Source organism: Aythya marila (assembly GCF_965140915.1).
Source record: "Aythya marila genome assembly, chromosome: 19".
Taxonomy (NCBI): Eukaryota; Metazoa; Chordata; class Aves; order Anseriformes; family Anatidae; genus Aythya; species Aythya marila.
Window position 1 is genome coordinate 1,171,430 of NC_139060.1, and position 253,571 is coordinate 1,425,000.

Consider the following 253,571-nt stretch of genomic DNA (forward strand, 5'->3'; position numbering starts at 1 on the left):
GACAATTCCCCGGACACTTCTGGTTCCTTTGGAGCTGGGTTTTGGAGCTCCAGACAGCATCAGCAATGCCACCCCCCTGCATGCAAAACTCCTGAGTGAGCCCCATTCCCACACCTTTGTGGGGCACCTTGAGTCAGGTCAAGGCTGACACAGCCTCTACGCAAGGATTTCAGCACCCTTTGATATTTTGTCTATCAGTGTAAATGGCCACCGTGTGCCTTGTCTCGTGGAGAGGGCCGAGCCTGCTCAACACCTGGCTCAATGCCTGGACACCTCTTTTCTTATGGGGTGAGATCAAGTTCACAGGAGGATCTACCTATAGAAATGAAAATCACTGACCACAGTGGACAAGAACATGGCATATGTGAATTAAGACTAATTATAACAGCATAAAATTCAGCTGACCTGAACCTGTCCTGGCTGTGTGAACATAAATATTGCATTACAACTTATTGTACAACATGCATCCAGCTGGCCAAATAGTGTTGGTTCACTTTCTGATAGACACAGATGTCTTGCTAGGGAGAGGAGCAGGTTCACTGCACTGGCAACAATGCCTGGGATGCTCAGAAAAATACTTTAAAATGGTTTGGGTGCACAAGGGAGGCAGTGAGAAGCCACTACAGCCACTATGGCTGATTAGGACCATCAAAGAGACTGCTACTGAGATTTAAGTCCCTTTAGCGTATTTCTTCCTTTCCCTCTTCACACCGAGACACTCAGCACTGAGTGAGGTCCCATGAACATGCTTGAAAAATAGAAAACCTCAGACACTTCTTTTTTCCTAAAGGTTGTTTTATTGTAAAACCATAAATACAACACTGACATGAAAATCCTCAAGCAACGGATGCTTTCTTACAGTTACAGTTTGTCTTCTGCCTTGGCATCAACTCTGAAAAGAATGTTGCAGAAACATGTCTCTAAGTATCTCCAAATAACTGAGCTCTGGCCTGGAGTGCTCAGCTCGTTTGGAAGCTAAGTGGAACTATTCCTCTCTCTTGTGGAATATTTCCATTCAGACAGCAACAGACTTGTAAAAACAGCAACATTTAAACACCTTGATTTTTTTTTTTCTTTAATAATCCTTTTCATTTGACGTCAGTCTAAGTTTCAAACAGCACTGAATTTATTTAGCTGTAAAAACAAAACAAAACAAAACAAAACAAAATTCTAAAAAGAAAAAAATCAGAAGAACTTGAGTTGGCCTCAAGCGTTCATATATCACAATAAAAATCAGCAACTCAACCCCGTGCAATATTGCTCTCTATTGAGTCATTCGATCCACACCAACAATACATGAGACTTCAAACAGGTTTTGTTTTGTTTATTAACACAGCAAGTGTGACATTAGATAACCTTTTAAATACAGTACATGGTACAGTGCAGGGCCAGCTGCCCGCACATTTCCCCATTATGAAGACAAAGCCAGCGGTGGCGGTTTATAAAAATATTGTGTTGCTACAAAAGTATAAATTAATGCTACCGGTATTAAGAAATATTAAACACATAAAACTTATAAGGATTAAGAAAAATATTCATTAATACCTGTAGAAAACTCTGGCCTAAAAAAGATATTTTTTGTATATTTTTTGTATATTTTTTTGTATTTTTTAAGATGACATGAGATTCTTGCACTCGCAGGTAGAGACACACGCAGGTGCATCTGTGGTATTGCCTAGAACATCTGCATCTACAGAAAAGAAGGAAATGCACACAAGTTACTGAGGGGAGGGGGGGTGAGGAGGGAAAGGAGAACATTAATTGTTTTCTTGATGAAACAACAAGAATTCAGCTCCCAGCAGGAGGTTTCCAAAAACGAACACACGAACGAGGAACAGCTTCTCTTTTCAGACTGGCTGCAAACAAGGATTTCCTGACGGTTTGGTTTGTCGGCATGACACTTTCTAGCTACGGCGGACCAGAATCCTCAGGTCTGGATGATGTGTGATCCTCCTGGACTTACAGCCTTGGCTACCTGTCACAAATATTTCAGCTCATCCGTTATTGGTTTTCCTTTTAAATAATTAAAAAAAATATATATTAAAAAATTAGTCCCAGTAAGTTTTAAGGGACCATGGAAAACAGCTCCTTAGACTGCTTCTCCTTCCAGAATACACACCTCCTTCCTTGAGTGGAAAGTTCTTTCTCCATGGATAGCAAGAAAAAAATAAATGCCTCTTCCCACCCCCCGCAGCCCAGCGGAAAGAAAACAATCCTATCCACACATGTTGCAGAGACCGCCACAAGAACCCCTAAAAGACTGGAAATAAGCATTCAAGGCTGATGAGGCTGGAAGTGTCTTTTTAAGGAACTTTGGTTGTAAAAAGCAAGGGTTTGACATGCCTGTACTCATCAACTCCACTGCAAAATATTCCTGTCATTAACGCTGCTCTGCTCACCTGGGTACCAAGACACGCTGACCACTGCCAATGATGCTAAAACGATCGCAAAAAAGAAAATCCTTTCAGTCAGTGGTTGATGTTGTCCATGAATGAGCCCTTTATGTGACTCATTTCAGAAGCTATTCTAGAAAAATCAAACTCAGCTGCCTACATTAAACTTTAAAGGGGCTACTGGATACACCGTTGTCTAACGTGAGCAAAACTTTTCTGTCAAGTTAAAAAGAAAGGACTCTATCAGGAGTAGTAGAAAACCCAACTAACCAGCCAAACAAAAACAAATAATTAAACAGACATTCCCCAAACATTCAATACATAAATTAAATTTCAGGGCAATACACTCTCATTGGTTTACCATTTCTGGCCTAGCATAAGCAAACTATCCCACAGTACTAATGAGGCATTCAACTTGGAGCTGTGCTTGGCTTTACCTCTCCGTGTGTTATTGTTTGGTTGGTTTGGTGACATTTCCTGGAGCCCAGGACGATGACAACCTGTGGCATGGGGACAGGTCCCATGCGCTGGGAAAAGCGAGCTCTTATTGCTACAGGGTGACATCCTCAGAAGTATCTGACAAAGCACCTCGAGTCTCAGTTGATGTTTCTGGGCATTCCCAACAGATCCCATGAACTCAAGATCGTGGTGTAGCACAGAAAATGCGCAGCAGAAAACATTTTATACTCTCCCCTGCCCCTGATTCTTTCACCTTGGCATTACAAGGGGTGATGAGACATTTGCCCCCCATACTGGTGTCACCTCCTCTGCCCTGCCAGCCAGCTCCCTCCCTCCTGCAGGGACTGGTGGATGGCGTGGTGTCGGAGGTGAGTGGGAGGACGTGGGAGAAGATGCTCTCCGAGCCCTTCTGGACCTATCGGCTCTTGGGCAGGATGGGCCTCAAGTCCCAGCACCTCTGATCTCTGCACCCAGGCTCTTTCCTCCAGGCCAGGTCCTAAGCAGCCTCACAGAGCACACAGCCGTGCAGTCTCCTTTTCATGACAGGGCTCAGGACACATTCCCGTAACAGACTCCTCCCAGATCACAGATTTCTCCTCAATAAAAACGTTTCCCAGAATCTGCCTTTAGTGTCCTTTTTTTTTTTGTTGTTCGCTTTCATCCCAGTACTCCCAATTATTCCATAGGGAATAATCTGTTCCCTGTGAGAGCTCACAGGAGCTTCTCTCCCCTCCCTTAGGTAGAGATGCAATTAGAGATCTGAGTCTTTCCTCAGCACAAGCAGCACTCCCAGCCTCTCATCAACTTTTGGCTGTTCTTTTACTGCCTTTTGATTAAGCACTAACTTGGTGCTGCCTAGAAGGCATGCAGCGCTCTCTGAGCAGCACAATGTCTCATCACCCCGCTTCCATGCAACACAGCATCTTGGCTCGCCTGCTGCAGGACCCGTGAGGTGGAAATGATCCCTTTCCCTGGGTAAGGCTGAGCAAAGCTACCCACCAACATAAACGCACGTAGGAATTTCTTTTCACACTAAACCTTCTGTGTTATTGCAAGCAGCTGGAGAAAAGCAAACCACCCAACCTGAGATATCTCACTGAATCCTGTAATAATCCAGATATCTCAATTCAGGGCTCAACAGCTTTCCGAAGTGTCTCCCCTCTGTTTTCAGTGATTCCCGAGCTTTGAACGTGTCTGCCACACCTTCACGGGCAGAATTCACATAAGGGTCATGACTCCCTGAGATGCTTCTGGATGTATTCTCTAATCAGCAGGGGAGAACACCCAGAAAGCACAGTTAAACCAGTGCAGGCAGTTCTTAGGGATGCTTAAACCAATTTATCTTGAAGTTAGACTGTTTTACCCAGCAACAACAGAAGTCTAAATTAAGCAAAACCTGAGCCTACTGTTGGCTTTCACAACATGTTTTCCAGATTGCACTAATTCAAAACCAACCAAATCAGGTTTCCTAGAACAGACAAAACTTTGACAAAAAGAAAAGTTTACTTCCATCTGCAGTGGACCCAGGCAAAAGACACTGAGCCATCTTGCAAGCCAGAACACAACTACCATCTACTGCTAGAGACAGGGAAAGAGACAGAGACAGATCTGGGCTCCACAATCTCCACTGACCTTGTGTGTTGGGTCTGTCTGGGCTGGAGTCACCTTTCCCTGCAGCAGCCCACACAGTGCTGTGCTCTGCACTCGTAGCTGAAACAGCACTGGTATCACTCCAGAGGTGTGTCTCGCTGCATGGGGCTGGCACAGCATTAGGACTTCTTCCAAGCCCCCAAGAGCCAGCAGGCTGGGGGTGGGCAAGTGATGGGGAGGGGACATCGCCAGGGCAGCTGACCTAACCCAACCAAAGGGATATCCCATAACACCTGATGTCACACTCAGCAATAAAAAGGGGGGCTCTTGTGGGGGAGGCGGCTGTTCCTCCTGAACAACCACTACGCGTTTTGAGGCCCTGCTTCCCAGGACGTGGCTGAACATCACTCGTTGATGGGAAGTAAAGAACAATTTTTTTTTTCCTTCTCTCTGTGCTTCCGCACAGACTTATTGTTTCTTTTGTTTCTTTTTCTCCCCATTCTCTTTCCCTTTAATTAAACCTTTCTCATCTCAAACCTTGAGCTCTCTGTGTTGTATTTTCTCCCCCTTCCTCTTTGAGGAGAGGGGGAGTGAGAGAGCGGTTGTGGGGGAGCTCGGCTGCCCACCCGAGTAAAACCACCACACCCTGACTCTGTACTCACAAAGACGCAACCTTCTGCTGTGAAGAGCTCTGCCTCTGTACGCTCCTTCCTCAGTTTTGTTTTAATATGGACCTTCAGACAGGACTGGAATGCCCTTCATTTTTTACAGTTCACCTTCTGTTGGTGCCTGCTCCCCACCTGCAGACACAACCCCTCCCAGAGCAAAGTGTAAATCCGAGAGAGCAGCCTGCAAGGTCAGGCTCAGAACAAGCAGCAGAAACAAATGAATGTCCAGAGGACACATACAGCCTTTTTTTTTTTTTTCTTTTTTTTTTCTCCAAGCATCTTTCTCAAGTGCAAGTATAGGAAACGGAAGAAGCAGAAGACAATTCCCAGCATGACCTACCACAGGATGATCCCAACTGTGAGGACTTTTCCCAGCCCATGGGAAGCAGAACCTCATGACAGCTCCGGTCAAACCCAAGAGGGCCTCTCTCCTCCTGCCTCCCAGCACAGGATGGGCAGGACTCCTCACAGCACAACTGCTGCTCTGTACAGAGAGCTACCACTGAGCTGATACCAATAACCTGGCAAATAAGTTTCCAAAATTCAGACTGTGGTAATGTATCTACACCCCCTAGAATGCAGTCCTGAGTCTGAGTCCTAAGGAGGGAAGGAGAAATAGGAGCAAAACCTTGGCATTTAGAGCAAATCCACATGCTCCAGATGTGCTTCTCACCTTTCAAAGAGGCAAAGGAACATCAGACACAAGTCAGCCCATGGGCAAGCACAGCACGAAGAGCTCCTCTGAGCAGAACACCCTGTGACCTTCTGAAGTCTCATGAAACGCTGTGGCCTCTTCCACTGATCTGATGAAGAAGGGCTGGCCAACCAGCTTCTCTTCTCACCTAGACTTTCCAGATTGCTCCATTAGATTTTGTTTTGCTTTTTTTTTCAGCTACTAGTTAAGTTTTTAAGTCTTTGGGAGAATCTCATCTGCCAGACATTGCTGTATGTTTGCTTAGATCCATCTTGGCATTAGTGCAATGATAACTGTGGATTTGGCAGCTACTAACTGGGGAGAGGGCCCATCAGTCCCTCTTTGGACACAGCAGAAAAGCTCCAGATCTGATGCCACATCCAGACTGTGAAAAGGAGAAGAGGAGCTACGGGTGATGGTGGCCTTTCCACCCACACGCCCTGGTTGTGCAGCCCTGGTCCAGCTTACTGCTGGACAGCCTGGCATTAAATGTTTGCACAAATAACTGTATTTTTACCTCAGTTCTGGGGCTTTAAACCTGTGGTAAGTTCTTGGTGGTCCACTTCCCTATCTTAATGCCTGGCAGACAGACACAACAAGCCTGAGTTGCCAGATCCCATAGCAGTTACCAGCCTGTCCCACAGCAAAGAAGTGCTGGGTTTGGAACTCTCTGAAAGGAACAAGAAGCTGTCACACCTTTGCCTAAGTGCTGAAGAGCCTGTGAGCAGCTCTTAGAGTCTCAGGCAAACCAGGCAAAAAGATGTAACACACCATTTGGAAAAAGCAGTACACATCCTGCCCCACTTCTGCCTGTCAGCTGAGCTCTGCAGCATCAAAAGCTAATCTTGCTTTGGACTTGTCCCTTCAGCCCAGTTTTCTTGCTGCAGGATCCCTTGTGTTTTTCAGTGGAACCTGCAGCATGGCACAAATGCTTCATAATCAACACACTTTGCACCTGCTGAATTATTTATTTTTGTTTGGTTTTAGTCTAAGACTTAGTTTTTGTTTGTTACAGGCTCCTCCTGCACTGCAAGCACAAATAGATATGCTACTGTGGGCCCAGAGAGTGGCTGGGTGGGCAGGATTTGTCTGGGGGGAAATAAAACCAGAAAGAACAAACGTTGACCCTGCGACCTGCACCTGTTTGAAAAGCCATTGCCAGAGAAATCAGATCTCCAAGTGCCTCTGCCTTGGCTGCTCATCTTTACTTGCTGCTACCTCTGCAGTTGCCGGTGGGGTTGTGGACTACATCTTTTAAGTTATCCATACGCAAAACTCAGATTTAAGAGGGAACTAGTTTTGCCCTGAGGCCACTAACAGTGCCGAGAGGTGCTGTCAACTTAAGCTCTCTACTCAGGCTATAGTAAGTCCTGTTTCCAGGCTGAGAAGGGCAAGAGTCATCCTGGGGCAAGACACTTGGGTATAAAGAGCCATCGTCGGTGACCTTGATCTAGGAAAGGTCTCTAGCATGCAAACTGTTCCCTGTCTGAGCCCCATGGCAGTGAAGCTGTCCATTAGTGCCTGGCTTCCATGCCTGAACACAAAACCTGAGGCTGGGTAGGCTGAGCTGTGAGCTAGCTGACTGGCCCTGCCATTTCTCTTGTCCTGTGACATGCGACTTCTAATTCAACCAGAGATGGGAGGTGGGATCTTGGTTGAATGTCTGTTCAACAGCAGCATTCCAAAAAGGGCCCCCGATCTTACCAACTGTATCACCAGCAACCAGAAACACCACTGTGGGTTTGAGGGCTCCAGCCTCCAGCCTGTCCTTGGACCCTGCCCCATCCGTCCTCCCACACCACCACTGCTGCTCCGCTGCCACTGCGGCTGCAGCTCCTGAGGACACTACTGGAAGCAGAAGAGAATGCTTCAAAAACAAGAATTTGTTTCAGTTTGCCTCTGGGATACAAGTCCCAGTGATGAAAAATTAACAGTTTGGCACCAGAAGTCAGGAATTGTCCAAGAGGCACCAACTCTGACAGCTTGCAGAGATCCTGTCTAGCAGCCCAGGAGCTGTGCCTATGGGAACCAGACACAGCAGAGCACTGGCCTTGGTGGACAGCAGAGTGACTGAGATGTTTCTGTGTTACGATGATCTCTAATTGCATTCGGGGTGAGCCAGTAAGTGTGAACGTTTAAGGGCCGATGGCCTTCCTAGCCAGAATGATTCAACAACATAACAAGTAGTGTAATGCACTGTAGGTATTAAAAAGACATTCGTGCTACTAGAGGAAACCATTCCAAATAAAACAGGAAGATACTCGTCGCACTCAATCAGAAGCACTTACATTCAGAAGGATCTTTGAGCCCATGCGCTTCTCTAAGCTTCCTTCAAACCCTAGTTTGACAGAACTGATGATCTTTGTTCCCCTGAAAAATCATACACCTTGGTTTGTCCTTGGCCTTGTGAAGGCTATTTTGAGTGTGTGTTCTGGGAAGGTTTAAAAAAAGTTTAGGTACAAGGGTTCTCAATGGCAGCTGGCAGATGCTGGCAAGCTAGCTGATGGCCAAAGACATCTGTGTTGTAACCACCTGCTTGCTTGTCCTGGTTTCTAGCTTTTCCATATAAGCAACAGCTGTGGCTTCCATAAGGATATTATTTAATCATAAATGGGCTACTCTGTGAACAAATTTGAGAACCCCTGATGTACAGAATTCACAGAGAAGCTAATTTACACTGGGAATTCAGAAAAGAAGGTATGCTGTAAAAAAAAAAAATCCAAGAAACATAACAATTACAGACGTTTTCTGCCATGAATCATTTCTCTTAATTTTAAATCAAACTTACAATCACAGAATCACAGAATCACAGAATTGAAGGGGTTGGAAGGGACCTCAAAAGATCATTGGGTCCAACCCCCCTGCCAAAGCAGGTTCCTTAGAGCAGGCTCACTAGCTAAGAAGTTAAACTCAAAACTTGGAGTGGAGACAGAAGAGTGACTTTTGTTTTTTGTGGTTTTTTTTTTTTTTTTGGAAAAACCCTATATGAAAAAGTTAGAATAAAAATAATAATAAAAACAATCTTAGAGTCTCCCTTCCTGATTTCTGAAGATACTGGTATTCGTAAAACACAGCTGCCCTGATAACATGCACCGTATGTCAAGAAGGCTGCAGACAAATGCCCTCAAGGTGTACAGTTATTCAAAGGAGCAAAGTCCAGTGAAGAACTGGTCTGTTCAATGTAGTCTGATTATCCATGGCAAGATGGCCCAGGGGACAAGAGGAAAGGTGGGGTGGAGGAGAAACAAAAGAAACTTCAAGTCACTTTAGATCTCAGCTGCCTGAAGACTTTAGAACATCAGCCTCCCATTGGTCTGCCCACTTGAAAACATTAGAAAGTCTGTCAAGTCCACACACTATCTATGGAAAGGAGCACGTTCCTGGCAGAGGGCTGTCTCTCTCACGTGCTCAGCTTTCCTCTCAAACTTAATTTTATATATATTTATATTTTTATATATATATAAAAAAGCACTTGGTTTCCAGGGGCATTCATAATGAGGTCCACAGTGTTTAGAACTTAAAATTCTTTTTCTTTGTTTGGAACAGTGTTTTAAAGTTTTGTTTTAATTAAAAGACAGTCTTAAAGCATGTTGGACTTCAAAAACATGAGTTTGTTCATGTCTTCTGGACTGAGTAGCCGTCTCCTTTTGATTAAGAGAGCCTGCTCACACATATTTACACATTCGCTTCTGGCACCAACAGCAGGCACTGCTAAGAGCCAAAAGGCTAGCTTGGCTAGTTTTGTATGCTTTTGGGTAACACACGACCAGTACTGAAACAGGTCAGGGGTGGCCTGGAAGAGAGGTTCTTGCAAATAATCATAGACTTCATTTTTCCCGAACCAATCTTCTTCCTGAGCTGCTGTGGCTTCCCCTGCTGCCCGGGGCTTCTTGGTTGAAGGTTCAAATTCTGTTTCTTCTGCCCAGGACTCTTTCACCTCATTAATCAACTCACAGACCTTGCCAATGATCTCTTCGTGCTGGTATGGTGGGACAGGCCGCAGCTTCTGCTGAGGGTCTAAGATCATGGCTACCTTGTGTGCTGAATGAACTTTGAAGTTCTCCTTCAGCGCCTCCAAGAAGAGGTGGCAGAGTTTGCTGACTACGCCAGCATCATTAGCTTTGGAAGTGAATAGTTTCTCCAGTTTGACGTAGGTGGGCAGTACCAGCTGCAAGGTGGGCCGGCTCTCATTGCTCAACTCAATTACCGCCTGCTTCACTGGCGCCAAAATGGCCGCCAGGTTGCTGAGCAAGTGTTTGTTCAGGTTTTGGATGAGGTTCATCTTCTTGGCCCTACTGTAGAACTCACAGATCTGCTCGTAGCGCTCGTGGACAAGCAGGAGGGAGTCAGTGACTGAGTTCCAGCAGGGTGGGGGAGAGGTCTCCTCCAGGGAGCCAAAGGTCTCCTTTGAGAGGCCCGTGGATCCTGCCAAATCTTCACAGACATTCAGGAGCTCGATCACTTCGTGCATATTGCGAGCCTGTAGTGTTCGCTTATTCAGCACACTCTGCACTACTGAGTTCAAGGCACAGGCCGAACAACGCAAGCACATGCCTGCCTTGGAGAACGCAGAGGAATTGACTTTGCAGTCTGTGACGTACACCGTCCTGATCTCTGACATCACAAACTCTGAGAGCACGTTCTGTACCCAGTGGTGGATAAAATCACCATTATCTCGAATATCTACACCCTTAATTCCCAGGACATAACTCTTGATGTGGTTGCCTTCCACCTGATAAGCTGTCAGGATGTAGCAAGAATCAGGGCCAATGCTCTGTGAGTGGCAAGTGACACCGATGCCCAGGCAGGCATTGCTGCCCAGGGCGCAGGTTACTTTCACCTTCACTTGGTTGTACATCCGAGGCAAATGCTTCAGAGCCAGTGTGTTGAAATTGCCAAGAATTTCGGTGACTGAGAAGGCACCATAGCGAGCTCCACTGTCCACCAGGGTCTGTGCTAACTTGATGAACTCCTTCCCACTCACCACGCTCAGAGCCCCAAGGTCAGTGCACATCACCCTCAGGAGCCTCTCGGCAATGTTCTGCCGCTCCTTCTCCGGAATCGCGCTGTTCCCTACTGAACCACTCGCAGATGCTGCAGTCAAATACAAAGAGGGAGAGAAAGCAACAGATGAGAATTGTTCGTCTGCAACAGCAGGGGGGAAGTCAAAAAACATTGCTGAGATTGACCCGAGCAGTTGGAACATGCCAGATGATGGCAGAGACATTCCAACCCTGCATTTCTTCCCCAGAGGACTTCTGAACAGATGAACTGCCAGGGTACATTGAACAACTTGTTAAGAGCAGCTAAGACCTTATCTGCTTGCATTTCCTGGCATGGGGACTGAGACGGAGTATACACTGGCTATTCACAACACAGTGCCTTACTGATGGCATCTCTGTGGCATTCATTTAAGAACTGCCTAGGTAAGTTATAATCACATGTGCCATTTGCTATCCATTTCTACAGGCTGGTGGTCACAACTCTGCTCATGTGGCTTAGCCCAGCTGGAAAGCTGGAATTCTTGCTATTTTTGTGATTTAAGCCTCTTCTTTGAGCCAGCTGTTTTAGAAGGGAAGCATACAACTTCTTCCACCATCTCAAGCAGTGTTGAAGCCCAAATTTTATTTTTTCCTCTGATCTCCAGCAACCCTACTTTTAGTGGATGATTTTTGGCAACATGAATGTCAGTTTTGGCACACCAGAACACATAGGCACCATGGTTTTGTATCACCCATCCACCGGGATGCTCAGCTCAAGTGGTTTGGAAATGCTTTCCCAAAGGGCTGTATTCTACCATGTCCCATGAAGCATAAGGTCTCAGGACAAGCTGGGGACAAAGCCTGATACTGGCTGCCAGCCAGCTCAGGAAGCCTACACAACACTAAATGAAGCAATTTCTTAACCCCAGACTGGATGTCTGACCTTGTTGAAGTTAACTTTTTCCAGGCATTCTCAAGTGTGCCCTTACAAACGTCCTCCCCAGTTTCCCCTGTACTTTTTGCATACGAGTACTCCTCTAATGGGATGGTTGCTCTCCTCTGAAGGGCTGTACATGAATAATAGATGAAATCAAGTACAGACAGGGTAGGACAAGAGCTTTGTGTGATGCCTACATTACTGCTGCGTGTATACCCTGACAGTCACTCCTTCAAACCCAACAGGTAAGCCCGGGACGAAGACCAAACACTGCTACATACTATTGTTGGCGTTATTTCTTTGGAGCTGTGGTTTCCACTTTTCTTCAACAACAGCTAGAGGTGATCTGGGCTGGCTAGAGGCAATATTGTTCTCGTTGTCAGCTGTGGGGCAAGAGACAGGGAGGTGTTAGAAGCACAAGATACTAATTCTTAAAGCACAAAGAAGGTGAAACAATAGCCATCTGTTTAGCATCTATTTACGGTTCCCTAACTAAGGTGACCCCAATCTACTACATTCTCTGTAGTAATTCAGAAGTTTTCAGAGATGGCAGAATACTGTCAGAAACCTTGAAAACTGTCTTGCACTCCGTCACCTTCCCAAAACGTGGCTGAAATGACATTAACTTTTTATGTGCATCGGTGACATTGATGTCATCAGCACAGCTTGAGAAATGTCTCAACATTTTGGGAGGAACAGATGCTCCTTGTGCAGCCTGGCCTGTGCAATTTGCTTGCTTTCAAAATGAAAGCAAGGTTAACAAATATTTATCCTTCATTTGCCTTATTGGTTTTCTTTCCACATTGCAAGTTGCTCCCCTTTCCTCTACTGGAACTACTTCATGTTTTCTTCCCAATATCCCTCAGGCTACTCACTGCTGCCTCAGCCTGGAAATAAAAAGAAATAAAAAATGTTTCCGGAGTATGACCAAAGATTGTTCCTCCCTATAGCTGCAAAGAAGACCCCTGTGGGTCGACTAGAGGTATTAATGCTCCATTTTCTTATATGTGACTGGGCTAAACACTTTGGCTGCCAAACTGCTGGGATTTTCCAAGGAAATGCAGACAAGATCAGTAAATTCTGTATCATGTCCATGTCCTTCCTTTCCTGTGTCCAAAGAACCTTTTCCCCACTCCAGAATTTTTCTAGTTGTTAGTATGCTTCACTATGAAATCATGCTCTGAAATAGTCTCTGAAGCTATATTAAAGCGTACGATGAAGAGAGGTGGAAAAGGAAAGAGGAAGATGGACTGATGATCAAGCTGAACATTAGAATGGAATTAAAAACAAAGAAGACAAAAACAGGTCCTTTACTTATCACAACTGGACTCATCTCACCTAATTTTGGACATCTCTATCAGACATGTCTCTCTTCAAGACGGCTCCTCTATGGCTTCTTTTACCCTCAGTGGTGTGAAACAGGCTTAGGGTGTGATTCATTCACCCAGCTAGAACAAGATGCCTCTTGCAGTATGAGATCCGACATGCTCAGAACTCACCTGGAGTCAATGACTTCTCCACTGATTAGAAAGGGAGTCCAAAAAGACAAGCTCAGAGGACAACATCTGTAGCCTAGATACATCATCATGCAGTGAAATTAATCCTGCCCCAGCACTCCAGACAGCAGCACATGAAAGAAAGGATGCTTTATGAAATCACACACAGGTCTGAGGGCTTTGCTCTGCAGCCCACGTTCATCTGGTGCTAGGCAGAGCTGTGGGCTGCCCATTGGAATGAATGGGAGAGCACAAAGGTGCTCTCCTTCACGTGTGGCAATGACCTGGGAGAAAAGGGAGTCCAGCAAGGATCTAGAGACAAGCAATGATATGATGAAACTTCTCACAAACAAATCCTGTTAAATTTGAGCAGCTCTGCATCTTAACTGCTGGGGCATTCATAAACCTTGAAGATGAACAGTTCTTGTTAGGTTTGGACACAGACTAGATCAACACCTTGGAGAAATCCAGGGTATGGCAGAACCAGAGCCCAGCCAGGGCTCTGAGGGACTGCTTTGAGTAGTCGTCCATGTAGGCGCCCATGGAAACCAGGGTGCACCGTAGTGGTTGGTGGTTGGGGAGTACCGCCACGCTCAGGACTGCAGCCAGAGGTTGGTCTTTCCATGTGTGGAAGAGACACAATGAGCAGGAGGTGCTTCAGTGAATGCCAGGAATCATATATAACAGCACCCTTCCCCCGGCATTTGCATAGACTAATTGCTCCTGACCTAATGCCACAAGTGGCCTCAACTTAAAATGTCTGTGGGTAGGCAAAGGAAAATGCTGAATGTTGGCTACCAACTTGTTCATGGTTTGGGTGTATGAACATACAGGCTTCCTCATACTGGTGAGGTGGGTGGGTGGAGAAAACCTCTGAATTTACTTTCCCCAACTCTTTTATCTATTTTACAGTAATAGGGAATTTATTCTCTGCAAATATCCATCAGCATTCAATGTGGCATAAATGAGGTTTGTACATTTTGGCCACATCTTCCTTATCAGGCAGTCTGTGAACTACAGTGATCATAGTTCTTTAATTTGTCTTCATGCCTCCAATCCTTTAATCCAGATTCAGACTAGTTGTCCCTTTATTTTTTAGCTCCAGACTGTTGGAAGGGCATTATATGGTGGCACTCGACCTGAACAAAGTACCCCAAAGGGAATCAAAGCTGTATATTGTGCAGAGTAATTACAGAACAAATTCTTTCGCCTGATGTTCTGCTGTTCTACTTCTGCCTTTCAGCCTCCAATTTGCATTCTAATTGCTTCTCATTGTGTAGCTGTTTTATGGAGCTATAATCTCTCCTTATTACCTTCTAGGCTCCAGGCTCAGCCCTCTGAATGACTCAAGAGCCAGTACAACCCCGCTCTTGCTACTTGAAGCCAGCTGCATGTTCCCTATCTTTGGTCACTTACAAGAGGAGCTCAATGGACGGGTCACATTTAGTTGCAAGAGATTAGCCCTGTGCATCAGACACAGCAAGCTAAACTGGGTCCCAAACACATCAGCTGAGGGAGTATTTGACATGGATGGGCTTTTTGGATCTCCACATGCCCATCGTGAAATGTTCCTTGAACACAGGCACACAGACTGTTACAAATGGCTACTGTGCCAGCGTCCCCACTGCAGATCCTCTGCCTGCAGTTCTGCTGACTGTAAGGCCTCTGCCTCCCCAGATGGCACAGACATTGTGCTGATGCTGCTTCTTGGATGTGCCAATCTGCAAGCTCTGACAGACTAAAAGGCAACAAATCTGTATCCAGAGTAGCTGCACACCCTGGGTAATCTCTGCTGCTGCTCTCCTTGAGTATGGTTTCCAGAACCAGATACCCACCAAGGCTGTCTGAGGCTCTCACGCCTCTTCATTCTCATCCCACAGCACCAAATACTGCACTGTTCGCCTCCAGCTGCACAGAGCTAGAAGAAAAGCTGCTGCTTTCCCCAGAGGACGAGGCATGAGCACATAGCCTGGCAAGCACTGTGCCCAGGGACACCACAGTGGGGATGACTGCTTGCATGGGGGGCAGCTTGGGCAGTGGCCTTGGGAACGCACTTCAGTAAGTGCAAGATATCTGGGGGGAAGCAGCCATGCAGAACACGGTGTCTTACAGAGCAGGGAAAGGTGTAAAACACAGAGTTTAAGAGGAACAGCCCTGAAATGGGGAGAGGGGATTTATCCATTAATCTAAGGTGACATTAATCTCTGGTGACATGTAATACAAGTGTATCTATGCATGACTCAGATCACAGCCACCTGTTCCCTCTGGCTCTATTCTGTGTTCAAAGCAAGCCAGGTAAGCAAGCCCAGAGGTCACTAGTCATTTGTAAAGAAAAGAAGAGGAAGAAGCTGCAGACAGCATTAGCTTAAAACTTTTGACAGCTTGCCGGTGAATTGCCCTTCTCCCCCCAGCACCTTAGCCTTTGTTCCTCCTTTGCAGCTCCTCTCCTCAGTCCTACTAAGAGCTGTAACTCACACTGCTGCATTTCCCCAGCAGAGATAAGAACAAGGAATAGGACAGTCAGGACACGACAAGGAAGCAAGCACAAATTGCCATTCATGAGCAGCAAGGACAGACCCCAACACCAAGAAATGACACCAGTCCCATCACTGCTCCTCATCATAACCTAGCTTCCGAGCACTCCACACTAACCAGTTTACGCTTTAACAGAAAATACCATCCATAAAACTTAGCTCACTGTCTTACAACAGGTCACCCTAAAGGTCTATCCATGGCATTATAAAGATGATAAATAAAGTAGCTGCTGAACGACACATGGAGCCTGCACTAAGATTTGCTAGTAAGAGCTGAGCTTGACTGAGGAACCATGCACATGAAGAACTCAAGGGACGCTGCCACTACAATTAGGACTAAAAATAAAACAAAGAAAAAAATACAAACTTTGATTAAATTTACTGTTACAGAACAGGATATATGCTTTTCCTCAAGCAATCTGTCCTTCCCTGCCACATTATTCAGGGCTTACCTGTGAAGTGAGCACAAATGCAAAGCACTGAATGTATACTACAACAGAGCAGCTGTCTGTTGGAGAACACAGATCTGGCAAAGGTGAATTAATTTGTAAACCTGCATCAATTCACTTGAATTTTTGATCAAGAAATGAAAAAAAAAAATCTGCTTATATCCAAAATGTGCTTTTTTTTACATTTTTGAATATTCTGAATGCTGTCTTTGAAACAGCTTTGCCTTTGAAATGCTAAAACCTTCTGTATTGAGACAGAAAACAAAAAAGGTGGCTTAGAAACAAAGTAGTTGAATTACTACTCCTCAGAATTTTCTAATGTAGGTAACTGAGAAGGGAATGAACCCAACTGCTGAAATGGCAAATTCTTCTGAGAACACATTTCAGTCCTTTGCAGAACTCCAGGAGACACAAGCACAGAAGAGGACTTGTGTTGGCAAAAGCTCTGCTGCCCTGCAAGCATTTTTGCTTTGTTTGCCTCAGTGAGTACTACCCTGATTGTGGGAGGAGCGATTTCATCTGCTGTAGGAAAGAACCATTAATGCTTACAAAATGAGCATTCCCTAGATACCTTTGGGTAAAGGGAATGAGCAGTTTGATGTGCTAGAATGGCACATGTCCTCTCTTCCTAGGGAAAGGAGCAGTATTTGTGATACACCCTGAGCCTCACGCTGCTGCAGCTGCTGCTGTGTGCTCCAGCCTTGGAGTATCTTTTTTTTTCCGCAGGTGAAGTTACTGGGGCTTTGGAAACCGTGAGCACGGGAAGCTCCATTGACACACAACGGGGTCAACATCAGGCATCAGCGCAGAATTTAATTCTCCGCTTTAAGCGAGTCGAGGTGCCCTGCTTACCTGCATGGGACTGCATGTGCTCCAGGAGATTGTTATAAAACTGGAACTGGATTCCACAAGCTCCACAGGTGTAAGGCTCTGTTTGGGAGAAATCAGTTCAGAAGAATTATACAGAGTATGCAGGGAAGCAGCACATGTGCGTACTTCAGTCTGTGCAGCAGCGGGGCAGTGCCCGAGGGCCCGGTGCGTGTCGCCGCAGCCCACATGTGCTCGTCACAGTGAGTCCACAGAGCCAGCCCTGCGGGGCTCAGCCTGGGAGTGGGGAAAGTGCCGGGCACGCAACTGCTCCGGGGCCAGGGCAACTGCTCCGGGGGCCAGGGCCGGGAGTTTCTCTGCGTGCTTTTGCTTCACTGCCACGACATGGCCCCAGGCAGCGGAGCTGCCAGAGCACTGAAGCGAAGCACCTGCCGTGTGTGCATGCGTCGGGTATCAGTGAATCTGCGCAGAGCCTCAAGAGGCTGCAGACCAACTGGGCTTCACTAGCTCATGCCTGCTGCAGGCTGTTTTATGCTTATCCTTGTTCTTGTTTACGCCTCAAAGCACGGTGAATGCATTTTGCATCCGTTTTTGTCAAAATCCAGTTTCTGCTGTCTTTTGTGAGTAAGGCAAGGAGCACTGGGTTGTAAAAATCCTGTTGCTCAGAAGTTGGGACATGGAGAAGTGCCACATGGGGATGCGGATGACTTTTTTTGTGTCTGTTGTCAAGCACAGCAAGACTGGGGAATGGTGAGTGCCACTGGGCTCAGCAGCAGTCAGCAGCCGAGGTAAGCAGAGGTGGAGGGGAAGAAGCACAGAAATCAGAGCTGTGCCAGACGGCGGAGAGCGGAGCAGGAGAGCCGTGTTGCCAGAGTCATGTGGATGAGCTGGAGTCAGGTAAGAGCTGGGTGCAGAGCTCCCTCATGAGCTGAGAGATACGTTTAGTTCTGTTCTAACGAGTATGCTGAAAATGCATTTTTTTCACTCAGTTAACCTAGTAGCAGATGTTTGCAGCTGCTCAGTTTAAACTGCTATTAGCTGGATGCATTAGTTGACAGATGTAGTATCAAACTACAGTGGCTGAGATATCTTAACATTGCAGTTTGTTTTGAGACTTCCAGATATACCAGCACATAGCCACCATTTATGCTGTGGCAATTTGTTTTAGAACAGTAGAAATGCTAAATGCTTGTGTTTTTCCAATCAACAACCTTGCATATAAATACCTGGCACACACAGAGCAAAGCCTATTGCTACAGTGTACCAGAAACCTGTATCTACTTCTGAAGGGAAAAATATGTTCTTGTATCAACAAAGAGAAATCTACAGCACATAAACAAAAGCACTGGTGTCCGGGATAGAAGAGCTAAAATACTGGAAAGTACAAGCTTGACTTGGCTGTAAGACGTCTATTTTAGGTAGCAAAACACAGAATTTATCAGATGGCTACAGGAAACTGATAAGGAAAATACAATATACTTATAAGCTGTAAGGTTACAGACTCTGCCATGCATTTCTCATAGAACCTACAGCCCTCTGGTGTGTTGTCTATTGCTATGCTTTGCTGCAGTGAGGAAGTTTGGGAATATTGTACTTAAGGAACTGTGTTTTTTGAAGAAAAGCAAGGAATTTGGCAGCTGAGGGTCACACATAGGCATTTCAGGACCGGGGAAATTAAAATATGGATTATCTGTTTCTGTTGAAACCATCCATAGCCACCTCGTCAGTTACGGTAAAATGATGTAAGAGGTCCAATTTAATCCATTTAGATTCCTTTTGTACTTATCAGAGAGAAAACCACACACGCGTGCAAACCATCATTCTCAGATGTGTATTTCAGCGTCAGATGACTTGTGTTACAGATGCACCTATTTGTCTCTGCTGTTCACGGAGCCTAGACTGCTCAGATGGAGATGTCTCAAGTGCCACAATTAACACATGATTAATCTACATGAGAGAGGTCACAACTCTAACAGAAGGTTGCTGGCAGCAGGAGGCAGGGCCAGAAGAGCTCTGGCGGTGCAGCCAGGGCAGCTCACAGGACTACCACTCCCCCACTGCTTTGCTGGAGCCTCCTTTCCTGCAGCAGAGGTGGGTGAACAGAATATGCTGCACATCTCAGATGCTTCAGCAAGTCTGAAATTAAGAGATCTCAAACCTTGGTTCCCTGGGACACTTTCAGATCTTCACATGTATTTTAAAGATAATGTATTCCCTTCTGCCATCTCTGCCTGTGGTAACCTTGGCCAGAGGAGTGGCAGAGCACTGCTGAAGTCCAAGGACACTTAGCTGCTTCCAAACAAGCACACAAACTCTGCAATTCCCCTACAGGCAAGTTTCCAAGCAGCCACTAGCACAACGCTTCCCCTAAGCTCACTTACAGGATGTTTCACTGGGAAGGAAACTGGCCTCCAAGCAGCACATTTCTCACATTCATTTGCCTCTCCTGTTTCACTATATTCTCACCACTCCTTCCCAGCTCATCTCGTCTCACTGACCTGCTTTATTTACCTCCTTTTATATTTTCAGCTATTTCATCACCGTGCCATCTTTCTTCTAGCGCTCCCCTTGCCTGGCTCCCCTTCACTCCCTACAGGTCTCTGCTGGCTTCTTCCCTTCTCCATCCATCACGTAGTGACCCCAGTTCTTCATCTCAAGCTCTTCTCTTTGCCATGGCAACATACCGTGTCCTCAGTGCACTCTGAAAGGTCTCTCGTATGTGATTCTTAGAAAAACCCTGTTGATTTTCATCCTATTTACAAAAACCGCCTCCTGCAGGAATGTCCAGCTTGAGTACCAAAACCACTGTCTGCTTCTGAAAACTAATTTCTCATTCTCAAGATGCTGAAAAGTTTCTAAATACTTCTAAGACAAAGATTCACAGAAGTCTACAGTTTGCCATGAATGAAAATGAGTTAAGTTAAAACTAGAGATAAAACTTAAATTCATCAAACAATCCAAAAGTCTGGATGTGCAGAATGCTCGTGAAAATGGAATTTTACCTTACTCTCTCAAGTCTCACTTTACTTCCCAGGACTTTCCTGGCCCTTACAGGAGTAAATTCCCTTCTCCCTTTTATTTCTGCTTGCAACTTGAAGGTACAGGGAACTGGAGATTTTGCTAAAACCACTCTGAACACCACCTGGATGCTGGTGCCCCTTTCTTCTTCCCAGGAGCACAGCCCCTTCCATGCCACTGCGGGACTTCTGCTTTTCCCTTCTGTAGGGGAATTTCAGCTCCCTTCCCCCTGCTCAGACTGAGGTCTAATGCACGCAGAGGGGATCTGTTCTCCATCGGGTGGTCTGGGCTCAACAAGGGACCCATGAGAGCAGTCCATGCCCAGACTGCTTGCATCAATGAACCTCTTCCTTCCCTCTCAGCTTTGTTGGTGGTGCTACGAGGAAAGCTGTGACCCATCTGTGCTGCCTGCTCCAACCACCTAAGAATACCTGTGCCCTCCAGCAGCCTTAATTGTTCTGGGCTGCCAAAGCAGGCCTTGTGAACGAATGAAGCTGGAGCAGCAGCTACATAGTCAGCTGAGAGACAGCTCAGAGCTCTCCAGCCTGCAGCAGGACTTCCCAAGCAGTCTATCTCACTCTGCAGGACACCTCCCTGATCTCAAACCCTTACTTGTTTCTCCGGAACCAATTCCTCTTGCTGTTCCACAGCTGAGGGGGCCAGGAGTCATGGCAGGAGCAACACGTTGCCCCTTGGTGTGGGTTGGGGAGGAGGGGGCTTTCCTTCCTCCAAGCTCCTCTAGTTGCATTCCCCTGGGCAGCTGCTGAGCACATTCTGGTGCCAGCTGGTCTCCTGCTGCACACTTGTTCAGTGGGTTGGAGCTCCTGTTCACATCTTTAACCACAGCTCCCAGAGCCCCAGGTCTCCTGGGCTGGTGCAGGAGGTGGGCTATGAGCAGGGCAAGCACTGCTGAGGGCAGCGAGGGCTTGACAGGGGTCAAGCACCTCCCTGCCGGCTTTTCCCCCCTGCACCCCAAACTCTCAACGCTGCTGCCTGTGTGGCACAGCAGCATGACACCAGTCCCGTGTTTGAGGGTCTTTTACCAGCAACATGAACTGAGCAAGCCCTCAATAAGAACCTGCATGTGTGCAGCCACTCTGTGCAGGTGGGCAGCACCTGTCAGATTCCCAGTGGGCATGCAGAGATCCTGCACTCACAGGTCTCCCAAGCTAGACATGAGCTGCTATAGCTGGGGCTAAAAACCAGCTGTCATCCCCCACAGACCGTCACTGCAAGGAGCTGTCAGCCCCCAGCCAAGGCGCTCAGGCAACAGGGCAGCTGGATCCCATTTCACACAGACACGCAGTGCCCTGGCTCCTTCCTTGCTCTCAGGAGGAGGCTGCTGATTCATGACTCTTGAACGCTGCCTGCTGAGCCCCAGAGTCTCCCCTTTTACAGGCTGATATCCCAGGTTTGGGCGGCTCTTGCTTTGCTTGCCAGGCACTGATCTAGGCACAAGGTCCTGCTCTTCTCATGTGGCAGACTCTGGCCAACTGCCACATGAGCATCTTGCAAAAACTTTGCATTAACCAACTGACCAAAAAAATCTCACAATATTTGCCTCTAAATGCATAGCACAGCATTCTCACACGTCACTAAACTGCTCAGAAAACAAAATCTGCTATTGCTATCCTGCAGAAACCCACCTGCAGAAAGCAAGTTTTCCACGCAGCAAACACCAGAGCCATGAAGCTGGGGCAGCAGAGATGCTGCTTTTTCTGCAGGCCTTGGGATACAGCTTGAGCTCACCCGTGGTTGGATGTTCAGCCACAATTCCTTGTGCTCCTGCACCATCGGTGCAGGAGCAGGGAAGGCTGGAGAACCTGTGCAGCAGCAGGGAAGTGGCTCTGCATGAGGCATGCTGCCGGGCAGGAAGCCTCACAGAGTCAAGGCTCTGTGCATCTCCTGTCCTCCGTGTTCTGCCTCATCTCACATATAGCCAAGCTGCATGCACCAAGCTTTGTTGCTGAAGGGGTGAGTCTTTACAAAAAGGCTATGAAATAATGAACTGTGGAGTTCAGATGGCCACACCAGCCCTGCTGCCTCTTTGGCTCTGTGTTGTTGCCATGTGTTCAGAAGTTTTCTGCAAGCCTGTAGCCTAAATCTGGCAGTGAAAAGTCTGTGCAAGAAATAGCAAATGTTGCGTGGGCCAGAACTGTCCATGTGGTGCCACAGAGTGTGTACAACTTTGACAGGCGGCTGGGTGAACAGCGCCAACAGCAGTCCCCCGCTATCTATCCACCAACCAACACCTCCCACCCCCCTCCTCACTGCCTGGCCCCATTCCCCCACAGCTCCCACAACAGACTCCTCTGCAGCCAGCCTCAGTGGATCCTGACTCTCATTTCTGAGTTTTCCTGTGCTGACAAGGGGCTGCAGAGCACAAACACAGCGGTGCCAGCAGACTACGAACACCCATCCATTGCGTTTCTAATGGCCTCTTGCAAGCTCAGACTGGAGGTTCAGCATTGCAGCATCCCCAAGCAATGGTGTCTGGCTCTCTATCACGCACTGAAGAGCTTTTCTTCCCAAAAATGAGACACTTGTCTGTGGTGCGCAGGGTGTTGGATGCTGGGCGCAGAGCGCTCCTTTGGCCCAAAAGCACACTTTCCCAGAAGACCCATCTCCTTTGCAAGACAGGTCCTTCTCCACTCTGAACAAGGCATGCTACTGGGCTGTCCTCAGCAGCTGGCCGGGTGTTCTCTGAAAACACCTTCACAGCAACCTGACACGCCAGCAGCTGCTGAAGACTCCTCAAGGCTCCCAAGCCACACAGAACTGTCATCATCTGCACAACTTACAATCATACAATCATTTAGGTTGGAAAAGACCTCTAATGTCATCAAACCCAACCATACAACACCAAGTCCAACATCTTTCCCCAGGGCTATTATTAGACACATTTATTAGTGCTTTAAATATATATATCCAGTGAACAAGGCTCCAGAGCAAGACAGCAAGCCAACAGAAAGAAAAAATAGCATTTGTGCACTCCAGTTCCCACGTTAACTGCCCATGTCATATCTAAACCAGAGAAGAGAGGTCTGTGGCCATGAGTGAACATGAGCTGAAGGCGTTTAACACAAAGTTTCCTGCCATTCAACAGAAAATGCCTAAATCTGACCATGCACAAGTAGAACACAGCAGCCAGCTCTCAACTGAGGGCAGTGCAGGGAGTGGGCCCCCAGGCAACTCTCTCCTCTACAAAAAGGACCTACATTTCAACACCTCTGTCCACATTTTGATGAAAACCAAATATAGAACTGCAGGGAAAAGTTCTCAGCATTTTCCCGCAGTGCTTCCATCGGCTATAGCTTTAGTAACTGCATCTTTGAATACTTTGCTCACAAACTGTTGAAACGACAAATCTGAGACAGCAGCACTCTCCTAGTGGAACTGCTAGGTTAACAGTAGGACTTGATGGTCTTGGAGGTCTTTTCAAAACAAAATGATTCTACGTTTCTATGAAAATGCCATCACACCCAAAAATAGGTGCAAGTTTCTTGAAAACAGAACTTCCATCATTTCTGCCCATCTCAGTAAAAGAAGTGCTACACAGCATGCTTTAAAAAGGTGATCCCTGAGTGCATCATGACTGTTACATTTGTTGGCACTAATTTGATTTCTTTTCCAATATGAACTGTCATGTTCTAAATAAAACTGTGATTTTTTTCTCAGATTTGCAACTGGAGAATGAACAAGTGTCCTCTGGCACCGTGGCCATGCTCAGGGTGCAGCACTCAGAGCTGTCCCATGCGAAGGGACATCAGTCCGGGATTACGGGGCTGGCACAGACAGCACCACCCCTACAATACAGACACAAGCCAAGTAGTAACAAACCCCACTGTAAGACAAAGGAAGAAGTTCCACCTCTTGGAAACATCAGGGACACGGGGCAGACTGCCTGCATCCACCCATCCATACCTGCTCTCCTTCACCCACTGCTGTCTCAGCACCATGCCCTGGGCTCTCACTCCTCAGCTGTGCTCTCCGGGCAATGGGAACTGTCTCCGGAAAGGCGTTTTGTGAGCTGAGCAATCAAGACAAGTTTTCCACTGTATAAATGCAACTTTAACATGGGTTAATTTTTAGTCTTCAAGCCTTGGTCTCTCAGAAAATCTGTTACTGGTATACTTCACAAAGCTTTGCTCCCAGAAGGCTGTGAGTGCGAATGGTCTAGCAGCTACACACTGCACTGAAACACCCTGAAGGATTGCTGTTGCATTTAAACCTGAAACCAGAGCCACAAAAGTGAGGCATTTCATTCCTTGACAACTGGACTCGTAATAAAAAATCATTTACTCATGAAAAATGCTAAGAGGGCAGGCCAGTGTGGCTGCAGGTGGAAGTCCCTGCCTATGCGCACCACAGACATCCATCACACTTACTTTGTAAAAGCGGGAAAGGGTTTGAAATCAGGGGACTTGCGGTTTCTGCAAAAAAGAAAGAGATTTAAATATTGAGACTGGCAGAGACTTTGCTGCATGCTACACAGCTCTGCCTATCTACTCACCGATCCTTATCCTTTCTCCGCACTTCCAGATTTAACTGTGGCACGATGGGGCTCTCCACGTACCACAAACTACAACACGTCCAGCTGTGAACTTTCTCTCAGTGTCTTGCCAACTGGCTGGGCATCTGCATCTTTCCTTCCCATTTCAAAAGGTCCAGAGGTTTAACATACACTCTGTGCTACAGTAATGGGAATAGTCAAGTGGTGAGGGCCAGGAGAAGAAAAACTGAGGGGGCAAGAAACCTTCTACAAATGCCTTTGTTGTGGCTCCAGGTGCAAATTTCCAGATTCACCATGTACCCTCCTCAAAGTCAAGCTGGGAAGGAAAAAGGGGGTGGTTCAGCCTCACTGGATGATAGGCCAAAGTAGGCAGTTCCTAACTAGTGTATGTTATTTCTGGCTGAGAATACACATCTTCTGTCAAACACACCTTGCAGACTTCCTGTCTTTGAGATATGACTGAAAGAAATGGATACCCTGGGTTCTCAAATGAGCCCTTGGTCAGCTAGGGGCTATTTGCATCTACCCCACAGTGCACTGGAGCAGAAGCAGTGATTCTCAGCACCTCAGACATCGTGCAGTTTCCAGGTGAGATCCTTTAGTGCCAAACCCCTGCAGAGGGGAAGAAACCACTAGTGCTAATTATTCAGTCACCGATCCAGTTCATTTCTGGAATAGTCTCAGGTCCAAAGTTATGAACTGATCCATCAGTGAATAAGGGCTGATGGACTTGGAGTGGTTTGCTTAGAAGGCAAGCTTCACTGAGTCTCTTTTTAACCCCATAGGCAAAGTACGGTGAGGCTTCATGATAAGTACTGCGCTACGAGGAGGACCTGTGCTGAAGATGGCTTCAGCTGGCAGCCAGCTGGTCAGGAATGACAACGAAGGCATGGATGATGCTAGGCAAAGACATGAATAGACAGTGCTATGGAAAGGGTATGTATGGAAGACACTAACATGATACAGACCGCTGCTGACTGCTTAGCACAGTTCTATTACTCAGAGTGCCTTTTGCAGCTGATGAGGTCTGCATCTGGAGGACGACCTTCACTAAAGCAGGTTCCTGATCTGGTCCTGCCAAGAAGGTGAACAGGGCATGCTACTCTGGGTACCGCTTTTTCATTATTTATGCTCTCCACTTCTGCTTTGAGAAGCGTGCTTACACAGTGAACACATGGATGCTCATTGGAAGGTCCCACAGCCTCAGGGTTTAGAGGGCTTTCTCAGCACCCCAGAGTGCGTAAGCTTTTGAGGGCCAAAAACCAACATTTTACCCCCCACCCAGAAGTGAACCTGGAAGAGGCACACAGCAGAGGCATACACCATTTAATACACCCCAACATGTTCTCAACGTACTCTTCTGTTTTCCACCCATAAGGCTTAATGCAGTCTCACTTTTATTCTTGACCTCCTATATATAAATAATGTTGTCAGTTTGAAATGTGAATTCAGGCCACACAGTAAGCATTGCTACTATGTTATTTTAAGTGAAGAAAGACTTGGGATTTTTTCTGATATTTATATTACAGTCCACTTTATTATCCATGCACTGTAATGCCCCTGCCTCAGCATAGTCAATTCCAGCTAAAGCCAACTACAATGAGTAAAATTAACCTAAGTGTCAACAGTTAGATTGATCCATGATAATCTGGCTTGCTCTGGAGGATTTGCTAATCCTTCACACCACAGACTCTTCAGGCAATACCAAAACACAAGTTCACCTTTTTCTGTCCATACATTCATCTATCAGTGGACCTTTCTTTAGTGACCTGTCCAGCCCAAGCACTATATCTGTCCTTGAAGACTGCAATCCGGAGCTTGTATCACTGAGCAGTTGGTGGGATTTCACCCACAGAGACGTGCTGCTGAGTGGTTATTTTAACCCAGGTATCTTTCTTCCTGTCTACCTGTTCAACAAGACAAGTTCAGAGCAGCATAAATGAATGCAGCACCAGAAATAAACAGTGAATTCCAAGAAAACTCAATTCCATGCAAATGGCCAGTGGACACAGGCACTCATATATAAGCGACAGAGCAAAGTGACTCTTCCTGACAGAGGCTTCTACATTTGCTGCTCTTCTGTTAGTGGTGAGAACTGCACTTTGTTGGCAATCTTTCACCTGGGCACATAATTTTTCATCTGCTTTGAAAAAATGCAACTCCATGCATGTGCAATTTAATTGCCCTGTAGTCAGAATTACCTGTGCTCTGCACAGGTCAGTTATGACAATGTGGAAACTCACATAATGACAAGTTCCTGATTTCCTCACTCCTCAGACTCAAGCATTAGCAGGCAACAGTGCCCTTCCAACTCTGCAGAAAGGTAGGAGTATCAGGCTCTTACCATTCACAAACCAACCACTAGGTGAGAAAGAGATTTACCAAAAGATGAGTCAGTGCACTTTTGCATGGGATTTGTATTTTGAGCTTTGGTCCAGCTAACATAACCTGTAAGACAGTCAGGTGCATCTCAGGAGGCAGAGGTGTAGGGGTTGGTTGCACGAACACAAGACTATAATTAACTATCAAGAATTACTATGCCCTGAGCATTAACACTGCACTCACCCACCAAAAATGAGCCTAAAAGCCACAAGTCTTCCCAGAGGAAATCCAACTAGACAGGCTGTATGAACTCTGGACTACAAAGAAAGAGAAGACGATATATGTCCAACAGCAGAGAAGGAAGGCCCCAGTGTTTCTAACACAGGTAGTTTACTCCTTCTCTGTGTGCACCACAACCACTTGCACTTTCAGTGCAAAAGAGATTTTTTTGGACTAGCTGGCAGTTTGAGGACCTGAACATCCTTACTCTGTAGTGAGATCATACATCTGCTTAAGTCTCATGAACACACAGTGACGCTGACAACAGTCTCATCATAATGATGTAACTTGCTCCATCCCCGAAGTCTGGCCACAGCCACTGCTGGGTGTCTCCGTTCTGCTATACTACGGGACTGGGCATGGCAGGGGCAAGACTGGGAACGGGACTCCTCTTACTGCAATTGGAAGTTGCACAGGGGACTCAAGCAGACATCATGTCTGCTCCTGTCAGCACCAAAGAAAGCTTTGGAAGAGATTTATATCAAGAGTTTAAAATTCATTTGCATTATGCCTTTTTGCCATTTCTAAACAACCGAAGGTTAGGTGCTCTGTTGCTACGCAGGAAAAACACACTACCTCTCAATCACACTATCTATTTCTATTTGATTACCTTTTTTAACATAAGCTAAAAACCTTATTTTTATATGTCAAGTAGTCAATGAGACATTTATAATTATCCTTCCACTTGAAATAGCGCCATGCTGCTACTAGGTGTATAGATACATTGTTACCTAATGTATATACACAGCATCTGACAAGGCATTTGTATTAGTTGAACAGAACTATCATAAGTGTGCTGCATAGGTGCAAAAGTAAAAGTGCAGTACTGAAAAACGTTTTCAACTGCCACTAAAAAGAAATACAGCATGTAAGATCTGGAAATGACAGACTAGCTAATCTGTCATTTCAGAAAATTCTAATAAGCATACATTTAAAATTTGGTCCTACAACTTTTATATTTCTCACTTCTCATTCTTTTCAAATTTATTTATTTTTTACTTATAAATCTAAAGGAGGAAATCATATATTTTTTCTTGTCTTAATCTTGCCTCAACATGGCATGAACTGATTCAAAAAAAACAAAAAAGACATTTTCCTTGTCCCTCTACCCAGTCTGAAATAAACACTGCAATGCTGCTGGAAATAAAAGCTATCTTGTGTAAACATGAATTAAGAGCACTGACATTTTAAAAACTGTAAATACTAACATTTCACTAGAATTTCTAAAAGTAATAGTTACCTGATGCAGTAGATGAAACTGAGACATATTTATACAGCTTAAATCAACCTTGAAGTTAAAATACTTCCCAATTCCCTACGTAATTTTAAACGTTGAATCTTTTGCATTAATAATGTCTACCAAGTTTAGACATCAGTGAATAATGTCATTTTTCTTTTTTTTTTTTGTTTGTTTGTTTGTTTGTTTTTCTTTTAATGGTAGTATTTTAAGATATCTGAACTAAAGAACTTTAGTTTTTCCTTTTTGTCTATTTTTTTTAATTTCACCTCAAGGTTTTGTAGTTTCATTCATCCGTCCCTGAGGCTTTCTGAAGTCAGGTAAGAAGCAAGAAAACAGAGATCCAGAAGTTTGGAAAGTACACACTGTTGGTTACACACTGTGTCGCTGCTGGACCAGCCAACTTTGCTTTGCCTGCTGTGGGTGTGCATGGTGGAAGAGGGGAGAAAAAAAGCAACAAGCCTTCCCCATTGAACACAACACAGGCTTGCCCTTTTCTAGGGCTTTTTTTTTTTTTTTACCTTGCTCAGGCTGATAATCAATACCTTTTCCATGAAGAATATTTCTCAAACTGGCCTTCAAATACTTTTTGGCCTTTTGAGAATTTAGTACAGAAAAATCCTACACATGTCAAAACTCAGCAAAATGACCATCACCAAGTGTTTTCTTTAAAGCACCTTTACACTTTAGATGATTAACAGCATTGCAACAAGCCAACTCCATCTTTCACAATCAGGTCATGCCATTGTTTTCTGGACCTTGCTTAGTTCAGCAGCGAATAAACACAAGCTTCATGTGACCAGGGACATCCGCAAGGCTGCCTGTGCTCCAGAGACAGCACTAGGAAGCCATCTACATACTTTAGCAGAGAATAATTTCAAAGCACTGTGAAACTTCCAGCTTTTATCAAAAAGCAAGAGGCTGTTGAGCCTCTTTCCCACTAACACAAAGGACACTCTCCCTTTCAGGAAGTGGGCAGCAGCAAAAAGGTGCCTTCTCTATCCACTCTGAGCCTGTATCGTGCCCTGCTGGAAAAATGACCTGCGAGTAGACAGATTCAAATACAGCCAGGAAGCAGTGCTTTGCCAAGCAGAACAGGTCCTGTTGCTGTTCTATGGGCAGTGAGATGACAGATTTCTCAGATAAGGATACTGGTTACTTAAATTCATTATGACAAGGAATGGGGTTGTGTGCAGGGATGAGACATGTTGATTTTCCATTCTAGTTGTCTTACTCCCACTTAGGTCTCCCTACAGTACTGCTTCCACATCTACTTTAGGTGGCTTTAGCTGCTGACCTTGCTCTGCTTGTCCTCCCCCTCATTGTCTTTTTCCTTTGGACATGTGGCACTGCAAGTTTGCAAGGTGACATGGAGTATAACGCACCCAGCTGGGTGGCCCAAAAAGATGCTGTCACCTTCTTTATCACCACTGCTGAGCCTGTGACACAAAACTCACATACTCCACAAGCAAATGTTACAGGGAATCAAGCATTTCACGAGGCCAAACCATGCAGCTCTCAGGCTACTCAACTAGGTCCTGGATTTACCCCCCAAACCTGGGGATTGATCTTTACAGCAGCAGAGTTTGGTGATGAGCAGCAGACAGGAGTGGAGGGCAGTGTCCGTCCTGTCATTCTCAGCACATTACCACCAGCTGCTTCCCTGCCTGCATGAATTCTGCTGCCTGAGCACAAGAGAAGACAAGCTGACAATGCCAGTTACTCTGATAGTTCACATCACACGTGTGAACACTGAGCCACACAGAGTTTGTCCCATATATTACAACACAGCCACACGGCAGCTCTTCAAAAATGAAGTTACAGAGAGCTCTGCCTTGACATCCAAGCACACAGATGCTCACAGAGCTTCCTATGGCCTCTCTCATCACCAGTGTCGTTCACAGTGGGACATACTGATGGCCACTTAGGCTGCTATCTGTTAGAACATTCAGACTACTGAGAAACATGAAGAACTAAAAGAGGTGATGGCTCGGTGGGAGAGCTGGAAAAGAGCACCGAATGGGACAATAAAGAAGTAGCACAAAGATGGACTCAAAGGAGAAAAGGGAAGAAGTTTATATATCCCCATGCACCAGTCTGGCTTTGAAAAGTGTGTCAGCTGCCTAACGAAGAAAAGAAGCATTTCCAACCACAGACTAACGCCCTTCAAACCAGTCCTGAGCAGCTCACTAGAGTTCCTCAGGTTTCCTGGCTCAAACAACAGTTTTGGTGAGCACTTTGTAACTCCCCTGCAGTCTGTCAGGCCCTAGACTAAGCCACGGAAATTAACTGACTATAGCTGTGGTGCAGGCAGAAACTCTTCTAACAATGACAGAAGATGAACAAATTGTATTGAACTCACTACTCAGTTTGTAAAAATTTCTTTTTTTTTTTTTTACTGCGAGCTGTTACTCGTGTGCTTCAAATGTTGGAGAAAACAGATTCAGAAGGATGATTATGATGTGAGTTGGTACAAGGAGATGGTAGGGAGAGTCTGTGAAATGTGTCATAGCAACAATGGGTTAGTATTTAACAGCAGTTCAGACAGAACTAAATTCTTAGACTACTCAATACAGCCACTCTATTTTTCTGTGTGCTTCTTGTCAGCGGTTCCTGGAACCTTTTCCATGCTACGGGTTCTTTTCCACTTCTGAAACATTTATCATGAGAATGTTTGCAGCCAGAAGGTTTTACAATGCAGCATTCTTGGCTTTAGGGATAAGCTATTTGATATGAAGGGAGATAATTCTGTCCTTCGTCCATGGTGACATAGACTCTACAGGGTTTGACAGGAAAAAAAAAAGAAACAATCTAAGGTTGCTGTTTTCAAAGGGCCCCAGAGGAGTTAGGAGCCCAAATGGTATATTGTTTTTAAGACATGCAGGCTTTCAAATCCTTCAGACAAAGCACTCATACTACCCACAGCAGACAAGACATGGGGAGCAGGCCTGCTGAGAGGCAAGTGGCCACTTTCAGAGCAGCAAGTCAGGCTAACAACTCTTGGCAGTCAGTGAACTGCATCTGTCTTCTGTCACGTCTAACAGCCTGGTTTGGCTGACTGAAGACAGACTTGTCTAGCCCCTAAGCACTCCTGACTGCTGCTACCCAACTGGAACAGGACTAGAGAGTATAAAGGCCTGAAACACAGAGACAAGCTCACCTGATGGGTTCTGCTTACATCTCTTTTCTTTAGGTTTTTCTGTCCCCGAATGAACAGCTGTAATTGTGGTGAATGCTTGGATTAGTACAGGATTGTTCCCCAAAACAAAACACACAGCATTTCAGTAACAATTTTCCCCATTCACTATCACCCACTCTGCTACCGCATGTGGGTTTTCCATCACCACTCCATTCCCTTTTAACACACTTGTACAGGCCCCTCAATTGCTTCAGAGACAGACAAACCCCCAAGGCAGACACTATGCAACCTGCTGCAGGGAGAAATCCCTTTCCTTACCTGTCCATTCCAGCTAGCAGCATTGTGAACACCATGTGTTTTGGTACTCTTGAATGGGAATGGAGGGAGGCCAGCCTTTTCTACTGGCATATTATTTATCTCTGAAATTACAATTATCGCTGAAATTACAATACATATGGTTTGTCTGTCAAGCTTCAATTAGGGAGTGTAAGAGAATAGCAGTGTCCCACTTGAAGGCAGGGGGATAGATAAGCACGATGGAAATGTTATAAAGATGACTGTATAAATGGTGTTGTCTAGGAGATTGTCGAGGCAAGTGGTTATATTTAGTTACTACCACTTGGACTTAAAACTCAAGAGACTCCAGAAGTGTGGTAAATTCTGGTCTCACATCTACACATCTCAAATATTGTGACCTCCATATAGCAAATTCACAAACAGCTGGCCTTCAGTTACAGTGATTTGTAAATATATTGCCACAGCGAGCATCACAGTAATATGCACACTGCCGTACTATTTATGGTCCCCAGAGTTCTCTTACATATTCCAAATGGTTTTGCTTCACAAATCCTTCACTGACACACAGACAAAGAATGAGTACTGCTTTATGTCCATCCATATTCCCCCTTCTCTACATCTTTGTTCCCCACTGAAAAAAATTATGGTAAAGCACCAGGACTTAGGAACAGAATCCTCAGAGCATTATTTGTACAGGCTCTGGAGTGGCAGGAACCTGGGGAGGATTGACAAGAGGACAACACCCCAGGAAGACTCTCTGTTTGCAAGCTTAAAGTAGTTTCCCCAGATATATAATCACCAATCACAGCTGAATACTGCCCTGGAGAGGATCGTGGTAAAGTACAGCAGGAGGGAGTGAACACACTTACCGCTGGAGTTCTGAGAATTGCTGTTTGTTTCTTCAAAGTTGTTTTGCGCTTTGCCTTCTGCTCTCCTGCTGAAAGCACTTTCTGCTGGGTGGAGAACAAAGCAGGGATGGTGACTGGTCAATACTGGACAAGGGACTATAACAAAAGGAGGCAGACGACATGCTCCCTGTGCCATGTAATCACATACCCTGAATACAGCCAAAAAGTGGCCAAAAATACCTTGCTTTGGAGGACAATAGGACAGATTAATTGAAAACATAACAAGTAGGGTTTTTTTTGTTGTTATTGCCTTCTGTCTGAGGTGGTCTGCAGTAGCTCCTACAGTGCCTATGAGTACCAGCCCTGACTGAACCAGAAGGGTCATGCCTTTCTCCCCTCCAAAACTAAGCCAAAACAAAACACTTGTATTTTACTCTCCCTTAAGGCAATATGCAGACCTCAAAGCTTCTGGCACAGGTGACTAGGACTGCAGATTGAACTCATGTCCTCACTATGACATTTAGAGTGTCACCTAATGACACTCTACACCTACATCACCTCTCCCCATGCTTCACAGTCATCCTCGTTCCTTCCCTAAACATCCTCCTTGAAATGTTCAAGTGGAGGACTGAAGGGCTGTCTCAGAGTCTGCCCATGATGTCTGGAAAAGCTGTGGTGGATCCCCTGCCCTCCAGTGCTTCCCAACAGCGAGCTCACCTTACCCGTACCCAACGCCATGCAGGCAGGCCCTGCTCCTCTGCACCATGTGGCTGGCACAGTTCAGCACTGGAGCAGAACCACTTCCCAGTAACTGTAGGGGAAGGACTACTCCTTCAATGTGCAGAGGTGGCTGTGTGACCCTGGCAATAGCTGAAGTGTTCTAAAATGTCACCGTACAGCATATCTGAGGAGCCACCCATCCTTCTCAGGCCAGTGTTCCTTAGCCGAAGTTCAACAGTACAAGGAGTGTCAGGTCTTACCTCGCTTCAACTGGGTTTGCAATATATGGGCGAGTATATTTGCTGTAGTGACTCAAAGGGTCAATTAGAGATCAGTAAAATGAAAGGCGAGCTTGCCAAACTACTGTGTAGGGTCTGTACTGCACAGACTCTTGCCATATGTGGACTCATTCATGAAGTCCAGTGTCACCCAATGGTTCACCTGAATGTGGCCTAGCACAGCCCTGCTGGGTCGAGCAGCATACAAATTGTATAGGGAGGGTGTCTGGGAAAAGAAAGATTTAATTCGGGAATGATAGGGACTGCTGCAAATTGATTTCAGATAATTGTTTCATTTTGTGTTTCTGCAGACAGAGGAGCAGTCGGCATTGCTGTCCTGACTTTTGTGTGGATGCCCCAGCCACTTCATGGCCCCCTCATGACTCAGACACATGGGCTGTATGTCTGATGTGGCTCCGAAAGACCTGAAGAGCATGAAGCTCCCAGACCACAAATTTTGGCCCAGACAATCCTTAGTGGACCCTTCCAGTGCTGAGCAGGTTCCTCAAACTCTCTACTACATTCCTGATTCTTTCTCATATGCAGAATAGGACAACTTGGTAATCAAATCAGTTAAACATAACTACATCTGAAAAAGAGCTAGATACATTATCTAGTCTATCCCCTTCAACAAGTAAATAATAGGAACAAGTGACCTTAAGTAACCAGCAAATCAGATGGCATAATGGAAAAATAAAACCATGACAAAATGGATTTGGCCAACCTACCCCCAAAGAGACCCAGGTTCAAATCCTGGCTTATGTCACAAGTGAAAGTGAGTTGGAGGTTTCCAAAATTGTTTGGAAAAAAATTGCATGGTGGTTTTGTCCTTATCCCCAATCCTTTTTATTTTGCCATGTCTGGCTATAAGAAAAAAATGTTTTAATGAGTCTCCATGGACTTACTCTGTCCTTCCCACAGTAGAGATGGCAGCTGACACAAGTTGTCTCTCTCCTCCTTGTACCTGAAACTTTTGCATGTGAAGCAAAATTCTCTGTTGTAAGAAAACTAATTGCCAATCCACTAAGTGGCTATGAAATCCAAATACTGCCAGTGGAGTGGTATTCCACCATCCTTGCCCACATGAAACACTTCTAACTGCAATACTCGGAAGGCATCCCTTCTGGAGACTGTCTTCCTGATAGGTGTTACGGTCAATGCAGTTGTGCCAGAAATTCAAATGCCACTCAGATTGTGTTTGTACAAGAAGCTGCCTTGAAAGACACCATGGAAAACATGCCACCAGATAGATATGCTAGTATACCCAGACAAAATATTCTTTCTTGAAGACCAATCTACCAGGCTCAAGCATCATGAAATTCCTTCCTACATACAGGAAGACTTCCTATCCAATGCATTAATATTCTTTTTGGTTAAAGTAGTGTCCCTGTATAAAACTTATCTCCCTGTTATTGCTCAGATGAATATGGACTCTGGAAGACTCCCAGTTAGGCTCTTTCTGCTTTTGAAAGAGACACGGGACTGGAAGAAGTTGTCACTAGCTTACATAAGTAATGAAAAAGGTTGCTCAGCTTGAACACCTAAATTGGTTAAACTGGATAGACCTCAACTCAGTAATAAAATCATATTAGTATTTAGGATGTGCAATAACAATATGGAATTTCAGGATCCACAAGATATAAGAAGACAGGTCACACTGCAACATCTGGTAGATGCGGACATGTGTCTTCTAACAAAAAGCACCTTTGTTCAGCATCCTGTGGCTTCTCCCACCTCTGCTTCTCAGGATCTGCCCATGCCAGACTATTCAGGGGTGTTTACACAGCTGATTAACCTGCCCTTCTCCTGTACTGATATGGAATATGGACTGATATTACAAGTCTTACAAGGAGTGGCTGAGGGAGCTGGGATTGTTCAGCCTGGAGAAAAGGAGGCTCAGGGGCGACCTTATTGCTCTCTATAAGTACATTAAATGAGGCTGTAGTGAGGTGGGGGTTGGTCTGTTCTCCCATGTGCCTGGTGACAGGACAAATGGGAACGGGCTAAAGTTGCATCAGGAGTGTTTTAGGTTGGGTATTAGGAAGAACTTCTTTACTGAGAGGGTTGTGAGGCATTGGAATGGGCTGCCCAGGAAGTGGTGGAGTCACCATCCCTGGAGGTCTTTAAAAGATGTTTAGATGTTGAACTTAGCGATATGGTTCAGTGGAGGACTTGTTAGTGTTAGGTCAGAGGTTGGACTTGATCTTCAGGTCTCTTCCAACCTAGACAATTCTGTGATTCTGTGCAATATGTATCTACCAATCCCACAGATTTAAAAGAGCTCTTCCCTGCTCTCTGGATATGTGAATACTATGTCTCACATCCTCTTTATTAATTGATTATTATTTTTTTTAATTTGAACTTGTTTGGAGGGAGGGAACAAAGGGAAGATCCGCATTAATTTGAGTTTTCTGACACCTCTGTTCTGTCCCATTAATTCTGCTGCTGGAGCCCATATTATCTCCCAGTGGTTCCTGTGGGAAGTGGAGCACTGCAAAAACACCTGTACTCCATTTCATTTGCCCAGGCCCAGGCTTAACCCTGAAGACACCTGCTTGAGAGAAGTGAAAACTAAAAACCAAATAAAGCTGAAAAACAAACAAAAATCTCCATACCTGACAAACTACTAAAGCCAATCCTTCTCAGAAAGCTCTCCTCAGTTTGTGACACCAGGATTTGAAACAGGGTCTTTTGTACCTTGTGGTTACCACGATGCTTTAAAAAACAAAAACTTGTCATTGGGTTATGAAGACCTACTGCTGATCTGAATTTTTATTTATATTGTGCCAAAGGATCTAATCCCCTCAACTGCTTCTGGGAGGAGCTTTTCTGGGACAGTCATGGATGGAGCAGACTGAGTCCAGGAAGGGTCAAAACCCAACCCAGGGCAGGACTGGACACTAAGCAGATAAGAAAGTTGATGGTAGAAAGGCAATTGGTACCTGTGATGGCCTTGCTTCCTGGGGATCCAGAATTTGGAGCGCGGAACATCTGGGATGGGGATGCCGGTGGGACACCGGAGGGGGTGCGGTGCAGGAGGGTAGAACATCGGTTTATTGAAGACGGTGTTTTTTTGCTGGATTGGCTCCCCTGTGTCTTCACTGCCACGAAGAGTGGAGATCGAGAGAACTCTGGATATGAACACTCAGAACTAGTGCCTGGACAGTCAGTCAGCTCCCAGACCGTGTGCCTTCTGGGAGGGTTGCTTTCTAACAGCCATGCTCACGAATCCCTTGCATGGGGACCTACAGCAAATGTGGATCCACTGATCCCAAGTAACAAAATTGTTTTCCCCACTCACCCAAGGGGATAGATTCTTGAAGCTTATTACTTCCCTTCCACACCTTTAACTGCCACATGACCAACCCATTCCTACTGCAGTAGGAATCACCCCATCCACCTAGGATTCCTATTTTATTGCCATAGCCTGGTTGGATGTACCTGCAACTTTGTGCTCCTGTGTCAGGAAGAGGCTGAACTGTGAGAAAAGATTTCTAATGTGCTAGTCAGAGCTCTACATGGGGAGAGGTATACACCTTTGTTCCTTGAGCCTCACACGTGTCCTAGAGAACCCTGGCTACGTTCCTTGTCTGTTTAACTATATAAAGCAAATGGCGCTGTCTGTTTGTAATGGAAAGGAATTATGAAGCAGAGTTCTCATCCTGCACGTCAGGAAAGACTTTTTGGTCCCCATCTCCACACAAATGCTGGTGGCACATGGAAAAGTTCTGAATATTACTGGGGTATGCTCTTTGAATACACGTGACTTACATTTTGGTCTCTGCAATGCACAGTGAGGATCACCAGGAATTTTCAATGCCAAAAGTAATATGAAAAACTCTTGAGAGGACAGCCCTTTGTCTAGGCCTCATTGATTAAAAAAAAATAAATACAGAAACAGAGAAACAACCTAAAACCCCCCTTCATTCCGCAGTGACTTCTTCCACGGAAATCTGGATGTGGCTCCTGAAGTCAAGACCCACTCCAACCAACTGCCAATAATCACTAACAAACAGGGTTCACATTACCCACAAACATTAGCAGCAATTCCTGTACTTGGGTGATATTTCAAGATGCCTACAACTGGAAGGTAGCACCAGTAACCTGCTAATCCTGTATAGTGTAACTCAGAAACACTTAACCACATTGAGCAGTTCTCAGTCATGGACTGCCACAGCAGCACAACAGCCTGTCTCTGAAGCAGACAAGGAAAAAAGTCCAAGGCTGGGACTGGATGCTCATTTCCAAAATCCCATGAGACATTATAGAATTGCTCTCATCTTTTCCTGCCAGAGGTCAGCAGCATGGCAGAGTGATGATGAGTACTTTCAAAGCAACCTGCAAACAGATACTCAAAGGAAACATTTTTTTTTGTTTCATTTGATCTGTTACAGAGATCCAAGATGACATTTCCTGTAAATGTTATAGTGTACTTATGCAGGAGAGTCTACACTAGGTTCTCTCATAGTTAAGGTCAAGATACTTCTCTGCTTGGTCTGTGGCCAGCTGAATAGGCAGAAGGCTTGCTTTTGCTTCCTAGACTCCATTTCATCTCCATGGATAATTCTCCTCCAGTTGCTGCCAAAGTGCCAGCACATATGTAGTCAGATATGACAATTTCCTTCATATGTGTCATTTAATTTCCAACTATTCCTGTTCCTGCCAACTGTTGCTTTATTTCCCCATCTATACCAAATGATGAAGCAATTAGCCAACTATTCAATGTCAGAAACAGTGGGTCATTGCATAACCCTGCTCCCTCTGTGAGATCTGAAGGAAGAAGTCTGAATGCTATGAAGACCTCCAAGATGACTTCTTTTTCCTCCCAACTTAAACAAATATGATGTCATGGCTTGTATCAGGGATAAACAGGCTGACATTTGGTCTCAAACCTGTGATGTAGCAGGAGACCTGGCTTTAGTCCTCTCCCTCTCCAGTTGTACAGTTCAAATTTGGGCTCCAGAGAGAAGGCTGCTCCATCTGACTCTAGGCAGAGACAGAGTTTGTGCCAGCAAGGCAAGACAGACAAAAGAATATTAATACTAGCAGTCTTGAGGATGCTAGCAACTCACTGAAAACATGTTTTAGAATTTAGCTCACCAGATGACAAATTCCCTCTGAAAACTAAGCAACATATGTAGAGACAATCATGTAGCTCTTCTGTTCTGCTCTTGATAAGAAGTCTTCATTGTGGAACTCACTGCCTCAGGTTGATGAAAATGCCAAGTTCAAGATATTTGCAGAAATTAAAATATTGAATTGCTGAATGGCTACAAAAAAAACCCTGCCTCAAAATCTGCAGGTAGACAGCAAGACCAGAGACAGCATTGTGTATAGTTGATCTCATAACTGCTGCTACAGAATATTATTTTTAAAATGTCTCAGAAAATATCTGAGATATGCCCCAGTTGAGGCTGACACGTTGGAAAAGGGAGGGCAGTAGAGAAGTTTCAACTGTCGGTGCATCCCCACCATGTCAAACTTAGAGAAGCATCACTTCTTTATTCCCCCCCTTTTTTAATCAGTGACCTTGAGTAACACCCCAAACTTCATTAAAAAGTTTTTAAATGATCCAACACCTACTAGAAAAAGAAGTAACATGGAGATTAAGATTCACTGGATGATCTCCAATCAGCTGTTAAACTAAACTGAGTACACCATGCTATATCCACACAAAATGGCACAGAAGTGCACATGGTGTGCTAAAGAAGACAGACAATGCAGGTGATAATAAAAAGATAGGGGACTCCTCCCTAGCAGCAGAAAAAAGAGCCTGGTAGTTGCAGTGCATGGTCACAATGGTTGTGGAAGTGTTCTCAGGGCAATGCCGTGGCTAAAACAACTGAGGTGCTTTGGGTATACAAACACTCCCAAGAAGGATCAGGAAGACATTAACTCTCTGTTCTTCCTTACCACAACAGAGAAGGTTATCAGATTATCTGAGTAATTTAACTTATTCCAGGTAAAAGTTCTGGCTAATAATTTGCGTATCACATTTCTTCAGACACATTTTGTCAGGACAGATAAGGGAGTATGGCAAGAAAGCCATTCAGATGGTTTGGATGGAATGCGATCACCTCTGGAGAAAAACCTTCATTTAATGAACATGATGGAAAGGGATTCCTTAGCAATGGCTTAAAATTCCAGATGCTGAATGGAGACCTCCCCTATTGGAAACAGAACTTTCCATAGGAAAGACTCCATGCTCAAATCTATCAAATTTTTAACGTGCTTCTCTATACAAACACATGTTTTAGTTGTATTACAAATGCAGGCCTGTAAAGTCTGTTGCTAAGGCACATTGTATCTAGAGAGTGAGAAAAAACATGAAACTCACAAGTTTCACTCATTGAAACGGAGGAAGCAAAGACACATAGCTGGAATCTGGATCTTTTATTTTCTTTGGTAGGTAGGACCTAAGTGGAAACGTGACATGCTACCAAAAAGCATTGCTTTCCTTAAGAGAAAAAGCCATGATGGCAGCTGTCTTTAAGAAGCACTGCAAGTGTGTAAGCAATTATGATGAACAAATTGTATTCAGTGCTCTTTACAACAAGAAAAGTAATTTAGCAGCCAAGCCCGATGAATTTCTGAAAGCCTCTCAGGTGTCATGGTGCAGGAAGTCTGGATGCAGGGAGTCTTTTTCATGGTGTAGTCTGGCTGTCCCCTCAGAAGTCAAGCACAGCCACAGGGCTGGTAGGGCAGGGGCCTCACCAGCCAGAACCCATCCTATGGCCTCCAAAAGGTGAACAGGCCAGGCAAGAGATGGAAGCCAGGTTCAATCAAGAGTCCAGATCATCAGGCAAGTTGTTGGTGATGAGGGATGTCTGTGGTCAAGCTGACAAGTCAATTCACAGGTCAGAGGCAGGATCAGGTCTGATGAGGATAATCAGGGTTAGCCACAGCCCAGCAAAGCTCGAGGAGGTCCAAAGTGATGTGACAGGGTTGAGGTCAAGCTGAGAGGTCTACAGGCCAGGGTCCAGATCTACATGTCTACAACTGAGCTGTAGACTGATATCACATAGTGTTGCACAGAGACTCAAAACAGCTGAGCTGACATAGGGGTTTTGTGTGTGGGTGGAGGCCCCATGTGAGGCTAGCCAGGGCCACCCAGATTTATTAGTGCACTCAGGGCCCTAACATCACTTCAGATTTCCATCCTGGAAGCAATGGATGTGGATAGCTGTGTGGATTTTAGAGCTCTCACCACATGCTTCCATGACTGGAGTCTGTTGCCATACCTGCAGTTACCAGAAGAGCGCACACTCCTGAGCCTGGACTTAGCAAACTAAAACAGTCTCAGTGGCTTTTCTTACCAGCCCACGTCCCAAAGGCACTAGGTTTTCTCTGCATCCACAATAGCACAGCCACCTGCAAATGTTCCAAATTACAGAGCAGATAGAGCTGTGAGAGGACAGAAAGAAATCTCTGAGCCCTCCCTCATGTGCACCTCCATTCAGAGACATTTCTAAACCAGTGACAACGAACATGCCTACAATCCATTTCCACAATCCTTTTTTTTTTAAAAAAAAAACACTCTTCCTAGAGTGAATAGACCTCTCGGCTGATAGAAACATGGTAAGAATCAGTATTTTAGAAGAGTAATAACCCAGTTCTAGGCACAGGAAAAAGCTCTTTCTCCTCACTAACAAAAGGGGAGTTCTGAAGGAGTTATTTGGCATTAACAATTCCAGGGAACCCCACAGCAGAGCACTTTTACAGACAGTAGGTATCCAGTAGCACTGACCAAAAATTATCCTGGAAGGCCCCAGGGACCCTGCAGGATATAAGTCCTTGTTTTAGCCTCGTTTCAATAACTTTTAATCCATTATCACAGAAAACCAGAAAGACAGGCTCCGGAAGGGAAGCTTGCACTCAGGCAGAGAGACCCAGAAAGCTGGACTGGTAATGCTGAAGTGTGTTCCTTACCCCAATAAGGCTAATTTTTCAGCATTTGCCATATAACCACAAGAATAAGGCCAGGGTAAAGGCAGAGTCTCATTCTTACTTCCTCTGGTTGCTAGGGGATGAGAAAAGCCAGTTGTGCACTGCATCAAAAGTCAGGTGTTTGCAGCTACCTCACCGGACCTTGGTTTAAATGAAGAGCAGAGTCTGAACATAGCAAACTGGGAGGATGTACTGGCCAGCCTGCCTTGGGAGCTTAGTCACATCCCGTATGTTCATCAGGGATTGCAGTTTGTCACTGTAAATCATAAAGCTTACTGGTCATGGCAACTAGGAGAGGAAAAAAAAATGTACAAAAAAAGTTTGTAAGGAGGGTTTAAACCTTATGACAGTATTATCCTGATCTGACCTCATGTGTCCTCATAGTTAAAAGATAATTGCTGAAAGGACTGGACTTGGTCCCTCAGTGACTGCTGGTTCTAGTCGTTGGTGGGAACAGCTTCTTTCTCCTTTGCAAAGGCTACTGCAGAAACCATGGTGCAAAAATGGCTTCAATCTCAGCATGCAAAACAATGTGCCACCTCCTCCAAAACTGGTGACCACTGGAAAAAACATAGCTTCCTGCTTGGCAAATCCCTGCCTAACACAGGGGAGCTCCTGACCCTTTAGGGTTCAGAGTTATCTCAGCAGCTCTCCTGGCACTTGGTGAAATGTCTTTCTGACTTCTCCCACATTGCAGTTTCAGACTGTTCTGGCTTCTAGCAGCCAAAAAGTGTACATCAGGCCCACAGCACTAGCCCTAACCCTCATGCTGAGCAGATGATCCTACAGCTGCACTCTGCTCAGGAAGAAGGGCAGTATCCACATGGACCGTCTGTATCTGCAGTCATACCTGCAGGGCCCACTTCAGGCGAATTCCTCTCAAAGAACAGTTGTGTTTTTCCTTTATGCTGGATAGGCTGGACTGGAACCAGCAGCTGCAGACTATTATTACAGATGGCTGGGAGGGTGGAGAGATATCCTTAGTGATAAATCCCCTTCAAATGGGATGTACTGAGAAGATAAGAATCTGTTCTTGTTGAGCGGAGATTTGATGAACACTCATCACTGCACACTGCTCCTTAGCTATACAACTACTAAGTTTCTTTGATTATCTGTACAGGGGTGGACTAAAGACATCAGAGCCTCAGTGTCTATAGGCCCCTCTATACTCATAGATCAATCTACTACTGATCACCTCCAGCAGCTTTTCTGAGGACCTGAAAACACCTGAGTTTAGACTGCTGTCTCGTCTGGAAAGTGGAGTTTGAGTGTGTAGGGATGTTTAGGAATAACTGTTACATGTGCAACCATAAGTTAGTTCCCTTGAGCAGATGGGAGATAAGCAGATTGACTATGTGAGGGTGGTGGCAGAGATATTCTAGGCCCCACACCTTCTACCATCATCCTGGTACATCTCCATGCCCCAGGGAACCTGGATGGGAGCTGTCAAGAGCCATCAAGCCTTGACCTACCTTCTAAGTGATCGTCTGGTGGACTACGTTCCCATTTTTTTTCTACGTATGTCTAAAACTAAAGCTGCCTCATTAGAATAACTCTAACTTAAGCTCTATTTGGTGAGGAAGGAGTATGCACTCCCTCTGCTGGCTGTGGATGAGCAGCTAACAAAACCAACTTTAATGAACTCAGCTCATCCATCCCCATCATCAGCCAAAATGCTGGCAGCTGGACAAATGTGGGCAAAAGAGCAACCATGCTGGCTCACAGAATTAAAATTGCAATGTGGCACAGGGCGATGCTATGAAAGAAGCATGAAGTTCAGGAGCAAAGAACTTCCCTGCATGCTTTTAAAGCATCCCAAACCAGCACATAGCAAGAATTTCTCTCAATTGTTTCACTAGACTTTTGCACTGAATTACACTTAATTGCTCATTACAACCTCCCCTTTGTCTGGGGAGTGCAGATCGTAGTGTCCCTCCAGAGTGCAGATCGTAGTGTCGTGTAGTATGCTGAGAACTGCCTTTTCCCGAGCTCCCTGAAATAAATATTTTATTGCCTGTGATTTAGTAGTAAGCTGCCAAGGTAATTTACATGATTTTGAATACCAGTTTGAACTCGCTGTCTGCAATAGTTTCTCAGAAGCTCAAAAGAAAGATGCTCCCCCCCAGCATGTACTCATTTATTTAGGGGAGGCTAGAAAAGTTTGTGCATCACTTTTTTATATATACTTTAGGTATTGGAACTTTCAGTTAAACAACAAAATAATGCATCAAACCCCCATGGAACACATAAGAAATTGCATGGGCTTTGGTAAAAGTGACTTTATAGACCTAACAGTAACAGTGCCCCTCTAAGAGGAGATTTCAGCTCAGCTTTGCAGTGGTCTGGTCAGCACATGATCTGTGGCCTGCCAGCTGCAATCCCACAGGGTCCAGTGGAAGGATCCACAAGAATGATAACCTCTCCTGCAGCCCTCATCATTTATCACCAACCACTGTAAATCACAGTCTGTAATAAAATAGATCTCCAGCAGGATACTCACTAATAGGTGCATGCAGCGCCACATGTTCTTGGTATGGAGTGTAGTATTTGTACTGCTTGCCACAGAATTCACAGGTGTAATTGCCAGTTTCTGTGAAGAATTTAAATAAATAAGCATTAAATAAAATTAGAAAAGAGTGCAGCATCCTCTCACAAAATCACTGAATTCCTGACTCTTTACACTGAAACCAGGCCAGGTGACAAAACACACTAGAGCATTTTCCTCATGTACTAGGAACTAATCTGTCCTATAATTCACACATCCCTTTCCCCCAAAAAGGCAACAGTTAAAGCCAGTGCTTAGACTGATGGACCAGCTCCAGTAGAACTGAACAAGCTGCAAGAGATTATCCGAAATTGCAGCAGGTAAGTGTGCAAAACAAAAGAGAATCCATTTCTGAAGTCTAAACTACAGACAACACATTTTTGTCTTCTGGTTACAGACAGTTTGTGATGAATGGACATGGCAGGGATAGTCAAATCAGGGAACAGAACTGTCAAGTTTAAGTCTTAATTACAGAATATATATTGGAATTGTTGATTTGTCTTCAGGAGGATGAGCTTTTCTGTGCCAATCCATGTTTTGGGGGTACCTGAAATAATGAGGTAGTGTACCCATGCACTGACACCTCCTGTTCCTGCCAGTGCTGGGAAGAACAGAACTGATAGGAAGCCGCAAGCCAAGGTAAAATCCAGGGTTACTCAATTGTTTCCAAAATTTATCGGGCAAAATCTGGTCCTCTAATCTCTTTGGTTTCACCCTGATCTGTTTGAAGAACCCACCACAGAGGCAGTGTGCACACAATCACCTGTCAATGCTGCCAGTATACCCTAACACCCTCTCTAATCACTGCCAGTTTGCTTTTATCCTCAACTTCTTTCCTCTTTTCTTAGCAGAGATCTTGAACAGAAAACATCACAAGGCTGCATTTCACAGGGCCAGGGCTGGTGATGGTTGGTGTTCACCTGAACCTAAATGTATCTTTTAGAACTCCTAGGGTCCCAAAATCTATGCATAAGGCATTGCATTCTGGTTTTACTAGACAAACTCCACCTAGTGCCACATTTGAAACCATTGTGCTGCCTCTGATATTTGAATCTCTAAAATAAGTCATACTTGGACCAATCTTCTGGAAGGGTTCCGGCTCCTCCTCCTTTACTTCATCTGCTGCTATGACGGCCTGGTCATAGGGGTCTGCAAGAGAACAGAACCAGCAAGAGAGCTGACAACACCCTCAGGTTTTCCTTCTACAGCTGCATAGGCACTGAATGCTCCTGCATCTGTAATGACATTTCAATCTGTAACAAGATTTCAAGACATGAATTACAAACCCAATGACCCCTCTGTCTGACTTGTCCCTCCTCCACCTCAGGTGCCCCAGTCAAATATTAACCCCCTTTCCAGCCCGGTAATTCAAAGCCTGATTTATATTTCCTGATTTTCTTCCCATCTAATGATGTTTTGATGTCTGAAAGTGGCCACAGTAATGCAGTCTGCGAGCAAGTCAGCTACCAAACACTGACCAGTGAATTCCTACCATCTAACACCACAGCTCGAAGCAAATCAGAACCCAACCCATTTTATAAAATAATGTAATCTATGCCTTGAACAATTCACTAAATCACCAGAGACATGAAACACCTGTTTCTTTGATTTTTCAGAAGCCTGATCAATTGTACGTACAACAAAAGCCTGGTATCTACTAGGGCTGGGCATTAACCTACTGGCTGTACACACCAGGTGAGGCAGAGAGGATGCTCCTCTGCCACTGCAATCAGTGAAAAAACTCGTTTGACTCTTACAAGTGTAGAATCGGACCTGCTGTACCTGAATTACTGAATGCTTGAAAAAGTTTGTGAAATAAAGCACACGAAGGATCACAGCTTACCTGCCCGGTTTTCTGGGGCACCTTCCACACTAAAAACTAACACAGAATAGAAGAAGGAGGGGAAGAAACAAAACAGAAATTAAATCCTTAAATGGCCTTGTTTTCCTCCTGTATTTCACGTACCGCTTTAGCATATTTCAGCCCCACAGAATACACCAGGCTTTGTGCCCCAGTCCCTCCTCTTCCCAGCATCCACGCAGGAACTATGAGCATGCCCAGCCCTAAAACACAGAGATTCTCAAGGCCTTTGCTCTGACACAGACTCAGCCCCACGTGAAGCTCAGGTGCACACCTGCTTCACGTTTGTTTGCTGAGACACTACCACCCCCTCGGTGGAACCATGATGAACAGTGTCTTTGCAAAAGACAAGTGGAAGCCATTTCCAAAGCTGTCTCATAAGCTGAGGTAGCACTCCCTGAACCATAGCTATGAAGACACACTTCTGACAGGAGCAGACACGTCCATCTCACAGTGACTTTTAGCCCTGCTAATTTAATTTTAGGTCTCTTCACAAGAACAATAGTGTGTCATGGTGTACTGCAAGAGAACATTGGCTCTTAGAGCACATTTAGATGTACACATGTTCCACTGAAAAACAGCAAAACATTTACTGTGAAAATCCACGTGCTTTTCTGAGATGCTCCAGCTAGCCAGAACTTTCTGCTTCCCAAGCAGCCTCTACCTAAAAATCTGCCAGGCCTCCCTCCTCAGCCAGGTGAGGAGCAACACCAACATGCTCACAGCATGTGCAGTGAGGGTTTGGAGTAGGTGTGGGCTCCAAGTTAAGGAGCTTTAAATGACCTGTAAGTATAGGCAGCCAAGCCAAAGACAGTATGTTGTTGCTTCTATTCCCCCCAGTATAGAAAAAACAAACACACTGCTTCTAGAGGAGGATGTCTGCTTCTGTCTAAGCGTCACCCGCCTAGACCACATCTACATTCACAAAGGAAAAATAAGCCTGACAACTGTATCTCTTCACTACCACAGCAATTAACAAGAATGAAACAACATTTCTCAACTCTGAAACGTGGTTTCTCACAGAAGGTCATGTTAGGAACAAACATGTGAAGTCAGAAACCAAAAAGCAACCAATTCTTGCCTAGGCAGTGGCCAGACGGACAATTTACCTTGAGGCACTCTGCTCTAGCATATCCATCTTAACCACGAACCTTAATACAGAAGGGAGGACTGCAAGGACCACAGGTCCCAGCAGAGGGTGTTGTTTTGATGCATGCAAAGAGAATCAAGCCCAGCAGACTTCTCCCTGCAGTGCCTGCAGACTGTGCCTCCCCTGACAAAGGCGAGCGAGGAATGCTGCGACATGTCCTGCACATCATGGGCTGCATGATCCTGCAGGACCACTTTTTGCCTTCCCCAGGGCAACACAGCAACCACTTCTCATTTTAGTTTAGGTGTCTAAATGTCAAAATAGTACTCACCATCCACGGCATGCAGGTCTCTGTGCTCTTGGAAGCAGCTATAATATTTATATTTTTTCCCGCAAATGTCACACGTGTACCTAAAGTTGTCTGTAGGAATAAGAAAACAGGCCACTTTAGAAACCTTGAAGTAAAAAGCAAGCACTCCAGAGTACACTGCTCAGTCAGAAACCCCCATGCAGTCACAATGATCCCACACACCATGCTGAATCTCTCAGGTACGCAGATAGCCACTGCCTCACATTGACCCCCCCGTGCTACGTAGCTAATCCTAAGGTATCCTGCTTTTTGTTTCAGTCAGGCAGCTCTGCTCTCCAGTAAAGCCTCTATAAGAGCTCTCAGCAGGCCCTGCTGAAATCTTCTTTGGAAGTTAAGGACTACAGTGCTGGTCAGGGTGGAGACGAACTGGAAGAATTTAACACAGAGTCAAGGTATGCGCTGTTAGAAGCCAAAGACATAACACGCCACCTAAAAAAAGGACTGGAAATATGTGCATCTCCTGTCCACACCTGGTGCTCACTGCTGCTGCTGACTGGCGGCTAACTGCACCCAGAATCCCGTATGGGCACATGAGAACAAACAAATCCAAAGAGAACCAGCAATTCAAAGCACAAAGGACATCTGCCAATGACAGGACCGACACAGCCTGGTACCGTATGTATCAGTACCCTGGGCCCCCTCCCTTCAGCCCACAAACAACAGCCCCCCTTTACCACAGCTGTGTTCCTATCTTTTCATCCCCCACTGATACATGCCACTGGCGCCCTCAAAACACCAGCTCCCTCCTGTGTCTATCCTGCTCAGGTGCCAACCCAGTGCTCCCTGCGTGTCCCTTTGTCAGAGGAGAGACCTGCTGGCTCTCCATCCTGGGGGAGTCCCCCTCGGGGTCTCTCCTCCACCGGGATGCCTACGGCCACCACTCCCAGAGGAACACACTGCAGTTTGAGGCTTGCAGCCTTCAGTCAGAATTGCCTGGGATCACCACAGGGATGGACTGACAGACAGAAAAACATCTGCACAAACCCTGTCCCCTTCACAGCTCAGACTAAGAACTGAAAACGGCATCAGAAGGGGAGTTTTATTTTCCCCGCTGCTACAGCAGCGCTCTCTCAACTGCTCCAGGAGCAGACGCAGCGAGTTTCGCATTCAGGCACCCTGCTTCGGAGTCCTGCTGCACCTGCTGAGCTGGGGCAGTGATCTTCCAGCAGGCCCACTGGGAAACATCGGGAAAATGCCACTGGCACAGCTCAGATTTTACAGAGAACAGGAGGACAACCAGAGGAGGAAAGGCCCCAGTGTATGCTCAGCTCTCTGTCAGTCTATGTGGCTGTCCCCATCTGGGTGGGGAGGGGAAGTCAGGTGGATGCAAAAAGCTCGGGATGCTTGTGAATCTGGTTTGCTCTGACTGGGGACAATGAAAGCCTTTGATCCAGATATTGCACCTGTGTAAGGAAAATCTGAGTACGGGTGCTGAGCACATCCTTGCTGGTCAGCTCGGTGAGGTTTTCCAGCTCCTGGTATTGGGCATCCACCTACATCCACCAGTAGTGACTCCACCGATATGTGCAGTGCTGTGTTTGCAGCCAGCCACAGCTGATGGCCTGCGTGCCTGTTGTGTGCCACTGGCCCACTATAAAGTAGAACGCATCAGCCCGTGTAGCCAGAAAGGATCTTAAAAGCAATGTATTTTACTTCTTTTACTAGGAGCAAACGAGGACTGCACACAGCAGCTGTTGTGCCTCCACAGACGAGCTGCCACTCCGTGAGCTCCCCTGCCACAGCTCAGTTGTTTGCAGCCATGTGTGCATACAATTAGCAAAGTTAAGGCATTGTTTGTTTTCACCTCCTCCATGCTGCATTCAAATGCACCAGAGTGTGCACATTAAGTAATCTTTTGTTTTACTTGTCCATATTTTTATTTACAACAAATGAATATTTAAAGCTGAGATGCAATGGTACTGTCTGATCACTCGGGTTCATCACTGCAGTCCATCAGCCCTTAAGGTTTCAACACTAAATGAAGCATTACTTTCCACCCCTTTATTCTGCTTAGCAAAATAAAACTAGGAGATACTGTGATGTGTAAGAGAAAAACGTTCAGTATAATAGGTGTTAAATAGCTGGGCATTGTAACTTTACATCTACTGCCAAAAATATTGTATCTTAATTAGAGCACAGCAATACTAAGCTAGACATAAGAGATTTTAAAGAGTTCAGGCTGAATAAGTGAGACAGAGCCCAGGCACATAAACCAAGATGAAAAAGATCCTCTGCTTCAGAGTGCACTGCTTAAGGAAGAGTAGGAGGAGAAGCAAAACATGAGAATATTCAAATAATAAAAGCACTGGTGGGTCACTGCAAAGATATGCATATCTAACAGCGGTTCATAAATAATCTTACGCAATCTCCTTCTGTAGTTGTACAATGGTGCAGAGGGTCTCAATCTACCTGGGACCCCGTTCGACAACAAAGGGAATCTAATGATTCCTAGTGAGTGTATCTGTGTATCTGCTGCGAAAAAAAAAGATCAGTCAATTATCAGCAAATAAAATTCGTAACGAGTCATCAGTAATCAGTCTCACCACGCATCCCAAAGACAAGAAACCAACCTCTTTTCTGAAGTGTAATGAGCCTTGTAGTCGATGAACTGAGGACTAATTCTTCAAAGGAGTAACAAATGCCAAGCACTTTCAATATCTCCATTTGGAAGAAGAAAACTAACACAGCCTTAGTTTGGAAGCAAAGTGCTCAGTAAATAAGGACACTTGCTAGAATAAAACTGAAAGCGAGGCACACCACGGGACTAGGATATCATCTCACACTCACGCGGGCACAGGTAGTTATAGTTTCTGTAACTTGGGAAGGACTGCGAGGATGGTGCTGATAATGGCTGGGACTTGAAGGGGTGACCATGTGCTGGGTATGACCACTGCCTTCCCTAGGCAGTGTGGGGAACACGGAAACACGCACCAAGTATAATGGTGCAGTCCAGGAGAAAACGGGTTTGCTTGTTTTGTTAGGAGACTGTTTTCCCTAAGGAGGAACAACCTCCAGAGATTATATGGAAAAAAATCATTATGAGAAGAATTTGTTCCAGCTGGTATTGGTACTAATCTCTTCCTCTCCGCTTTGAAGGAGATAACACCCAGCAAACAGTGCCAAGTCTCAGACATAAGGAGGTTTACAGAGAATTCAGAAAGTATCAGTAGAGTGCCAATGTGTAGCTAAGCTTTCCCCTCTCTGAGCAGCGGTCACTCTTGCAGGGCTGCACCAAAGCGCCAGACTTCGTACCCAATAGAGCTGTCTGTTGACATCTGTCAGGCACTTCCAGTGCTCTTCCCAGCCGCAGCAGCTCTTGGAAAAAAGGCAAAGCAACAGCCATGTTACAACGCAGTTCCTCAGATATGAAGCACTGGCATACTGAGATGGCAAACAGGCCATCATTTTTCAAGTACCAAAAAAAAAAACAATTCTGTGGGACATGAAGGCATTTTTGACCATTTTGCTTGCAAGTGAACCTCCCATACAGGACAGGGAATGTGCTGCTCTTCTCTGCCTGTCTCCAGGGGCTGCTGCCTGCTGGCTCCAGCCAAGTTGTCGCATGGCCTGTGTTCAGCGATGACTTGTAGCTCCTGAAATACTGAAATACCCCGTCATAGGGAGGATCAGTCAGGTCATCTTTCTTCCCAAATGTAGCATTGAATATATTGAGATTTTTTGTTGTTTTGGTTCAGATATCCAGCAGAGAAGAAAATACACATCTCATTTTGGCAGGAAACAGGGAGGGCAGAGAACGTGTGCCCAACAGTGGCAGGCGGAAGAACCAGGATTCATTGCTCAGGGCACTTGGCCCAGAGCCTCTGGATTTTGCTCTAGAAACCCAAGAAGGGAACAATAGCAATCAAACTTGCTGAAAGGTCAGGACTTCTGTATCTCAAGCTAAAAATAATTAACCCGCCCTCATAAGTGCAGGAATCTCAGACCACACAAATTGCACACAAATTCAAGTTTCCACTGGGCTGACAGAGCTCTGCACAGCATCACAGAAACCCAGATTGGAAACAACTACATATATCATCCAGATGACATCCCTGCAAGGATGAGATCACATCCCATTGAGCATCCAGAATAACAGGGTCTCCATACAACATGCTGCAGGAGCTACTTAGGGACTTCTCAAGGGAAACAACAAGTTTTGCCTGTCACAGAACTCACAGTCACATTTTAAATTGAAGAAGCCACAAAAGCTACATGATACAGGAGCTCTCACAGCAGCCAGACATGTTGTAGATACTCTTGAAACCAAAGTGATTCCACTCTTACCAAGCACTGCAGAGCTAGCTGTTTATTAGGAACAGACTCCAAATGCAGAAGAGCGAAACTGCTGAATATAAATTAGTAAATTGCAAGAGCCTACTGAATTACCCCTAAAACCCAGCAGTGTTCCAAGCTCATGTCAACAAAAAAGCTGCAAAATCAGAAAGGAGAAGAGGACAGTCTGGACAGTGCATTATGTGTCCTGCTCCTTGACTTTGTGGTACCAGGAGGTCTGAGAACAGCCAAGGAAGCACCGATCTCCAGAATTCCACGTCCCTGGCTCACCTCAGGAAACAAGGTTTCCCAAGCAGTTCATAAAGTCCATCATTGACAGGGAAGGGTGGCTGGATTTCTCACAGCTAAGCCTGCTGCAATAGGTTTATTTGCCCTCTCTCTGTCTGAGGCTGTGATATTTCTTTTTTTCTCCAGTCTCTGCTGGCAGATGCTGGACTCCTGAAACATCCTGCTCGTGATAAACACAGTGGGATGGAGATGGCGAGTGGCTGGTCAGAGTACCTGACAAAAGCACCATCTTGTGAGAAACAAAGTTGTGTTTTTGCAGTAGAGAATTACTTTACTGTATTCCAAGTCAGTTGTGTAGTCATAATAAGGAGAAATGCTGGCAGGAAGACAAAGATGCACAAAGTGGACAGTAGAAGGCCTCACTGCTCCAAAATAAGGTAGAAGCTTGAGAAAAACAGGATGAGCAGCATGAGAACAGTAAAACAAAGATCATGAGTTCTCAAAACATAAGAAAGGAGAAATTAAAGGGTTGGAAAAAAAAGAAAAATTGTACATATATGGTATAGAGTAGTGTCGAGTAGCTTGTGAACCTGTAGTACTCAGACAATGAGGAAACGGGAGGTGATCAGGTGTTGGGTAATAGGGAATAAAAGGTTCGGATTTGTTTACTAAAATGCGCTCCTGATTGACAGGACGCCCGCCATTGCAATTGCAAATAAAATAGCTTCCCAGAAGATCCTGTCTGAAGAAAATTATTTGAGATGTTTCTCACAATTTGGGGCTCATCCAGGATCTTGTTGCCTGCCGAAGATTTCTTGACACCACAGAGAGGAAGGTGAACCCCACTGATTTCAGCGGTCCCATCAGGGGTGGTGGGTTGTCTCGGTACAGCCGGCAAAGGACTGAGACTGTTAATTTGAAGACAGGCTCTGCGAAGCTCTGGGGAGAAGGGAGGCCAGCACAAACATAGACAGACACATCCTACATAGAGTCCAGCCCGGATCAGGAACAGGCACTGGGATTACTGCTGATAACCTGGACCAGGAAGCCATGCAAGGACCAAGGTAAGAGAAACTTTACCGTATCTTGCCTCGGGTTGGGTTGGGGGAAACTCTGGTGTGAATGAGCGTGAGTGTGAATAAGACACACTTCTGGTGCGGAGTGAATGTGAAGTCCCAATCTGCGAGGCTCGGTGATCCTGCGAGGGGACGAACAAAGTCCCTCCAGCTGGAGAGGGATGAAGCGGAAGACAGAGGAGAGGAGTGAAAGAGAGTCCTGGGGAGTTTGGGCCCTTAGGTGTATGGTACCCTGAGCACAGTGAGGTGAAGTGCTCAGCAGTACACCCCACCTCTGTCCTAATCCTAGCTGAAGGCGTGTGGTACCCTGTGGGTGGTGAAGTCCACAGCAGCACGTCAGGAAGAGCTGGGGATTAAGGGTTCCAAGAGTCAGCAGGGTGGGGTTGGAGACACTGGGATTGTGCCTAAAGATAGCCCTTTGGAGAGAATGATAAGGATTTGTAAAAACAACCCAAAAATTAGGGAAAAAGATTTTAAAATATATATAATAAAAAAAATGGTTTGATATTGTGTAATTGTCTGGCCTAAAAATATAATAAAAGGAACTTCAGTATTTTGGCCAAAATAGGGGTTTGATGAAAATTCAGGCTTGAAATTTATATGTAAACAATAAGGTTCTGTTTTCGGAGGAGGAATCGAGTTATGCTCCCTATAATTCTAATACTGCAACAGAGGCAGCGGCAGGTGCTCCAGGAGGGGAGACAGGGACTGCAGTTGATGCTGTCCCTGGAGAAGTCGCGCTGGGGAGTGTAGAGCGGCAGGAGTGGAGGCCAGGGGGTCCCGATGGGGCCTTAGGGCTGTGCAGGGCCAACGCAGGGCCAGTGCCACTCCCCCTTTACCAGCAGACAGGTTGGGAGTTTTAAGAAGAAAATGGAAATCATTAACTGAGGCCCTAGCAGAACAGTCAAATCCATTTCTAAGGCCTAATTTGTATTCCTGGGGGGTGAAATGTCATTCTTGAGTATGTTATTCACTGGAGCAGAATGTTTAGGAGGGGAATGATTTGGCAGGTAGCTATGCAAGAATGGTAAAGAACTAACATCCCCCCCCCCAGACCAAGAGTAATTCCGATAGAGCAGAAATATCTGCTTATCTAACAGCAATAATAACAATCCACAACATAGAAATCATATGAGAGACTTGGGGTCAGAATTAGAAAGTACTCGGGGATGAATCCTGAGGACCCAGTAGCTCAAGGGCTCTTTAAAGTTCATTTTGTGATTAAAACCTGGCCAGATATACAGAAAAAGCTCCAGAAAGTGGGAGCATGAAGTGAACAGTGCAGGTAGTACGAAGGTGTATGCCAGGAGGGGAGATGAGAAGGAAAAGCAGAGAGTGAAACAAATGGTATACACAGCGTACCGGGTAGTGAGGCAGAGGGGGAGATAGAGGGACTTTCGGGAGGAGTCGGGCCCAGGATGGAAAGGAGAGGAAGAGAGATGAAGGAATGGCAGACAAGGAAAGCTACCTATGTTGCAGCCTAAATCCTAGCAGGTACAGGCTTTGAGAAGATGTTTTAAGTGTGGCCAGGCCGGCCACTTCAAATAGGAGTATCCGGAGTGGAAGAAGGAGGAGAGATTGCTGTTATAAATTTAGAATAGGGGAGACAGAGCTTCTCAGAAAGCTAGTTCCCTGATAAATGAAAAAGTGTACCTCATTGGGGATCACTCTACAATTATTGTTGCAGGCAAAACAGACTTGGCATAGGAAGATTAATAAAATTTATTACCTATTGCTGACGGGCCGGAGCGGTGAGAAACAAAGAAACAAGATGGGGGCACCTTCCCCCATCCACTCTCTTCCAGCTCTTCCCTGCCCTGAGTGGTGCAGGGGGGCCAGGAGTAGGGTCTGCAGGCAGTCCGTAGTGCTTTGTTTCTCCTGCTCCTTCACGGTCTCTCTGCCCTCTGCTCCGTTGTGGGGTGCCGACCTTCCTGGGCTGTCCTGTGTGGGTTTCTCCACGGGCAGCGAAAAACGGGCTCTTTGGGAGCTGCTCTGGTGTGGGGTCCTTCTGGTGGGGTGCCAACCTTCCTGGGCTGTTCCTAAATGGGCTGCAGTGTGGAGATCTGCTCCGCTGTGCTAAACCACGGGCTGCAGGGCTGCCTTCCCCACCAGGCGCCTCCTTGTGGGCCGCGGGGGGGCTTTGGCTCCGGCACCTGGAGCACCTCTGCACTGGACTCCCCCTCCTCTGCACTGACCTTGGTGTCTGCAGGGAGGTTTCTCACTCTCCCAGCTGCGGTTGTGCAGCAGTTGTTTTTTCCTTTTCTTGGGTGTGCTCTCATAGAGAATTAAATTGTATTACTCATGGCTTGGCTCTGGGCAGCGGTGGGCCCCTTTGGAGCCAGCTGAATCACAGAATCACAGAATTTCTAGGTTCACAGAATCATAGAATTTCTAGGTTGGAAGAGACCTCAAGATCATCGAGTCCAACCTCTGACCTAACGCGAACAGTCCCCACTAAACCATATCCCTAAGCTCTACATCTAAACGTCTTTTGAAGACTTCCAGGGATGGTGACTCCACCACTTCCCTGGGCAGCCTGTTCCAGTGCCTCACAACCCTTTCAGTGAAGAAGTTCTTCCTAACATCTAACCTAAAACTCCCCTGGCTCAACTTAAGCCCATTCCCCCTCATCCTGTCACCAGGCACGTGGGAGAACAGGCCAACCCCCACCTCGCTACAGCCCCCTTTAAGGTACCTGTAGAGAGCGATAAGGTCTCCCCTGAGCCTCCTTTTCTCCAGGCTGAACAAGCCCAGCTCCCTCAGCCGCTCCTTGTTCTCCAGGCCCCTCACCAGCTTTGTCGCCCTTCTCTGCATCCGCTCAAGCACCTCGATGTCCTTCTTGTAGCGAGGGGCCCAAAACTGAACACAGTACTCGAGGTGTGGCCTCACCAGAACTGAGTACAGGGGGACGATCACTTCCCTAGCCCTGCTGGTCACACTGCTTCTTATGCAAGCCAGGATGCTGTTGGCCTTCTTGGCCACCTGAGCACACTGCTGGCTCATATTCAGCCGACTATCAACCAATACTCGTAGGTCCTTCTCTGCCAGGCAGCTTTCCAACCATTCCTCTCCCAGCCTATAGCTCTGCTTGGGGTTATTGCACCCCAGGTGCAGGACCTGGCACCTGGCCTTGTTGAACGTCATGCAGTTGACCTCAGCCCATCGGTGCAGCCTATCCAGATCCTCCTGCAGAACCTTCCTACCCTCGAGCAGATCAACACACGCACCTAACTTGGTGTCATCTGCAAACTTACTGAGGGTGCACTCAATGCCCTCATCCAGATAATCAATGAAGATATTAAAGAGGACCGGCCCACACACCAAGCCCTGGGGAACACCACTAGTAACCGGCCTCCAACTGGATTTGACTCCATTTACCATAACTCTTTAGGCCCGGCTATCCAGCCAGTTTCTAACCCAACGAAGCATGCGCCAGTCCAAGCCAAGAGCAGCCAGTTTCCTGAGGAGAATGCTATGGGAAATGATGTCAAAAGCCTTGCTGAAGTCAAGGTAGACCACATCCACAGCCTTTCCCTCATCCACCAAGCGCATCACTTTGTCATAGAAGGAGATCAGGTTCGTCAAGCAGGACCTGCCTTTCATAAACCCATGCTGACTAAGCCCGATCGCCTGCTTGCCCTGCAAGTGCCGCATGATGACTCTCAAGATAATCTGCTCCATGAGCTTCCCTGGCACTAAGGTCAAACTGACAGGCCTATAGTTCTCCGGGTCTGCCCTCCGGCCCTTCTTGTAGATGGGCATCACGTTTGCTAGCCGCCAGTCAACTGGGACCTCCCCCAATAGCCAGGACTGCTGATAAATCATGGCTAGTGGCTTGGCCTGCTCCTCTGCCAGTTCTCTCAGTAGCCTCAGGTGGATCCCATCCGGCCCCATTGACTTGCGCACATCCAAGTGCCGTACCAGGTCGCCAACCATTTCTTCATGGATAGTGAGGGCCACATTCTGCTCCCCATCCCCTTCTGCCAGCTCAGGGTACTGAGTATCCAGAGAACAACCGGTATTGCCGATAAAGACTGAGGCAAAGGCGGCATTAAGCACCTCCGCCTTTTCCTCATCTTTTGTAACAAGGTTTCCCTCCGCACCCAGTAAAGGACGGAGATTCTCCTTAGTCCTCCATTTTGTGTTGATGTATTTGTAAAAAGATTTTTTGTTGTCTTTAACGGCAGTAGCCAGATTGAGCTCCAGATGAGCTTTGGCCTTTCTAATTTTGTCCCTGCACAGCCTCATTACCTCCTTGTAGTCCTCCTCAGTGGCCCACCCTTTTTTCCAAAGATTATAAACCCTCTTTTTTATCCTAAGCTCAAGCTGCAACTCTCCGTTGAGCCAGGCTGGTCTTCTTCCACGCTGGCTTGTCTTTGGGCACGTGGGGACAGACCGCTCCTACGCCATTAAGATTTCCCTCTTGAAGAGTGCCCAGCCTTCCTGGACACCTCTGCCCTTCAGAACCACCTCCCAAGGGACTCTACCAACTAGTGTCCTCAGCAGCACAAAGTCAGCCCTCCAGAAGTCCAGTACAGCGGTTTTACTGGTCCCCTTCCTGGCCTTGCCAAGAATAGAGAACTCCACCATTTCATGGTCACTCTGCCCTAGACAGCTCCCAACGATCATATCCTCCACCAGTCCTTCTCTGTTTGTGAAGAGAAGGTCTAGCGGGGCACCACCCCTGGTAGGTTCACTAACCAGCTGCGTCAGGAAGCTATCTTCCACGCTCTCCAGAAACCTCCTAGACTGCTTTCTCTGGGCTGTGTTGTGCTTCCAGGATATGTCAGGGAAGTTGAAGTCCCCCACGAGAACAAGCGCTGACGATTTTGCAACTTCTGTCAGCTGCCTGTAGAACTCCTCATCCGTGTCCTCATCCTGGTTTGGTGGCCTACAACAGACCCTGACCAGGACGCTAGCCTTGTTGGCCTTCCCGCCGATCCTAACCCAAAAGGACTCAACCTTGTCATTCCCAGCCTCGAGTTCCACAACATTGAAAGATTCTCTAATATAGAGAGCCACACCACCACCCCTTCTGTGCTGCCTGTCCCTTTTGAAGAGCTTATAGCCAGTCATTGCAGCACTCCAGTCATGAGAGTGGTCCCACCATGTTTCCATGGTGGCAACCAAGTCGTAGCCTGCCTGCTGCATGATGGCTTCCAGCTCCTCCTGTTTGTTACCCATGCTGCGTGCATTTGTGTAGATGCACTTCAGCTGGGCCACTGCCTTATCCCCTGGCCTTGCCATTGTTCCCCCTGGCACAGCTCCAACAAGCCTTGTTTCAGCCCCATCCCCCTTCTTACCTAGTTTAAAGTCCTCTCAATGAGCCCCGCCAGCTCCTGGCCCAGGATCCGTTTCCCCCTAAAAGATAGGGACCCGTCTGCGGCCATCAGGCCGGGTGCCGAGTAAAGCGCCCCATGGTCAAAAAATCCAAGACTTCTGTGCTGGCACCAGCCCCTGAGCCACGTGTTTATCAGGTGGGCTTTTCGTGTCCTCTCAGTACCCCTCCCTGCCACCGTAGGGATAGACGAAAACACCACCCGTAGACGAAAACACCACCTGTAGATGAAAACACCACCTGTAGATGAAAACACCACCTGTAGATGAAAACACCACCTGTATGCCAAACAGCATCAAACAAACACCACCTGCCCTTGGCTCTGGGCAGCGGTGGGCCCCTTTGGAGCCAGCTGAAACTGGCCCTTATCTAACATGGGGCAGCTGCTGGATTCTTCTCACAGGGGCTACCTCTGCAGCCCCCTCTGCTACCAGAACCTTGCCATGTGAACCCAATACACTGAGGCAGCTAGGTCATTACTGGCCTGTAAAGTGTTAAGACTTAAGTTAACTAATGAAACCCTAAATATGATGGGGGTAGAAGGGACTGGGATAACAGTGCCACTTTTTGGGGACACCAAGCTGAGACTGGGGATAGAATGATCACTGGGCAATTCCTGTACATACCTGAAGCAGGGACTAACTTGTTGGGAAAGGATTTGATAATGAAACTGGGCATTCAAATAAATTGTTAGACGGGAATAACAGTATTATTAATGGGGTACTCTCAGACCCTGAGAGCAAAGATGTATTTGCCTTTGAGTGGAAAGACCCTGAAATGGGGCAGAAGCAGCAATACAGATGGACAATTTTACCTCAGGGGTTTACAGGGCCACCAATTTATTTGGGCAAGTTCTAGAACAAATTTTGGAGTAATTCCAACCTCCAAAGAGTGTGTTACTGTTACAATATGTGGATGATCTCTTATTGTTAGGACAGGAGGAAACAGCTGTGAAGGAAGCCACTAACAAGCTATTTGAATTTCTGGGAAAACAGGGCTTGAAAGTATTGGAAAATAAATTAAAATTCATAGAAAAAGAAGTCAAACATTTAGGACATCTAGTGTCTGAGGGGGAATGAAGAATAAATTCAGAGAGGATTCAGGGAATTGTTGAGCTACACCTACCCAAAGCCAAAAAGAACTAAAATGTTTTGAGGAAGAGTTTTTTAAGGAATTAGGAGTCACGAAGTCCAAAGGAAAACAGATACTCTCTGATGGGAGAGAAATGCTGAAGAAAGTGCTAATGAGGTAAGTATTAACTGTTTTACATCAAGAGGGTCATTGGGGAATTCAAGCAACATGTGACACTGTGCTATGGAAATATTTATGTGTAGGAATATATGTACTCTAGCTGACCAAGTACGCAGGAGTTGTGTAGTATGTCAAAAGGTAAATAGTAAAATTATCTGCAGTCACTCCAAAGGGGGTGAGAACCAGGAATTCAACGTTTCCAAAATGTACAGGTAGATTTTACAGAACTCCTTAGAGTAGGTAGATTTAAATACTTATTAATCTTGGTAGATCATTTGTCAGGCTGGGTGGAAGCTTTCCCTTCAGTATCTGCTACTGCAAACATAGTAACTGAAGTAATTCTAGAACAAGTAACTCGCAGGTATGGAATTGTTGAAAATATTGACTCTAATCAAAGACATCATTTTATGCCAGAAATATTGCAAGGGCTAATGTGGACTCTAGGAATTAAGTGGAAATTTCACACTCCTTGGCATCCTTCCTTTTCTGGAAGGGTGGAGAGGATCAGACGATAAGCAGCAATTGACTAAGTTCTGAAAACTCCCCAGATGAAGTGCTTACCTTTGGCACTTCTCCAAATTCAAACTGCACCAAGAAAAGATGTGGGAGTTTCACCATATGAAATATTATTTGGACTGCTGTACATGGACAAAATGAATGAATTACCTCAATTTGAGACAAAAGATGCTTTTCTTAAGAACTATATAATAAGGCTGTCGTCCTCTGTCATCTCTCAGCACTGTTAGCTCAAACCCCACCCTTGGAAGCCCTGATCCATCCATTCCGAGAAGGAGACTGGGATCTGATGTGAACATGGAGAGAACTTAAACTAAAGCCTGAGTGGGATGGACTGTTCCAAGTGCTCCTGACTACTGAGACGACAGTAAGAACGGCTGAGAAAGGGTGGACTCATACCTGGGTAAAAGCATTAGTTAACCCTGATACCAGAGAGACTGCATTAACAAAGACTTTTAAGGTTTAAACTGCTAAAACTATCTATTGTAAACCTTTAACTTCTCCTTAGAAGAATTCTTAATGAGTAAAAAGGATTGAATTACGCAGAATTGGAGTGTTTCCAGTGAACACTCTCTGGAAGTGGAAGAAAAAGAAAGGAGGGTATTCCATCCCCACCAGAAGAACCCTGATTAGTTTATGATTTTTATTGTTTATCTTAATTATTATTTCTTAATTATTAGAGGGGTGTGTATATATACATAGAAATGATGTATTTTATTTTAGTAATACCTATTCTCAATGGATTAGTGATAAAATGGAGGGAAAAATCAGCATTTCCAATTGATCCAGAACATCTCTTGAGTTCTATCTCAAAATAATTGTTGGATTTGCACCCAGATGACTAGAAAGACTGAAGAGGCCTTGTCCCCCATTGCTATTTCCAGCAGCAACTGTGTCTGGATTCTCTAGATTTTTAAAAGTGACATATCATACACAGTGCCGGGATGGAACAGATTTTGAGGTTGAGTTCCCTACATATAATCCTGGCTACAACATACTGTGTTATCAAAGGTACCTTTTAAACAACATTGATAGAAAACTCAGGGGGCAAAATTACTGACCCTGGGTGTGTAAATATCCATGAAATAGGGAATAATCCAGACCATACTGAATATGGTAGTCACGGGAATGATAATATACATAATGCACACCAGATACAACATGAGACTCCTGTAACCAGATGGCCTTTCCTGAATGTCAAGGAGTGGTACTGGCTATGTGGCAATAAATCCAGGAAGGTGTTGCCCCTAGGATGGAAGGGAGCTTGCACCCTGGAGGCAATAATTCCAAATGTAATGATTATTGAAGACCCACAAAGCCAAAGCTCCCTTGAGACCACACACAGAATTAAGTGGACTCCAGATAATCCTTTAGTAAAATTCTCTAGCTTTTTACAGTTTTGCAAGGTGGTTTTTACCTTGGTTAAGGGTGAGTGAATTAGAAAAAGCTATTGTAAATATATCGAACAACAAGAAAATAAGTTTGATAAGTTTGCAAAAATAGTGCTCTAGAATCAAATAATATTAGATGTATTAATAACCTTATAAGGAGGAGCGTGCACTGTAATTAATACTAGTTGCTGTATATATGTAGATCAAATGGGATGAATTTGACTGATCTTAAAAATATTTGGGGAAAAAAACACAACAAGATCCTACATAGAGTAGCTCATGATGACACTTCCTGGGGATTTAGAAACATTTGGGAGAAACTAATTTCGTTACCTGAATAGAATTAGCTCAAACAACTATTTGTTGGTATTGTAATAACAATGGTATTCTATATCTGTCATCACCTGTGACATCCAAAGAAGAGTATTGCACCTTAATGTTGGAAAAACTCAAGAGCGCGGTATGTGAAGAGGTGCAAAAACAACAATAGGAGTAAGAAAAGAAGAGGGGTGAATTGTGAGAAACAAAGTTGTGTTTTTGCAGTAGAGAATTCCTTCACTGTATTCCAAGTCAGTTGTGCAGTCATAATGAGAAATGCTAAGTAGATAAGTGGACAGTAGAAGGCCTCACTGCTCCAAAATAAGGTAGAAGCTTGAGAAAAACAGGATGAGCAGCATGAGAACAGTAAAACAAAGATCATGAGTTCTCAAAACATAAGAAAGGAGAAATCAAAGGGTTGAAAAAAAAAAGAAAAATTGTACATATATGGTATAGAGTAGTGTCGAGTAGCTTGTGAACCTGTAGTACTCGGCCAATGAGGAAACAGGGGAGGTGATCAGGTGTTGGGTAATAGGGAATAAAAGGTTCGGATTTGTTTACTAAAATGCACTCCTGATTGACAGGACGCCCGCCATTGCAACTGCGAATATAATAGCTTCCCAGAAGATCCTGTCTGAAGAAAATTATTTGAGATGTTTCTCACAATCTTTCCCAGGATGTCTGCCCCACAGAAGGGAACCATGAACAACTGCAGCAATCTTCATTGAGAGCCAAAGCCACTGCAATTGAACTACCTGATGCAAAGACACAGGAAAGAATGGCGTTTTGAGATATGTGCCACATGCCTGTCACCAGAAAACAGCTTTCTGAGCTGTGTCCAGCAAAGGCTACCTGAGGTGCCTCCCCAGAAAAAGACCCAGAGTGCAGCTACTGTGTTCTTACAACACAGCAGGGAGCAGAAACATCTGGCAGCCCCACTTGCTTATGTGACTTCCACCCAGAGAACCACAAAGACAGCTCTGGAGAGAGGCTTGTTCTGCCTTTTAGCAGCCTGAGGGGCACCTGGAAGGAAAGGAACACATTTATGGCTTCCTAAGCTCGCAGAATATTCCCCACACCGATTCAAAGCAATTCCTCTGACCTAGCCCCCAGCATCTTCAGGAGCTTCCTTCTAGATGCTGGACTGGCAGCAGGGAGACGTAAAATGCATGCCTGCAGACACACAGCTTCCTGCCAGCAGACCTCCATCTACTCCTCATTCAAATTGTGCTGCAGCACTGAAGTTATGAGCTTTACACCTGCATTTTACAGCCAAGTAGAGAGTTGCCAGTAAAATCCATGGCAATCTACATCAGAGCTCAACTCAAAGGTGTCTAATGGCAAAATTCCTTGGAAAGGGATCAGGAACAAGCCCAAAGTCAGCAGCAACCCCATAAGGGGATTAAAGTATCCCAAGTTATATTAGTAAGGATTAAATAATAATAACATCCAGAAATTTGGAAAGGACAGAAACCCTCACACAAATGCACAAGCCAGCTCCTAAGTGGGGGTTAGGAAAAAAACTTTCCCTGTGGGCAAACTATTCCAAGATCACTCATTTCATGATCATTTCCTTTTTTCCCACAAACACTTGGCCTTTGTCAGAAACATAAAAGACATTTAGACATGCACTGGCCCATCCTAGCATTTTGAGAAGCTTTGTGCGCTTCTCAAAGGGTGTCCTAACTAACAAGCCAAGAAAAGGTAATCACAAACCCTGACACAGCCAGGTGAAACCCCACGAAATAACCAACAGATGGTGCAGGCTGTGAGCTGTGGGCTGGTGAAGGGCTCAACGACAAGTGAGAGGGCACAGAGCCACCAGTGTGTGCTCAGGTTCTCGGTGCAGCATTTCAGAGCCCAGTCCCGACTCCTACAAGCAGCTGCTGCAGACACACTCAGCAGCTACGGGGCTGGCTTCACCTCACAGTGTTTTACAAGCTGCTTTCAAGCAGGCGGCCACTGAGGTCCACAAATTCTGTGATGCTTTATCCAAACAACATGTCAGCCAAATGTATCTACACGGTGGAGATTTCAATACAGACCCTCTGGAGCTGGATGTAATCCTTCCAGGTCAGGGAGTGTGATGCCAGACTAGCAGGGGATTCCATACAGTGGAGAATATCCCATATCTGTTTCTGAAAGACAGCCCCCTGTTCATCATAGTCTCATGATCACATACAGGTGGTTGTTGGTTGGCTTTTTTTTTTTTTTTTTTTTAACCTTTGGGGGAGGAAAGTGTTTGGGTACTGCTCACTGGATGGTGGAACAGAAAAGACTTCCCAGGAGTCCTCAGGCTGCTACACATCAATGAGTTTCCCTCTTCCACGCTTAAAAGTACATTAAATTTGAATCAAAACAGATAGCAAATACCACCAATTTAAAGTGAAAATATTATGGCATTTTGCAATTATGCCCAAAATCAGCACTATGAACAGAATGTTCGGATTCCATGACACACCAGACAATATAATTAATGCCAGCAGATCTGGTTTCATGCTTTTTCTTTCTGGTGTCACTTCAGGGGAGTGCTGGATTCTTTTTATTTAAAAAAGAATCTTTATTTAAAAGAGAATTGTAACGCAGTGCAAGATAAAGAATGTCGAAAACAGAGTGTTAATGTTCTCCTAGCAGAATTTTGAACAGCATCAATTTTGCATAATTAAAAAACAGGTGTACTTGTACATACCTAACTTGTGACGCAGTAAGATTTATTATTTTTTTACATTAAAAGGGATGCTGAATCTCCACAAGTGAAAAACTCAGTTCAGATCACATTATGGAATTTTGCACAAGATATGATATGGGCCATTTTATTTTCAATTCCCCTGAAATCAAAAGGAGTTTAAGGTCTGACTGGGAACATACTCTACTCATCTGCCTCACAACTGTTTAGATTACATGACGCAGCACCAAGAGTTGCATAAAGGAAAACAAATCTCACCTTGATTTTTTCGTACACATTTGTCCTTGCCCAGAAATTTTGTTCTTACTGTGATTTCCAGATGGGGATTCATAGGATTCATGCACAGTTTCCAAAGTGGAAAGGAAAAGTGATAGTTAAATGACTGCACAGTACTAAAGAACAAATTCTGGCTTCCTAAACCTTCATAAGGACCAAGATCAAACTAAAATAAAATGGGATAATAAACTCTCTACAATTGTCTGCTGTAATCTAGGCCTCTAACCTTCATGTCAGGTTGAAAGGAGGAAATTTTAAGAAGGTAACCATTGTATTGTTCTGCCTTTCCTGGTTTTAAAGTGAAAATACTGAGAACTGTGGTGAGGTAATCTGGATTAGTCAACAGTGCAGACCACTGCACTGTTGGATTGTTGTCTTGGCTTAAAAATGTTTGGGACAGCGTTTTAATAAATTGTAAAAATACTTAAAATATATTTTTTTCTGCGTTATTCAGATAAAACATCGTTGAAATGCCAACATGCAGCTCAGCAGATAAAGGTGCAAGCTGAAAGAAGAATTTGGAATAATTAATGTATACATTTTCCACTGCTAAATTTCAATCTATGTTGAAAGCTGGAAAGGGTATTGCTTCCTAATGAACATGGGAGGGATGTAATCCTATCTTCAGAAAAGTTCTCCTGGCATTTTCAAGACAGATTGATGGATGAATGGAACAGTTTGGAATTACTAATTTTCTAACCCTTTTTCATTAAAATAAATATATTTTTTCCATCAATTTCACTGCCTAGGAACTGTGTAGGAGATTTCTTGCAAGGTTTTAACAGCCAGATTTCTGTAAACATTGTCTATTTTTTCAGTATCCAGGAAAGCAGAAGAAATTTATTTTTTACGGGTGTATTAGCAATTTTCTGTATAAGATCATGTTTGGAGATTAACAGAAAATTTGAAACCTTCTTTTCTAAAACCTTAGACTAAAGTTACACAGAAAGCAGCTGTTCCTTTCTAGAGCTATGGAACTGCACCACTTGCAGAAGCATCACATCCTCCTGTGTGCCATGCTCCAGAGCACACCTGACATGCTTGTAAGGAAAGACACCCAACAGGATACCCAAAACGAGACCATCTGAAAGAACCCGTAGCATTGCAGAGTGATGTCAAAAGAGTGAGATCAAATTTACCCTACTAAAAGGCAGGGCCAGGAGCTATACCTACTTCACCCAGCCTCTACAAAGATGTCGGTGCAGCGATGTGAAGGCTCCAAAGCAGAAAGCATTAGTCCTGATCCCCTCCCTGTGCCATTCCTGGCATACAAGGTACTTAGAGAAAGAGATTATGGGAGCAAGACAACAGTAACCTGTGTTACGGTGCCATGGACAGCACTGTGCCTCACAACAAACACCAGCTCTGGGGGGAGCAGGAGTGACCCCAGCCCCTGAGCTGGGAAGAAACACACTCTCATGAAAGGCAACAACTGCACCACTGAGGGAACACATGCCAGGCTTACAAGTCACAATTTCCTTCCCACTGTAGACAAAGTTCCTTATTATTTTCTTAATGTCCTCCTCCTGCACAGAAATTTATCATTCTTGGTCTCAGCCCATTGGTCATTTAAATTTGAAGATGAACATATTCATCTGCTTGTTAGGCAAATGGGAATGTAAAGAGACTTTACCTATTTAAAATGCAAAAGCATTAAAAAATAAAATCCATTTTTATAGCTTTCCCCAAGGAGCAGGAGTATTATTAAATAAGAACATTGGAAAAATTAATCAAAGTTGTAAATGACTAACTGTTCACTTTGGCATGTGTACGTGGGTGTGCACATGCACACAAATCTTTTACTTTAGGCTTTTAATTGTGTAAGGCATTAGTAAGTTTTACCAAGCACAACAGTGGAACTTCCCATTTTTTGCTCTGTTACCTCAAAAAAGTTTAAGGAAATCAAAAGCTAAAATTTACTTTATGGGAACATTAAGGTTGCAAATTTGAATATTTAAAATTAATGAAGAAATGTAGATGCCAAATATTCTTCCTTAACCTTAGATTAACACTAGCAAACCATTTACATATCCTTTCAGCTCTAGTCAGAACATTAAAATCACTATATCCTGCACATATAAGGTGTGGGCAAGAAAACCTTCATTTTTAATATATTAATTTAATGGTGTAAATTCACAACCCTCAAATTGTTTTTGCACATGCGAGGCAGTGGCACTATGCCTCCATAGTTAAGGTCTGCAAGACATATTCCAGCCCAAATCCTTGTTTCTAACCTTTCACTGCTTTTTTGAATAAATTCCTTTTAGTCTGAACTTTCTCATGCTTAGTCAGAGCCCAAAGGGAGATATGTTTTTTAAAGATCAGGCCAATCATTATTTTTTTTCTTTATTTACGGGATTGTGAAATATATACTATGCATTCAATTCTGGAAAATTCATTTTTTTTCCTTCTAAGTAACGCTCCTCATGGACACTGTCATGTACACAAGTGATGAGTTTGAATGCACTTAAACTGGACAGAAAATCATAATTCTGTTTGCAGCCTACAGCACCCTCAGACAGGGATGAAAGCTGGCGTCCCCCACAGCACCTTGCGTCCTACGCTCTTAGCCCAGCACCTCGGTACAATCCAGTGCACAGACAGCAAGTGTGATACTACCATGAAGGGGAAGGAGAGAACAAGCCTCACAGGTTAAAGCCCATTTTCAAACGGCTCACCCATCGCAAACCTGGTAAGAATTACAGCCTGCTACCAGGAGCTGGGATATGACCACAAACTAACACGTATTGTGCTACATCTAAGGTGTATCACTACATCTTGAGCACCTGAGGAAGTGGGAGTGAAGACCAAGCAAAGAGAAATGACTCAGATATCGCATGGTACCTGTTAAACTGTGCCACAAGGCAGGAGCTTCAGCATGTGACACGTGAGCAGGCAGCTGGCCCTGCTGTACCATAGGCACATGCTTCCCTCTAGGCTACGGCGAAGCCCAAGCTTGGAGTCAAGCTCTGAACCAGGGATAGTGACGGCACCAGCCAGAAACACAAACACCTGAGGAGGACAGGGTTATCCTGCCTGCTTCATCATGTGCACAGCTGGGACAATGATCCCTTCTGAAGGCCCTTTGTCCCTCTTTGGTACCTCTGTATTACAAAGATACCCAACCTTAACAGCAGTTATCTTTAACACTGCAACACCACAGCAGATACTGCACTTCACCACCTTCCTTGGTGTGCCACTCAATGTACATGGAAAATGTGTTGACTGGCTTTTCTTTCCCTCGATTGCACTGCTCGAACTGGCAGCCTTTGAGCTGAAATGCTTCTCAGCATTTATAACAAGCAGTATGGTTCTGATCTCTACTCCAGTCTGTCACTCGAGAAGAGAGGAGAGCGCAGCCCATCCATTTCTCAATCTCTTCTTAATGGCTAGTTTTGAGTTGCAGATATGCTAAAGCCTGGACTATACAGAAAAACACAAGAACTCTCCGTATTGCCAGCTGTGCTGTCTTCATGGAAGACAGATCTTGGTTTTTCTCTCTGTAGGACACCAGCATCTGTGTAAGACTTCAATTACACAAATTTTGTACCCCCAATGCAATAAAGCAACACACTTCAACAGGGAAAGCAATTCACAATACGTTTAAAATTGCTCTAGGCTGAGAATTTCTGTCTGAAATATTTGGTAAATATCATCACCTGTGAGATTCTTTCAAAAGTCCTTTGCAAACAGGAAAAATGAGCTCCAAGACAACAGGAAGGTCAACAGGCATAAAGGAAAAACAAGTTGTGTTATTTGGGATCAATCTTGGAATTCTGTGGGAATACTGGTGGAATTCCTTCATCCAGCTCATGATTTTTCAAACTATGGGGCTGGCCACAGTTAGCACAAAGGGACTAGGAAAGTTGCTTCCTATTTCTGCTAGAATTTAAGGCACAAGTGAAGGAGCTGCCAGGCAAACAATGGCCTGGGTTTACAGACAGGAATTGCACACTGGGCTCTCAGGCATACGGTGGAGTTCTTTGACGAGCTGCACAGGAGTAACCTGCTGGCAGTGTGAGCACAAGGATCTGCTTTTAAAAAACAGCACAAAACACAGCTTAGCCTCTTAAACAGAATTGCATGTAAACAAAAGCATGAGATGGAGGCAGAAAGAACAGGATCTGCCAGAAAACAACCATTAGAGGTCTTCAAACCTCCAGCAAATGCCACAGATTTGTCACAGTAGCAAACTGCAACACTGCTAGGAATGAAAGCAGGTGAACTATTTGTTTGAAGGGAACTTCTTTTTCATGTTATTTTCCAGCAAATCACAGAATAACTGGCTGGTGGCATGCTAACAGCCTAGCAGAGCAGACTTCACTTTCATGGCTTGTACTGGCTGTGAGCAATACCTGCTTTTAAACTACTACATCTTGGACGTCATGGTCCTCAAAAAAGTTCTTACCACGGCAGGAGAACAAAGAAAACCACGCTATCACTGAACTCCTCTGGACTCAGCCAAACTGATTGACACGCTGGAGATGAAATGCTCCTGAAATCACTTCTTCCTGATTCTTCTGACTTCCAACAGCATTTCTTTAAAAACTTCCAGGAATACTATTCCCTATGATATTAACACTGCTCCACCACACTCAGGACTTCTCCCTCGAGAAGAGGAACACTTCTGAAGTCTCAGATAGACAAACAGCCATATACAAAGCTAATATTCCAGCTACACTTTAAGAAACCTTCATCCTTTAGTAATTCTCCCCCTGCTCTGCTCTACATGCTTGCTGTTCTGCTTTCTCTCACAAGGCACAGAAATGCAATCCAACAGCATGAGGCTGTGCCTGGCAGACAGAGACTGGGCTGTGAGCCCGGAGACTTGCGCTCTCCTCCTTTGCCACTTGCCCACTGGTTGCCTCCAGCAAGTCGCTTGCTTTTGCTCTGCTGTTCCCTGCCTGCCTGCAGAACAGCAAACTCCTCTGTGGGCGATCCAAGGCTCGCCCAGGCAAAAGGCTTAGACATACCAGGGACTAGTAGGACTACTGGCTGCATTGATTAACATATGGTATTTTGAAAACAGATATTAAAAGGCCATTGGTAAGCTGTAATTGGGCAAGTGTGATATTAACAGTTGCTGGAGCAACCTTTTAATTCTGTCATATGCTGGTCCAAAGCAGCAGAGACACCATTAGAAAAAGCAGTAGTAAGCATGTAGACAAGAGCTTAAATGCTTACCCAGTCCCAGGATGAATTAAGGTTTCATGAGCAACCATAAAACTGACAGTCTAACTCTGAGCTCTGCAAGCCAATTCTGGTTGCATTGCACATGTTCTTACACGCAAGTTCTTCTTTCCTACAGAATAGTAATACCAAAATCCAACAGCCTGACTATTAAAATCCATGGTATGTAGCAGAGTTACAGAACACAGCTATGCTAACTGGAGACAGGGCCCTGTTGGGGGACGCTCAGACTTCTCTACCTCCCTCCCTTCCACTGCGGATGAGCCCAGAAGGAGCTGGTAGCACGGAGCCCATCCTGGGTTTTCCTCCTAATCCAGTTTAGGCACTGGCTCGGGTAGGACTGCTCATCCAACCCTGGTGACAGCCCAGCTCTTACAACTGTTGTCTCCAGCCTGAGATGTGCACACCGAACACACCCAGCACAGTGCACAGACGCCTTCACATCTGAGGTGACGCTGCCCGCAGCTGTGTCCCTGGCACACTGTCCCTGCTGGGGCAGGGTTTTCAGACCCTTGCTTGCCAGTGGCTTTATTTAGCTATCTCTCAGGTTGCCAAGAATTTCCCGTGGTATGTGAGCAGCAGGAGGGAGATTGTTTTTACAAAGTTTGTAACCCCCTGAAACATGAATGGAATTTCCATGGAAAATGATGGTGCAGATGTAGTACAATCACCTTCTTCCCGAGGACTTTGAAAAGTCAGGAGCAAACAAGAGAGAGATAAAAGCATCTCAGGAAAGACTGCTAGACCCTTCTATAGGAAGTCAGTGACCTAGATGTCAAATTGGTCATCCCTGCCTAGGAAAAAGTATCAATTTTTTTTTTATTTTTTTTTTTCAAAACCTCTCCTCCCTTCCTCCCTGTCAGTCAAAGTTGGTAACAGCTTGACAATCCCTTTTATTAACACATTAGCACTGTGGGTTGCATTGTTTTCTTCACTCTACATGTGGGAATTCTGGTCTTGGATCGTGAGCCAAGGCTAAAAAGTTGCTCACAAAGTCATGCAGCTGTGTCCCCAAGGGCACTGTCCTCTCCTCAGCACCACAGATCTATGTCACTTTGAGAACGGATCCACAACAGAAAAGTGAGTCCCTGAGACACAATCTATAGACTAACATGCCAAGGCTGCAAATAGCCAACAGTTTTTCCTCGAGGCAGCCTTCAAAGTGCCCTCCCAGCTGTAAAGTCTAAACACCAATGTCTCCTCTTCAAGCAGGCAGCAAACTAACAACTGGCCTCAGCTGCACCCCAGCTCACCCCACGGCTCCCTTCTCCCCATGGAAGGCTGGGCCAGCCCTGCCCAAAGCAGCCCCTTCCTTCCTCAGTCTTTCAGCCCTGAAGGCACAGGCATGTTACTTCACAGCTTCACCCCCTTGTGCCCAGAGCAGGCCAGGCACAACTCGTGCATGACCTGGCACGATGAGGATGTCACCTCCCAAGAGGTCACTGCTCTGGGGTAAGTCCACATGACACGACGCCGCTAACCGCAGCTCCAGGAAGCCTGGGACCCAGCCACAGTGCCCTCGCTGCACTCCGCAGAGGCTCAGCTGAGATATCTCCCCACTACCCACGGACAGGAGGAGCTTCACCAAACCCCCCCAGGTGCCCACTGTGGCTGTGAGTAACAGCTGCTGTCAGAAAGTCACTGTGGAGAAAAAAGTTTTTAGAAACGTGCAGGACCCAGTACTGGGCAAAGAAGACCCTCATCAACACCAGTTTTGGATGGATGCAATCTATGCCACAGGGACCCACGGAGAAACACATGAGAGAAAACAAGATCTTGTTGTATCCATTAAGTACTGAGACATTTTGTAAGGCAGCAAACCATGTCTGCAGAGCCCAAGAGTCTAGAGGTTCCCAACATGGTAGAAATAGCAAAGGAAGATTTGGACAATACAGACGTCTGTAACAGAAGGGGTATAAACAGCCAAATCGGGTCACAGAGGAATAGCACTGGAGAGCAGGCAAAATAAAAATAGCAGGAAAGGAAAGATAAATAAAATTCCTAAAATATACGATGAGCAAACAGAACGACAAGAAAACAAGAGGGCCATTGAGCAAAAAGAGGAGAAGAGCCATGCATAGGCAACCAGGGAAGGCTAGGGATTTAATCCAGCTCCAGAGGAGAGGGCACAGGGAAGAAAGAAGACAGCTGAATTATTTCATTGCAACGGCAAGGAGGGGAAGAGGAAGATGACTTCATCAGGAAATTACAATCATCTGCAGTTAGGAACAGCAGCACTGGCTGAGCAGTTTCACATTCAAGCTGCAAGACAGGTGACATGCACAGCTGATCTTCCACCGCGCTGGATGCCTGCGGTGGCCTCCCTCTCTGCATCCACCAACTCCCTGCTCTGGTGGCTTGGTCTCGCCTCCAGCTCTTCAGCTAGGTGAGACTATTTTGGGAGAGCATTGAGCATGGTAGGTTAAAGAGGGTTCAGTAACTCGTGCATTGGGGATGGCACAGAGGCAGACTCGTATAGCCCTGCATAAAGACAGAAGCAGTCCCTGCCATTCTTACTGCTCGCTGATGCACCTCCACCACTACCAAGGCAGCTCCTATGAAACCTGGTATAAAGAGCAGCTTCTTGTCACTGTCTTCTCCCAGTGATTTTTTCTGCCTGTGACTTTCCATTCTCTCCAGCCTCTGAGATGCAGCCACCAACCACAAGAGGCTGTTATTGTCCACATAAATCCTTCTACAGCTCCAACAATGCAGGGTTTGCCCACACAGCAGGGGCACAAACCCTCACACTTTTCCCCTCTTATTGTCCATTCCTCCCTCTATCTCAGCCAAAAACATTCCTTTGACAGGTAAGAAGGGGAAAGCTGACTTACAAAAAAAAGAAAAAACATGCCAAAATTCAAGCAAGGGGGCAAGAGATGAGCCTGGAAAGACTCAGGATAAGTGAAACACCAACAAGCAGCATGGCAGCTATGGAACAAGAGACAACGCGAGTCTGGAAAGGAGCGTCTATTCTCTGCCTGGTCCTGCAGACCCTATGTCACAGGGGGCCTGAAAGGGCCTGTCTGCAGAGCCCATCTCCTGTCCTGTGGGCATGAGGAGGTACACGCTTTGCGATGGTGGGGCACTACCCAGCCATTTCAGCCAGGGGCTGAGGACCTTCGCCCATGCACGGAATGGTCAGCCCTGCTCCTGCAGGCAGAACGCCGGGACTCCCTCATGCTCATTTCCAACTCTTCACCTATCACAGAATGGGACTGATGAAACAGCAGTTTAAAAAACATTGCGTAGCTGTACTTTTTAATTATTTTTATTCTTCACTATTTATCCAACTTCTCTCTCTTTTTTTTTTTTTTTTTTTTTTTTTAACCCAGCCAGGGTCAGTTTGGCACTTCCAAGCCATCCTCTATGACTGGTAAGACTGGTAACTTACCTTTTCAGTGAAACTCATGGTTCTTACCTAACAGGAAAAAACACAGGTCTCTAGAGATCTCAGGAGGTCTCCAGGCCAACATCCTGCTCAAAGCAGGGTCTGATCTGAGCTCAGACCTGGTTATTCAGTGCTTTATTCAGACTTGTCTTGAAAGCCTCCAAAGATGGAGAAGGTACAACCTCTCTGGACAACCTTCTCCACAGCATGGCGGAAAACTTTTCCTCACATGCAGCCTCTCTTCCAGCTTACGCCTGCTGCCTCTCATCCTCCACGCCTGGCTCTGTCCTCCCAGTGCCACCAGGTCCCTGCTGCCCCGTCCCCGGGCAGAACCAGCCCCGCTCCTAGCGGAGGGCCCTGCGCTGACCCCCTCCACTCCATCAGTGTCTTTCCCCAGGGGGCACGGAACCACATCGCGGGTTTGGGGTTCAAAAATCCTACATGACTCGATCAACCTGGAGAGCTCAGCAGCACCCGGGGCCGCCCCGAAGGGCTGCGTGACGGGGAGGGCGGCGGGGCTCCGGCCGGCCCCTCGGCACCCCCCAGCCCCTCAGCGCCGCCCGGACCTGCCCGGGCCCCTCCGCTCCGCTCCCGGCGGGCCGGGGGGCGCCGAGCCGGGAGGCGGCCCCCGCCACTCCGCCCACCGCCACCGCCCCAAGGCCGCCATCTCCGCGGCGCCGGCCGCCCTCTGCCGGCCGAGCCGCCGCTCCGCAGCCTGCAGGGAAGGGCCCCCAGGGGCCCTGGGCCTCCCGGCCCCGCTGCTGGAATGTCCGCCATCCCCGCTCCCCGCACCGGGCACCGGCCGCGAGCCGTGAGCAGCCGGTCCCGGCCGTGCCGCCGGGGGAGCGCGCCCAGCCGAGCGCCCCGGGCACCCTGCGCGCCCGCGGTGCTCGCACACGTCAGGCCCCGGTCCCCCCTTTACGCGCACACAGCGCCGTGAGTACTTACTGCCTTGTGAGGCTCCTTCACCTGAGGCAGCTTCAGTGTCTGCAAAGAGAAAGAGCTGCACTTAGATCTGACAGCAGACTCTGCCCCACGTCTGAGAGCACGCAGCCTCGCAGCTGCCCCAGCACCTTGACCGCTCGCTCGTCTCTAGCCGCGTTGCGGCACCCCACACAGCGGCACCCCACACAGCGGCACCCCACCACAGCGGCCCACGATGCCTGCAGGGGCTGCCACCACTCAAACTTTTTCTGCAGTGTCGCAGAAGCTTTGTTTTGAAGCAGGATGGCTACAAGGGTGCCCCTACCCCAACCCTGCACCCCAGGGAGCAGCCTGGACCCTGAGGAGCGAGCCCCCCAGCTCTGGCAGCCTGTGGCAGGCTTCATTGAGGTGCTATGTGTAAGGGTCTGATCGCCAGCTTGGCTCAGCCCAGCAGAGGTGCTCCATCCAGAGCCCTCTTGGGCCCCACGGGCAGCACCAGGTTGTGGGACACTCACTGGCACGGCCTCAGCCCCCCTGGGAAAGCCCGTGCTATCACCCCTCTGGTCTCAGGCCAGCCTGGGTCACAGCGGAGTAGGGGACCATGTATCTCAGGGCAGAGGGGTCGTGGCTGAGGTGTGCCTGGACTGACTGACATAACCTAATGGTCCCAGTGTTATTCGTGGAGCTCATGATGATACGTTTCATAATTTCTGCTGAAGGTTTGTGGAAATCGCTCATGTGCTTAATTCCTGGGCAAACGCTGTCAACCCAGGAAAGCAAATGGTGAACAACACATCCAGCTCGGTCTCCCCTGGGAAATGCACAGCCGGCTCTGCTGCCATGTCCCTGGAGACTGTGTCCCCTCCTCCAACAGCAACGGCAAACCTCTGTGAGAGATGGGCCATGAGCCACAGGAATCCCCCCGGGGCTACTCCATCCTGCTTTACTGAAGACATATGTGAAAAGATGGGAGAGAAAGCCCCCTCCACTGTAGCACGTGTGACCGCAAGCAGCACACAGCAAAGATTACGTTCAAGCCCTAAATGAATGCAATGGGCAAAGCTGCAAGCTGGAAAACAAAACCCAATGTTACAAGTCAAGGATCATAAATGATTAGGACTTCCAAGCCATTTTGAAGTGTTTCATATTCATCCTAAGCTGCATATACCGTATGTCACGTTATCTAATAACATAACTACATTTCAAAATATTCCGTATGTCTCTTGGAATCATGCTTGCATTACTCTGAAAACCACAGCTGTGGAATGTCACAGCATTTTTAAATTTAAAATTTGCAACCTTAAGTAATAAACACTGTTTGCATTTAATTTCCTTCTTGTTTCTTAAAAAGAATACAAATAAATGGCTGTGGATTTATGAATTTGTACATTTCTTCCTGATTAACCTGCCCGATTAGATCACTTTTCTAGGCAGCAAGATTAAAGAGTATGCAATTAATTTGGCACAATTTCATAAACTGAGGGGCCAGATTAGAAAGCCTCAGTATCATATGCAAAACCTCAAAAGTCAAACCCCTGTATTTTTCCACAGCTGCTACTTGTTTGAATTACCACCTATCACTCAAGGAGAAAGCTAGCTGTGGCACAATGGAGTTCTGCAAAATACTGTTCTGGCGTTCACAGACAATGACATAAATAGACCATAAAAGGTATGTAGTATGCATGCACCAGACTATTTCTGTCATTTAAATAGCTTTTAAAAGTACTTTAGTTAAACATAACACGAATCAAGCAACATGCAGAGGTTTAAAGAGCAGCCATTTCTGTACTGTGTTAAGAAATGCTGTTACTCTTAGTCATAAGGTAGACTAAAGGCTTCATTGAAAAAAAAAAAAAAAAAGGAAAAAAAAAAACACAACAACTAAAAATCCCCTAACAGCCCATTCTAAATCACCTTTGGGCTGAGACCAAATAATTGCAGCTTTAAACAAAAGACCAATTTCTGAGAAAGTTGCAAAAGTGAGAGTAGGGAGGTCAGCAGGAGAGCTGGAAAGTAAGCAAGTTAACTGTTAACTCCTGTGTCTCAAGTAACTTTCTGTATCTCCTATAAAAATTTACCACAGAGTGTGAAATGCATAGTGGAAAAAAAAAAAAAAAAAAAAAAAGGATGCTTGGGATGCAGCACAGAGGGTGAAATGCCTGCCCCAAATATCCTATGATTTTTAAGTAGCAGATAATCATACAAATGAAACCCAGGTTTCTTCAGCTCAAAACCAGCATCTCTCCTCAAGAATGGTTATTTCTCTATTAATTTTCAACTTCTCACCTCAAAATTGTTTCAATCACAGAACTGCTCCAACTCAACACTCCAAAAACATGCACATAGGAAAAATGCTTTTTTCCACATTCACAGTTTGAATGAGCCATCTTCCTTTTCATATTTTTGGAACTAAGCAGAAGCCATTCTTGCAAAGCACCTACCAGAAACTCCAGAAGCTCTGAGAATTTTTCAGATCATCAAACAATTAGTTAAACTAGAAATTTCACCTGAAGTCAACAACCCTACCTTGACGGTGCTGTATCAGGCCCTGGGCTAGCACACGCATGTGGAAAGGTAACAGAGAACCAGTCTGTTCTCAGGGAGGCACTGCAGCAACTAAATAATGTCAATAAATAATAAAGAAAAACAGCTCAAGCAAAATCATCTTTCAGCCCAGAAATGCTTATCTGGAAACAGGGAACTTCCACCAATTATTACAGCGGAGGCGATATATCCTGCGAGGGTTAAACTTGAATCTTGCTATTTTCTTTCATTTGCTTTCTGAAGAATTCTCCATTGGGTAAAAATCTTGCTTGCTTGGCCTCAGCCCAGAGGTTTTTTAATTTACTTTTTGAAAGTCTAATAAAGTAATTTCAGCCATTTCTGAGTTATCTAAAAGTGAAATAATTCTCCTCACTCAAACCATGCCGATGTTTCGCTGCTCATGTTGCTCAAATCCAACTGAACCGTACAAAACAAAACTTTCTAGCTGACTAATTCCTGAAGAGACTCCAAACCTTCCAATGACTTGAAAAGCCCCATGTAGCTAAACAAAAAGTACTGTAAGCAACACATTTCTGAGGCCTGGGTTTCCTGTAGGTGACGCAGCAACGTTTGTCCATGCTGACAGCTGGGACAGTGCCCACCAGTGCAACCAGGAATTTGCAGCCTCTCTGCTCCAGCCCAGCTCCAGCAGCTCTGCAGGGAGAGGAAGGAGCCCTGGTCCTGTGGGGCTGCACAACAGCTCACAAAGGAGCCTTTCAGCCCAACATTTTTATTTTTATTTTTATTTTTTGCATTTTGGAGAGGCGCAGGGTAATAACCTTTTCACTTCTTTTCATTTCTTGCAATCTTTTCATTTCTTCCTAGATAATCTGTAGTGAGCAAATTTCTTACCTACGTACCTGACTCTTGGTAGAGTAAAAGCTTTACATGGGGTTCCCATGCCTGCAACTGGGCTTTCAGAGCAAAGCAGAAAGGGAGCCTGCAAGGCAGCAGTTCTTTGACAAAGAGCTACCTCGACCCTTAGCACTTGCAAAGTACCAGGAGATCAATCGCTCCCTGAATTCCTCCAGCCAAGCAGAGCACCATAGAGAAGGCTCAATAAACTATGAGGATGCTCAGTTTTTTATTAAGAAACCACCATTCCTGAAGGCAGATGAAGAAAAAAAGTCAGCCTGAAGAAAATCACTGTCAGCACAGCTTCTCTGCCATGGACATTCAGCAAGTAGGCAAGTGCACATAAAGAAAAATATAGGAAATTTCTATTGAAAATGATCACTACAGAGAAGAATGTGATTTTTACACCTTAAAGATGTCACCAAGTGAGAGTCAACGTGGAACTGAACAACTCAAAGGATGAGAACAAATTCAGGTCTTGTGTGGGCTAAACCAATGATCTGACAATTAAGGACAAAAAGGGAGAGGGTCAAAGACCCCATGCCTACACCAGCCCCAAGCTCCCCAGCTACTGCTGCTACCTTGATACCAGGCTGCACAAAACTGAGCTTAGAAATAACCCAGTGCTAAGCAAGGACAATTTGGGACCTTTCAACCTCCCCTCCTAGGAACAGAACTTGTGTCACTGATTGAGAACAGCAGGGCTGGCTATAGAGATGCTTTTTCATTTGTTCTGTCCCAAAGTAATTGTGTTGATCAGGTTTGAACCTTTCTCCTCTCCCACGACAGGAAATAGCTGATGATCCCACTGGATCACCAGTTCTGTCCATCTGCAGGGCCTACACAAATCCTGTTAGTGACACAGCAATGTCACAAGAAAGCAAAAAGCAGTGGGGCTGTTCAAGAGGAAGGGGGATATCCTTCAGTGCTTAACAAAAAGTAGGTAATTCTGCTTGAGGGCCCAAAAAGCCCTGGAAGAAAGCACCCAAGGAGAAGAAAAGCAGCCTGAGCTTGCTCCAGTTATTTTGATGCTGAGCTGGAGAGCTGATCCTGCATCAGCCAAACCCCCAAAGGCAGGTACTAGGTGTCTGACACATGGCGGTGGCTGATGCTCAGAAAAACCATCAGGCAAAGAGGGAATGCCAGGTCCTGCCACTGCTCCTTCCTTGCCCAGTCAAAAGGGTCCAGGCTCAGCTGTGTCTGACTCTCAATGGATAATAGGACACAGAGCTTTCCTCCATATAGGCCTTCTTTATTATTATTTTTTTAGGTATACATGACGTGCACATTCAATAGTATATTATTTGTCTGCAGATAGGTACACTTCTGAACTGCTTAAGCAGCTAGTTCGGGGACTGTTTCTTGGAGAATCACATTTACAGAGTTGCATCAAATTTTCAATTTGATTTCTTGTTGACTAGTATACAAGAATAAATATCTCATTTTGATTTTTATTGTCTTTAGGCAATTTAAATGCACTTTAAATGTTACCACTGCATGCATCAATTTACAGCAAGATAAAACAACACTTTCTAAGTTTTACATACATAAATTGTGCTTTTCCAGTGCTGACATGAAAATTACTAATAAATTTCCACATACAAAATTTTGAAAATTTCCATCTTCTGTAGCTACACATAAAAAAGACTTTAGAAGCAAAAGGCAAAACAATGTCTCCACTGAGTTTGTGGTAAACCTACAGATATCAATTGTACATGTGTATGGTGATGAATCGAGACCATTTGATGCATACCTTAATTTCATTTGCAATATAAATAAATATATAAATACTAGTAAATTGAATCACACAATAGCAGCTGATCTCATACTAATGCAGCTCCTTCAAATTCCTGTTGCAGTAAGGATCCCACAGTGCTTGTTGGAGAGAGGTAAAATAAAAGCAATCCTTGTCCCAAATTTAAATATTGCTATCATTATTATAAAATTATTGCAATGCTGTGAGGCAACAGTAAAGCCCTCTGTATGTCAGCAAACTATTAGAATCACAGAACCATGGAATGGTTTGGGTTGGAAGGGACCATGAAGTCCATCCAGTTCCAACCCCTGCCATGGGCCCAGGCTGCCCCCAGCCCCATCCAGCCTGGCCTTGGGCACTGCCAGGGATGGGGCACCCACAGCTCCTCTGGGCAGCCTGAGCCAGGGCCTCACCACCCTCTGAGTAAAGAATTTCTTCCTCATATTTAATCTAAACCTACCCTCTTTTAATTTAAAGCCATTACCCCTTGCCCTATCACTCCGCTCCCTGCAAAGAGTCGTGTCCCCCCCGCCCCGGCCAGGGCACTGTCAGGCCCCTGTAAGGTCAGCCTGGAGCCTTCTCTTCTCCAGGCTGAACAACCCCAACTCCCTCAGCCTGTCTCCATAGGAGAGGTGCTCCAACCCCTTGATCATCCTCGTGGCCTCCTCTGGACCTGTTCCAACAGCTCCATATCCAGGGGATTGTCCTGGCCCAGGTGCAGGACCTTGCACTTGGCCTTGTTGAACTCCATGAAATTGGCACAGGCCCACCTCTCTGGCCCGTCCAGGTCCCTCTGGATGGCATCCCTTTCCTGCAGCATGTCAACTGCACCACACAGCCTGGTTTCATCTGCAAACCTGCTTGCTGCGGGAGCACTCAATTCATGTCACTAATGAAAGTATTAAACAGTACTGATCCTAATACAGACCTCTGAGGAATACCTGTCATAACTGGTCTTCATCTGCACATTGAACCTTTCACCACAGCTCTCTAGATGAAGCCATACAGCCAGTTCCTTACCCACCAAATAGTCCTCCCATCAAATCCATGTATCTCCAATTTAGAGATATGGATATTGCGTGGGACCATATCAAAGGCTTTGGGCAAGTCCAGGTAGATGACATCAGTTGCTCTTCCCTTGTCCACCAATGCTGTCAATCTGTCATAAAAGGCCAGCAAGTTAGTCAGGCACAATTCGCCCTTAGTGAAGCCACGCAGGATGTCTCCATCACCAGTTTTTCAAGTCCCTTAGCATGGCTTCCAGGAAGATCTGCTCCATGATCTTCCCAGGCAAAGAAGTGAGGCTGACCAATGTGTAGTTCCCTGCATCCTCCTTTTCACCCTTTCTCAAAATGGAGGTTATGCCTCTCCTCCAGTCACTGGGGACTTCCCCTGACTGCCACAACTTTTCAAATATAATGGAGAGAGTGGCTTAGCAACTTCACCTGCCAGTGCCCTCAGGATTAGGTATGTTCCAGGAACCATATTCAGGTTCCTCAGACAGTCACAAACCTGATGTTCTCCTACAGTGGGTGGGGCAGTCGCCACTCACTATTATTTTATGGATTTTTTTCTTCAACTGCAGAGCGAAGCTAGTTTGTAGCAGTTATTTAAAGGACTTCTAGGAGTTTTGTTGGCATTTAGAAAGAAATACCAGTATCAAAAACCAATTATGCATCTATCTAAGGATACAGAAGAAGCTCTATGATGTTAAACAGCACACAAGAACTATGCAACCATGCAATTAAAGTATTTACTGTGACTGTAGACTCTGAGAAGTTTCAGATGCATGCTTCCTTTTCAGCTGTGCGTTTGCTGACTTCTGAGAGTTTAAGCATTTAAGATTTAACACTACATTAGCATTCATTATTCCAAGATTTTCAGTTTTCATTGGGAGATTCCCTTATGTGCCTTCAGACATCCCAGTTAATTGTTTAATGGAAGACAAAGAACACTAATATTGCTAGTGAAAAATGAGGAGATATCGCAGATGCTCCTACAAGTCTGACACACTTCAGTGCTTAACTCAGGTGGAAAATAAAAACACCGAAAGGCTTGTGATCTAGTTTCAAGTCCCTATGGTTTTGCTATTTTAGATACGTATTTCTCCAAATTATACATGCTACGCTAATTGTACAAAACAGCCAAGCAAAACTTCCCCATTTCTGCAATTAAGTAACTTGAAATTAGCCAGACTTACAGAAAATTCAGGAAAAAGAAAATCACTTCTGACTAAGCACAAGAAATTTCATGCAAACAATACATTTGGAAAGTGACCTCAGCAGGGGCACGGGGATGATTTCAAGTATCATTTTATGTGTAGCATGAAAATACAGAAGCATACCACTGCCAGCATAAAGTGAGATACACAATTCAGCAGCCTGTACTGTGGGCATCCATAAATAGTAACGAACATCAGCACCTGATGCGTTTTACTGTGTGTAATCCTTTTCCATGAATAAAAACAACCCTCTGCACAGGTATGAACATCCTGAAGTCCTGGATTTTGCCTGAACTTTTTGCCTTGGTCTGTAACCGTCCTCCACCTAGACACAGCAGGGGTGGATCATAACACCTCGGGCAGGTGCCTACAGTGCCTGAGGCTGGCACATGATTTCATCTGCCAGGAGAGACTTAGTGATTTGCAGCTCTCCCAACACACAGCAATGCCGCAAACAGCCCCGTGCAGTAAATACTGCAGTTATCCTACTGCACCAAGCACAGCGGCTGGTCACAACTTCAGGAGGAATACTGCTGGAGTGGAGAGCCACAGAGATCAGAGAGCCAAAAAGATTATCCTACAAATGGGCTACCCAAAAGAAGCATTAGTGACGGACAGAGAAGTGGCAGAGCAATCTTCAAAGCCTTCCCCACAATATTCCCTGAGCTTGAATGTTACCCCAGGATTCCCAAATATTTGAGCAGGAGAGAGATACCTCTATGAGCTCGCACATGGGTCTGGAAACAGTTGTAATACTTGTATTTCTTCCCACATATTCCACACTCATAAGATCCTGAAAAACAAGACAGAAAAGCATACAACACCATATTAGATCAGGAAAAACAGCCTCACCATAAACTTATCCGTAAACCAGGGACAAAAAAAATGCAGTTTGCAACAAAGTAATTTTTGGAAGATTCATGGAGATAAATGCAGGAAATCACTACGCAGACTCTATTCCTTTTACAGCCTTATTTAAGATTCCTTGGCATATTACCCTGAACTTACATTTTCAGTATATCTTTATAAATTTGCTAACATGAAAGAGCCACTCTCAAAATAGCCTGACTTATAATTTTATAATAATGACTAATATTTCCTATGGACAGAAATAACCTTGAATTACTTTTCAGTAAGTTCCTAGTAAATGGGAAAAAAGCTTTTCAACTGAAAAAAAGAAGGCAGTATGTTATCTTGAGGCAAGTAGTTTTCAAAATTTCTCAAGAAATGCACAATGTACAAATTTCTCAGGAAACCCACAGAGATTTGGTAAATATCCACCCAGAGGAAACCAAATAGATACAAATAGAACTTTTGACCTTTTTAAGGAAAATCACATGACCACAGTAGTCTCTCTTCTCAATTTGTGTATCTAATTCCAGAAAACACACATCTGCAAATAGTCATTTGAAATGAAACCAGAGAAAGAGAGCTGGGAGAATCATTTGTAATGATGAAATTATGCAATGAATTTAGCCTCTTCTGTTTATTGGACAGGCAGACAAAAATTTCCTCAGATTTGTTATTTAAGATGATTCAACCCTTTTTTCCCACTCCATCTTGGCAAACAGGCTGTCAGTTAGACTTTAAAGCTCTCACTTGCAAAATGTATTGCATTTGTTAGCTGTCCATCAGCAGGTAAGTAATAGATCCTGTATGTCCTATCTGGTAGAGCAAGAACAGCAATCACTGGAAGAGGAGGTGGGAGAAGGCAGGGCTGAGGATTCTTTAGTGTGAACGGAGTATTTCCTTTCCATGGACATGCATGCAACCTTGGAAAAATCTTCCTGATCATGCGAAACAGCAAAACTCAAGGATGAGCCACAAACAAGAACACAACATTCACGCTCACGTCCAAATAAACACTTCCAAACATCACATTACAGCAATACTTACTGTGTGTTACTCTTGAGTAAGGTCTTTCCAGGAACAAAATCAAACATGTTTTTTGAACACACTGTACACACATTCTTTCTTCTCCATGTCCTATTGCTTACAGCTTCTGAAGAAAACAACCCTCCTCCCATCTCACAGCCATGCTGAATTCCCTGCCCATCACTGTTAGCATCACTTAGGACTCTCTTTTGACCTTGGGAGGATACTTTGTCACTGATGCTCAAACACGCAATTCGCTATAGCCCGAACACAGGAGAACACATCTGGAAAAACACTCTAAAATACGGACACTGTAGTCAGTTGACTGTGATCTGCTCCACAGCCTCTTACATTGTACCTAGCCGCATTTCCTGTATACAGATACAAATAGATGGCAAGTCAGCAGCATCTGCCAGCCCTCATTGTCCATGCTCAAAGACTGATGAAATTGATCGCGAATCTCCACAGCTCTTTTCTGAAAACTATTCCAGCTAGAGTCCCAGAGCAAGCACGGCCAGAAGATGAGTGCGCTCCCGATCATTTGGGCCATTCCAACCCGTAACCTTGTTCAGTGCCTGAGGTTCAGCTGTACCACCAGCAAACTGAAACTGCCACCCACCCATGCCCCTAAAACAGTGCTGCGTACACACAGAGCACTGCAAAAAATAAAAATAGATGAAAACCAATTAGGGGCTCTGGGCTGATTTCACACACACATACCTCCCCCTCCCCCCCCTCAATTCTTGTATTTCTCTCCTCCTCTGCAGGTGGTCTAAGGCACATAAATGCATTTGCTTGTGCAGAAGTTCTTCAAGAAGAACATAAGCCATACAAGTGATTGCATAGTGTCTTCCCTTGCCAGAATGCAACCAAACCGGCACTGCTGCCCCATGCAATGGGCTCTGCCCAGGAAGCAAGGGCAGGAACTGAAGGCAGAACAGAGCCCAGCACATCTCATAGCAAGTGTTTTGGTCCCAATATCCCCTGTGACTCAGCTCTCACATGTAACGTGGGGAAGGCTACAGACAGCTTTGCCAGGGGCACCTCTACCCACCTCCGGTGTGCAGGTGGCCGAGCGCTGCCCCACAGGGACTGCGAGACAGCCCAACAGCCCCAGCTGTGTATGCAGCACACCATGGTGGGGTCAGAGGCACAGATCCCACTGTGAAAGGAGGGAGTGTTTGCCACAGTAAATGTATTGTTAGAGTTGACTAGAGATGAAGTGAAATAACACATGCTAAGGCTTTACAAAGGACATGCTCGTGTTGCCTTGGGCACTGCCACTGTGGTCATGGCTTATTTCAGACCTCACCCACATCAGGATGTGCCATGCAAGGTTAAAGCTGCTTGTAGTAGGTGAGAAGATGGGGAGGGTTTTTGGTTAGTTGGTGCACTCAGTTTGGCCAGACTTCTACTGAGCCTTGCAGATAGAATTTGGGCAACACACTCAGCGTGTCCAGAGCTTTCCCTTGCTCTCTTGTTCCTGATTAGACTTTCACACCCTTCCATCACATACCAGACATGTATCTCAATACACGGTCAAAAATCCAGGTCCCTGAATATCGATTTTGTGTTTATCCAACAGGAGAGCCACGTTCCACTGCTTTTCCATCTAAATTGTGCGGAAAAAAATCAGAAAAGAGCCCTTAAAGTGGATGCATTTCCAAAGGATAATGATGGTTGATACCTATTAAACATCTCTGTAGCCTCTGACATTTTGTTTCCAAGCCACAGAGACAGATGGGCTTGGAAATTTTTAAGGCTTTTGCAGCACTTACGTGGTTTAACTAAGGAGAATCCAAAGATCTCACGAATTATGTGTGCATAGCAGCTCAGTACCTGAGACATCAGCATCATGGTATGAATCAAGCATGTACATGTTAGATTGATAGTCTCAAAGCAGAAGGATTCACTCTTCACATTGTCTCAGAAACATTTCTGATATAATGCATGACTTGAAAAATCCTCTCCAAAATATTTTTCATAAAGCCCGGACCAGACTGGGAGTTGAAATAGTCTTGTATAAAACTTCTCCTGACCAACTCACAGATAACTCAGTCCTTCAAAACACAAATACTGACCTGACGGTATTCCCAGAATTAGAAAATGATCCACACCAGCCAAACAGTTTCCCTCCCTTTCTCTTGATTTATAACACCAACGCCATTTTATTTTCCTCTCCTTTCTAGATCACTTCACAGTCTGCTTCTTGGCCTTTCTTGCCCTCACAGCCCTGCCCTGAGAAATGCTGATGTGCTGGAGCTCTTCAAATGGCCCTGGCCCAAGGCCAGCACATGAAGTGAGCAAGATAAAATGGACAAAGGAGGAGGAGAGGAGACATCGGCTCTCTAAGCTGTGCCCTCCCAGACACACCGGTGAGGAGACAGCAGCTCTGGGCCCATGGGAGCCATCAGTCTATTGGCTGCCCTTGCTTGGGATGACCCGGGGGACCCATGGGCCTTGTGAGACTCATGCATAACAGCAGATCAAAAGGAATCACAGAACTGCAGAATCACAGAATTGTAGGGGTTGGAAGGGACCTCAAGAGATCATCAGGTCCAACCTCCTTAGCAGGATCCCTAAAGCAGGTTGTCCAGGTAGGCGTCCAGATGGGCCTTGAATATCTCCAGAGAAGGAGACTCCACAACCTCCCTGGGCAGCCTGTTCCAGTGCTCCATCACCCTCACCGTGAAGAAGTTCTTTCACATGTTGGTGCAGAACTTCCTGTGCTCATTTTGTGGCCATTGCCCCTTGTCCTGTTCCCACAAACCACTGAAAAGAGGTTGGTCACATCACTCCGTCTCCCACACTCCAGGTATTTGTAAACATTGATGAGATCCCCTCTCAGTCTTCTTTTCTCAAGGCTGAACAGACCCAGGTCTCTCAGCCTTTCCTCATAGGGAAGATGCTCCAGACCCTGTATCATCTTTGTGGCCCTCTGATGGACTCCTTCTAGGAGATCCCTGTCTTTCTTGTACCGGGGAGCCCAGAACTGGACACAGTACTCCAGGTGAGGCCTGACCAGGGCAGAGCAGAGGGGGAGGATCACCTCCACCTGTTGGCCATGCTCCTTTTAATGCACGCCAGGATGCCCTTGGCCTTTTCGGCCACCAGGGCACACTGCTGGTTCATGGCTGACCTGTTGTCCACCTGTTGTCCACCAGGAACCCCTAGGTCATTCTCTGCTGAGCTCCTCTCCAGCAGGTCATCCCCCAGCCCATACTTATCCATGTGGTTGTTCCTTCCTAGGTGCAGGACTCTACATTTGCTCTTGTACACTTACTCTTCTTCATTGGGTTTCTTCCCTGAATCCTTCACCCCTTCCACTGGCTGTCCTGGGGTCAAAAGGGTGTTTGTATGAACTTCATTAGCACCTGGATAATTAAGCACCTGCAGCCAGACAGCAGCTTCCAGCAGAAAGCAGAACCGGAGGGCAGCCCCACAGGGCTGAGAGCAAAAGGGCACAAACTCAGCAAAACACAAAAAAGGGCATGTTTTGGGGGTCTGCCCCAGTCTCCTCCAGGTGCTGCCCGAGCTCCAGTCCAGCTGCAGCCCCTGGTATCCTCTTGGCCCAAACCAGACTCTCCAGAAGATTTTTGGGAAGTGTCACTTGGTTCACCCCATCCTTCAGGTCCTTACTTGTAAAAGAAGGACTCTGTTTCTAAAGCAGGGGGGGTATGAGGAGAAGACGGTGGTGAAGTGGGAGGGGAGCAGGAGGTGGTGGCCCCAGCCCTTCGTCGTGAGGGGGCTGAGAGTAAAAGTGAGGGGAAATGGAAACATCAGGGTGCGGTTGGGCCTCAGGATGTGGGACCTACATTCCTGCCAGGAATAAATGTCCCAGAAGAGGAAAGGGTGCTATTCTGAGGAGTTTGGACTAGAGGGAACGGCCTCAAGTGGCACCAGGGGAGCTTCAGGTTGGAAATGAGGAGACATTTCTTCTCAGAAAGAGCAGTCAGGCATTGGAACGGGTTGTCAGGGAAGTGGTGCTGTCACCGTCCCTGGCGGTGTGTTTAAGGAAAGGTTGGACGTGGTGCTTGGGGACAAGGTTTAGTGGGTGACAGTGGTGGTAGGGTGATGGTTGGACCAGATGATCTTGGAGGTGTTTTCCAACCTTAATGTTTCTGTGATTCTGTGTTACACAGACCAGAGGCTGAGCCTGAGCTGGAAAACGGTATGTGGAACATGTGGAACAAGGTCTTACCATGCTGCAATTTGCAAGGTCCTGCAGTTTTGCCACCTAACCTAACCCATAAAAGTGGCCTAGAAGAAAGCTGGAGAGGGACTCTATCAGGGAGTGTAGCCATGGGACAAGGAATAATGGCTTTGAACAAATGGAGGGGAGATTTAGCTTGGAAGTGACATGAGGAAGAAATTCTTCACTCAGAGCACTAAGCACACATGGGAACTAGGGCTGAAGATGCACCTTGCTTCTGTTCTTCTCTGTAAAGAATTGAACAAAATTACCTAAAAAACAGTGTTAAAATAAACCCAGGACACAGGATGGGAGGTGCAGGGCAGTCCCTGTGGTCAAGGGGCAGCCTTTCTCTCTGTCAAGCCAAATGGCCGGGGGGAGCCAGCCCCAGAAAAGGGGCCCTCAGCCCCCCAACCCTCCTCCTTCTTCCACGGGAGGGCATCTTCCAGGCTGCTCCCAACACAGCCACCTTTGGCCACGCATGGGCCACTGCAGCACAGAGGCTTGCTAAGGTCACAGTGGCCACCACTGCCCCGCCTTTGCTGCGGGCCCTATAAAACAGCCCCCCTGAAGCTGGCCCACCACTCGCTCAGCGACTAGGGCCTCTGACAGCCAGCGTACGCGGCAGGAAGGAGACCAGAAGCAGCAAGGCGAGAAGCAGCCCTGCTGGTGTGCGAGGACAGCAATGTCATCCAAAGAAGCACCAAGAAGGAATGCAGCTAACAAGAAGGAGAAGTGTCATGGGCAGAGGGATAGCGCCGGCAGCACAAGACACACCAGTGCTTGAGAGACCTCTGGCGCGCAGCCCACAGACACATTTCAGCGGTACCACTGGTACCACAACGACACAGGGAACAGGCTGCCCCCTCTAACATCCAGCGACAGGGGGCCTGGGCCTTCCCATAGGCACAACGGTGGCATGGGGCAAAATCAGGAGCATCAGGCAGACAGCCGTGGGGAGCACAGGCATAGTCCAGAATGGAGCGTGGGACTCAGCCATGGCCGTAAAACAGACGGCAGCATTGAACCCATGCATGAAAATCAAGCTGACAGTGGCATGGGACATCGGGGTGGAACTGGATGACCCCCTGGTTCGGCACCCTGGCCTGAAAACTTTCCGGATGGAAGGCATCCCGTTTGGGCAATCCCGGGCAAAGACTGGCTTACCCTTCTGCCAAGGACTGTGGAGCCCATGGAGATGAATCCACCAGAAGATGTGGAGGAATACATGGAAGTAGATCCATCTCCACCAGAACAGACCTGGGACTACCGCAGCATGTCGTTGCTCTCTTCCATGTGAGAGCACCAGCAGCATCGCAGGAGTGCCCGGCCAGCTCCCTACTCGTTGCTCAGGCTCCATCCCAAGCATTAGCTTGGAGCCACCAAACACCATGGACATCCCGCAGGCTTACCTGCAAGATGTCCCGGCAATAAAGAAATCTGTTGCCAATTCTCAGGGGTTGTGTGAGTGCTTCTTTCCCATCCCCCAGTCCTTGTGCGAGAGGTAGCGTTCCTTCTACATGGAGGCTCAAGGAAGAGCACAAGAGAGGAACCAGCTTCCTTCGTGCTGCTGCGCTGGAGTGACAGGAGGAGTCCCCGAGGGCCACCATGCACCTTTAACGTTTGTGAAAATAGTCTGAGGGGTGCAAATTGTAGTGTGTAAGCAATTATAGGTAGCTAATTTCTTATATTTGGAGTATGTTCATAGACCTTCCTCTTCCTTTTGATCTTGTTGATGAGCTCCTTGCTCATCCACACAGGTCTCCTGCCTCCCTTCCCCGATTTCCTACTCTTAGGGATCCTGAACTTAAAAAAGTGCTGTTTAAATGTTGCCCTGCTCTCACAAGCACCCTTGCCTTCTAGCAATCTTGCCCATGAGATAACTCCAAATAGGTCTTAGGACAGGTCGAAGTTGCCTCTCCGAAAGTCCATGGTAGAAATCCTACTGTTTGCCTTACTTCTTCCACCAAGTTCCATCTTGAACTCCAGTATCTCATGGATCGCTGCATCCCAACACTGCATTCCAAAATCTGTAGCAGTCCAAAAATTCAAACATCAAACATCAAACATCAGCAGAGCCATGGCACTTCCCGTTCATCCACCGCAGGGCTTGAAACAGAGTTTGGCGTAGACCAGAGCTCAGGGAGAGGCACGGGAACTTGCAGCCAAACAGCAGGCAGCATGCACACAGCCTAATCTGATGAAAGCCCTACAAGAGAACAACGGCTACCGAGCTGGGAATCCCTGTTATAAACTGCTGAAAGTTACAGATGTGTGAACATGGCAGGGTCCTGCAAGAGACGTGGCTCAGAAAAGAGGCACAGATCTTCTAACACACGCTGCGGCCCAGCCCTGACGCCAAGCCCCCAGTGAGCTCTGTCACCTGCAGCCACTTGGGCTCTGCCCCCGCGGGCACCCCTGGCTCAGGTGAGACATCCCCTGTGCTGCCCACTGTGCCCACTGCACCATGAAACCACAGTCTGGGGAGCAGGCTTCCCATTCCCATTGAAAGGATGGGGATTCATTTACCTCCAGTTCTCTACTTCATCCCACAACATGAATTACTATAAAAAAGAACCCTTTTTGACACCTTCTCAGCTTCTCTGATGAAGGGGAATAAAACCCTGCCGAGGCCTTGCCTTTCTGCATGGCTGAAGTGATTTAGACACAGGGCTACCAGAATTGGAAGAAAGGCTCCAGGAGAACACCTCCTGGAAGCACCAGCAAGCAGCAGCAGAACATGTGGAGCCTCTGCTCCGGAGCTGGGCAGCACTGGTGCCCCCCGCTGCCTGCAACCTTGTGGCTGCCTCAGAGCAGCAGCCGAAATCTCCGGCGCAGCAGCAGGCACAGGGCTTTTCCCCTGTGAGTTCTGCAGATGGCTGCAGCCATAGAAATAGTGCCTGCCTGTGGTTTCTGTGGGGAGTGGAGGGGACCAGAAGAATTGACTGGGAGCCAGTTCCAAGAAACCACAAGGAACTGATATCTGGGCACCATGGTCAGTCCACACAGAGCACAGTATTTGGTGGCCAAACAGAAAAGTTATTCAGAGCCATCTCCCCAACAAGCAAGAATTATGCGAATGGCTGGATGAATAGGGGCACTTACAGGGCTCTTTGCACAAAGGAATCGGCCACTAACTGCCAATCGCCTCAGGACCAAGTTGCCTTTAAAGAAACCCAGCACGAGGCTATAAAATAACAAATGCAATGCACATTTCATTTCAAGAAGCAATTCCAGATAGAAGTTCTCCGGTTTACTTTCTAAAACTCTCAACTACCACTTGTTAGCTAGTAAATAACCCTCTCTGTCCCTCACCCCATGGGGAGGAAATCCCTCACCCCAGCCTGTCCCCAGCACCCTCGATATGTGACATGTTGGTGTGCATCCAAGCTAGCCAACAGCAAAACCCCATTCCCCACTTTGCATGACAATCTAGTCAACCTTAGCTGGAAACCACATTCTCAGGAGACACCATCTGCAGAGCCCAGCCAGCAGGAGGAGGGGAAGGGGGTTCTACGTGACAGAGGCCCAGATCCCCTCGACAAGGGCTGGCGTCCACAGATGGAAAAGAAGCTCCTATTGCCTCTGCTCAGCAGCCATCCCCAGGGATACCTCTGTGTTTCAGGGTTGCCCATACAGTCTTCAACTTCTCAAGAGCTGTGGAGGCACAAAAAAAATCTGAAAATACACAGAGTGTTTCCTTCAAAGTAGAAGATTTTTAAGTTGAAGCCAGTTATAGACTTAGGCTTTTCCCAAATGTTTTAAACTTCCATAAAATAGCAGTGACCACCCACCCTGCCTCTCCTAGTGGCTGTCCTGATGGCGAAGGGAAAACAAGCAGGACCACAATGCTCCCAAGACAGTCCTCAGCTAACAACATCCTCCAGGATTTCTTTCCAACAGCATGAACAGCAATCAAGCAAAAATCAGGAGAAAATCTAACATCAGTGGCTCTTTTCCTTCCCCCTGCAAGACAAACGAACCCCAAAAGCAACACCAGGCAGCTCAAATTAGCTTTCTCCCTAGCCCCTTAAAGGAAACATCATCCCACTCCTCTCTCCTCTTCGTTATCAGCAACCACCCTCACTCTCAGAGTCACTGCATGGCACCTGGGACCTGCTCCATGTCCCAGAGATGTAGGAGACCCTATAGCCAGAGCAGAGGCTCCCCCAGGGCCCCACAGAAATGCCCTTGCCCGGAGCAGGAGAGGACAGTCTGATGTTCACAGCAAAAAAGAAAACCTTCTCATGACTACTTTACACCACTAGGTGGGGTAGATATAGGAAATACTGTTTTGGAAGTGGTGCACCGCAGCCAACTCAAAGTCAAAATTATTCTGAAATGTTACTAGCAAACATAAAAACTAACAAACAGCAACCTGAAGAACTGTTTCTAAGATAAATCTAATTATTTAAAGGAACATCTACTTTCATCAGAGCAACTTCCCTCAAAACATTGAAACTTTTTCTCAAGCTTTTTTTCCTGGTCTCCTCTATACTGGGCAGCCCTGGGTTCACCAAGAATTTTGCATGACTGATGGACATGCGATTTAACTCTTCAGAAGAGGTGATAATCCTTCTCTTAAAGTTACCCTTATCTTGGTTGCGTCTTTAGGAGTGACCAGATGCAAACAGATAGCAATAGTTAAAGGAAGTCACTAATCCTAAGCCAGGCCCCAGGGAGCAATGTGCACCCCGCTCTGGTCTGTTCAGCAGAGCCGAGGCACCAGGAGCAGCTCTGGGGCACACTGACCCAAGGCTTACCGAGCGTCTGCTGGTTGCGAACCCCACCGATCACCACGCAGATCTCTGCTGGCACGTCTCCTGGCCCATCTTTTATATTCTTCTTCGAATCTTTGGCATCATCCTGCCAGATCACCTCTTCGATGTAGTCATCTGGTACCTCTGTTTTCACCTTCACCTCAGTCATCATTCCAGCCTCTTCACTGGGTGAGGACTGAGATGTCACCGAATCGGAGCCCTCTGCTTTTGGGCTCCGTGGGCTCCTCTTCAAACACTCCCTGAATGGGGGGAAAAGAAGAGAAACCATGAATTCTCATTTTCAAACACTCACATTTAATGAGTGGGAATTCGGTAAAGATATTTTTGTTTAATGCAATTATTTTAAAATGTGGCTTATTTCAAAATATGGTTAGGTATGGGTGCCACTCATATAAACAAACAATAATTACATAATAGTAAACAATTAAAACTTAACCAGACAAAAGTAGTAAAACCACTTGCCAGGTATGAAAATAACCTTACTCATCACTAACAACACTATCAGTCAAAACCAGCCCAATTCAGTGAGCAGGAGCACAGAACTTCAGATGGCTCCTAGAAGGTCCACGACAACAACTCCAGCAGTCCAAACAATGACTATCGTGCCAAAAGTAGTCCACACATGCAGAGGAAACATCATTTGCTCCCAACATTTGTAATTTGGAGCTATCTCTGCCCCTGTGCATTCCTGCATGCGTTAATCTACTGTTGCATCTTCTCTTAAACCTTCAAAGCAACCTAACTCTCATCCTGTGGTATTCACATGGCCTTATTTAACATATACAGTGATGATCAAAGAGGTGATATAGAGTGATGATCATACAGCATGATAACAACTTCTATGGAGGCTATTAATTTATGGGCAGATGCAAGTATTAAAGATGACAGGGAAAGTGTAGTGGGCAGGGAAAGATGGAGGAGGAAAGGATTTAGGAGCAGATGAACAAAATAGTGAGAAAAAACAAAATTAACAGAAGAAAAGAATCAAAACAAAATACATAAATTCCCAGACCCCCTAAGAAAAGGAAGGAACCTGGACAACCAAAAGCTGCAAGGCAATACCAGCAAATTCAAATGTGCTGAGGTGGCAAAAAACAAAGGGATTTAGAGCACATTAGACAAAGACCAAGTATTAACCCAGTGTAGCTCCTTTTCCAAATGCGCCATCCCATCCTTCTTTATGGGCTCCTTGTTTTCAAGACTGACTATTAATAAATTGTAACATGCAATGCAAAAATAAAATAATTGCTGGTTCAGTCTGCGCAGAAATCAGAAGAACTAAATTTATAACAATATCCTAGACTAGACAGAACGTGAGATTTTAAAGAGTATGAGACATATTTAGAGTCATATTAACACTGGGAACAGCCAGCAGTGTTTGAAAAAGTTATAAGCGGAAGTAATAGACAAAATTAAGTGAAAAATAGGCTGAACTTATGGATTGGAGTTATTAGACCATGCAATGGCAAAAAAAGGAAGTAAATCCCATTGCTTGGAACACTATAGGAAGTCAGAACAAAGCATAAATTAACATGATATAAAACTAACTCCTGCAACGCTTTCAGATTCTGGTTATGAAGCTGGAAGACAAATCCAAATGTTGCAACTGCAGAAGGCGCTCAGTGGGTAAGCCTGGGAGGCTGGAGATGAGAGGAGCAGATGAAGGAAGAGAACAATCTTTTGCAGTAATTACTGCACAACCTCCTACACAGACATGTAGCTGCTATTTCAGAATGGGTCAATCACATCGTATCACCAGATATTTTATTATTCATCGTTTCATTCTCATTATGGAATGAAATGTGCAATTAATAGCCCCTAAACAGAGAGAATTAGCCTTGACCTGCCTCCCCACTCATTCCCATCCTCCTCACACATGCTTCCCCCCATGCTCCCAAAATCATCCAGGGCTTTTATAAGTGAGAAAGATGAATTAAGACAGAGAAAACGTGGCTGAAAATTGGAAGTTCTTTATGGTAATATTATTGGACGTCCAAGAAGGTCCATCAGTCTTACCAGACAGCAACATGGCTGAGTGCCCGCTCCAAAGCCGAAGCAAAGGCAGCAGCCAGGAGTGAGAGTGAAAAGGGTAGGATCAATTGTAAATCAATCAGACCAGGAAGGTGTGAAATGCAAAACACTGATAAAGGCAGCAAAAGCCACGGGTTCTGGGGATGAAAATCCCTCCCTTAATGGGGGAAAAGGAGGAAGACCAAAATCAAAGCACTACAATTCTCACTGTTAGGCAGAAAGGTAAAAGCAGTCAGTAAAAGCCGGTTTTGACCTAAAATGAAGGCGAAATGGCTCAGTTATTGATGGCACAGCAACCTGTACTTGCCAATCCCAGACAGAACAACATAAAAATCAATGCAGGAGCTAAGTGATGTGGAATTAAAAGCTTATACAGCTAGCAGTGAGACTAAGGATAGTGCTTTCTGAGCAGATCATAAGTTTGGTGGGAATAACAGAGATATTCTGACGGTGCCCAGCTTTATGTCACATTCAGACAAAATTTATCAGCAGTACATGGTCCAGAGAGAGCAACAGGCCACATGCTGTAAGGCAAAACGCTATCCTCAACCTGTAGTGCTCCTGAGCAGAGGTATTTCCACAGAGCTTCCCAAGTGGTTGATTTGAGGCAGACTTATTCATCGTGCTCTGGAATTAAATTTAAAACCATTGCTGCTAAAATTTACTGCTGACTGAAGGAGGTGTGGGGGATGGAGAGCAATGACTGTGAAAGGGACACCAAAACCAGTGATCCCAGTGGCTCTGTCAACTGGACCTGCACAAGCCGAGTAGTTTCAGCGTAGCAAAATGTGTCCAGGAACATGGTGACCTCATGGACATGAACCCAGTGCTCACCCACAGCCCCCCAGGCAGGTCGCTCTGCAGCCACAGAGCCACGCTGTGGCTGAAAGGACTAACGTGACTTCTGGATACATGTGTGAGAGCAGAAAGATGTAACATGGAGGTGATTTTTTCTTTGCACAAAGCTGCGGCAAAGCCAGCTCCAGTGCACTGCAGACAGGTTGAACTCCCTTGTTTTTAAAAGGTGATTAGCAAAGCTGGAGAGGGTTCAAAAAGAGGCACTCAAATGGTTCAAGACTGGGAAAAAATGCTTTATGACTTTATAAGACCAAACAACTTCATGCTGCTTCTCATGCCAAAAGGCAGACTGAGAGATGATTTGATTGCAGCGTATTATAATCTTCATGGGGAGAAAATACTGTCTTTCCTTAATTTGGCAGGGAAAAGTAGAGAGAGAGCTCATCACTGGAAGCTGGAAACAGTTGAAATGAGGCATAAAATGTGAGCACTGATGGTGGTCCACTGGAACAACCATTTTCCAAAGGATGTGCTCAGGCAGAACAAAACTCTCAAAGGCTCCAAAACCCAGGGCATCTGCATCTGGCCAGCCCCAGGTTAGGGGGCTCGGTACACATGTGCTGGCCAGAGGTACACAGGTGCCCGACTTAGTGGCCAGAAGCTGCAGGAAGATGTAAGCAAGTAGACCAGACTAATGGACTCTCTGAAACTTTGCTCCTGACACTCACCAACCTTCTGGATCCATCTCTGCCAAGAAAGTAGCTTCCCAGTTGGGAAGTCTGCTCTTAGGTGGGACCTAAATCTGCAAGTATTAATTAAAAGCAATCCATTCCTCTGACATTGCCCCATATGTTACAATCCTGATCAGATACTCGATGTAGAGGAAACCAGCCCAAAATGTTTTTGCAACTGACTTCTGCATGATTTTGGAGCATGGAAGCTCTGAGAGAAGCCCACAAGCCCTCTCAAAAATAATAATAATTTAAAAAAAGCAGCGCTACTGGATTTTCAGAATCAAGACCCTCTCTGTCTTCTGACACTTTCTAGGAGCAATGAGAGCAGCAGCTAGCAGATGTACCCAGGGAAGTGAAGCTACAGCCCCCAGTGCTTCCCGTCGAGCACCCCGGCATCGCCTGCACGGTGACCCTGTGGTGAGGTCTATGCACAGCCACGTCCCGCTCACATGCCACATCTAGGGAATAAATGATGAACACTAACTACACGAGATTTTTTTCAGTATATATATATGCTCCCACCCCTGCTGCCACAGCCCCAGGACACACCTTCACCTCCAGCAGCCCGAGGTGCTGGTGTTTTACTGCGTAAGCCAGATCCTGTTTCAGAGCACTGAGGGCTCCAGAGCCCAGACTACACAAGCCAAAATGCAGAGAATGCCACCCCAAACACAAGCACGCTGCAAGGAAATGCTGTGTTGTGTTTCCCTTGTTGAGCTGCATGTGGCTGGAATTAGTCCCACACCCCTGACAGCAAATTTATCTTCTTCATGACTGTTGCTGTTTTGCTTAAGAAGGAAGAGCTGTGTTCTTCTATTACTCTTATAATTTCATATCCCACAGATATTTTCCAGCTACTGGCTGATGCCAAGCTTTAGCCAAGCTTCAGCTGCAGATTCACCCGAGCTAAATATCCACAGGAGCACAATGGTTTTGCAAAATACCTTCACATAAATGTAACTGAAGGGCAACACGGTCCCAGCCCACCTTCCCTCTCCTACGGATGTGCCAGCAGGGGACAGAGGAGCCAGCAGACTGGGATTACTTCACATGATGTGTGACGAGGGCCCTGAAAACAGCTCCTGACAACAGCAGGTGAAGGCAGCAGCCCCCTCCTATCTTCCCTGGTACTTCTACATCCACAGATTGAGAATATCTTCCTCATTTTTACTCTTACAGCCTCTGAGGGACTGACAGTAAGGCTACGTGGGATAACTTGTCTCAAGACCACAAAACAAGATCTTGACTTGGGTGGTGGGGCTGACTTGCAAATAGTGGCAATGAGAGTGGTCCCTAAGGGCACAGCAACGATCACCATTTTCATGGTGACTGTCCAGTGACAGACTCAATCTGCTTGGAAACAGCAACCAAAAAGCTCCCCAGGCATGAAGACCCAGGCATGAAGGTCCCTCTTCAGGCCAGGAGTAGCAGGGCTGACAGACGGCTGCTGTTATAGATCCACCTTGACAGGAAGGAGGCAGAAGTTGCATAGGTGGTCTGGAAATCCACTTAGTTGGCTTAGTAATCAACATGGTCTTCTACATCCATCTCCCACCACTTAGCCATCAGCGCGGCAGGGGACTGTGAGCTGCACTTGAAAAAGAAACAGGACCGTGGTGCTACTTCATCCAACAGCGCAGCACTGAAAACACTGGGCTCAGGCCTGGCTCTCAGACAGCTCACTTGATGCCTCCACCGGGGGCCATGCAGCTTTGGAGAGAGATGAGGAGGCACCAATGGTGAAAGATGGCTTTCCTGGCAAGCACTGGCACCATCCGTGGAGGCCCCTTTCTTCTGCTCTCATGTGAAGTTCAGCCAGTGCTCCTGTGACTAGATCAAAATTAGGATCAGTCCAGGCTTCTTGGGTCTGAGGTGATGTCACGAAGAACTGAATATAATTGTCTCTTGAGACCAGGGGAAGGAGGGCTGAAGATCCATGTGGGACAGCAGAGTTTGAAACCTCCAATTGTGGCTTTAAAAAACTCTACAAACACCTCACAGCAAACTGGTAGAGAAAAAAGAGTAGACATTGGAAACTTCAGATAGGATGGAGAGGGGGAGTACTGCAGGTCTGTGAGGAGCCAAAGAGACATGACCCAGTAAAGCATAATTTCTTCATTACCCCTCTGGTCCTAGGATGTTGCATCCCTTGCAAGTCTTCAAAACTGCACTTGCTGTGTGTTATGCAGCGTTTTGCTTTCCCTCGTTCCAGACAGGTCAAAGGGTCTCCATGTAAAGAAGGAGAAAGCAGCAGCAGATCCAGAACATTTCCCAGAAAATTCCCTTGAGAATGACAGTAACTGAGAACATGCTGCCTGACCTTCAGTTAAGTCAAGAATTGGTATTATGACCTGGAAGAAGTAATCCTCACCACGAACCAAAAAGTGACTGTGTCTCCAAATGTTGTGACCATGAGGCAGAGAGCTCATGCTGTGCCAACACTGAGACCAGCTCCATCTTCTGAATTCCTGCAGGGCACTGCTGGGTAACACACAGGTACCAAGAATGTGGTCAGAGCCTCCACTTGGTGGAGACAGCAGCGCACAAGAACTAAGGGACAACTTCCCGTGAGTCAGATTCCACTCCTGGGTACCTGCATCCATCCCACTCATGGTGGCTCTGAACTGTACAGTGTTCAGGTGTGGCCTTCCACAGATCCACTGCAACTCCCTCTATTAAGTCCAGCCTGCATTTAACATCCATGGCGTATCTCCTGGGAAAAGGACATTCTTCAAAGTACTGTTTGCATATGACAAAAACTCCTCAGAGAAATGAGACCAGAGATTAGCAGAGTGCATAATCTGCTAACTTCCTTCCACTGGGTGCTAGTTTAGACCCTACCTCCTTCCACAGGGTGTGTTTAAATTCTTCTCCATGTCTTTGAGCTCTCCTGGGTAATACCAATCTCCTTTACTACTTATTGTCTTGTCTTTACTAAGCTGTGGAGCTTGGAGATCCAAGAGGCTTTCCCTTGCTGAGGAGAGGAGGCACAAACCTTAGGATCACACACTGCTCACATCATTGCTCAACGCATGCTCCTACTGGAGCTCCTTCCTTCCCAGAACACAGGCCCTATGGATTTTAAACATTAAAGAGGCAAACAAACATTGTACTTGTATGTGTCACTCCTCTATGTAACTAGGCCACAGAGCCAATTACCGTATTACCAGCTCTACCATCTCACAATGCTCATTTCAACATTGCTGCTCGCTTTGATCATCAGACTTTCATCTTCCAATGACGTTACAGCCACTTTCATGACAAATACAAGCATGTGAAGGCAGAAGAGATTTAAGGAGGCTTGTTTAAGAGTCATCACGGGGATTTGGACAGCTACAGGTAGATATGTGTTCTGGGACCCATTTAGGTACAGCTACAATAGCTCCTGGAGGCCTGAGGCTTTACACAGCCAGATGATGCAACCACAAACTATGGACAAGTGACTGCACAAGTTGCACGGTTTGGGCTATAAAGCCAAGTAGTCCAGGTGATGCCCCAGGGACAGCAAAACAAGGAGCAATGGTAGGAGCTCTCCCAGGTGGGAGGACAGAAAGGAAATGGGCAACTCTTTGCAGCTGTCTCCTCTGCACCGTAACACTCTCAGGATGTGGCCAGAGGCTTCCAGCCCATCTCCTGCCGAAGAAGGAAAAGGAGGGGAAAGAGGTGCAAACCAAAGAGCTGCAATATGGTGTCGTTTTTATCTTTGGAGAGCGTTTCTTCCTGGCTGTGATAAGCGGAACCGGCAATGACTGAAAGCAAATGGGATCAGTCAGCTGCTGCAGCCAGAAGAAACTCGCATTTGCAGTTTGCTTTTTCTGATCTGGAGTAGCATTCTCATAAATAATGAAAGTGACTAAAAGCTACTTAAAAAACACACACTCCTCCCTTATGAAAGAATGAGAAAAAACCTCAATTACAAAAGGACATTTCTTCCAGCTAGGAATAATTTGTCATGTAATTCTCTGAAGACAGCAACAGAAACATGCATGCTCTGTGCTCCCTTTTGAGTGATCTGTGATTGTATATGTACTCAGATGGCTTCTAATGAGGCTATTTTTATAGCGCATATCCTGCTGAGCTTTTGGGGAGGAGCAAAGTGAGATCAGTGGAGACTCAGTTTTCAACGTCAGCTCCTGTGTGTTTTCTCCTGAAAAGGAGAGGAAAAGGAAACAAATGAGAAGGACATAGTCTGAGTCAACACCTACAAACAAAGCTCTTCCTCCCCAGCAGCAAACATGAAGCATCTTCTTTTTTTCCTTTTTTTTTTTTCCTGGACACCACTCAGGCTATTAGAACCTAGCCACGTCAGTACGTCACTAATGCCTTGATATTGATGATGGCGATATCTAACTTCCCCTTGGGAAAGCATGATGTGTCCTCTTTTACACTACTAAAATACACACTTGTACAGTGCTTGGCCTGCTCTTCTGGTCTGCAGGACCAAAGAGGTTCAGAAGAGCAGAGTAATTGGGACCATGAAGTGGACACTTGAAAGGCCATGCTTTGCAGAGCCCACTGAGATAACGTCACCCGTATGACACTACAGCTTGCCTTCTCAAAACCAACAGGCAGCTCGCTCATCTCATGCCTTATCAAAAGGCTTCAGCTGTCAGAAATGAAAGCAGGCAAAAAATGTAGTGCTGAAAAAACACTGGGCTCAACTTACAGACCTCTGCCATGGTTTTCAGAGTCAGAAGGTTCCTGCCAGGACTGGAGCTAAGAGAAGTAGAATGGACAGAACAGCTGGTAATGAACTCTCAGTTTACATGGAGATGATGAAAGCAGAAAAACAACAATTTAAAATGAAAATTTGCTTGATTGACAAATGATTTATGGTGCCCTTCCTACCCCCTCTTCTTAGCTCTCGTTTGCTCCCCAGGGCAGCCCCACTGTGTGGGCACCATGCCTTGCATGGGGAGGAGAGAAGTGGAGTGGGTCAGAAAGCAGGGGAACTGCCTGGTGTCCTCCACCAGGGCCACCTCTTTCACAGATGTTACGGGGCAAAAAGGCTTTCAAGTTTAGGGTTAAAAGAGAGAAAAGATGGGGCTACGTGTATTTTTTTCCAGTGACACAGCTGAACATTTTGCTTCTAGTTTCGATGCTTCCTGCTTCAAATTTTCCCTCACAGCAACCAACCTACTCATCCAACCCAACCTCCTGAGCTCTAGAGCTGTTCCTCTGCCAAAAGCACACCTGCAGTTTGATCTAGTGCCTCTCTTCTATGGAGGCTGCCTTGATTTTGATGTGCAAAGTTCTGGAGTAACAAACACATTTCTGGGTCTCTCCTATGAGTCATTATCCTCCAAAATAAGTACCATATCTCCAGCATGGATAGCTCGCTCTGGTCATTGAGTCATGCTCCAATTGGTTTGCCAGAAAAGAGATCCTCTTACTGGGAATCTCCCCTCCATAGGAGCAAGCAACCTCTCCTGATGTCTCTTGAATGAAGTAAAGTGAACACACTTCCTTAATGCATACTGTACACACATTTAAATATACCTTACAATTCTTTCCAGAAGTGTTTGGGAACCCATCCACGTTTTGAAGCACAGATACCAGAGAAGGAAGAAGAATGCCAGCAGCACTCTTAGTGGTAGCACCATATGCTGGTGGCACCACATGCTACTGCACGTTGATAACACGAACTCCTGGTAACGGATCAGCACAGGAAGGTCATGGTCACTACCGTTCCCCCAGGAGATTTCAGTTCTTTTCAGAATCACCAAGATGCCATTGCATATTCTCAAAGTGTGGGTACAACCTCTGAAAGCAAACATTACAAGAAGAACCTGTATACTCTAGTTCTCTGAAATCATTTTGGGGAATTGGAACTCCTCCTACCTCCATCAGTGGAGGAGCAAAACTTGCTGAAAAACAGAAAAAATTAAAAAAAAAAAATGGGTCAGAGCCCATGCAACATGCTCATGTGAACCTCATGCTTCGAGGACTTCAAGGTCGCTGCTTGGAAGTGTTACTTCAAATCTCTCTGCTTGCTTCATTCAGAGTCCTATGGGCTGTATCCTTGGTCAGCCAGAGGGTTTGCTTCACCAGGCTGGTGCACCCACCCTGTGCCAGAGATGACTTTTTGGAATGCAGTAATCACTTACAAACTAACCAAAATAAGCTGAGGCTAACCAGGATTAATGTGCAACTCTCAGGGGCTTTGAGACCCATCCTGCAAATTTAGCAATTAGATTTGAGGAGATCACATTAATTGGACATGCAAAGATAATTTCTGAGGTAAGAAATACAGCCCAAAACCTTGTCCTTTCCTGGGACACATCCAAGTTTTCTGCTTTTCCCTCCAAAAACAAACTAAAATCAGAGTGTGACACCACATCCTTCTGCAGGCAGAAATACAACAGTAACTGCCATTTAGGCAACCCTGGAAAAACGTTGCTCAATAGATACCACAGCTGTCATGGAGTTCATAAATTCAGAATAACCTAAGAGCTTTTTAGAAGAGAGATGCATCAAGTTGGATCACTACCTGCCTCAGATGGCAGCCAGCCATCAGAGAGAGGCAACATCAGCCAAAAAGAGAGGCAATAACTTTCAAAAACACCAAACTAACTAATCCAACACATGGCATGGTGGTAATCATGCATAGCATGATCAGCACCACGAGGACCCCAGGGACCAACTAACAGCACAATCTCAAGAAAGCATCAACTGAAGTGATTTCCAGTGTTCTAGCCTGATTGTTGCACCATCATGTTCTGAGCTTTACGTAGTGATCCTAACCTCGACCGTCACCATAATTTAACTGACTGCAGAACACATATGCCTGCATTTAGCAGGAATCCCCCAATGCAAAAAAGAAGAAATTCTTAACAGGAATATGTGTTCATCTGCTCAGAGAGTTCTTATGCATGCTGTATCAACAGCTTTGTAGCAGTGAGGGTCTCAAGACATAAAAGAAATAAAATGTTTCTGAAGAGATAACACCATAAATGAAAAAACTGCTAAAATCTAAGGAAAACATACAAACAAAGCAGCATACTTTTTTTTTTTTTTTTGAACATTCTTGGTCTACTAAAACACACAACCTTTCCTAACAACAAACTGCTTCAGTAAGTGTAAGAGAAATTTAATTGTGTGTTCGTTCCTCCAGGGATGCTCAACAGCTCCAAAGCTCCAAATCCTTCAGAACAGGTAAATTACAGGACCAAATCAGGCTGCCTCTCCTCTAGAAAATAAACATTAAAATACAAACATGAACAATAGTAAAGAGCCACAAAGAATTCCTAAGTTATTAGCAAAACAAATTCCCTTAAGTCCTTATTAGGAGTATCTTGAGGATGGTTTGAAAAGGGAAGTCTAACCAAATTAAAAAAAATAAAAATGGGCTTATCCAACAAGAAACAAACGCTCAGTGTTTGCCAAAAGCAAAAGAATTCAGTCTGATAAAAACTGTGACATACAAATGATGCAGGTTAAAAACTAAATTTAAGATGATAATAGAATAGCTGCCAGCGTCTTTAAATTTTCAAGCGTGGAAATGTCAACAGAGACAAAGAAATTCAGGGAAAAACAAAGAGAATAGATTAAGGATTTATTTATATCAGCGAAAGAGCTCTATGTTGCTTGACTAAGAAATGACTGAGGGGGTGACAACTGTCTGCAGACCTCCATAGGTCCCCCGACACCACCAGGAGAAGCTCACACCAGACTGCCGTGGACCCATGGGTGAGAGCATGACACAGCACGGCCGTGAGAAGAATGGGATAAAATGAGCAAACAGAAGAGACGGCCAGAAAAGGAGACAGGACCTCGGGACTGGAAGAACTCCTCAGCTGGGGAGTGATACAAATGAGGTGGCAGATGTCCTGTTGCTGGAGATACACACGCATTTAAAGTAAACAAGATAGAAGACTATAAGCTCTTATCAGAACAACCACAAGCTGGCCACGAGAGCAAATGACCTAAGAAAAATTATGTCCTGGTAACTTAGCTTTGCCCAAGACAATATTGCTACTGCGTCTCATGAACTTCACATCTCCAGAAAGACACATTTCTCCACCTCAAGCCATCAGAGGCTTTCCTGGGTCTGGCTTGGCAAATTGGCATGGATTATGCAGAGAACATGTCGGTTCCATAGGCACTGGGATGCATCTATGCACTGTTGTCTCATCTTTTACGTGTACACCTACGGCACCTTGACCTTGATCTGTGTTTCAAGGAAAGCGGCATAGGTTTCCCACAGTTTTTGTCTTCATCACAGCACAGAACTTAACACCACTGTCCACTTTTCTTAAATCAGCTAGTGGGGATTTCTGGGGGGTTGGTTTGTTCCTTTTTGGTCGGCTGGTTGGTTTGTTTGCACCTTTTTGAAGATGGCTAGTGAGAATCCTTCAGAGAGCACCAAGACTTACTAAATACCTTGCCTGGTTATTAATACTTTGTCTCTTTCTGATGCAGGATCAGGGTATCTTAAGCTCTTCTGGGACTGAAAATCCCATGGGTGGCCTTGTAAAGGAAGGGGAAACAGTTTAAATACTTTGGCTTCTTAGAAACACTCACACACATCCCTTCGTGGGGTGCAGAACTTTCTTTAGAGGTTCAGAGAACCATGTCCCAGGGATGCCCACCCATGCTTGGCCACTCCTGGAGATCCTCCTCCCTGAAAGCTGGGGACATGGTGAGGACTGGTCAGGTGGGAGAGGAGCCTGCAGAAGAGATGGTGCCATCCCTGGCAAACCTCCCTTTGGGTTAAAAGAGCTGCAAATGAAGATGTGTCTGCAAAGGACAGAATGCACAGAGAGGGAAGGAGGAGAAAAGATACCACCAGTAAGGCAAAGGAGCAAAGTAGGTGCAAGAATGTCTTGGCACCTTCTCCTCCAGGTGGAAACATCTTACTGAAATAGTCTTATTTACACATCTTATTGAAATCACATAATTCTTGAAGAGGTAAAACTACAAATTAAAATCTGGTGAAGAGAAACAAAGCAGCACATTTAGTACTTTCCAGCTATCTTGGTCTATTAAAACACACAACCTTTCCTGACAACAATCTTCTTGATAAAGACCAAAACTGCCAGAGCACCTAAGCACCACAGCTTGCTCTGACATGTTAGGGAAAAGTGCACCACGTCAGAGCTGGGAGACCTCGACATCCCAGCCAAAGGAGCCGCTGGAAATGCTCATGTCCCGCACAGCCCTTCTGCTGAAGCTTCACCTCCAAGAAAGCTCCCACCGTCTTTGGGACCCTTACAACAGTGCTGGGAAATGCTGCAGTAACTACAGGACCCATCCAGGCTCTCACAGCCAGTTCACAGACCCAGCGGGTCTGGGATTTACCTCCGTTTGGGGAGTGAAGCAGGATTTTCTGCACAGCTACATCTGTGCTGCAAGCGGGTTCCCCGGCTGGTGACAGCCCTCGTGCAGACGGGGGCTGAGCTTCCAGCTGGCTCCGTTCCCTCCGCAAACAGATGCAGTTCCTATATCAGGGTCTGATTTATTCAGCAGGAGTCTCACACATTAAGTGTAGTTAAGTCTGAAAACAAATCTAATGACTTTAAAATAAATAGCCAACGGAGGACTTGAAACTAAAAATCTTCCTTCCTTTGACACCCACCACATAAACAGTAATAATTATATAAAACCGTGTCTAACACATGACTACACAAGGCTCTGGTGACCAAGAAAAGCACACGCTGCTTGTCAGACATAATTGCACATTTGGTTTTTCAATTATTTCTTGTCGAGATCCAGAGCCCACCATCTGAATGCTGACATTAATTATTGGTAAGCAGTTTGCCTTGTGATGGTGTCGTGAGGATTCCCAACAGCCACCCTGAGGTCCGCAGCCCTACAAGGCTGGCGTGCAGATAGCGAGTGAATCCAGATCTATTTCCCTTGCTCAGGAGGGGCTTCAGGAGAAGGTTAAAGGAACTTTCCACAGACAGCAGCAGGGTAACTGATCCCCCGGAAACATCTCTCATCCAGAAGAGAGACCCACATCACCATGGGTGACCCAGGTGAGCCTTGTCTCCTAGAGATGACATCCTCCATTTGAGCTCCTGAATGCCACTCGAGTGCCCAGCTCTTGACAATATGCTCCAACAGCTCCAACAGCCCATCATGCAAGAAAACTTAAACTGCATGAAGTTCAACAAGGCCAAGTGCCGGGTCCTGCACCTGGGGTGCAATAACCCCAAGCAGAGCTATAGGCTGGGAGAGGAATGGTTGGAGAGCTGCCAGGCAGAGAAGGACCTGGGAGTGATGGTGGATAGTCGGCTGAATATGAGCCAGCAGTGTGCTCAGGTGGCCAAGAAGGCCAACGGCATCCTGGCTTGCATAAGAAGCAGTGTGACCAGCAGGGCTAGGGAGGTGATCGTCCCCCTGTACTTAGCTCTGGTGAGGCCGCACCTCGAGTACTGTGTTCAGTTTTGGGCCCCTCGCTACAAGAAGGACATCGAGGTGCTTGAGCGGGTGCAGAGAAGGGCGACGAAGCTGGTGAGGGGCCTGGAGAACAAGTCCTACGAGGAGCGGCTGAGGGAGCTGGGCTTGTTCAGCCTGGAGAAGAGGAGGCTCAGGGGTGACCTTATCGCTCTCTATAGGTACCTCAAGGGAGGCTGTAGCGAGGTGGGGGTTGGTCTGTTCTCCCATGTGCCTGGTGACAGGACGAGGGGGAATGGGCTTAAGTTGAGCCAGGGGAGTTTTAGGTTAGATGTTAGGAAGAACTTCTTTACTGAAAGGGTTGTGAGGCATTGGAACAGGCTGCCCAGGGAAGTGGTGGAGTCACCATCCCTGGAAGTCTTCAAAAGACGTTTAGATGTAGAGCTTAGGGATATGGTTTAGTGGGGACTGCTAGCGTTAGGTCAGAGGTTGGACTCGATGATCTTGAGGTCTCTTCCAACCTAGAAATTCTGTGATTCTGTGATTCTGTGTGATTCTGTGAAAAAAGAATCCTTATCGGCTTTTAATTTCCTACCTTTTAATTTTGTTGACTGCCTCTTTTTTCTTGCAAAAGGGAAAAAAAGAAGTCTCTGATCTACTCCTTTTCTGGAGTGTTCAATAACATGCACAGCTTTGTCATGTTGTCTCTTAGTTGTCATCTTCTCCAAGGCAAACAGCCATCTCTCGCTCCCTTAAAATAAGAGTTTTCCTATGCTCCTAACAATTCTCCTTGGTTTTTAAAATATCCCATTAACAAGCATACAGTGAGGTACAGGATCCACATACAAGTTAATAAGGTAGGAAACAGTGCGCTTTCTGCCACCACTAATTCTCAGCTGAAAATGGCTGCATGCTGAACCAATGTTATTTCAAAGGCAGCAGACAGGCCCAATCAGAGCTATAGAGGTGATAAGATCAGTAAAATCCTGTGCCTTCAGAGCTTTTAACATTTACTTGAAACAGAATAAAATCAATCCAATCCAATAAATAAATAAAAACAGGAGCGGTCCAATACTATGGTCACCACATTAATATCAAGCATGCTATAGTAAAAAAAGTAATAATAAAAAAAATTGTAAAAAGGTAAAGTTGCCCTGGCAACCTTATTTTGCTTATACTTTTTCCTGATATAAATGAATACTTAAAACCTAACATGATAGCTTGCAATTAATGAGACAGTTTCAAGCAGCAACAACCTCAAAAAACAACTACTCTGTATCCCCAGCCATTAGTGGCCTCAGAAGATTTCATCAAATCCAAATTTCAACCTTCAGTCACTGACAGCATTTTTTTTTTAAACAACTGTTTTTTGTTTTTTTTTTTAAATGTTTTTTGAACATCTTTTGTTCAGCCAGGCAGATGCTGAAGTGGATTTTGTTTCCACTTTTCTAAAAGAAAATATGTGATGGCCAGCCTCACGCTCTTTCTCTATGTACATAAAGAGTGATGCTGCTGGAAGCAGTTCTGCCACTGCTACAAGTTTGGGTGCCTGCCTTTGGAGAGGCTCTGGCTCACACCCAAGAGGATGCTCAGGTCCTTAGCCCGAGGGCACCTCCTGCACGCCCAGGAAGGGAGGACATCCACACCAGACACCTGCGAGACATCTGTGTCCACATGAGACTGAGCTCATGGACCAGCACTGCAAAACCCTCCACTGGGAGCTACAAGATCAGATCAAAAGTCAGGATAAAAACTTTGGGGGAAGCAAGCAATGCTCAGCTCCTTAGCCAATTTTCAGCTTTCCTCCCAGTGCTTTGTCCAGGCTAATTCCCAGCATTCTGAAAGCAAGCACTGCTGGTCCTCACTGATGAGCTTTCCCCAGCTGGGAAAACTTAAATTTTCCTTTGCATAAGACATCCGATGCTGGTGCTTGCTCCCCCATGCTGAAATCTGCCCACCGAGCCCCAGCCACCAGGTACCCAAGAGGTGCCCAAAGCCAGGCACCGCCACAGCACCGCAAAATGGCAGTTTCATTTGGAAACCTCGCAAAGGTGGCTGTGGCAGCACGGAGCACCCAGTGCTGCACAGAGCATTTTGGAGATCTCCTTAGTGCTTTTGAGTCTTGGGAGGAAGTAGAAAGGTGTTCCGGAATACCATTAGCAGAGAGATGGTACCACTGGGTAGTGCAGACAGGAGGGCACGAAATACAGCTCCACCTCTGCAGGAGGCCGGCAGTGCCTGGGATCTGGTGCTCGCTGCAAAGGGCCGCACTGAGGACAGGGCAGGTGATGCTGATGGAGGTGACACCAGGACGGGTGTCAAAACCGGCACTGCAATGACTTTTTCCACAGCAGTCAACTGGCTCCTGTTTTCCATTGCCTATCTTCCCCCATCCATGCCGATGTAACCCGCAAACGGATGTAACCCACAAACGTGCCCTGTGTGGGTGGTGGTCCCCTCACCACGTGCTGGCACTTCCCTGACTTTCCTACCAACTCTCGTGGATGTTTCCATTCTCTGTTGCAGCCCTCTCCCCTTCCCACACCATGTGCTCCCCTCCCCTGTATATCTCAGTGCTGACACCGTTTCCAGCCTCACATTTCTCAGCTACTATATCTCCACCTATTTTTACCACAAAACTTTTTAAACCTGGCCGATGAGTTTGCCATGCTGCTGGTGGGCAGCTGACAGGCGGAACCAGCTCACAGGACCACACAAACCCAACCAGCACCAAAGCCATGCCATGCCCTGTCCTCCTGGCACACCTTTCCAAAGAAAACCCAATTAAAATGAATTTCTGTCTGACTGAGAAAGGAAGCTAGGTGGCCAGCTGCCCCTCGGAGATGGAGAAGCACCATCCATAGTGCACCTCCCGCCTCCCAGTGCACCCAGCAAGGAAAGATGCCCCACAGCACCGACGGGCAGGAGGTAGTGAGGCCACAGCATGAACAGCCCCAGCCTCAGCACCTCCCCTGCCTTTGTGCCACACTTTCCTCTGGGCCATGGGCCCTTTCCCCAGCCAGCCTGTGCAGCACGGACTGAAGTCTCCATCAGAGCTGCGTGCTGTGATGGTTGTTGCACCAAGGCATGGCCACAGGGCCCCCCCGTTGCACTCACAAACATCTCCTCGTGGACCCCAAGGCTAGAATTATCTTTCTTGCATCCATTTCTAGCGAAGTCTAAACATGGGTGTATGGCCTCTGCACTCTAACAACTCCCATCTCATTCTCCTCACCACCCATCTCTGAGATGGGGCAGCGCACCCCAGCAGAGCTGCAGCTGCCCACCGTGTCACACCGCAGAAGAGAAAACTGTCACGTACCTGCTGGAAGAGCTCCTCCTCCCAGTGCTGTTGCTCTCGTCGGCCTGTGGGGCAAAACACATTAAAAAAGGCTGTTTAGGTCAAGAAAGGCAAGGCTGTATTCCAACACTTTGGATGCCTTCTGCACCAAAGCCACCTTGAGTTTTTCCATTCTGAGTCACATGCATCCTCCATGTTTAATTTTGGCAGGACGTGTCGTGCACTTAAATCCAAGCAGGTGCACCAAGTTTTCCAGAGACTGAGGCAGGACTTCAGAGACAGCTCCACCAAGAAGGTGATTTTTTGTTTTTATTCCCATCCCCATGATATATCCAAAAACAACTGGTGGAGATCACTTGTGCGATTATTTTGCTGTGCTCTACCAGAAACCTCCCAAGTTTAAAGCAACAATCCATTCTTTGCAGGAGGAAAACAAGGCCAAAATACGCAATTTGCTGGAAGAAAATTCAAAGCATCCAAGCTCAAACAGCCTAAAATTACACCAAAATCCCATAGTGCCTTGCATTTGCTCTGCCGGGCTGGATTGGGCATGGAGGCACTGGGTGTCATCCCAAAGCTCCTCATCCCAAGCCCCGACTCTTCTAAGCCCTGCCCTGCCTGGAGGCCGGGTTGCAGGGAAGGAGCCCCCAGGGGAGCTCCCTGCCCAGACACACCTGGCTCGCCTGCGGGCGGCCCAGTCCTGCCCTCCCGGTCGCAGGAACGGGATGAGCAGGAAGGGGATGAGCGGGAGCCGCCACCTCCTCCCTGCCTCCTTCCTCCAGCTCTCTGATTAGAGGCTTCCTTGGAAAGACAATATTATTCCAAACCCAGAAATTTTATTTCTGAATTTGTGCAAATACAAGTTAAAAGATATTAGCTGCATTTCACATTTTGTGCAAATGGCAGAAACAGGCAATTCATGTGCAGCAGGATGGGGGCTAGCCAACGATTTCGATAAAATAAACCCTTTTTTAATTTAAATGCTAATGCACTGAATTAAAATTTAATAACTGAGGAAATTGAAAAGCCGAGCAGGAATATTGGAAATAAATCCAAGCAGAAACAGCTGAAATTAAAAATTCTAGAGAGTGGGAGGATAGCAGCTAAGCTGTCTTATATGATTACATTTTTTTTTTTTTCAGAACGAAGGGGGGAAGGAAAAAAAATCCTATCTTTGGCTGGCTGTAGGGCAGTAAATCGAGAGTGCTGTGATTTATTGCTCAATTTTCCTGAGGGAAAAAGGCTTTCTTTCATGCTGAAATATTTCATAAATTTCAAGCCAGCATAAATTCTTAATTTAAAAGTTATGGAGGTCACATTTAGTGCACTGGTGCAATTCTGAAATCTTAAAGGAATAGCAACCAAAAAATTACAATTTGATTTTATTTTTCTTAATTCTTTGGATGAAATTTTGTTCAAAGGGATTCTCTGAGTTACACAAGGCAGAAAGGCATCCTGGCTTCTGAAGGTTTCAGAAATTCACTGGAAATGAAGAGATAAAAATCTAATTCAATTATAAAAAGGTATTTTTTTTTATTATTATTGTTAGCCACTTGAGGAATTTCTGTTAAAAAATTTCCTCCCTCCATTGCCTGGGAAAAGCCAGAAGGGAGGAGCTGACAATGTAATTGCTTCTGTTAGATCTCCAATCTTTTGTGAGCACTGATATGTTCATTTGTTATACAGCTGTTCAGCTACAGAAAGGATGTCAGAGCACCCATAATTCAAAGCAATCAATCAAAAATTAATGATTTGTCATGCTTACACAATGGGAAAAAAAAAAAAAAAAGCTTTATGGGTTCCTGCAACTGGTAGATTGCTCAAACCTTCAGGGCATTTTCTAGAAGATTAGATCTGTGTGTACAAAAAAGAAAAAAAGGAAAAAAAAAAAAAAAAAAAAGATAAAAAGGAGACTTTACATAAAGCCAGGCCAAAAGCCTTGTGGGGTGCTATGGCATCAGCATTACCCGAACTCCCCTACAGATCAGTGCCCACCCCTTTGAAGAGCTTTCCGTACAGCCCAGCCTCACGGGCAGCCCGTGAGCCACCTCCCGCGCCCCTCGGTACGAGCAGCCCCAGAACAGGAACGGAGCAGAAAGGCTCCTGAGCTCCAGGAGTCCCCCAGCGCAGAAGCCCAAGCCAAACTCTGCCCTCCCATCACCAGGCTGCACCGCTCCAGCGGCAACACTGTGTGCTATCCACCCAAAATTAAAAGATTTTGGTTTGGGAAGTAGGGAGGTACGTCAGCAGCTTACATCAAGCCTCAAATTCGGAAAATTGTTTGAATTTGCAGTGTTTGTCCTCCATGTAAGCAAGGTATCCTTTAGGTACAAATTCCTTCTTGGAGAGCATGGTGCTGGCAGCGTGCTCCAACACAAAACGTGCCGATAGCCCAGCGCCATACTTTATGCTTGTACACACGTGTACAACCTCTCATCTGATTTACCACCCCGCCCAATACAGACATTGCTCCTTTTCCTACTTGTATCTGGAGTCGAGCAAGTGACGTGCTAGAAACAGGATGGGGCATCCACACTTGAGGCTCAGGACAAACGCGCCCACACGCAAGGCCCAAGTCCAGGCCCGACCCAGGCCCACCTGCGGCATCACCTCGCGATGTGGGCGACCCACAGGCAGCACCAGAAGAGGCAGCACCAGAAGACCCCTGGCAGTTTTACATGTATTATTTACTTCATTTTTTGTTTACCTTCTACGTTTGGTGTGCATTTGCTCTGTTATTTCCCCCTTCTACTTTATTTTTTTAAATGAATTCTAATGACAATTTTTTTGCTTTCTAACTTCTTTTCCTGAGCAATTCATGGGCTGCCCCATCCTAGGCTGCTGCATGTATCAGTGTAAAGGGTGAGACATGCACGAGGAGCACAGAAAGGGAAATGTGATGGTGTGACCACACCAACATTACGTATTTCTGTTTTAAAAGACAAAAAAAAGGAACCACAAAGAGAAGAGAGCTCTCAATCCAGGCAGTTTAACACCAGCCAAGATGCTCTTGGAGGGAAGGAGACCATCTCCCAGCCTGCCCATGTGGAAAAATGCTCAAGATCTCACTGATGGACACCAGTGGCGTGGTTGTTCAGGGGCTGCTGCAAGCTACCAACTGACTTCCTATTTTGGATCTGTCAGACCAAAAGAAGGACATCAGATCCAGGCTGGCTCTCTGAAAGGTTTCTGGATGCTTAAATAAGCCCATCCTCACCAAAGGTGCCACTAGGAGAAACCTTCACACACTGCTCCAGTTTCCAAAGTGGCAAATCTGCTGTACCAGCGTTTTATCTCGGTCGCGACTCCTGAGGGACAGCTCCATTTGGTTCAGCGCCAAGCCCGGCGAAGCCTGGCTGGGGCTGCAGCTACAGGATGGTCTGGGCAGAGGTGACTGCTGCCAGGCTGCTGGTCCCAAACAGATCAAATTCACAAACAACCTCCCTGTCACAGACCTGAGGACTTGAATTTACGGCTTTGGTGCAGGGCTGGGTGGCAGCACACCCTGTGAGCAGCTACCTGCAGGAATGGCCATTGTGGCCAGCCTGAGCCACTTGACACGTGGCTATTTCTGAGCATGGCCAGGCAGTGCCCAGCGACCCGCTCCATGGACAGAGACTGAGCAAGCGCCACCTGGACCAGCCTGAGAAACCAGCACAACAGTGCATCGCAATCCCTGGTGGCACCAGCCAAGCCTCCAGCCCATGGCCCTACCCAAAAGGTTTTTCTTCTCCTCTCCCGCTCAGCTTCGGGCTCACACTCAGCACTGGGAACACGGGGAGATGCTGCACACGTTTCTAAAAATCTGGCTGAAACAAGCTTTTGTTCTTTTATTTTGTAATGAGCTGGATTTAGAATCAAATATTAAGTTTTGATGACTTTAGCAGGTCACACTATTAACCCATATAAAGCAAAATGTTGCTTTTAACTTCTAGAACATCCCATTTAAGGAGCAGAAATATCCCAAGAAAGTTAAAGCAGTGAATTGGTAGAAATCGCCATTCAACCATTGGCAACCAGAACATACTGAAATGGCTGAGAGCAGCTTTCAATGAAGTAGTGTCTTCGGGAATAGGAACGATAAATCGTCTGCACACCAGTTTACCCAGTTAATTTAATTCAGGGACTTCCTCATTTTTACTTGAAAAAGCAGAAGAGCAGTGTTTGCGCCTGCCTGCCAGTCCATGAGCCAGGAAGGATGGGCTCTGCTCGCCTCCACCAGGACATGGAGCTTGGCAACAGAGGCAAGGCTCCTGCTGCATAATTAGTAGCACAGCTTCTTGCGTAAAATAATTTACAATTCAAAATATGATTCCAAAGGTACTTTTGTATGTATCTGGTACGTTTAAGGTAGTTAAACAAAACTAATACAAATAAATATCTATTAAATTAAAATGCATAAAACCAGAATGTGGTTTCTGGCCATATGTTCCTCAATTCAAGTCGTAAGCAAAAAGTAAATCATGAGATAAATAGAAAATGTATCAGTCAACATCTAGCGGGAAAAAGTGTCAAAAATTAGGAGTCCAAGCAGATGTACAACTGACCCCAGAAATGCATGTTTAGAGAAAGGGCTACACTTTTTTGGGAAAAGAAAACACGACATTTTAACAGTTACTGAGAAGCATTAACAACTAAAAAGCATTAAAATGTTAAATGAGATTTCAGACTTAGGCATGGGCTTTCTGTCTGATCACTGAAGTTACCACCACAAACCCTGGGGCCAGCATGGACAGGGAGCCCTGGACCCACACCGGCTGGTAGCAGCTCAAAATCCACCAGTATCGACCCCAAACTGCTGCCTGACACACCTCCACTGCACTGCATTCAACCTGTGTTAATTAATGTTTATAAGAATTAATTGTTCTCACCCATACTACCAATTCCATGTTTTTATCGAAACTTGTGAGGTCCTTTCACAACCTCTCCCAAAGCAGAGTAAGGCGGGTTAACTCACTGGATTGTTTGTGGAAGGGTGGAATTGTTTGTTTTACCTGGGGGGGGGGGAGGGGAGGGAAAAGAAAAAAAAAAAAAAGGGCAAAAAAAAAAGCAATCTGAATACATTCCCAAAGACAGCTGAATCATTTTCGGCAAAACACAAAACACACATACAGGTCAGGAGGGAGCCAGAAACAGATACCCAGCATGGAAAATTTCACCCCAAATAATTAAAATTTGGCAACATGATAAGCGACTGAAAACAGATCTTACAAAGGAATGTGCCATAAAAATAACTGCTGGCCTACCTACCTGCACTGTCTATTATTATTAACTTCAGAGCAACAGAAAATGCAGGAAGTGTTTTTTTTTCTTTTTCTTTTTTTTTTTTTAAACAAACGGTAAGACACTGGCAGTTTCCTATTTAACTTTCATTAAAGAACAACCAAAAAAAAAAAAAAAAAGAGAGGGAGAGAGAGAGAGAGAAGAAACCCACTACTACACCAAAACATCTGCAGAACACCAGGACCCATCCATACACCCGTGCCCTTTGCTTCCCACTGTCAACATGGGAATGCTAAGGAAAAGCTCAAGTGATGAATTTTGCACTGCAGCCCTCTGCATTTCCCCCACTTTGTTCTCTCCCTCCACCCGGTCCCAGCTCAGTGACGCTCCCCAAGTTTAACAAAAGGCAGGGAGTGATGCTGAGCTGCTGGGTGAGCTGAGCATCTGTGCCCATGCACTTCCTGGAGTCAAAGTATCCCCTACACCAGGCAAAATGATCTCTGATGCTTTGGAAAGCTTTGGCTTGGCTTATCCCATCCTTACCCTTTACCTTAGCACATCTACACGGGCTGCATGAGCCTCTGAAAGGGATGATTTTTCCATGAGGGAACAACTAAGTTCATTGGCAAGGAGGAATGTGCTGCCTATTTCCTCAGCTGCAGCATTCCCCTCAAGAAATAACCAAAATAATAATAATAAAAGAAATTCAACGAGGAGGAAATCTGAGCTCTACCAAGGCATCTCCCCCAGGAGGGCAGGGAGCACCAGCAGAGCTGAGCCCTGGGTATGGGGTGCCCCCGGCCCTGCTCATCGCGGGCTCTGCCCTGACGAACAGCGGTGCTGAGTTAGTGCTGAGCATCTGGGGCAATTCCTCCCCTTCCTTCAGCTGATGTCTTGCTGCAGTGAAAATTCAGAGCACTTAGGGACTGAGGTCGATGCTTTCTCCTGCAGCAAGGTGGAAAACCCAGTATTAAAAACAAATCACACTCCAAGATAAGAGTAGTGGGAGTATTTTCTACTCGAGGTCACCATGAGAAAGGTGGTGACTCTTACCTTGGCCACAGAAGTGCATGAAGCCCCAGCCCAGCCAGAGGTGAGCAGGTGAGAAGAGCACCAAGGGTGACAATCAGGGACATAAGAGCCACGCAGGAACAATCACCAGGTGCTGGGCTCACCCAAGCAGCATCAATGGCGCTGGGACAGGTCCACCCATCAGTGACTGGACCAATGCATCTACTGAAATCTTTCAGTCTGTAACTCAGCGTACCCAGTGCTGGAGGAGAATACAGCAACAGGACTACAGATACTTCTGCATATGCATTATTTAAACCGAGCTCTACAAAGACTTGTTTTAATGTTTAGATTCCCAAAGTTCATTCACTGGAAGCTGCCAAGGTGACTCTGTGGTGCCGTGACACACCAGTTCCCAGGCACCAGACAGACAGAGCATCCCCACTGCCACTGGGACAACATTAACCCATCATTAACCTATCCAACCCCACTTGGCCACCAACAAGTCTGCATGCTTGGCGCATGTTTGAGCAGAACTCATGAGTTTATTACAGCTAGCTCACTAACATAAGCTCATCCACCTCATCTACACATGCAGTCAATGCCTGCTGGAACCAGTTACTCATAGTATAAAGAAATCAGTTGTTACACAGCAACTTCTAGGTGGGAAAACACCATCATCTAAGGTTCCTGTGTCTCCTTCTTGCTGGTGGCCAATGTCCCAGAAAGGACACGTGTCAAGGAATGCATTCAGGCAGAGAGCATGGTCTATCAGCATGATTCAGCACCCAGAGGTGGTGGTTCCCAGCGCCTGAGGCCAGGGGTGCTGCTTGACCACCACAGTGCAAGGACAGCCAAGAGCACTGCAGTGTCCCTCCACGAGAAACCACCAGAGCTGCAAAGAGATGCTCTCGTCCCCACGGGGCCACCCCCCGGGTGATCCCATGCACAGAGTCTGACTGATCTGTACCTTGTCTCTCCCGGGTGCCCATCTCTGAATTAACAGAGAGAATTAAAAGCTGATGATGCTTCACACCTCTCATATGCCTGGGGAAGGCAGCAGCCCCCCTCCCTGAAGGTCCCCAGCTGTCCCAAAGCTGCTCAGCACTTCCCGAATATGGCTGATGGAGACGGAGCCAGGAGCTCCACAGCCCAAAGCAGCCCAAAGGTCAGACATGAGCACAAGATTTCACTGGAGAAGCTGAAATGAGAATGACGCTTTCCACGCTTAGAGTTTCAGTTCTGACTTAACCCAGGGGCCCTCTCTACACTGATTTCAATTCTCTTTGTATTGGCAGAAGAATTATTTTTCTTTTTCTTTCTTTCTTTTTTTTTTTTAAACATTATTTAGTCTTGAAAGCGGCTGGACTTGGTTTGCTCAAACTTTTCCCCAAACTCTTATCTCAGGCAGAAAAAGTTGGAGCACAGAGGTGAAAATTGTAAGTAGACAAATAATAATAATTACTATTATTATAATAAAAGTGATTAAAATCTGGAAATTATTCTCAGTAAATTTCACTGTATTTACTTCTTGCTTATTACTGATTATCTTTCCATTTTATAATCTTAACTTAATAACTCGTGTGTTTTACTTGCAGCCACCCAGTTTCTGAGCTGGCTCAGTAACTCGTAATTACAAGTTCTTCTAAAAGTTTCAGACTGAAGAGGTTTACTCCCTGCTGGAAAAGGCACATTAAGGGTTTTGCTAGCTCGTAACTGGGAGAGCCACGCAAACAGCAAAATCAGTGAAGAAATAATTCTGGCCATCTCTGTCACCTCCAGCTCTTCCTGTCCTGCACCAAGGGCACCCCTCACAGTTATATCCACATCATGGATTACAAGATGAAAACTACCCTCCAGATTTAATGCCAGTGTATTGACATGAAAGCAAAAAAAAAGATCAAAATATCACAAACAGCTTGGCCAGGCACTGAACAACTCCAGAGGTTTTTGCTCCTGAAACTGAAAAAAATTGCCTTTGAAGTACTCAGGATTTCCGTGTCACCTACCATTTGCTTTGGCTCCCAATACTTCAGATAGTCCCAGACAGGTTTAAGGACTGCAAGCAGTTGCTTTTGAGTCAAGGGAATATTCATATGAGTAATTTTATGAACTTGCTGAAAGTACTGGTGGAATCTGTGCTTTGAATTTCAATTTTTCTCTTGTGGCAGCCCAGGGAAATTCAAGTAGCGTATTCTGGCAGAGGTAGACAGAAGAAAGGGAACATTAAATAAATTTTAACCTAAAACTACAACTGTTCAAACAAGTATTAAAAAGCTTCAACCTGATGCACCTCAGTATGCTGTTGTTTTTGTCTTTTTTTTTCTTCAAAAAAGTCATGAAATTAAAATTATGAATTAAATCAATGCAGTAAATTGCCCTGGATTTAAAGAGTTACTCCTTGATTATAAGCAACTGAAAAGTAATCAAAATATTTTTTCCATCTCCTGTTGCTCAACACTCTTCTTACTCTGTTCTTTACGAGAAAAATAATCAAATTGAGGGTGAAGAGGAGAAAAACCATTACTGATTACTTCTGAACTCTCATATTGTAAAAGCTGGAAAATCAGAGTGACCAGGCAAAACAACAGAATTATCTGAATCAAGCCCTTGTTTATAGATGGTATGAGTTTCCCAGCAAAAGGAACAGCTGGAAATATTTTTAAAGAATAAATGTATATGGAATGAAACCTTGAGGGGGGAGGAGGGTATTATTATTTTTCACTTGGGGAAAAAAGGGGGAGAGAAACCATGCGATAGTATTTCAGAAATCCACCCATTTCTCCAGGTTTCCAATTTCACAGGAAACTCTCAGGAAATCAATTTTTAAAAAATCCTGTTACAGGCAACTTTCCAAGTTGATAAAACAAACATATCTAAAAAGCTGCAAGCACACGTGAAAAAAAAATATAGTAGGACTTATTTATACACGGAATCCCACACATTTTACTACAGAAGTGCTGTTAAACACATTTTGTTCTGCCGTTTCCAAACAGGCGCATCTCCTGGCTCTGCGTAGGTAGGCTCTGCTTTGAAATGCCACATCCGACGGAGCTGCGGTTGCCTCTCGTGGCATGAGTTACCCAGCCCGCAGGAGCCGCCAGCACCTCTCCTCCACACGTGTTGAGCGATGCAGTGGGCACGGCCTGCACAGCTCTGCCCGGCCCAGCCCTGCCCCAGCAGGGCCACCCAGGGCAAGGTGCCCAGCACCACGTCCAGGGGGCTCCTGAAGATCCCAAGGAGGGGTCTCCGCATCCTCTCTGGGCAGCCTGTGCCAGTGCCCTGTCACCTGCACAGCTCAGAAGGGCTGCCTGGTGTTCAGACAGAACTTGTTGTGTTCCATGCCAGTCACAGGGCACTGCTGGCAGGAGCCTGATGAGAAGCCACAGGGACAGTGAACAGCCAAGGGCAGCAGAGCCGTGCTGCAAGGAGCACGGCCCCTGGGGCAGCAGCTGCAAGCGGCGACCAGCCAGGAGACACCACAAGATCTCAAACCATGGGATGTCCTTATTCTAAAGCACCTTCAGGTACAACTCCACCATGCAGATACAGGCTACATGGGAGCATTTCTGCCATCAGGAGCACTCCTGATGCTTGTTAGAGCTGGTGAATCACCTGACAGCACGGTGGCTCACCAGAAGCACCTCTGCTCCTGTACCTTGAGCTGTTTCAGATGCTCAAGTTCTGCTCTCTGAGCACTGAAAGTGGTGCTGGGAAAGAGAGAGACAAGCCTATCTACAGGAAAACCACCCCAGAACACAGTAGCTCCCTGGACAGATGTCCATGAAACCCCAAAGTCCCATTGCTGCTTCCCAGTGCGAAAATGCCACAGAACCCCACAGATCACCGCGCTGGTCTCCAACAGGAGCCTGTGACCTTCAAGAAGTCTGAACCCAATACATTAGAAAACATTCAAAACAAAAAATAAAAGCAAATCATGTCCAGAACATCCTCAGAGGACAGCTTGTGCCTGGGGGAGATCCACCAACCGCAGCTTCATGGGCCGAGGAGCCGCGGAAGAGCCCGGTGATGAAGTACTTCTTGGAAGAAGCTTTCATAAGACTAAAACTTTGCCCTTTAAATCTGCAGACACTGTGAGGCACGTCCCAGAGCAGCTGCCCTGTCATCTGTGTGTCCGTGGTAGCAATGTGATCCCTGGGCAGAACTGTACATTTTGGAATTTTAATCATTCTTTTGTAAATTTTGGAGAATGCTTTGGATCCTTTCATAATTAACTGTACTGTACAGATGCAAGGTATTAATGATGTTCAGTTTTATATCTGAGGAACATAATGAAATATTAAAAATTTGTCAAATGATAATCCAAAGCAGTAAATTAGTATCCAGCATTAAAAATGCATAATTTAATAAATACCTCCATGGACATAGATACATTGGAGCACAGTGCAACTGTGTTAAGAGAAGGACTGTAAGAATAAAATTCTTATTTTATCACTGTAAAATAATTTTTTTTAGCCTTACAAGAGAAACCCCTTGTAGTGCTCAGAGATGAGCTAAGAAGCTGAAACTAAACAAATGTTTACCACTGGAAGGTTACCTAGGGATCGTCACCTTCTCTCCCAATTTTGTGTGATTGGCTTTTTTAATAGCATGAAATTGTGGTAATTTTACTTTGGAAAGGGAAAAAAAAAAAAGTCAAACCACATTGACCTAAAAGTAAGAAGGGGGGATGGCACACAAAGCTCGATGATTTTTTCAAACTTAAAAAAGAGCAGTAATTACAGGGGGAAAATTCAGAAAGAGTTTAGTCTGCCTGTCTCTCTCAAAAAAAAAAAAAAAAAAAGAAAAAAAGAGAAAAAAAGAAAAAAAGAAAAAAGGAAGACAAAAGAGTAAAAAGAGAAAAGAGAAAAAAGAAAAAATAGAACAAAGGGAAAAAAACAAAGTTGGAAAAAAGCAGGCTTAAAGTAGAAATCTTAGAAATTCTGATTGCAAAATAACCCCCATCAGCCAACCACAAATCCTATAAATATCAACAGATCAACTCCCTGAGCAGATATAAATAAATAAACAAACAGACCTCCTAGATTAAAAAAAGAAAAGAAAAAAAAAAAGACAAAAAAATGTCTTGCTGCCCTCAGCAAAGTTGGGTGAGTTCCTGAGAACTACGGCAATTTGGAAAAAAACAGAAGAGAAAAACCAACTGCTCCTGGGTACAGCTGAAACGCAAAGGCTGTGGGAGCGCTCCTGCGGGGACACGTTCCTCTCCTGGAGACAATCCAGGGGCTGCCGAGCATGGAGGGCGCAGTGATGGAGCAGCCAGTCTGTCTCAGGACCTGCCCTGCAAACCTCAAGTCCTCAAACCAGGCTGGGAAGAGGGGTTCTCTCTGCATACCACCAGCCTTTGCTTCTGTTATTCCCAAACTGACATCTTTCAGTAATTGCCTGGGCTAAAGAAATTCTCTTTCAAGGCACTTCTATGGGACAAACATCACCCAGACCCAGCCTTCATGACCTTCTATTCTCTATAGTTCATAGAGCTGAAAAAAAATAAGGGCATAGAGCTGAAGGGAAATTATTTTCAGCCAGAAGTGTAGCTATATAGCAGGACCGACTATTGCATGGATTAGTGTCATTTTTGCTGAAGTACTCATACAATGGAGTATGACACTCATTTTCAAAAAGTGGAAGTGACACAGTCTGACATTTAAATTTTTTCTGATTCATACAGGCAAAATATCTGTCCTATTTATTTTTTAAAGCAAGAACTTGAAGGGATGTTCAAAATCTAAAGGAAGTACTTGCAAGCCCCAAATTTTGATCAATCCAAAACTATATACCCCCAAATGCTATTTTTTATTTTCAAAACAAAAATTAAAATCGATATATTTTTCCTTTGGCTCAACCCAAGAAGGAATTTTTCAATTTGTCAGTGCTTCAAGGAAACAAAAAATCTATTATTTGCACAGCTCTGCCACTAGACAGGTTTTGTCAGAGCAGTGCTGGAAAACCACGACTGTGATGTGAAAAAAGGTACAAATGTTCTTACAGAATCCATTTTGGGACTGAATTTTGCAGGCTGCATCATTAGTCCTCTGTAAGCCTGCAGACCAGTAACTGCTGCTACATCTCTTGAAAGGAAAGCAAGGAATCCCTTGAAAGAAGGCATGATTGCCTCCCCAGAATTCAAAGGCGGCCTTTGGTCATGTCTAAAAAGCAGAGAGAAATCCCTGAGCCCAAGAGTTAAGGCAGAATTTTCAAACGAAGTCTGGGTTTCCCCAGAGCACAGGCTGCTGCTGCCAGTGCCTGGTTCTGCCTCCAAGTTGAGAAATGAGCCCACCACAACAATGAGCCCACCACAACAGAGCCACAGTCCTTTGCGTAAAAAAAAAAAAAAAAAAAAAAAAAAAAAAAAAAAAACACAAAACCTAGGCCAACGGCTGCTTCCTCCTCCAGAAATTCTCTGTCAACCTGCTCCTTGCTGCTCCAGTCTCCTGTTGACCATGAACAGTATGAGATGTCAAGCTGGGAAAAGTTCGCATACACCCACTTCCACAACCTCTTCGCAGAAAGTGATGCTTACTTAATGCTTCATGCTGTGGCAGTCACACAGGCAGTCACACAGTCATACCCAATTCACCTTTGGTGGATTGTTTCACACTGGGATCATAAATAAATCACAGTGAAAGCAGTGGATATTTTCTATATAAACTGTTTTGTACCCAAGGAGTATGGTATACCACAAATTTTGGGAGTGCCTTATGGCACACAATCTCCAATAAATTAAACCTACCAAACATAGGAAAAAAATTTTAAGCCCAAGAATTGTCTTCTGCACGTAACTTTTCAAGTGTGGGATTAAAAGTATGGGAAGATGCAACAACTTGGGGTGTCTGTGTGAAAGTCTGGTGAATACTGGGTACTGTCCTCGCATCCCTAAACCCCATCCTGGATCTCTACTTTGATGCACTTTGCCTCCACATTGTCCTAAATAGAAAGGAGGACATGGAGAAGGTTGACTGGAGAGAGATGAGGACACAAGAGGTGTACACCCCCTGACGAGCAGGAGAGCCTTTTGGGGAGCTTCAACATTACAAATAAACAAAAGCAGCAGACTGAGGTAGGAATGTATCTTCACTCCAGCCTTTCCCTGCTTTGTCAAGCTGGCCACTTCAGTGAGGTATCTCCAGCCCTTTACAAATACCATACACCTCCTCACCCGCTGCAACACATGTCTGAAGGGGTGAGCAGACACCCAAGGCTGGAGCTATGGATGTTTCCTGAAGCTACACCAGGTCAGAGATTTGGGCTTGCAGACACTTGGCAATAAGCCATGATGTATTTCATACAAAAAGGAAAAAAATGGGCAAGGTCAGAGAAGAAGTAAGGTTGAATTGCTCCAACTCATTAGGGCACAGGCTCATGAGCCTGCAAAGTGTCCCACAGACAAGCTCTACACTGCCAAGAAAAGCTGAACAGCTGCAACAAGAGGGATGGGGACTGAACGGAGACTGGAGATAAATGAGGATGTTACATTGAAAATATTCCCTGCTCTCGCACTAGTGAGTCGTGCAATAGATGATATTCAAACTACAGAAAACCTATCTTCCTACCACAATTCCTTCACTTATTTATGCAGTATTTAAGGATGGAAAGCCAACATCCAGTCAATTATACTGTATTCCTTTTCCAATTGCAAACCCCAAAACCTTGTATGTAAAGGATTCCATCTCGCAGTATGATATATGGTTTTCCTTCGCTCCAGCACAGCTAGCAATGGACCTGCTCGGCACAGCAGGGATGACATAGATAACTTTAAATTTCTACCCTAGTGAAACAGACCACTAGAAAAAATAGAAAAGTCTTATTAAATAAGTTATTTCTTGGTGAAATTAAAAAAAAAAAAAAAAAAAAAAAAAAAGAACAATAAACCACATTCATGTTTAAGTTAACAGAAGCTGCGGTCCATGAAACTGCACCTCCAAGAGATGCTCCCTGCACTTCCTGTGGGCAGTGTCCGCAGAGAAGTCAAGGAGTGGGTCATCCCTGGGGAATGCCTTCTGACACTCACACCTTCTCCAGTGACTGGTGAACGTGTGAGGAAGCATCTTGCAGGTCTAAGTGATGTTCTGAAGGCTGTAATTGTATAAATATTTCCCCATACTACCTGCACCCAGAAACCAAGGTGCCTACACATCACAGCCCGTGGGAGCAGATACCCAACACAACACAAGCTGGTAGGCAGCTGACTGCCCAGGGCTTACAGCTTCTTGTTCTTTTTCTTAAGAAAGATAAGTATTTTATTTCCACTAGATCTAGATCACTGCCACTCGCATGCTGAGACAGGACCCTCGCAGGTCAGAGAGGCACTTGTCCTATAATCAAACACTGGCCAAACTGCTCGAATGGCACCTCCATTTCCTTACAGGAATCAGAGTGTGTAAAGGAGAGTGAAAAGGAAGGCACAATTCTGTAAACTACAACAGCATCCTCATTTCTGTTCTCAATTCTGAGATTCCAAAGCAGCTTCCTGGCTTTAAGCTTGGAGGGTCTTCGTAAAACTTTGTGCCTCACAAACAGATTTTTGTGGACGTTGTGCACTCTACAGAAAATTGCAAACAGAATCAAAGTTACTCTGCTTGCTACCACAAGGGCACTACGCAGCAATTCCCCTGCTTCTGCACAGGGAGCAAAGGAGCTTCACTAAATTGGTAGAGATTCACTACAATAATTCTCCATCAATGTTATTTTGCAGCTCTGTTTTCCACTCATACATATGGTAAGGCGGCAGCTTGCGGACTCGGTGTATTGGTCTCTTGTGACTAATTGCCTAGGTAATAAAAAATGAAAAAAACTATCCTACCGCAGCTATGCAGCCACTATACTGTAGTACAAAGTGGACATACTCTCAAGTCTCCTGGGATTCCCCTAAATTTGCAGCCAGAATAAGGTTCAGAAAAAGGACACTCAAAGGTACAACTCCACGTTGCCTGCGAGGCTTGTCAGCTGTGACCTCCCGGCTTTCCTGCAGCCACTCATGAGCAAACTCCACACTTCACACAAATTATCACATGGGTATCAAAAATATCTTTACAATGGAGCTTTTATTTCCATATATTTGAAGCTGCTTTCCCTTTTGTTTCTTCTCTAAACCAGTTAAAATGAGCATTAAGGGATATAATTATGTTGTTAGCTTAATTGCCTACTTAAAGCAGAATCTACAGGGGTTTAATGCAAGATTTGAAAAGGGGGTAAAAAAGGAAATTGGGATATTAATGGATACAATTTTAAAAATGAATCTCTTCTGGGGACAAGTGAGTTTGGGGCATGGGACAGAGCATGTGGTGGGGGAGGTGGGATCAGCCCACATCAGTTGCTGCTGCAAGGTTTTGTGAAAAATGCAAATTGTTGGCCCATTCCTTCTTCAGCAGTCTAATTTTGGAGAATTTGACCTAATTAATCATTAACCACCACAAAAAAGTATCCCTTCAGTTTAAAACTTTAATGCTATTATTGGCGTGACACACTTCGGCTCAGGATAGGGGCTGTTATCTGGTACATGCCCGATGCTGCAAGAACCAGTCCAATTGGGAAAACTCTTGCTCCCAAATCATACGGCGGACAAACAGTTTTCCACTGTCAGAAGAGCACAAAATGGACAAGGGGAGCATGAATTAGGCACACAAACCTTATTCTGAGAGTTACTGTCTAAAAAAGGCACCGGTGTCAATATGCAAACGTAGAAGGATGCTGATTGCCGTACAAGTCAGCCCATCCTCTCCCACACACGCTCATACACCGGCAGTCTTTTGTATTTATTTAGAAACTCTAAACTAAACTTGCAAAGCTTTCCATGTTTACACCGCCTCATTTAACTAATTTTATGCCAGACCAAAAAAAGCACAGCATGAAGCCTGACAAGCAGAGCTAAGTGCAATACTTTGGGAGGGCTGGAGACCCAGACACATGTTCCAAAGATCCCACTGCCTCCCTGGTGCATCTAACTGCATCATACAGCCCTGTACTGGGGAAAGACCTTTAAGGATTTAGCAAAAAATGTTTTTTCATTCGTGGCCTTAAATGCCCCTAATTTCTGCATTGATTCTTCTCTCTTCCCATAAGAGTTGCTGTGGCTGGTATTATTTCTGTTGTCTCAGTGATTTAGACACTTGGAGTGCTTTTGGGTTCCTCCAACTGTAGAGTTTAAGAAGCGTTTGGACTGTGCACTTAGTCACATGGTCTAAAATTTTGGGTAGACCTGTGTGGTGCCAGGAGTTGGACTCGATGATCCTTATGGGTCCCTTTCAACTCAGGATATTCTGTGATTCTATGATTTAGCTTCTCAGGCACCAGCACTTGTCAGACCTAGAATTAACCTCAGCACTTCTTCATGCTACCCTCCCTTCCCCATCTCGACTGATTTATTTAAAGTATGGCTCTAACTAGAGCTCTAAGCCTCAAGTTTGAGTCAGAAACCCAGTTTCTGCAGGTTTTTGACCACCTCCCTGCCCAGCACTCACCACAGAGCTGGGGCACACTGAAAGCACACACTTCAGGGGAAATCCCACTGCCAGGTTTACAAGGTTTTGCTGCATGTATAACTCACCAAGGGAAAACACTCCTGAAAATCCAATAAAGACACGTGGGAAATGCTGTTCTGCTCCTACAGACATTGATCAAATCTTCTTCCACAGTGTTTGCTCAGAAATACACAGTGAGCAAAACCAAGAGCCACCATCTTATCATTTTCCTGGAAAGAGAATCAAAACGGTGATGCAAAAAAGATGCTTTCCACCCAAAATGACTGCTACAAGAGCCCTCAAACAGCCTGCTCCCTCTCCTAAGCTGTCTTTTCCAATAGCTTATATAAATAAAATTTTCAAATCTTTAAAAAAACCTGATTCTTCTGTATTTGTTTTCACACAGCCTTTTGCATACCCCACTAATAGATCAACACTGGGATTCTGGAGACTGATCATATTTGATGTGGCTGCTAAAGGGACATATGAATTATATTGGTGTACTCAAAAATCACTGAATTAATGTATTTCAAGGTCTCCTTGGGAACATGATGGAAAAGCACACTGTTACAAAGTTTGCTATTACCAGGAATACATATAGCACAAATTAAGGACTTCAGAGGAGAAGCCAACTTGGATCATTTGATTAATACAGTAAGCACTTCTTATATGGATATAAGTGTATTTCAAACATCCTGAACTCAACAAAATTGGATGGATTAATAAAGCACCAGAATTAAGACACTATGTTGAAAGGAAAAATGTGAAAGAATTTGGAAATTAAGAGAGAGGGAGAAGGAAAATAAGCATGGGGATGCGTCAACCGCTTACAAATCCCAGGACGCTGGACAGAGAAGATGAGTGACCACACTACCCTGGGGCCAGAAAAAGCAGCACCAGCAACCCATCAAAAAAATCTAGCTTTGTAAGGCTGTACCAAAAACCTAACCAGGGAACACAGAGCTTTCCCCGTGCAGATTACATTAAAACCACATTAAAAAAAAAAAAAAAAAAAAAAAAAAAGGTTACAAAACCGAAAGTTGGAAAATGCCAAAATTTTGGTTGAATCTACCCTGTGGTATAGGCTACTTGCCTGCCCCATGCTCTGATGCACCCTGGAGCAGCTTGAGCATACAGCATTCTTTCTGTACCACCCCATATTTGTCCAAAGCTCAATTCTCTTTAGAAAAAAATGAAAAGGACAAAAAAGAAAATTTCGAGCAGCCAGACTGATGTGGCAGGGGGCCACTGCTGGATGACCAGGGAGGTCATTCACTCAGCAATATTTCTCCAGAGTATTTTTTTTTTAAATTAGAATTACAATTTTTAGAATACTTTTTAGAAATGTTAGCTATTTATTAGTAGTACTTTTCCAATTCTCTCATACTTGTGTTTTGCCATGTCCCCATATGAGGGCAGGATGTAGGAGGGATGCTCCTGTCACCCACAGGCCCTGCTGTGGGCAGCACTTTCAGCCCCTCCAGCTCCTGTTTTCCCCTGGCTGAGCATTTGGAGCCCAAATACTTTCAGAGGTTAATAATTCAGCCAGATCAGGGTGTTTTTCTACAGTGTCACGTCCATGAAATACAAAAAGTTCTCCAAATTTTCCACTGAATGCCTAGGAGTGCTTTCTGCCTCTTTCCATGGAGAAGCAAAGTGCACAGGGATAGTGCTGGTCCCTACCTGTATTTTAACCACGCTTAAGGAGGGGAGGTCTCAGAAAACACACACGCCAAAAATATGTAACAGGAGAAACACACAGAAGTGCCTAGGCCTGGCACAATGCACTTTCCCTGCTTGTGGAGTGATTTTTTCGGCTCACCATGAGCAAACACATTTTCCTCTGAATCTCATTAATCAGTGCAGGCAGAAGCAGCACTGCTGCAACTTCTCCAAACAAATTCCCCCCTTAGGCAGACACCTGGCTTGGAAATTTCAGCCCAAACACTTAAAGTTTGGCAGAGTTATAAACAGTTGAAAACAGGGGCTCATAAGTGTTAGGCAATCTCCACTGCCGGCACTGCTGCCAGCTCTGCTGCAACATAGCCACTGAAGGGAAGCAAAGGCCAAAATAAAAAAAAATAATAATAATTTATTAAGTTAAAAAAAAAAGAAAAAGAAAAAAACACTGAATGAGTCATTGTTCGTCAGAGGGGAGGAGGAATTATGCCTTTTTTTTTGTTTGTTTGGGAGGGGGTGGTGCTGTGGAGATACTGGAGGAAGAAAGGTTGTTTTGTTTTGCATTGTTTTACAGATATATTACAGGAAAAGTCTTGTTTTGTGATTAAGCAGAGCTATTACTGACAAGTAAAATGGCTGACAGTCACAGCCTACACTCTCTGGGTGATGAACAAAGTATTATTTTTATTATTTACCAAAATAGACCAGCCCTCCCACCAGTGGTGGCTGGGCCTGGTGCTGCTCACAGACTTGGCATGGCCCAGCCAGGCCGCTGCCACCACCCAGCCCGGTACTGTCACCAGACCTGGCAGTGTCACCAGGCCTGGCAGTGCTGCCCAACGTGGCATTGTCACCAGGCCTGGCAATGTCACCAGGCCTGGCAGTCTCACAGGGCCCAGCCGTGCCGTGGTTCAGTGTTGACCTGGCTCAGGCCCGCAGGGCTCAGCAACAGGGCTCACGCTCCTTGCAGGTACGAGGCAATGCGGCATGAAGGCATGGTGTGAAACCAGCAGGGCTGGTGGCACAAGGCAGCACAGCACGGCCGCTCAAACAAGAGGCCTCTTCAGGGTTGTTTGTGGTTTGTTTGTTTTTTCTTTTTTGATGAAGCGAAGAAGAAATAACATTAATGAATCATGAACAAGTCACGTGCCTGGCGACCTTGAGGAGACACCAGCAACTCCTGCTCATTTATTTGCCAAACACAACTAGGAAATAAATATAAAAGCATCGCTAGCCCGTGTCCTTCCAAATCATGCATTCAGAAGAACAAAAAGAAAAGAGGTCTGGACAATGTGGAAGAAGGGAAGGATTTAAATAAACAGCTCCAGTGGAAACCCATGCCTGGCTGCCTGGCAGGAGCCTGCATGAAGTCAGGCATTGCAGGTGCCTGTAAACCCCAGCCCACTCCTTTGCTATTACAATTTTGGGAAAGCCCTTAATACCTCAAGCTTACATAGTTGTGCTTTGGGAAAAAAAAAAAAAAAAAAATCAAAGTACATTGGGACGTTTATATGTGGCTTTTTTTTTTTTTTTTTGCAGTTCCTGTTCAAGTTTTAGCAAACCTACTGAAATGAGTGACTGTAGGCTTTACCCCATCAACTTCAGCGAACCAAATTTTGATTGATCAGCTGACAACAGAGACACAAGTGCAAGGCTGTTTTGGGGAGGAAAGCACACTCTGCCAAGCAGGGAGACGAGGATGGAACAGTGTCCCTGTCCCCCAAAATTCCAACCTTTTTGGAGAATCCCCGGGCATGCCAGCAGTGGAGCTCTGTACCCCAGGAGAGCCCTGCACAGGCCTCACTGGCATAAGAAGTGCCATGCTCTGAATCGTGCCTTTACTGACTAAAACAAGAAAAAAATTAACTAAAACCTCAATGGAGAGTTTCTTGACCTACACAAGGAGAATTTCCCACGGTTGCCAATGCTATAAAAAAGACTGTGGAGATGAAATATTATTTTAAATTTCTTCTTGGATTGGCACCAAAAAACTGAATTTTAAGGTCATCTTAGAACAGTTTTTGAAACATTTTGAATTAAAATGGCCTTTTTTTTTTTAATGTTTCTGTGGTGCATCATGGGCTTGGTTTTATTTATTTTTTATTGGTTTTAAAGGGGAACTAATTTACCCAGTCTTTTTTGGAATGCAGCAGTATTAGTTAAGCACACGCTAATAGAAACGCAAATCAAGACAGGGCCAACTGACATAATTGCTTTCCAGACGGGCGAACGTGCCGGCGATAGAGTAGCCCATCTGCTGAGAAAAAAAGTGCAACTTGCTCCGATTTTTATTTTTTGAAAAAAAGGTGCAGCAGCAAACCCACAAAATAGGTTTCACTTCCAGCAGTCAGCGCCTCAGAGCCATTTTTATAATCCTTGTTTTTCTTAGATTATCCCAGTGTGGTTTTCTCTTGTTTCCTTGCTGAGCACTATTTAACCAACATAAAGTATGCAATCATTAAGCCGTGCGATGCAGAGCCAACTGGTCATCCAGAAATGACCAACAGCAGCAGCCAGTCATTTCTGAAATAACTGGTTGGTTGGTAAATCGATAAAAATAAAATCGCCTTTGGTGAATTTAATTTGAAGCCAATGACGGATGCTCTGTGGGTTTGGTTCCAGCCCTGCAACACGCTGGGTCCCCACCACACTGGGAGCCTCCAGACAGGCACAGATGTATGAGAAGGATGCAACTGTGAGTGTCCCTGTAGCAACAAACATTTTAAAAAAATAAAATTTGAGACAGAGTTTCTCTCTCTTGTCGGAAGGAGATTTGCAATCAGTTAAGTTCTTATTTAAATTAAGTACTGCAAGTAACAACACACACATTTTCCTCCAGCTGACTGCAGCTGCACCAGGGACCCAGTGCATGCCACCACCTGATGCTCACGGGCAGTCCACCACAGCAGATAACACTTCTCCAATTCCCTTCATGTCCAAACTGTCTCAGTGTTCACAAAGCCTCACAGCTCTCTATCCCAATTTCGGCAGGCAGGGGGCTAACCCCAAACGCTTGGGTTGTGCCCATGCTGGCTCCAGGTGCTCCCTAAGCTGAGCTGTGACCTAACCCCCAGCTCTCTGCCGGCAGCGGGCAATCATTAACCAGGGTGGCCACAGGCGCTGAGTGCTCACACCTGCCCAGCCAGGGAAAGTTATGTGAAATAACAGCCGGGAGGAACCTTCGCTGCCCCGGAGAGGCTCAGATGGAGAGATAACACACTTGTTCCAAAAAATAATAAATAAATAAATAAATAAATAAATAAATAAATAAATAAATAGAAAACAGTGTGTGCAAAAAGCAGAAACCCACCGTCTACTCCTCCCAGCATTTCAAGGTACACACAGACAAGCGACCTGCAGCCCCCCTTTCATTCAGGGCTGATCAGCCCAGCTGCTGCTCCCCTGCACTGCCTGCTGCACCCGGCCATGGTCCCAGGCCAGTCCCTCGCTCCTTTCGAGGCTGGTGCTTACTTCAAGTCAGAAAACCCATCTCTCATTTAACAAACAAAAAGTTATAGGAAGTCTGAGTGAGCCCCAGGGTTTGTGTGTGTCCAGCACCACTTTTGTCACTGTTTATCCATTTGGTCAATCTCGGTTTTGCAAATGAGAGGACCCAGCTCCTCGTTCACTTGGGCTCCTTGTTCACTTGGAGGGGCACGGGCACGGGGATGGGGACGTTTCTCTCATTTTGAAGTTTCCAAGTGCACTGAACCAGTTTTTCCTGTTTCCTTTCAAATTAATGGCCACCACCAAACAGGTGGAGAAACAGCCTGTGCCTGCCCCTCCCATGCAGCGCCTGCCACGGGCACCCCCGAAACCCCGGGGCCAGCACTGCCACCCCTGGGCCCCAGCTCCTGGGGCCACACAGCAGCACCCTGTGTGTCGACCCACATGGGTCTCCTGCTCCAGCTGCATGCCACCGGTGCTGTTGAAGTGTGGACGACAGCAGGACCGTCCCTTCCTTCCCTCCTGCTCCAGTAGTCCCAAGCCAACAGGTATCAAGATTTTTGCAAGGAAAGAAAACCCTCAGTGGGAGTGATTTCTGTTCAGGTGCCCACTAATTCCCTGAAGAAAAAAAAAAAAAAAAAAAACATTTTTGCAAAAATCAAGGGAGGAATTCCTGCCCCTCCACTGGCAGCACCCTCATCCTCCTGCAAACTCAACCCAGCTGCTGCCCTCACTGCCACCATGGGTCCTCAGGACATCAGACGAGAGACAGAGGGACAAAACGTATTTCATGGGTCCTGCGGTGGCAGCAAGCCCCCGGCACACTCACCAACATTTAAAATGACTCCAAGACACACAAAGAGCAGAGATCCACTCACTTGTAGGGGCCGAACACATCCAACACCAGTTAATGACTGGCCAGTTTAGTCCTGTCATAGGGCAAAACATTCAGGCACCTGATTTTTAATACTTTCTTGTATCTCTGTGTATACCTACATTAAAGCAAATTTTGAAATGAAATGCATAACCACTGTGGAATCAGTGAATTTATTGCCTTGCTTTCAGTAGAAGAAAGCCTGAAATGGAAGCTTTGCAATTTTTCAAATACAGAATTTGAGTTCTCAAGAGATCATTAATTTTTCTTAAAAAAAAAAAAAAAAAGTTATTTTGTAACAAAAATATTGAATGTCTAAACTAAGTCAAAAGTTAAACATGCCACTGCCAAACTTCTGCAAGGCCCAATCTCTATATTAAGAAAAGAGATTGTAAAACAAACAAAACTTCAAACAACATAAAATCCATGATAACCCATATCCAACAGCAATACTTCTTTAGCTATGTGTAAATTTCTAATTATAACCACAGCAAAAAAAATTGTTCCAAATCCAATCAGAATCACTTCTACCTCATCCCAAGAGACTAAATTTACCCAATCACAACTTAAAAAATTATTTCCATATGTTAATTATTTCTTGTAAAAGATTAACTCACTTCTCTTTTGTGTTACAGTAAAATACATTTGAACAGCTCTAACTCGTCCGAGCACTGAATTGTGGGACTTTTCCACATTTCAAGCCCAAAATAGATGCTTGCAAAGCAAAATGTGAACCCAAGCAAACTTTTACCCAGTCAGGCCTGTTCTCATCAGCAATTGGACATATTGGTCAATGTCTGTTTGAGCGTTCAATTGGGATGACGATGAACAAGACATTATTTTTCGATGTCCACCCAAGGCGAAGGGTCCATGTGACAACCCTGCCAGGGAAAAGATGTTTGAATTGAGATCCAATTACTACCCCGCACTGAGGAAGATGAAGACACCGGCGATTCAGGCAGTTTCTGTTGGTCCTTCTCATGCTCCAGCTCCTCCGTCCTGTCCTTCAGCCTACACAAGCTCTGCTCTCACAAACCCTTGCTGTGGCCAGACATGACACATGACCTCCAGCAGCTCAACCGAACTGGTACCCAAGAGGAAAAGCACTGACCCAATAAGTATTTTATGTAATTTTTTTTGGTTTATCATTGCCCCACAGGGCCAAAATGGCACAAAATGTTCCTGCCGGCCTGCAGAGCAGTCACAGGGACAGCTGGGGACTGTAGCAGAGGAGCTTCCAATGGCGCGGAAGCACTTGGCTGCCTCTAGTCCCATAAACTTAAACCAATCCATAAGACTGTTTGCTTTGTCAATACGAAAGTACAGCATAAAGCCTTCAGGCACCAGTTAAATCTCAACATCATTGTATTTATAGTTATGAATAATAAGAGCTTTTCCACAGCACTATAGCGGCAAGGCATAATTCAACAGAAATTCAATTTTTAAAGGATGATGAATTGTGATACAGTGAGATTTTTATGCTCCTATGACTATTAAGAAGCCCATGATATTCATTTTAGTAGAGTAAAAATTGAATATGGCAAAGTATTGCTCACAACTCTGGTAAGAACACCACTGCTGGCATCTGCACAGATCTCCATCACAAGTAGGCAAGAGGTGGGCAGATGCAGACTCCTGGGCTGTATCATCCCTGATGTCAGCTGAGAGTTTGGAAATCACTGAGCATCAGCATCCTCCTGAGCACCTCTCATAAGAGGCTCACTCCACTCTTGCATCACACCACACCGTGCTAATTCTGAAACTCCCTTTCCAAAATTCTTTAGCATTTCTCCCTCTGTTTCATCAATAACTGCGCAAAGACCAGTTTAAAAGCCTTCTCCAGCTCTTCTCCCATCTACTCATCATCTAGCCCATCTCTTTAGCAGTGTCCCAAGGAGCAGGACAATAACTCCTGCACAGATGACACTTTGCTCACAGTGGATCTCTCTCATCTGTTGGTTATTCCTGAGAATCACACAAAAGGTTTTTCCCAATTAGGATTTTGTGTTAGCTTATTCGGTGTTCCTACAGTATCTCTTCTTAAGTCAAGCACTGCTTTTGCTTCCGCAGATCCAAACTCCCCTCTTTTTGTTCATCTCTCCAGACCATGAGTCAATCATCTGCTCCTTTAAAGCACCACCAGAATCCACCTCCTGAGACTTTGTCCCCTCAGCACAAACCAGACGTCAGGACGAATCATAGCAGCAGAACTGATGCCCTAACTGTGGCAGTGCCATAATCAGCTGAAAGAAAGAGATGAAGAAATTCTGAAGTGAGCAATTACAGACCAGCCCATGCACGAGGATGCTTCTGCTTAATTTGATCAGCTGGTGGCTGGCTTTTACCCTAAACTACAGGGGTTTCTCTCTTTAAAAAAAACCTTTATACCCAATCTCTATTAACCACAGTGGCTTTCAGCATCCAAATAAAGATGTTTTAAAATTCTGATGTTCTTACTTATCACTGATTTCCAGCAGTAGGCTCCATATCTACAGCTCTGTGTGTCATTTTAAAGGGACTGATTCACCACCAGACTTCATTTTACCCCCAAATAAAGGCAACAACGCATTCCAGCCCAATGCCTGAAAAACAAATGCTTATTCACAGACCTCCACACAAACTGGCTTGTGTTCAGGCAGAGTACCCTGCAACCCAGCTCTCTGTTGCCCTAGGGCCCTACTTAAATCTAGAAATTGGTCCCCTGAGCTGACTTCTGGCACCAAACTGCCAGGGTTTTCAGCACGGGGTAGGGCCAGATGCTCAACATGGACCTAAGAGAATGCACACATGCCGTGGGACTCAGACCCCTGCAACCCCACACGAGCTTTCCCATTGCATTTTGCAAACACCCAGCAGAGCCAAGTTCTCTATCCCTTCCACTGTTGTATAATTGTCAAGGACAGTCACATAGACAGCACATGCTCAAAACACCATCTGAAAAGTACCTGAAACCCGTTAAAATAAGGAGCATAATGTCCACAGGCAAAAAACATAGGCACGGTCCATGTGCTCCCAGCATTATGAACTCCAGTTTCTCATCCATCTCCCTGTGATTCCCACAGCTCACCTCCTTCTCTATCCTCACAGTCCCCTGTGCCAGAGACTGGGGAAGAGAGTAAGTAGGTCTCACTACCTCAAGCACTCCTCAGTGCCCGCTATCCACACACACTCAAAAACTCTTATTCCCTTCTAAATCTTGATTCAAGTCTTTGCAGATTTTTGAGCCTTCCAGCTGACTTTAATGGTCTTTGGAAAAGGCTCGCTGAGCCTCTTAAGCAATGCTCCATAGCGCACACGGTTCTCATCTAACAAAACCTGCAGGCAAGGTGCTGGTCCAACAATGGGGCAGCTCTGCCTTGGTGTAGCCTGACCTGCTACAGGTTTACTGGGGACACGTGGCTGCTGTTTGGGTCAGATGTAGCCAGTGAACACCAACCACATTCTTCACCAAGGAAACACCGTGAGGTCTGCCCAGACAGCCAACAGACTCACAGAAAACAGCACTATGGTGGGAAAACTATTTGGGAAGGTAGATTTGATGACTTTCATAGCCATTCATCCAGCTGCCAGCATCTCTGGAGGTAGGTAACCCATTTCTGGCCACCAAAACCCTATCACCAAGCACCCTGGTGACCACCAGGAGGAGGCACAGACCTGACCTTCACATGCACCATCACCTCCAAGACACTGTCAGCTGCGTTTTGGATCAGTTATAAACACAGATCAAGCCAGGAGCTATGTAGATACCTAAAGCTCTGCACTACTTTCAACTCAGTCCACACTGAGATGCAGGTGACTGCTCTGATCAGCAATGCCACCCCCATGCCCAGGGGTCCATACACATGAAAACAGCTTGTGCTGCTTCGTCTGCGAAAACAAAGCCACCACCACAAGTAGGGTGGAAGGACACTTGTCCCTTCAGTACTCCAGATCCTCCTCCTCATACTCCTTTCAGTCTGTGGACATCTCTGCCACATCCTGCTACACCCAATGGCAATGGGTCAGATCCCAGGGAAGCATGGACTTTCAACATAGATGAAACTTCTCAACAGCTCACAGCCCAGTACACCTCTAGAAGCATCACGTCCTTCCCAACAAAAAAGGGAAGGAAAAAAAAAAAAAACCAATTATGAGGAAATGGTAGTAACTATGTGACGCTGCCAGAGCAAAGAGAGGCTTGGACATGCCACAGCAGCTTCTCCTTCAACACTCATACCTGTGGCAGACACAATGAACACACCTCAGACAGAACAACGCGGGGAAAGGATTCAACATCATTTTGCTGCAGGTATGACTGGCCTGTGCCAACCCAGCTAAAAACATCTTAACAAGACATTCATGCCTTCTTATGGGAAAGAAGAAAAAAAAACCAGCCTTGTCAAATGTACTTGGCATTATATACTGATAAGATTTATGGTGTCGGTTGAGAAAGATAACTATTTTAGTATAAGAGACTTAGACTTCTGCATGGCCTGACATTGCACAAGATGCTAATTCAAAAAAATCAGCCCTAGAACAGATATCAATGTAAACATATACTAACTGGATTAAAAACTGGCTATTTGATAAATATTGAAAACTAACTGTAATAGGGGATCCTTATTTCTTCGAAGAGAAAGCATTCCCTGAAAGGATTTGGTATCTATCAGTGATTTACAAACAGCCAGAAAATCATTCCCACTCATGTTTGCAGGGAACATAAAATTAAAAATTAGTTGCACATAATTAAAGAGGACAGGTCACTAATACAATGCCATCTGGATCAATGGGTGTGCTGGACTCACTTAAACAAGATGCATTGTTACGGAGCCAAACACAAGGTTGTACAACTAGCACAAAAACAATAAGCAGCAGATGGACAGCGTCCTGGATGAGCGACTGGAAACCCATGTTTCTTGTGCAGGAAACCAAAGGGACCCCTTCTGCCTACATGAGACCGTGGAGAGAGACAGGGGGTGGTCAGCACAGGAAGATGAGGCTGTACGATGTAAGATGAGGTGTCACCACCAGTGACATTGTTATTTTCATACAACCATTAAGGTTGGAAAAGACCTTCAAGATCATCTGGTCCAACCATCACCCTACCACCAATGTCATCCACTAACCCATGTCCTTACACAGCACATCCAAACTTCCCTTGAACACCCCCAGGGACGGTGACTCAACCACTTCCCTGGGCAGCCCATTCCAATGCCTGGCCACTCTTTCTGAGAAGAGACGTCTCCTGATTGTTTTAATTGTTGAAGAGTAGGTTTTCCACTCACCAGGGACATTGCCCAAATGACAGGACTTTTCAACTACGATGGAGAGAGGCTTGGCAACTACATCAGTCAGTTCCCTCAGGACCCCGGGATTCAAGTCATCAGGTCCTGTGGACTTGTACCTGTTTAGGTTCATCAGGTGGTGTTGAACCTGTTCCTCACTTACAGTGGGTAGGACTTTGATCCCCCAGCCTCCATCTACGGGTTCAGAGAAATGAAAGACCTGGGAAGCCCATCTACCAGTGCAGACAGAGACAAAAGTGGTGTTGAGTACCTCAGCATTCTCCATGGCTGTCGTTACCAATTACTCAGATATAGAAACTCACTCCAAATAAAAGAAATTAGCCACCTATAATTGCTTACACACTACAATTTGCACCCCTCAGACTAATTTCACAAATGTAAAAGGTGCATGGTGGCCCTCAGGGACTCCTCCTGTCACTTCAGCGCAGCAGCACAAAGGAAGCTGGGTCCTCTCTTGTGCTCTTCCTTGAGCCTCCATGCAGAAGGGACGCTACCTCTCGCACAAGGACTGGGGGATGGGAAAGAAGCACTCACACAACCCCTGAGAATTGGCAACAGATTTCTTTATTGCCGGGACATCTTGCAGGTAAGCCTGCGGGACGTCCGTGGTGTTTGGTGGCTCCAAGCTAATGCTTGGGATGGAGCCTGAGCAACGAGTAGGGAGCTGGCCGGGCACTCCTGCTGGTGCTCTCACATGGAAGAGAGCAACGACATGCTGCGGTAGTCCCAGGTCTGTTCTGGTGGAGATGGATCTACTTCCATGTGTTCCTCCACATCTTCTGGTGGATTCATCTCCATGGGCTCCACAGTCCTTGGCAGAAGGGTAAGCCAGTCTTTGCCCGGGATTGCCCAAACGGGATGCCTTCCATCCGGAAAGTTTTCAGGCCAGGGTGCCGAACCAGGGGGTCATCCAGTTCCACCCCGATGTCCCATGCCACTGTCAGCTTGATTTTCATGCATGGGTTCGATGCTGCCGTCTGTTTTACGGCCATGGCTGAGTCCCACGCTCCATTCTGGACTATGCCTCTGCTCCCCACGGCTGTCTGCCTGATGCTCCTGATTTTGCCCCATGCCACCGTTGTGCCTATGGGAAGGCCCAGGCCCCCTGTCGCTGGATGTTAGAGGGGGCAGCCTGTTCCCTGTGTCGTTGTGGTACCAGTGGTACCGCTGAAATGTGTCTGTGGGCTGCGCGCCAGAGGTCTCTCAAGCACTGGTGTGTCTTGTGCTGCCGGCGCTATCCCTCTGCCCATGACACTTCTCCTTCTTGTTAGCTGCATTCCTTCTTGGTGCTTCTTTGGATGACATTGCTGTCCTCGCACACCAGCAGGGCTGCTTCTCGCCTTGCTGCTTCTGGTCTCCTTCCTGCCGCGTACGCTGGCTGTCAGAGGCCCTAGTCGCTGAGCGAGTGGTGGGCCAGCTTCAGGGGGGCTGTTTTATAGGGCCCGCAGCAAAGGCGGGGCAGTGGTGGCCACTGTGACCTTAGCAAGCCTCTGCGCTGCAGTGGCCCATGCGTGGCCAAAGGTGGCTGTGTTGGGAGCGGCCTGGAAGATGCCCTCCCGTGGAAGAAGGAGGAGGGTTGGGGGGCTGAGGGCCCCTTTTCTGGGGCTGGCTCCCCCCGGCCATTTGGCTTGACAGAGAGAAAGGCTGCCCCTTGACCACAGGGACTGCCCTGCACCTCCCATCCTGTGTCCTGGGTTTATTTTAACACTGTTTTTTAGGTAATTTTGTTCAATTCTTTACAGAGAAGAGCAGAAGCAAGGTGCATCTTCAGCCCTAGTTCCCATGTGTGCTTTGTGCTCTGAGTGAAGAATTTCTTCCTCGTGTCACATCCAAGCTAAATCTCCCCTCCATTTGTTCAAAGCCATTATTCCTTGTCCCATGGCTACACTCCCTGATAGAGTCCCTCTCCAGCTTTCTTCTAGGCCACTTTTATGGGTTAGGTTAGGTGGCAAAACTGCAGGACCTTGCAAATTGCAGCCTGCTAAGACCTTGTTCCACATGTTCCACATGCCGTTTTCCAGCTCAGGCTCAGCCTCTGGTCTGTGTAACATAGAATCACAGAAACATTAAGGTTGGAAAACACCTCCCAGGATCATCTGGTCCAACCATCACCCTACCACCACTGTCACCCACTAAACCTTGTCCCCAAGCACCACATCCAACCTTTCCTTAAACACACCGCCAGGGACGGTGACAGCACCACTTCCCTGACAACCCGTTCCAATGCCTGACTGCTCTTTCTGAGAAGAAATGTCTCCTCATTTCCAACCTGAAGCTCCCCTGGTGCCACTTGAGGCCATTCCCTCTAGCCCTATAGTCCTAGTCTAGTCCTAGTCTTCTCACTTAGCTGTGAGAAGAGGCTGATGCCCAGCTCCCCACACCTTCATTTCAAGAAGTTGCAGAGAGGTATAAGATCTTCCCTGAGCCTGCTCTTCTCCAGACCGAACACCCCCCAGTTCTCTCATCCACTCCTCACAGGACTTGTGTTCCAGGCCCTTGCTTTCCATTTCTTTTGCTCTTTTATGTGCAGCAATGACAAACTGAAAGGGAAAGAGGAACAATCAGCACCTGACTCCTCACATCCTACGCATATATGAGACGTGCCCTTCCCTTCTCACTGACTATGGACATGGACATCTAAACCTGGGAGAGACTAATACCATTTCCAGAGTCTTAAAATCAGAGTTATGTACCTTTTCCTAAGAAAAAAAAAAAAATCAGACCAACCAAAAAACACGGGTTGGACTCTAGAATTGCTGCCCCAGGCAGTACAGGAGGTTGTGGCTGGATGATCACAATAAGCCACTCCAGCCTTGAGAGCTACAAATCCATGGAAGGTAAACAGAGCATCATTTGGACTAGGGCCATTCAGACTTGAAAGCCAGCTTCACTTTCCTCGATCTTTTCTGGACGGGATGACTGCAGTACAAGAGCCTGTTTATTTTTTGCTGAATTGGTCAGATGTGTTCCTATCAAAAACATAGCTAATTCTCCAGCAAATTTGATTGCATTTAACAAAAATCTGCATATCTTGGACTCAAGGATCCTAGCTTACTCTTGCACAAGCCAGGGAAAGAAAGAAGGAACGAGGTAGCAATTATTTTCTTCCCACTTTATGTCTTATAAACCCCTTTTCCTCCTTGGCTGCCCAATTTATTTTTTATTACTGCCCTAGATGGCAGCTCCAGAAATGAAACACTTAACCTCTGCAAGTTGCTTCTCTTAATGAATACGCAGCAGTTTGCTATTCATTACATCCAAAAGGAAAAGCCAAATCTGTTTCTGCTGCATTAGCCAGCACGGCTGTTAAACGCTGCACAGAGAGTAGTCATGGCGACCTTCTCGGAAAGGAAAACTGGACTTTTCCAAAGGCTATTGTCAGTGCTAAAAAAAAAAAAAAAAAAAAAAAAAAAAAGCAATGTGTTTTGGTTTTTCCTTTCTGTATTGCTACTTTGGAAGTGAATTCAATGCCAGCATAAGAAGGCAGACTGACAACAATAAAAATGAGTTTGTCCACAGACCAGGCACAATATACTGAAGGTGAGAGAGTTTTCATATGTGGTTTGCTGTTTGGGTACCTCAACTGTGACCTGAAAATTATCACCTTTAAAATGAACCAGCAATTGATCTTCATATATAAGAAAATCCTTGGCCTCTCTGCTAAGTCTACTGGTCAATGTCCAGCTGGTTTATGATCTACAACCCATGGCAAATTTGGTTAAGTCTACAAGAACAGAGCCATGTAAGCATTTTGAAGCTATGAGGTGGTATTTTTTCTACATCTGAAGTGGACAAAGACAAGGTAAATGGAGATAACTATGGGAAGAAGGCTCCAGAGGCTCAATAAACGTCATTCTGTTACTCTAATCATTCAGAAGTATTAGAAAATCCAGAATGTCTAAAACATCCCTATGTCTCCCAAACACCAGTTAATATTGACAATTTTGAAGTGAGTTGATGAAGTCATTTCTCTTGTGTTCTTGTGCTGGGAAATCTAAGATGGTACAGCTTGCCCAGAGCCACACAAAAAGATTTTGTGAGAACCAGACACTTGTCTTTTGAATTTTAGCCTTGTGTTTTATTCATAAAATTGCTCCTTCGTTTTGGAGAGGTTATCTAAGTGCCTGGGGTCATCCCCAGCCTCTCCTGGGTAGCCAAAACATCAGAAAGGCAATAGGCATAATCTGGACAGTAAAAGTAAAAATACCAGGAGCACATGAAACTGCTTATTGCTATTGTAATTATTATTAATAGAAAACAGAATCATTTGATATCTTTCCAAAGGTCAGGAGGATGTTGTGCCAGGATGGGGGGATCCAGGTTAACAAACTCAGTGATGGAGAACATTATCCAAAAAGCATTAACTCAGACTGACACATAAGCAACTACAGTATATTACTAGTTACTGCTCCTTGGGGTCTGTTGATAGCTTTCTTTCAGAAAATAGATAGATAAATAAATAAATAAAGGTTCCCTGGAGTGTTCCCATGTGGCAGGTAACACAGTCAGATGCTGCAGTCAGCCACTGAACAGAATCACAAACTCAACAAGCAGAAGCATCAAAGAGTTACCACACCTTCCTGCTTCTCACAGATGTGACATTTGGGCTTGACAAAAATGCATAAATATCCCAGACCCAGAAGTCTGAACTCCACCTCCCTGTTAAGCACCAAACAAGAGTCCAGACCCCACTTTGTGAACCCCAAACCATCCACCTCTGGCTCCCCATCAGGGTCCGATGTTCGAACGGCCAGAGCCTGGACTTCAAGTCACCCCTAACACAGTAACCTCTTCAGACAGAAGTGGTGCTTTCCACCCCATTTTGGTAATTAACCAAGTGGATTTGTTCTTCAGTTAACTGAAGAATCCTCAATTGCTGTCCAGCCATGCAGTGCAGCTATAGAGCTTTTATGGCTGGCTGTGACAGCACTCTTCCAGCAATAGCAGGCAACGACACTTGCAGAGGTGGCTTGGCAACCAAACACATTGGCCAGGCATTGAAAAGTGCTGGCCAACACACACTGTTCGGCATGTAAAGTGCCAGATCATCAACTTCTGGTCTTAAGGCTCTAATCTATGTCCTTGCAAAGCCAACACAACTGCTGCTTCCCTCCAGCAACATGCAGGAAAACACAAAATCTGAACAGAAAGCATAAATCCCAACCCAATAAACCCCTTGACTTTGGCAAGCATAACATTTTCCTCTGAATATTCTCTATGTCTTTGAGGTAAGTGGCAAACAGTGCTGAAGAAGATGGACAGAGTTCCCACCACCTGTCACCCACAACTTTGAGGACCTGCAGCACAGGGTCTTGCTTATTACTGCCAGTCTGCACAAGCACTCAAAAATGTGTAACAAATCAAACAAAACCAGCTGATAGAAAGGGCAGCCACACCTGCCACACAGACCTCGCACTCTTCAACACCTTACCCACACACACCACAAAGCTGTCTCATTTCCTACATGTTTATCTGCAGGGCGAAATACTTACTCCTTATTTTATTTTTATGTATTTAACTTCCAGCACTACACAGTACCTATCTTCAAAGCTTCTGAATACCAGATGAGAAAATTGTACCTCAATGGCACATCAGCCATCTAGCAGAGCAAGCATCCATCCCAGGTAGTTCTAGGATAGGCAGATGAAGAGTGCCAGGAACGTTGTGATGAGGTTGTCTGCAACAGCCAACCTAAACTTTGTGACCAGAATTTACTTCTAAAATTACACATTTTGGCTCGAAGGATTTTCGCCTTTATTGGCTCTCCGACATTCACACCTATCACCCCACAGCCACCATCAGGAATGCTGATGGGTGGGTAAGGGTGGTCTTTGTTTTCCCACCAGCAATGCTGCTGCCGCTCAGAGACCGCAGCCTGGGCACACAGAGGGGCTGCAGGGCCCACGGCAGGAGGAGCACGCTGTCCCCTTGAAGACTGGAGGCTGACCACGTTAGAGCAGTATGCAAAGAGCTGGATAGCAAAAGCTTGTTATCGTATAAGAGGATACTTTGGAAAGCACCAGATAATGTGATTTTATCCTTTTTGCTTTCATTTTTGGAGCGGACAACACAAGCGCGAAGTGCGAGTACCATCACCTTTCACAACACTCAGAGGAAAAGCCCACCCCATGCAGACATGCTCTTTCCAGGACACACTCTCTTTGCAGAGGACAGCCCCAGAGCAGAGCTCAGCACCATCTGAAGAGGACATCGATGCATTTGCAGAGCCCAGCCCGTGGCGCTGAGCACCCCCAGGACATACACCAAGGGATCCCATGGGTGAAGTAGAGCTCCAGGTGTCCCGGTGCCCGAAGGCTGCTCCTCTTGGCACGCTCGGGCACGGGGGGATGCTGAGGGGCTCACACAGTTGTGTCCACCTCAAGGGGTCAGGCAGAGGGGGGGTGGTAACACAACGGCTGGATGGGAGCTTCAACAGTTCAAATTCTGCAGAAACAGAGAATGTATCAATCAAGCGGGTTCTTTCCTGGACCCCACACAGAAACCACTCAAGACCTTTTGATGTATGGGACAGACTTCGGAACCACACTAACTGCAAGCCCAGAAAGCTGCTGGGTGACAGGGGAAGGCCCAAACCAAGCAGGCTTCTTCCTCCCAGCCCCACCTCAGGCTGCTCTGCTCAGTGTTCAAAGCTATGTTCCAAATGAACAGCTTTAAATCTTGTTTTTTTTTTTCAGTTTTCTCAAATATTTTGGAGGTGCGAGCACTCCAACAGGCTTGCTCTCCCAGCAGCCTTCTGCCAGCCACATGGGGGGGCCTACACACACCCTGGTGCAGCCGTACAGCCCTTTCCCATCAGATACTGGGGATTCAAAGAACAAACTTCAGCATTTTACGAGGAGATGATCCAGGCTGCTAGACTGGGAAACAGTCAAAGGTCCATCTGAACCATTCCTGTCTCTGCTGGACCAGCCACCCAGTAAGACCAGTTACACCATTAGGATTTTTTACCCTTAATTCAGCCCTGGTGGATGGGAACCAGGTCATGAGCTCATCCTGCGTCCAGGCACAGCCACAGGCTGCAGATGCTCGCAGTGCCCGGTGAAACCTGGGAATGCCCCTGCAGAGAGGGTCCTGCATGGAAGGAATTTCTCCATCGAACCCATGCCAAGGGTGGAGAAGTGCAGGTGGCTACAAAACTTCTTCCCTGGGCACAGCTAACGCTTTCAGTCTGAAAGCTGCCAGTAACAACAGCTTCCTGACACGTGCTTCCCAGTGCCCGGTGAGGCACAGGAAAAAGGAAACACAAATTTTCAATCTATGAATAAGTGACATCCAATACTGAACTGAAAGATAAAGTTGACGTGCTACCTGTGTCTGAAAGTCCTACTTTTGGAGCACGTAAGAGCTGGGGGAAGGTAAAAGGAGGGGAGCCACGCCGTGTCCCCTGCACTGCCCGGCTCTGAGCACATCCCAGCCCCACTGGGGATAGGAGCAGACATCCCTCTTCCACCAAAATGTTGTGCATGACTACAGCATTTCTCCTCATCCAGAAGCAGGCAGCTCTGACACAGAGCTGTAAGCAGGAGATGGAGGTCTCGGACCACCTCCACTGACAGCTGCTTGGCAGAACCCCCCCAGCAGGAGATGGCAGGGCTACACTGCCAAGATACAATCTTCTGGCTAGCCAACACTCAAAGAATTTGTACATGGACTGAAGCCATGACCATCGTCACTTTCATGACTGCATCCTGCACCAGAATGAAGGCTGCTGGGCCCAAGAGAGGCTGTGGCCACAGCCTCAGCGCCACCACTGCGCTCTCCTGGCTGCAGATGAAGGCTCGGGATGGGCTCCTCGCCTCACTCCAGTGCTGGGGACAGGGCAAGAGAGAGCAACAGGAGCTGCACTTCCCAGCACACTTGAATGAAAAATGTTTTTCTGGCTATTCTAATGTTTCTTAAAAGAAATGACCCCTCCTCAGAAAGGACAGCATCATTACTGTGCTTATGTGGCACAGGCAGATGTCCTGCTTCAGCGTGCGACCCTGCAGGATGCCAGCGGTCCTGGCTTTGCTCCAGACTTGTCCATCCTCATGCACCGGGCATGAGACTCACAGAGTCACAAAGCAGTCTGGGTTGGAAAGGATCTTAAAGATCATATAAATCTAGCCCTCCTGCCATGGACAGGGACAAGCCCCTAAAGGACTTGTTCTGGCTCCTGCATACTCTTGTTTCTCACTCAGTTTCGTGCAGGATGAAGCCCTTGCAAAAATCTTTAAAAAACAGCTGGACTGTTTTTCTGTAAGAATGCCAATGTGAGAAAGCCGGCAGCAGGCTCAGGACACAGCTCCATGTGAGCCACCATTCTGACTCCAGCAATGGTTGGGTCAGGAAAGTGCATGAAATCATGAAGAGCACGCATGGGACTTCTCCAGAACTACCTCCTATGCTCCAGCAAGCTGCAGTTGTGGGGCTTCATGGGCAAGAAGCACTGCTTTTGTGCCTGGTAACTGGGTGCATTAATTTCTTTCACAAATTTAGCCAGTAGCTGCCTTTTTTTTTTTTTTATCAGTATAAAACCTAATGCCAGCTTCTCCAAAACAGAAAGAAAAGAAGAAGCTTGAAGCATTCCCACCAAAACCATTTAAAGTGTTTTTCTTTACTTTACTCGTGTGCAGAGCAGAAGTAGAGAGGCTCCTGAGAGGCCACCTGGAGGGCATGGAGCCCCCACACCGACTGCTTGGTGCATGGCTTGGCAAACCCCTCTCGAGCTGCGAGCCCTCCCTGCTGACTCGGAGCATCGCCAGAAGCATAAAATGATTTTTAAGCAGCACCACAGAGAGGCTGCTTAATCGTCCGTGGGTTGGTTTCTTTGCAGCATAAGAAGGGAACAAATTTAAAAAAAAAAAAAAAAGGCAAAACAAAAGCTCTGTGGCACTCCCGGCTGTTACCAATCATTGCGCTTCGAACATGGGAGAAGGATTCAAGAGACTGCCAAAAGCCGGCTGGCACCTTTAGTGCAAGCCAACGCTCTGAGCAGTGCCCACACATTTACCTGTAACCTGAGGTACTCTCCAAATAAAATTAAAAACAAAAACATGATTTCTTGGTGTGTGTTTTTTTTGTTGTTGTTGTTGCTGTTGTTTGCTTGAGTGTAGCATACAAACTTAGGAACATTAAACCTTCTGATCTTTTTTTTTAATTGTTATCTTTTAAAGCCCGATGTGACAGCATTTTACCAAGCTAAACGTTTCATTGAACTACTCATCATTTCAAGCATCCAAGAAAACAGCTGAAAAGGCTGACAGGAGACAGGCTTCATACTATTACCCAGCACTTGGACACTTCAAAACGAGTGCCAAATAATTTAACACTTGGTATCTATTATTTTAAAGCAGTACCATTTGCAAAATCTATTTCGCAATCTACTAGAAATATTTCCATGATTTAATAAAGTTAAAATGAAAATTGGGCTTAAGTTTTATCTTGCTTTTGCGTTGTAGCAAAAAATGTACCTCCAAAATTTCCACCATGCTGGAAGAGAACCAGAAAATGAAAAGCTAAAGTGATCTCAGCCAGTTTTCACCTCTAAAATAATGGAAATTAAAACAAACACACAAAAAACAAGGGAGGGGGAGGGAGCTTTGTGGGACTTTTTTGCTGCTTCACTCAGTTTCAGTGACCTTTGCCACTGGCAGTAACACAAGGAAGGAGCTCTCCAGTCCATGCCAGTGTTGGCTCTTCCCCCTAAAACCATCCTCTTCGAAACACGGCCACTTCTGGAAGGTGTTGCACTGCAGCAGCCACCTGCCCTGCAGTGCTGCCCACCTCCGCAGCTCCATGTAGTGGGGCCATGCCATGCTGGCAGGGGTCCCGAGCTGCTCCCCGGAGCTCAGCGGGGAGCCTGGGCCCCCTGTGGGACCAGGCACCGTGCCGGAGTGGCCGCTGCACCAAGCCCAATGCTGGCACCCCCAGCCCCGCCTCACCCAGCACTGCATGTACGGGAGGGTTTCATGGGATTTCCTCTCTAAATTGAAGTTTGCTGTTTGCTACTGCAGAACATGGTTCTGTACCTACAAGTCCATGCTACAGAGAGAGCAACAGGAGCTCCAGTGCCAAAGCACGAGTGATTCCGTACTTGCCCCCTCCAGTAACGCCTGACAAGCAGCCCGGAGCCAAGGGGCCAGGAAAGCTGCAACCCGGAGCACACCGGGTACACGCAGGACCACCCTACATACACACAGGCACCACTCCTTACCCAGCACCATGCATGTTTCCCACTAATGCCGAAAAGAAAACAAAAATCCCACTTGCATTCCTAGCACACAACCTTAGCATCAGTCACATTCATTTTACAAACCAAAACTCTCTACCGTGGTTTCCAAGCAAAAACATATCTGTGGTCATTTGTAAGGCGTTATGGAGGACAGGTTCCCTGCTCCTCGTCACCTCAGAGTCCTGTTTCCTGGGGCTAGGAGAGCTCGCACTGTCCAAGCACCCCGCACGTACCCAGCAAAACAAAAACCCACAGCAGCAACTTGGAGCAGGCGGGGAAAATGCAGTCGCTGTGTCCGAGGCAGCAGATGACAAATAATCAATCCTTTATCGAGTAGGAGGGGAATTGTTTATTTCACAATTGCTTTGTACCTACAAGAAGTCTTGGCACTGAATCTCAACTACACCTTTAATACTCCTACAAGACTACGAAAGCTCTTTGGGGGACCATACAGTGCCACCATAAAGGTAATAACAAGAGAAATGGGGAGCTGCTCCCGCTGAGCTACAGTACCTTCTCGTCCAGTCTATTACAGACTGCGAAGTTTGGGGAAAATCTTGAATTTTCATCAGAGACAACCAAAAGGTCAGCCTTTCTTATGGGATTTCAGCCATTTGAGTGCCCTTTTGAGCTACAATCTTGAAATTAGGAATAATTCATTCATTACAGACTGCTGATTACAGGGGGGGAAAAAACAGAAATTTGACATTTCTTTCCAGTTCACCAAAAGGTCAGTCTACTGATTTACAAAATTTATATTAATTTTAACTCTGAGGCTGTCACATTGGGCATGAGGCATCCAATTTGGAGAAATTAAGGTCACTTAAGGTCTCTAGCTACATTCATCATTTTGAATGCAAAAAATTCTCAAAGGCAAGGCAGTGCTGAGGGAGCCAACAGCCAAAGTCACCCAAATTGGGGGCAGCCGCCAGTTTTAATATGCTAAAATGCATCTCTGTTTGAGACAACCAAGGCTTTTTGTCTCTTCTTCCCACATGCTGCCCAACATCAACCACATGGAACAAAATCAAACTAAAATCTGGGGTCACAGCAGACCCAACTGTCCTCAGTCCCCACTGCCGCTCACCAGGACACCAGCATCCTGCAAAACTTCTGGGGCTGCTCCGACAGAGCTGGAAAAGGCAGATGGGTGAGGATGAGGATGAAGAAGAGGAGGAGGAGAAGGTGGTGCTGGCTGCCCAGAAGCCATCTCTTTGCGCAGCTGGAGCAGAACAGGGCATGGTTCAGAGCTGACTCAAAGGCCAGGGGAGGAGGGCAGGAGGGGTCTGCCACAAACACACATGGAAAATACCACCCCGCATGAAGCCCTCCGAAGATGCTGCTGGAGGTCCGACAGCAATCCCAAAGGCCAAGCACAAGGCTCAGCCTCCTCGTGCTGCCATGCATGAGTAAGAAGAAAAGCAAAGTCAAAGTGCTCCATTCCAAAAATATCAAACCAAATGACTGATTTCAAAGAAGGTGAGCTGTACGAGTCCTGTTATTTCTATATATATACAAAAAGTCATTTTTGAAGAGGTACAGCACTACAAGCTCACCTCATGCAACCACAGGATCCCTACAAAAACCCTGAAGCTCTGTCAGTCCCTACCAATAAATTTCTACCTGGGCAGCTCTTTGTCAGCAGGTGCCCCACACCACCCTGACGCCTGCACAGGGCAGCAGCAATCCTGACCCTGTGCTCCTACCCGTCCCCAGCACAGAGCACATCCCACCAGGAACCATCCTGGCTCCCGGCTGAGAGTTTGGCCAAAACCAACTTGTCCAACACCGACCAATTCACACAATTCACACCAGCCACAACTGCATTATTTCTTTTTAATTTTTTTTATAAAGACACTCTCATAAAAACTTGAATGGAGGTCTGTTCACGTTGCTCTGGCTGTCGCAGTGCAGCCTCACACTCGGGGCCTTCTGACACCAGTGGCTCCCACTGCACACCCAACCTTATCATCCTCCTCAGGCAGCAAAAATTAGGGAACCATCTTGGTGTTGTGGTGATTTTATGCTCCAGCTGTAAGCCCTGCCCATCAAGCCGTTTTCCAGCCTACCCATGTTTACGCAGTAAGAAGATTTAAATTTTCTAACTTCTTAAATACAAAAAGTTGGATTTTACTACTTTCCCTTTAGAAGAACTTGATGCTTAATACCACATTAAAAACTGGCCTTTGCAACAACTCGATTTAAAAAAAAAACTACTACATTTTAAACTGCTAAATAATGCTAAATAATATTAGTTCCTCTTTGTATTTAATTTCTTCTGAAAAAACATACAAATCAAATCACAATCAGACATCTGTATTTTTCTCCTTTTTAATCCAGTAACTTGTGAATTCATGCATTGACCCAGCCGAACAAAGGGCAAAGACTGTTAAATTCCAGAGCCCAGGAGATATTTGGTTACTCATTCAAGGCCTTCTGCGAAGTTAAAAAAAAAAAAAAAAAAAAAAAGAACAGACTTACTGACAAAGAGAGGCAGATTTGGAAATGATATTTTTAAATTAATAACCGAAAATGGGAAAGAAGTGAACTGGGTAGAGATGAGCTGCTTGCTGTGCCGCAATGGGAAGATGGAGAACGGGTTGGAACTCATTAGCCCAATTACATAATATCTTGTTTTGGCCAAATCCGAATGCAGTAAAAGCAGCGAGAGAAATGAACTCTTAGGTAACAGCAAATCGGGAAGAGGTGGGGGAGAAGGAGGAAGAAAAGGCTTTTTATGCTGATCAGTGAAACTCCTTTAAAATCCTCCCCTTTGCCCAGCAGGGGAAGGGAGCTCTACAAGGGATGCCCCGAGAGGCAAGAATTGGGCAAGAATTAGGCAAGTGTCTGGCAGGGCTGGGGCAGCGTAGGGAGGGGCAGAGGCAATGGGCACTGTGGGCTGGTGGGGGGGCGAGGGAGGGCTGGTGCATGAAGGCAAGGAGAAAGTATCAGATGGCTTGAAATTTCCCTGCCTTCCCTTCCTCCTGTCCCTGAAAATCACATTTCATTGAATTCAAAACCATTCTGAAATTTTACTAGTTTAGGAAAGATTGAATAAGCATGTAATTAAATTAATTACAGAATCACTGCTCTGCATCCTACTGTAGGAATAACAGTGAATCAACCAAATGGATTCAAAATCACTTCCTAAACGCTTTCAAGTTAAAGAAAACTTCAAGAACTATTTTAAAGCACTTACAGCGTAGTCCAGAAAAATCCAAACTCTCAACCCTGCCTGTGTGGACAGCAGGCGCACTGAGCCCCACGCCTCCTCTCCCTGCCTGCATCCCTACCCACTCAGCACAGGGCAGCCCGTAATGAACTGGTTCCTCATCAAATTAAGGATCCTTCTGGGCAAGGAGATAAGAGAAGCACAGCCGTGAAGGGTGCATTGTAAAGCACGGGCGCAACCAGGGCTGACTGAGGATGGCCCCCTGCTGCAGCATCCCCTCACCCGCACTGGCGCCAGAGGTCCGGAGACCCAAATGTCTCCAGTGAGGGCTGTCCCCCCTGCGCGGACTCCCTTGCCAGAGGATGTCTGAGAGCAGGGAGCCTCTTTGCCCACTACAGGAGGGCAGAGGCAGATTAGCAAAGACGCAGTGAGACACATCCCAACTGCGACCACAACTGCAAAGCAGCCCGAGGGCCGCCATGTGCCAGCAGCGGGCACCAGCTTCCGCCCTTCCAAGAAAAGAGGAATAGCCTCACGCTGCCTTGCATGCACAGCTGGGGCAAGGCTCCCTTTTGGTTAATGCTTAATGTTAAGGTTGCCTCACACACCACCACCACTGACGAGCCTTGGAGGCAGTGGGGCTATCAGAGTGCCCATGAGCCCCTTCCGCACAGAGGCCGCAGCCACAGCGCGGCTCGTCCTGCAGCCCCTTGCCCAGCAGAGGAGACCAGGGATAGGACAGCAAGGGCAGCAGCCTGGGTTTGATGACCAGGTGGAGCTCTCCCCATTGCTTACTCACCCATTGCATGCAGCACCTTCCCAAACTCCTGCAAGCATCCCAGCGGGCAGTGGGTTGACTCTCACACACTAACCTGGGGTCAAACCCCAAGTGTAGCCACAGTAGCACACAGAACCACTCTAAGAAAATGAAGTAAGATTGTTCACACCAGAAATCAAATGCGAATGCTAACCTAGGTGACTTTGCATGAAGTACATGAAGTGAACTCTTTCACCAGCACTGTGGCTTTCAGGAAGATGTCCCCGTGCAGCCTCAGTGGCTTCAGCTAGCAATGATGGCCAAAGCCAGCCTGTGTCCCCTACGCTATGTGAGACATTGCCTCAAAACACACAAGTGAAACAGGTCCTCACGCAGCAAGAAAGGAGAAACATCTGATAAAAAGGCCAAATCAGAGCTCAGTGAGCCATTTATTTTTAATAAATTCAATCCATGTTATTTTTAATAGCCTGATGGTCTGTTTGTCTATACCAAGTCTCACCATCTCGCTAATACGTGTGGATATCGCCTGATGGGATCACTCAAAATCAACCTCTTTAAACCCACACCAAAACCTGAGGTTTACTGGAAAGCAGCCACTTTGGAAGGCCACAACTCAAGTTTGTTGCCCCAAGTGGGACAAACATCAGGAAAGGTATCTGGGTGCTCCTCTACTCTATAGGGATTGCATGAAGTCCCTATAAGTCCATACAAGGAAGCCTGATCCTAGATAAAACCCCCAGCAGCTTGTTAGCCGATGAAGCAGCTGTCTGGATGTGCAGCCACATGTACCGAATGCCAGGTACCAGGAAGGTCTGGTCACAACCAGCCCAGAAGCCACCAAGAGCTCAGTGACCCGATGGGGCTCCACCAGCCCCAGACCTCCCCTCCACCTGAGCCCAGCAGGGGCAAGCAGCCGCCAGCAGCGCCCCAGACATGCAGATGGCTGCTGCTCTGCCAGCCGGCAGTGACACCGGGCACCCAGCAGGCACCCAGCACCTTCCACAACACCGCCGCTATTGATGGAAACCACATTCATGCTACAGACTCTAACCCCCTAAAGGTATTTCTAATTGCTGCATTAAAAGGTGCAAATAGCTTCCCTTTGCAAAGGCCCAGCCATCTTCCACGTGTGAAAGCCAAACCTCTCCTTGGCATAACCACCCAGCCTCGCTACCTCCCCATCGAGTGCCCCTGTGGGATTTATGCTTGTTTGTCACATGGCTTGTTTGTCACCTGTCCCCTCACCCCCACATACAATTAATCACATTTGCACGTGGAAATACCAGCAAAGATCTTCATAACACGTCCAAGAAGGTTTCAGAACGAATTTCATGAACTGAGCAGTAATTGCCAAGACCAGATTGTGCAGAACAAAACCGCTGTTTGCTAAGGGAAAGCAAACATGAAATTGCCATGGTACCCCCACGGCACATCCACACAGGCTGACCATGGTGGGGAACAGGAACTGCAAACCTGAGCCCCACAGCTCTGCAGGTGGAGATGCAGGGGCCTAAATAAACCACCAGCAGGAGAACACACAGAAACTGTTACAATCAAGCAGAAATACAAGTCAGAATAGAATTACTAAAAAAGCAACAGACCTATGCACTATGTTAGGAAAGGGACCTGAACGCAACACAGCTCAGTTGGCCTTCATGTCCTACATGTGCAGAGAAAATATCAGCTCAGTACTCATTAGAGGTCAAAGAGCAAAAGAGAGGGTAAGGAGTTGTTAAAAAAAGGCAAAACAAACAGAAAACATAATTGTGCCATGCATACATCTCTACTACACCTTCATTTTGAGCTCAGCATGCAGATCTGTCCACCATCTCAAAGACCTGCATCTCTAGGGATTGCAGAGCTAGATGATCAGAGGCTGGAAACCACTTCCATAAGAGAAGTGACAAAATGAATGAAAAACTTTCCAGCTGAGATGAGCTAACCAGGGAAAATGAGATGAGACTCTCAAGTGCCCATCCCGGACGGCACGAGGCCAACAGACCACAGGCAGCATGCTACCCACCTGCGCTCAAAGTGATGCCATGGCGACCCCACAGCTCCACGGGCACTCTGGGAGGATGCTGCCTGTGCTGCCCACTCCTCCTTCCCACACAGCCCCGCTCCTCTGTGCACTCCTGCAGACATTGCAGTGTTTTAAAACTTTCCTTCACAAACACAGTTTTTTTTTATTGTTAATTCCACCTCTAGAGTAGCGGGGGTATAACCCATCCCTCCTTCATGCAGCAAGACCCAAAGCCTCATCCTTTGGAAGGGACTGGCCAACACCATCAGCTGTCAACAACCTCCTCCTTACAAAGCTCATCTTAAAACAAATCGACTACTATTGCATAGCAGCCCAAACCCCAGGTTTTCAAACAGAAACACCTCAGTACACAGCCCACATGCAGCCCCAAAGCGCAGGCATCCCTCCCTGCAGAGGCGCAGTGCTTGGTGCCACCCGGTCCCATGGCAGCCCGCTGGGGAATGTCTTTTGAATTGGAGGGAGAGGAAACGGGGGATGAATTATGCACTGCTTGACCTCAGGAACGGAAATCCATCGAGTTTCACTACTTCATCACTTCGACACTGCCGGCTGCAGTGCCAAGATTTCTGTTGGGACCAGTGCAGAGACAGGGAGAGGATGCGGTGACGGTGCCTTGGGCATAAGTTCAAAATATTTGTTTCTTGGGGGAACAAGATACACAAGGATGAAATATGTCTTCTTAAGCGTGTTACTCAAATAGGTCCTTTAACTTCTCAAGAAGATGAATTCTGACATAGCAGCTCTTTTTCCCAGTAATACCTATTTTCACATTTATCAGTTTAGATCAAAATAATCCCACTAACAGGGTAACCCTATTAGACAATTTCTGTAAAACCTGAAGTTGAATGTGGTGGACCAGGAGAGTGCTAAGGAGAAACAGCAGCAAAGTCTGTGCTTCCTGCAGCTGCCCTTAATGGAAATTTAAGCAGTGCAAAGTGTCTCAATAAACCATCAGCCACGATTAATTAAGGTGCAGTATACTTAGGGTAGCCACATGTAGCTCTGGCCACCAGCATTCTGGGGGGGAGGGGGCGGTGGAAACTTGTAATATAAAAGCAGAGTGCACCTCATTTCCAACTTCAGGAGGCAGAAGGCCCTTACTGGAGGCTAATGCCAAACCTCCGTCAGGAACCAGCAGTCACCATCCCAACGGCACAGCAGGAATTATGGGGTAACAGCAAGGCACGTATCGACGCTGCAAGCCAGGGTAAGTAAAACATCGTAATAAATCCTCACAGCAGCAGAAAAGGCTGGTTCACTCACATCCATCCCCTGTCACACCAACAAACAGAGCAGAGGTTGCTCAGAAATGAGCTTGATCCCGGGTGAAATTAGATGCTGGCCTCCATTGATACTCTCCCAGTAAAGAGGTCTTGCACAGAGAACAGTGGCTTGAGATTTGATTGCACGTGGAAAACTGACAGATTTCCCCGATTCAAGGATTTTACCTTTTTTCCTGAGGTATGGTGGCATAAGCATGCTGCAGCACAATGGCCTCCTCTGAAGTCGGGAGCAGAAGGCGGCTTTCATCACAGTTCCTGTTACCAGCTTTTTATGCAGCCTGGTGAGCAACAGCTTGGGAAATTGTTACAAACTCTGGAAGAAATAGTATGAGCTGGAGCTGCCCAGAATGCACCTCCATTCCCAGTCCTTCAGGAGAGGACTGAGCAGACCAGAGGACCACGAAGGGCTCTGAATTAGCAGGTGACAGCCTATCAGAGGTGGGAGATGCTCCACCACTCTTGTCCCAGATCTCTCTTCCCAATGACTCAGTGGTGAACCCCATGGGCCGGGCACATTTCAGAAAACCATCTCAGAACTGCTGCTGACGAGAGGGCAACTGCTCAAAGCCAATGTCCAGAGGGTACAGCAGGGCTGCAAAGTTCAAGGATTGGAAACAGTGAGTGTGAAAGTTTCCACGTGTCTTCTGGAGTCTGCTAGGACTGCCCTGGGGCTCCAAAGCTCAGGGTGAGACTTGGCACCGCTGACTGCAGAGAACAGGAAGAAGCTGAGACACAAAAGCTTTCACATAGCACGTACTAAAACAAAGCTCTTCATTTGACTTTTACATAGCCTAAGAGTAGGATCTGCCAACTTTTTGGGAAACAACTGTTCCAATGGTTCCTGCAGTTCCAGCCAGCTGCCTGCACAGCACCGCTGGCAGAACCGCGGTGGAGCCTGCAGGTACGGGGTACAGCTGCTGCGGTACAAACCTGGCGGAGGCCGAACAGCAAGGTGAACGTGTGGCTTGGCGGTGTGTTTGCCACAGGACCCTGTGCTGCAATGGGAACTTGCACGGGGTCTGGCCCAAGTCCAGCACTAGGCTGGGTATGGCAGGGTGGCATCGCAGCCCAGGGGACGTGGCACTTTTCCAGGGCTCTGAACACAGGTCCTGCTCCTGCACAGCTCAGGCACTCCCTGTGAGCAGTTTATTCTTCAACCATTTGGCACTATAAAACCACGGGACTGTGTGGTGCTCAGCTCCACGAGACCTGACCCCAGCCAGCACGCTGAGCAGCTGAGCTAGTGCAAGCTGAACAGCCACCGCTGCCAAATCAGGCCAAAAAAGGTGTCAGACACCTGCTGCTGGAACCACAGAGGGATTATGACTCCAGATTCTGAAAACGTGCTGTGACAAAGCACGTGGTGGGAAGGGTGGTAAGCCCTTTGCTCTGCACTGCGGCCAAAGCCAGCAGTGGGTGGGACAGTGGCAGGCAGGGCAGTGTCCCCAAACCGCAGCAGGCACCAGCAGTATCACACCTAGAGAGACACGAGCCAAAGGACAGCAGAGCCTGCCTGCAAAGTGGCAGATAAGATGCAAGAGTACAGCTTCTGCTGAGTGATGCTGCAGTGACTTCCCTGCCCGGTCACAGCAACGCCACGAAATGAGTTAAGGAAGGGTCAAGCACACCCACACGAGCCACAGTCCTACTTCTGGCCATGCTGTCAAAAGGAAAGGTCTCCTTTCCCATCTGAACTTTGGTCCTCTCCCTTTCACCTGCCACAATCCTCAGCCCCTCGCACCACGTGGGAGGAGGGCTCCTGCGTGACCAAACTGGTCTCACAGTACAGAGAGGGTGCCTTCCTCCTCCCACCCTTCCTCTGCCTCCCCCCTCACTGCTCCCCTCCGTAAGCCAGCTTAGTCACCAAGCTGGCAGAAAGCCCTGCCTCTTCCTAGCCTTCACAGGTTTTTATGTTCTTTTCCACGGTTGGGGAGATAAATCAATGCACAGAAGGCTCCAACAAACACTAGCCCATGAGTGAAGCAGCAGCAGAACATGGACAGGAGGCACAGGACCAGCACCTCCATCTTCTGCCAACAGTGAGCTCCTGGCTGGGCTCCCTACCCCAGCTTGCAGGCTCTGCTGCCACCCACTCGTCCTCCCCACGGGATGACTAGCAGTGTCATTAACATCCAACAAATGAGGGCTAAGGGAGTTCACACCTCCTCGAGTTAGTCGGTAACACTGCTGACAAACTCAAGGAGACTGTAACGTGTTGGTCTGCCTTCAACTTGCACTTGGAAAGTATTTCTCATTAGAAGTGCACTTCTAGCTCTCAGCTATTTTTAAAGGAAATCCTGAATGCTTCTGGATGTGAACGCAGCAGGCAGCCACAGAGGTACGCCAGGCCAGAGATTCAATGGGTTGGATCAGGTAGCTTGACACCACGTTGTTACGCCGCTCGAGCAGCAGCAGCCAAGGATGGAGCGAGGCTGGAGCACCGGCCAAAGCCACGGTCCTGCCGCCTGATGCCAAAAGACACAAGCGCGGAGCCAGGAGTATGGCAGGAGGATCTCCAGAGGATGCACCAGCTGTTCGCAGGAGGCCGGGAATCGCTAACACAACTGTGCAAAAATATGTGGCACAGCACAGTTAGTCTTGCACTTGCTTTTGCAATGGTTGATGCAAACAGGTCAATTACTGAAAGCTCGCTGAAATTAAAATTTTACTGAAAACTACATTATCCAGCCTTTACAGGCTACCAGCAATCCTTTCATGGAAGAACAGCTGAAGAAAAAGGAAAAAGATTAATCTCTAGAAACAGAACATCTTATTTTCAGAAGTAACATTTCACTACAAATCCAGTAACAGGGAAGGATCAAAACCAGCAAGCCCTCAAGTGAAATGTCTTTGAGGCAAAGGACTGTTGGAAGATGCATCAAGAACAGAACAGAGAACACCTGGAGCAATTTCCAGAGAGCACCTTCTGTGGCACCTTGGTCTCACCCATGGTGACTCCAATCCTCTAGGCCGAACACTCCACCACTACCTGTCCTCTGCAGAAACCGAGCTCCAGGGATGCGCCTGGACATCCCAGCGTGGCTTCCTGCATCCCAAAGTGATGTTGCTTCAGACACTCGCACCAATGTCACGATCTCAAAGGCACTGCACTTAAGAGACTCTTTCAAGTCATCTCCTTCCTTTCCCCTTCATTTGCATTTGGGCTGATGGAAGGGATGTTCCTCACCACAGTGTGTGTGGGGAGAGAGAAGAGGTGTCAGCACTGTGGAGAGATTTTATTTTTGCATTTCCTTTGAATGACAGTCAAATCAGTGACTTCCATCAACACTTCTGAACCCCAAAATATTAATTTTATCATCATTTATCATTGCAAACCATCTCACCCCTGGTTTTCTCCCACCTCCTCCAAGAATGTTCTCTTTTCTCCTACCTGTGCCAGCCCTGAGACCCCTCACTCCACAGCACTGCGGTGCTTGTCCTACCAGGTCTCCCACTGTGGCATCACCTTTGTTCTTCGACCCAAGATCTCCTACTTCCTCCTTAGTTTCTTGTCACTGTCTCAACTTCCAATGCTGAGCCACCACCCAGACTGTATAGCAAGTCTCCACCCATTGGTATTGTCACAGGCAGCAACTGCAGACATTTAGGCAGCAAAGATCCTTCAAATTCATGGAAATCCATCCTGTCTGAACACGCTGGTGGGATCTCACCGCATAGACTGGGACCAGTAGCTTTGGGTGTGATCTGGGTTTTATTAGAACAACCTCAGATCTGAGTCTGTGCACAGTTTGAGAAAGGTGCTTACAACAAATTTACCCCACAGAAACATTCTTTCCCCACTGGTCCTGCAAAAGGGCCCTGATCCTGGTCCCAGCCCATGGCCATGGTGCCACAGGGATGGGTCTGGGCTGCTCCAAGGCACACAGCTTTCGTGTCTCGCTGAACCACACTGACTTCCTTGGGCTCTTCTGTCTGTGAACAGGAATAGAACCTCCCAACCACACTGCACCTTAGTAAGAACAGCCTCAAAGTCCCCTGCTGCTGCTATTATCAGGAGAAGCATCCTGATATGCTTGATGAGACCTTCCCCATCCAACTGATGGCATGCAGAAGGTGCCCCTTCACGGCACATTTCGGGCTCCGCAACACCAAGGATGTGCTCCCTTGGGAAACAAGGAAAGAAGCTCGCTCAGTCTTGACAACAGACATAATCTCGTTTTCAAGCCTCCTCTCTCAATTATCTTCCATAAGGAAGAACAAAGGCAGGTCACAGCATCTGAAACTTCCTCTAGGTTTTGTTCACATTTTTCTCTTTCCACGTAGTGAACATGGGCCGTTGACAAGAAGGAAGCAGAGTCTGGCACATCCAAGCAAACCTACTCAACAAGCTCTGCCACTTCATCCCACTGCTTAATGACTGCGCTGCTATAACAGAGGCACATCTTCTGGTTTGCTCTTGTTCCAACCTAAGCCTCTGCATCAGGTGGAAACCATTACCTCCTGCTTGCTCCTTCTGCTCCCAGAGAGCAGCTGACAGCCAGTGCCCGCTGGCTGCAGCAGTCAGTTCTGGGGGGGAAGACAGCAAGCTGGCTAGCTACTGGGATTGATGCAGGACAAACAAGGAACTCAAGACCAGGTCTGCCAAAATGTCAAGTTTTCATTATACAGACTGCATGTATTTCTGATTTTACTACTAGGCAAACCTTGGTCTAACAATCTACATAAGATACAGGGACTCGAGGTCAGTTACTTGCATGTCCTCTTAAGATCTGCTCACTACTTGCAAGGTCCTCTCATCCACCACCCAGGCAAGTTGCTGATACTGTGTTTGCACCACATAAACACTTGGAGAAGCTGGAACAAGCACAGGTCCTCTGCTGCAGGCAATATGTTCACTTTCCTCTCCAAAGCCGGCTGTGATTTGAAAACAGCCACGGTGCCAGCTCCAGCAGAAGCGAGGCTTGCTGCAGTAACCACTTCTAGTTAGCGAACCCTTCCCTCCACGACAGTCCAGGATCTCTCCTGTTCATCTTTGTCTGGGCTGACGGCTCCAGGACTCTGTAGTCCTTCTTTTCTTCTCCACTACAACACACATCCTCCTTTGCTGCTGATAACATCTGCTGAATTACTAAAGCTTTTCCTGAAGATATACATTTCTTCTGCACAAATTTCTTCCATATATTGGTTTTTGACTTTAATTTAACTTTTCTCCCCTTGAATTAAATTACTATTTTCCTCTGATCGTAATTTGGTTGAATGAAACAATGTTGAAGGGTATCAGATTTGAGGAAAGGAGGGAAGCAGAGCATGATGACAGATGTGGTGTGCTCTTGTCTTGCTTTATTTCCCATTCAGCCCAAATAACACCCTGGTCTCATTAGCACTTAATGCAGGTGAAAATAAAAAGGTTTATTATTAAAACAGTGTGGGCACATGAAAAACATCCACTCTGGGCCTGTTGGAACTTGCCAAGTATCAATGCTAAGCTCTTTCTCTGTATGAGGAGCTCTTTTACTCACAGGACTGTAACTTCTTATCTGGACTAATAACGTTCAAGAGGAAACCTCTCAAATCCTATCTGAAAACTTAAGCATTTGATATTTAGGACATTTCCCCACTCCATTAAAATTGTATCAGCTTAAAGAACACCATCCTGCTAAAGAAACTGCCCTCCCGAAATGGGCCAGCTATTTATCTGCTGGTTACACCCGAGCCCTGAGGTGCGAATTCAGGGAGCCACCGCCGCTCCCCCAGCCCACCAGCTCCCTCATGCCACGGAAGGAACTTGCTCCAGTGCCTGAAAAGGAAGGAAGGTTGTGCAAGGGAACAGCGACTGGCAGGCACAAGGGCTTCTCCAGGACAAGGACAAGGAGCGTAGCTTGTGCAGAGAGCAGCAGCAATGCCGCGCACAGCTGGACACCTCATTCAAGCAGATGGAGCTGGCTAAACACACACAGGCAATGCTGCGAGTCTGAAACACTCTGCGTAAATGTTGTAATGTTTTAAGGGACAAGCCATAATGCACGAACAATGGATTTGGTCACATTCCCGACAAGAAAAATTCCGCCCTCCAGTCAAGATGTGACGCCCAACCACCCGACGCGCGCTGACATGGAAACTCGGTCTATTGGTGAGGCATTGCCCATGTAACCACAGCACCCCAGGAATATAACTGAAGAGCTGCGCACTGCAGCCGCTTGAAATATTGCTCGTTTCCTCCCAGATTTGTTGAAATTCAGATTATAGTGGCAGCTGGGTGAAAAGCAGGAATTCAAATCCTGGACTCCGCAGATCCACCAGAAATGTCTTCGAGCAGCCGGCGGCAGGGACAGACCCAACAGGAGGCGCCCATCGCTGAGACAGCTTCACTGAGACAGGCTGTGACAACTTACCTAGCACAACACCACATGGACTCCATCCTAATAAACACATATGACAAAATATAACGAGATCTTCTGGAACTGCTAATCCTGCTCTCTAAATCAGAGCAAGCCATTACACCCACTCACCAGGGCAGGCAAAGAGGAGCCCTCAGATCCGTCTGCTCCTGCTCCAGCAAGCAGAAGAATCACCAACTCTCCCAGCATGTTCAAGTCAACCCATTTTCCTAAACGAAACATTAACTGCCAGCATGATATCAAGATAGATGTCAGCTTTTAATTACACACACAAAGGAGTTTGTAACACTCCAGCTCTACTGCAAGGGCGGCTTGCTGAGAAAAAGCAACTTTGATCAAAGCTTCCAAGCCCCTTCTGTAGACTGTAAAAAAGAAAAACTAGTGACCTTACAGAGTTACCGCATAATTTGTCTCCGGATTTTTATGCGCAAAACTTGAGAGCTTCCAGCCAGAATTCATTTTGTTTGTGGCCTTACCTTTTTTTATTCAAATGTCCACTGAGCTTAGAAAGGGGGGATTTTGGAATTGGAGTACACACCAAACACATATATACAAAAAACTGCCATTTTTGCTACAAACGTCTGCTCCCAGATGACAAGCCTTGTGCTTCTGTGCAAAATAGATGTACACACACACAGTATGCATACAAATATATGCATACACGCGCACAAATATGTCTCTGATGGTTGTAAAGGTCATAAGAAAAATCTAATCTTTCAAAATTGCCTGTGGCTCAAGGTCACCTCTCTGCTCAGCAGGTGTGTGGAGCAACAAGGTATGTTTATGTTTGTTTTGCAAGGAGACTCCATGCTTGGCGGCAAGTTGCACGTACCTCTTAGCTTAAAAACACAATCCCCACAAAATGAGCATGCCCCAGCATTTTGCCACTCCCTCGGATCATGGACTTCACAGCACGTGACACAAATCGGGTCCTGGACTGTTGCAGGAAGAATGGCCGAAACCATGACATACACTAGTACGGTCAGATCACGCTCTCCCTTTATTACCCGAATAGCCTGACTTTTATAGCAAACTTAACAGGGGTGGATAGTGTCTCACACAAGATTAATGGTCAAAAGCACTCAGACAAACAACTGCAAGAAAACAACCCCACCTGAAAGAAAACAACCCCTTTGTGATTAGCAGTCACGTAGATCCCGTCCATGAAGCCAGCTACTGGCAACAATATTTTTCTAAATTCCTCAATTGGGCAATGTGGGAACACTGTCATGGGAACTTCTCATAGTCGTCCTGGTAGCTTGGTTTGCTCAGCTGCAGCAAGTCATGGCCTCCTTGCTGTTTCAAAAATCCCTCAATACTGGACCCAGTTTGCCCATCACCTACCAAAGGCATTAAACAGCTCATTTGCAAATAGGCTGTTCCCATATCTTCTTCCTCCAATTGCTATCACCATCTTCAGTGGACAAGTTTCCTCTGCTAGCTTCCGTCTCTGCTCTGAACATATCTAAGGAACCCTTTGAAGTCAAAATATTCTTAGCAATTAAATCTTCTCTATTTCTTTTCGCCTTCCTAATTATCCTTTTAACTGCCTTCTGCTTATTTTAATAGATCTTCCTATCCTCATCCTTACCAGACTGTTTATACTCTTTAAAAGCCTACTGCTTACTGCTTCTAATACTGTTTACATCTTCACTTAGCCACCTCAGCACAGTTGCTGCTTTTTGCCTGATTTCAGAGTTAACCAGGGGAAATTTCCTCTCTGATCTCTACAACAGTTTGTAAATACCTCCCATTTCTTCTGCCATACATTTCCCTCCTATCTGGACGAGGGAACGAAGTCTCCTCCAGTCCACGAGGCGCTCTCAGGCAAATCTGTATTCTTATGCAGCGCTTTAGGCACACTTCTCTCCACTGCTCTGCCTATCGTTTTTGCATTAGGAATATTAAGCAGATTATTAATGACTGAGTCCCATGTGTTCCCTAACTACCTTATTCATTATCATTTCCTGCCTGAAAAAGTAAACAAATAGCCTTTTGTGCTCAGTGTTACAGGAGATTACCAATGAATTTCATTAGTTATATCTCTACTAGGGGGGAAAAATGGTTGCAACCACTTTGGCTTCGTGCACTGGCTTACGCTGGGGGGTGCCTGTGTGTATGCACGTGCCATGGTCTGACACCGGCCCAGCAAAACTACCAGGAAGCTTTGGTGCATCCTGCAGGGTTTGGATGTAGGTGTAATTTGGGGTTCACCTAAGCAAACTACAAATCCATGCTGCATTTCACTAATAATTCCAGCTGGGAAAAACAGGTCACGGCAGCAGAGTGGGAATAAACATCCATCTTTTGTTTGGAGAGACTCAGAAATGCCTCAGAAATGCCCAGGCTGCGCGAGCTGTGACTCCCACACATGAGGACACGTGTAGGTAGCACAATTTGGGGAGCAGGAGCCTTTCTAAGCGCCATGGTGAATGTGAGCAGGGAATGGCAATTGAGTTCATCTCACTAATGACAGGGGTTCAGACTAAGGCTCTGGCTTGGTAAGTCCCTACACCATTATTCGACAGAAGTGAGAGTATATTAAAGGCTCACTCAATATTTTCTCTGTTCCTTATAATCCTTCCCCAACCATCTGCTGCTGGACACTGGGAAACAGGACACCAAAAGAGAGAGACAGAGAGCGAGATCCTTTGTTTAAACCACAGAATAGCCATTCTTTATAACATAACAGCAATTCTCCCCTGCCTAACTGCTAAGCTCTGCCAGAAAACTCTGAAACACATATTCCATAGATGCAGAGAATAAGCAAAAGCATCAAGATATGCAGCGTCCACATTTTCCCTTGGTAGTTTGCTCTAATGGCTGATCTCCCCTGCTGTTCAAAATTTCCACCTCCTACTCTTAAAAATATTTTTGCGTCTTCATTTTGTCATTTGAATGTTTGTATTCAGCTTCCAGGTATTGTTCCTTGCTTCATGGTCTGCTAAAATGAAGAGCTCTTTGGTACCTGCCTTTTATTTTTTATTTATTTATTTTTAAAATCCATGGAGAACTGGCTCTACAAAGATAAAAATCAACAAGTGATTTATTTTTTTTAAATCTTATTGCCAGAGAGAATTTCCCAAAATACTGTGCACGTCCCAAAACATTTCAGAACAAATACCAACGACTATTTCCTTGGCTCCCTGAATTGCTTCACTCCAGCCACACAGTCTGTGTCTTCTCCAACTTTTCAACATCTCTTAAAAAAAAAATGAGAACTGAAAATAGGGATATTGCATTAACACACAAGCAAAAGGAAAAGACAGAATAGTGGTTTTCACATAGCTCCCTTGCTCTGCACACCCGTGGTTTGCATTACCCCTTTCCCACAGATGTGGTGTCATTGCCTCTGCTGCAGCAATTGTCCCTTTCCCACCCTAAAGCTTGCTTTGGGATCTCTGTTCCTTCTCTATTTTCCCCATTCCTAAGGCACCCCCTCGAGATCGTATCTCCCAGTGCACAAATCCTACAACTGACCGCACCAAAGCTCCTCAGATTGGCCCTAGTGTGCCTCTAGCTCCAGACCCACAGGGCAGGCAGCACCGCGCCATCGGGGCACCAGCTTCACATGAGCGTGATGCCACAAGCAGCTGATGGAGCCAAATGCTGCCCAACACCAAAACACTTCGCCAGCTCAGCACACGACATGTCCCCCCACCATTTCTGCCAAAGAACGAGCTCAAGTGGTTTGCTATTCCCATTGCTTCTTTCCCAACACTTCCCTCATGTGCTCCTTTGCTCCATCATCCCCAGACTGATGTTGGGTTAAGGTGGTACAGCAACAGCATCTGCCAATTTTTCTGGAATGTTCTCAAAATGCCCAAAAGTGAAAAAGGAAAAAATAAAATAAAGAAACCCAGCAGCCATCCATCCCCTGTAGGACTCCCCCATGAGCACCATCTGTACGTGCCGGCTGGAAAATGCTTCTTCCACTTCCCAGCCTCTGCTCAACACCCTCCCTGTTAACAATGGCAGACCTCTTCTGCACATGGACTATGAATACCTCACACCTCTTCTTTACAAATAGGGAACAGCAATATTTATTAAACATGTCTAGTTTTTCTGCTTTATTATGCGTTTTACCTCTCCGCAGTCGTGATAAGTCTACACAAACCATTATTAGAATTTCTTTTGTTCCTAATATAAATACTTTCTTACTGTTCTTTGCAGTGACAGTCACAGATTTTTTCCCTTGTGTTTTTAACTTCCTTTATCAATTTTCTGCGCTTGATAACTTCTAACTCGAGGATAACTGTCATCTCTTCCTTTTATTATTCCTTTTTTTCCCTTATTTTAATTCTCCCCAGTCTCTCATGGCAAGCCCAGCGAGCTTGCTGGAGGGGCAGCATGAGAGGGGAGAGCAGGGCCCTGTGCACAGCAAGCTGGGGCCTGGCTTCAGAGCAAGCCCCAAACCAGAACGTGGCTCTAGTTTCACAGCAGGGGCTGAAAAGTGCACATGAATGACACAGAAGACAACAGATCCTGGAAGCAAAACAAACTGGGAAAAAGTAAAACCCAGGACCAATGTGGTGCCCTCTTCTGAAATTCTGAGGACCCAATTATGGGTCCAGGTGGCTTCAGAGGGTCTGAAGGCATGAGCTAAAGGAGGGCTTACTCCAAAGGAGATGGAGCTCCTGCAGGAAAGCCGGACTTCAACAAAACCAAAATGAAAACAGATGCCGGCACATACAGGACTATTTAAACTACAGCCTGACAAAATCAACAAGCGCAGGAGAATGCCCAGTTTAAGTAAAGCATTTTCTATTGATGAGGTCATAAGCATACTGCATCCCTGAAAAGCATTACAGATATTTCTAAAATTCAGGTAGGAAACAGCAGTCAGCGCACTACCATCTGTGCCCAAGTTAGGTCGGCATGCCGAGTTGGGCGTGCTGGCTGAGGAGCGTGCACAGCCACGAACTGGTGGCAGAGCACCTGTAGGGACCACAGCACGTCCACAAGAGGCAGGTACAGCTCCAGCACCACTGAGCATCGAAGGATGGTGACAGCACCATCCTTGGGCACGTCAAAGAATACCAGAAGGCTGCGGGTCTTTACAAGGGCAGGAAATACAATGACGGGAACGGCAGAACTCAGTTAATCCCAGAGGCCAGCAAATGCGAAACCTGGTTTGATGCAGCATTGATGCTCTGGAGGCCACATCTGACCTCTCCCCACATGGTGTCCTTAAATGCGAGTCAGGAGATACAAGTCCATGAGCCCTGCTCCGTCGTTCTCGAAGACCAGCAGGAGGCTGCCGGGTGTCCCGCTGCTCCTATACCCCCAAAACCTGACCCAGAGGCAGCCACCAAGCTCAGCCCTGCCGCCCTGCACCCGTGCTCCAAATCCAGAACTCTTGGGAACACAAAAGCTGCACCACAAAGTCCATTACACTCCGATTCAACTACAGAAAAGGGTACTTAAATGGGAGAATTTGTTAAAAGAAAGATCAATGGAGCAGTTAAAAGGGTGAGGTGGAGAACTTGGAGAAGATGGCTATCACTGTCAAAGGGGCTTCTTAAAAAGTAAGCACAGTTAAAGAGCAGAGTGAAAAAGGCCATTAGGAACAGAAAGACACACTCAAGGAAGAATGTAAACTCGATGAATCTAAATTCAAAGCCATAAGACTCCAATCCGAAAGGAAAAAAAAAAAAAAAAAAGAGAGATAAACAGGTCGCTAAAGGAATAAAAACTAATTTTACATAAATAAATAAATAAATAAATAAAATCAAACACATAAGCACCAGAAGTCAGAGTCTGGTATAAATCAAGCACTGAAGAAAGATAAAACCACAGTATAAAAATTCAACTTCTCTGCACCAGTGCTTGCATGTGAAAGGGCTCAGAAATTCCCCTTCTGGACCCTTCCTTCATCAGGAGTGATCAAGAGTATCTGCCTGAAACTGTAGGGTCACTGGAAAAAGATGTAGACCTGCCTAAAAAAATTATCAGCATAATAAAAAACAGAGCCAGACAGTATCCAACAAAAAGTCTAAAAGGCACTGAGCTATTAAAATTACCTAGTACCACAAAATCACTCGTATCAGCCTTGATACCTAAAACCCACAAAGTAGGTTTAGAATAGTGCAGTTCTAAAACTGCACTGTTTTAGAAGGGTCATAGACTAAATCCAAAGAACTACAAACTGCAGAACTTGATTTTAGAATTAGTACAGTTAATTAGAAACAAAATCTGTCTTCACACAGAGAAAAAGGATACACCAGGAGTCAACACAGCTTTGCCGTCACAACTCACAAAATTATCAGGGTGTCCAGAAAGTGTTGATGAGCAAATAGAAAGGATGAGTGCGCGATGCAACATACCCGAATTGCCAAGTCTTTGCCAAGTTTCTTCTACAAAGGCTCTTACACCGAGTGCACTCACAATGCTGTCATATGCACAGGATAGAGCAAGAAATGTTCTGATCGCCTAACAACTGAATAAGACAGAAAATAAAGGGCAGGAATAGTTCAATATCATAGTGGGGACCAGACAGATGCCTGGTCAGCGCACCAAGTGAGATGCAGAGAAAGGGATGAGGAGAACGAGGTAACCAAGACTGTGGACAGAAGACATTGTTGAGGCCATCCAAAGCCAAGGGGGACCATGACAAGCAGCAGAAAGATCTTATGAAGCAGGAGAGCAGGTGACAAAAGGGAATGAAATTCAACATGGATATATGAAAAGTAATACACCTGGGGAAAAGCAACTATAATGGAATACACAAAATAAAGGCATCTAAATCAACCATTAGCATTCACAAAAGCAGACGAGGAGCGGCTGAGGGTACTTCTCCAACAGCGTCAGCACAGCACTTGATGGTGGCCAGCACGGCAAGTGAAACGCAGCTAATTATTAGCAAAAGAACAGAGAATGTGCCAACGCATACCGCTGAATCCATAGCACTGTGCATAGTTCTGGTGGTCCCACCTCAAAAACAACTGCAGAAATAAAACTGGAAGAGCAAATATTTTTCGTGCTCCTATTTGCCTAAATAAATTGCAGACGCTGCAATTACACAAACCATTGCCTCGGCGCTCAGCAACACCAGGCTACTGAAAATCCACATTAACAGGAGCCTGCAGCACACACTGGGGCTGCAACATGAGGAGCCTCCAAAGGGTCAGCACAGAGCTATGAAGCAGGGGTGAGAAGGAAACAGATGTACAATACCTGCCAGACTGGAAAACAAAGTTATTATTAATAAATCATCCGTTCCATACCTGGAGCTACACTGGACACAGATGTAAGACAGTTCCTGCCCTGCAGAGCTCACTGGCAAAGCTGTAGGCTTACAAGAAAACCTAAAAGAGTTTGCAATGCTGTCTTCTAATTTACTTAGTTGGCTGCCACTCAGCATCTGGTGATGGAGGAGCAGAAACTAAAGGCTGACCAGCACATATAAAAAGGATTCCCCCCTACGGCAAAGGGCATTAAAAAAAAAAAAAAAAAAAAAAAAAAAAACACAGGGACAGCGAGGGAAACCCTCTACCACCAACCTGAGACAATGCAGGAGCAGAAAGCTCATGCAAAGACCTTTCGGTCTGGAGATGTGCCTTAAAGCAAAATTTCCACCGGGCCTCGAAATAGAGACTCTGCAACACAGCAGGACAGAAAGTTAAAGGAAAATACTGGAAGATGAATTCACAGAGGTGTCCAAGAGGGGAAAAATGGTTATGATCCAACATCTCACCTTCCTCGCACGAAATTATTAATAGTTCTCGAACAGAAATTAGCAACAGAGCCAGAATGTTTGCTGGGTCTACAGCCCCGTGGCTTTGTTCAGGGATGCTCTTTGAGTCAGCTTTGCTCCATTTCAGGTCAAATTTAAAAGCCCTAAACTTTCTCCACAGAAAGAAAGAACAGTCCCAAATTCTTCGAGTTTACAGTTGCTGTTATGACTACTTGGAAAATCTAACAAAAATAATTGGACAAAAAGTCTGAAAGTTATGATGTCCCAAAAACATGTTTCTGCAGTTTGCTTTTGAAAAATTTCCTACGGCTTTTTTTGGTTTGTGGGATCATTAAAATAGCTAAGCTGGGAACGTCATTCACTTTGTGGGTTTTGCTAGGAAAGAGTACCTTTGGGTAACAGTGGGGATGTTTATGGGGGAAAAAAGGCTTTTTGTGAATAAAATGCATTCAACTATTGAGATGCAAAATAGACTACGTGATTATTTATATAACAAACTATTATAGTGTGATCCAACTTAAAAAAAAAAAAAAAAAAAAAAAACACACTTTGGCAGAAAAGAAACTAAAATGTATTATTCCTGGTGCCAGAACAGTTCTATATGAGAGCATATATTAACGGAATATGTTCCTTGTATTTATTGCGCAAGGGCTCTCTTGCCACAGAGAGAGTTAAGGTGGAAGGACTGTGTGTTTTGGAAACAATGCTGGCCTAACACTTGAAAATTACATAAATCCAGAGGAGACAGATAATTTTTTTTTTCTATTTTCGGGTAGGAGGAAGGAAGAGGCTTGAAAAATGTAAATATTCTAGTGCCATTTTTCCTCCAGAATGATATTTTGCTCATGATAATATTGTCTTAACAAAACGAAATCCTTCTGTCCTGCACATTCACAGGGATAGGCTGGAGTGCAGGATTTAGGTACCATTTTACTGACTACAGTCAAAGCTCCTTTTGAGGAAATTTAACCACAAGCATAAATCCCTTTAGGACTAGTCCCTATGTGAATTCCTAAGCTGAACAAAAATTAAAGCATTGAAAGAAAGAAAGAAAGAAAAAAACACACACAAGAAAAAACACATTCTATGAGGAAAAGTCAAGACACAAATGGAAAATTCCTTCCTGGTTCCATGGATGCTAATTGCATATCTTATGCTAGGAGCTGAATATCATAAATTTCTACATATATATTTAATTAGGTTAATTTGTGAAATGTAGACATATGTCTGCTTAAGGTAGACAGGAACATTTCATTTTATACATTTTAAATATCACATAATGAACTACAATCACAAGCACTGTTTATGCTGGAATAGGAAGGCCAAAGAGTTCTCTGTAAAATGAGGAAAGCACAAACATATACGAGTTAGACAAACATTCATAATGTGTGACTGGTATCTACACAACATTATTAGAAACCAAAAGCAATGGAGCATTCTCAGTAAATCTACTTCTTAGCAAATAAAACAATTAAGACATTACAAAAAATAAGAAAGAGTTAAATCCACACAAGGTTTCAGAAAAAAGGCCTTTTGTTTTTGTCAGCTTGGGATTGTTTCTTCTCATTTATGAACAGCAAGACTATTTCCAGTAAGTGCAGGGTGCTCCAATGGACCCATGCCTACACCTCTCTGACACTTGCATGCCACTTCCAGAAGTGGGAACTGCATGGCTACTCCCAAACCACGCACACTGCAACTCCAACCCTGCAAACTTGCTCCGGACATACTCTGCCTCCCGGCCCACGTCAAAGCAGGTCCCCCTCCAACGCTTTCTCTCTGGCAATAACCTAAAAAACACGATGAAGGAAAAACGCTAATTCTAATGGCTGTTATCACCACCCAGCTGAATTTATAGGCCTTTACAATAAAGAGAGATAAGGAGGCAAAAATATCCCTCCATCAGATAAATACCTAGTATGACTTGGTGGCATTAACCATGAGCAGATATCAGAAGCCACATGCCCCAAAACAATCTAAGTATGACAAAGAGTCAAAATACACCCACAAGTTTTTGTTTTGTTAAATTATTAATTCATTTACTGGCAGGCAGAGCTCATCCACATCCCTGCTGGCCCATGATGATCCCACCAGCTCACGCTATCGCCGCAGCACCAAGGACACCAAACATCAGTCCTGACCCATCTCATGCGTCACTGCCACCACCACCTTCCCCAGGACATGCTTGAGCATCTCCAGGTCCCAACATATGCTCCTGCTGACAGTATCACCTAACTGCACAGAAGAATTTAGTCGACTCTCAGTGGGGTTTTCAGTTCCCCTCTGCTACACACCAGACCCAAATCCAGCGGTGCCTCCCTACATGGGTTTCAAAAACACATTCAGAAATCTGAGAAGGTATTTTGTTTCCAGCAAATAATTATCCTGTCTTTATGACCCTTCCTTTTCACCCTCAAATTATGAGCATCACGATCACTGCTAAAAGCTCAGGATTTGCAACTCACAGACTGAAGAGCACCAGACCTCAAGTGACAGATTTACACCCAGAAGCCTGTGGCTGTTCTTGGGTTTTGAGGTACAGCTCTACTGAGGCAGTTCACACATGACTGACAGGGTCATCTCAGCTCTACTCCCAAAGTACACCCAGCAGTCTAAATATAAGAAATCATACGAATCTGCTGAAGTAGAGAGTTTCCTTCTTCCCTCATGTAGCCAAGTAATTAAAATAGTCGCACACAAAAGAAAGACAATTCACCAAAACACACACACCTCCGAGCCCTGGTTAGAGGTGCACACCCCAAGGCCCCAGTGCCCCCACTTCCACCACCCTGCTCTGCTCCCCCCACACCAGCCTGCCGGGCTCTCCTCTCCACAGAGCTGCTGGCTTTGGCCACAAAGTTCTGAACACCGAGGTTTAATACTTCCATAAATGGGCCTAAAGCAATTAAATACTTCTATTAAAATTGTTCTCCGCATACTGTAAGCAGAACCTAAATGATGGGCCTTCAACGCAAGCAAACCCAAGTTCTGCTGAAAACTTACTTCTGTTGTTATTTTCAGACAGGAAAGGACACCTACACCCACACAGAGTAAAAAATTAACTTTTGAAAAAAATTTTGTTGCCAGAATATACCTAGCAAAATGAAACTGCAACAAGCATTATGAAGGAAGGCTGTGAGGACACGGCGGTGCCTCATGGCACCAGCACAGGACCGTGACCGCATCTGGCCCACGGAGCACTTGCTAAGCTGGCAGCTGAAGGAAGGCCTGGTGAGCACCCCTGGTTTTACTTCTGTCACTTGCTGAGATGCTGAACCTCACGCAATACCATCCCCAGTGTTTAAAAGCACACAGCATACTGATGTTCACTGAGCCCCTTGTGTCTGCAGCCCGAGCCCTGGCCAGTACCCAAGCCTCACCATCCTCCATCGCTACACCAAGTCTCTCGGACACTATAACCATACACATAACCATAAACACTTGTATTGATTCCCTCCACACACGATGGCTCCTCAGAGGCTTCAACAATCCCAAGACCCTCCTCCACACACCAATGTTGGCATCTTCCCTTTGTTAGCCGGCATCAGGATACACAAAATCTTGTCACTGCTTTTCTACTTCCAGCATTATTTTTCACATTATGACAGCCAAATATAGATGCGAAACAAACAGCAGTACTGTAAATTACAAGCAAGGAAGGCCTTGCCTATGTAATTAAATCTTTGCAGGTACAGTGCACCAGCTAAGCCTTTCTAAAGCACACGTTAAGGAGTGTCTTGGCAATATAGGTTAGAGAAATAATGACAGAGGAGAAAGACTCCTGAGAAGAGCTGCTCTAGCAGAATTGGTATTTTGACACTGGTCCCACCGATGACAAGCATTGTGCCCTTCACCCCAGGCCCTCAGCACGGGGACAGCCATGCAGTTTTACTGCAAACCAGCCACATAGGCTCCAGGTTCTCCAGATGCAGCACATCACCACAAGTCTGGTCTCTGCCTGGTGGGATCACCAGCCTGCAGCTCTGCCCTGATCTCATCCAGGATCATCTGGATCATTCTACACCTGTAGAGGCACAAGCTCAGGGGTTCAGCTGCTTTGACTTCCCCAGGGAGGACCTGGGTTCCCATCAAGCAAACTCCACTCACTGAGATGTCCCAGCTGGAGAAAAGGATTCCAGCATGCCAGTACGAGCATTCAGATGGGTTACACACCTGAGTTAACAGCCAATCAGTTGTCAAAAAAAAAAAAAACGTAGAGCATAAAACCTCTTCTATATTGACACAAAAGAAGTGGTTTAAGTACAGGTGCAGAGCCTAATCTGCTGATATCAAGTTGCTTCTACACCACTCATACCCTCAGTGCTGTATACACCTCTGAATAAGAAACTTCTTTTCAGCCACACTTTCAAGGAGTATGAAGGACACATTTCTCTTATTAATCTCCTTCTTCTGCCATGTTTGACACCACTCACTTTGGGAGCAACAAATGTTCTAACAAGGAAAACCCAAATAACTCAACAAAGCCATCACGCAGCTTGCCCAACACCTCCACGTTCATTTACACGCTCAATATTGTCAGTGCAGGATACCCACATCACAGGAGACTACCTATATCCATCGTTACAGTACCCAACTGGCAAACACAATTTCAGCAATTTCTGAAAACAAAGAACCAAAGCTGCTGACCCAAGCCCAAAAGGAAGATCAATGCTCACAATCAACTTCACACACCACCATAGTCCTACGGACAGCATGGCAGACAGGGCCCAAGACTGGAGGAGGAGGACAGATTCAAGGTGTGAATATCCAACATCAACCAAGGGAAGGAACCCTACCTTCATAAACAGTCTGATGTCTCCGGCGTCATGTGTCTTGGGAAGGGACTCACTCCTTGGGAAAGTCCTTCAGCCCTTTCTTCTTCTGAAGAAGACCAAAGCATGCAGCACATGTCCCTGTCCTGCAACTCACCTGAACATGCACTGCAGGCACATCTTGGGATCTGCAAGACAAGGCAAGGATGGGAGCCAACCGTGCTCCTCCTGCCATAAGCATTGCAGGCCCTCAGCCGTCACAGAAGCAGCCCACCAACTCAACCCACCGCTTATCACTGGTGATTATAATGTTCAACTGAAAAGCTCCATATATATATATGTGTGTGTATATATATAAATTATTTCTCCTCCCTTTCTGCCACAACTGTACCCTCCTCCTTCCACCATCCCAACAGCTAACCAAGGAGACCAGGAGCCACATGCCAAGCCTCTTCCACGCCGGGTATGCAGTCACCACCTTCACCATACACCACGTGCAGTTGCTTTCCTGGGTTTGTTTCCCACTCCAAGTGCTAGGGCTTAAAAATTCAGCTCTCACGTGACTGCTGATGAGGCAGAGCCGCCGTGACAAGTTGCACCAGAGCTGCATGCCACTGATGAAAGATACATCGCAAACAGTTATTTTTCATATACTATCCATGGTAAACAGCATCATTCATTTCTATTCCCTTGCTCCAGACAAATCAATGATTGTTAATGCAAAGTCAACACGTCCAGATGTAGTTTGCATACTAGTTAACCACTAAATTGGCATCACATAGTACAGAATAATCAAGAGACATTCAAGGAACCAAACAAAAGCAAAAAGGAGGCAGATGACTAGCAATTAATCCATAAAAGACCTTTAAAATTAAACTTCTTCCCTAGAAAATGCAGTATGGCCAAACTGAATCCATAAGCGCCCAATTCCAAATATACACAATGCTGTAGTTTTAACAGCTCAGAAACTGATAAATTACAAGGAATAAGTATCTCCCCGCAGCATTTACTTGTGTCCGTCACCAAAGAGCAACCACAACCTCCAGCCACTTGCAGTCCCCATGCCCAGGTGCTCTCTTACCACCGCTTTTCCCACCACTTACAACCAGGGCCTAATCCTGCCAGCACCACGACACAAAAGGCACGTTCCTGCACACTGCAGGACCAATGCTGTGCAGGTTAGGCTGCTCCTAAAAGCTCCCAGCACAATTAGCATACAAATAATTGTTGATGGGGATCAGAAGGTGAATTAGAGTAACCTGCAGTGCCCTGGGCAGCAGCAGCAGGTGCAGTTGCGATCCAGCAGCCCCTCTGTACACACATCGTGCTTCGCACACGCAGGCAGGGCGATGGACGTTACCTGGGCTGGGTTGTCCCACTGCCCTGCGTGGATGGACACCGTGCCTGTTCCCAAACCTGAAGGACGCCCGAGCTGCCCATGGAACGGCCTCAGGGCACAAACCCCAACTCCTTCCCAGCACAAGCCTTACGTCATGTTTCCAGCACAAAATACAAATTTCTAAAAATTCTAATTTTTGGAAGCCTAATTTCACTACCGCACTTGCATAATTGCAAACTTGGCTGTGCATCACCAGAGCCACGTGATTGCACCCAGACCTGTACTACGCGTGCCATTACGGCAGTGATACATATTTAAATTATTCTGGAGTTATGCGAATAGGATCGTAATATTTTATATTGAGCTTGTGTAAATATTATCTACTACTTTAATAATGTTGTGTCTATTTTCATCCCTCGCTGAGGACTGGGTACTTTTTGCAAAATTTTCCTTTTTCAAAAGCACGTTTCAGTCCTGCCACCAGTGCGGCGTTGGTATCGCTGCTTCCTCCCCTCCCCCTCCCTGGCTGCCCAACAGCAATTTTTAAAATGATAAATATTGATCAACTTTCCAGAAAAAAAAAAAATCCTCTGAAAGCAGACTGCAATGAAAAATTATGAAAAATTTTTCAAGCAAGAAGAGGCTTCTCCTGGAAGGACACCAGCACACAGAAAGGTTAGATTCAGAAACCCATTATAACCTAAACCGCAGCTTTTCATCACCAGTGGAATATATAATGGAAGCCGTTGTTTAAAAGAAACTGATATACGCAGAGTTAAAGATTGTAAAGGTTGCGGTACGCACACCTTCTGTATGACAGCATCCCCACAAGTTGCAACCGAGTACTATTGCCTTGCATTTCAAATCTCTGCAGAGGAGACGTGCAACACACAGCACATCCCAAATAACCACCTCAAGACAATTCACTTATTCTTACAACAGACTAAAACAGGTTACGGCAGATAAAAACTAATTTCAATAATGATATTTTAGGAGACCATGATAAACTTTAAAGATAAAACAAAAACCTGGTATTTGTGACCCCAAACCAAATATATGCCATTATTTATAATTAAATGCAGCACCCATCAATGCATAACCCCCCTGATCCTACAATGCAGCCACGGGGTTTCTCCCCAGATCTCAGGGTGATGGTGGGGGGAGCACAGAGGGAGAGAAAAAGCAGCATCAAAAGCTCTCTGTTTGGAAAAAAAAATGTATGAATCCTTAAAAAAAAAATTACAGCTAAACAGTTTCTTTTGGTATAATCATAGAGTCGGTGAAAGTTCTGGGGGGTAGCTCAAGGAAGGGAATTCTTGGCATATAAGAATATGGAAAAGCCAGCACGTTACAGCTTCCTGGCTGAAACCATGAATAAAATATTCTCCGGGATTGTTTAATCCAATTTAGAGCATTGTGTGTAATTTTTGCCCATATGTGCCACCCCACTCTATCTGCACCACTGCAGGTCTGTAACCGTGGTACTTGTTTTATTATTTGCTAAAAAAGATCCAGGAAGAGGGTGGGTCCTTGTTGGGGGGGGAATAAGCACAAAAATAAAAATATGAAGCTGACATTTCAGAATATTTTCTCCTCCACCCAAAAGAATTATCCTGCTTTGCAAATTTTTTCATTGTCCCCCTGCCCCCCCCCCCCAAGAAACACAAAATGTGAAATAAAATAAGGGGAGCAGGGTGAAAAACAGCCTCAGAACCTTTAATTTTTCAGCCAGTGCTGCCTAATTTCAAACAAAGATCAAGTTACAATGAAATAAAACAGAAGAAACTTTTCATGGGTTTGAAATTCAGATTTAAAAATTCATTCCAGATTGAATTTTAATTTTTTTAACCAGTTGCAATTCAACATTTGAGGGTGGGTGCCCAGCAGCTCCACGAACTCTTCTGAGTTCAAAATTTAAAAATGCCTTTTTCAAAAAAAAAAAAAAAAAAAAAAAAAAAGAACTGCTGCAGCTGTGGAGCCAGCCATCTTGCTATTTTGTCCCCATTTTAGAGAGGAGACTGTGTCAAGGTTGGTAAAATTCAATGTTGACCTAATCTTTCCCTTCCTCTCCCTCCCCCACTTTTGGGTGGAAAGGCCATGCATCTCTCCTATATTGCTTTTTATTGAAACAATGCATGTTTCAGAGCTCTTTTGTTATTTATTTTTAAAAGATCAATACCAAGACCCCAGTATTCAAGGGCAACCCTACAATAACAAACCAGTCTGTGCACAGTCCTAAACTTGCAGGCTCCCCGTAACAGCAAAATAATCTGAACATGACAACAAATTAAAAAAAAAAAAAAATTCATCTCAAACTCCAGGAAGGCTTTGCAGTAAGAGTCAAGGAGAAAAAGGATTTTGAAATTGTGAAAAATATCATGGCAGAGCCCTGAAAAGCCACTTCAGATTTACTGTTTAAAAAAAAAAAATCAAAATCACTAAATCTTCAATTAATTTTTCACAATATTGTTAATTATGCACATTCATAATATCATGGCGGACCTTATAATAAACCTGTGCAAATACTAGATTTATAAGATACACAGTATCTGGAGTAGTTACAGTCTGCATGTGTTTAAAAAAAAAAAAAAGAAAGAAAGAAAAGAAGGAAAAAAAAACCTACTATGGAAATTTTTTCTTTACAAATGAAGTAGGAAATTAAATGCTGGAAACTATGTTTTAATTATGCCAGAAGAAACCATCAGAAATGCCAAGAAATTCAAAAATAAAACTGACATTCGACTCTTAATTTTGCTTGTCCTCGTGTTTTCCTGGACCGTGTTTAGAATCTTATTGTTTAAGAGCAGTTTTGCATGAAATCCAAAATCACAAAAAAAAAAAATTTGGGTGTGTCCACAGCAAATTTTCTATGGTCTAATTTTCCTGCAAAACTCCTTATTTGAAACAAATAACTTTAAGCACTGCAGCAAAAGCCCGTTCTGGCACACTGTGGTAGGCAAGTTCAAAATTACAATGAAGTACAATTCTTAATTGCTCCGTAACAGCAATTCTCCCACTTTCCCAAACTAATCATTTTATTGCAGTTAATCCAGAGGTGCCCACCTCCAACTTGAACGAGTTGGATTCCCCAGCACTCTGCTGCTTCCAGCCTTTATTTTCCTTCAGGAGAACCGGGGGGGGTGTGGGAGGTTAGGGGGAGAGAAAAACCTGAATTCATTCAAATTCCAGCTTAATTTTCATTTACATACGAGCACGGCTTTGCTTCCAAAGGGACAAAAATAAAATTTCGCCGGGCGGGGCGGTGCCGGGGTCCCCCCCGGCCGCTGGCCCCGCACCGCCCCGCCCGGCGCCAACTTTCTTAAAAATAAGAAATAGCTGAATATTTCCTCTTTTTTTTTTTTTTTTCAATTTTAATTTCTTTTTTTTTTTTTTTTTTTATTTACGAAAATAGTCTCCTCTAGGTGGCGTCGTTTTAATGGAAAAAAAAAAAAAAAAAAAAAAACTACCGTTTGGGAGGAAAATTAGAAAGAAGAAAAAAAATCGAGAAGGGGAGCGGGGGAGCGGGGGAGCGGGGGGGGGGTGGGGGGGGAAAAGCTCCAGCAGGGAGAAAGACGGGACCGGAGCGCGGGGCCGGGGGCGCCGGGCCGGGCCGAGCCGAGCCGAGCCGGGCCGGGCCGGGGAGCGGGCGCGGGGCCGGGGCCGGGCCGCGGAGGCGAGGCGAGGCGAGGCGGCCGGCGGCTCGTCCCCGCCGACATGGCTGCTGGGCGCCGCTTTGTTTTCCGCCCCGGTCCGAGGGGCGCGGGCCGGGCCGTGCCGGGAGGCCTCGGCGGCGCGGGTCCGGCTGCCCCGGCGGCGCCCCCCGCGCACTGCGCCAAAGCGCCGCCGGCGGGGCTCCGCGACGGGGCGGCTGCGGCTGCCGCCCTCCCTCCCCGCTCCCTCCGCCTCCCCCCGGGGACACGCCGCCCGGCCGCCGCGTACCTGCGCTCCCGCCGCCGCCGCCGCCGGAGCGGAGCCGTCCGGCTGGTTCATGGGGCTGGGGCGGGAGGCAGGCGAGCCCCGCGCCGCCGGGGCCTGCGATCCGCCGCGCACAATGCCGGCGCCGCCGCCGCCTGCTTTCCGCCCTCCCAGGAGCGGCGAGTGGGGGCGATGCCCCCGCTGCGCGGGTGGGCGGCTCGCCGGGCTGCTGCAGCCCCCCTTCCCCCCGGGGGCATGGGCCGGGGCGGCCGCCGCGGGCACGGGCGCTGCCGCTAGCGGCGCGGCGCGCAGGGCTGGGCGGGCGCCTCCCGCTGCCGAGCCCGCGCCGCCGCCGCCGCCGCCGCCGCCATCACGAAGCCGCTCTGGGGGCAGCTCCAGCCGCAGCGCGCTCGCAGCCAGCGGCGGCGGGAGAAAGGGGCTGAGTCTGGCCCAGCGCGGGAGCCGCGCCGCGCCGCCGGCCGGCCCCGCGCTGCCCTCCGCCCCCGCGCGGCCCCGGCACGGCTCGGCCCGGCCCCGCGACGGGCACCACCGCCGCCGCCGCCGCCCGGCGGGCGCGGGGCCGCTCCGCGCCGTGGGGCCGGCGAAGCGCCCCCGGCCGCGCCGAGCCCCGCGCCGCGCCGCCCCACCGCGGGGGGCGGCGGGGCCCGGGCTGCGGGGCGCGGCGGGGGCCGGGGGCGGCCGGCGAGGGGCCGCGGGGCGAGCGGCGGCGTCGAAGCGCCCCGCGGCCGCCGCCGCCGCCGCCGCTCCGGGGGGCGGCGGAGAGCCGGCGGCCCGCGGCGGGGCGAGAGCCGAGGGGTCCCGGGCGGCGCGGGGCGAGAGCCGGGCCGGCAGCGGGGCCTGCGGCGGGGAGGGGGCTGGCGGCGGGTCCCGCTCCCCGCCGCCCGCTCGCCCGGGCGGCGTCCCCCGCAGCGCGGCCGGCGTGGGCAGCGCCCGCTGTGCGCGGAGCCCCCGCGCTCGGGAGCGTGGTGGCACCCCCTGTTTGAGAAGTCTCTCACAATAATCGTCAAGTCCCCATCCTCGTGTGAAACTCATCCCGCCACCGCCGCCCTCTGAGAAAGAGCGCTTCCCCGGCACGTCCTCGCGACGTTTGGTGCTGCCCGGCAAAATTTGCTGTTTTCCTCGGGAAAAAAAAAAAAAAAAAAAAAAAAAAAAAAAAAAAAAAAAAACAAAAACATGGCGCTTTTTCTCCCATGGAAAACAGTCAGCATTAACTATAAACATAATTACATCTTGTGCATACCTGGTGTTTTTCTCCCTTGTGAAGCACTGCCAAAAAATAGTTATTAATAGTATTAATAAAATAATCTGAACTCATGGATTTCCCTGCCCCAGCCCATGAAGCCCTCTTTCCCAAGAGCTCCACGAAGCAGAAAATTTGTGAAGAGTCAAGCACTGGTTTTATTCTGGTTGCCCAGACTAAAGATAGCTTCAAAGACATTGCGAAATAGAAATTTATTTTTTTAATATCTTTCATGCAGATTTCATTCCAAAATGCTGTACAATCAGATAATGTAATTACAGAGCTAAATAAAAACAAAGGGGCAGGGGAATTGGTGAAGTTGGGCAAGGGAAGATGTTTTTCCAATGAGCTTAGAAGGGTTGTGGGAAGGCAGGAGGCAAAGTGCACTTGTGAGGCTCTGTCACCTCCTGCACAGTGTAGAGAGGAACAAGGAGTCCCCCAAGGTCAAGCGCGAAGCCAAATAGGATGTTCAATGCATGTAATAACTTTGAGGAAGATTGTGGGGGGGAAACAAAACAAAACAAAAAACAGCTGTGTTTAGGATGCTGGTTTGCCCAAGAACAGTTCCTCAACCTTTAAGACTTTCCACTCTCAGGTGCAAAATATAGTTTTTTGGAGAAAACCCCCAAAGAAGGAAGGACACACGGTTCAGTCTGCTTCACAGCCTGGTCACAGCCCGTGCTGCTGCATCCTTTGGAGCAGTTCCTCAGTGGTAAGCCTCCGTGCTGAGATGCCTTCTAGAGACTTTAGGAAACCTGCTCAAAGATGGTAGAGAGCAAAAATCTTCACACCTCTGGGTAATGTGATGTCTAACATTTACTGCAGTCACTGCATGCTTCCGCATGGGTTGGAGCCTCTTCTGCACCCACTCAACCAAGCAACACATCCCAGCTGTGCCCAGCTCCACCAATGTTCCTACAGAGCCCCAGCAGCACCTTCAGAGAGGAGGGCAGAAGCACACGGTGCCTCAATGGCTGTGACAGATCCATGGCACAGCCCACACAAGCCTGCAGAATGAGGAGCCGACAGCTGGGTCGGCTGTGCTGCAGCCCCTCGGTGAGGGACGCGGTCTGTCTCGAGCACGGCACCGTGAAACACTTTACAACTCCTCAGTTTTACACTATGTCCCTTTAAACTGTGTCCTTGAACATCCAGTGCTGATTTAAACACTTTCAGCTACAGAAAATCCATCACAACTCACAATGATGAGGCCAGCCATCATCACCTCCACTGCTAAAGACAAATCCATGACTCCTGTCAAACCTAACCCAGCTTTGCTCCCATTTGGTGCATTTGGAATGGCTCATTTCTGTGAGCCATGTAGATAAATCATCCCTTGCCTTCTTTTGAGGTCTCTCTTCCCTCTTGAAGGGCAGTGTTAGAGCTTCCTCAGCCCTCCTCCCCAAATCCTCTCCCATTTCTTCTGACTGTGGATACAGAACAAATACAGAAATTGAGTAGCAATCAGGAAACTGCCAGGAACACCAACCAGGCCTTCTTTCTCATATCTACCTTTTCTTCTGCCCCTGCTGTCTGCTCTGGCTGTCCACCTAATGTGGCTGATGGGGTTGGGGTCCACAGGAGAGTTGTCAGTTCTTGGGCAGATTTCTGTGCTTGAAGTCCTTGTCCTGGGTGCTGGTTTGGTTTTGCCTGTGTGAAACTCCAAAATCAGTACGTGTTTCTACTGCTGAGCTTGGCTCTCATCCTGTTTGTGCATAATGAACATAACCAAATTGTGATCACTTCCACCTGAAGAATGGCCTGTTCTCATTTATCAGTGTAAGGTCTAATACAGAATTTCTACAGTTCTGAGTTAGGAAATTTCTACTGATTAAGTCAGACGATTTTCCAAGAATATTTTAATGCTGGTAGGATGAGATACTCGTGGTGTCAGTCTGGCTGATGTCCCTGTGATGAGGTGCCCTTTTCTGCTGCGTGTTAGGGAAAGGCATTTTGGCCATGCCAGCCTGCTGCACTGGTAACATTCAGTGGGCTCATCTATCCTGCGTGATGCCAGATTTCTGCTTTTTCTCTCAAAATCTTCCCAAGATTGGTGACCAGAACCTGAAAACCTGCATCCTCACTTTTTAAGTGTCTTCCAAGCTGCGTTGGGTGACAGCTACTGAACGGTCCATTCAAAAATGACCTTCTGATAAAGGTTGATGTCTTTTCTCATTATTCCAGTTCCAGGTGGCCACAGGCAGAGGGCACAGCAGGGGCTCACACCAGCTCAGCATTCCCAGCCTGGATGTTTTGACTTCTGTTTTCCCATCTGTGAAATGGGGCAGCAGCAATTCCCAATTCCCATTCTCGAGGAAGCTCCACAGCTATTCCAGGCTGGCAATGACATCCTGGATCCTCCCATGTGTTGGAGGAGAGAGGGTCCTGCCTGCAATAAACTGATGTGTTAATATGATTAAAGACTGTCATAACATGCATATGTAAGAGGGCTGGCTCTGCAAGCTTGATAATCTGTTGTGGTACTGTATTTGCACGTATCACCCCAGCGTATTTTCAAGGCAGGCAGCACGGTGTCTATTCTGTAAGAGCATCGCAGTCCTCACAGCATCTGTCGTGAGATGCTGAAGGTGATGCTGACAGGTGGCAGGGGATCCATTTGTTTCTGTGCCCGCTCCAAAGTTTGAACTCTGCGTCTGAAGCCCTGCACCGGGGCATGCACCAAAGCAAAGTGCTGAGCACTTCTTGTGCGCTGCCATAAATAAGGCAGAGTCGGCAAACCGCAATCAGGAAATGGCAAAATGGCTATTTATAAATCACCCCTATCTGTAAAGATATTGGTGAGACCAGCAAAAAAAAAATCCCCACTTCACTCTTCCTGACCCTAGCACCCTGCATTTGCTTCACTCTGAGGCATTTAAACTCATCAAAATGTTTGCCAGTGGTTCTGTGAAAGGAAGAGTTGGATTGTAGTTGTCCTTGTCAGCACCAAGCTGTTCCTGGTCCTTCTTTTTCCAGTTGTGATCATCTTTGTACCCTCCTTTTGGGGGATCTTTTATGCTCTGAGCACTTGCTGTCAGTGCTTAGACCCCTCTAAGGGGCCTGTGGTTATCGTAGTTTGGCCCTTGCTTCCAACAGAGACAGATGCTCTCTGCAATGGCTTGATACCAATAATGCACTAAATAACCAACTGTGTGGAGCAGGATTTTTAGGTCCAATGTTTTTCTCTACAGCATGATGAACGAATTCTTCATTTGCATCGAAGTCTTTTTCAGAAATTGCAGTGGCTGACTCACTAGGATCGGTTCTGTTTGGGTGATGATGATGAAGCCCTGTCCGTGGGAAATCCCCATGAAAGCAATAGCCCGCTGAGTGCTGAACTGGTGTGTGGTGTTGGATGCACAAGGTGTTTTGCTCCCTCTGTTCTGAATGATTTGGTGACGGGGCTGAAGCCATGCAAGTCTCAGAATGTGGCTGAATTTCACGAGGAAGCACAGGGGTGTGGGAGCATTTGTAAGTATGTGAGCGTACGTGTTACCTGTATAAAACAAGAAACCTATGATTTTAAAAGCATTAGGATTTTATAAACACAGCACTCTCCAGAGCAAACTGCAAAGCAATACAATCCCAAGCCGTGGGGCACCTCTTACCCACTCTTTAATGACCATGCAATAGATTTCTGCTGACAGCAGAAGGTTTATTGCTACAACAAAGAGCTTACTTCTGCCTCTGACAAGTCATGGAGTGACCACCTCCCAGCACAGGAAGCTACCCTGCCTTAATCTGGAGGTGTGATGGCAACAGATCCTCAGTTGTGGGCCCACCAGATGGAGCGGGTCCTTATGGTAGGAGGATGCTTGGCGCCCATCTGCCTTCCTGAGGGGCTACACAGGAGGTGATGGGTGCTGAGGCTGCAAGCCAGAGCAGCACTGCATCATCTGGAGACTACATGCTGGTCTGATGGAGAACGTCCTGTTGTGTGGATAAACCCCCCGGGTACATTCAGCCTGGCTGGTAACCCCAGGAGATGGTCGAGGTTGGCACATGCCTGCTGGCTGCACAGGAGCTCTTGGGGTATTTTCTCAAAGATGTGCATTATGATGAAGATTGTATTTGGCAGGAAAAAGGTGTCCAAGAAAATTCAGACACTGAAGCAAAGAACCTTAATAAATGGGATTTAAATAATAGATTTAGCTGAAAATCCCCAGAAGACGGATTTTTTATCCACACATCAGGTGCTGTAAGCTTAGAAGAAGATAACAAAATGCTCTTCAGACAGAAAAGGTTGAGTTTCTGCTTTAATTGAAAAATCGTATGCGGTATTGATATTCCTAGAGAGATGTTACGTTAAGAAGGAGTTTATACTGAGAGATGTATCATCACTATTTTGGGGTAAATTAGATTAAAGTGATTTGCAGTTATCCCCATGCTAAGCAGTATAAACGGAAGAAATTGAAAGTTAAAGTTGTACTTAAAAGAAGTGCATGCAGTTCACTCAGGAAATCCTAGCTCTGCTCTGCCATAACACGCAGCCATCATCTGAGCATTACAGAGGAATTGTAGCTTTCTGGGCCCATAATCAGATTCATCTGTCTCTTCTTTACAGTGTCATGGCAGAGCAGAATTAAGAATATTTGCATGCCTTAAATTGAGATTTTCTGTTTTAATTGTGTAATTATGGAAATCACTATTTAGGGATCCGTAGTTATGGCGATGTTGAATTTTGCACTTCAGGCAGGCATACAATCTCTTTGTTAAAGACTATTCTCCGCAAAATCCCAGCATCTACTTTTTGAATATCGAATGCATGTCCTCGGTATGTATTTGCAAATTCATTAATTAATTTATCAGCTAAGACTAATTAAACATCGTCCCTTTAACAAATCTAATGCATTGTGTCAGAACTGTCTTTTTTTTTTTTTTTTTTTCCTGAAGATCCTATTAACAGAATAATGCAGACCCTGCAACCTTCCTGTGTAATTAATACTCTCTGAAATCTTATATATAAATTTCACTTGGATAATTCATTTTATAGTGAATGGCCTCCTAAAAATTCTGCTTCATAGCTGGAAGTTTATTCAGTGGCACTGGTTTGCAGGGTTTTCCCTCAAAGCTTCCCATACAGATTTGCACCCAGCTGTGGTCCCCAAAAGCAGGGGCACAAGTGCAAGCCCAGACTGTACATTTTGGGGTGCTTGTGTGGCCCTGTGGGATGAGGCTTCATGGAGCAGCAAGCTCCAGAGGTCAGTGGCTGCTCTGGAGCACCCAGACACAGGGGAGAGTCAGGCCATAAATGTTAGTCTGAATAACGAACGTAAGTTGTTTTTTGAAGTCATTCAATACATTGCATGTGGGCCGTGGGATGGCAGGTTGGAGAACCAAAAAATTTCCTAAATATTTTTACCATCACAAACAGAATATATTGAGTACAAGACTGTGCTGGTATAATTAATTTTATTAGCACTCATCTGACGTGATCCCAATCATTTGCTTATGGCTTCATCACACATGAGTAACATGTCCATCCCAGATGCACACCAGTAAAACCCTTTGTGCCATACTGCTACAGACAGCATCACCTCTGCAAACTGCCCATAAACATCTGCAGGGATATTCAAGCTCAAGAGCCTGACCCAGATGTGAGGTGTCGCCATTTGTAGCCTTACCACAGCTGCTGGCCCACCTCGGGTAGGGATGGGCTGGCACCGCCCAGGGGCGCAACCAGTAGGAAATCCAACTCCTTGCCGAATGGCACTCAGTAAAACTTAGCAATTTTTGAATGATAATGATCACTAACATTACTCATCTCTCACTGAAGTTTGCTACCCCACAGAGATGAACTGAGAAACAAAGTAAAGGCAAAATCAAGTCAGAAAAGTTAAAAAAATCATTTTGAAAACAAAGCAGCAGCATGTGGTTCTACTGCTTGACCGAACTGTGCTGGTTCCCTGACAGTCATCTTCAACAAAGAGTCTTACTCTTTCCCTGAGCACCTGCCTGCTTGTTGTGCAGAGTAATTAGGGCTTTGTGCCCCTCCCTGCAAGGCAGGGCTGAGCTCCAGCGGGACACCCCCACCCCCAGCCCCACTGCCAGCCTTTGGTGCTCTTCCTTGCTGTGCCTCTGAGCCTGTGCTCGTAAATTAACAAATTGCAAATACAACATTAAATAATGGCAAATGCACACTAACAAACAAACAAATAAATATTTCCAGTGCTTTATTAATAGAATTTTGACAGCTTCATTAGGTTGGTGAAATTTCAAGATACTTAATGAAATAATGCTTCATCCCTTGGCTTGTGATATAAATTCTAATGAAATGCGCAATTCCAATTCATCACCAACAAACTGTGATGCTCTGTTTAGAAGGCACTATCATACTGCCAAGGTTTTTATTTTCCTGACACTATGATCCTAACAATTTTATTTTAACAGTTAGAATGGTAATGCCTAATAAGTTAAACAGCGGAATAAAAGATTCCTCTGGAAGGAAAAAAGTATATGTTTAGGTGGAAGAGACTTCAGAATAGATTATGGGGTGTTTTATATTCTAAATATGACACATTAATATCTACTTATTTAATACTATAATTTTTTTTTAACTTCCTTTCACTAAAAGATGATCTTTATTTCTCTGAAAATTGCCTAGTGGAATCCCCACTTGTGCAAATGATAAGTGACTGCTGCACACCAAGAGCTAAATGCTCCAGAGCTCAATGGAGCTGCCCTTAAATGAACAAAGTAAATGGAAAAAAAATTAAATAGAATTAATATTATTAAAGATAATAATATAAATTATTAGTAGTATTCTATTAAGGTCAGATTAATCCCACTACAATTCCATTGGAATAATACATGCAATTTATGCAATCACAAATGTTTTAACATTTAAATTACCTTTTTGGCATTCTGGAAACCTGCATTTTACATTCCACGGCAAGTCAACCACTGTGCTGTACCAAGAGCAGAGACCTGACCACATCCTGACTGCTCAGGAGACTGCTCTGCGGCCCAGACAGGGAAGAGAAGCGGGTGCACAGAGCGGCTCTGCCCCTCTAGGGACTACATTCCAAATCAAGGTCAGAGATTCAGATGCAGCCTCCAAGGAACAAAACTGGTCCTTGCCTTTGGATGCTGAGATTTGCACCCCTTGGATCCAGCTCACGGGTTCCAAAGAGACTTGTGTCTTCCTGCCTCTGAAGAACTCTCTCTCCCCTTGAACAATTAGTTCAAGAGTCATAAAAAGCATTTATAAACCTGTATGCATGGCGTAACCAACAGAGGGTGACCTGCAAACATGGTGTGTTTGCAGCGATCTCCCTGTCCCATGGTTAGGAAGCTTCAGCCCCAGCATCTCTGCCCCTTTGGTTCTAGGGAGCACCCTCGGTTGCACTTTGGGCCTCTTGGCCCAAAAGCAAAACTCCAGCACACCAGCATCAGATCAGTTTGCTCAAGTGGTGAATCAGTTCCTCTCAGTGTTTTGTAGAAAGTCAGGCCCCTACCTGGCATCTCCGGTGACACACCAAAAGCCTGAGGTGTCCAGAGCTGCTGGTTCGCAACCTTCAGGAAGATCTCTCAGGAATGTCCCCCCACATCCCAGGTGTGCAGCAGGGCCTCCAGCTCTACCTACTGAAAGCGGGACTGAAACCTCAGCAGGACTGAAACCTGCTCTGAAACACTTTGGACTGGTTATGAATTGCCAGAGAGCTCAGCACCTTAGCAAAAATCTTACACTTTACTACATACAACCAGTTTCTGAAGCAGTTGTCCTTCCGCCTTTTCTGTTTGCTGTTGCTTTAAGACTGGAGGCAATTTGTGGCAAGGCCTATGTCTATCCAACTTCTGGCCAGGAATACCCATTCCCAAGGGGCATCTCCTGATACTGCAGAAATCAAAGAATCACAGAATCACAGAATGGTTTGGGTTGGAAGGGACCTTAAAGCCTATCTAATTCCAACCCTCATCATGGGCAGGGACCCCTCCCACCAGCCCAGGCTGCCCCCAGACCCATCCAGCCTGGCCTTGGGCACTGCCAGGGATGGGGCATCCACAGCTCCTCTGGACAGCCTGGGACAGGACATCACCACTCAGAGTAAAGAATTTCTTCCTCATATTTAATTTAAACCTCCCTTTATTTCATTTAAAGCCATTACCCCTTGTCCTATCACTCCACTCCCTGCAAATAGTCCCTCCCCAGCTTTCTGTAGGCCTGTTTAGGCACTGGCCAGCTGTTGTAAGGTCAGCTCAGAGCCTTCTCTTCTCCAGGCTGAACAACCCCAACTCCCTCAGCCTGTGCCCATAGCAGAGGTGCTCCAGCCCCTTGATCATCCTCATGGCCTCCTCTGGACTTGTTCTAATAATTCCATATCCTTCTTGTGCTGGGGGACCCAGAGTTGAACACATAGCTTCAGGTCAGGTCTCAGGAAAGCAGAGGCAAGGTGGAGAATCACCTCCCTCACCCTGCTGGTCATGTGGCTTTCGGTGCAGCCAAGGACATGGTTGGCTTTCTGGGCTGCAAGTGCACATTTCTGGTTCATGTTAAGCTTCTCATCTACCAGCTCCCCCAGGTCCTCTTCAGGGCTGCTTTTGATCCATTCATCACCCAGCCTGTATTTTTGCTTGGGATTGCCCCAGGTGCAGGACCTTGCACTTGGCCTTGTTGAACCTCATGAGATTCTCTGTGAGATTCTCATCTCTAGACGCCATCCCTTCCCCCATCACCCCCTCACCTCCTTCCCATAGAGCTGCACAGGGGCATTGGAACTGCTGCAGCTCAGGGTCTGGGTACCTTCACCTTTGTGGTGCAAAGCAGCAGCAAGACTTCTCAAGGGGTGGTGAGGAACAGGTAGGACATACAGAGACAATTTCTTGTTCATTATGCAAAATGGGACATGGAAATGGCTTCCTTTGTCTGGGTAAAGCTGGTACAGAGGCAAAGGGGAACATTCTGGCTGCCATGGAGCCCCAGCAGGCAGGAGGAAGCCAGTAAAGCTGGTGAACTACGAGTGCCCCAGCTTTGCCAACTGCCTTTGGGTAAGGCATTCCTCGGCCTGGGCTCATCCCCTTTTATCCCATCAGATTTCCCCACATATGGGTGGGAAATAGAGGTACCACCAACTCCCCCCAGCAATTTTGATGGTAACGTCTTCCCCATCCATCTTTAGCAAGACGCTGAACTTCTGAGCACTGGTGGGAAATGAACTACGAGGCTGCAGTAGCATGGAGATTAGTACAGGACAGAAAACCTCCTTACAAGCTTAAGTACCTGGACATGAACAAGCACCTGGACATGAACACCGCTGATGGTGGCCCTCTCGTGGCTTCATGGGGAGCAGGACCCAGCCTACTACTTGTGGAGTCACACTCTGTTTCTTCTCTGTGAGCTGCACTCAAAAACTATTAACCTACCTTAATCCTATTCTCTACTTCATTGCTTCTTGCAAGAATAAATATATGGGAGACTGCAAAGGGTTCAGCTATTTTACTAATGGGAGTTATATAAATAATCTATACTCTAGGTTAAAAATAATCATAATTTTGTCTGTTTTTTTTGTTTGTTTGTTTGTTTGTTTGTTTGTTTTGTTTTGTTTTGTTTTTTTTCAAAATATTCTACAAGAGCAGACTATAAACCAGCAGCTGTCTCTAGATAAAATCTATACAAAGTAAGAAAGGGCAATTTGCCATGATTTTTAAAGGCATGTTTTTTAAAGACTGTAAGTACAATGGCAGAGGACAAGCTTGGGAAGAGCAGGAATCTGTGGCATAGTTCACACCCATGACCAAAGGGTGGCAAATGCCATATTTCAAAAAATCCAGGTGACATACAATGTACCATTTGCAACTTCTTCCATAAAACCCTCAAGGAGAAAGTTTTTTGTAGACTCTCTAAATTTAAGCTTCTTCCAATGCCCTGAGGAGCTTATGAGCTGCTTGACCAAGATAATGACCCTCCGACATTTTTGGATCTGCTCTCTTTCACTATTATTAATTTTATGATCTAATTTTATCATTTTCAACATCTTTTTTCAAGCAGTGGGTATATACCACAATTAGGTTTCTTTTTCTTGTTGATAATAACAGCTCTTGTTATCTATAACTCATCAGCTACATTTTTTCTTAATGCATTTGGCTTCCCTTATCAATTTTCTACCACTCAGAAATGTTAAATTATCTTGATTACTGTTTTTTTTTTCCCATTTTTCTATTCTTTGTGTTGTTTCAGCTTCTAATTGCTGTTTTCATGTTCACCTAGAAAGACCTCAAAATCATACACCATTCTTAAAAAATGAGTGTGGAAATATAACTTTTTAGTCAGGTTGTAAACTCTTAGCAAGAACTTTTCATTTTTCACTCATTTACTTACATGTTTATTTTTCTTCCCAATGAGTTTCACACATCTCTTTATTCAGCTTAACAGATCCAGGGAGAAGCACCAGGTATATATTACTGGTCGGGACTGTCTTTTATTATCCCATAATTAATGTAATCAGGTCATGATCACCGGTCTCTAGGCAACCACCGATTTCTAGTTCAGTGATCAATTCATCTTTATCCATCATAATAAGATCTAAAATAGAATTACCTCACGTTAGGTGCCATCCCTTTTGTGTTAAAAAATTATCATATATAATTTTTAGAGATGCCACTGATGTTTTATTACTGCCTGCAGGAGGTCTCCAGCATTCACCTCCCACAGAAATATCCTGTAGAAAAGGACAAGTTTACTTTAGATACCCCACAGACAGGCGCATCCAGCATGGGGTGTGATGGTGTGTACCAGCCCACAACCAGCCTTTCCCACAATGTTAGCTAACGTGTTGCACCATGCACACATTACTACTTATCAATACAGCAAAAATTGCCATATCCTCTCATTTATGGACAGATATCACAAATATTTTTTTCTTTATATTGCTTCCTATCTTTCTTCGATATATAATCATAGAATCACACAATTGTGTAGTTTTAATTGTTTAATCGACAAAAACCTCTAAAATCATCAAGTCCAACAATTATGCTCATGACCCCATGAATCTCTTATGAAGAAAATTCTCTGATGCTTCAAAAGACCCTCCAACATAACCAGCTCCCACACTGTGCAAAACCAGGCAAGAACAAATCCATGGGCATGAATGGAAGAGCTGGAAAACTGGGTCTCCATCAGAATAATGGAGAGATTCCCATTGAGCCCATCTGTAACATGTTAAGTTACAAAGACGTTTTAAAATATTTTTGATCAATTAGGATAATTCAAAATTTTGAGAAGTGCAATGAAAACTGGTGATTTAAAAAATCAATCTTATTGAATACGACTGACTTTTTAATCAACATTGCCATTGTATTTCCAGCCATTATTATTTCCTGTTGGCTGGCTTTAGACTGAAAAAGACTGTCTGTTTTTACTCTTTGGAGCTGAGATCGCATCTTATGTATGTGCAAATCTTGGGAAAGAAGTCCTGTTTTTGTTTGGTATCTTTGAGTGGCATTGTAAGTGATATAGTAAATAAATCCATAAAAGTAATGCTCAGTTTTGCAGGGAGTCCATTGTTGTTATCAGCAGAACTGGGGCTGGAAGAGAGTTGGTATCTCCTGCGGTGTTGAAGGCTAAGGGAGATCTGTTGCAGCTTTCTGTGTTAACATGGGCAGGTGATCTAGGGACACAAACAGTCCCGGAGGTGAGGAGAAGCCCCAGGATGCTGCTCCTTCTTTGGCCAGTGGAAAACAAAGTGCAGAGCACCTGTCCTGGATGTCCAAAGAGCTGACATGAACCCGTCACCTACTCCCGCTCCTAATGAATATTGAACTGTGCCTGGGCAGCCCTGTCGCAGGGCATGTGGGGTTGTCCTGTGTCCTTTGCTGGTTAGACACCATGACAGGACCTGCATCCCATCGGGGCAAAGATGGGGCTCTGCCCTGGAGCCTTGCTCTATTACTGTGTCCCACTGTCAAGTGAAAATGAAAATCAGCCTCTCGTGTGGAATCCTGCAGGTAAGTAATTTCAAGGCTATGTCAGACTGCCTGACATAGGAGCAGAAAGGTATCTAGATGAAAAATAATTAGAATAATTATTTGAAAATCAATAGCTGTCTGAAGCAACAATCAATGAACTCAGAGATATTTCAAAATGAAATCTATACTGATAGGGTAACTGAAGTCCAAATGATCACTAAAAATTTGCTCTGGATATCCCTGAATTTCCTTTCATGCTAGGTCTACCATGGTCAGCAGCCAACCCTGAATCGCTGCTGCCTGGATTTCAGAGGTGACCACTGCTGGGAGGAAGAGGACTTCCTCTTCATCAGGGCTTCTTTCAGGTCTTTCATAGTGGAGGGACTGGAGACATTCCTACAAAAAAATCAAGACATGCAGAGAAGGACATCTTGCAGGGTGAGGACACCTTGCCCCCTTGTTCAATAGAAGAAATTCTGGAAGAACATTTTTGGTCTGTTGGGTATGTAGCCCCAAAAGATGGGCAAGCTGGATGATACCTAGTGCAAAATAGGGCTGTTTATAGGGGCTTCCAGAGGAAGATTATCTATCACAGAACCCTGGAAAATAGGTAGTTTTATTTTTAAACTCCAGAAAGTTTCTAGGAAGGGCTGAATGAAACTCAGCGACAGGAAAAAATTTAAGCTGTTCTGTTTTTTTTTTTTTCAGATTAAAATAAATACTTCATGAGCGTGGTCTTCTGTGGAGTGACTACATCAGAACTGCCTTTAAAATGTTCAGCAAATCCATTTCTAAAGTCTCTGCTGCATGTCCTACTGGACATCAAATGCAGTAAGAAGCAGAAGAAGCCCAGCCATTGACCTATGCAGAGGCTCTGATGTGATATCCCTTTTGCTGCTGCCAATTCTTAGATTACTTTCTGCAGTCAGTTGTGGTGTGTTTTTTTCAGCCTGGGTGAAGGGGAAGGTTGTCTTCAGGATGAGCATTAGATGCAACTCGCCACAGGTCTGTGTTGTGTGTGACCAACCCTGTGCCTCAAGTCCCACCTCACTGAATGTGCTCCCATTCATGCTCTCTGTGCCCTCCCTTGAGCTCAGCATCGTTTCCCTGGCAGGTGAATGATGCATGTGCATACTTTGTGCTACATTTGGAAAGTGCTTTAGGATCCAGTGACAGGTGCTGAATATTTAAAACAGGGAAGAGGGAAAAATGAGCAGGTAGCTGCCAGCTGCTATGCCCACAGCTCATTGCTCTCCCCTCAAGGAGCCTGGACCATATTCTCTCCCATTCTACATTAAGCCAGGCATGGTTGTGGTTTTTTTGTTGTCTTTTTGTTTTGTTTTGTTTAATTTCACTTCTCTGCAAAGAAAACACAGGGATAGAAGGAAATGTTACAAAGAGCATAATTTTTCTTTTTAATCCAGCAACCTAAATAAAATTAATAGATTTAACCCATTTTTTTCTTTGTATTGATAGTCTCTGGCTAGTCCCTTATTGTTTCCTTGGGGCTTGAATTATGGTGCAATAATTCACGCTGAGTTGCATGGACAGCACTCGGCTCTCAGCCTTGTGCCTGACAATGCTCTAGGCATGAATTATTGTACTATAATTCACACCTTGTCATATCTTATTGCCGGAACATCCCCTAAATGACAAAGCTGGATTCATTAAGTAGAAATTCAGTCAAAACTTGGGAAAGGCAGTTGTTGGCAGGAAGGACCATATACTTAAGATCTTCATCTGTGTCGTTTCAGTCTAGAAAGGAAAAGCCCTAAGCAATTAATACAGGGGAAGAGGCTTACACATCCATATTTCAGTGCCTATGTGTGTGAATATCCTGGGTAGAATTTCTCTAAGTAGAGGGAGATGACTCTACTGAACCAGATGTCCACGTGCAGTGGAAATGCTTTGACCAGCTAGTCCAGAAAAGGCTCTTCAGCTGTCTAGGTTCTCATGCAGACCAACTAGTCTGCTTCATGGGGACATCAGCAGGCATTTGCATCCCATGGTGGTCAAAAGCCACTAAACCAGTTCACAGACACAAACACACACTGTCTCCCACTTATACTCCCCTGCACACTGTCCTTCCCCATCACGCCTGCCATAAGTCACTTCTGCAAGAGGACCTCTGACCTGTCTCCCCATCTGCCGGGCTACAGAAGAAAGGCCCCACAAGCAATCAGCACCATGTGCAGTAGCAGAAGGGAAGACTCAGGATCAAACTGGGCCAAAAGTGAAGTTGCAGCTTTGCCATCACTGTGTGCTGAGCTGACACCTCTCCTTCCTGCAGCTCAGCTAAATGCCACAGCTGGGGCTGGATGGTGGCCTGGTGTCACCCACCCACCACTTGGCAGAGCACAGCTCCTTCCCTCTTGGCGAGCCATGTGTGTCAGGCTGTCCTTGGGAAGGCACAGGCCTGCCTGGTCCAGGTAGAGGGTTCTTTCAGTGCAGTTTGATCTCACAGAAAGGCACCCTATAAGGAAAAAGAACAGATCTGGGGAGAAATCACCGTTTCAACAAATAGGAGTAGGTGGCTGGAAAAAAATCAGGGACTGGAAGACATCTCTAAGAGGTGAACCTCAGCAAGTCTCACCCTGGCCAGGCACTGCGAGCCAGTCCATGCAGATGGCATAGATGTCTTTCTGTGCAGAGTGTGCTAAACGCAGTCACTCCCAGGAACAACATCATGCTGGTGTTCAGGGTAGTCTAGAGGAATCACCGCCAAACATCTAGGTACTTAAAACAGCACCAGGCATCTGCTGTGAGTCAAATAATTCACACCCTTCATGCTTACTGCCATTTAAAACATTGCAGTCGAAATACTACTTTCTGCCAAGAAAACACATGCAGGAAGCAGCTTGCACTCAGATGGTTTGTGCAGTCCTTCCACTGCTACTCATCTGGCACTCTCTGTCCTCCCTTCTAGGTGCGGGCTCACTTTCAGGTGGCTGAAGCAGCAAAGACATGGCCACCTCTCCCCCTGCTCCTTCCTGCCCATCGGCCAGCCTTGTTATGTGTGGGGGCAGGGGGAGCACCCCCAAATCCCCTGCAGCTAAAATCAGTTAACACATTTCTTTCTGCCATCAGAGTGCCAGACAAACAGGGAGCAACAAAGTGGCTGGAGGTGACAGAATCTTGAGCTGGAGGAGCTCAGTTCTTCTGCAGAAGATTCTGCATCATAGAGCTCAAGATATCTTAGGAATCATGACAACAACCAGTGCTTGAAATCTAGCACCTGGACCTCAGGTTGGATTTTGCACTGCTCTGGCAGATGTCCACCTTGCAGAGCTTAAGCTCCAGGACTGTCACTGGCAGGAGCTGAGCACTGGGATGCCTCACTCAATAAGAATGTTAAAGAGCAGGATGTACCCCGGATTAACTACCTTAGGACTGCAGACAGGCACTTTGGTGGGTTGGGCTCCAGACTGTGCTGAATCCCAAATCTCACATGGTTTAATCTTATGAGCAAAGGGGCAATGGCTGTGTCTGCCCACTCGCCTGAAGCACTAGAGGCAAAACACAATATGCAACACTAGTCAACATCCACTGGCTTCCTCAGGCTCTCATCTGTCAGGAAATTTGTGTCCTGCCCTGAGTTAAAGCAGCTGGAGAAAGTGTAACACACCCTGTCCCCACTGGCATCCTGGCATGGTGCAGTAGGGAGGTATTTGAAAAAGTGCATTACACACAATATTGCAAAAGTAACAGTCTTTTGACTAAGTCCACCTGAGGAGGCTACTTTTGGCTTGGACGTAGTCACCAGAGCAGATGGAAGTAAAATACCTTACACAGCAGGCCACAGCTCATCTCAGGATCTCAGGTGTGCCCAGTGCTGACAGCCTGGACCACACCAAGCCTCTAAACCAGCTCTCCATTGACTGTAACCACAGCAGAAGGCAGCAAGCTCACATGGAGGCACATCTCAGAGATGCTGGAAACCCCACCAGCTGGCACAGATGCTGTATCCAGCTGGCCAAGGCAGGAGCACATAGCCCTGAAGAGGTGAAGACAGTGGGAGAAACCCAGACACCAGGTGACTCTGGCAAATCTGGCAATGTTCGCATGAGCACATGGTTCAGTTCAGTGCTTTCCTGGTGGATGAATGCACATCTAAAGCATTGGCTGCAGAAGTGTTTACTGATGACTGGAAATAAATATGTATTACAATTAGTTATCCATTAATTAGTGGATTAATAACTAGTTAAGACAGCTTATTAGTTAGTGATTAAGTTTTCTATGTCATCCTGGATTATTATAATAATCACAAATACTGTGCGTACTCCTGCACAGCACTGCTGGTGACAGTGTCCTCCAGAAAGGAGCACAGTATGCCCTGCAACTGTTCTGGCTGCTTCTTTCACCCCACGCTTGGTCCTGCCAAGCAAGAGCACAAAATCCCATAAATTCCATAAACTACCAGGGAACTAAATGGTAGCTTTTATGTCAAGTCCAGAAGTCTTCTAGGGCAGTAGGTGTCACAGTCTTGGAGCAAACCTTCACACCACCTGCACCAAGGGTGAACCGAGCTGTGAGATGCCACAGAGACAGGCAGCAAGGAACTTCAAGCAGGTGAAACAAACACAGCCAAACAGCCATAACTGTGGCACACAGCCAGTTTATTTTTCTGACCACAAGAAGCACTTTAGCCTGTTAAAATCTCCTTTGGGGTATTCTACGGGCCTGTCACTGCAAGAAAACAGGCTCTTTCCTCCAAGATTGTTGACGTAGCTTATTACTGAATACTCATCTGTTTGCAGATGTTCTATATTTTCCTGACATGAAGTTTCTTAACATCCCTTTTAAATTGTCTTTATGCTCACAATGTTGATGCATAATCTCTTTTTTCCTTAAGAAGTTACTGTAAGTGCCTCGTGCAATGATGAGATGAAAGCCTTCTTTGTGTTCCTGCCAATCCAGTTTGTATGCCTCTGTTTGTCACCTGCAGATAAAAGCTCAGAGATGTTGTTTAGAGCTAGTCTATGAAGTAGAGACTCAACTGGAGGCAAGGACAGGAGGAAAATATTAGCAAAGCAGCCACCTAATTCTCAAGAATCCCAGCACCAGCCATTGTGAAGCCTTGCCCAAACAAGAATCCCTACCTAAAGCCTCTTAGGATGGCTTATGTGAGTACATTACACTTCAAAGGGTGTACACACAAGGCCAGTTCCTGCAGCTCAGCTGATGAGCAGTAACTCATTAAGCTGCAGTAATTTGGCAGTCTGTGTTTACTTATATCTCAGTTGGAGCATTGTATTTTGTGAACCATTTATTTCCAAACAGAACACATACAAAAACATTTTGAACTGAGTCAAGCTGATGAAACCCAGTAATAGAGACCATAGCATGGCTTAAAAGCAGTATCTTTAAATGATGAAAATCTGCCTAGAGATCTTTTCATTAAATAAGGGACCAAGTTTCTTTTTTTGTCTATTTTTAGCCAACTAGAAGCTGGTTTAAGCTAAATCAAAGTCACATTTCGCTGGCAGACACCACCATGTAGACACAATGTTAATTTCCATCCTGTGTCACCTGCTGTAGGGTGGCACACATGCACTAGGAAGCCATAGTCAGTCTTTGTTTTTCTGGTGACAGTAGAAGCGACTGGAAAGCCTTTCCACTTGACAGCTCAAACACAGAAACTACAGCCTGAATGAGTTCTGTGCTCATTTGTGTGTAATCTGGCATGTTTACACACAAATTTGCCCTCAGTCTTCTCTTTTCCAGGCTAAAGCAGGCCCAGTTCTCTCAGCCTGTCCTTGTGCAACAGGTGCTCCAGTCCTCTCATCATCTCTATAGCCCTCCTCTGGACTCTCTCCAGTAGCTCCATGTCCCTCTGGTACTGGGGAGCCCAGAACTGGGCACAGTACTCCAGGTGTGGCCTCAGGAAGGCTGAGTAGAGCGGGAGGATCACCTCCATTGACCTGCTGGCAACACTTCTGAATGCACCCCAGGATACCATGGGCCTTCTTGGCTGTGAGGGCACTTATGAGTCAGCATCCATACTGTGTGTTCTGGAGGAGTTATCTGGGACTAGCTCTGGGGTGGTCCTGTGTCCTCTCAGTGGCTGGAGAGCACCAAAAGACACTGGGGTGCAGGGAACATGAGATACTAGAGAGCTTTTTTGTTTAGCGGAGAAGCACATGAAAAAAAAAAACATCACCAACAGCTGAAGTCAGTAAAATTTGAATTGGAAACTGGGCACAAATATCAGCAATGAGGGCAGTTAATCACTGGAGTAAACTGTTCGAGAAAGAGGTGGAGCTCTCTCTTTCTTGGCACTCTTTTCTCAGGACTGGTTAATTTCTGGAGATGTAAGCCCAACAACTCACTGGTCCCAGCCCCATGGAAACAGGGGAAAGCTGGGAGATACAGCAGTTAAGAGAGAAACTCCTTTCTGGTTTTAATTCTAGTGCTGAGCACAGCTCCCTTTCCCAGTGGAAGGTCTCACACGAACCAAGAGGTTATCAATGAGATTGATCCCACCTATATGCCTACCCTGAAGAGAATCACAAACTTTTATGAGCTTTTTAACATTGATCCTTTTTTTACTAAACAAACAAATTAGCAATGGCATCTCTCCCCTTCAAAAGCTTCAGCAGAGATTCAGAAACCTATAAAGAAACAAGAGCAGAACATTTGTTAATGCAGCCTACCTCTGTTGGTGTTCAATAGGCTGATTTACTTTAATTAATATTCACCTCTAATGTAAAGGTAGGGGTAGAAGGTTAAAGCCAATTTCGTTCTATGAAACAGCTCTGAACATCAGACTTCAACAGCAATAATACGATGATGTGAGCCATCATCTCCTGAGTCATGTTTAGCTCTTACTCGACTTGGTTCTTTGACCTTCTGCTTTGAAAGTTGCCGAGATCTTTTAGGTTCACCCAGAGCCCCGTCCAGGTAGCAGCACAGGATTAGAAAGGATCTTACTTTGGTAAATGATGCAGTTTTACCTTAGAGATCCAGCAGCAGAGAATTCACTGTGTCTCTCAGTATCTTGTTCCAATAATTAATTAACACTTGTTAATAAAAATGAGCACTTTAATTCTAGTCTTGTGCTTAACTTCCTTCAGTTGCTGCTCTGCTCTTTGTGGTCTCTCTGCTATCAGGGCTCCCCCAGCAGTGTTGATCAAGGCATTTTTTGGCAAAGGATATAGTCTGAAGGAGTAATCAGACATGCTCTAACCACTGAAGAACAGAGCAGAAAACATGGAGGGAAATGGTCTTTCTCTTAATCCACAGAGAAAAATCTTGTTCCCCATGACTTTAGCGGAGACAATTAGTCTGGAATAAAACTTCCCTTCAGAGAAGCAGATTCTTGAAGAAAGCTTGACATTGACTTGACAGTATCTACTGCAGTAAGCCATGAGAAGACATGAGTTTTGTGGGATACCCGGGATACAAAGCTTCTGTTGCAGTGACATTATATTGTAAAATCACACACACAAAAAAAAAAAAAAAAAAAAAAAAAAAAAAAAAAAAAAACAAGAAAGTGAGTAACTCCCCCCCAGACACCTCCCAGCTCCTCCCAGTCCTGGCCTGGCAGCCAAGCTAGATGATGTATGACATGGCTTTCATTGGTGAGTCGTCAAATAATCATATGCCACTGGAGGCTTCTCTGAGTCCCTCCCTGCTTTCCTCCCTCTGCCATTTAAGAAGGGACTGAGATTATTGTATTTTTATCTGTTTTACTGGGAGAATGCATTCTTGTATCCCAGTAGAACAACCTGTTCTTTAAAGCATATGGAATATATAGAGATAAGTAGGTATGTACATGGATGACTGTAGGAACTGTGGAATTGGAAGCGAAGTGTTCCACCTGGACCCATCAGGGTTTTTTTATCTGTTCAAAAGTTTTTATTTTCTTCTTCTATTCTCCTGATTTATCACACTGGTGGCCAAAAGAACTATCAGAATGCTCAGGCTCATTTATCTTCCTCCTTTACATCTTGTCTGTCTCTATGCTCTCCTGCTCCTGTTTGCACCCCCAGCCACAGCAAGGCAGGGAGAATGCAGACTTCCAGGATTTTAGAGCTGTTTGCATTGTATGAAAAATGTAGTTTTCTTTCTTTCTATTTTTTTTCCAAGGTAGGAAAATAGTATGATTTTCCCCTTCTCTCCTAATGCAAATATGGCCAAATTGATTTCCCTCCAACTTTCCATAAAACACATTTGTTCCAAGAGGAGAATTTTAGGAAAAGGTACAAGTTTGTGAAGACAGAGTGTTCTTATGGAGGCTGAAATAGTTACTTTAAGTAGAACATTTGTGGCACATGGCCTGTGAAAGGCAGGGATTAAAATTAAGTCATGGAATATCTTCTGATGGGAAGAAAGAGGATGGTTTTGTGTTCAGTGCAGGCTGGGGTGGTGCATGGCTCTGCACCATGCTCCCCAGGCTGGGCTTCACTGTGGGGAGCAGGATATGGTGACTCTGCACCTCAGAGCAGAAGAATAATGAACACAATGGAGATGATAATTTAACAGTTAGATTCAAGCACAGGCTGAAGTTTGCTCCAGGTGGTGGGATGGATAAAGCTCACAGGTTGACTGATGCTTGTTCTGAATCTTCTAATGAGGTCTAACATTTTTGTTTTCTTTGAGCTGTTTTATGCAGCAAGGCCAATAAAGCACCACTGCAAATCAATTTAAACAAAGGTGCAGGAGTAGATAACTGTGAACTCCCCACTACTTAAAATAGCTGCTGCATTCGTAGTGAAGAAAAGAGACTGAGATATTTAGCTCATCTTTGTCAGCTAATGAAACATCCTCCATATGGAAATGTGCTTTTGCATACATTTTACTGAGAACTAGTTGAGATTAATATAGGCCAACTCTCTCTCATTTCAGATTTCTTTTAAATTACCTGGAAGATTTGCTTATTTACAGCTTTCTGAGCATTTAAATGTAGTTACTCAACTGCTAGCACTGCAGACTGTCTGGAGTTGGACTCCATGTAGACAGCCACTTGGAGAGGAGCGAGGAGTACAGTTGGCTGGGGTGTTGAGAGGGGACAAACCTTACAGGTTTGTCTTTTCTGGTGGGGATGAGAGGCCCAACTGTGAGGAAGCCCTTGCTGGGCAAACAGGAGATGACAGAGTTGCCAAAGGTCTACCTGAGTGCAGCAGAACATCTCTGGGGTGGAGAAGATCAATGCCAAAGCATCTCGTCCACCTGGAATGGCAGGAAGCTGCCTGATTGCTGGGACTTCAGCCCAAAGTTCACAGGGTAGCAGTGGCCAGCACAGAGCTGCGGCTCAGGCACTGCAGAGAGCGAGCATATAAAAGCCGCAGAAGCGTGGGCAGGAGGCTGCCTGGGGTGGGCAGGGAGCCCTGGGCGAGGGAGCAGAGCGGGCTCTTCATGGTGCCATTGCACGGGCAGGTCCACAATCTTATTTTTGCAGATAACCTGTTGTATGGGACTTCCCAAAGTGTGTTGGGATTTTCCAGTGGGGTGGGGTTTGCTTCTGCTGCTAAATTGTTCCCCCAAGGCAGATGGTGCATATGAAATGCAGAAGATTTAAAGTTGTCGAATGTTCAGCTTTTCTCTTGGAGGGCACAGCGTGCTCAGACCAAGCTGGCAGAAAGCAGGAGTGCTGTACCAGTGCACAGACTGATGTCCAGGGAGCTGGTTTCTATCTCTAAACCAGCCCCAAACCCTCATGCCTTGAATTTAAGCAAGTGGAGGTTGTGCCCACACTGGTTTGGGGACGTTGATCCCTGAGCTCCTCAGATCTCAGGGGATCCTTGACCCTCCGATCCTTCAGTCTGAGGTCAAGTTTCCTTGGCTGAGGGGTTCACGCTGATCATGACCATACTGTGTGTGGGCAAGGAGCTTAACAGGAATCATTCTGCTCCATGTTTGCAGGGTCTGCTGGGATCAGAGCACGAGCCAGCATTCAGCCAACATTGTGTTTAGTCCTAGGCATGGGCTGAGTGTTTGGCTCCTCTTCCAGACTCATCTTGGGGCTTGTAGATAGCCACAGTCCACATGCATGGTGAATTCCCAGGATACTTCACTTTGCAGTGATCTGGGAGGTGCAAACCCTCTTGCAGGGCAAAAAGTCTTTATTTGGCCTTGCTGGAGACATCTATGTGGGGATGTTTCCTGTGGGTGGCTGAGCTGCTTCTGCTCTGTGTTTTGTGATTTCGCTGACCATCTAATGAGCAGAAAATAATACCTTACAGGTACATTGAGCATCACAAGCTTTGATTCTGTTCATCTCTGGAGTAATGAAAAGGCATTGAAGTTGAGGATGTTAGGCTGGCACAGAGCTGGGGTGATGAGGCAGCCATAGCCTGTGTCTGCCCCAGCCCCCAGGAGCACCCACGGGTGTCCCATTGTCCCTCAATGTGCCCAGAAACAGAGACCAGGGTCTGGTAGAGAGCATTTCCCAGCAAGGATGAGCTGCTGTCACTGCAGGGACCGCTGCTGAGAATCCGATCATTAGAGCAGAAATGTGGCCCCAGGTAACTACGGCGCTGTATTTAGCGGGCCTGGCAGCAGGATGCTCAGCACAGAAACCTTTCTGACTGCCCAGAGAGGATGCCTGGGAGCCTGAGTGCTCCAAGCGATGTACAGGTGTGGGGCAATTTCTCTCTTTTGTTCAAGAATTTCTCAAATTTGAAGTCTTAAATTTGAGCATACCATCTAAATGAAATGTGGGTGCATAAGTGTACAGGGATCCATAATCACTAGAACAGGACAGAAAAGCAAATCTCCCCTGTAGCATGCATTTCAATATTAAAAAAAAAAAAAAAAAAAAGCCCAGTAAAAAGAATATTAGCACAATAATTCTGAATCTGTCATAATACTTTCAACATAGTTTTTTTCAAACTTCTTATTTCTTCAGTATTGCTACTTCAACTTTACTGTAAGTCTATGCTCTGTACATTGCATTTTAAAAATGGATACCACATTGCAACTTGTTTAAAATAAACCTGGATATGAAAAATCTTTCTAAAAAGAAAATGAAAAAAATGCTTTCCAGTAAGATCAAAACTTTTGCTATATGTTAACTGTTATTGGCAATTTTAATAAAAAAAATATGACTTTATTCAAGTATTATAATGGAAATATCCACTGAAAACTCTACAGCCCTATGAAATATTTGCATCTTATTAAATCTGCTTTTTAGGACACAAATTTCAATCAGTTCTAAAATTAACAAGGAAAGCCACAACCTTGGGTATGGGTACTTTTCAGGGAAGAGCCTTTGCTAGTCTGAGCACGGGGAATTCCAGGCTCTACACGCTGGGAGATGTGGTTTCACTGTCAGTAATTGCAAAGATCCTCACAGTGTTGCTCAGATGCTTGCAAGAAGCAGTAAGAGAGGAAAGGTCAAATACTTGAGCCTTCCAGGAGCCAGTCTTTTAGACACTGCAAACAAACCAGTGCAGCTCCAGCGATTGCTGTTGTTGCAGAAGGTAGCCAAAGATGCCAACAAGGGGTCTCCCAGTGGTTCAGCTCCAGCAGATGAGAGCAAAGCAGCTCCTCTTGGCCAAGTCCAGCGTGCTGACCATAACCACGTACTACTGCTTGGCTCAGATCCCAGCTTCATTGACATGAAAACTGCCACAGAGATGTCATTGGAAGAGCCTGCAGAGGAAGGTTTGGTCTAGAGCAGTTAGTGCAGAAGTGCCAGCCAGAGAACACGGCACCCAGGAGCCAATAGCACCTGTGCAGAGACATGACATTAAAGCCATCAAGGAGCACCGGCTGTGGGGACAAAGCACCTTTCCAGAGCAGGGCCAGTGTGATTTGCCTCTGCTCTGGCACTTTTAGGGCATGTGGGGCTGGACCCCAATGCAGACCCTTACAGACGGAAGTCCAGCTCATCCTGGAAAGCAGACCTCGGGCACCCTTCTGGATCTGGCCAAGCCAGGGCTCCTCAGTGCCTCTGTGGGGCAGCCTGCATGCTCATGAGCAGGCAAACAGCCACTTTCCTACCATGCCCCTTGATCAGGACTACAGACACATCCCATGTTGGCCAGGACTTTCTGCATGGCTTAGTATCACACATGACCCCAACACTGAGCAAAAGCTGTAAAATGCAACTTGCCCTACTCCAAATGCTCAGCTCTGATCAATCAGGATCCCTTATGGAGCCCTTTTGGTGACCTGACCCCATCAAGAGCCCTGCATGCCCTAACCAGTCAATTGAAATTGCAGCAGAATGACCAGTTTCTATGTTTGCTTGCCAAATTTGTCTCATCTGCATGGGCTGCAGAGCATTGAGCTCATTTAGATGTGCCACATTCCCTTCCTGTCTTTGCCCTATAAATAGGCCACTCAGTGCAGCATGTGATGGAGAAGAGAGGAGATGTTCACCAGGTAAAAAGAGAATATTGCCTGAAATGTACCCATCTCCGTAAAGGCTCTGGGATGGAAAGAAGAGGAGATCTGCTTCATGGCATGATATCAAGATGGCTCTGGCTAAGCTGTGCTGCTGGTGGGGTGACCCCCTGGAGCACAAGAGCTGCCTCTTCACCCTAATAGGGGTAAGAATAGGTGCCCCTGCAGACCTAGAGGGTATCTGCACAGTCACAAGACTGTAAGGCATGATCCTTCATAACATGGCTTCCACACATTACAAGCCTTCTCCAAAGGGATGACCTTGCTTGCAATTTTCTGCACATTTTACTGTGCTGGGCAGTTCCCACACAGTGTGAAGGGGCACAAGCCAAAACTTTTCTATGCTCTGAGGAAGGAAATAAGGACAGAAGCACAAAACACGAAGGATTTCGAATGGAAAGTTCTGCCAGTCTAAATAAAACCATTTTTCAAGGATCACACCTTCTCATCTGGATTTGTGGCTGGCAACAACAGAATCTGCTGCCAACCAGCCAGCACTCTGCAGATCTACCCAGGTGGGCCTTCTGCATCTCTCATTTGTATTTCATCAAGGGAGGTTCAGAGCACTGTATCAATCCTCTGCCCATCAGATAAGAGTGTGAAGTACTCAGCTAATGCAAATGTATAGTAAATCAATAACATGCCACTACTAATACACTTTAATTAAAGCACAACAGACTGCAGCTCCTCTGCAATTACAAGGAAGGAGAATTGGCTGATGTGGCATCAGGAAAAGGCAGCTCAGAGATTTGAGGATAAAAGAAAACCTGTCCTCTAAGTGGACCAGAGAGTGGGAGGGATCTAAACAAGGAATGGTGGAGTTCAAAGGGAAAAGACAAGGGATGGAAAACAACAGTGTGAGTGGCACTGCCATGGCATATGCAGATAATAGAATTATCCTGTGGGCTGATGGGGCAGGAGAAGTGCAATGGGGAGAGCAGTGCCCATGGATGATGACTCACAGCTACTGGAGTTGAGACACGGAATGGCTCGCTAAAATCTCTCTTTACACATTGAGGTTCAGTAAAATAAATACAAATGATGAGTGAGGCGCACAAGAGGCAAAACTGAAAGAGAGTAAATCAGGAGCTAAAGGGGTGTGTTGGAAACTGTGGACCATGCCTCTCCAACAGGGAGAGCAGGACAGGTATTAGAGACCTCCCTGCTCTGCTAGCAAGTGCAAAATTTAATTTGGAGGAAATCCTACACTGAGAATGGGGAAGAATATTGAGCATCCCTGTTCTGACACTTTTGTAACCTGTCCCTCAGGCTAAAGTCATGGTGTCACCATGGGGCAGAAACACAGGGCAGGCCTCCTGGAGTGACGGCAGGACCAGGGTGGTGCCACCACTGTACCATGACACATGGACAGCATCACCAGAGATGCTCTCCCAGGCAGAGAGGTCTCTGGTGGGTCCATGGCCCTTTTCACAGTTCCTACCACATCTGCCCTTGCCAGCCTGCTGCAGAGCACAGGGGAATGGCCATGCCTTTCATTTGGTATGGCCACACAGTCCCAGAAGCAAGTGCCTCTGGGGTGAGCTGCTCGTGTTTGTACTTTAATCCAGCCCTCCTAGAGACTTCGTAGCATATAACATTTTGCTCAGATATGTTAATTGAAATTTAATTGAAACAGGTTGGCTAGGAGCTCTCAGAGGGCTTAAGAGCTGGAGAAACGACAGTCAACCAAGGAGAGCATTACAATTCAAGGCAACAATTTGGGTTCATTAGAGCCTTGGCTAGGTCTTAAAATATCTATCAATTCTCTGACAGCAAACACAGCAGCAAAGTTTGTGGGTTGCACTTAATTTGGAAGAGGAACAATGGACAGAGAAGGGATCTGAAAGGTTTGAGAGAGAGAGAGGGATTATGCTGATTTTTTTCCCAGTGAATTTGAGGGAATCGGGTGAGAGTAACGTGCTGCCTGGGAGGGAGAAATTAGGAGACAGAGTCATGGGAAGGTCTGAAAGGATGGAGGGAGCTGATGGGAAGGTGAAGATGAGTTTACAGTGTGAAATGGTTACAGAAAGGCTAGCACAATTTGGGAGGATATCTCAAAGAGCCAGAAGAGAGAGATGGCTGTCCATCAGGGGAATCAGCTCTACCAGAAATTGGGTTTCTGATTCAATCCTGGTGGTGATACCTCTCACCATGCAGTGCTGGATGAGTCCATTCCAGCCAGCGTTGTCCCTTCCCTTGTGTGGGTCTCGCATCTCAGCCCATATCCTTGTAATCCCCAGCTAAATGCACATGGAAGGTTAGCCGCTATTGATATGCTATTCCTGACATGTTTGAATGAAGTACCCTTGTCCCTGGCTGCCTGCATAAATGATATACAGTATTACATCTACTGCATGAAATGTGAAGTAAATAAATAGAGCACTTACGCAGCAGGATTACCCTGAAATTTGTTTCCATCCTATCACTGTGATTTGGTCGTCTATGGGCATCAGCTCTGCAATATAATAAGCAAAGCCTCTAAAATACCTTCATGAGAATTAGGGTTCTATAAATTAACTGATTACTGATAAAGCCTAATTATAAATTAGGTCTTATTATCAGAAGCTTCTGAACTACACTGAATGAATTAAAGCTGTAGGAGCAGAAATATTTCAGTTAACCATGTGAACTCTGATAAATGTCTGAAGAGAGACCGCTTTGCAGTGCTCCCTGCCCTGGCCCATGGCATTAGTGTTAATTTTTACACAAGTACACAGGACTGTACCCTGAGACAGCCCTCCTGTACCTCTGCATTCAGCTGTAAACTGTTCTTTGCTCCTTTCTCTGCCATTTGCTCAGGGATCAAGGTGATCTCTCCCTAGAGGTGAGATCATTTCTCCTCTAGTTACAAAAGCCCCCAACTGGCCCATGGCTGAGAACAAAGACACTCAAGGGAGGAAGTGTGGAGCTGCAGGAGGCAGGGGGTCAGAGGGCTCAGAATTAGCTCTCCTCTCTCTTTCCTTGGAAAAAAAATCCTACTTGTCAGGAACCTCTTGCTAACCCTTGTCCTGCAGAGTCCTTGCTCTGACCTCAGTGGCAATCTGCACACAAACACAGGGGCTGCAGGGCTGGAGCTGAAAAGCGGTTTTGTCTGGTGACTTAGTCTCAGCTGAACACTCTTTTTCCTACTGGGAAAGCAGCATTTCTCTGCCTGCTTCCAGCTGAACTGTGTCAAGACATCTTAATTTTTTCAGGAAGTGCTCAACCTTGAAGAAATTTCAAAATATCCTAAGCTTTTCTTGGTAAAACTAGTAAAACTGGCTACTTTTAAGACACTGGAATGCATGTCCTTTCATAAGCACCTTTACAGCATTTCTCCTGTGCTATGTAGGTGTGCATGGGAAACAGCTCAGATCAAACACAAGAATATCATCAGCACCAGGAACCAGGGTTCAGGGAGCAGTTGGAGCATTGCTGCAGGGGCAGTCCTGCAAGGGCAGGTTGCTGACAGCCCCACCAATAGCAGGTACCTCCTTGAACTGTTTCTTATGGCTCACACTTTCCTGGAAGTGTTGAAATAGCTGGCTTCAGGACTGGTTTCTCTGTAACATTTTTTTTTTTTTCCCTGATTCTGACTCACTCTTGGGTTTTGGAGCTGCATGTTTTTTGGTTCTCCTTTACTGGTTGTTCTGCTATTGCTCTGTATTGAAGTAGGAAATCCTTTGCTTTATGGAAGATTTCTCTTTGTTAATGGGAACTGGGAAATTTAAAAATGGAGAACACAAAAGAGAAGGACCTTTAACACCTGTCTCTGAAAGTAAAAGCTGTCCCATGTTGATGGCTGTCTTGCTCAGAAATATTTTCATTTCCATCTGGAAAACAGTTTGGTGTCTTGCCTGTCCTTCCAGTTCTCTTGGGGTTTGGATTCTTCTAGGTCCCAACCACCATTTGCCTATGGCCAAGGCAGCAGCGCCACCACAGATTTTTAGCTGAAAGAGCTTCTTTCCCTCTCTGATGTTCCCTAGGCACATTTACAAATTGTAGCCTTTATTTTGCTGTCTTGTTCAGGCCTGGATTGTTAGCTCATTCGTGTAAGAAAGGTTCCCTGTCATCTGACTTCTTGTACATGAGCAAGCAGATCTGCATGTAGTCCAGTTCAAAAAACTGAAGAGCTGGATCATACACTGTTCAAGGCATCTTTTCTGTCACTTTAAGTCCTGTTCATCATTCCCTATCCATGGTTTTAAAAAATCCTCCAGTCTCCTAAGCGCTGGCACCAGAGCAGCAGGACAAAGGCAACTCAAGGCCCACCCCATCCCCAGGCATTACCCAGCTGTTGTGTGCATCCTGGTGCAGAGTCTGGAGCATGCCGTGGCACTTGGAGGGACATTTGTGAAAAAAAACTATGCTGCATTGATCTCTTGAACTGGATGTGTGGTTGTCAGTCCTTCAGTTCAGCTGCCTCCAACCCTAATTATTAGCAGAGTAATTCAGGACAGTGCTCAAGAAGTTTAGCTCCTTTCAGAGGTATGATTCAGAAGATGTGGGTACTGTCATCATTGGAATGAAAAAAGATGCTGAAAGGTGAAGATTCATGGACTTCAGGTCATAAAGGACCAGCACAACTGCTGATCTGCCTCTGTTCTGCCTAACAGAGCCCAGAGACTCCCACCAATAACTTAGAGTTCAAACCCATCATTTCCATTTAACACCTCTGAAAAGATAGCAAGACATCATCATCCAATTGATGAAAGAATCCACTGTCCCCCCAGGCATGCTATTCCCATGATCAATTACCTCACTATTAAAAATTGCACTTTATTTCTGGCCTGAACATGTCCACCTTCATTTTCAAGCTGTTGGCTCTCAGTCTGCCTTTTCCTACTCTCAGAGAATCACCCACCCTTCGAGCTGCTTTCCCTGTGGAAGATCTTGAAATCTGGGAGTTATATCTTTTGGACTGATTAAACATAAATAAATAAATAAATAAATATATTAATTGTAATACTATGTTCTAGCCTTTGAATCGTTGTTATTCTCTTGCACCTATCCAAAGTGTCAACACCTTTTTGACACAGGAGCACCCCTATGGGATATGCTTTCCAGTTGTGGGCTCACCAACCTCAGACCCTCAGCTCTGGGAACTCTCCCTTTTTTCTCACTCTGGAGTAGCCCTTCACCAAAGGAAAAGAAGTTTGGACTATAAGTGAAGGCAGAAAATGCCACAGCAATCATGCCCCTGATGAAGGAGGTGTTGCATAATCCCTATGGGAATCCTACAAAATATGATGGTGTATTTTTAGGAAAAAGGTAACACCTGGGGAACAGCCTTTTCTTGAGGTATTTTGTGGTCTCCTGGGCAGCTTTGTTGCCCAGGCAGTCACCTGGCTTTGTCAAGGGCTTTGGTGGTCCACACGTTTCACTTGTGGGAACAGCAGAAGTGTGTCCCCGTCCCCCTGTGCAGCTGTAACAAGCAGGATATAGCTTGGTCCCCATGACCACTATGCTGCTTCTCACTCACCACCTCCTCACAGCTCTCCTTTACGTTCAGGAGTGGTGGTTTTTGGAGGTGTTTAGCTAGTACTGGTGCTGTAGCAGAATTCTGTCCAGCAGTGCAGGAAAATGTACAATTACCTTGAAAGTGCATGATTCTCAGGCAGGTGATTGTCGGGTACTGGCTGGGGAGTAGCATCAAATGCCTGTGAGTGCACTGAGAAAATAAGACCCATCTGCTTCTCCAGTATGGAAAAATCATCATCTGGCTTTTTACAGAGACGTTCCCCGTAAAGCTGTTTTCATTCTTCCCCAGTAGAGCATACAGATGGGATAGGATTGTGTTCATGATGACAAGGATTTGCTTCTTCCATTTGCCAGTGCAACCAAACATTTAATTATAAAAGCTCCTGAAATTAAGTAGATGCGAAAATTAAGATGAATATGTTCATTTTTGCCAATACTGTGAAATGCTTTTACTCTGAAAGACTCGTTTCATTACAATATACTGTAACGGAACGTTAACACTCACATAATGACCTTAAAACCTGCTTAGAATGCACAAACAGGTCATTGCTGTTCACTCGCTGAAGAAAAGTTATAAACCCCTAAAAACTGAGTTTACAATGGAAGCACTGACAGACCTTTAATTATCAGAGAACAACACCTGACACCATAATACTATGGCTCAGTATCCAGCCTCTCCTTGATTACAGACTATACAGGATATGCATCTGTCTGAAAGTCTCCAAGATATATTGCTTTCCTTACTTTGCTCTGCTCAGAAACATTTGAAGAAACAAAAATTCTCATTCAGGTAGAGTTAGGTTGTTGCAGGGCTTGGCTGAGTCACCGGACTGTGTGTGCTGCTTGAGTCCTGCAAGGGAGAGAGCCACAAGGCCCACTGCTGCCTTCAGTGCATCCTCTCTGCACTCCCCCATGTCTTGCACCGAACACTCTGTGTGTGCACATCTGGAGCCTCTGTGGAGTCACATCACACATGCCTGCCCAGGGTGATGGGCATTCACCTGGTGTCCCATAAAGAGGAGAACAGAGCAGCCGAGAGCATCTCCTGTGCTGTAGCGCAGGTCAGTAGTGGGAGGAAATGCGGTCCCTGAATTGAAGTATTCTGGCTCCCCACATCCTGCAGGGGGGCTGGGGGTAAGGGTTTTACCTAAACAGGCAGTGCATCTCCATTGACCACCTCCTCCACTAAGACACCAATGATTAGACATAGTGTGGACCGATTCCTCCCCAGACCTGAGAGGCCAAGGGCAACAGCTCAGTTGCAATTGCCTTGTCTTTCTGGAGGGGAAACCTCCCCTGTTGGAAAGCACCAAACTGCTGTCATTTTGACCCAGAAGTTAAGTCCAAATTGAGTCTCCTTGCTCACCCAGGACTGTGATGCCATTCTGCTGCCTTGGTTTGGCAGGGGGAAATGAGAGGCCATGCTGGTGACAACTCCATTGTGACAGGGGGAAGGTGTGGAAGCGATGAAACGTAGGGTCAGAAAGACTGTGAGACCTGCTGAGACATATATGGGCTACACAGAAGTCGGTCAGATTGTCCTGGGGGACTTGGCTCATCCACCCAAATACCCTGGGGACATGCTGGCTTCCCCTGCACTGCACGTTGGCATGTGATGTGCATGCAGACCCAATCTTCTCCCAGCCTGGCAAAAAGAGTTAGTGGGTGCAACCTGAAATAGAGACCTCGGCTTGCAACAGCAAGGGGTAACACTTAGTGGGCAAGTATTCTGGGAGATCCCTCTAATATACCTATGTGCGCACCCATTGCCACTGTATGATTGCAATGATAGCAACAGAAATATCATCCATCATGTTCTGTTCCCAATCCCAGACCTGCCTCTTTTTGTAGATGGGGGCTCAGAGTGCACATGCTGGTCTTGGATGCAGATTAATTTTCTATTTTAATAGGAGTTTGTTCAACAGTGTGCTGCATGCATGGGCACAGGTCCCTGGCTATTATCACTTTTGCTGCTCTGCTTTGCCATCTATTTATTGGGGTGGAATTGCTTTTTAAAACAGTCCACATAAAGTTAGAGCCAACAGGACCAGAACACCAATTTCTTGGGCATTCTTGGCTCTAAGACACACCACATTTGTTTTTAATATGTTTATAATTTTTTGTGAAATGTAGGTGAGGAAGAATGATTTCCTATGAATGGCATTGCCATCTCTGTTCATCTTGTTTCTGGCTTTTGGTTTGGTTCTTTTGGAAACTAATGTTTTATGGTCCTGGGAAACTACCATGCAAAGAGCATGTCTTGGTGGCTTTAGCTGTCATGCTACTCAGTCATCAAGACATGTTGTTTCTAGACAATTTACAATTTAATTTCAATGCAACATTATTTGTGAGAGCAGCCGAAGGACCCAGCCAGGTACCAACCAGCTTCTCAATACTACAGCTCTGACCCCCTCCAGCTCTGGTAGCCAGGGCAAAGTCAAGCAGCTCTAGACCCCATAGTAGGTACATATGAGCCTTCTTTGCTTAACATTTATGTTTAATATATCCAGAGATTATCATGGTTCAGCTGAAAGAAGTGGCAAAGGAACTGAAGTATTTGTCTGTGTCAATGTGGAGGATGGATGCCTGCAAGGCCAGCATGGAGCACCTCCATTTCTTCAGCCCCCCTGAATCTGGAAACCTGTTTGTGCCAGTTGATGGCAGGTCAGAGTCTGTGCCAGGGAAGCTGCCTGGTGTTTTCCCTTTGCAGCTTTCCTCAGACGAGCTTCAGGATCTGCAGGAGGGAAATGCCACCAGCTGGCTGGAAAACCCATCGGAAGCTGTGGCAAAGGGAACTCTGAACCTTGCTGTGAAACTCCCTTGTTAATTAATGAATTTCCTGGCAGCAGTGTCTCAGAATGAAGGCTTAGTGTGGGAGTGCCAGAGAAGTGACCCTGTGTGACAAAGCAGCTGGAAAATGACAGAAGAATTTGATCAATCGATCTTCTTAATTTTCCAATGAAAAAAAGCAACCTTTACAACAGCACAGTGAGATTGCCAAGCCACCTTGTTTTACCCAGATCTTAAAAAGACATCCTCACATACTCCTCAAGGAGGGAAAACCCATGTGAAGAAATGATTTGTAGGAGATTGTGGTTCATCTTACAGTGAGGTGCAGAGATGATCCTGGCTCAGAAAGCACAGGAGGGCAGAGCTCATCCAGCATCAAAGAGCCAACTAATTCAGAAATATCTTATGCTCCCTTCCTTTGCTGTGGCAGATTGCCTGTGGAGCTGTCAGGCAGCTAGGGTGTGCCAGGCAAGGCGGAAGGGAAAAGTGCAGCCAGCAGAGTGAAGACCCAGGAACTACCAGTGATGCTTACTTGAGGGTTTTCTTAGAGGCAATGAAGACAGGGCACAAAGCTGGCCAGAGCAGCTATTGGACATTTTTTCACCTCTTTGTCTTTTTTTTTTTTTTAGATATATTGTGGCTTTTATCACCCTCAAGCAGCAAAATATTGGTATTAGAGCCCATAAGGTATGGAGAAAGTAGGACCATCTGTGAGGCCAATCAGGCTACCGATACCTTGCCCTTCTAACCTCTTGTTTCCAAACCTTGTAGCTAGGCAGAGCTGAAAACCTTTTGGATTTGTATTTTCTGGGCTCCACCTCTGCTCCCAGGTGGGTTTCTTTTGAGAATATTACAAAAATAGTGCAGCTGGCATCAAGTGTCAGGAGGAAACAGTGTCTCTCTGTCCTGTCTCTCTGCCCAAGTCCTAATGACCTTGCCTGCAGCTGAAAGTGCAGAAATAAGCTGCAAGTTGAATGCTGGGCTGGAGATCCAGGGCCTGTGTGCTGTAGAAAATTTGTGTCAGATATGCTGAACTCCCAGTAAGTCTTTACAAGCTGTTGTCAGAATGAACTGTTGATGATCCTCAGCTATTTGGCAGAGCAGGTAGAAGGGGTACGGCAGCCATGGCCTCGCTACAGTCTGCATGGGGGTTGACATGAGAAGTTTTCTCAGGGCTGTCAGGATTTTAGCTTGTTGCTAACAGAAGTAAGGCAAGTCTGGGAAAATGCAAACTGAGGTCCCCTTACAGGCTGTTCCCATCAGGTTTCTGCCTGCACCGGGGTCACTTGCTACAAACGTGCTTGCAGGCACTTGTCCAGCGTGGGGCTGGGGTGCTGAGCAGTGCAGATCCACGCTGGGGTTTGCTCTTTCCAATGACTCCTGTTTGCCAGCAGCCTCATTCCCTTTTGTAAAGGGTCAAGCTTTCCATTTTTTCCTTCAGACAGTAGTTTTTGTCAGTCCTGAGTATGCCTGGTGCCAAGACTGGAAGACAGATACCAGTGCTTGTAGCAGGAGAAATCAGTCTGTGAGCCCCCTGTTGTCTGGTGGCCACAATAGGTATTGAGCTGGTCATGTCACTGCAGCTTTATGTCCTGTTCATGTGGAGCTGCTTTTCCTTCAGTATAGGCCATATAAGTAAAAGCAGGAGTTAAGGCAGACACTTTGCACAGATGGTGCTGTCATCATCCTATGATGATCTCACAGTCTGTTTAAAAGTAAGATTTCTAGCACTGGGATGGGATCCTGAGATCCCAGACTCGAAATGACACTCCTTTTTGAGCCAGGCTTGAGGGAAGCACCCAGGTCCCCTCCACCTGCCAACCGCTGACCCCCCAGCAATTGCAGAAGGGCACAGACACAGAGCATACGGAGTGAGGGCTCAGTGAAGGGCAGAGCAAGGCCCCATGGATGGGGAAACCCAGCAGGTGTGCAGTGCCCATGCACAGGGTGGTCTTTCCCTTCTGCTTTCCGTTTTGCTTTCAGCATCAATTAAACAACACAGATTTACCAGCCAAAATGGCTGGGTGTAGGATGGGCTTGTGCCCAGGTCTGTGTGACACTGAGACTCCCTGCCACCATTTTCTAGAGAGCAGGAAAAGAGACCAGAGCATAGCCAACCCCCGTTAGGTAGTGGGGGGCATTCTTCTGTTCCCATGCTGTGCCCTTATCCTCAATACAGATCCAGGGCCATTGCATAAGGAGCACTTATTTGAGGAACATGGAGGATATTTGTCATTTTTCCATATTTCTAGGCAGTGCTGCAGCCAGTTTGGTCTTGTCATTGACCACTAAGTGTAAATATTACCCTCAGCTCTCATAGCTGCTGAGGTCTGGAAAAGGATCACCCAGGAAAAGTGGGGTGCCCTCACACTCACCCAGCCCAAGTGGAGCTCGAAGCTGACTGGGTCTGCTTGGTGCCCCTGGAGCAAGGACTGTGTTGTCCTCTGATCCAACAGTGTACATTGTACATGCCATGAATCTATTGTACTTACCATCGTGTTTGTAGTAAAATAACACTGCATCTTTGCATGTGGGCTGCCAGGCATCAGCATTCCTTTAGTGCTGTCATTACAGGAGAAACTCAACACCAACAATATACTATTATCACTACAAAGTGACAGGACTGTAGCTGTATCTGTGCTAATGTGCCGCACTGTATGATAATTACAAATGCTTTTCATACATGCTTTTTTTAAAAAAAAAGGAGAGAGAGAAGTCTGAAGAGAGTCTGAGCCAGTAGCACTTCACGAAACCCTTATTCTGCAGGAGATGCTGGCCCAAGAACCAGCAAGTCATTTTGTAGTTTCAGCCCCACCAACATCACCTTCACATTAGCCAGTCTAACACACGCTCAGCCCTGCCGGCCTTGCTTTATAAATAAAGGAGTAAAAAGACGCTGTGTAGGAAGACTCCACTTAGACACTTCCTTTCCAGATGCCCAGACTGATTATGCCTTTGAACTGCAAAAGGACACTCAAATGGCACGAGTGGACACTCGATGTCTCAGCACAAACACATGTCAAGGCATGCAGATGTATTTTTTCTGTCTGTTAGTATTCCAGGATAACATTAAGCAACATCTGTTAGATCTGAACATTTTATCATCAGCATACCTCTCACTTTATACTTCAGCATCCTAAAACAGCAGATGTCTTGTACTCACTCCAGTGTTGATTTTGTAAGACGTTGCAGTGATAGTGGGTTGATATTCAAGCAGTGGTAGCAGGATAACATGAGTAGTTCTAAGCCAGTAAGCCTGGCACAGGTCCCAGACAAAATAATGGAACCACCACAGATTGAAAATGAACACCTAGAAAATCAACAAATGTTGGTCCACATGGTTTTATAGCAATTAGATCCTGTCACACCAACCTGATTTCTTTTCTTGCTGCAACTGGAGGTTGTTTGAGAAACATATTGCATGGATGCAGCAGCTGTTTGCAGTGCCTCTGACAGGGCAGTAATCGAGAGATTGGCATCACAATGGCACATTCACGTGCATTAGTGTGAAGCCAAGTGCAACTTGTGCATCTAAAGGCAAAAAGGACATCCTAGAAAACAGCAGCTCCAAAAATGGATTGAGGAGCACTGTGGGCAAGTGAGCCCATGTAAGCTGCCAGAGCACAGAGTTAAGGTAGGCTGGTGCATACTGACATGGGGTGAGGCAGAGCAGGGAAAGGTTTCTTCTCTCCACTTGCAAGTGCTCACATCAAGCCTGGATCACGAGTCACCAATCTGATGTACACACTTGTAAAAGGGAGCTGGAGAAGCTACGGAAAAGAGCCACAATATAATTTGAGGACTGGCAAAAAAAAAGAAAAATGAAAAAAAAGAAGAAGAAGAAGAAGAAGAAGAAGAAGAAGAAGAAGAAGAAGAAGAAGAAGAAGAAGAAGAAGAAGAAGAAGAAGAAGAAGAAGAAGAAGAAGAAGAAGAAGAAGAAGAAGAAGAAGAAGAAGAAGAAGAAGAAGAAGAAGAAAAGCCCTACAGTCAATGATTTAAAAAGCACAATCTGTTTAGATTGTAGAAAGGACGAGTGAGAGGTGACTTGATTAGTGTGTAAGTACCTTCGTGGGGAGAAAATACCAGGTACTAAAGGGCTCTTTAATTTAATGGAGAAAGGCATAATAAGAACTAATGGCTGGGAGCTGAAGCTGGGGAAATTCAGACTAAATAAGTCACAAGGTTTTAACAATGGAGATGATTAAATGCTAGAATAAAGTCCTGAGGAAAGGGGAGCATCCTCTGTCTCCTGATAGTTTCTGTTCAGGAACCAGGTTTCTTCTCTGGAAGACATGCTATGCCCAAACACCAAGGATTTACCTTTTTGCTGGAGTGAAGCCCTCTCTGATAAAGCAGCCAGTCTCAACAAAGCAATGAGACCTTCTGGCTGAAAATCACTGTGGAAAATTGCTTTCCCATCTGGGTGTGCCAAGGGTAAAGGGACCTCTCCTCATGAAGGATATTTCAATATGCACATTTGGGTCCACAGGGCTTTCAGAGATGGCTTTAGAGCTGCGAACACTGGATCTTGGGTGGAGTGATGCATTTCAGCATCCAAGGTCACTCACTTAGCATCGGTGCCCTCTGGGGCCATTATTATTTCATTCCCCATCCTTTCTCTGGCTCAGATATTCCCTCTGCATTGACAGATGTTGTTGTCAGGGCCTACAGAGAGTTTTATCCTCTTTGACTCCAGAGCATTTAGTGATGCTAGAGTCACACTTCTCCCTGAGCCCTGTAACAAAATGCGTAGTCCCTCCCAAGGTCACATCGCAGCCGTGTGAACCACCACGAGTCCAGCCACACAGCCATGGGCTGACAAGTGCACATTCACACAAAAGGGAGATCCAGCTTCCATCCCCTTCACAGTTTTCTTTGGTGATGTCTTCTAATTCCACACAGGTTAATGCTGAAATTGTCACTATTGAAAAGAAGCTTTTACTGCCTAAGTTGTCCACAGGAAGTTATCTTTGTTGCGTTGTAAGATTTACTTATTGTGGCTCCCTTTGTTCATTTTCAGTGTATTTCCAGTTCCTTTAGCAGCAATGTTTTCATGACTCCCTTTGCAATACACGTGTGCTGGTATTTATTCTGCATGTGGCTGCTTGGCCAGCTTGAAACTACTTTGCTATCCCTCCACCTATCTATAAACATTTCAGTCACTCAGTCATGGAGCCAAAGCAATACCAGGTGACTTATGTGACAGCTTATTCACCATAAATAATGAGCAGTGGAAGAAAACTACCACTGTGAATAGTTCACAAGCCATCAGTAGACAGAAATATGTTCCCATGATAAGTACATTTGTAATAACAGAGCACATTCATACAAAATAAACAGTTCACAGTTAATTTCTGAGATAAAAAGAAATACAGCATTAATGGAACAAATGGCTAATCATGTGTCACTCCAACTGTTTTAGGGAACTACCACAAGTATTGCACATTTCCACAGACAACCAGTAATGTATCACAGTGTTTAACCACTAGACTGAGCTATTACAACGGACCACTGGTGCTGGCAGAAGGGCCAGGGCAGCACACATATTTTAAGAAGATTTTTTTAACCAAGACAGATATTTTAAGAGGCAACCTCCCACCTGTTTAAGTCTGGCCATTTCTGTTCCTGACAGCATGCCTGGGGCATTCATTTTGTGTATACGTACCTTCATTTGTAAAAATTTTCCATTTAAATCTTAGCGGTTTATCACTCAACAGCATTACATCTTATTTCTTCACCTCACTGGGAATCTAATTTCTCCCCCATCTCCATTTTACCTGGTTCTACTGTGGTCTTTAGTATAAGTCATCTGTACTTAGGTAAGTCATCTGTACACAGACTAGGTTTTGCTGCTTGGTCTCCAGATTTGATTTCCTTTACTCCTTGGCGATTGTGGTCTGCTAAGCCAACAGTTGATTTCCTAATATTAAAAAATAGAGACACAAGAAAACAGTATTTTCCATGGATCTGTTATTCACAAAACAGTTAGAAATAGTACTGAGTTTTGTGGAGTGGTATGGCTCAATTTCTAAATTATCTTTTGCTGGAAAAAAATATTGGCAGGACTTCAAAATTCTCAAGCAATCTTTATCAAATGCTTTTGAGAAAGCTGCAGCTTGTTGTTTTGGGGGATTAATTTGGATTTGTTGCATTCATCCCTAATAATATTTAACAAATCCAACCTAAGGAGAACATACATATCACCTTCTTTATTTCAATACCTAAGATTTGGACTTCTGTTTGGTTATCATCATCTGAGAGAGGTATTTTGAAATTCAGAAGAGGGACACCTACCTAATGAACACCACAAAATGTCAGCCATAGGATGCAATGTCCTTCATGGAAGATGCAGAGGGGAAGATCCTGCTGTTGGACATTTAGATTCTGCTCTGGAAGGATTACAGATTGAGACACTATGGTGCAGGCTTCTTGAGATGTCTCGTTAGTCTCCTTGTGCTGAGAAAAGCTAATGGTGGTTACCTGTGTGAGTACCATTGGCCCAAGGAGGAACAAGAAGGAAGTTTTAGACACAATGCTTAATTTCATAATGAAGACTTTAAATAGCAAGATCTTGACAGTGTAATAATGCTCTCAGAATAATGTATGCAGCAGACAAAGAAGCAGAAAGAAAATGTCTCAGGGCATATATGAGAAAAATATGTATGTGATTGGGATCTGGAACTGATAGAAATTCAACAGGTTTTTTGGTATTGATAGAATGTGCCCTTGAGACTTGGGTTCCTACATGGCCAAACCAGACCTCAGCTGAAAATGGCCTTTAAGAATTAGGGTTAAAAAACAACAGCTAAGCCACACTAAATATTTGCATGTACCTATCTGAATGCTAAAATTAAGATAGGTGAACAGGAAACTCAATTCTAAAGGAGGGTATTGACTTAACAGGCCTTCTAGATACCTGTTGGACATATACCTGCATACCTGCAGTGACTAGGGTGTAATTAATAAAGTAACATATCAAGGTGTAATTCATACCAGGAAGTAGTTCGTACAGTAACAATGGAGTAAGTGGCAGCAGTGGAGAAGAGACATTAGGGAAATCTTAAAGGTAAATAAAAAGTTTGTTGTATCAAGAAGTAACACACAGTTCCTGTGGACTGAAGTTTTATGTGTATGTGGAAAGAGCTGTGGCTGCAGGCTTTGGTCTATGCATAAGACAACACCATGCTGGTGAACGGGGTCATCAAGCACGGAGTAATATTCATCAGTCAGGGCAGAAAACATGAAAATAGAAGTAGACTTCAGTTACCCCCATGGTGATTAGTGACTGCTACAAAGGGCTGAGGTGCTGAAACTACGTTTTCAAGCAGCGTAAGTGACTGTTTCTTCAGAGAATATGAAAGAGAAGAAGCAACTTTTGATTTAGTGTGCAGAAGTCCAGGAGACCAGGAGTCCAGGTTCAAGGTCTAACCATTAAAACGCAGCTCTGCAAGAGTGACCATAATAGACTGAAGTTCAATTCTCTATAGGAGTGTGGGGAAAAAAGCAGAAATCACTCTGGTAAAGTATAAAGGGAAACTTAAAAAAAAAAAAAAAAAAAAAAAAAAAAAAAAAAAAAAAAAAAAGAGAGAGAGAGACTAGTTAAAAAGGAATTTAAAAGAATGGTTAGAAGGGTAAAACGATTGAAAGTGGTGGGGATACTTATGAAAAACATCACTTTAGAAACCCTGGAAGATTATTAAAAACTTTAACTGGACAAAAATAATTCTGGCCATGGTTATACAGCAGCAATAAAAGAAGTGACTAGAACTAAAAAGATACATTTCAAATGAGGAAAATAAACTCTAGCAAGTTAATGTAAAACCATTAACATGGGTCAAAATTTTTGTGCTTAAGGAAGAACTTGCTAAAGACATAAAAGCAATTATATTTTTTTCAATAATTAGAAGGTGATCACATGCCATAAGGCTCGTGCAGCCTATGGAAGATCAAAAGTCAGTGGGACAGATATGGATGGAAAGGCCAACAGTAAAGTTAAATAAACGGAGGAATTTAGTAGTCTTCCCGCATGGGAAATTTTCATTAAAAGGGATGAGTATAAGGAACTGTTTTTTATTTTAGAGTTGAAATTAAAAATTGAATAATAAAAATTCATCAAGACCAGATGTTATTTTCTAAAGACTGAAGAAATCAAAAAATGGAATTCCTGTCTATTAACTGTCACTTCTATCTATAACCACCAGAAAATAGAAGGTGGAAAATTTCTTGCTGATTTATTAAAAAGACTTGAAGAGGAAATATGGAAAGCTACAAAATGGGAAGACTTTTTTTTTTTTTTTTTTTTTTTAAGGAAAGCTGGTAGACACTATAATAAAGGATAAGATAAGCAGGCACACAAAGCAGAACAAGATGGTGTCTGATCCAAAACTGACCAATAGAGCACTCCTAGATCCTGGAGATGAGGACAGATGTAGCCATGAGTACTTGGATTTCCAAAAAGCTTGCAATAAAATTTGCCTCAAAAGAAGTCATGGGATATAAAGAAAGGATTTTCCACAGTCTAATGGACACTCAAATGTTACAGAAAAAAAAAAAAAAAAAAAAAAAAAAAAAAAAAAAAAAAAAAAAAAAAAAAAAGGAATCACAGTCAGAGAGTTTTATGTCTCAAAACAGTAATGCATTACACAGTGCCAGGGAACCTTCCTGGGCAGTGCAATTCACTAATTACAACATAATGCTGTCAAATTTTATGCCTGGCCTCTAGGTTATTTGGTTTTGTTTGTTTGTTTATTTGTTTGTTTGTTCAGTCAAAGTACACCGTACTGAACAAATCATCTGGCAGTTGGCAGAGCCCAGGGAGAATTTCCATTTATCACTGTGGATACAACCACATTTTGCCAGAGGGTAGGCCAGTACTAATACAAGGTATGGACATGTCACACCATGCCAAACATGGTATAAAGGTATAATATGAAGATGTATAAAGATTGCTGAGCCACTATCCATCATATTTGAAAGTCATGGCAGTCCAGCGAAGTTCCAAGTGACTGGAGGAAAGGAAACATAACCCCCATTTTTAAAAAAGAAAAAGGAAGACCTGGGGAACTGCAGGCCAGACGCTCTTATCTCTGGGCCTATCAAGGAAACGGAGCAGATCCTCCTGATAACCATGCTAAGAGACATGGAAAATAAGGAGGTGATTTCCAACAGCCAACATGGCTTCACTATGGACAGATTGTGCCTGACAAATCTGATGGCCTTCTGTGATGGGAGCACAGCATTGGTGGGCTAAGGAAGAGCAACTGGTGTCATCTACCTGGACCTGTGCAAAACTTTTGACACTGTCCCACACAACGTCCTCTTCTCTAAGGTAGAGAGACATGGATTTGAAGGATGGACCATTCGATGGGTAAGGAACTGGCTGGATGGCTGCATCCAGAGTTGTAGTCAACCATTTGATGTACAGGTGGACACCACTGACAGGTAGCGTTCCTCAGGGGTCCATAGTGGGACCAGTGTTATCTAACCTTTGTTGGTGACATGGACAGCAGGATTGAGTGCATTCTCAGCAAGTTTACCAATGACACCAAGCTGTGTGGTGTGGCCAACACGCTGGAGGGAAGGAATGCCATTCAGAGGGACCTGGCCAGGCCTAAGAGGTGGGCCTGTGCAAACCTAATGAGGTTCAACAAAGACAAGTGCAAGGTCCTGTACCTGGGCTGAGGCAATCCCAAACATGAATAGAGGCTAGACAGAGAATGGATCAACAGCAGCCCTGAGGAGGCTCGGGGGGGTGGTAGATGAGAAACTTGACACGAGCCAGCAATGTTCACTCACAGCCCAGAAAGCCAGCTGTGCCCTGGGCTGCACCAAAAGCAGTGTGGCCAGCAGTGCGAGGGAGGTGATTTCCCCCCCTCTGCTCTGCTCTCATGAGATCTGACCTGGACCCCCGCATTTGCTCTGGGGCCCCAGCACAAGAAGAACATGGAATTATTAGACCAAGTCCACAGGGAGGCCATTACGATGATCGAAGTGCTGGAGCACCTCTCCTATGGAGACAGGCTGAGGGAGTTGAGGTTGTTCAGCTTGGAGAAGAGAAGGCTCTGGGGAGACCTTACAGTGGCCTGCCAGTGCCTAAAGGGGGCTACAGAAAAGGTGGGGAGGGACTCTTTGTCAGGGAGTAGAGTGATAGGACATGGGGTAGCAGTTTTAAATTAAGAGTGTGTAGATTTGATATTCAAAAGAAATTCTTCATAATAGGGGTGGTGAGGCCCTGTCCCAGGCTGCCCAGAGGAGCTGTGGATGCCCCATCCCTGGCAGTGCCCAAGGCCAGGCTGGATGGGGCTGGGGGCAGCCTGGGCTCATGGGAGGGGTCCCTGCCCATGGCAGGGGTTGAAATTAGATGGGCTTTAAAGTCTCTTCCACTCCAAACCATCCTATAATTCTCTGAGTTAATCTTTATAGAGTTCATGGGAACATCAGCCCAATCCTTGATAATGCTCATAAAGAAAATGTTATGAAAGAAAAAAATCAGGAGTGAGCAGAAAACAGCATGATCGCATGTACAAATCGGTGGAATGACATTATTTTGAAATATTGTACATTCCCATTGAAACTGTTTGTGAAACAGCTTTTGGAAAGCTAGTAAAATTTCAAAGAAGGGCAGGAAGGATAACCAGAGATTTAGACCAACTTCTGTTGTGGGTTTTAGAAGGCTACCACTCCTCACCTTGGACAAAGTATGATTGCATAGGGCAGAGAAAGATTGTGGTGGACAAAGTCCTACTAACATAGAATCAGTGAGTAGAGAACAGTTGGTCCATAATTTCCTAATCTCTGTGACCACCATATCAAGTTATGAGGCAAGTGGTTTAAAAGCAGAAAAGGTCATCTGCATAATTACACTTCTTAATGTCCAAATGTGTCTGAGCACATTGTTGAGCCGAAAGATACAAATAGGATCAGAAATAGGATCAGAAAGCAGTGAAACAGACTCATGCATGAGAAGGATGGAATCTGAAACACGATGATGCAGAATAATGCTCATTGAAAAGTCCTTGAGGCACTCTGCTGGAAGCTGGGAGACTCACCAGGGAAAAGCCATTCCACATCGGTCCTGTTTCTCTGGTTCTCCTGAGCATTCTCTGGTGAGCGCTGGCAGGGACAGGTAATGGGGCAGATGGAGCTGACCAGGGATGTCTGTTCCTTCATTCTTATTACACCATGTTCCAAATTAGTCGCTTCCACAGTGTATGGATTTTCAGTCGAGTGTTTGGGGGATTTTTTAATAAAAACACTAATTACAGTAGTGGACAGCAGTGAATTAGAAATTCTGACAACAAAGGAAAGAGCTGATATTTATTCCACTTAGAGAACTAAAAATATGATCAGTCTTTTAAAAAACTGGGACACGTATTTGTCAACAGTTATTTGGAATTAAAAAATGCACTTCTTAAAATGTATGCTGGCGTCACATCTGATTCAACAGTGACATGAGTGTATTTCTTGGTGTGGAGGATATTTTTTTCCAGTAACTCCATGTTCTAATGAGCTTATCATGAATCACTGAACAAGCATCATTGACACAAGCTTTGAGGATAGAACCAGCCCTTGACAGTATCTGCACATTCACTTGGCTTTCCTCTTTATTTCTCACACTATTTGTTGCATTGAGAGCTCCTTCTGCTAGGCTGTTTGATCCTGGTGACCATGTAGCTAGTTCTGGTCATAAAAACAGCATGTCTTGCACATTGTGTTTTGTTGTGTTTTATTTTAATTTAATTTAATTTAATTTTAATTTTAATTTACTTTACTTTTTTTTTTTTTTTTTTTTTTTTTTTTAATTTTAAGAGCTTGCCACAATGAATTGAAACAAATTTGATGTAGTAGGACACCAGAACTCCAAAATATCCGAACCCACTTGAACTGAAAAATAATGAGTCCAATTCTTGCGCAGTGAGTTAGTCATCTGTGACTCTTGGACATCAAAATCTCACACAATGAATTGTCTGTGACATTCCCAACAGTCTACTAGATGTAGATGGATGAAGGTCCTTTGTTGAGCAGGTGGCCCAGCTTCCACATGTGCAGAGTTGTGCCCCTCACCACCTCTAGCTGTAACCAGACCATCTTCCACTCTGCTTTCCTTCCACTAAATGTCTAAATTGTGCCTCCCCCAGCTGTAAGACCTCCAAAGTCATTGTGCATTGGAGTGAAAAATGAGATTTGGTGGGGGTGTGAGCTCAAAAATTGCTGGGACTGGACCAGAAAGATGGAAAGACAACAGAGTCCAATGAAACAAGGTGAAGGAAGAACTGGAGAGGGAAGGTCTGGCAAGATGAGTATGGGTATGGAGGGTTGAGCACAGAGATGCTGCTGAATCCAGGGACTTGATGCTCAAAGTCCAGGCTGGTCTGCCTTATGAAGCTGGCTTTCGGTAGCCCTTCTTGTCTCATCTGTCATCCAAAGGGACGTCCTTTAAGAGCAGATGATGGCAGAGCACACTGCAAGTGCCACTGCTCTGTCCTTGCCCATGAATATATGAACTGTCAGGCTGTACAGGAGACTCATCTGTCTCAGAGCTTGTCTCTGGCAGCATAAGGAAGAGTGACAACTGGCAAATATACCGGGTACATTTCCCTAAGAATCTCTCAGCTTATAAATGTTTTCAGTTTAATCAATTGTTTGAACTAGATGTGGCTTCTGTATTTCACAGGGGATGAACCACTTAATGAGCTATTCTGGTCTCCTGCTGAACCTCTGTAAACTCTAATCACCCACAACATGCTCTGACAAGGCAGCTTGCAGGTGTACTGCCCTTTGGTGAAGGCTTTCTCTTTTTATTTGTTTCAAAACTGGTTCCTACTAGGTTTTATTGATAGCCCTAGTGGAGCTGGGAAGAGCAAACCTGTCTGACTTCTCCAGGGCTGCTTTCAGTTTTGTAGGCATCAGCCACAGACTCCTCAGTTCTCTCTAGGTTGAAGAGTCCTGCTCTGCTTAGTTGTTCCTCACAAAGGGGCTTTCTCAGACCTTTGACTGTAACTGATGTCTTCTCCAAAGCTTCTTCAGGTCTAGTCTAATCTCTTTGAGAGGAAGGGACTTGCAAATGAAGCTGGCACACAGGATTCTGGATCCTTTGCTGTATGACATCTTGACAAATATCAGCCAGTCCAGAGCTACCAGGACCATTGGGAAATCAACTGAAATATTTTTTAGATGTAGAATAATTAGTTGACTTCCTCATGGGCCAGAAGCCAGTAAAAAAGGAATCTATTTTCCCCAGAGGAGATGTTAATTTTGATTAAACATGAGATTTTTAGAATGAAAAAAAAATAATAAAAATAAAATAAAATTTGGAGCTACCATTCTGAAGCAAGACAAAAGAATCTTTGTTTTGATTTGAAATAAAAAATAACATTTTAAACATGGAAATGAATAGTGAAAGGCTAAATTTGCTTTTGAAATTTCCTTTGGGGTTGATGGGAATTTTTTGCCACACTCTTCCTTAAAATAACACACTTCTAGGTCACATTTTTTTTTCTTTGCTCCAGAACAGAGAATTCATCAGACAGTGATCATGCTCATAAAAGTCATGAGACACCAGGAGGAATATGAAATATGCTTGGTCATGAGCTGTCTTTCCCCAAATCCACCATGCTGCTCTCGGCAGCTTGCAGTGGAAAGCCTTCTTCAGATTTCTGAGGGAACGAGCATCTTGAATGCTGGTAGAAAAGGGGAAAAAGAAGGCAGCTGGGAATCTCCATTCCCTCACAGGGTTGGTCACCTTCACTGAGAAGTTTCCTCCACCCTTATCTCTCCCCTCCATCTCTGATGGAGCTGGGTCAGCCGCTTCCAGACCAGGGAAGATCTCTGGTCCTCGAAGATGGGAACAGCACTGTGCAAAAAGCCCTGCTGCTCCCTTCCCCTTGCAGCCTGCTTGGGAGCACCAGTGCTAAATTAAACCAGATTGCGCTTTTCCCACTTTAGTAATTTAGATAAAAGTAACATTTTGTTTGAGAGCAGCAGCAATTATACCCTGGGGTTTGGGATTAACGTGATTAATACTTTCTCCATCTCCAAGTGGCCCTCCCACCCCCTCTTCTGCTGCAATTGGAGTCTTGTCTTTCAATGGCGCTACAGTGGATAGCGTTACCCAAAAAAAGGGGCTTTGTGCATAAATCCTTATTAGGGAGTATTGCAAGTGTTTAGCAATGAGCATCTTGGAAAAAAAATAAAAGAGAACTGAATCGCAATGCATTAGTGTCTGTATCACATGAAAAGCCTGTCACTTCACCACCCAGGGAACTAATGAAGATCCCAATTATACAGCAATAAAATATACATATGCAGTACAGAGGGACTTATACATTTTTAATTTTTTTCCAAAGCCAAATGCAGAAAGAAAATTTTAATTAGTAATTTTGTCATTTTTAAATAGAAAGGTATGCAGTCATGGGAAACGCCCAGGAGCTGCATTTCATCCCCAGCAAACCAAGCCCCAGCGCCAGGCACTGAGCCCCATCCTGCCCTGCCTTCTCCTGGAAGGAGAAATCAGGATTTTGGGGTCCCTCCACAACACATCACTGTCTAAGATCTGGAGCTTAGAGCTCCCATCCTGCTCTAAGACGGACAATCTGGATGGGCAAGGAAGGGAGTGTTCAGCTCCAAGCTCTCTTCTGTGCTCAGCTCTCCAATCAGCTCCACGTTGCTGACAAAGATTTCACCTTTCTCAGGGAGATCAGAGATGTGATAAACCAGCAGATGCTCTTTGGGAGTTTCAAAGTCCCACGGGAGCAAAACAGTGTGCTGGGCCACCCTGTGATGGGGCAGCAGGATGGCAGCAGATATCTGAGTGTCCAGCTGCACCCTACAGCTTACACTTGGTTTCCTCTTGTGGTTGTCAAGGCTGGAGGGATGGCTGCAATCTCCCAGCCCCACTCTGGCCTTGAGAGAGAAGACCCAGTCATCAGCTGCATGATAACACAGAAAAAAAAAAATGGATGGATCTTTAGCAGCAAAACCAGCCAAACCCCCTCCTTTCTCCCTAGACCACAGCCCTGGAGATACTGGGGACTGCTGAATAGTGCTCCTACCCAGAAATCCCAAGCAAAAGGTATTGTGGAGCAACAGAAGAGAAAGTCTGCCCTTTTTCTCCACTCCTTCTGGACCAGCATAACCTGACAGTTCACTCTTATTTTACTGATGTTCCCGCCCCCGTGCCCTGGGAACGCAGTGAGCCAGCAAGGAGGAGCTGCACGTTTGTCCCCACTGCAGGCTCCTGTCCTGGCTGCTCCCCCACTGCTGCAGCCCCGCTGCCACCCACCAGTCCCACCACCCTGGTGGGAGCACAGGGACACCGGAGGGATGCCTAGCATCCCCTCCATGCTCCTTGCAGCACCTGGAGATGAGATTTGCAATCACAGACTTCAGCCCAGCTCTGCAGACAGCACGTACGGTGCAGATGGACTTCCAGACAGTTTAGCTGCAGCCTCATGAACTTGTAAAAAATCAGATTTTTTTCTTTCCTGTGGTACATAGTACATATACATCTGGTTGCTGTCCATAGGAACAATAAAAGACTTACCTAGCCAAACTGCCATCCCTCCCAACCAAGAGTTGCTCCAAACCAAGGAGCTGTCAGAGCTATCCAACACACATACACATACAAAAAAACCCTCAAGAGTTGTTAAACATTAGCATGGCAATATATTTCCCTTAATTGCATCCAAAGCAATGATTGACCTATTTGAGTTTCAGTTTCCAAAAACCATATATATGTAAAAATATCAATCTGAGACAGGAACTCAACTTGGAAAGTTTCTGACAAAATGCTCAAGATCTGGCAAGGTTTTAAGCAATTCAGAGCAATGTTTTAAAATGGAGTTGTCAGGCAACCTGAAGCATAAAGCAGTTCTGCCAGCTCCTCTTGTAATAAAAATAAATGATCATTTGTTGCTTTCTGAATTCTAATATGCAGATGAGTGAATACATTATACAATGTCCTATGTCCCAAACTCCATCTTCATTTAAATTTTAAAGTCACTGTAATATGTTGCATAAATATAAGGGGAAAAATAATTACTGATGATAGCATAGTTCTGAAAAGTTTTCAAGCATGCAAAAAGCACAGAAATTGTTATTTTGACATTAATCAGTGAGAAGGCCCTGAGCATGTCAGAGTTGTGACAGACAGGATCATTATCACCAGACATGGCAGGAACTTTCACCTAGCACAGAATTATTGGGGGGGGGGGGGGGGGGGGGGAAGCCTTTCTGTTTTTTTGTTTTGTTTGTTTGTTCATTTTGTTTTGTTTTGTTTTGTTTTGTTTTCATTTCCAGAGTAATTGAAAATTTTTACAATGTGTATTGTAATAATATTGGTTTAATTCTTTTGCTTATGGAACTGATTACACGATATCCAGGAAACATTTCAGCATAAAAACCACCCTCCCATAGCCCCCGTAATGGGCCGCTTCCTTCTGGCTGTGAAGGTGCACGCGATTCACAGATCCCCTGGGGGCTGAGCCAGGGAATCCAGCCCTTTGCTGGGTAACAGTCCAACTGCTCATCGTCTGCTCTGTCAGGCTTCCCTGCTCTGACGTGCTCTGCCGAGTTGCAGAAAGGCAGGTATGGTCCCCTCTCTGTCTAGCCTTCAGGTGCTTTAACATGATTTGAGCCCCAGGAAGAAGAAAGAAATGACTCAGATAAAGTAGACGAGGGCCTCTGGTTTAATTTTTTCTCTAAGTCACAAATTTCTTCCTGAAATCCCGGTATACACCTAACTGTCTTCTTAATTACTGCGATCTTAGCTACCATGATAGTTTTAAACTGCAAGTTGGACTAGAATAAAAAGCAAAGAAAGTTTAATTAATTGGCTAATTAATTATTTCTCCATCTTATAATAAGAAGATAATGTTCACAGATACAAAACAGAGGCACAGATATATCCTGCAGCTGGTTTGTCACTGCTGCAAGTTCCTCAATGCTGGTAGCAGCCTGCAGTGGTGTCCTCCTGAAATCAGGGGCTCTTCTCCAGGTTCCCTCTCCTTCGTCTTCCTGCTGCTTGAAGGAGCCATTAACCAAGCAACTAGAGTTGCTTCTGAGTTGTCTAAAGGGTTTCAGAAAGCTAGTCCTGATAGAAAGTTTGGGAGAAAACTATCCTAGTGAGAGAGAAAAATAAATAAATAAGTAAATAAATAAATAAATAAATAAAGGCTTTTTTTTTTATTATTGTTTCTCAAAAGCCTGAAAGCAGAACTCCTTTTGGAAATGTGAAAGTAATTAAATCAGTGATACCCAAGGGGAGAGTCACTCCTGGCAGGCAGTATGTGAGTAATGGCCTCATCCAGGCAGTGTAGCAAAAGCTACAAAGCCAATTCTGAAATCTTCCCAGCATGGGGCAGAGGGACGTCCAGAGCTTCGATTAACTGTCTGCATCCCTTGCCAGTGCTCCAGCAGCAACATTTGGGGTGAGTAGGAAGTGTCTGTAAGAAATTCTACCAGCAGGATGTTGCCCTAACCCCCTAATCTCAGAGCTATTAAATGAAGCAATGATCAATGAATACAGGGTAGATTCTGCCCACCTTAAAAATAAAATAAAATAGATAAACCAAGAGAGAAGGCTACATAACTGTACTGCAGCTAGCTGAGCTATCTAGGAAGTTATTCCAGTCTTTAGAAGACAAAATATTTGCAACACTGATATCCAGAGGCTGAACATGACAGATTTAGAAATAGAACTTTTTTTTCCATCCAGGTGAATTATCAGTACAGAAACTTCTGCAGCAATGTAATTTTTCACATGGAGACATTCAGCAAAATATGTTATCAACATTTTCTTGTGATACTATTCATAAATAAATAAATTCATAAAAGGCCAAGTGCCGGGTCCTGCACCTGGGGCGCAATAACCCCAAGCAGAGCTACAGGCTGGGAGAGGAATGGTTGGAAAGCTGCCAGGCAGAGAAGGACCTGGGAGTGATGGTGGATAGTCGGCTGAATATGAGCCAGCAGTGTGCTCAGGTGGCCAAGAAGGCCAACGGCATCCTGGCTTGTATCAGGAACAGCGTGACCAGCAGGGCTAGGGAGGTGATCGTCCCCCTGTACTCAGCTCTGGTGAGGCCGCACCTCGAGTACTGTGTTCAGTTTTGGGCCCCTCGCTACAAGAAGGACATCGAGGTGCTTGAGCGGGTGCAGAGAAGGGCGACGAAGCTGGTGAGGGGCCTGGAGAACAAGTCCTACGAGAAGCGGCTGAGGGAACTGGGCTTGTTCAGCCTGGAGAAGAGGAGGCTCAGGGGTGACCTTATCGCTCTTTTTAGGTACCTCAAGGGAGGCTGTAGCGAGGTGGGGGTTGGCCTGTTCTCCCACGTGCCTGGTGACAGGATGAGGGGGAATGGGCTTAAGTTGAGCCAGGGGAGTTTTAGGTTAGATGTTAGGAAGAACTTCTTCACTGAAAGGGTTGTGAGGCACTGGAACAGGCTGCCCAGGGAAGTGGTGGAGTCACCATCCCTGGAAGTCTTCAAAAGACGCTTAGATGTAGAGCTTAGGGATATGGTTTAGTGTAGGGCTGTTAGCGTTAGGTTGGAGGTTGGACTCGATGACCTTGAGGTCTCTTCCAACCTAGAAAATTCTGTGATTCTGTGATTCTGTGATAAATACCGCATTTGGAATGGTAGACATATGTCAGCATCACATGAAGAGATTCACAAGACTTAGTCACTGTGATGTGACATCTGTGATATCAAGATAGTCTCAATCTATGAGTGTAGAAGACTGTTCAGAAGGTGGATGTAATTCAGAGCTTTTCGGAGAGGTCCTTCCATGACCTTTCGGGGAAGAGCTGAAGATTGCATGGGGAGGGCAGGGTGTGGGCTAAGGACATGCTGAACAGGTGGGGGAGCAGGCACGGAGCGTTTTGATGAGAAAGGACAGTGAAACAGTGTTAGTGCAAGCAGAAAAAATATTCTATGGTAATCAAATGAGAGGAACCTGCTGAGAACGTCTGAGATGTAGATTCATGACATGCAGGTGTATTGGTGAGCCTACAGCAAGGCTGGACCCCCCAAAGCATGTCATTTGCTGAATTAACAAGTGCCAGTTTAGTTTTAGTGGAGGGCTAAAGCATGATGAAAGTGTGGTGTAAATGGTCTGAGGTCTGTAAGGGTTCTGGAAACTCTGGGCAGGGGACACATAGCCTCTGTGCTGCCCTTTCCGCTGGAGCCAGGCTTGAAGCGCCCTCCTTGCAGGACAAAACTTTTTCCAACACACAGCTGAGAAATATTTCCCTGACTTACACCCATCTGTTCCCATTGTCCCAGTTGTCCCTTACAGTAGTTTAAATAATAACTCCCTATATGATGCAGAATCAGAAGATTTAACTTCTTTACTGAAAGGGTTGTGAGGCATTGGAACAGGCTGCCCAGGGAAGTGGTGGAGTCACCATCCCTGGAAGTCTTTAAAAGACGTTTAGATGTAGAGCTTAGGGATATGGCTAGCATTATGTCAGAGGTTGGACTCGATGATCTTGAGGTCTCTTCCAACCTAGAAATTCTGTGATTCTGTGATTCTGTGATTTCCTCCAGCGTGACTGGTTAGAGGGACAACATTATTTCTTATCAAGAAAAGCACCTTTTTATTCAGAGCATTCAAAGTTAGTCTTGCACCATCTAGTTTAATAAATCTGCTTTAAGTTCTACTCTTGTTTCACTGATCCCACTTTCATTTTTCTGTGTCCAAATTGGCTCCAACAGCTCAGATACCACAGGGATCAAACTAGCTGGCTGAAAGGTGCCAGGTTGCTCTTTTCTTTTGCCCTGGGAACTCCCCCACCTACTCTTCGTTGCTCCAATGTCACCCTTAGCTTAGTAAATTTATATGAAATAATCATAGAATCATAGAATATCCCAAGTTGGAAGGGACCCATAAGGATCATCAAGTCCAACTCCTGGCACTGCACAGGTCTACCCAAAAGTTTAGACCATGTGACTAAGTGCACAGTCCAAATGATTCTTGAATTCCGACAGGCTTGGTGCAGGGACTACTTCCCTGGGGAGCCTGTTCTAGTGTGTGACCACCCTCTCGGTGAAGAACCTCTTCCTCATGTCAAGTCTAAACTTCCCCTGCCTCAGCTTAACACTGTTCTCGTGGGTCCTATCACTGGTATTAATCACTTCAGGGACTGGAAGTTGATGTTCTAGATATTTTTAGAAGTCCAAGATTATCTGGCCCCTGGCTCCTGAGCATTGAGTTGTTCAGAAGTTGCTCCTCCATGGAGGTGATCAACTCCATTTTCATGCCTTCATTCACAACAGCATCCTGACATTGCTTCTGCATTCCATGTTTTCTTCATTTGTGATAAATGATGTAAAATATATGTATAGTTTTGGGGCTATATCCAAAAAATCTTTAATCTTCAGTATCAATGATCAGCAAATGCTTTCCTTCCTTCCTTCCTTCCTTCCTTCCTTCCTTCCTTCCTTCCTTCCTTCCTTCCTTCCTTCCTTCCTTCCTTCCTTCCTTCCTTCCTTCCTTCCTTCCTTCCTGTCTCTTTCTCTTCTTTCTTTTTTCTTTTTTCTCTGTCTTTCTCTCTTTCTCTTTCTCTCTTTCTCTCATTTCCTTTTATTCATAACAAGAACAAACCTTTTACAATTTGCTTCAATTCGGTTTTAACTCAGCTTGACTTTTATCAATTCTCACTTTTTAAATACACTTTCTGAGATTTAAGACACAAGTTTATTTGCTGCTCAGTTCTTTCTTCTTGTCCTTGCAGCCTGTCTGCTTGATCCTAACAGACTTTTGGATGAGGTTATTCATTGTGTTAAACCTGGAGCCCAGTCTTCCAGGATTTTTCCACTTGCTTTGGAAGCCTGTTCCAGACACTGTTGCATATTTGATTTCAATATATTCCCACTGCTTTCTCACTTATGTCTCTGAGCTGCTCAGGTCAGTCATCTTAGTTCATTTGGCTTATCATTTGTCCTTTAAAATCAAGAGCCTTACTTGCAGACTAATAAAGTGAGTCCTCCATTTGTCAGAAAAAAAATATAATTCAACATAAAGCTACTTATTAGTAACTGGCTCTGCCAGACAAATACAGACGTAATGCAGTATCACTCCCAGTTAGTAGAAGAATTTTGGAGAAGGTGTACCTGCCACAGGCAGGAACATCTGGGGTGGGCCAGCCTGTAGAAGACTGTGTGTCACAAACCACTTCTCACCTGCCAGAATGTGATGCTGGCTCCAATGGAAGATGAGCAACTTCTGTTCCAACAAAAGAGCTCCAGTGTCAGAAGGAAGAAATGTCTTTTCCTTTTGGTGCTTTCCAAGCAGAACCTGATTTAAGAGGCCCAGAGAAAGGACGGTCACTTGGAAGGGCCTCAGAGGTGTACCTAACTTTTCTCAGAAGTGCATTTTATGACATTTCAAGGGGCTCACTGTTTTTCTGCAAATAGCAGTTAGACCTAGGCAATGCTCATCATTGGGAGCAAGTCACTAACTTCTGTGTTACCTAGGGCAGGAGTGGACATCAGTGGAGTATCTTAGCAATGCCAACAGCATAGAAAAACTCCTGTATGAACTAACTGGCCACAAAAATCACAGCCAAACCCTATCTCATAAGAGTTTTTTTTCCCTGTGTGCCATCACTGCATCTCCACAGCTGGTTCCCATGGGTACCACTGCACTATTTGCCCTAGAGCCAGCTTAAACCATTCTACCTGAATCAACTCATCTCTGCATAAACCAGCAACTTAGGAATATGAAACACCACTAGCCTTTTATCTTACAATACATTTGTCTCAGGAATTTACCTGTGCTTTTTCTATGTTTCTTCAGTGAGAAATTAATCTGTCTGTCAACGTGTCTTTCCATTAAACCTGCACTTGTTTATTTTAAAATAAAAGCTGCCACACTGAGCATAAAAACATGCAATGTTTTATGTGGGAATCTGAAAGAACGTTATATTAAAATGCACATTCTTTGCTTCTTTCTGAATCTCATGAGACTCTCTTCTATGGAATTTCAGCTCGGAAAACTGTTCTTCTGCATTAAGGTGAATTAAACCTTTTCAACTATAAAAGTTTATTTGTGTAATGCACACACCTCTAGTGAAGTTTGCTTTAAAATAAACAATAAATAGTACTTTGACCCAACCGCTCCTCTGTTCCTGCAGTAAAAACTGCAGCCACATACTCTGGTCCATCAAGACTGCTCTGCAGAGATATTGCACTGAGTGCAATACACTTACCCGTAGCTGTAAATCCCTGATCTCTGGAGTGGCCCCACAGAGAGAGGGCATCTCTGGGAGAGGACAATGATGTAAGTAAAAGTAAAAATATCAACTTTATACTGATGCACATGTTACCTTATCCAGGTCACTATCTCCAAATCCTTCTTCTGTGCAAATCACACTCAAGTGGAAGAAGAGGATGGCAGGAGCTCAGGCACGCAGTAGTTCTCCTTGGAGCATGAAACGTGGGCGCTGCCTTGTCAGAAAACAGCTGTGATATGGATATGTGTGTTCAGCCTGTGAGGCTGCTGTAATTAAAAGTCCTTGCTGGAATTCTGACTGACCCTTAGCTTTATACACACACGGATGTCAAATGTCAAACTGTCTCCCCAGCTCCAGCAAAACTGGCCTGATGAGACAGCCGCTAGTGAAAGTGGAGCAGTCTATTGGGACATCTGGCATTCAGCATAATTGTTTATGAGACAAAACTTGCCAGAAGCAGCAGCAGGCCAAATTGGAAAGAACTAATGGCTAAATATTGGGGAATTATCTGGCTGGAGCAGTATGGCCCAGCCTGGTTAATTAGGAGCTAGCAATGAATATAGAATTGCTGTTAATTTTAACCCATCATGCCTTTCCTGAGGCGAAATAGTGAGAGTATCTGTATTACTGTTTTGGTAAATGGTGGAAGGGAATGTTTAACAATGGTGGATTTTCTTCTTTATCTTAAGTGCTTCACCCTTCATCTTGCAGACACGCACCCACACTAGCAAGCCAGCTAAGCTGATAGCAGCAAGCACACCAGCATTTGGCCCTGGGTGCCTTTTCAGTGCTTTCTACAACTATTTCCTTCAGTGGCAGCAGCACTCCGGTGCCTGCACACTGCAGACACTGTGGCTCTGCCTGCTACAAAAGGTCCCCAGTTTCCCCCATCCTTGGTGCCGGTGACTGCTGGGCATCCCCACAGGGCAGGAGCCAAAGCTCTGCTGCTGCAGGGAGAGCTGGACAAGGGGATGTGGCACAGGGTGGGACCCAAAAGCTTTCCTGTTTGTGTCAGGATTTAGACTGATCAGGGTTGTAGCAGTGGAGATATCAGCCTATGAAGAAATGAACTTGTTTGTCTCTAACAGTTAGACAATGACTGACCTGATGAGTGAAAGCCCACTTAGCCTCAGCAGTCCCTTCTGAGGCATCTTGGGCTTCTGCATTATGTGTTCAGCCTGGCCATCACTTGGGAGAGTCTGCTTGTATGGCAACTTGATGACAACTCAAAGGAGGTTGCTTTGAGTATAATCTTACTACCTGTTGAGGAGATAACATTCCCTCAGATGTTGTATTATGTATTAATCCACAAAAGGTACCAATTCCCAAAGAGCAGAAATGATTGTGGTAGATGTCTGTGATAAGACAAAAAAACATCTCCAGCTACTGTAAATAAGAAACCACCACAGTCTGGAAGTTCATTCCCTCAACAAGACAAATGAAATCAGTTTAGATTTTGGACCACTGCCTCTGGATACTTTCCATGGAAACATTCAAGCTTTCAGCAGGGCCTGGGGCATATCTTGGCAAGAAAAACCCGCACTTACAATTCTCTCTATATATTAGCACTGATTTGGGCAATCAGGCTTACATCTTGGCTAAGACTCCCACTTAAGTGTTTCATATCTCAGATTTCAATGTTCTCAAAGTGCACCAAGTATTCTCGAACTGTAGCTTTGATTTCTCTAGAAATGTGTGGATGACAGTTACTCCAGTACTAGAGAGTGATGTGCTTCAATGAAATATCCCAAGAAGATGGCCATGATTGTTTTTTGTCTTAACTCAGGCATAAGATTTTCCAAATATGTGTGAAAATTCCCTAAGCTGCTCAACAAATTCATCTTCCATTGAACTGATGATCAAAATGTCCAAATATGTCACGATGCATGGAATTATGGAAAGCAGAACTACTCTGAAGGGTTGAAAATTTCCCCAAATGATGGAAATGTCGATTCAGGATTGGAATAGTACACTGAGCCTCAAGACTGTGCAGCTGCAGCATCTTTGATATGCCCAAGGAAGATCTAATTCTGTGAGATCTTCCAACAACTGCAACAGATTATTTATTAAAGGCAAGCATGAGATACAGCTGCTCTTGGTACCTCATTCATGACTCATTTGTCATGAAAGCCACAAATGCCATTTGGTCTGTGTATAGGCTTAAAGGTCCCCCATGAGGGACCAGGTCTTCTACCCCACCATGTGGCATCTTTCATTTGCTAACATACATCCTCCATCTGTTTTCATTCCACTGCTGTGTCTGAACCTGGCCATTCTCAAAAACAAGCACATGCTTTGAAACACTTGAGTAATTCTTAATTTTTATCTAAGAAAATAGAAAATAAGGATGTCTATTCCCTCCTCAGCACTCAGCACTAGGAAGTAAGCCGTACCTCTGTGCAGCTTCCAGCTTGATTCCTCAACCTGCCCTGTTCTCCTTTCCTCACTTACTCCTTCTCTCACAGAATCCTCTTGCCATGAACCAGGAGAGATGAACTGAAATATTTCAGGAAGGAAGACTTTTTCTGGGACGGGTTCCAAATGACCTTTCTTTCTTAATTTAAACTTAATTTTATCTCACATTATAAAAGCTGATTGCACCAGGTTGTATAGCATTTATATGGAGAACAGAAACTGAGTCTGTGTTGTAATGAACTGCACTTTCCATATTATTTGTGACAATATATTTTTACTGGAAATTTCAAAACATGTCTGGTGGGATATCACTTGGCTCCTGTATCTGCTGAAGTGAAATAAAATCCCGTGTTTTTGCTAATAGCTGTGAAAATTCTTAGCAGGCGTTAATAAATAGGAGAAAAAACCTTTTCTCTCTCTCTCTCTTTTTTTTTTTCCTCAAAAAAATAGATTTTTAGATTGGACTTGGAAAAAAAAATATGAACAAAAAATGCAGAAAGTAACTGGGTGGGATTTACAAAAACACCTAAGAAAGAAATATACCTTTTCTCCCCATGCAATGCATTTCTTGCTGGAGCAGTGGTACAGATGCATACATTTTATACAATTTATACAATGTTATCTTTCTTCTCAAATGTTTAAAAACCTGTTATACTGTTTTTAGAGCTCAGAGGTATGTCGTTTTAGCTTTTCATCAAGCTCCAATGCATGTATTTCTTGGTATATCGTCTGAAAGAAGCGAGCATTCTTCATTCACCTGGTATCAATTAAAAATACAGAATTTTTAGCTTTCCACTCTCTGAGTGGAGCACTCTCAGAGAGCCACCACTGCTGAGTTCCTGGTGACTTAGGTCAGGGTGAGATGTACAGGCAGCATTTTCTGCTCCCACCTTACAAACAGCAGAGGCTGAGAAGAGGAGCAACGCCTCTGTTTAAAGCTGGGCAGTGTTTAGAACCAAAACACAATTCTTGTCTGTTGGCACCTTTAAATGCAAAGAGACCTGGCCAACACTGTGCAGGATGAACTTGCCCCAGGATGTGATTTTAGATGGGGGAGGCACACCAGTTCCTTTAGCAATTAAGGATGAAGAAGACTGAGTATGCCTGGAAGGATGTTCCACATGAGTATACATACTTTCTCTTTCTCACCCTGGTGTTACATGGATCCAGATCACTGACACTGGTAAACCACCAGCAATCTCTGATTCAGAGAGAAAAACTGGTGAAGAAAACTGTCTACCACCTGCAGGAGGTGCAGGGTCAGAACCCCTGAGACCTGCTGTCTGCCTGCTTGTCCCCCCCTCTTCCCACCCTGCCCTCCAGGTTCCTCATGCTGTTTTCTCCCCTCTACAGCCAGGATGGGCCTTGCCAAGATAGAGTGATGTGTGTTTGGATGTCCTCGGTGAGGGCAGGCCAAGGGGAAGACTTGACTGGGTGAGGGTGGTTGGGTTATGAAACCCTTAAGGAATTAAACAAATTAATACACATGCACAGAAAATGTGTCCAGACTGCCAGCTGAACCTACATCCTCCGAGACAATCTCACCTTTTCCAACCCCCAACCCCAGCTAGAAACACTATCTGAAGAGCAAATATGAACTCTGCTGGTTCCATCTGCCCTTGGTGCTTGGAAACACTCATGGGGTCCTGCTATGTGTCCAAGGCATGGGGCACCACCAGGGCTGAAGAAGGCAGAGGTTCAGAATGGACCATCAGGTTGATACGGCACATGTCCCCAAACGCAGCCAGGCACTGACCTGTTGAGTGCAGGTTTCATCAATTACTTTTGGTGTTGGCTTTTTTTTTTTTTTTTAGACAATTTTTAATGGCCTTCTGCTCTGTGATGATGAGCTACAGGTCGTACCCCACCCACAGTCACCTGTGTCACTGGTGTGCCCCTGTGTAGATGGGGACAACTGTCCTACACAGCTGCAGAGAATGTGGCTCCAGCTCATTTTCCACTGCATCGGTGTCATGGAGCCTGGTGTGGTTCAAATAACTGTGATTACAGCCTTACATTTTCAGTGATTCAATTAACAGCCTGATTAGTAAGATACTGTTCCATTTTATAATTAGATTAATGGGAGCATTCATTCAGAAGTTGTTATCTCACTTAATAATGACCTCACTGATTATTCTATCTCCTTTAACTGACTGATTTTGATTAAAATAAATATAGCTCACAGCACCTGGAAATTCATTTTTCTATTCAGAAGGAATCTGATAGAAAGAGATTCCCTTTTAAGAATTTCTTGAGAGTGATTAAATATTTTGGTCCTCCTGAGGCTGAATTTTCATGTTTTTAAAGATGACATTTTTGAAATATTTGATAATAAAATATTTATCAAGCGCTGTATTTATATTTTCAATACATCTGTTTCTACTTTGACTGTTTGAACATAATTTCAGCAGAAATATATATTTGCATGCTGTGCTGATTTAAAAAAAAACACCCGCAAGTGTTTATACACACACATACATTTTCACACACACACAGACAACGTACTGTTGAGCATTACTGTTCATGCAATCCTGTTCTCACACACAGATTTCTGTTTTGGGAAGAAACACAGCCATCAGTCATTTAGCCAATTGAATTTATCAGATTCCCTGCTGCTTATGACCTTATTTTGTATATTAATCTATTTTCTAAAAGCTGTAAGAATTAGCAAGAACAACTGCTAAACACTTTAATATGGGGAAAAAAAAAAAAAAAAAAAAAAAAAAAAAAAAGCAAAAAGCCAGGAAAATTAAGTTAGCAGGCTTGTCAGAACAAGCAAAGCACACCTGATTATCATGACACAATTAGTGGCAATCACCAAATCTGTGCTGTTTTCAGTTTTGTCACCAGAGAGGTGAACGTGGTCATGACCATTGAGAGCGCCTGTTTTGGGAGGTACTGAGGGAACTTTACAAGACCTTTTTATCAAAAAAAAATATATACCTTTTTTTTTCAGAATCTCAGGTCTAGAGACAAGCAGCCCCTGGTGGAAGGTGACCAGGGTGACCTGCTGTTGCTCCTATGGGAAGGGCTTGGCTGTAACCCAATTTTCCTGGGGCTCCAAGGAGACTCTGCATCCCACATTTGCAGATGCAATGGTGGGGTGAAGAGCACAATGTGTTTCCTCCATATTTCAACACTAAATGCTGAGGACCAAGAACTACACGGGTTGGCTCTGGTTAAAAGGAAAAAAGAAATCCCATCGGAGCAGGGCTGGCTCTGCTTATAGCGTTCATTGCCTCGCTGGAGGGGATGAGGTGACATGGACTTTTGCTGGAGCAGGGCATGGTCTGGTAAAGATACGGGAACCACTGAAGGCCAAACACAACTTGGTTTGGTATTAAATGAATTGATGCAACTGGTTTTCTCCAAAGGCAGCCACCCAACCACTATCAGCCTGATGCTGACCCAACAGCAACATCAAAACTCACCACTGATAAAGGAAGAAAAGCTATCAGGAAAAGGTGCAGCTAACAGCAAGGTCTGGACTCATGCAGCTTGTGAAATGAGAAACTGCTGAAATTACCCCTCTCTTCAGGCCCTGAATAACCTGACAAACAGAACCCATAGCCTGGTCTTCTAGGAGCAGGTCACTTCCCATCAAATCCTAATTCACTCTTAAATGCTTCCAGCCCAGCCAATCTGCCTGCATCCCCAAATCCTACTCATGCTGCTTGACCTGGCTGCCACAACACCTTCCTGCAGCTCCAAGACAGAAGGGAAAAGATTCTGCCAGAGATGAAGAGAGGCAGTGGAGCTCCTCCCTTGGGTTGCTGCCCTGCTTGCTCTAGAAAACCAAACAACTAAAAGAGGAGTGGAGCAGCTGCAGAAGATGAAAGCCCCTGATTTGAATCAAAATTCCCATGCCAACAAAGTAGGGAGTGCAGTAGAAACTTCAAGGTAAGAATCAGGATCAGCAGGATCTCTGCTTGGTTCAAGACCTTTCACTTACTCTGTTAAAGCATCTCCCTTCTGAATTTCTCCCTCCTGGGGTCCTTGGCATGCTTTGTCTGGCTGCACTTCTCACCTCTGCTCCCTGTCCCCAGCAGCCCAAGCCCCTGCCCCACCAAACCATGGGACACCCTCACCTTCCCCAGCCCACACCTTGGGACACAGGGTCCAGCCAGCAGCTCTGGAGGATTTGCTCTGAGCTGTGTGATGGTCTCAGGGCAAAGTTTCACTTTGTGGAGGAGCTGGTGGCAGAATCTGTTCAAAACACTCTGGTTCCCACTCTGTGCCCTACATTTCTGTTTCAAAAGTTATTTCCCCCCTAGCTTTTCTTCCTTATGTGTGGGAAAATGTTTACTTAAAGGTTAAAAACCATTGCCTGTGAGTCAGGAGAAGAATCTGGTGTGCGTGGAGCTAAGGCGCTCTCTAGACAAAGACACTATAATGAAGACCTAATTAAATGAAAGGTGCCTAAGGAAATCAGGGTGGACAAGAATTTTCTGCCAGGTGTCAAATGCCAGCACCTCTCTGAGTGCATAGGGCAGACCTGCAGAGGCTGACAAAAAGATGACAGTCCAGAAACATGGACGTTTGTGATCATCTATAAATGGAAATTCTGAGCAACCTGCAGAGCAGAGGAACATCAGAGAGGACTCTTCTCCTAACATGAGGCAAACACACTGCCTAAAACAAGAAGTCCTAAACCAGACTTATCCCACGCTAAGCCTGGCCCATGGTTGTAGAGCTTTTCCCAGACTGTATTCCTTTTCATTACACTGTGCTTGCACTCCACACCTACTCCTTCCCTGGGGAACATCACCTTTTCTGCTCCTTGATGGACAGTCTAACTAAGGGCACAGCCTCCAGCACCAGACACCTTCCTGGTCCAGCCCAGGTTTCTGTGCTATTGACTTACCAAAGAAATTGACTCCAGAGAATCTCATATAGATGTTGGAGACATTATCCTGTGCATTTCCTTTCATTTAGTTTTCAGAAGCTTCACAGGGCCTGTCCATTACCTCTGTGGAAGCAATGGGCTGGTGTTTGATGGACAGAGGGTCGGCACTCAGGTCCATGGACATAGCACAAAGCAAATGACCCAGGAGGACCAGGAAATGACCCAGTGCAGCTGTATTCTGACAGCAGCCACCACCATGTGATGCATGCCACAGTGCCTGCACAAGCCCACTGCCGTGGGAAGGTGTGTGCTGCACCGCACCTGCTAGGCAGCGTGAGCATATGTAGCTGAGAAAGAACAGAGCACAACATTTCCCTTGTTGTCTGAAGAAGTGTTACCATTCTGTTCCTTGCATGGTGTGTGAAGTCTATCTTCTACTTTTCATTTTATTTTTGGCATATATCTTGATGAGAAAATATTGTGTATTTGTTTTTCTAACATTTCAGGCTGGAGGTCCTGAAATGGATCTGACCCAAATTGTCTGCTTGGAGCACCTAATGAGTTTGCAGGTCTTACAGCCAGCCAGTCAAATGTTTCTAACTGTATATCAAACAGTAAAATAGTCTGGAAAGGCATCTCCTGCCCAAGGCAAGTGATGAGCAGAGGAGTTTCCAAAGCACTGTGATCAATGAGATGTGTTTTCAGGAATACCTCTCAAACCTCCCAATCCCAAACATGAGGAACAAGAACTTGTTCTGTTCAGCAAACACAAGTGAAGAGATTCAGCTTCCATCCACAAACACCATGAGGCCAAACTCCCAAGTTACATCTAAGTAAGGGTAAAAGCAGGGAGTGCAGGGAGAAATGGTTTCACTGCAAAAGGCTGAGCATGACAGCCTTTGACAATGGCAGAAAATGAACTCAGTCCTTATTTGATTAATAATTAATAGGAGCAATAACTGATAGCAATAGTCTTTGAATGCTCTCACTCGGGCAATAGGAAGGCTTATCCAACCCAGGCACTTGTGCCTCACTGCAGTTTCACTGGTGACCAGGGGGTGATGGGTACTTTGGAGTTGTCTAAACTCCAGAATTTACTGTCCTTTTCATAACAATACAAAGTGTTAATTTTGTTAAAGTTTCCTCTCCTTATGGAATCTGTGAAACGCTCACACACCCAGCTGTGGGGGTCCAGCCGTGCTCCCCAGGTTGCAGCCAGGCACACCATCACACTTAGGTATGTCTCCATCTCCCATTTCCAAGCACAGACTGGCGCTTCTCAGCCTTTGAGTCTTGAAGGACCACTTAGCCTGACAAAAAAATAATTAAAATAAAATAATAATAATAACAATAATAATAAAATATCCACAAAAAAATATTTTCTGCAGTGCCTCCACATGATTTTTTTACAACCCACCAAAAATGGGATTAAATTCTGAAAGTTCACTTAAAGTTTTTATTTTCTTGTAGGATTTTTAAATCCACTCACTGACTCTGGAACTCACACAAGTGACTCCTACTCCCTCTACCAAATGACTTTGCAGAATATTCTCTAATCTGATATCTGTAGAGATATGAAATTCAATGTATTTTCAAAGCCAAAAACTATTGGCTCATTGATCCACACAAAGAAGTAGTGTTTAATCACAGATAAAAAAAGCTTTGGGTTGATTTTTTTTTTTTTTTGTACTTAAATGTAAAGTTTCCTCTTGTGTGATCTCATGGTTTAGTGCACAGTTTTGTCCATTTGCAGATATACAGAAAAGCATTTTCACCATAGCTTTCTCTTTGTGACCACTCAACTTCCATTCTCCAGGTCATTACACCTATGTATCTACTTCCAAAGGTCAAAAAAGTTTTTGTGGACTAAACAGGACTTTATTTTATTTTATATTAAATCCAAATAGAGGCTTTAGAAGAGACAGAACCTAAGAACCACCAAAAAAAAAATCCATAAACATTTCCCTTTGCAGGTCTCTTTTGAATAGCCAAGGAGCTGCTGTATGGATGTTCATTTACAGTAGATATCCCCAGTTTCCACTGTGTTTTTTAGGAGAACAGTCATAAAAATACCCACAGAGATGGATTGCACCAAGCTATAAAGCTCAGAAACAGAAAGATTATTATTTTTTTCCTCACTGGATAACAACAATTCTGAACATTTTGAATTGAAGTGACACAGTGACTTGGCAGAGTCTGTCAGCTTCCCAAAAAGAACATGAGTATTTCAAAAGGAGCACAAGTACTTCTAAAGAAGGTTGCAGAATGTTAATTGCCTATGGATACTGTAAAATAAGAACTAAAATACCAAAGGTTGCTAGGTCCCCATGAGTCTTTTTTTTTTTTTTTTTTTAACCAGAATTCAGGCTGCAGCTCTGACTTGCTATAAAGGTAAAAGCCTTTTTCTTATGTACCTGCAGATGCAGGATGAGACTTGTCCGTGTCTTTCTCTCCCAGACTCAGGTCATAAAACACTATCTCCATCTACAGAATCCATGCAAGACTGACATTCTCCTTTGCACATTTCTGACATGCAACCTTTAGAAGCTTTACTAGAGAGGAAAATTAGAATGAATGTCCTAAACCTATAAAATAAGAAACGTGAGATAAAACAACTGTCTCTACATGGAAACCTCAGTATCCCCCTGTATCTGCCCCCTCCAGATGGCATCTGAGGGGTCAAATGCTGCCCCAGTTACACCAGTATAAACTTCTGAAGTCCACAAGTGCAGCTAGTGACAAGATTCAGCCCTGTCTGTTGAGTTCTGCTGCAGAAAATTTGGAGGATGACTTTAATCTGAAGGTTTTTGTTTTTGTTTTTGTTTTTCTCCAAGAGATGGGTAAATATTTGTTTTCAGCATGTGCGATGACTCTGGTGACCACAACACAACAAAGTTTCCAGCTGAGTGAAGCCCCTACAGCTTCTGCCAGCTCTTGGTTTGGCTTCTCCAGAGTTAGGCTGGCTCTTTGCATGGTCTGGCACAACCTCCCCTGGGAGGTGGGGCCATTAATTACCCATGGGTGCTCACTGAAGAACAACATGTCATTATTCACAGCTAGTCTTGCTTTACCAAGTGATGATCAGATGAGTGGTAGGTGAAGTCTAAGTGCGCCAAAGGTGAAGGGCAGGGTGAGTTTCTCAGGTATTCTGAGGATGTGTGAAGCACTCATGAAACAAAGATGTAAGCCTGATACAGATGCTCAGTAAGAAAAAGTTGCAGCTTGTAGTACAAAAATTTATCATAGAATCCTGGAATGGTTTGTGTTAGAAAGGACCTTAAATCCCATCTAGTTCCACTTCCTGCCATGGGCAGGGAACCCTCCCACCAGCCCAGACTGCCCCCAGACCCATCCAGCCTGGCCTTGGGCACTGCCACGGATGGGACAGCCACAGATTCTCTGGGCAGCCTGAGCCAGGGCCTCACTGCCCTCTGAGTAAAGAATTTCTTCCTCATATTTAATCTAAGCCTATCCTCATTTAGTTTAAGGCCATTACCCCTTGTCCTGTCACAGTACTCCCAACACGGAGTCCCTCCCCAGCTTTCCTGCAGCCCTCTTTAGGCACTGGCAGGCTGCTGTAAGGTCACCCCAGAGCCTTCTCTTCTCCAGGCTGAACAACCCCAACTTCCTCAGCCCTTCTTCACAAGACAGGTGGACCAACCCTCTGATCATCCTTATGGCCCTCCTGTGGGCCCAACTGTGACTCCATCAGTCACAGGAAAGGCTTTAGCCTTTCTGCCCCTCAGAACAGAATGAGGAAGACAACAGCTCTGGATATGTTTTCATGTATTTCACTGTTCATGTAGGGATATGGTTTAGTGGAGGGCTGTTAGTGTTAGGTTGGAGGTTGGACTCAATGACCTTGAGGTCTCTTCCAACCTAGAAATTCTGTGATTCTGTGATTCTGTGAAGGTAAATACGAAATGAAAAACTTCCAGCTCGGCATCAGTATCAGTCTCTAAGAATAAGGAGAAATACTCAGGTTTCTGAAACAGTCAGACCTAAATAATAAATGTGAGTAAAGAATGGGTCATTAAAAATGCCTTAAATTCTGCATCTGAAATATTTCAGTGTCCTTGTTCGATGAAGGATGTTGAGACTGGCCTATTTGCAGATTGCAAGAAATACAAGACTTTCTGGGAATGTGTAGGGTTCTTTCAAAAGTCTCAGTGCTGCTGAATTGTAGCTCAATGTCCCCCTGAACACCACACCAAGAGTGCAATCTTATAGTGGGACAACAGGACTGGTCTGCCCCCTGCATCATTCTGACCTTTCTTCATAGCCCTGTTGCTGCTGAGCAGATGCCACACCTCTGATAGCTGACCTCACAGGTGTTTCTGCTCACAGAGATTGCACAAAGCCAAACACTTAAGCCACATACCCAAAGGTGGTTATCTACGAAAAAAGCAATGCACAGATATAGGAGCCTAAAACTCATGTTAGCGGGCTGTAGTAATCAACTGAGTGCTTCACAGTTACCGTCAAAAGTTCTCCGGGGTCTTCGTGAACCTGCCTGGTCCATCCTCTCCACTAGGACTGGATGAGCTCAGTTGATGTGAACCGCAAGAGAAGTCCATCTTTCTGTAAGACTGTCAAAGACAGAATTAACAGCTTTCAACACTAGCAGTTTACATGTTTAGTTTTCAGCCTTCCTTCTGACTGTAGGAAATCATGCCTGGAATGACTGCAGACCCTGTTTCTCACCCTCCCTCTCTGAAGATGCCCTCAGCACTGCTCATTCTGTTCCCACCTTCTCACCCCTCTTACTGCAGCTTAAACAACCCACAGCTTTCTGGACTTATCACCTTCCCCATTCTCCTCTGGACCTGTGCAAACTCTCCCACATTTTTCCTGAAGTACAGAGCCCAAGCCTGGATCCCAGCTCCTGCTGAGGCTTCTCCAGCACTGAAAAGAGCATCGGTTGTGGTCCTCATCCAGCAGGATGAAATACCCATTTGTAGACTCCTGTAGCTTGGTCCTTTTGTAGTAGCAGAATATCCTTGCTCATGTATCCCGATTCTTGGACTCAAACTTTACTTTTTACATTCCTGACATGCTCCTGCTTTTCTCCAGTATTTCAGCACCTTGCCCATCCTTCATAAATGCCTGAAGACTGAAATTTCATTAATCAGCTCTTGTAGAAAGCTGAGGTGAAGTTTGTCAGGCCTGGCCAATTTGTGAATGTCTGTTTAGGAACATGTTCTCTGTTCAACCCTTATTTAAGGCAGAAAACCTTCCATTTAACACTATTTTTAATTGTGACCTCTCTCTGACTGCATTTGACTTTTTTAGTGAATGCTAAAGAGACGTTAAATGTTTTGGTCACCTTCCTGTCACCTGTTGATAGCTCACTCTACTTGAATAGTGGATCAAACTTCTCCTTGATCTTTCTCTTCTGACTAGTGTACAAAGAGAACACCTTCCTGACAGATACCATTGACAGTCTTATTTGTCCTTCCACAACCTACGCATCTTCTCTAATACAGATACTCCTAACAGCCTCCTTCAGAGCAACTATCTAACAGCTGCCATCAAAAGTAAACTGAAAATTTGCCACTGGTTCATTTCCTTTCCTTTTGTTGTTGTTATTCATATATGCTCTGACTTTTTTCTGTGACTTGGCCCAGGAAAACATTAAAAATTCCTGCCTTAGTATAGTATTTGAAGTCCAAACCCTCACTTTCTGTCAAAGCCATGAATTAACAATGTTTACAAAGGGAAATAAACCCTAAGATCAGCAGTGTAAGTCTCCATTTACCAAAATTTTAGACTTTGGTCCATCATGTTTGACACCAGTTGAAATGAGGCAGATTTGAAGGAGAAAAGGATGTCTGCAAACACAAGGATGTTAAGGAAGTTCTACCAACCTCTGCATGTGTATTGATGTGTCCAGAAACACTAATGCTTATTCCATTCACATTTACACCCCAAAGACCTTTGTCTTTATTTTTTTAAAGTAGTTTCTAGTCCCTTTTTTTTAAGGTAGTTTCTAGTCCCTTTTCAGTCTGCTGTTCCCCCGGCCTCAGTGATACTTGGAGGCAGTGGGCTGCATAGGAGAGTTTGTCCTTCACTGTCACCGTGCACACCCTAATTTTCAGATTGTTTTGGGAGCTGGCAAACAGAACTGGTGTACTGGCTTCCCTAAAGCACTGTTTGGAAGGCCCCCAACAGCCTTGCTATAGAATTTGGTGGCAGCTCAGCTGCAGAGCTGCAGCCATCTTTCTGCTATGGCATAAGACCAACATGCCAGCAATTTCATGTAGTCATGTTCATGGGAAAACCATAATTCATCTCCCATTTAAAATTACAAGGAGGTTATGTAAACATGGCTCCTTTAGGATTTCCAGTCTTCTGCTTGAGTTGGCCAAAACTCTTGCCTCGAAAGTTAGGGAGTTTGCCTTGGGATGCACAAGCCCTACGTTGTGTGGTGTGTGATTAATGCAGCATTGCCTGGAGCCATGTCAACAAGAATATGAATGCAAGAGAAGAACAGTGAAGGCTGCCCAATAATCAATCTTGTACTAATGATACCACCTAAGCATGAGTTCATAGAGGAGCGCAGCTGGCAGCTACTGACCAAATTCAGATCCCAAAGTCCTTGCTATTTGCCTACAAATTAGTGCTGCTCCTGAGGAAAAACGTGTCCCTGCAGGCAGGGTGATGAAGCTGTGGCATCATACTGCTGTTAAGACAGGACACGCTACCTCTGACGCTGTTCCTTGCACTCTTTCTCCTCCCAACACTTTTCTGGAACAAACTGCTGGTAGCAGAATTGAAATCAGATCCTTTGTAGGAGTAGGGCTGGTCCATTAAAGCTAAAACTGCTAAATACAGGGAGGTTTTTGAGCAAATCACTTTCATTCAAATCAGCCATAAACACTTCAGGTTTCAGAAAGAGTCTCGCCCCCTGAGGGCAGCATTAGCCAACACAGTTGTGAGCACAAGACTTGACATCCTTTTGCTCTCTGCTGCTGAACAATCAAGTACCAGAATCTTTTGTACATTTAAATGGTATTCACCTAGCAAATGGTAAATGTACCACAGCTACTATTATATCCTACTGCTAATGAGGAGGCAGTGCTAGTTCCTGGTTACTGGGGGGCTAAATTCTGCAGGTTTTATTCAGTTTTCTGGGAAGAAATTTGTTTGGATGAAAACTGGGGGCTGTAACTCCGGCCATTATGGTAGAGCATTGAATGGCACCTCACTAAGCAGAGCTCACGCCATAGGAAACTGCCATTTTTTCTTAGCTTAAGTGCTTGCAGTTGTGCCGAGGCTGCTATTTAATTCAATCACTGGTTACATTGTCCAAATTAACTTCTAGGATCAAGTTGTAAATAATGAAAATAACCATAATTCTGCTTCTCAGAGCAGTCCATGCCTTACAAAGGGCCCAACCTTCAGCTGGTATGTATAAGAGGATCTCAGCTGAAGTCAGTGGAGATGTGCTGATTTATACCAAGGGAATTTAGCAGCTCATTAATTTTGCAAATCAAGCATTTGGACATTGGAAAGTGCCTCTAGGAAATGTAGCCAGGTTTCTGGTGCACCTTAATTGCCTATGTTCATTATGTTGATTGGTGAACAGAGACGCCACTAGAGTAAAGGCTGAGGCTTACATACTGTTTAACAAATGAGTTCTTCTGAAGTCTGTTTTATATGGAAAATTGATCAGGATAATTATACCACCGTTATAATTTTACCAGTACAACTCCCACTCACGTTCCTTCCTACAGATGCTTTTTCCAGTTTAGTGTCTTTGCTTTACTTTGAATGCAATGCAAGATAAAACAAAACAAAACAAAGCACTCAGTGCTGCATACAAGTGTTCATGTGAGGACTCTTGCTTGTAGGAGTATAATTACACTGGCAGAATTAAGTTGCTGAATTTTCCTTTGCAGGCAGACTAAATCCATGTATCTAAATCAATCTGCTTCCTTGGATTCCTTTGAAATTTGCAGCAGCAGTGCTGAGATTTCTTTGGTTTTGTTCATGCTAAGAGCAGGCATTTCTAGGATTTAGCACCCTCTAACAACCCTTCCAATAGTTATTGTTAGTTACTGGGGGAGCAGTTTGGGAGCACACCTTGAACCCGCATACCAGTCTGTGCTTCTCTAATGGAGAAGACCTGCTTGTAAAGTGCCTCAGCTTGGTCTTTGGAGGTCAGCAACCCTCTGAAGAATAAATTAGAAAATTTAGCTGCGGAAAAGTGGGATCTGCAATGAAACTCCATCTAAAAATACATGCCAGGTAAAGGTAACACTCACATCATCAGCAGGACTGGAGCTCTTCTGCAGATGAAATCACTGTCAGGCAGCTCAACATAATTAAAAAGGGCCAAATCTTGCACCCAAACAACCCCCAAATATGGAACAATAGAATTGAGTTAAAAGTGTGTCACATGAACTCCACCCACATCTGTGCTATGGGACTGTGTGCAAAAAGAAACAAGCTGAAAATCTCAGCAAGGTCGGCCTGTTATTTAATGTCTTTTTGAGTATCACAAAGTTCTGTTCCAAAGACTAACCTAAAATCAAATTTAGATCGTATTATCCCACAATCCTGTCATCTAACGCCAGCATATGCCTTTCATAAAAACATTAAATTTCATGAGAATTCATTCAGTCTATGTAAAATGAGGGATCTCACTCATGATTTCACTCTTCAATGGGATGTAGGTTTTCAGAAAACAGGAACCTGAAATAACTGTGAATTACCACAGAATCACTGATGTTGGAAGGATGTCTGGATATCTTCCAGTCCTGCTCAAGTGGGTTGCTCAGGTCCAAATTCCATTGGGTCTTGGATGTCTCTATGGATGGACACCCTGCACCCTGCCTGAGCAGCCCACTCCAGAGCTGGATGGTAGCCAAAAAGTAGGGTTCCAATCTGGCCATCAAGCAAAGCATCAAGCATCATGGCACCAAGCAAAAGCCAAAGCCATTGAGCTGCACCAAAAGCATCTCTGACTTTTCTCTTCCTAACCAGTAAATGTTTTGTTCAGTGTGGAAGACCAAAAAAAGCATGTCCACATCAGCTTGTCCAGACTAGGACACCCTCTAGATACATAACACACTAGTTTAGCTCTCTCTGCTGGAATGCAGAGACATATTAGGTCCAGGGTCTCCCTGTGGCTATCATGTGGCAGGGCTGGGAAAGCTCTGAGCACATTTCTGAATCAAACACAGAGAATTTAACCCAGGATTCGGCCAGAAGCAGACTGAATTCAGGTTCAGAAAAAGAGAGGTAGTGCCAGAACTTGGGCCAGAACATAAAGGAAGGAGAAGATGATGGCTAAGAAGGACATTAGTGAGTGTTAGAGGAACCTGTGGGTTGGATTTAAACAGTTGAAGAGATATTTAGGCACTAAAAGCTATTTGTGGATGTAAGTGATGACCCTCACTGAAATAGTCATAACAAACCTGTAATGGGAGATTCTCTCCACTGCTGAAGCTATGCACAAACAGCAATAAATATTTCAAGTGAAATTGTAATGTGAAAGTCATATTTTACAGATCTTTTTTTTCTCCCAGGCTAAAATGGAAAATCTAGTATTATATGGTATTATAATCTCTTGACTTCTTGCAATGATATTATACAACCACTCTGCCTGGCAGGCAAGCTGGGGCTCTTGGGCCATATGGCCAACAGATCAGGGCAAAAGACTCTGACATTTTCAAATTCTTTGGTGCTCCCCTTTAGAGCTTCACTTTCCTTTTAATGTAATACTTGGATGATTTTCCTCATTTTTAAAACATTTTGGAGGAAAAGAACCTGGAATCATTTTGGACCCTCGAATGGGCTGCTGTCAGAGCCAGGGCTAATAAATTCATAGACCCCCACCCCAAGTTCTGATCCATATCAAAAAGTTTTCAATCACAGTCTAAGCAGACCCTGGTTGGAAGAGTGAATAAAGTGAATAAAAGTAGCAAAGTTATCAAAAAGTGAGAACTGAATCTCACAATAGGAAGTGTCAGCACATTTATGCATTACTACTTGTATTTATTGTTGTTTTCTACCCCAAAACTTGTTCACCTGGATTACTTTTATTGCTAGGTCACTCTGTTCCTTGTTTAGTAAATTTTCTTTTGCTGTCTTCCAAGACAAAAACATTTATCTGCACTATATGAGTACTTTTTTTTGCAATGACATGTATTTCTAATACACTCTGCTGTCACTTACTGTCTGATACACCAAACATTTAGAGAGTAGATTGAATTACTTTTAAGGCAATTTTCCCATTGCGTGGAGTCCCATTTTCCACCATACATTTACTATTTCTTTCCTACCAGCTCATTCTAAAACTTGAGCTCTACAGAGCTGGGAGTAACACCTTCCTGCTCTGGCATTTCCCCACCATCACCACCACCATCTTGTGCATAAATTTAATATTCACCTGTTCATGTGCACTGTCCCCCACTTCAGAGTCATTGCACATCCTTAGATTTCTTACAACAATTTTTCTGGAGTTGGAGAGCAGACAATGCCTTAGCTTCTCAGTTCTCTTAAACGGGTGGTTGGGCTGAGTCTGTGAAGACTGTCTCAGTTCTTAGCTCCTCAGGTATTTCAGTAGGACTTTACCAGCTTGAGGAGGCATCTGGAGCCAAGCACATTTGTAACCCTGGTCTTTTGCACTTAGGTTGGGCGTTGGGGCATGCTATCAAGCTGCTAGAGCTGTGAGAGACCTCTTCTTTGGATCAGGTACACACCTTTGATCCATGCACCCCAAATGGTCTCACAAAGAGGACTGGGATAGTATTTGACTCTGCCAAGACAACTGCTTTGAACCACTGTAAATTTAATAAATTAAGCAACCTAAATGCCAACATGCATTTGCCCAGGCATACTTAGCGTGACTTCCAAAGGCTCTTAATTTAGCAAATAATAGTGTCAGGAAACTCTACAGGAATAGAAACTGTAGCACAGCT

The 253,571-nt window shown here is 45.4% G+C and overlaps 1 protein-coding gene across 12 annotated transcripts; it reads right to left on the reverse strand.

The window, feature by feature from the left end:
* Positions 1-774: 774 nt before the first annotated feature.
* ZNF618 (zinc finger protein 618) lies at positions 775-179,986 on the reverse strand. Of its 12 annotated transcripts, none has more exons than XM_082775711.1 (15): positions 179,416-179,986; positions 109,823-109,866; positions 92,579-92,835; positions 82,464-82,541; positions 74,397-74,435; positions 47,456-47,545; positions 46,017-46,052; positions 45,245-45,322; positions 44,129-44,218; positions 36,624-36,812; positions 32,705-32,788; positions 31,560-31,616; positions 17,055-17,132; positions 12,005-12,106; positions 775-10,898 (listed from the first exon to the last, which is right to left on the reverse strand). In XM_082775711.1, exons 1-15 carry the CDS (start codon positions 179,464-179,466, stop codon positions 9,385-9,387), a joined length of 2,787 nt encoding a protein of 928 aa, XP_082631837.1. In that variant the 5' UTR covers positions 179,467-179,986; the 3' UTR covers positions 775-9,384. The 12 variants fall into 12 exon arrangements, with proteins under 12 accessions (XP_082631837.1, XP_082631836.1, XP_082631831.1 ...); XM_082775710.1 differs by lacking the exon at positions 179,416-179,986 and adding an exon at positions 118,045-118,176 and having other exon boundaries at positions 36,624-36,782; XM_082775705.1 differs by lacking the exon at positions 179,416-179,986 and adding an exon at positions 118,045-118,174.
* Between the last annotated feature and the right edge of the window lie 73,585 nt (positions 179,987-253,571).

Coding starts and splice junctions, on each gene's coding strand:
- ZNF618 (XM_082775705.1), bottom strand. CDS start 118,131: ATGAATATTCCCTTGACTCAAAAGCAACTGCTTGCAGTCCTTAAACCT. Junction 109,867..118,044: donor ATTGGGAGCCAAAGCAAATG/GTAGGTGACACG, acceptor TTTGCCCCACAG/GCCGACGAGAGCAACAGCAC. Junction 45,323..46,016: donor TGCCCCAGAAAACCGGGCAG/GTAAGCTGTGAT, acceptor GTTCTCTTGCAG/ACCCCTATGACCAGGCCGTC.